Source organism: Mesoplodon bidens (assembly GCF_964165515.1).
Source record: "Mesoplodon bidens genome assembly, chromosome: 7".
Classification (NCBI taxonomy): Eukaryota; Metazoa; Chordata; class Mammalia; order Artiodactyla; family Ziphiidae; genus Mesoplodon; species Mesoplodon bidens.
Genome location: NC_138164.1, coordinates 105371949 through 105644812, shown reverse-complemented (window position 1 = coordinate 105644812; position 272864 = coordinate 105371949). Strand labels below are relative to the sequence as shown.

General features: G+C 43.3%; 6 protein-coding genes and 1 long non-coding RNA gene across 12 annotated transcripts; 5 read left to right on the top strand and 2 right to left on the bottom strand.

Moving 5' to 3' along the window:
* Positions 1-31313: 31313 nt before the first annotated feature.
* PATL1 (PAT1 homolog 1, processing body mRNA decay factor) lies at positions 31314-69587 on the top strand. Of its 2 annotated transcripts, XM_081239763.1 has the most exons (19): positions 31314-31576; positions 33899-34010; positions 41931-42148; positions 42452-42532; positions 43129-43323; positions 44259-44360; positions 44801-44890; positions 45112-45332; positions 46722-46811; positions 55823-56003; positions 56516-56639; positions 57136-57233; positions 57679-57738; positions 58776-58924; positions 60572-60731; positions 65026-65181; positions 67239-67330; positions 67429-67578; positions 67907-69587. In XM_081239763.1, exons 1-19 carry the CDS (start codon positions 31562-31564, stop codon positions 67926-67928), a joined length of 2316 nt encoding a protein of 771 aa, XP_081095889.1. In that variant the 5' UTR covers positions 31314-31561; the 3' UTR covers positions 67929-69587. The 2 variants fall into 2 exon arrangements, with proteins under 2 accessions (XP_081095889.1, XP_081095890.1); XM_081239764.1 differs by lacking the exons at positions 31314-31576; positions 33899-34010; positions 41931-42148; positions 42452-42532; positions 43129-43323 and adding an exon at positions 43704-43777.
* A 16234-nt stretch (positions 69588-85821) lies between these two features.
* OSBP (oxysterol binding protein) lies at positions 85822-120097 on the top strand. The gene is made up of 14 exons (XM_081239762.1): positions 85822-86321; positions 92523-92731; positions 95332-95582; positions 100057-100255; positions 100512-100614; positions 101160-101214; positions 101415-101546; positions 106403-106648; positions 106931-107051; positions 114111-114214; positions 115595-115690; positions 116441-116622; positions 117399-117619; positions 117726-120097. Exons 1-14 carry the CDS (start codon positions 85957-85959, stop codon positions 117866-117868), a joined length of 2427 nt encoding a protein of 808 aa, XP_081095888.1. The 5' UTR covers positions 85822-85956; the 3' UTR covers positions 117869-120097.
* Positions 120098-136129: 16032 nt separating this feature from the next.
* Positions 136130-189013, top strand: LOC308620841 (uncharacterized protein; the record flags this gene model as incomplete). The annotated part of the gene is given in 12 exon segments (XM_081240730.1): positions 136130-136230; positions 136335-136515; positions 136809-137032; positions 174041-174277; positions 174279-175000; positions 175099-175106; positions 178947-179149; positions 180790-180853; positions 188024-188261; positions 188264-188485; positions 188488-188541; positions 188544-189013. Coding segments are annotated over 12 exon segments (2724 nt in total).
* A 15681-nt stretch (positions 189014-204694) lies between these two features.
* On the bottom strand, positions 204695-205984 carry LOC308620319 (HIG1 domain family member 1A, mitochondrial-like). Its single transcript, XM_081239791.1, has one exon. It carries the CDS (start codon positions 205931-205933, stop codon positions 205652-205654), a length of 282 nt encoding a protein of 93 aa, XP_081095917.1. The 5' UTR covers positions 205934-205984; the 3' UTR covers positions 204695-205651.
* A 1728-nt stretch (positions 205985-207712) lies between these two features.
* On the top strand, positions 207713-210897 carry MPEG1 (macrophage expressed 1; the record flags this gene model as incomplete). Its single annotated transcript, XM_081239765.1, has 1 exon — positions 207713-210897. One exon carries the CDS (start codon positions 207713-207715, stop codon positions 209864-209866), a length of 2154 nt encoding a protein of 717 aa, XP_081095891.1. The 3' UTR covers positions 209867-210897.
* A 1570-nt stretch (positions 210898-212467) lies between these two features.
* DTX4 (deltex E3 ubiquitin ligase 4) lies at positions 212468-265008 on the bottom strand. 4 transcript variants are annotated; one of them, XM_081239768.1, is made up of 10 exons: positions 264940-265008; positions 262679-262794; positions 239803-240526; positions 233239-233300; positions 232725-232886; positions 230201-230262; positions 229123-229275; positions 224535-224696; positions 219484-219573; positions 212468-215877 (listed from the first exon to the last, which is right to left on the bottom strand). In XM_081239768.1, exons 3-10 carry the CDS (start codon positions 240417-240419, stop codon positions 215644-215646), a joined length of 1542 nt encoding a protein of 513 aa, XP_081095894.1. In that variant the 5' UTR covers positions 240420-240526; positions 262679-262794; positions 264940-265008; the 3' UTR covers positions 212468-215643. The 4 variants fall into 4 exon arrangements, with proteins under 4 accessions (XP_081095894.1, XP_081095895.1, XP_081095892.1 ...); XM_081239769.1 differs by lacking the exon at positions 264940-265008 and having other exon boundaries at positions 262679-264292; XM_081239766.1 differs by lacking the exons at positions 262679-262794; positions 264940-265008 and adding an exon at positions 248684-249036.
* Positions 264655-268867, top strand: LOC308620321. 2 transcript variants are annotated; one of them, XR_014016305.1, is made up of 3 exons: positions 264655-264722; positions 266480-266839; positions 267308-268867. It is a non-coding gene; the product is annotated as an uncharacterized lncRNA (long non-coding RNA). The 2 variants fall into 2 exon arrangements; XR_014016306.1 differs by lacking the exon at positions 264655-264722 and having other exon boundaries at positions 266477-266839; positions 267308-267637; positions 267890-268867.
* Positions 268868-272864: the final 3997 nt, after the last annotated feature.

Here is a 272864-nt window from a genome sequence, read left to right as displayed (position 1 = left end):
ACCTGGAGAAAGAAGTGCCCTGAGCATGAGGCTTCCATTTTTGCTGCTGGGAGTCTAGCAGATGAGGTGTGTGGCTCTGGAGCCAAAAATTCCATCAATGGGGACTCGTTGATTACCCAGACTCTTTCAGATAAATGTCATGTTTCCTCTGGGTGTCCAGTTCTGTGCTATAAAGTGTTTCCTAGAGTCCCAGCCTAGAGCCTGCTTCTCCATCCCTTTCAATGATTTGGTAAGCACACATCTCATTACATCCAATCTTTTCTGTTTAAAATACAGAGGATTGTTAAAACCTAAACAATATACCTCCACACTTTCCTATTAGATATCTTGTAAAGATATGTACTTTTTATTGAGCTATTTAGCCCAGCAACATGTCATCTAAAAAGGCTTTCCTGATCATGCTTCCCATGCCAGAACAAGTGACCACACTCTCCCCCATGCTCCCTCTGTACCTTGAGTATAACTCCAACACAGCATCTGTAACATTGTAGTGCTCATGTATACTCTGACCTCTTTGGAGAAAGTAACTATTTCTGTTAGCTTGGTGTCTAGAGATTTCAAAAACATCAAATTAAGTCATTAATCATTAATTCACAGTCATTCTTTCAGGGTCAGCTCACCTCCACCATAAAGCCTTACCTGACTCCTATTGTCCCTCTGTTCTCAACTATGATAACATCACTTTCAAGGGACAGTCTCACATTGGACTTCATTATTAGGGAAACAATCCTGGCCCATGTGTTTTATCTCCCAAGTCAGATGCTGACCTCATTGATTCCAGAGACCCTGCCTAATATATCTTCAAATATCTCATAAATTTGCCACAATGAATGGGTGACACTCAAAAAAAAAATCATCTGGAGAAGTACAGGTTAAATAACCTAACGGAAGAAACTGAACACACCAGCCAAAGCACAGAAATACTCCAAAGACAAACACAAACTATATAAAATACTGTCTTTCTTAGTTATCCAGCACTGCTCTTTATTAAACATGTAGGAAGATACACTATGCTCAGGGTCTAACATCCAACTCTTCTTTTGTGACTGTCTTTCAAGATTCCCAGCCTCTTTGTCATCCTTGCTTTCAGTGATCCCAGGATGGGGAAAGCCCCCAGCTGTGCACAGAAAGAGACTTTCTTTATCCTTAGTAGCTAGGTGCTTGTGGTTCAGTGACAACCTTTCGATAGAGAAAGGCTGAGTCTCCTAGAAGTAACTTCCTAACAATGTACATTACCAACCTATTTACACATCTTCCAAGATGAAACTCCAGGCAATATCATGTTATTCACACTTCATGGGATGCTTGGGGATATTATTGTTTTTATTATTGAAAGAATGGAACTAGGGAAGGAAGGAAGGAAGTAATGAAGGAAAGGGGAGAGGGAGGAAGAAAAGAAAGAGAGAAAGAAAGGTGGGAGAGAGGGAGGGAGGGAAGACGAAATAGAGCCCAGGTCAAAGGCACTTTCTCTACTACCTCTCTTTAGAGAAAGCATAAAGTATATTCTATTTATAATGTAATGTAATGAGTTAGTTCTGCTCCAGTTGCAATGATCCTCTGAGTCTTGGTTACAACAATCAATAATTCCTTCCTTCATTCATTCAATGGGTATTTACTGAGTATCTACTATGTGTTGCAACCTGGAACATACTGGGAATGCAGCAGTGAATGAACAGAGAAGATCTTTGCTCTATGGAGTTTACAGTCTAATGGGAGAGACATAGAGTAAACAAGTAGGTAATTACATTTCAAGATGGAATCTCTGTAAAGGGTTGCTCAGTTTAATTAAGGTGAAGGATTACATAAGATGCTATTAAAAGGAGTTGGGTTTTTGAGCACAAGCCACCTGTTCTCCTTGCTTGGCCCTTCAATAAACCTTTCTCTGATCAAAAAAACAAAGAAAAAGAAAAGATGTTATTAAGAAACAGGCCTGGGCTTCCCTGGTGGCGCAGTGGTTGAGAGTCCGCCTGCAGATGCAGGGGACACGGGTTCGTGCCCCGGTCCGGGAGGATCCCACATGCCGCGGAGCGGCTGGGCCCGTGAGCCATGGCCGCTGAGCCTGTGCGTCCGGAGCCTGCGCTCCGCAGGGGGAGAGGCCACAACAGTGAGAGGCCCGCATAACGCAAAAAAAAAAAAAAAAAAAAAAAAGAAACAGGCCTATATGTGATGCTTCATTGTGAGCTCTGGGAGGAAGCAGTGGCTCTAAATTTTAACAAGGATCCCCTGGTATATAGAGAAGTAAGGAAATGAAAGATGCAATGAAAACAGTCTTTGCCTACTGTACATTTTTGTGTCAATTTGCTAATAAATTAAATTCTGGTGTTAAAACAACAGAAAAGATAATTATAGACTGTGATAATTGCCATAAAGGCAATCAACATGGTAACACAATAGGAAATAAATGACTGAGGAATATCTATTTTAGATAAGAATTAGTATGTACACACTGTACTCAGTTTCCCCTATTGTTAACATGACTAAAGTACATTTGTCATAACTAATTAACCAATATTGACACATTCTTATGAACTAAAGTTCTTACTTTATTCAGATTACTTTATTTTTAACCTAATATCCTTTTTCCGTTCAAGGATCCCATCCAGGATACCACATAACATTCAGCTGTCATGTCTCTTTAGGTTCTTCTTGGCTGTGAGTTTCTTAGACTTTCCTTGTTTGTAATAACCTTGACAGTTTTGAGAAGTTCTGGTCAGGTATTTTGTAGAATGTCCTTCAAATTGAATTTGTCTGACAGTTAGACAAGGGGTTATGAGTTTTGGGTAGAAAGACATGGAGGTAAAGCATCATTCTCATCACATCATATCAAGGGTACATACTGAAAACATGACTTCACTATTGACGTTGCCTTTGATCACCTGACAGAGGTAGTGTTTGTCAGGTTCTCTAGAGTAAACTTACCCTTTTTTCTCCCTTTCCAAATTGTATTTTTTGGAAGGAAGTCACCACTTAAGTTCACACTTAAGGAATAGAGAGTTATTCTCCCCCAAATTGAGAGGGAAGTATCTACTACTTGGAATTCTACTGTATGGGAGATTTGTCTATTCTCCCCCTTTAATTTTATTCAATTATGTATTTGTATCAGCAACTAATCATGAATATTTATTTTGTCCTTTAGGTCATAATCCATGTACTGCTTTATATTTTTACACTGTGAATATTTTTACTTATTACAGGTAAGAATAGGGGGGAAGATAAAAGAAAGGAAGGAATGGAGAAATGGGGAATGGTAGGAAGCAAGAAAAGAGATGAATAATAATGAAGAGACTTCTTGGCTCTGTCTTTTGAGCATACATCCATTTCAGAGAAGAGATGCAGGTCAAAAATTAGACTAAGTGTTCAGGCACTGAGTTCCTCCCCCTCTCTTCTGAATTCATCCCATATCCAACATCAGATATAGTATGAGATCTTGAGACCTAACTGTGGAAAAAGGCATGCTCCTCTCTTTAAGAATCTTATAGTCCAGAGTGGGTAACAAACATGATAACAAACCACCATGATTTGATGCAACAAAGGCTAAACTGAAACATGCATGAAGTACTGTGAGAGGCATGATGGGGAGTGAATTACAGTCTGGGGTAACCAAGCAAGCCTTCACAGAAGATGTGGCATTGGAGCACCTGAGGAAGGATGAGCTGGAGTTTTCTAGGAAAATAATTGGAGAAGCACACTCCAGAGAGAGAGATTGACATTTGGACTGCCGTGAGGAACTAATAGAATTGCTTATTTTACCATTAGGGGACAAAGTATATTTATTTTCCCAAGGCATCAAGATTACAAGGAATGAAATAATCAGGATACTAGGGCTTTGTAAGACATGAGAAAGAGGGAAAAGAATATAAACTGTGCAGTCTTATAAATGAGTTGTTTCAGTGCATGAAACAAGAAAATATCTCTGAACTATTGGCCCTAATATTTGAGAACTGGCATACTTTATTTAGATGTGTGCTAAATCTTTGTTTCCAGTTGTTATCAGAGTTCTCTTTGTTAGAGTTAATTTAATACAAATTCAACTTTATTCTTGAGTCGGATAATTATGCCTTAAGGTGACACAGTGCCATCAGAGAATTATTATAACATGCCCACATGTATATCCCTAAAGGTTCTAATTCCATTTAATAAGCCTCAGGGTAATGAATCCAGTGAGTGGATAATCACTGAGCTGAAGCCCTGGTCTCCTGACAAATCTCTTGCTCCAATATCAACCTTCAAAACTCCAGCTTCCATTTCTGGTTCTTCTCCAGGTTTTGAAACTAATTATTTCTTTTATTTACTTTTTTTTTTAACACCCATGGCCTTTGGTTACTCCCTTTACCAGCTTCAATCATTAAAATGAGTGAAAACAGGCAATGCTGTACTTTCAGATGACTCACCCCTGATCGTCAAAGTAGAGACTTTGCATATGTACAGTACTTTTCCACAAGCAAGGTTCTTCCAAGAATATTATCATTTTTATCCTCTTAACAGAATCCCTATGAAACGGACATTATAATACACATTTGTCAAATTGAGAAATGGAGCATCAAGACACTTAAGGGATTAGCCCAAGGCCACCCAGCTAGTAAGAGACAGGAGTAGAATACCAACTTAAATGTTCTGATTAAGTCCAGCTCACACTGAAGGCAGCATACAAGTTCCCAAAATGATGTTTCAGTATATTATGTGGTTCTAAATATGAAACTCCATGACCTACTCTGTCATCTATATTATGAAAACTTGGATTCCACATTTTAATTGGTTCATTTCCTCTCACCAGAATTGCACAGATTTGCATGAATATCAACCCAGCAGACAGTAAAAAAATCAACCTAATTACTGTAAGCAAATGCTGGCATTTTGCCATCAGTTGTCTGTCATAGATAGAGGACCCTTTAAGATTATCTAACCCAACCTCCTAATTTTTACAAAAAAAAAAAAAAAAAGTAGAAAGGACTCTCAGAATGTTACAAGACTAGTTAATGACAACAGCAGACCTAGAAACCAAGCCAACCCGGTCATCAGCCCAGTACTCTTTCCAACTGACCACATGAAACGAAAGGACAAGACAATGTCCCACAGCCTGCTGTCTAAAACATGCTATCATGGTTATCAACCTTCAGATTCTAGCTCAGAAATTGGTCTCAGAAATAATAATAATACCTTACAATTGTATGGCAAGTTTCCATTTACAAAATGTTTTCACGTGCACTTGATCCTCAAGCCCAAAATGTTCCTAGTTTGCTATTATATTATCCTCATTTGGCAGATGGGGAGTACACCTAGGTTCTGTGAGTTTGAGTGATTTGCCTAAGGTCTTCTGATGGCAAGTATATGCTCTTTCTAGTTTTTTATGCTTCCTTTTCAGTAAACTAGTAATAGGAATATTAGGGAAGATTACATATCCAAATAGGTAAGCTGCCTTGCCCAGGAATTTAAGTTTATGTCTAAATCTGAATTTGGCATCATTATTTTCATTATAAATATAATCCATAATTATTAAAGAAAGTGTTTAAGGGGATAAAAATTAAAAATTCTTAAAAATCACATTTATTCCTACTAAAGAAAAACTTTATTAACATTTTGTTAAATTTCCATTTGATCTCTTGTTTAGCATGTTTTTAATGTACCTGTAGTCATACATTATCCTCTTTCACTCAAAGTTATATTCATTTCCTATGTCATTACAGACCTATTGTAGACATAGTTTTTGATAACTGAGATCCTATCATGTTCTTAAGAAATTATTTGTTCAAGGGATTATGGCTAATGTTTTTTTTTAAAAAATTACCTCTTAGAGGAAGATCCTAAAGTATGTGGTATCTAGGAGTCAAAATAGCCCAACTAGGGGAGTGAATGGAAATATAGATGAAAGAAGGGAAGCCAGGAGTTGATGACTGCTGAAGCTGAGTGATGGGCACCCAGGGATACATGAACCCTTCTTGCCACTTGGGTATTTTGACATTACCCACAATAAAAAGTTTTTTTTAAAGAAAACATCTCACCATGTTGCAGGGAAAAGTGGGGGCATCAGAGGATGGTAATGTCCCAGGTCTCAGGCTTGTCCTGGGATGGCCGCCAAGTGTGGATTCTTGGCTTTGCACAGGAAAGAATTCAAGAGTGAGCCATAGTAAAGTGAAAGCAGATTTATTTAGAGAGATGTAGATTCCATAGACAGAATGTGGTCCATCTCAGAATGTGAGAGCGGCCCTGGGAGAAACACACTCCCCAGACAGAGTGTGGGCCATTTCAGAAGGCGAGAGGCCCCAAAATATGATGTAGTTAGCTTTTATGGGCTAGGTAATTTCATAGGCTAATGAGTGGAAGGAGATTATTCCAATTATTTTGGGGAAGGGGTGGAGATTTCCAGGAACTGAGTCACCACCCACTTTTTGGCCTTTTATGGTCGGCCTCGGAACTGGCATGACACCTGTGGGTGTGTCATTTAGCATATGCTGATGTATTACAATGAGCATATAATGAGGCTCAAGGTCTAGTGGAAGTCGACTTGTCTGCCATGTTGGACCTAGTTGGTTCTAACCAGTTTATGTTTTGTCCTCAATGGCCATGTCATCCTTTTAAGGACTGTGCCCTGCTCCCTTTCTGTCTCAAGCATGTGACTGTAAAAGTGTGTGGTAGATTTAGATTGTCATTCTCAATTCATTACTCTCTCCCTCTGCCACATAACCTGGCTGTACCCTAGAGGAGGCAGAGTAAATTGGCAGGCTCCATCTGTCTTGGTCACGTGACTCTCTCTGACCAATGGAATGTTAGCACACATGATGGAGCACAGAGTTCAGACATGCTTGCTTGATTTGATTAATCCCCTTACCTTCCTGCATCACAATGAGGAAACCATGCCCCAGGAAGCATGACCCTTCAGTTTGGTCCCAAAACAAGACATGTGCAGAAGACCTGAACACAATCTGAAGGCTGAAGCCAAGTCTATCCAACCTTCATCCTGAAGCAGAGCTGCCCAAGCTGGCACACAATCACCTGCACAATTTTTTTAAGTAGATAAATAAATTCATGCTAATAAGTCACTAGGTTTAGAATTGGTTTACTATACAACATCTTTGCAGCAACAGCTGATTAACACAGAGTCAAACCATTCTCCCCGAACTAAACATTTTAGGTATTTCCAGTTTTTTAGTAATACAAATAGTGGACATGTTTTCGTACATAAAACTGCTCCACTTTTTCTGATCATTAAGTTCAGATATGTTGTTATGATGCTGTTTATGTGGGTAGGTTGAGAAAGTTTTATTTGTGGATATTTTTCTAAAAAGGACAAATATGAAAAGAATTAGAACAAACTCATACTTTGTTTCTTAATGTCAGAAAGATTGTAAATATAATTTTTTTTTTTTTTTTTTTTTTGCAGTACGCGGGCCTCTCACTGTTGTGGCCTCTCCCGTTGCGGAGCACAGGCTCCGGACGTGCAGGCTCAGCGGCCATGGCTCACGGGCCCAGCCGCTCTGTGGCACGTGGGATCCTCCAGGACCAGGGCATGAACCCATGTCCCCTGCATCGGCAGGCGGACTCTCAACCACTGCGTCACCAGGGAAGCCCCTGTAAATATAATTTTGTTTTCTTTCTTGACATTCAAAAAGATTCTTTCCTCTTTCTCGTGGAACTTGATAAAACTAGCTCATCTGTAATCTTTCTCAAGTTCTGTCTCTTTCTTCCCAAATTCCAAGAACAAAAAAAGTACAGAGGCCTGATTGTGTAGTAGTAGCATCCAATGTTGATGTGGGTGGGCTTCATTGCAAATAAAAGGGCCCTTTAGTTTGATTTTCTAGAGATTGATCGATCTTAATGGATATATGTCATATGTTCAGTTTACAAAAACTGGAACTGAATCAGTGAATCCCACCTAGATCCATTTTCCACCTGGAAAATTCAGGAGTATGTGGCTAACTGCTAAATGGGCCAAAAGGTATTACAGTATCTATGGGCAACGGAACCCAGTGTCCAATGTTGCAACAACTTGTGAATAATTCTTTGAAGAGAAACTCTGTGACCTCCTCTGAGTCATCACTCTGTTGAGAACTCTAATTGTTCTCATGAAAATTCCAACTATGTTTTGTTACTGTATCTAAAATAAGGAGGGAGTAGAGTAGGGAGAGGGGAAGGAGAAGAGAGGAGGGAAAGAGGAAGAGGGAGGGGAAGGAGATAAAGAGGAGTTGTTCCTGGAGGTCAGGGAAATTATACATATTCTTTCAATACTTAATGCAATGGTTGCTAGAGAAGAAGGAGAAGGAAGAGAATGAAGAGTGAAGATGGGGGGGAGGAGGAGATGAAGGAAAAAAAAGGCAAAGTTGAAGAAGGATCTGTTCCTGGATGTTAGGGTTAGGGACCAAACTGTGCGTGTGTGTGTGCGTAATATCAAACACATAATTGCTAGACAAAAGTGTTAAATCACAGAGGAGTCTGTCTGGCTTCTCACTTATTCCAATTAATAATATGCACCTGGAACCAAGTTGGTTCCTCTGCAATGCTACTTTACAACAGCGATCCTCAAAGTGTGGTTCCCAAGGCCAGGAGCATCCACATTACCTGGAAACCGGTTACAAAGGCAAATTCTCAGGCCCTACCTCAGACCTACTTAATCAGAAACTGGAGAAGGTGCGGTCCAGCAACCTGAGTTTTAACAAGCCTTCCATATGATTCTGATCCATAATCAAGTTTAAGATCCACTGCTCGGGCTTCCCTGGTGGTGCAGTGGTTGAAAGTCCGCCTGCCGATACAGGGGATGAGGGTTCGTGTCCCGGTCCGGGAAGATCCCACATGCCGTGGAGCAGCTAGGCCCGTGAGCCATGGCCGCTGAGCCTGCGCGTCCAGAGCCTGTGCTCCGCAACGGGAGAGGCCACAACAGTGAGAGGCCCGACTACCGAAAAAAAAGAAAATTAAGATCCACTGCTCTAGAAAGTAGCCCAGCTGGGACATGATCAACATTCACAGCTATCCCCCAATTTTTACCATCTGTTCCCCATCCTCATTCTCTTCTGGGAGACTAGGGTTGGCATGGTTACTATCACCACAAGTCTCAGTAATTTCTCTGGTTATTAGAGTCAAAGCATGGGAAATTCTCTTACCACCACTACCCCTTTACATTGTGGTTTCAACATCAGTTCCATTTGCAGCAATAAGTGATATTTCAAAACGAAAATGTGATATTCAGATACGCTCCACATGTGTTCCACCCACCGGCCAATCTGGCACCTGAAAAGCGATTCATCTGTTAGTTCAGTTCTCAAAGTCTTTAGTATGCTGTTTGGAATCATTTCCACTACTATGTGGCTCAGGGGTGAGCCCAGGAGTTCATAAAGAACCTTATCAGGTCATTTTCCTAAGTTCCTCCCTCTCCAAAATCTCCCTGGTGCTTTCCAGTTCCCTAAGGTTCTCCTATTTGGGTCAGAAAGCTGAGGCTTTATTTACCCTACGCTGAAGGGAGTTTCCCTTGACAGCACCCAAGTCTGAGTCCAAGCAGCAGGAAGACGGGAGAGAAGAAATCGACAGGGGTTCACCTACCTTCTAGGACAACAGGTCCTTTGATTTGAGAAGAAAGTACCCTCCCTAGGAGTTTTAGGTGCCTTTGGTTCCCACTGCTGCCATTGTCACCACCAGCAGGTCCCTTCTCACTCTTCAAGTCTGCACCAGATGGTTTCTCTTGGAGCCCTGTCTATCCTTGTCAAAACCCACTTCTGGGTTTCAGGCTGCCTTGAGTCCAGGCCAAGGAATACTGGAGAGGGAACAAAATGCGGTAAACCAGCCACCAGTTGAGTAGAACTTAATTCCGGTCTTCTTCCCCAAACTGCCTGCAACTATTTGCTTTTCAGAGTCCCCAAATGGCTGCTCCTTGCTTTTTGTTCAAGTTTTATAGCCACATTCAGTGGGAGGGACAGGGTAGATGATGCTTACTTTATTTTGCCCAGAACCAGAGCCAATCTAGATATTCCTTTTTTATTGAACTAAAAGCTATCTCTCCATAATTTCTTATTTTTAGTTTTTGTTTTACATCCTGGGGTCTCACAAAATAAAGCTTACTTCCCCCCACCAAATCCCTATATCTTCAAGTTTCCTCTTCTCAAAGCTAAAATTCAAAGTGTAATGGTTTTATAAAACTTAGATTTCTTATTTTAGGGTAAATAAAGTCAAACCACAGATGGACTTGGTAGGTACAACTTGTGGGGTATCCAACTTCAGTTGCTTTTTTGATCTCCATTTGAAATTGAAAAGTAGACATTGCACAAAGTTTCTTTTCTATCATAAGATATATCAGGATTGGCAGAACTCCTGAATCTGGAGATAACCTTTGTCCCCCACCACCCGGCCACTGCAAATCTGCTTCTTATCTTGGTTTCAAGATGAACCCCAATGACATCAACTGTGGTCTCAGTCTTACTCCACATAAGTTCTGCAGCAGCTCTGGTCTCTGGTTCCTGGTCTTCTGGAGGAAAAGATAGTTTGCATTCTTTATGGATTTTGGCAACTCTCTATTGAGCTTATATTGACTTTTCTCTCTATTGAAAGCTTCAATGGCTCTGAGGTCGAGAAAATCCAGTTCAGAACCCTGATTTGTTCAATTTGCCTGAAACATATGTACTAACTGGTTTCTCTTTTTTAAGTTGTTCTAATTTTTACAGTAATTTGACATGTTCATCTTTGGCTCTTCTACAGCATCTACACCTAACGTGCCTAGGTTTTCTGTTGTTTCTTATGCTCTCATTAACTGATGCCATTTTCCCATGAAGTTTACTTCTTTTAAAATCTCTCCTCTCACTAAGAGCAGTCCCCAATTTTTTCTGTTTCAAAGTTCTGCTCCTTTGGGGGACAGTTCCTCTAGATTCCCGTTTATTATCTTCACTTCTCAGGTCAATTGCATACTTAAATACTCATATATCATCTAGCACAAAGAAGATACTCAAAACAAATATTTGTTGAACAAAAATCTACTGTGAGTTTCATGAATGATCAAGGCTTTCCAGTCTAAAGCAGTTCTTCCCATATCATTAGACCTTCTTTGATGTCTCATTATTTATATGCCCACGAAGATTGATTTAAATTAAGTCAACAAATATCCTTTAACTACATGTGTAGAATTTTTTTAAAAAAAGCTCACCATTGTGTTTGACTTTAATCAGACATGTAGTCTAATAATTTTTAAGTACATAATATTACCTATAATATGAGACAGAATGCCATAAGAAAGGTTTATATAAGTTTAAAGAAAAGGCTGTTCCTGATTATGCTATTAGGAACGACTTTATGGAGAAAATGGAACAGGATAGAAAGCCCAGAGATAAACCCACACACATATGGTCACCTTATCTTTGATAAAGGAGGCAGGAATGTACAGTGGAGAAAGGACAGCCTCTTCAATAAGTGGTGCTGGGGAAACTGGACAGCTACATGTAAAATTATGAGATTAGAACACTCCCTAACACCATACACAACAATAAGCTCAAAATGGATTAAAGACCTAAATGTAAGGCCAGAAACTATCAAACTCTTAGAGGAAAACATAGGCAGAACACTCTATGACATACATCACAGCAAGATCCTTTTTGACCCACCTCCTAGAGAAATGGAAATAAAAACAAAAATAAACAAATGGGACCTAATGAAACTTCAAAGCTTTTGCACAGCAAAGGAAACCATAAACAAGACCAAAAGACAACCCTCAGAATGGGAGAAAATATTTGCAAATGAAGCAATTGACAAAGGATTAGTCTCCAAAATTTACAAGCAGCTCATGCAGCTCAATAACAAAAAAACAAACAACCCAATCCAAAAATGGGCAGAAGACTTAAATAGACATTTCTCCAAAGAAGATATACAGACTGCCCACAAACACATGAAAGAATGCTCAACATCATTAATCATTAGAGAAATGCAAATCAAAACTACAATGAGATATCATCTCACACCAGTCAGAATGGCCATCATCAAAAAATCTAGAAACAATAAATGCTGGAGAGGGTGTGGAGAAAAGGGAACACTCTTGCACTGCTGGTGGGAATGTGAATTGGTACAGCCATTATGGAGAACAGTATGGAGGTTCCTTAAAAAACTAAACATAGAACTACCATATGACCCAGCAATCCCACTACTGGGCATATACCCTGAGAAAACCATAATTCAAAAAGAGTCATGTACCAAAATGTTCACTGCAGCTCTATTCACAATAGCCCGGAGATGGAAACAACCTAAGTGTCCATCACCGAATGAATGGATAAAGAAGATGTGGCGCATATATACAATGGAATATTACTCAGCCATAAAAAGAAACGAAATAGAGTTATTTGTAGTGAGGTGGATGGACCTAGAGTCTGTCATACAGAGTGAAGTAAGTCAGAAAGAGAAAGACAAATACTGTATACTAACACATATATATGGAATCTAAGAAAAAATGTCATGAAGAACCTAGGGGTAAGACGGGAATAAAGACACAGACCTACTAGACTTGAGGATATGGGGAGGGGGAAGTGTAAGCTGTGACAAAGCGAGAGAGAGGCATGGACATATATACACTACCAAACGTAAGGTAGATAGATAGTGGGAAGCAGCCACAGAGCACAGGGAGATCAGCTCGGTGCTTTGTGACCGCCTGGAGGGGTGGGATAGGGAGGGTGGGAGGGAGGGAGACGCAAGAGGGAAGAGATATGGGAACATATGTATATGTATAACTGATTCACTTTGTTATAAAGCAGAAACTAACACACCAGTGTAAAGCAATTATACTCCAATAAAGATGTTAAAAAATTTTTTTAATGTTAGGATAGGTTGGAGTTTGTCAGGAAGTGACCATGGGGTATGTTCTACTGGGGTGGAATGAGATGAACAAAGGCATGGAGGTGGGAAAGAATAGGACCAACGTAGGAAATAGCTTGATTAGCATGCAGAGCAAAATTGGAATTCTACTGGGAAATCTAATGGAATTTAAGACACAAGAAAAGAATTTATAAAGTGTCTTGAATGGCAAGTAGGGATTTTGTTTTTAAACAATAGGATAACAGTGAGCCACAAAGCAGAAAAATAATGTAAACAATTAATATTTAATACATGAGTCAGAATATGGAGTGATTTTATAATTGGATAATAAAAGGTACTACTTACTGGGGACTTAACATATAATAGACATTGTACTGGATGCATTGAGTTTTTTTTCTTTTTTGTCTGCCAAAAAGAGCTTACTCCAGATAAAAATAATTTGAGTGGATGCAATATATGACAACTGTACAAATTTGAATGGAATATATAATAGATTGAAATAGAAGATCCTCTACAAGTAGGCAACATAGCAAACTCTCTTTGATACCACTGAATTTTTATATCCACCAAGATCTATAACAACTATTTTTCAATTCCAACAAAATCCTGGAAACCACTGAAGACACATTTACCAAATATAAATTCAGAGCTATTGTCAAATACATAATAGAAAATGTGAGTTTGCTGCCATGTTTCTAAAAACACAGTAAAGGCAATATACAATGCTCTTTAGAAAATTGCTGATGATATAAATAAGAATACAGTTTCCAGAATGCAAGCCAAACATATACCTTAGAAAATATCTACTTTTAAATTTACTTTTCCAACTTATAATTTGACATAATATTTTATGTATGTTAATATTTTAGGCAATATGAGGCAGGCACTAAAATTCATTATACATAATGCTCTTGGAAGTAATTGAAAGGACAAAATAAGTTCTTTCGAAACAAACCAACCAGCAATATTACCAAAAAAATACATCACACACACAGGTAAATATATATATATATATATATATATATATATATATATATATGTATTTATATATTTGATGCCCAGTAAATTTTCAGAGACTCTGAACCTTATGCCAACTTTGCCAATGTAGAAAAGTAAGAGAAAAAAAAAAAAGCAAACTCATTTCAGCTGTGAATTGTGAATCCCACAATCAGTTAATCTCTTATCTAAAATGTAGTGTCAAATCAATTTATTGTTTTTCTCTATTGGATACAGCAATATTATTTTTCAAGGAAAGATTTATACTACTAAGAAAACTCTGTGGCCTTTTCAGTATCCTAGTTGACTTGCGTAATTTAAAGAATTATGAAAAAGTAAACCACTGTACTCATATATAAAAATTTATGATTGGAATTGAGTGATAAACACAATAAAGAATGTGATGCTAGGGGCTTCCCTGGTGGCGCAGTGGTTGAGAGTACACCTGCCGATGCAGGGGACACAGGTTCGTGCCCCGGTCTGGGAAGATCACACATGCCGCGGAGCAGCCAGGCCCGTGAGCCATGGCTGCTGAGCCTGCGCGTCCGGAGCCTGTGCTCCGCAACGGGAGAGGCCACGCCAGTGAGAGACCCGCATAATGCAAAAAAAAAAAAAAGCCCTAAATCTCTTGTGTTTTATGTTATAAATATCCTAACTCACTTAATAGGGAAAAAACAAAAGAAAAACATAATGCAGGCATCACCCTGATCAAAATTTTCCTGTCTTCAATGTCAGCTAATAGGTGAGGGAAGCAAGTGTGCCTGAATGCTTAAGTACCCTTGTAATTTCATTGGGTTTCTACATGATTGTTAATAGAATACCTCCAGACTTTCATTAGTGTTCATGGAATACTGACAAACTTTCAGACTTTACTGAACAAGCCTCTCTTCATTTTGTGAGTTTTGCCCCAAGAAACAGATACAGCCAAGGTCCCTCCAGTACAACAGGCTCATGAAACCACCTGAATCTCTCTTTGCTTCTCCCAATTAACCCAGAAAAAGGCCAGAAACTAGAAGCTAACCTATTCTCCCTCACTTAGGTGTGAGCAAATATGGGAGTCTGACTAATGACAGAAACATAGTACCACTAAGCCTTAGGCATAGGGAATGCCAAGGTATTGGACAGAGAGTTAGGCAGTAGGAGCTGATTAAGCTTTCATAGGATTTCCTTCCTTACTCCTGATCCTTCCCATCCTCATTCCGTTAGCACCAGCTATTGCCAGTAAAATGGGCAAAGATGTATTTTGAATGGGATGCTGCCATCCAACCCTGTTCTGATGATTCTACAGCAACCACAAGAAATCAAGGTAAGGATATATACTAAGAGGTACTTGAAGAGGACCTGGACCTATAAGGTATAGCACATGAAGACATTGCCTATGAACCAGTAGGTAGAGTTATTTTCCCATTTTTTTTCTATACATTGGTTTATAATTAAAAGAAGAACTCAGAAATGTTTGAACAATTACTATTGAGTGCTGAAGTAGGTGTTGCGGAGAGAATGAAATGCTGAATAAGAAATAGTTTCTGAGCCAAAGCAATCTTGAGAAAGAAAAATGGAGCTGGAGGAATCAGGCCCCTGACTTCAGACTATACTACAAAGCTATAGTCATCAAAACAGTATGGTACTGGCACAAAAACAAAAATATTGATCAATGGAACAGGATAGAAAGCACACAAAAAAATATATAGATCAATGGAACAGGATAGAAAGCCCAGAAATAAACCCACACACCTATGGCCATTTAATCTACGACAAAGAAGGCAAGACTACACAATGGTGGAAAGACAGTATCTTCAACAAATGGTGCCGGGAAAACTAGACAGCCACATGTGAAAAAATGAAATTAGATCACTCTGTAACACCATACACAAAAACAAGCTCAAAATGGATTAAAGACCTAAATGCGAGACCAGACAGTATAAAACTCCTAGAGGAAAACATAGGGAGAACACTCTCTGACATAAATCACAGCAATATCTTTTCTGATCCATCTCCCAGAATAATGGAAATAAAAACAAAAATGAATAAATAGAACCTAATTAAACTCAAAAGCTTTTGCACAGCAAAGGGAAGCATAAAAAACAAAACGAAAAGAGAGCTCACAGATTGGGAGAAAATATTTGCAAATGATGTGACTGACAAGGGATTAGTCTCCAAAATTTACAAACAGCTCATGAGGCTTAATATCATCAAAACAAACAACCCAGTCAAAAAATAGGCAGAAGACCTAAACAGACATTTAACCAAAGAAGACATGCAGATGGCCAAGAGGTACATGAAAAGATGTTCAACATCACTAATTATTAGAGAAATGCAAATCAAAACTACAATGAGATATCACCCCACACCAGTCAAAATGGTTATCATCAAAAAATCCACAAACAGTAAATGCTGGAGAGGGTGTGGAGAAAAGGGAACCCTCCTACACGGTTGGTGGGAATGTAAACTGGTACAGCCACTATGGAAAACAGTATGGAGGTTCCTTAAAAAACTAAAAATAGAGCTACCCTATGACCCTGCAATCCCACTTCTGAGCATATATCCGGATAAAAACATGGTCCAGAAGGATACATACAACCCAAAGTTCATTGCAGCACTGTTTACAATGGCCAAAACATGGAAGCAACCTAAATGTCCATCAATAGAGGAATGGATAAAGAAGACATGGTATATATGTACAACGGACTATTACTCAGCCATTAAAAAGAATGAAATAATGTCATTTGCAGCAACATGGATGGACCTAGAGATTGTCATACTGTAGAAAGTAAGTCAGACAGAGAAAGAGAAATATTGTATGATATCCCTTATATGCAGAATCTAAAAAGAAATGATACAAATAAACTTATTTACAAAACAGAAACAGACTCACAGACTTAGAGAACAAACTTACGGTTACCAGGGAGTAAGGGTGGGGGAAACGGATAGTTAGGGAGTTTAGGATTGACATGTACACACTGCTGTATTTAAAATGGATAACCAACAAGGACCTACTCTATAGCACAAGGAACTCTGCTCAATGTTATGTGGCAGCCTGGATGAGAGGGGAGTTTGGGGGAGAATGGTTACATGTATATGTATGGCTGAGTCATTTTACTGTGCACCTGAAACTTTCACAACATTGTTAATTGGCTATATTCCAATATAAAATAAAAAGTTAAAAAAAAATCTCCCCAAATGAGTTCATTGTGCGGCAAAAAAAAAAAAAAAAAGAAAGAAAGAAAGAAAGTAAGAGAGAAAGTAAGAGAGAAAGAAAGAAAGAAATAGCTTCTGGGGAAGAAGAACTACATTCCTGCAGCCTGTGGAACAAAAACCAAATTCACTGAAAGATAGACAAGATGAAAAGGCAGAGAGCTATGTACCAGATGAAAGAACAAGATAAAACCCCAGAAAAACAACTAAATGAAGTGGAGATAGGCAACCTTCCAGAAACAGAATTCAGAATACTGATAGTGAAGATGACCCAGGACTTCGGAAAAAGAATGGAGGCAAAGATCGAGAAGATGTAAGAAATGTTGAACAAAGACCTAGAAGAATTAAAGAACAAACAAACAGAGATAAACAATACAATAACTGAAATGAAAACTACACTAGAAGGAATCAATAGCAGAATAACTGAGGCAGAAGAACGGATAAGTGACCTAGAAGACAGAATGGTGGAATTCACTGCTGTGGAACAGAATAAAGAAAAAAGAATGAAAAGAAATGAAGACAGCCTAAGAGACCTCTGGGACAACATTACATGCAACAACATTCGCATTATAGGGGTCCCAGAAGGAGAAGAGAGAGAGATAGGACCTGAGAAAATATTTGAAGAGATTATAGTCGAAAACTTCCCTAACATGGGAAAGGAAATAGTCACCCAAGTCCAGGAAGTGCAGTGAGTCCCATACAGGTTAAACCCAAGGAGAAACATGCTGAGACACATAGTAATCAAATTTGCAAAAATTAAAGACAAAGAAAAATTATTGAAAGCAGCAAGGGAAAAATGACAAATAACATGCAAGGGAACTCCCATAAGGTTAACAGCTGATTTCTCAGCAGAAACTCTACAAGCCAGAAGGGAGTGGCATGATATACTTAAAGTGATGAAAGGGAAGAACCTACAGCCAAGATTACTCTACCTGGCAAGGATCTCATTCAGATTCGAAGGAGAAATCAAAAGCTTTACAGACAAGCAAAAGCTAAGAGAATTCAGCACCACCAAACCAGCTCTACAACAAATGCTAAAGGAACTTCTCTAAGTGGGAAACAAAAGAGAAGAAAAGGACCTACAAAAACAAACCCATAACAATTAAGAAAATGGTCATAGGAACATAAATATAAATAATTACCTTAAATGTAAATGGATTAAATGCTCCAACCAAAAGACACAGGCTTGCTGAATGGATACAAAAACAAGACCCATATATATGCTGTCTACAAGAGACCCACTTCAGACCTAGGGACACATTCAGACTGAAAGTGAGGGGATGGAAAAAGATATTCCATGCAAATGGAAATCAAAAGAAAGCTGGAGTAGCAATACTCATATCAGATAAAACAGACTTTAAAATAAAGAATGTTACAAGAGACAACGAAGGACACTACATAATGATCAAGAGATCACTCAAAGAAGAAGATATAAAAATTATAAATATATATGCACCCAACATAGGAGTACCTCAATACATAAGGCAACTGCTAACAGCTATAAAAGAGGAAATTGACAGTAACACAGTAATAGTGGGGGACTTTAACACCTCAATTACACCAATGGACAGATCATCCAAAATGAAAAAAAAGAAGGAAGCAGAAGCTTTAAATGACACAATAGACCAGATAGATTTAATTGATATTTATAGGACATTCCATCTCAAAACAGCAGATTACACTTTCTTCTCAAGTGCACACGGAACATTCTACAGGATAGATCACATCTTGGGTCACAAATCAAGCCTCAGTAAATTTAAGAAAATTGAACTCATATAAAAAATCTATTCTGAACACAGCGCTATGAGATTAGAAATGAATTACAGGGAAAAAAACGTAAAAAACACAAACACATGAAGGCTAAGCAATGCATTACTAAATAACCAAGAGATCACCGAAGAAATCAAAGAGGAAATAAAAAAATACCTAGAGACAAATTACAATGAAAACACGACGATCGGAAACCTATGGGATGCAGCAAAAGCAGTTCTAATAGGGAAGTTTATAGCAATACAATAAGCCTACCACAAGAAACAAGAAAAATCTCAAGTAAACAATCTAACCTTACACCTAAAGGAGCCAGAGAAAGAACAATCAAAACCCAAAGATGGCAGAAGGAAAGAAATCATAAAGATCAGAGCAGAAATAAATGAAATAGAAACAAAGAAAACAGTAGGAAAGATCAATAAAACTAAAAGCTGGTTCTTTGAGAAGATAAACAAAATTGACAAACTTTTAGCCAGACTCATCAAGCAAATGAGGGAGAGGACTCAAATCAATAAAATTAGAAATGAAAAAGGAGAAGTTACAGTAGACACTGCAGAAATACAAAGCATCCTAAGAGACTACTACAAGGAACTCTATGCCAATAAAATGGACAACCTGGAAGATATGGACAAATTCTTAGAAAGGTATAACCTTCCATGACTGAACGAGGAAGAAATAGAAAATATGAACAGACCAATCACAAGTAATGAAATTGAAACTGTGACTAAAAATCTTCCAACAAACAAAAGTCCAGGACCAGATGGCTTCACAGGTGAATTCTACCAAACATTTAGAGAAGAGTTAACACCCATCCTTCTCAAACTCTTCCAAAAAATTGCAGAGGAAGGAACATTCCCAAACTCATTCTATGAGGCCACCATCACCCTGATACCAAAACCAGACAAAGATACTACAAAAAAAGAAAATTACAGACCAATATCACTGATGAATATAGATGCAAAACTCCTCAACAACATACTAGGAAACAGAATCCAACAACACATTAAAAGGATCATACACCATGATCAAGTGGGATTTATCCCAGGGATGCAAGGATTCTTCAGTATACGCAGATCAATCAATGTGATACACCCTATTAACAAATTGAAGAATAAAAATCATATGATCATCTCAATAGATGCAGAAAAAGCTTTTGACAAAATTCAACACCCATTTATGATAAAAACAATCCAGAAAGTGGGCATAGAGGGAACCTACCTCAGCATAATAAAGGCCATATACAACAAACTCACAGCAAACATCATTCTCAATGGTGAAAAACTGAAAGCATTTCCTTTCCTCTAAGATCAGGAACAAGACGAGGATGTCCACTCTCACCACTATTATTCAACATAGTTTTGGAACTCCTAGCTACGGCAATCAGAGAAGAAAAAGAAATAAAAGGAATACAAAGTGGAAAAGAAGAAGTAAAACTGTCACTGTTTACAGATGACATGATACTATACATACAGAATCCTAAAAATACCACCAGAAAACTATTAGAGCTAATCAGTGAATTTGGTAAAGTTGCAGGATACAAAATTAATGCACAGAAATGTCTTGCATTCCTATACACTAATGATGAAAATTCTGAAAGAGAAATTATGGACACACTCCCATTTACCACTGCAACAAAAAGAATAAAATACCGAGGAATAAACCTACCTAGGGAGACAAAAGACCTGTATGCAGAAAACTAAAAGACACTGATGAAAGAAATTAAAGATGATACCAACAGATGGAGACATATACCATATTCTTGGATTGGAAGAATCAATATTGTGAAAATGACTATACTACCCAAAGCAATCTACAGATTCAATGCAATCCTTATCAAATTACCAATGGCATTTTTTACGGAACTAGAACAAAAAATCTTAAAATTTGTATGGAGACACAAAAGACCCCGAATAGCCAAAGCAGTCTTGAGGGAAAAAAACAGAGCAGGAGGAATCAGACTCCCTGACTTCAGACTATACTACAAAGCTACAGTAGTCAAGACAATATGGTACTGGCACAAAAACAGACACATAGATCAATGGAACAAGATAGAAAGCCCAGAGATAAACCCACGCACCTATGGTCAACTAATCTATGACAAATGAGGCAAGGATATATAATGAAGAAAAGACAGTCTCTTCCATAAGTGGTGCTGGGAAAACTGGACAGCTACATGTAAAAGAATGAAATTAGAACACTCCCTAACACCAAACACAAAAATAAACTCAAAATGGATTAGACACCTAAATGTAAGACCAGACACTATAAAACTCTTAGAGGAAAACACAGGCAGAAAACTATTTGACATAAATCACAGCAAGATCTTTTTTGATCCACCTCTTAGAGTAATGGAAATAAAAACAAAAATAAACAAATGGGACCTAATGAAATGTAAAAGCTTTTGCACAGCAAAGGAAACCATAAACAAGACCAAAAGACAACTCTCAGAATGGGAGAAAATATTTGCAAACGAATCAACAAAGGATTAATCTCCAAAATATATAAACAGCTCATGCACCTCAATATTAAAGAAACAAACAATGCAATCCAAAAATGGGCAGAAGACTTAAATAGACATTTCTCCAAAGAAGAAATACAGATTGCCAAGAAGCACATGAAAAGCTGCTCAACATCACTAATCATTAGAGAAATGCAAATCAAAACTACAATAAGGTACCACCTCACACCAGTTAGAATGGGCATCATGAGAAAATCTACAAACAACAGGGCTTCCCTGGTGGCATAGTAGTTGAGAGTCCGCCTGCCGATGCAGGGGACACGGGTTCGTGCCCCAGTCCGGGAAGATCCCACATGCCGCGGAGCAGCTAGGCCCGTGAGCCATGGCCACTGGGCCTGCGCATCCGGAGCCTGTGCTCCGCAACGGGAGAGGCCACAGCAGTGAGAAGCCCATGTAATGCAAAAAAAAAAAACAAAACATACAGAAAATCTACAAACAACAAATACTGGAGAGGGTGTGGAGAAAAGGGAACCCTCTTGCACTGTTGGTGGGAATGTAAATTGATACAGCCACTATGGAGAACAGTATGGAGGTTCCTTAAAAAACTAAAAATAGAATTACCATATGATCCAGCAATCCCACTCCTGGGCATATACTCGGAGAAAACCATAATTCAAAAAGACACATGCACCCCAATGTTCATTGTAGCACTGTTTACAATAGTCAGGTCATGGAAGAAACCTAAATGCCCATTGACAGATGAATGGATAAAGAAGATGTGTTACATATATACAATGGAATATTACTCAGCCATAAAAAGGAATGAAATTGGGTCATTTGTTGAGATGTGGATGGATCTAGAGACTGTCATACAGAGTGAAGTCAGAAAGAGAAAAACAAATATCGTATATTAATGCATATATGTGGAACCTAGAAAAATGGTACAGATGAACCAGTTTGCAGGCAGAAGTTGAGACAGAGATGTACAGAACAAATGTATGGACACCAAGGGGGGAAAGTGGTGGTGGAGTGGGGATGGTGGTGTGATGAATTGGGAGATTGGGATTGACATGTATACACTGATGTGTATAAAATTGATGACTAATAAGAAATGTATATAAAAGTAAATAAAATAAAATTTAAAAATTAAAAAAAAAGTGTGGGACACATAGCCTAGGCTCAGATACACGTGTTGCTGTATAGTCAGATGATTACAGGGAGAAGTAACATGGGTATTGGGGTTTGTAGGCACAAGCAGAATCTGAAATAAGTTTAGAAGGGAATATTCAAGGTTTTTTACATCTTGCTCTTAAAAATATATTCATTTCTTGAGAAATTGAAGAAGTTTTTTTTGCTTTTTCCATTAATAATCAAAATAAGATTATATTTATATATATTTTTTAGTCCATGAATTTAAACTGCAGTGAGTTAGCTGTCTGTTTTGCTAAACTGAATAATCTGTTGTAACTTGTCTGGTGTTCTGTTAATTTGGTGTGAAGATGCAGACAGTCTTCTGTTCTTTTGTTTACAGGGTCCCTTTAATTTTGTGGCTCCCCTGGCAGTAATTCATATTTTTGTTTTTTGCTAAAAAGGTAACAGAGTTACAAGTGTGACACATTTATTTAATTTGTTTAGATTTATTAAACCATGCCCATTCTCTAGGCCTTTGGGGGCATGATCTAGATTAGAACATACGGCATAATTTATTATTTTCTCAACTCTAGTGATGTGGTAAAGCATTGTTTAACTGTCAATGAGAAAATCTCAGATTGCTCTCCTTGGAAAAGTGATTTTTTGGATAATGTTCAATTAAATTTAATAAAGGAACATTTTATTTTCTTTAAAAAAAAATCTAGAAACAATAAATGCTGGAAAGGGTGTGGTGAAAAGCGAACCCTCCCGCACTGTTGGTGGGAATGTAAATTGATAGAACCACTATGGAGAACAGTAGGGAGGTTCTGTAAAAAACTAAAAATAGAACTACTATATGACACAGCAATCCCACTACTGGGCATATACCCTGAGAAAAGCATAATTCAAAAATATATATGTAAAACAATGTTCATTGCAGCACTATTTACAATAGCCAGGACATGGAAGCAGCCTAAATGTCCATCAACAGATGGCACATATATACAATGGAATATTACTCAGCCATAGAAAGAAACAAAACTGAGTTATTTGTAGTGAGGTGGATGGTCCATCATACAGAGTGAAGTAAGTCAGAACGAGAAAAACAAATACCGTATGCTAACACATATATATGGAATCTAAAACAACAAAAAAAATGGTACTGATAAACCTAGTGGCAGGGCAGGAATAAAGACACAGACATAGAGAATGGACTTGAGGACACGGGGTGGTGGGGCAGGGGGAAGGTCGGGGGAAGTGAGAGTGGCATTGACACATATACACGACCGAATGTGAAATAGACAGCTAGTGGGAAGCAGCCGCATAGCACAGGGAGATCAGCTCGGTGCTTTGGGATGACCTGGAGAGGTGGGATAGGGAGGATGGGAGGGAGGCTCAAGAGGGAGGGGATATGGGGACATACATACGCATATGACTGATTCACTTTGTTGTACAACAGAAACTAACACAGTATTGTGAAGCAATTATACGCCAATAAAGATCTAAAAAAAAAAAAAAAGTAAACCCCAAAAAGAAAAGGAAAGTAGTATTTGGAGAATTAATGGAAAGAAACAAAGTATCACTGGTTCAAAACATTTTCATTGTTATCCTATCTTCCTTGATGCTACCATTAAATTTTTATTTGTAATTAAAAAATAGCAATTTTTAATTACTTAATATTTATTCCTAGTTTTTTTCCATTTGCGTGTGAATAAAAGTATTCCATATTACGTGCAAAAAAAAAAAAAAGAAATAGTTTCTGGGAATTCCCTGGCAGTCCAGTGGTTAGGAACTGGTGCTTTCACTGCTGAGGACCTGGGTTCAATCCCTGGTCAGGGAACTAAGATACCACAAGCTGCACAGCCAAAAATAATCACTATCATCATCATCATCATCCTTTTCCCGGATTGTGTAAATGATGAGGGGAATAGTTCCCAATGCCCCCACCCCCGCTCTGCAATGCTCAGAGAGTCAAAAAGAAATAAGGGGAGCAATGACACTGTAAGCTCCCCCTTCTCTTACCAGTTCAGTAATAGAAAAATGTGCAACAAAACTGGCTTTCTGCTTTTGTCTTCCAATGCCATGATCTACCCCAACAAACCACCGTATTTCCTCACCTCTGACTGACAGCCAATCACATACTCATACAGGAGAGATGTCCCTACAACCTGTTCTTACTGTCAAGGCCTGGTCAGCACAGAGCTGCCCCTTCTGGGATCCATGGCAGGAGTGGGGGGCCTGCATGTTCTCTTACTCATTCTTTTTTTTTTAATCTCATTAATAGCTTTTTAATATGATTTTTAAAAATTTATTTATTTATTTTATTTTTTTATTTTTGGCTGTGTTGGGTCTCTGTTGCTGCACGGACTTTTTCTAGTTGAGGCGAGTGGGGTCTACTCTTCGTTGCAGTGCGCGGGCTTCCCATTTCAGTGGCTTCTCTTGTTGCAGAGCATGGGCTCTAGGGCGTGCAGGCTTCAGTAGTTGTGGCATGTGGGCTCAGTAGTTGTGGCGCACGGGCTTAGTTGCTCCACGGCATGTGGGATCTTCCCAGACCAGGGTTCGAACCTGTGTCCCCTGCATCGGCAAGCGGATTCTTAACCACTGCACCACCAGGGAAACCCTCTTACTTCTTACTGATTCTCCTTTTAATGGCCCTTCATAGTTTCACCTAGTAAAGCTTTTTTCACCTTTAAATAAATAGTATAGGGGGGCTTCCCTGGTGGCGCAGTGGTTGAGAGTCCGCCTGCCGATGCAGGGGACACGGGTTCGTGCCCCGGTCCGGGAAGATCCCACATGCCGCGGAGCGGCTGGGCCCATAAGCCATGGCCGCTGAGCCTGTGCGTCCGGAACCTGTGCTCTGCAACGGGAGAGGCCACAACAGTGAGAGGCCTGCGTACCAAAAAAAAAAAAAAAAAATAGTATAGGGATGTCCCTGGCAGTCCAGTGGTTAAGACTCCGCACTTGCACTGTAGGGGCATGGGTTCCGTTCCTGGTTTGGGAACTAAGATCCCACATGCCACACAGTGCAGCCAAAAAAAAAAAAAAAAAAAAAAAATATATATATATATATATATATATATATATACACAAAACAAACACTTAAACTTTAAAATGTTTTCTCATTATACTATCAAAAATCATTTTGGACACCCCCAATGGTTACCACATACCACATGTGGTAGGCTGAAAAATGGTCCCCCAAGTCCTAATCCCCAGAAACTGTATGTTACTTTATATGGTAAAAGGGACTTTGCAGATGAGATTAAGGGTCCTGAGATGAGGAGATTATCCTGGATTATCCAGTTGCCCCCACTGTTATCTCAGATTATTTATAAGAAGGAGGAAGAAGAGTGGGAGAGAAAAATGTGACAACAGAAGGAGGGTGAGAGAGGGAGAGTTTGGGAGATGTTATGCTGCTGGCTTTGAAGATGGAGGATGAGGTCATAAGCCAAGGAATGCAAGCAACCTCTAGAAACTAAAAAAAGGAAGAAAACAGATTCTCGCCTAGTGCTTCCAGAAGGAACACAGTACTACAACCCATTTTAGACTCTGACCTCCAGAACTATAAGACAATAAATTTGTGTCGTTTTAACCCACTAAGTTTGTAGTAATTTGTTACAGTAGCAATAGTAAACTAATATACTACCATTCAGCACTTAACTCATACCTAATAAACTACCCCCGTCCTGCTCAAGACATTTTACATAACAGATTCTCAACTTTTTACATAACAAACTCTAAAATATATTATTAGCTTTGGAGGCTGTCATTGAAAGGACATGATTGTGACTTCCCTGGTGGTCCAGTGGTAAAGAATCCACCTTCCAATGCAGGGGACGAGGGTTCAATCCCTGGTCGGGGAACTAAGATCCCACATGCCGAGGGGAAACTAACTCCATATGCTACAACTACTGAGCTCGCGCACCTCAACAAGAGAGCCCGCCGCAAACTACAGAGCCCATGCGCCCTGGAGCCCACGCCACAACTAGAGACAGAAAACCTGCACGCCACAATGAAAGATCCCGCATGCCTCAGTGAAGATCCCAAGGGCCACAACTAAGACCCGAGGCAGCCAAAAGAAAGAAAGAAAAGATAAATAAATAAATAAATAAATAATTTAAAAGGACATGATCATCCATGGAGCCATGAGCTGGACCCTGGTAACTGGACACTCCACACCCCCTCCTCTGTCCTTGTAATGTACACTTTGCCCACCATTCCCACAGTGGGAGCTATTTTCAAGGACAAGAGAGTAGGATATTGTTGAGACCACCTGGACAGTATACGTGACTGGCCCTGTTCTGGGCTCCATATAAACTTTTAAGATTCTGGCAGGCGGGTAAGGAGATCTACTTGCTTGCAGCTGCCCAAGACAAGCCCATACGTAAGTTCTCTCGCTCTGTAGGTACTTCCTACCACCTACCAATCTGGAGTGGCTGCCTCTTTCTTCAGTCTCTCCTTGCCCTCTATGTATGAGGGGTCAGTTTGTGAACCAGCATGAGCACGGGCCATTTATTTATCTTGTTAATGAGAGAACCGGCAGGATGTTAAGGCTGGTTCAAAAGAGATATAAGAGACTATGAACTATAACTAGTGTGGAAAAGAATGCTGGAGTGGGCTTCCCTGGTGGTGCAGTGGTTAAGAATCTGCCTGCCAATGCAGGGGACACGGGTTCGAGCCCTGGTCCTGGAAGATCTCACATGCCGCAGAGCAGCTAAGCCCGTGCACCACAACTACTGAGCCTGTGCTCTAGAGCCCGCGAGCCACAACTACTGAAGCCCATACGCCTAGAGCCCATGCTCTGCATCGAGAAGCCACCACAATGAGCAGACTGAGCACCGCAACAAACAATACCCCCCGCTCACCGCAACTAGAGAAAACCCCCGTGCAGCAACAAAGACCCAACTCAGCCAAAAATAAATAAATGAATAAATAAATAAATTTATTTTTTAAAAAAAGAATGCTGGAGTAAGACTCAAATGTTAAATATCATACCAGTTACTATCCGGCAAGGCAATAAAACTGTCCCTTTTGGGATTACCTTTTCTATCAAAATGAAATCATCTCAACTGGACAAAATTAATTTGCAATTTAGCAATCTTCTACAAATTAACATCTAACTTTACTGAGTCTGGTACCTCACTAATAGTAAATACTAAGTCAAATAAAGTTGCCTCCCCTAGAACTTCAAATTATCCTGAAGCAGGCTCATTAGACAATGTTCTTGTTATAACATAGAAGGGGTGCACAATAACCTTTTTTCCTTATTTCCCAGTTTTGCACAATTTTTCTAAACACACTTGTCCCAGTTACCTATTAGTGAGTGATAAACTACTCCAAAATTTTGTGATTTAAAACCACAACCATTTGATTATAATACCACAACTTTATGGGTCAGGTATCTGGGAAAGGCTCAGCTGAGTGATTCTTCTGCTCCACATCGTGTTGAATGGGGTCACTCGATGACATTCAGTTGCTAGCTGAGCTGGTCTGGACAGCTTCATTCACGTGTCTGGTGTGGCTGGTAAGCTGGGTATAGCTGGACCCCTCTTCCTCTTCACGTAGTCTCAGGGCCTTTCCATATGACCTCTTCAGCAAGGTAACTGGACATCTTACATGGACTTACACTGTCAATCTTCTTAAAGACTAGACACAGAACTGGCATAGCATCACCCCCCCCAACCCCTGCTCCATTGGTCAAAGCCATCATAATCCAGTCCAGATTCAAGGAATAATGGAAGCAGAACCCACCTCTTGATGAGAGAACAAAGAATTTGTAGCCTTGTTTAATCTACCACAAGTTTCATCTTGTACATTTTTATTTTCATTATATTGCTAATCCTTTTGTCTAAAGTCTGCTGCACCAAGAGTTCCCATAGCTTTCTGGGATGTCCATCACAACTTTGTTGGCTACATGAGAAATGACCCTCTGGGCAGCCCACCACTCTTTTTCTCCCTCTCTGTTTGCAAGCACTCATGGACAATATCTTAAAGCAGCGGTATGCAAAGTGTAGTCCTAGTACTAATAGCATCAGCATCACCTGGGAACTTGGCATAAATGCAATTCTTAGGTCCCACTTCAGACCTACTGAACTAGAAACTCCAGGGATGGGGCCTAGCAGTCTGTTATAACAAGCCCTCTTGGCGAGGCTGGGAACCACTGTTGTAGAGCTGTACATTACTTAATGAAAATTAATACAACATCTGAAACTAGTCTCACAAGAAAGTACATTTTATGTTCTTTTACCATGATCTAAAAAAAAAGAAGCATGGGGCTTCCCTGGTGGCACAGTGGTTGACAGTCCGCCTGCCGATGCAGGGGACACGGGTTCGTGCTCCAGTCCAGGAAGATCCCACATGCCGTGGAGCGGCTGGGTCCGTGAGCCATGGCTGCTGAGCCTGCGCGTCTGGAGCCTGTGCTCCACAACGGGAGAGGCCACAACAGTGAGAGGCCCGCGTACCGCAAAAAAAAAAAAAAAAAAAAAAAAAGAAGCATGTATAGCATCTGTAAATACCACAGTGGATTATTTACAGCCTCTGGAGAAAGGACAGACAATACCAAAGCACAGTGGCTTTCACTAACTGATGTTCTCTCTCAGCTGTGAAAAGCCTTTTCTGTATACCCAGGCTTGCAGGAAAGACTTTTCTTCCACCCACTCAAGGGACACTCTCCAGAGGCCTCATATTTTATTTCTACAGAATTACTTGTGAAAAGAATTTGTATCCTCTCCATCTTAATAATGGGCCTATTACACAGCTCAAAAAAATACATTATTCACCTAAAGGGACTCTCATTAATCTCCCTCAAACACAGTTGGTGCATGGGAAAAACAGGTAATTTTATTGATTGTCTATATGACACCTTGTTTTCTGTTTCCTTCTCTGCTCTGTATTATTTCTTTCCTTATCTTTTCTTTAAAATTATCCTATAGTTCATTTATATTCAAGCTTTCCTATTTTCTTATATAAACTGCTTTAGCTGTATCCTAAAAGTCTTTATATGTTAATAAGTTTATCATTCAGTTCTAAATATTTTCTACTTCCCATTATGTTTTCTCAAGCAGTCCATTAATTAGAGGCATGGAGGTTTTTTTTGTTTTTGTTTTTTTAAATTTCTGATCTCTAACATAATGATCAGAAAACAGGATCTGCAACATCAGGAATCAGCAAACTCTTTGTGTAAGGGGCCAGACAGTAAATATTTCAGGCTTTGCTAGCCAAATGCCCTCCATTGTAAGTATACAACTCTGCCTTGGTTGCCCTAAAGCAACCAAAGACAATATGCAAAAAAATGAGGGTGGTTGTATTCCAACAAAACTTTACTTACAGGGCTTCCCTGGTGGAGCAGTGGTTGAGAGTCTGCCTGCCGATGCAGGGGACACGGGTTTGTGCCCCGGTAGGGGAAGATCCCACATGCCGCGGAGTGGCTAGGCCCGGAAGCCCTGGCCGCTGAGCCTGCGCATCCAGAGCCTGTAGAGGCCACAACAGTGAGAGGCCCGCGTACCAAAAAAAAAACAAACAAAAAAAACTTTACTTACAAAAACAGGCAGCTGGCCAGATCTGGCTGTGGATCACAGCTTGCCAACCCTTGGCCTACATGGCACCAGTTCTTTGGTCATTTTGCTGTTACCTGTACTACATGAAGTTTTGTAATGTTCTGTGCATGCTTGAAAACTAATTATCATCTTATCCTTGGCCTGCTCCACTTTAAGCTTTAGGCCTGGCCCATGCAAACATTCGCTTTTGTAAAACCGTCACAGTGATTAAGAGATTGGATTTTGGAACCAGAGAGAACTGGTTGCCACTTTCCACTGGGTGGTTTAGGATAGATAAATTAACATCTCTAATCCTCAAGTTCCACATCTATAGGGAAAATAACCTACCTCACAGGGTTGGCATAAGGCAGACTTCAGTCATTAGCAGAAGCAGTATTAGAATCATCACTGAACCACTACTCTGTGAGGCAGGTTTCATTAAACCCATTTTACAAAGAAATTAAGCCTCAGACGTGTTTAGATAACCTGCTCCACATCTGACAGCCAGTGACAAAGTACTGATTCCCACCCATAACTTCTAGTTCCAAATCCAAAGTTTCCACTACTCAGACTCTGATTAATCAATCTGGTCATACTAACATGTAAGGAATTTATGCCACTCCTAGGCGAGGCTGCATTTTAAGACACCGGGAGAAAGGAGTTGCGAAATCGACTCCTTAATTCTTCGAATTAATTCTTTGTGGTCCAAGTCTAGTCCTTAAGGGGAAAGAAAGAGTTCTCCAGGGCCGAAAGGGCATGCAAGGTGCTAGCGGAGGTATACCCCCGAAACAGACTTCTGGAAGCAGGCTGCCGAGGCTTACACCCAGGACAAACGTTTTTCTGGGCTTGATCCTCTAAGCAGGTGGTGTCACCCAGCGGTGCACTCAGCCTCGATGACCTTGCTGCCCACGGCTGTGCTGCCGTTCTTGGCTCTCCCACTTCACCTGCCTGGAGCGCCTGGGACCTAAAAATACCTCCCTGGTGGAACCTCCCGGAACATGCATTCGGCTTTTTTTTTTTTTTTAATCGCCCTCATCACTTTGAGACACATAAATCACAGCCCTGACCCGCTGTCGACTCAGCGGGTGACGTGCCGCTGAAAGTGGTGACGAATTCTGTCCATTCCATTTCAATGACCTGCACTTTTATTTTTTTCCCTCCACTCGGCGCATATCGTATGTCGTGAGGAGTGCCAAGCAAAACCCGCGAAGACCGTGTTGGACGCTGGCAAAACAGTCTAGGAATCTCCATTTCTCCCAGTCCAGGCTAACCCTGGGACTCTTCAAAGCCCTATCCTGTGACAATCACAAGGCTTTTCTCCGCCCCGTCGGTGACGGAAAACTCGTGACTCAAACCTGAGCGCCGGGCGGGCACACAGAAGCCAGGGGCGGAGCTACAAGTCCAGATCGCGAGGAAGCCCCCGACGGGCGGCGCGTGCGCAGTGTCTCGCTATGGGACCTCCTTCCCGCCGCTGAGACTAGGAAGCGGGACGCCAAATCTGTCCCCGCGCAGCCGCCGCCGCCGGGCGCCGAACGGGGCGGCCGCCCTCCCCGAGGCGCGCCTGCGCACGTTCCCACGCACGCTCCGGCGTACGGCGGCGGCCAGGGGTCGCGAGCCGGTGGAGGACCCGCGCGTGGAGGATCCCGGAGAGTCAGCGCTTCTTCCCTCCCTCCCCTATTCCCCTCCCCGCTCCCTCCCCCCCCAAAGAATGTTCCGCTACGAGGTGAGTTGTTGCGACCGGAAGTAACCCCTCCCTCCCTCCCGCACTCCCCCCTCTTTCTCCCTCACCCCCCGCGCGTCTGTCCAAGGCTCCTGGGGGGAGGGGGCGGGCGGCGGGACCCGCGGGACCGAGGGAGTGCGTCGGGTCTGGCGTCGCGGGTTTAATCCGAGGGCTGTGAGCTGGCTTCGGGGGGGGCGGGACTGTCCTATCAGTTGCCACCGAGGAGAACTGACCTCTGTTTTGGGGTGGGGAGGGCCCCTTACGTTCCTTAACCAGACCACCCCCCACCTCCGGAGGAGTGAGGAGTAGAGAGCGTTGCACCCACCCTTGGTGGTTCTTGAGCAAGCGTCACCCGAGAAAGCCCAGAGACGCGTTTCCCGCCCTGGACCCGAAACCATCTCCCCTCCAATTACTTATACACACCCCCTTACAAACCGGCGACCGTCAGGGTCCCGGGGGCATGGACTCGCCCTTTGACTGGGGCCAAAGACCGTTTACTAAAGAGGACTCCGAATTGGGAAGGGGCGTGTCCAGCAGAAGTTCCTTCTGGGCGAGTGGAGGGGGACGTGGGTTTGGTGACGGTCCGGGTATGTAGCAACAGTCGAGAGTTCTGATAGTGTCACTGGTTCGCTGTATGACCTTTAGCGACTCCTAATCATTGGACAGGGTTTCTGGATTTGTAGAACCAAAGGGTTGGTTTAGAGGATCCCTAAGAGTCTCTCCCATGTAAAAAGCAGTGATTTGGTTAAGTAGATCTTTGTGATTTGGGAGTGCTTCTGGAAGTTGCCTGTGATGGGGAGGCAGTTGCATGCTTGCTTTGTGTAAGTTTGTGAGACTTAAGATGGGTAGGATGGCCCTTTGACCTAACCTTTCATTTGGGAACAGCCTGGCTAAGAGGTAGCCAGTCAGGGTGTATCAGCAATGTGACTGCAGAGAGAGTGTGGAATTCCGATCCTGAGTCTTTGAAAACTGGGGACACATAGACTTGGTATTTGATAGGAATGGTTCAAGATCAAACTGCCTTTATGTAAACATGGAGAGAGATGATGAGATGCAGTAGGCAACGTTCCCAAAAGAAAAGAAAACTTGGAAAATAAATCAGTTGAAAACTGAAATGGGGGTGGGGGGTATGTTTAAGATAGAACACACCTAAGTTGTTAAACTGGTGATATCTAGCATTGTTTAACAATACCCAATGTTTGCCTAAATCTTTGCCTCATTTGATCCTCACAACAACTTTCTGAGGTAGGTGGTCTTGTCCCTGCATTACCATTTAAGAGATTGTGGCTTAGAGGCTAACACAGCCTGAGACAAAATAGGTGCTCAGGAGGTATTGAATGAATTAATCAGAAAGGATGTGACTTGCCCAAGTTGATCTCACTTGTAAGAGGAGAGACACAGCTTAAACCTGTCACATCACAGCTTTTCAAGAGTCCACTTAATCGTGATTGAACACTTAGCTTTCTCCTTTGTCACCAGAGTTTGGGCCTGTAGGAAAACAGAAGGGGAAAAGGAAAATGAAGAGAAAGGGAATAATAAAATAGTTGAAAAGGTGACAAGAATATGGGGAAGATGAGAATTTCGTTGAAAAATATAGGTAGAACTCAAACAAAATAATAAAGTTTTAATTTTCAGTTGTCATTATTATTTTTATTTTTATTTTTTTAAAGAAGTGAATGAGCCTCTTCTTTTTTTTTTTTTTTTTTAAGATGCTGGGGGTAGGAGTTTTAGTAATTTATTTATTTATTTTTGCTGTGTTAGGTCTTCGTTCCTGTGCAAGGGCTTTCTCTAGTTGTGGCAAGCGGGGGCCACTCTTCATCGCGGTGCGCGGGCCTCTCACTATCGCGGCCTCTCGTTGCGGAGCACAGGCTCCAGACGCGCAGGCTCAGTAGATGTGGCTCACGGGCCTAGTTGCTCCGCGGCATGTGGGATCCTCCCAGACCAGGGCTCGAACCCGCGTCCCCTGCATTAGTAGGCAGATTCTCAACCACTGCACCACCAGGGAAGCCCTCAGTTGTCATTATTGTAACCAGTGATGGAAAGGAAGTTGGCAGGCCTCATTTCTTGGTTGCATGAGGAAATGCTGTTATTAGATCCTTGATAAATAGAGAAATGGAAGTTTGGGGGAAGAGGTTAAATAAGGAATAGGAACGAGAAGTTGAAAGAAAAGGTACTGAAGTCTTCCAGTGTCAGGGAAATTGGGGGATAGAAAAAATGCCATCTGCACAAAAAGTCATAATGAAGCTATTGTGTTGATCGGGAAGATAAAAGCATTTTTTTAGAATGAGGTTGTGAACTTCATGAATAGCTGACCTCTTTTTTTAGTCTTTGGAGGATTGTCCTCTGGATGAAGATGAAGATGCATTTCAGGGCCTGGGAGAGGAAGATGAAGAGATTGATCAATTCAATGATGATACATTTGGGTCAGGTGCAGTTGGTAAGTGATGTCTTTCTTTTATAATGTCATCTTGGTCTCTTGCTGTTTTCAGATGCTCTCTTTTATAAGTACTTTTGTCTAAGTAGGCGTAACCTCATTCACAAAGTTGGCAAACTGTTCTGTTCTTCACTCCAAGCATCTACCCTCCTCCTCTGGGCTTCTTTTTGCCTCACTTATAAAACCAAGTGTTTTCGAAGCCCTGTCCCTTCCAGCTTTATGATCTATGACTCTAAGTTGACACTATAAGGAATTCAAATGATGAGAGAAGTGGACATTTTACAAAGGTTTAAAATAATCCTAGAAGAAGGAAATTTTTATTTGTGGAACATGGAACTTAAGGAAAACTAGTGGACTAGGAGAAAACTCAGATTCAGATGTATATGTTTTAAAATTCAGTTGATTAATAATATATTGCATGACCCTGCTATTACCCTATAGTATATTCAATAAATAAAGTTTTTTATTCCAAGAATTTTGGTGATAGAAAGTCTTCGTAAGTTAGAAAAGTGTTGTGCACAGATGAAATTTTCTCAGCCTTGGGTATAGATAAATATTCCTGGTGTTGGAAGTGGTTAAAAAATTAAAGAGCCAAACTAAACTAGAGGCCACAGTTATAATTACTGAGATGAAAGGTTTAGGGAGCAAGCTTACATAATAAAGTTTGAGAGTTAGAGATCCTGGAACAAGTATACTAATAAGTTAAAATTAAACTGTACTTTGGAAAGATGAATAGGTAAGGGAAGTCCCTGGCAGTCCAGTGGTTAGGACTCTTCACTCTCACTGCCAAGGGCCCGGGTTCATCCCTGGTTGGGGAACTAAGATCCTGCATACCCCGTGAAGCCAAAAAAAAAAAAAAAAATAGGTAAGGCCAGAAACTATAAAACTCTTAGAGGAAACATAGGCAGAACACTCTATGACATACATCACAGCAAGATCCTTTTTGACCCACCTCCTAGAGAAATGGAAATAAAAACAAAAATAAAGAAATGGGACTTAATGAAACTTAAAAGTTTTGCACAGCAAAGGAAACCATAAACAAGACAAAAAGACAACCCTCAGAATGGGAGAAAATATTTGCAAATGAAGCAACTGACAAAGGATTAATCTCCAAAATATACAAGCAGCTCACGCAGCTCAATAGCAAAAAACAAACAACCCAATCCCAAAAATGGGCAGAAGACCTAAACAGACATTTCTCCAAAGAAGACATACAGATTGCCAAGAAACACATGAAAGGATGTTCAACAGCACTAATCATTAGAGAAATGCAAATCAGAACTGCAATGAGGAATCACCTCACACGGGTCAGAATGGCCATCATCCAAAAATCTACCAATAAATGCTGGAGAGGGTGTGGAGAAAAGGGAACCCTCTTACACTGTTGGTGGGAATGTGAATTGGTACAGCCACTATGGAGAACAGTATAGAGGTTCCTTTAAAAACTAAAAATAGAACTACCATATGACCCAGCAATCCCACTACTGGGCATATACTCGGAGAAAACCATAATTCAAAAAGAGTCATGTACCACAATGTTCATTGCAGCGCTATTTACAATAGCCAGGACATGGAAGCAACCTAAGTGTCCATTGACAGATGAATGGATAAAGAAGATGTGGTGCAGATATACAATGGAATATTACTCAGCCATAAAAAGAAATGAAATTGAGTTATTTGTAGTGAGGTGGATGGACCCAGAGACTCATACAGAGTGAAGTAAGTCAGAAGGAGAAAAACAGATATCATATGCTAACACATATATATGGAATCTAAAAAAAAAATAATGGTTCTAAAGAACCTAGGGGCAGGACAAGAATAAAAACACAGACGTAGAGAATGGACTTGACACGGGGAAGGGGAAGTTGTGATGAAGTGAGAGAGTGGCATGGACATATATACACTACCAAATGTAAAACCGATGGCTAGTGGGAAGCAGCCACATAGCACAGGGAGATCAGCTTGGTGCCTTGTATCCACCTAGAGGGCTGGGATAGGGAGGGTTGGAGAGACATGCAAGAGGGAGGAGATATGGGGATATATGTTTATGTATAGCTGATTTACTTTTTTATACAGCAGAAACTAACATATCATTGTAAAGCAATTATACTCCAATAAAGATGTTTAAAAAACCCCAAAACATTGTATAGAGGTAACATTTTAACCACAATTCTGTCAGTATTGTGGGTTTTTGTTTTAGCATTGTTTTAAAATCATTTCTGTAATTGTTTTAAAATATTATCTCATAGTTTTAATTTTGTCCATTCCATTTCAATAAGATTTGACGAACACATTTGGAAAAAAAAAAAAGATGAATAGGTAAGAGTCTATGCAACTCTCTTTGCTTTGACTGTTGGTGTTGAAAAGCAGCAGTGACCACATTTATGTTGGGATGTGTGAATATGTGGGATTTCAGATATTCAAGTTAAGTAATAAGAGGAAATTTATCAGTAGTGGGTAACCCCAAAATGTTCAATATCAAAAACAAGTAAGAAGTCTTAAAAATGTTGTATTAGGACTTCCCTGGCGGCACAGGGGTTAAGAATCCACCTGCCAATGCAGGGGACATGGGATCAATCCCTGGTCGCGGGAGATCCCATATGCCAGTGAGCAGCTAAGCCCGTGCGCCACAACTACTGAGCCTGCGCTCTAGAGCCCGCGCGCCACAGCTACTCAAGCTCGCCCGCCTAGAGCCCGAGCTCCGCAACAAGAGAAGCCACCACAGTGAGAAGCCCGCGCACCGCAACAAAGAGTAACCCCTGCTCGCCACAACTAGAGGAAGCCTGTGTGCAGCAACAAAGACCCAACGCAGCCAAAAATAAAATAAAATAGTTGTACTGGTTACTGGTTTTGCACTGACCTAAACAGCTTAAGTTTATTTAAGCTTAGATTGAGTTGAATGAACCGGCAAAAATGAAAGAGTATACTATTTTCAATCAGGGTTTACAGAATTCCTTGGAGAGCTAAAACTGCTGCTGTTGGAAGCAGCAAGAGAAGCATTTAAGGTAGCAGCTAGGCTTATTACAGAAGGGAACCGAAGACCTTTTGGATTACAGCCATAGTTTAGGGGATGAGATTGTCCAAAAGGATGACATGATCTCAGATGCTGTTCTCTATCCATGGAGATCACAGGGAAAGGGACATAGAATAGAATGACGAAAGCAGGGAACTGATGTGAATTGCAAATTATATTTGAAACTTTAGTAAAAACCTATAGAATACAATAGAAGCTACAAACAGTGTGTGCTTGTTTCTGGAACTCTTTTTCTCTTAAAATATTGTACTGAATGTTACCATTTTTTAGCAAATTCATCTGTGTTAAAATGAAATTTATTAAAATGAAGTATGTTGAGGTTAGCCAGCATAGTAAATGTCCTCAGTTTCTAACCTGGACAGAAGAGGAATAGTTTTGCCTTCTCACTGACTTCCAGAGTGCTAGACAGTCTTTTTTTCTGAGTTTCTATGTTTCTCACAAGATGAGGAAAGTATTGCCTTAAAAGAATTTTAGAGTGTGCAGAACTGCATTTTATGTGATGGAAAATGAAAAAGCCACTAGGGTTACACAGTAAAAGAACAGGTGATAAAAAGTAAAGGCAGTGTAGTAGCATATGGTTAGCCCATTTTGTACCCTGAGGCACAAGGATGATTAAGGACTTCCTGGTCAACAAAGTTTATAATGGAGAAAAGATTTCCCAGTGTGAGCCCTTTCCATTGAGAGTATAATATACTTGAATTGTGAAGTTAAAACCTTAGTTCCTCATCTTGATATAAATACTGTACGGGTTTATAAAAAGAAAATTGCTTTCTAAGTCGACCTGTGACTTGTTTAATATACTTCTAAAGGTAGATATACAGCTGGTGTAGAGAATTTAAACCAGGAGGTAAAATGTCAGACCTATGACATACATTTTGGTTGGTTGGTTTTTAACTCAAGGAGTGAGTATCTTGAGTAGTACCTGTTAGTACAGTAGTTATTTTAAGTCACTGGCTACAGATGCTCTGATGTCACCTTTCCTTAAGAAACTAGTCACTGTCTTCTGCATGGAAAAATGTTTGCATCATCTTTGAGCAGTAAATGGGCCACAGTAATCTCAACTCGTTCTCTAAAAGTAAAAGCTTACACTTACAAGGTGCTTATTATATGCTAGGGACTGTTCTAAGTGTTTCATGTATATTGTTAATCCTCATAGCAACCTTGCAAGGTAGGTACTATTATTATCCTCATGTTAACAAATGAAGAAGGAAAATGCCAGAGATGTTAAGTAACTATAAGTACAATCAATGTAAGCTACCAGTTACGTTTTAACAGTCTTTGGGGGATCTTTGGGAATCTCCTGCCTCCACATGGAAGGGCTCCCCATTCTTTCTACTTCCTTTTTATTGATAGCTGCTAAAATCTTTAGGGACTGAGATTGCTCTAAAATTAAATCACCTCTACTTCCTGTTCATTTTGTTTTTATTCAGAAACAAATATCCCTGAGACAGACTTGAGGGAAATTACCACAACAAGCATACATTTATAAAAGCAGCCAGGAATTCAGTAACCCACATCAGGGTATAGGTTAATTAGTTGAAGGAAAACAGTTGTCTCTTTCCCTTCGTTTCTCTGTTATTTTTTTCCCGTACCCTTTATCATTTTGACCAATGTGGGTTGAGGTCAAGCATTGGCATATCTAAGTATGTTTTTAGGTCATTTGAAAAAGATACAGAGTGAAGTATCCTTTTATACTAAGGACGTGTGATCTCTGACATTACTGTTTCAGATGATTTTTCGCCAGAGCAAGAAATATATAAAATGAACATGATGGTGTTCTGTGGCATAGGTTTCTTTGCTTACATGTTTGAAAAAGTAACAATTCACAACAGAGCCTTTCTCACAGAATATGGCTACTTAACCAGCATTTTTTAAATTAATTATTAAGGTCAAATTGATTATCATCTTTGGTGGGACGTAGTAAAGTTAGTAAATAGGATTATGAGAAGTGAATGAAAGCAATGCAAATTAGAACTCTTTTGCATTAGAATCAATCTTAACAAATCAGTTTCTTAAATTTGGGAAATAAATGTTTAAAAAAATCCCTTAATTCAGGATTATAGACTCCTCCTTTTTTTTTTTTCCGGCATTGTTGAGTCAGTAAAATTGCAAAAAGCAGTTAGTCCCTCAAAACATGCTTAGCTTACTCTTCCTTAGCAAAGATGATACAAATATTAATATCACAATTGATTTTTCATTACACCGTTCTTTAAGCATATTTTTTAAATAGCTGATAATTTAAATGAGTGCTGTAATTTTCATCTAAAGTAGCTTTTTCCCTTTACCACAAGTAGCGCATTCACATCTACCACAGTGCTCAAAGACTAGACAGTGGTTCTGATCATCCAAGTTATAAATTTGGGAGTCCCACTTACCTCGGTTTTTTTTGTTTGTTTTTTGGCTGCAGCATGCGGGATCTTAGTTCCCTGACCAGGGACTGAACCTGTGACCCCTGCATTGGGAGCATGGAGTCTTAACCACTGGACTGCCAGGGAAATCCCTTACCTTTTTTTTTTTTTTTTTTTTTGGATCACTAGTGTTATATGATACATTGTTAAGTAATAAAAGTAGCAATTTTAAATGTTTATAATCTGACCCTGAAAGGGACTTAGGCTCCTTAAATTTGTTATACGTCTGAAACTAATGTAATGTTGTACGTCAACTGTACTTCAATAAATAAATTAAAAATTGCAAATAATCCAAATTTCCATCAGTAAGGGATAAGTTAAATTACTTTATTAGTAGAGTAGAATCTTATATAGGTATGAAAAAGAATGAGATGATATTATCAGTAGTTATGTGTTCCCACTTTAAAAAATTTAACATTCCTGAAGAATTATGGGGAAATTTCACTTTCTGAGTTACATATTTGTGTAATGTTTAAATTTTTTTAACAAACATGTATTTTAACAAGTTGCATATGAGCCCCTCAGAAAGTCAATCTTTTTTTAAGTGGCTACCATTAATTACACCCTTAGTATATACCAGGCACTTTTTTGTTTGTTTGTTTTGGTTTTTTTTGTTTGTTTTGTGTTTTTTTGTGGTACGCAGGCCTCTCACTGTTGTGGCCTCTCCCTTTGCGGAGCACAGGCTCCGGATGCACAGGCTCAGCGGCCATGGCTCACGGGCCCAGCCGCTCCGCGGCATGTGGGATCTTCCCGGACTGGGGCACGAACCCGCATCCCCTGCGTCGGCAGGCGAACTCTCAACCACTGCGCCACCAGGGAAGCCCCCAGGCACTTTTTTTTTTTTCTTTTTTTCTTGTCGTGGTGCTCCCACTTCTTCCTTCTCCTTTCTTTAAATGAGGTATATAGAAAAATTATATGGGGAGGATTGTCATTAAGGACACTTTTTCAGAATTCTGTGTTTTTATGTTAGTAATTACTTGTTATCTCTCTGTTTTGAATTTTGCAGGACATACAAAACAAAACTAAAATAAGAATAAAAATATATAACATTTACAAAAGAATACATGGGGTTTTGATGGGTTAGGAAGTAGTGCATGTTCAGATGAGGTGAAGGTAGAATTAAAATGAAAAGATTATTTAGGGAAAGCTTCAGTGAGGAGGGAAAGCTATCTGAATTTGAATGCTGAAAGGAGCAAAGTAGTAGAGCTTTTATGATGGAGTCAGAAGGGCATGATGAGCGATGAGGTCAAGGAGCACTGGAATGAGAGAAGTGAAGGAAGTAAGGTCTGGTTCTAGAGAAGCCGATAGAAGGTTCTGAAGATTTTCATCTGTGCTATAGCTGGACTCAAAAACAATGCTGTGTCACCATAAAAAACAAAAAAACAACAAAATAACCTAGTGCCAGTGCTACAGGTTATATAGTAGTATGTAGAAATAGACAGTTAAAGCAGAAGAGGACCGACGCTGGTCCAAGTCACCCACACCTTTCCTGTGGCATACTTGTAGTAGCCTCCTACCAGGCCTCCACGCTTTCAGTAGTGTTGCCCCTTTCTCTGCAAATCTGTTTTCAACACAGCAGCCAGAGTGATTCTTTCAAAAAGTCAAGCCACATCCAAACCTCCGGCGGCCCCCATTTCAGAGTGGCTCTAAAGGTCCTCTAGGAGCTCTCCCACTTTGACCTCATTTTTCTTCTCCTCTTCACCCCTGTTCATTCCAATCCAAGCACAGTCCTTGCTGCTTCTCAAAATCGTCAGTCTCTCATCTTAAGGCCATTTTACTGACTGTCCCTCTGCCTGAGACACTCTTCTCCTAGATATCCCCTAACTTATTCTTGATATTTTGCTCAAATGTTACCTTCTCAATGAGACATACCTCTGACCATCCTATTTAAAGTTTTTAATTTGCTTCTCTTCCACCGTATTGCTGTAGCATATCATCTTCTAATATAGTATCTAATTTACTTATTTGTTACGTTCATTATCTATTATCTGTCTCTTCCCTGCTTAAAAAGCCACAGAAGGGCAGGGATCCTTGTCTATTTTGTACACCAATGTACCCCATGCACCTAAAACAATGTCTGTCACATAATAGATGCTCAAAAAATACTAATTGAATGACACGAATGGATTTAAGAGCTTGTAAAGAAGATGACAGTTACCTAAAAGAAAGTTGTACGCTAGCGCGAGTTTTTGCCTGAAATGTCACAGAATCTCAAACCAGCAGGTTGTACTATATCACCAACTTAGAAATGGGTTTCAGAATATAGTTTGCACATCGTTGCTAATGTATTAAGCTATTACTCTAAGAGTTTGAGTCTATTCCTGGTAGGATTGTTAGTTGTTCTCAATAGTGCAAAGCCCACTTTAAATGTGCCCCTTAGTTTAAACCTTATTTCATGCCTCTAGGTGGATAACAGAAGAATTTTATAAAACTTTTTTATTCCAATATGAGCTCTGTTTCTTTTTTATGATTTCCTTATAGATGATGATTGGCAGGAAGCACATGAGCGCCTGGCTGAGTTGGAAGAGAAGCTACCTGTGGCGGTTAATGAACAAACAGGCAACGGAGAAAGGGATGAGATGGACTTGTTAGGTGATCATGAGGAGAATCTGGCAGAAAGGCTCAGTAAGATGGTGATTGAAAATGAACTAGAAGATCCAGCTATCATGAGGGCAGTACAGACCAGGCCAGTGTTGCAAGTAAGTTACTGTGATCTGAGAGCTATAGCAAACTGATAATTAAAGCAAAGTATTGGGCTTGGCTATTTTATTCCATCTACTATACTGAGAGAATTACATGTGCTATAGAAATTTGGTAGTATAATTCCTGATGATAGCAATTCTAGAGGTGAAGTTGGGAAATAAGGTATATTCTAGAACACTGTAGTTTCTATTCTCAAGCAGTTGAGGCTCTTTGGGAGCTTTGCTCACCGAAAGCTGGTAAGTTGCCCAGCGAGCCTGCACTCTTCTAGACTTTGTGTGTTTGTTTTCCTTTTTTGTTAGCCCCGACCAGGAAGTCTCAATTCCAGCATCTGGGATGGATCTGAAGTTCTGAGGCGAATTCGAGGACCACTGCTTGCTCAGGTACTAAACGTTTTCTCGTTATATAAAGATCCTAATACCCAAAAGCTGGCTCCTGTTGTTATCCTTTCCTTACTGGAACAATGTATGGATGTATATCCTTTGCCAGTCTTACGTTGATTATGTCATCCAGCACCCATAGCTGGACCTGTTGATTGTACCCTCCCCCAGACTCTCTGGTAATGCTCACTTGACTGTGCTTTCTTTGAAATGGTTGAAAGGGAGCCATTGGAACTCAAATTTGGCAGCTTATGATTTGAATTACTTAAAGTCATCTTTAGGCAAAACTATAGGGACAGAGAACAGATCAGTGTTTGCCAGTGGTTGGGGGTGGTAGGAGAGGTTGACTACAAAGGACCAATACAAAGGAAGTTTGGGGAGTAATAAAACTTACGTGTCTTGATTTTGGTGTTAGATCCAGGACTCTCTGCATTTATCAGAATTTAGTGCTGTACACTAAAGAGGGTAACATTTTTACTGGATGTGAAATAAAACTAAATAAAAATTTTTAAAATAATTTCTCAAGATATCTGGCATCTGTAAAGGTTATTAAAATATTTCAAGGTAGCTAATTTTTTTAACACTACTTCCTCAATTAGGAAATGCCTACAGTGTCTGTGTTAGAATATGCCTTGCCTCAGAGGCCCCCACAGGGCCCAGAAGATGATCGGGACGTTTCTGAGCGTGCATTACCAAGGCGGTCAACTTCTCCTATCATTGGGAGTCCTCCTGTTAGAGCTGTCCCCATAGGCACCCCACCTAAGCAGACGGCTGTACCCAGCTTCAACCAACAGGTACCTCTCATTAACAGGCACTCAGCCCAGGATATTGGGAATCTGGGCAAAATTATTTGGGAAATTGGTGATGCTGGGAGGAGGGTGGAAGTTTGGGGTAGGCGTTAGATTAAAAAGAAAAGTAGCCAATAGAGGAAAAGTTAGTACAAATAAGAGACACATTCCCCAATGCCCATTGCTGGTGCTACTACTGTTGCTGCTGCCTTTTAATTGGGGGAGAAAAAGGGTAGTTAACCACATTTAGTGTAAATGTCCTTTTTAAAGTGTTTTGCTGGCTGCCCAAAACATTGGCAGAGAGGTAACTGAAAGCTGGGGGGAGTGGGAACACACAGCATTGTCCACATCCCTTTTTACCTTTAAGATATCCCTGCTTTCCCTAGAGCCTGTGCAGTCCTGTTCCATAGACTTTCCTCCACCTGAAACCAGCAGCTGAAAAGGAAGGCCAATTTGGAAGGTATGGGGGGAGGGTGGTATTGGTATGGCCTAGTTAGGCTCAATATCCTATGAAATGGTGGAGTCACAATGTACACGAAAGAGCTGAGCATGGCGGCCATATCATAGGGACTTCAGAATAGGACTTAGTTAATCCTCCAGCTTTCTTATCATTCCATCTCCCTCACTGCTACCAAAATATATCCTCTTGGAGAGAATTTGAAAGTCAGAATATCTGCTGGTACCTCCCTCAGATAGCATGGAAGGGTGGGGATAACTGGAGAATTAGCTAAATCTTCCTCAGTTAGAAGTGGCACATTGCTTGATATTTGTGAGAGGAAGTGACCAAAGGTTCTGTGTGTGGACCAAAGCCATAGCAATTTGCTTAGAAGTAGGGCTTTGCATTGAGTTCTGTGTCTCTGCCGGTACTCGAGGGGAGGAAGAGTAGGTAGAGGAAGAACTGACGTCACTGAGTGTAGTTGTATATATGTTTGTCCTGATAGATTCTGTGTCCGAAGCCTGTCCATGTTCGACCCCCGATGCCACCACGCTATCCTGCTCCCTACGGTGAGAGGATGTCTCCAAACCAGCTCTGCAGTGTCCCGGTATGTCACTTTACAATCTAATGAAAATGTTTTCTGATCACTGCCTGGTATGTAGACATCTCCTAAATCTTAACACGTTTTTTATAATCTCCATACTTCACCTTCTGGATCTGATAGGCCCCGGGTCCGAAGACATAGTTAGTTCCTCACGTTCAGCTATTTCTTACCTCGACTCTTTTCTGATCTTAAAAATCTAAACTTGACGTGATCTGCTTTCTTGCTATTACAGTCCCTCATTCTACTTCTTTCTCTTTCATGTTATGTGGTCATAGTGCTTTGTAACTTCTAGCATTACTCTCTTTCATATTCCTTCAGTGGACAGCTCAGCTCTACAATTTGAGAGCTTTTCTGTCTAAGTTAATTCTGTATTTCTGTTGAGTTCCCCTGTTATTTACCTGTTTTCATGGTATAGATACAATTTTTTTTTTTTTTTTTTTTAGAACTCTTCCCTACTGGGTCACCCTTTCCCTCCTAGTGTTCCTCCTGTTCTCAGCCCCCTCCAGAGAGCACAGCTTCTTGGAGGAGCACAGGTAAGCCTAGGGTTAGCTCAGCCCTTAAAGAGCTTTCTCACTTTCCTAAGGTTCACTAGCTGATATCCCCCTTTTTTGCTGTTAATCAGTCACTGCCGCCTCTTATTTTTTCCTTTACTTTCTCAAACAAAGTTACTGATGGACGCAGTATTCACTTTTCTGTGGATAAAAGTAAGGGGACTTGCTGATCAACTGAATCTAAGATCTTGTCCCTCTTGTAGCTACAGCCTGGACGGATGTCTCCCAGCCAGTTTGCACGGGTCCCTGGATTTGTTGGTAGTCCACTTGCTGCCATGAATCCCAAGTTGCTGCAAGGGCGAGTTGGGCAGATGCTTCCCCCAGCACCAGGCTTCCGTGCCTTCTTTAGTGCTCCAGCCCCTGCTACACCGTCTCCTCCTCAGCAGCACCCTCCTGGCCCAGGGCCTCACCTGCAAAACCTACGGTACACAAAACAAATGCCTCCATTTATCCATTGTCATCTAAGTCTCTTGATCATTGACGTTTAGTGATGTAACACAGAAGTCTGTTGATATTTGCAAGTGATACATTTTGAGATGTTATTTGATCCTCAAGTTGCCAAACACAGAAATGTTTGACAGTCTCCAGTCTTTCTTATGAATCACATTTCCCTCCAGTCACATGCTTCCTGTGTACATTTGCACATTACTAATCACCTTTTTTATTTCTCCTGAAGTTTCTTATGTCTCACTTATTTTACAAACACACACATACTTACATATGCACTAAGTGTTTGTCATTTAACAAGAATTATCATATACTAAGGAACAGAGAGGAAGTTCCCTGGCGGTCCAATGGTTAGGATTCGGTGCTTTCACTGCCGTGACCTGGGTTCAGTGCCTGGTCGGGGAACTAAGATCCTGCAAGCTGCACGGCTCAGCCAAAAAAAAACCCAAAAAGGGAACAGAGATATAGATGTTGAGTTGTCAGCTAATCTCAGTGCTAGCTAGTTGCTTGCTTCCACTGTGATTTTATAACAAGAGGGGTTTAAGTTCCTGCTTCAGTGAAATTGTGTTTTATTACATATCGTATTGTATCAGTTAGGATTCTCCAGAGCAGCAGAACCAGTAGGATATAGATAAATAAGTAAAGAAGGGATTTACTGTAAGGAATTGGCTTGCATGATTGTGGGGCTGGCAAGTCCAAAATTCATAGGGCAGGCCAGCAGCCTGGACATTTTGGTAGGAGTTGAGGTTGCAACCTTGAGTCTGAATTTATAGGGCAGGTGGGAAGGCTGGAAATTCAGTCAGGATTTCCGTGTTCTAGTCTTGAGGCAAAATTCCTTCGCTGGGAAACATGTTTTCCTTTCAACTGATTGGGCAAGACCCAACCACGTTATCGAGGGCCATCTCTTTTTTCCTTCAGGTCAACTAATTGTAAATGATAATCGCATCTACAAAATACCTTCACAGCAACATCTAGATGAGTGATTGTCCAAACAACTGGCTACCTTAGCCAAGTTGGTATAAAATTAACTATCACACATATATGTTTCAATGTCATTCCCAAACACTTGAAACTAAGTACATTAAATCTGTTAGAGACTTCTCTTCAACAGGAGCAAAAAAAAAAAAGAATTAAACTGCTTTACTGCTGATTCATTCTAATTTTATGATTGTCCTCTTAGGAGGTGAGAATTGGCTTTTGTGGAAGACATAAAAATACAGTGGTGTCTTCCTACTGAAAGATCTTAGAATAGACTTTAGCATTCCCTTGGGTGAACCTGTATGAAGTAATCCTGTACTGACCATATTGTTAAAAACTTCAAGTCATCAGGATGACAGAATTGCACATCTTTTCCCGTTTTGCTTAGATCACAGGCCCCAGTGTTTAGACCAGACACAACGCACCTTCATCCACAGCACCGTCGACTCTTGCATCAGAGACAGCAACAGAATAGAAAGTAAGTACTTATCCTACTCCTTTGTGGTTTCTTAATTTAGCTTTCATTTTTGACTGATGTAGTTTACTTTTTAAGTAAATCTAATCAGTATTGCACTTATTGTAACTGGTTAAGTCAGATCATATATGCTGTTATTTTATGTTTTCAATGCACAGATTCTTTTTTTTTGAATTTTTGAATTTTACTTATTTTTTATACAGCAGGCTCTTATTAGTATATATTTTATACATATTAGTGTGTATATGTCAATCCCAATCTCCCAATTCATCTCGCCACCACCACCCTTCCCCGCCACTTTCCCCCCTTGGTGTCCTTGTCCATATGTTTGTTCTTTACATCTGTGTGTCTATTTCTGCCCTGCAAACTGGTTCATCTGTACCATTTTTCTAGGTTCCGCATATATGCATTAACATACGATACTTGTTTTTCTGACTTACTTCACTCTGTATGACAGTCTCTAGATCCATCCACGTCTCTAAAATGACCCAATTTCATTCCTTTTTATGGCTGAGTAATACTCCATTGTATATATGTACCACATCTTCTATATCCATTCGTCTGTCGATGGGCATTTAGGTTGCTTCCATGACCTGGCTATTGTAAATAGTGCTGCAATGAACATTGGGGTGCATGTGTCCTTTTTTTTTTTTTTTTTTTTTGCGGTACGCGGGCCTACTCACTGTTGTGGCCTCTCCCGTTGCGGAGCGCAGGCTCAGCGGCCATGGCTCATGGGCCCAGCCGCTCTGCGGCATGTGGGATCTTCCCAGTCCGGGGCACGAACCCGTGTCCCCTGCATCGGCAGGCGGACTCTCAACCACTGCGCTACCAGGGAAGCCCTGCATGTGTCTTTTTGAATTATGGTTTTCTCTGGGTATATACCCAGTAGTGGGATTGCTGGATCATATGGTAATTCTATTTTTAGTTTTTTAAGAAATCTCCGTACTGTTCTCCATAGTGGCTGTATCAATTTACATTCCCACCAACAGTGCAAGAGGGTTCCCTTTTCTCCACGCCCTCTCCAGCATTTGTTGTTTGTAGATTTTCTGATGATGCCCTTTCTAACTGGTGTGAGGTGATACCTCATTGTAGTTTTGATTTGCATTTCTGTCATAATTAGTTATGTTGAGCAGCTTTTCATGTGCTTCTTGGCCATCTGTATGTCTTTGGAGAAATGTCTGTTTAGGTCTTCTGACCATTTTTGGATTGGGTTTTTTTAATATTGAGCTGCATGAGCTGTTTATATATTTTGGAGATTAATCCTTTGTCCATTGATTTGTTTGCAGATACTTTCTCCCATTCTGAGGGTTGTCTTTTCGTCTTGTTTGTAGTTTCCTTTGCTGTGCAAAAGCTTTGAAGTTTCATTAGGTCCCATTTGTGTATTTTTGTTTTTATTTCCATTAGGAGGTGGATCAGAAAAGATCTTGCCGTGATTCATGTCAAAGAGCGTTCTTCCTACGTTTTCCTCTAAGAGTTTTATAGTGTCCAGTCTTACATTTAGGTGTCTAATCCATTTTGAGTTTATTTTTGTTTATGGTGTTAGGGAGTGTTCTAATTTCATTCTTTTACGTGTAACCATCCAGTTTTCCAAGCACCACTTATTGAAGGGACTGTCTTTTGTCCATTGTCATAGATTAGTGCGTGGGTTTATCTCTGGGCTTTCTATCCTGTTGCATTGATCTATGTTTCTGTTTTTGTGCCAGTACCATATTGTCTTGATTACTGTAGCTTTGTAGTATAGTCTGAAGTCAGGGAGCCTGATTCCTCCAGCTCCATTTTTCTTTCTCAAGATTGATTTGGCTGTTCGGGGTCTTTTGTGTTTATGTACAAATTGTGAGATTTTTTGTTCTAGTTCTGTGAAAAATGCCATTGGTAATTTGATAGGTATTGCATTGAATCTGTAGATTGCTTTGGGTAGTATAGTCATTTTCACAATATTGATTCTTCCAGTCCAAGAACATGGTATATCTCTCCATCTGTTTGTGTCATCTTGGATTTCTTTCATCAGTGTCTTACAGTTTTCTGAGTACAAGTCTTACAAGTCTTTTACCTCCTTAGGTAGGTTTATTCCTAGGCGTTTTATTCCTTTTGTGTGATGGTAAATGGGATTGTTTCCTTAATTTCTCTTTCTGATCTTTCATTGTTAGTGTATAGGAATGCAGGAGGTTTCTGTGCATTAATTTTGTATCCTGCAACCTTACCAAATTCATGGATTAGTTCTAGTAGTTTTCTGGTAGCGTCTTTAGGATTTTCTACATATAGTATCATGTCGTTGGGACCAGTGACAGTTTTACTTTTTCTTTTCCAATTTGTATTCCTTTTATTTCTTTTTCTTCCCTGATTGCTTTGGCTAGGACTTCCAATACTGTGCTGAATAATAGTGGCGAGAGTGGACATCCTTGTCTTGTTCCTGATCTTAGAGGAAATGCTTTCAGATTTTCACCATTGAGAACGATGTTTGCTGTAGGTTTGTCGCATATGGCATTTATTATGTTGGGGTAGGTTCCTTCTGTGCTCACTTTCTGGAGACTTTTTATCATAAATGAGTATTGAATTTTCTCAAATGCTTTTTCTGCATCTATTGAGATGAGCATATGGTTTTTATTCTTTAATTTGTTAATATGGTGTATCATGTTGATTGTTCTGCATATATTGAAGAATCCTGCATCCCTGAGATAAATCCCACTTGATCATGGTGTATGATCCTTTTAATGTGTTGTTGGATTCTGTTTCCTAGTATTTTGTGGAGGATTTTTGCATCTATATTCATCAGTGATATTGGTCTGTAATTTTCTTTTTTTTTAGTATCTTTGATTTCGGTATCAGGGTGATGGTGGCCTCATAGAATGAGTTTGGGAGTGTTCCTTCCTCTGCAGTTTTTTGGAAGAGTTTGAGAAGGATGCGTGTTAGCTCTTCTCTAAATGTTTGATAGAATTCACCTGTGAAGCCATCCGGTCCTGGATTTTTGTTTGTTGGAAGTTTTTTTTTTTCTTTTTTTTTTGCGGTACGTGGGCCTCTCACTGTTGTGACCTCTCCCGTTGTGGAGCACAGGCTCCGGACGCGCAAGCTCAGCAGCCATGGCTCACGGGCCCAGCCGCTCCGTGGCACGTGGGATCTTCCCGGACCAGGGCACCAACCCATGTCCCCTCATCGGCAGGTGGACTCTCAACCACTGCGCCACCAGGGAAGCCCTGTTGGAAGATTCTTAAACACGGTTTCAATTTCGTTCCTTGTGATTGGTCTGTTCATATTTTCTATTTCTTCCTCGTTCAGTCTTGGAAGGTTATACATTTCTAAGAATTTGTCCATTTCTTCCAGGTTGTCCATTTTATTGGCATAGAGTTGCTTGTAGTAGTCTCTTAGGATGCTTTGTATTTCTGCAGTGTCTACTGTAACTTCTCCTTTTTCATTTCTAATTTTATTGATTTGAGTCCTCTCCCTCATTTGCTTGATGAGTCTGGCTAAAAGTTTGTCAATTTTGTTTATCTTCTCAAAGAACCAGCTTTTAGTTTTATTGATCTTTCCTACTGTTTTCTTTGTTTCTATTTCATTTATTTCTGCTCTGATCTTTATGATTTCTTTCCTTCTGCCATCTTTGGGTTTTGTTTGTTCTTCTTTCTCTGGCTCCTTTAGGTGTAAGGTTAGATTGTTTACTTGAGATTTTTCTTGTTTCTTGTGGTAGGCTTATTGTATTGCTATAAACTTCCCTACTAGAACTGCTTTTGCTGCATCCCATGGGTTTTCGATCGTCGTGTTTTCATTGTAATTTGTCTCTAGGTATTTTTTTATTTCCTCTTTGATTTCTTTAGTGATCTCTTGGGTTTTTAGTAACGTATTGTTTAGCCTCCATGTGTTTGCGTTTTTTATGTTTTTTTCCCTGTAATTGGTTTCTAATCTCATAGGGTTGTGGTCGGAAAAGATGTTTGATATGATTTCAATTTTCATAAATTTACCGAGGCTTGAGTTGTGACCCAAGATGTATCTATCCTGGATATTGTTCCATGTGCACTTGAGAAGAAAGTGTAATCTGCTGTTTTGGGATGGATTGTCCTATAAATATCAATTAAATCTATCTGGTCTGTTGTGTCATTTAAAGCTTGTGTTTCCATACTAATTTTCTGTCTGGATGGTCTGTCCATTGGTGTAATTGGGGTGTTAAAGTCCCCCACTATTATTGTGTTACTATCGATTTCCTCTTTTATATCTGTTAGCATTTGCCTTATGTATTGAGGTACTCCTGTGTTGGGTGCATATATATTTATAATTTTTATATCTTCTTCTTTGAGTGATCTCTTGATCATTATGTAGTGTCCTTCGTTGTCTCTTGTAACATTCTTTATTTTAAAGTCTATTTTATCTGATATGAGTATTGCTACTCCAGCTTTCTTTTGGATTCCATTTGCATGGAATATCTTTTTCCATCCCCTCACTTTCAGTCTGTATGTGTCCCTAGGTCTGAAGTGGGTCTCTTGTAGACAGCATATATATGGGTCTTGTTTTTGTATCCATTCAGCGAGCCTGTGTCTTTTGGTGGGAGCATTTAGTCCATTTACGTTTAAGGTAATTATTGATATGTATGTTCCTATGACCATTTTCTTAATTGTTATGGGTTTGTTTTTGTAGGTCCTTTTCTTCTCTTTTGATTCCCACTTAGAGAAGTTCCTTTAGCATTTGTTGTAGAGCTGGTTTGGTGGTGCTGAATTCTCTTAGCTTTTGCTTGTCTGTAAAGCTTTTGTTTTCTCCATCGAATCTGAATGAGATCCTTGCCAGGTAGAGTAATCTTGGTTGTAGATTCTTGTCTTTCATCACTTGAAATATATCATGCCACTCCCTTCTGGCTTGTAGAGTTTCTGCTGAGAAATCAGCTGTTAACCTTATGGGAGTTCCCTTGTATGTTATTTGTCATTTTTCCCTTGCTGCTTTCAATAATTTTTCTTTAATTTTTGTCAATTTGATTACTATGTGTCTCGGCATGTTTCTCCTTGGGTTTATCCTGACTGGGACTCTCTGCGCTTCCTGGACTTGGGTGGCTATTTCCTTTCCCATGTTAGGGACGTTTTTGCCTATAATCTCTTCAGATAATCTTTTCATCTCGGGTCCTTTCTCTCTCTCTCCTTCTGGGACCCCTAATGCAATTGTTGGTGCATTTAATGTTGTCCCAGAGGTCTCTTAGGCTGTCTTCATTTCTTTTCATTCTTTTTTTCTTTATTCTGTTCCGCAGCAGTGAATTCCACCATTCTGTGTTCCAGGTCACTTATCCTTTCTTCTGCCTCAGTTATTCTGCTATTGATTCCTTCCGTTGTATTTTTCATTTCAGTTTTTGTATTGTTCATGTCTGTTTGTTCTTTAATTCTTCCAGGTGTTTGTTCTTTAATGCTTCTAGGTCTGTGTTAAACATTTCTTGCATCTTCTCAATCTTTGCCTCCATTCTTTTTCCGAGGTCCTGGATCATCTTCACTGTCATTATTCTGAATTCTTTTTCTGGAAGGTTGCCTATCTCCACTTCATTTAGTTGTTTTTCTGGGGGTTTATCTTGTTCCTTCATCTGGAACAAAGTCCTCTGCCTTTTCATTTTGTCTATCTTTCTGTGAATGTGGTTTTCCTTCCACAGGTTGCAGAATTGTAGTTCTTCTTGCTTCTGCTGTCTGCCCTCTGGTGGATGAGGCTATCCAAGAGGCTTGTGCAAGTTTCCTGATGGGAGGGACTGGTGGTGGGTAGAGCTGGCTATTGTTCTGGTGGACAGAGCTCAGTAAAACTTTAATCCAGTTGTCTGCTGATGGGTGGGGCTGGGTTCCCTCCCTGTTGGTTGTTTGGCTTGAGGCCACCCAGCACTGGAGCCTACCCACTCTTTGGTGGGGCTAATGGTGGACTCTGGGAGGGCTCACGCCGAGGAGTACTTCCCAGAACTTCTGCTGCCAGTGTCCTTGTTCCTATGGTGAGCCACAGTCACCTCCAGCCTCTGCAGGAGACCCGCCAGCACCAGCAGGTAGGTCTGGTTCAGTCTCCTATGGAGGTCACTGCTCCTTCCCCTGGGTCCCAATGCACACACTACTTTGTGTGTGCCCTCCAAGAGTGGAATCTCTGTTTGCCCCAGTCCTGCCAAAGTCCTGCAATCAAATCCCACTAGCCTTCAAAGTCTGATTCTCTGGGAATTCCCCCTCCCGTTGCCAGACCCTCAGGTTGGGAAGCCTTATGTGGGGCTCAGAACCTTCACTCCGGTGGGTGGACTTCTGTGGTATAAGTGTTCTCCAGTTTGTGAGTCACCCACCCAGCAGTTATGGGATTTGATCTTACTGTGATTGTGCCCCTCCTACCATCTCATTGCAGCTTCTCCTTTGTCTTTGGATGTGGGGTATCTTTTTTGGTGAGTTCCAGTGTCTTCCTGTCGATGATTGTTCAGCAGTTAGTTGTGATTCCGGTGCTCTCACAAGAGGGAGTGTCCTCCATCCACTTCCACCTTCCAAAAACCGGAGCCCTGAACTTTAAATTATGTTATTAGATTCAGTAGCTGCCTGCATACCAGTGCACAAGCTTTAAATGACAAGAGCTTATCAACTTATTTCCAAGTTACTATAATTCTGAAAAACAATTTAGATCTGGGGGGTGGGGAATCAGCATTTTATATTCACGGCTTACCAGGTTCTTTCCATACTTTTAATTACCTTTTGTTGACCATCTCAGCTCAGACATAATCTTGAATATAGCCTCTAGCATTACATATGGGTCTTATGTAAAGCCAACAGTCACTCTTTATCTTTGCCTCTGTTTAATCCTCATTCAAATACATATTTATATATGTGACCTCAGCTGTGTACCAGGCACTATAGTCAGTTTGGGGGATTGAAAGAAGAACAAGACATATCAAACCCTTGCCTTCATGGAGCTTATATTCTATCACCATTCTTATATATAAAATAAGAGAATTAAACATAATTTTGAGGGTTTTTTCAACCTTTCATTTTATGGTTCTTTGTGTGTAATTTACTTTTTCTTTCAAAAAAGTTCCAGAATATTTTTTTCAGGGGAAAAAAACCAATTTGGACTCTTAAGATACAAAAAGTACAAACCATTAAGGAAAAGATTAATACATTTGACTGTTAAAATATGAAACTTGTTGTGCCTGCAGTTAACATTATGGTATTATGTACTTCAGAATTTAAGAGTGTGGATCTCATGTTAAGTGTTCTTACCACCACCAAAAAAAGAGAAAGAAAGGGACACAAGGAGTAGGTGTTGGATATGTCTGTTACTTTGTTTATGGTGATGATAACACAAATGTTTGCATATGTCCAAACTTACCAATTTGTACACATTAAATATGTGCAGTTCTTTGTATATCAGTTATCACTTAATAAAGCAGTTTAAAATATTTTAATAAAATTGCAAAAATATATTAAACTTCTGTGTAACAAAAGGCATCAAACACAAACATGTAATTTTCAATAGAGAAAACCTACATGGCTCATAAAAATGAAAAGATTTTTCAAATTCACTTGTAATCAGAAGAGTGCAAATTAGATAACCATTTTATATCCTCAGGCAAAACGTGAAGTGTCTCAACTGTCATTGTTGGCAGGAATGGTGTGCACAGCCTTTTGAGAGAGAATTTGGCAATAAATACTAAGGTTGATAATGTGGATGCACTGCATCCTAGCAGTTCTACTTTTCAGTATATACCTGTGTATATTATCATCAACCTGGATAAATATGAAAGGCATAGTGTTGAATGAGAAACAAGGAGCAGAACTGTATGTCTAATGTTGAATAAGAAACAAGGAGCAGAACTGTATGTCTAGTGCCAGTTATGTAAAATGGAGTAACTGTATAATATTTAAAGGTAGATGTACAAGTAAAAAAAGTATAAAAACATTTCATGGAGGTTGCATAACAAAGTCAGGATAGTGGTTCCTATAGGAAGGCAGGGAAGGTGGAAACCATGATCTGGAGGGTATAGGTGGGCCTTCAACTGTAAATGTCACACGGTATTATTTTAATATTACTTTTTAAAAGTCTGAAGCAAATTTGACCAAATACTTTTTTTTTCATTAAGTCTAGATGGTGAGTAAATGGATCTTTTTAAAAAATAGTATTTGCTGGGGCTTCCCTGGTGGCACAGTGGTTCAGAGTCCGCCTGCCGATGCGGGGGACGCGGGTTCGTGCCCCGGTCCGGGAGGATCCCGCATGCTGCGGAGTGGCTGGGCCCGTGAGCCATGGCCGCTGGGCCTGGGTGTCCGGAGCCTGTGCTCCGCAGCGGGAGAGGCCACAGCAGTGAGAGGCCCGCATACAGCAAAATAAATAAATAAATAAATAAATAAATAAAAATAGTATTTGCTGGGCTTTTCTATATGTTTGAGGTATTTCATGATTTTCATCAAGTTTTTTTAAAAGTATATAGACTTGGGGTCAAATGGGCATGTGTTCAAAATCTCTCACTCTGCTGCCTGGTGTCCTGCTTTAGGCAAGCTACTTGATCTCTTTTGGCCTCGGCTTGTTGTCTTAAGTGGAGAAAATAAATCTACCTTATTACCTCATAGGGTGATGGTGGGGCTTATACAAAAGTCCATAGGTGAGGGCTTCCCTGGTGGCGCAGTGGTTGAGAGTCCGCCTGCTGATGCAGGGGACACGGGTTCGTGCCCTGGTCCGGGAAGATCCCACATGCTGCGGAGCGGCTGGGCCCGTGAGCCATGGCCGCTGAGCCTGCGCTTCTGGAGCCTGTGCTCCACAACGGGATAGGCCACAACAGTGAGAGGCCTGCGTACCGCAAAAAAAAAAGGTCCATAGGTGAAAGTGCTTAGCTTATGGTAAGGCAGTTGGATCGTAGTTTTATTTCCTTAATTATGCATTGCACAGCTCTTTCCTTTCAAATTCTGTTAAGATTCGATTCTTTTTCACTCCTCTTTTAACAAAAGCAAAGGGGGACCTTTTTTTCAATTGGCCTGGTTTACTCCAGTGCTGTTACAAGGCATAATTCATGTATCCACTTGGAGTGAATGTGGCATATATTTCTTTTTCAGTCAGCATCGGAATCTCAATGGTGCAGGAGAAAGAGGAAGTCACCGGAGCAGTCATCAGGATCATCTCCGAAAGGATCCATATGCCAATCTCATGTTGCAGCGAGAAAAAGATTGGGTCTCTAAAATCCAGATGGTGCAGCTGCAAAGCACTGATCCCTACCTGGATGATTTTTATTACCAGGTAAGTACTCTGTGCTAGTTTTGAGGATAATAGTTTAGTCCCTTACCCTGGTGAAGGTACTCATTTAAATATTGGTAGAATTAAATGTTGATAGGATTTTCTTTTGAGGTTAGTCTTCAAGTGGATAAGAATTGACTAAGCAACTTCTGTCCTCTTTTCAAGCTGAAGAACCTGTCACACTATTCACTCAAAGGTTTGGCATATATGCCTTTTATTTCTTACCTACGGAAGCTCTCAGACCAATATTTTCAAATCTTTTCGGCATCAATAATCTGGTTCTTGCAATGAAGAATATTGGCAGTCTAACTTTAAAGATATTTCCATTGATGATTATTTTGAAGGCTGGAATTTTTTGATAAAGTAAATTCATAGCAATCTAACAAAAATTAAAGATCAATATATTTAGAGAGTACAAGTAGTGTTGCTACCACTAGTATAAGTTAATTATTTCATGATAAAGAAAAACCATATTCTGTGCTTGTTGCAACTGAAATCATCTCCTCATGTGGTAGAATTATTTTGAAAAACTGGAGAAACTGTCAGCTGCTGAAGAAGTGCAAGGTGATGGCCCAAAAAAGGAGCGCACCAAGCTCATTACCCCTCAGGTGGCCAAACTGGAGCACGCCTATAAGCCAGGTGAGGTCCTTATCCCCACAGCCCTAATGGAGAGATGTGGTGCTGCTGATAGGATAGAATAAAAGTAACTGCTGATAGGATAGAATAAAAGTAACTGTATAGATGATTGGATAGAGATGTTTGAAACTGATGTATAAAGTATCATTGTCCTTGACAAATGCACAGGTCAGCCTTATTCAAGCATGGAGTGAATGGTTTGACAGATAGCCTTTTAGATCCTTTTCTACTTGAGATTCCATGACTTTTTAAAACCTGTTATAATTTCTAGTATCCATAAAATAGATAAGGGGGAAATACTTCAGATTTTTATTTATTATTACAACCAAAAAAATGGGAAAGGATAGATGTTGATAAGAGATTGCTTTAGATAATACATAGATTTTTGTAGTAAATTGTTAGACTCTGTGTAAAGAATATAGACTATAAAGATCTTCTCTGAAAGCTGTCTGCCTGCATTTCTGAGTTTTTATTTGTTGGAATTTTTTTGTCCCTGCAGTGCAGTTTGAGGGCTCTTTGGGAAAGCTTACTGTCTCTAGTGTGAATAATCCCCGAAAAATGATTGATGCTGTTGTGACATCTCGGAGTGAGGATGATGTAAGTGTCTGTAGAATTGTGTGTTTAAAAGAGTCTGGGTCATCACCACTTCTTTGGGGGTCAGTGGATTGGAATCCTAAGGCAGCCACGCAGGACCAGGGTGGCAGGAGCCTTTGAACTAGGTCACTCTGGCCGCAGGCAACATCAGCTATTGACTCCAGTTTTTAAAACTATGATTTTCTCTGTGTTTTAAGATTTTCCTATGATATCTTCATCTTCCACTGCATTGTGCAATTACCTTTTGCCTATCTGTGAATTCAGTTTATGTGTGGGTTGATTCAGTCAACTCTATGACCTTTGTCCACATTAGTTTTGTTTTAGAGTATTAACTTTCAAAGAGTCAATATTCTCAAAGTATTGTTACAAATGGAATTACCTATGTGCCAGTAAATTATTTTTAACATGGGTAAAGAGTTCACATTGAATAGTCTTTGTCTTTTTTTAGGAGACAAAAGAAAAACAGGTTCGGGACAAAAGACGAAAAACCCTTGTCATAATTGAGAAGGTAAGTTTTAGAATTTGTTACTGTAGTTAGTTTCAAATAAGGAACTATTAAATGTATGTGTACTCAACAATGGGAAAGTAAACAATCAGTTAGTGTTCCATGATTTTAATTAATGGATATATTTGTGTAAAGTGCTGTTGTGTACAGGGCACACTAGAAAGGAATGTGGTATACCTCACCTATGGCCTCATGAAAAGAACACTGCAATTAGAAGTCCTGGGTTTTTATCCAAGCTTGTTCAGTTAACAACTGTGGATGTTTTGGGGCAGGTCACCTTCCTAAGAAAATGAGAATAAAAATTACACTGTTCTGCCTATGAATTAATTCAGGTCTATTCAATCAGCTCACATATATTTATTGGACATTCCCTGGGTGCTGGGCACTGTCCTGGGTTCTAAGGAAAATCAGGTAATATATAAGCAGTTAGTGTTAAAGCATAAATACATATTGCAAGGCATAGAGCATAGGGGTTAGGAGCACAGACCCTGGAAACAGTCTACAAATCATGTCTTCTCCATTTCTCAGAGCTGTGACTTGAGGCAAGTTATTTAACCTTTCTGTGCTGTCCTCAGTTTCTTTATCTTTAAAAATGAAAACAGTAAGAGTCTCTTTCTCACTGGGCTGTGGTGAGTTAATATTCAGTAAATGAGTACTTGCAAAGTGTTTAGAGCAATATGCCTGGCACCCAGTAGTAAAATGAGCTGTGACCATTTTTATTAATATGAGGCATTACTTGGAGCAGTGGTACACATTGTTTATCTTATAGTGCTGTTGCTGCTGCTGGAGAATTTGGAAAGTGTGTAATCATTTCACTGTCTGCCTTCTGAATTAGAGGTCAAGGAGGTACAGGGAATGATGTTCGAAGAATTTTTTTAAGTTATTTCACTATGTTTTTCTGGGTTTAAAAGAGCACTTTTTTCCTCTCAATCTTATTACAATGTGCTCTCACTCTTTTGTCTTTATCTGGTATTCCTAAACTGTGAAGTTGTTTATCTAATACTCTGAGCTTGCTGAGGCCTGCTTTGTCTCTCACTTAGACCTATAGCTTACTCCTTGATGTGGAGGATTATGAAAGGCGTTACCTCCTAAGTCTGGAAGAAGAGCGACCTGCCCTGATGGATGAAAGAAAGCACAAAATTTGTAGCATGTATGACAACTTAAGGGGGAAATTGCCTGGACAGGAGAGGTAAGAGTAGTGTACTTTGGTAAAAACATAGACTAGCTAGACTCCTTCCTCTGCTACATTGAACTTTATATGTTCTACCCTTTGGATATCCTTCCTTACCATCTCAGTAGGCTCAAAGTCTTTCCTTTTGGCCTCAAATGCCACTTCATATAAAACATTTCACAATTCTTTCCAGCCAGGAAAAAAATCTATTTATCCTGAATTCATTTTTTCAGCAAGTACCTGTTCAGGTATCTGCTAGGAACTGTGCTGGGCACTGGAGATACAGTGGGGAGCATTATTTAGCTTGTGTTGTTGAGCTTACAGATTGCATCTGGTTTATGCTTACTAATGTTCAACCTTGTGATCTTTATGTATTTTCTTTCCTACTAGGAGGGAAAGTATTAACACTTAACACTTCCTTGGGATTTCCATACAATACTTATTTGCTATGGAAACCAGTTGGTTTTCCAGTGGAGACTAAGCTCCTTAATATAACTTCTCTATATCTCTCTCATCTCTCTCCCACCCAGTATCTGGAACAGAATCTTGCTAATGGTAAATGTTCTATAAATCACAATATTTATTTGATGAATGCAAGAGGACTGTGTCTCCTAATCACTCCCTTTCTCTTTGCCCATTCAAGAGAATTGATGATTCTTCTAAGCCAGGATATACGCAAAACAGAACTTCAAAAAAGGACCTTCTTTTCGACACACCTTTTCTGGAGTCGGGCTGACAGGGAACTGGTTGAATAAATTTGGGTTTATCCATAGATTTGACTGTTATGCAGCCATTAAAATGTATGTAGTTAAAGTATCATTTATTGCCGTAGAAAAGTGTTCACAAGAAGTTGTTGAGTAAAAAAGTCAAGTAACAAAGCCATATAAATTATATGGACCCTTTCTTTTAAATGAAAGATAAAAATATACAATAGACAGCAAAAATGTCTTCAAAATGATAACACTAATAAATTATCTCTGAGATTATGAATATTTTATTCCTTTTTTCTTATATATATTTTCAGATTTTGCTGTTTTACCCATGTCATTTGTGTAGTTACTTAAAAGTTAATAAAGGAAATTAATGCATATAGTTTGATCAATTCTTTAACATACAATTTTTGAAATGATTTTCAGTATTTATGAAACGAAGAATTACTTTTTTTTTTTTTTTATTCTTTGAGACTATACCAAAACTCCACAGTGGCTTCTTTATTTATTTATTTTTGGCTGCATTGGGTCTTCGTTGCCGCGTGAGGGCTTCCTCTAGTTGCGGCGAGCAGGGCTACTCTTTGTTGCAGTGCGCGGGCTTCTCATTGCGGTGGCTTCTCTTGTTGCAGAGCACGGGCTCTAGGCGCGCGGGCTTCAGTAGTTGTGGCGCACAGGCTTAGTTACTCCGTGACATGGGGATCCTCCCGGGCCAGGGCTCGAACCTGTGTCCCCTGCATTGGCAGGCGGATTCTTAACCACTGCACCATCAGAGAAGCCCCGAAGAATTACTTTTTATTATTTGGTTGAGAGTTGGAGAAGTAATTCTATTTTGTAGTACAGATAATTGTAGAGTGAAAATAAATGCAGTGTATTCACTCAGTAACATGTAAGAGGAAAAAAGGGATTTTTTACATTGTTCTTGCTGACCTGAGTTAGCATTTTTCTTTCCCTGCAGGCCCAGTGATGACCACTTTGTACAGATCATGTGCATCAGAAAAGGGAAGAGAATGGTTGCCCGTATTCTTCCTTTCCTCTCCACAGAGCAAGCGGCTGACATTCTCATGACAACAGCCAGGAACCTCCCTTTCCTTATCAAGAAGGATGCACAAGATGAGGTGATCCACCATGTGTGGGACATCTTTCCTTTGGGTCTTCATAGTTGATAAGATTTCTAGAATCCAGATGTCTTTTTGTCCCCTTTTCCCTTTTGTATTCTTTTATCTTTGGCAGAGTGATATGATTATTTAAAGCAAAAACTTTACTCCAGGCCTGTATTTTTAATGTCACTTTTTATCCAACAGACCATGTTCCTAAACAGGAGGAAAGCAGTAATTCCGTCTTACTTGAAGTAGTTGTAAAAGCTGTGGTCTGTGTCAGAATTGCTTGGGAAGCAGATAATTCAGCCCTACGCCAATCTTGCTGAATCAGAATTTACAGAGAGACGATCGGGGCTTCTGGGTTTATAACAACATCCCCAGCTGAATCTGATGCTCACTAAATTTGCAACTTATGATCTTGGTTACTTTGTTGGATATTAAGTATCATTCATTGGGCTGTTATTAGTACCTAACATTGACTTGTAGACTTAGTTGGATGGTGTCCCACAGGAATTGGGCCAGTGCTTTTAAATGATTTTATCTAACCTAAACTGGGCTGGAATTTGAAACATGATTATCAAGTTTATAAGTTAACTCTTGGTAAGAATTGCTCTCTGCTTATGCGTGTCGTAATACTTGAAAGATTAGCACAATTTAAAAGAGTCTTAGAATTTCAAAACAAGGAATTGATAAGGTTAGCACAAAGGGCTAGTATTACTAAATGTGAGACTCAGAATAATAGAATTTATGAGCGTGAACCTGAAAGATGTGAAAATTATTCCTTCTGAAATGATAATAGAATTGAAAGAATTTCTTCATTCAGCAAATATTTATTGAACACTTCTATGTACCAGGCACTGTTTAGGTCCTAGAAATATAGCACCTAGTTCTAGGTGCTGAAAGTTAGGAATCCAAAGATGCCTGCTTTGGTAGAGCTTATCTGCTAGTGAGGAAAACTTGGTTAAGTGTAGAGGCTAAGTTTTTACCTGTATGCGTTAAAGAGTAATAGACCACATCTCTAAACACCATTTTTTTGAAGTAATAGCGTGTTCCAGGTCCTGAGGCATAAAATGTACAAGATAATTCTGGAATATCTTGTATCAGAAAGCAAGGAAGCTAAAAGATTACTAGGGTCCTGTGTAAAAGATGCACAGACCAATTTGAAGGGGTCTCCTTTTGGTCAAAATGGGATAATTTGCATCAGAAAGAAAAATTATAGGAGTGGATTGAAGTAAATCAAATATATTTAGTTTAATGAGTTCATAATGGTATGAAAAAAATATACTAATCACCTTCAGAGATTACTAGCCTATCAACTCATTATTCTGAAAAGTGGTAAATAAAGGAAAAGAAGCATTTATCCTGCCACATTACAACCAAATGTCATGGTGACCAGAGAGTGATAATAGAAAAGTTCTTTATAGAAGGTATATCAGCTAAGAAATTCAAAAGAAATGATAAAATTAGAAAATTGCAGTTTTGGGCTTCCCTGGTGGCGCAGTGGTTGGGAATCTGCCTGCCAATGCAGGGGACGCAGGTTCGTGCCCCGGTCTGGGAAGATACCACATGCCGCGGAGCGGCTGGACCCGTGAGCCATGGCCGCTGGGCCTGCGCGTCCGGAGCCTGTGCTCCACAATGGGACAGGCCACAACAGTGAGAGGCCCGTGTACCGCAAAAAAAAAAAAAAGAAAAAAAAAAAAAAAGAAAATTGCAGTTTTACAGCTCCTAATGGAAAAGCAATCAGTCTGGGCAGCAATCATTACTGGTGCTACAAAAGCATTAGGTAAAAGGTGGATGGGGACCTTTACGGTGGTTGGAGCAGGCTGGCGACACCTGAACCCACTGATGACTGTTTTCGGTTTTATTTATGTATGTATGTATTTATTTATGGCTGCGTTGGGTCTTCGTTGCTGCGTGCGGGCTTTCTCTAGTTGCAGCGAGTGGGGGCTACTCTTCATTTCGGTGCACGGGCTTCTCATCGCAGTGGCTTCTCTTGTTGCGGAGCACGGGCTCTAGGCACGTGGGCTTCAGTAGTTGTGGCTCGCGGGCTCTAGAGCGCAGGCTCAGTAGTTGTGGCGCATGGGCTTAGCTGCTCTGCCTAATGTGGGATCTTCCTGGACCAGGGCTCGAACCCGTGTCCCCTGCATTGGCAGGTGGATTCTTAACCACTTTGCCACCAGGGAAGTCCCCCAGTGTTGACTGTTAACACCACTACGGGGAACAACCGGACACTACGTGCATCTTGATGTGATGCAGTAGAAAACACACAGCTCTCTCCATGAAGTTTTCTTGCCATGCACCACCCTGACCCCTCCATTGAACTTGAATTGAATTGAACCTCTAATTATCGGTTTTTATGGGAAAAAACAGAGGATGGTGAAACCTGTTTAGTGACAGCACAGAGGTGCAATTAGCCAGATCCAAACTATGGGACAAATGACCCAGTTTCTTCAACAAATAAATGGCATGAGAAAAGGAGATGGACAGTGACAAAGGAGCTATTAACAGATTGTAAAAGCCTTACCAGGGCTTCCCTGCTGGCGCAGTGGTTGAGAGTCCGCCTGCTGAGGCAGGGGACACGGGTTCGTTCCCCAGTCTGGGAAGATCCCACGTGCCGCGGAGCAGCTGGGCCTGTGAGCCACGGCCGCTGGGCCTGTGCGTCCGGAGCCTGTGCTCCGCAACGGGAGAGGTCACAACAGTGAGAGGCCCGCGTAACGCGGGGGAAAAAAAAAAAAAAAAAAAGCCTTACCAGCCAAATGCAATGTGTGGATTTATTTGAATCATGATTAAAATAAATCAGCTACTGGGACTTCCCTGATGGTCCAGTGGTTAAGACTCCACTCTCCCAATGCAGGGGGCCTGGGTTCGATCTCTGGTCAGGGAACTAGGTCCCACATGCTGCAACTAAGAGTTCGCATGCCGCAACTAACGATCCCATGTGCTGTAACTAAGACCCAGCGCAACCAAATAGATAAATATTTAAAAAATAAAAATAATAATTCACATTGCTGGTTCTAGACTGAATGTCCATCAAGCTAGGATGGGCATGTACTGTATTTGCCAAAGCATTGAGGAAAGCCTTTGCTGTGTTGGACTATATTCACCAATGGCATTTAAAAAAAAAAAAAAGAATCAGCTGTTAAAAGACATTTTTGAGACAGTTGGACAGACTGAATTTGGAATAAATATTGGATGATAATTAAGGAATTAAACTTTGTTAGGTGTGATAATATTGTGAGAGATTTTGTTAGCGATGCCAATTGAAGTATTTATGGATGGAATGATCTTATATGGGAAGCACATAGATTTAATAAGGTTGGCAACCTGTTGTTGATTGAATTGTTGTTGAAGTTGGGTTATGGGTATGTGGACTTCACTATACTGGTCTTTGTACTTTTGTGTATGTTTAAGAACGGTTTCCTTTTTAAAGCTCTGTTTATTTAGAGTAGTAGATCATGAAAAGGAGTCTTCTGCATCCTTGGATGCTGTTTAAAGTAGAACCAGCCATCACTTTTTATGCCATGGGCATTGAGTGCTGGAAGCACCCTCAGTTTCCTTTCAAGTGTCATAACTTACTTATACCAGTAGCTCTGTATTTTAACTTCCCAGTCCGGGCCTTAAGGCAAAACGGAATGAGTGGACTAGCAGGCTGGAATCCAGCAGCCTTGGAGTCTGGTTCTAGCTCGTAGCTTTGTAACCGAACACTGAGTTTCTGATCACTTAGCTTCTCTAATAATCTATAAAAATTGGTTAATCATTTCTCCATTTCCTCACTGAGCTTTTATAAAAAGATAAAACAAGATACAGTTAACTCTGAAAATACTTCTCGATAACTCTGTAGCACTGAGAATTTTACCTGTGTTAGAGTCCCTCTCACAATATATTAAAGTTGCCAATTTACTCATGGCTTTTCCTCTACACCTTAGACCCCTGAGGGTCTGTCCTGTTTACTATTTGTTTTTAGCTCACACGCCTGGAACGCTGTAAGCTTCTAAATATTTGTGGAGTGAATACTGATGTTTTATCATGAATCTTGCTGTGTATTTGAGAAGTGATTTTTACACCCTTGGTTCACACAAGTAATGCTGTTTCCTTTACAAGTTGAGTTGACAAAGTTCTCAGTAGCTATCATAGAATCTGCTGTTAAGATGCTGGTAGTATCTGCTGGGCTTGTCAGCCCTTTTTGGTTAAATCTTGCCTCGGGAAGTTGGATATACAACTGAGCATCCTTCCATCCATGCCCACTGATGGGGTGTGACTGAAGTAACAGTTGCCAAGATGTAATGCCCTTTTTTTTTTTTTTTTTTGGTAGGTGCTGCCATGCTTATTGAGTCCCTTCTCTCTTCTCCTCTATCATCTTCCATCAGTGACTGTCACCAGCCTTCTGCAACAGCTAATGAACCTACCTCAGAGTGCAGCTGCACCAGCACCCTCCAATCCTCACCTCACTGCTGTGCTCCAGAACAAGGTGGTCTTGCCCTTTTATGTCCCTGAACTTTGAGAGGCATTTAAATTTGAGTTATGAGTAAAAATAATGACTGCTGTGGCGATTGTAACAACAACAACAAAAAAGGCTTCCTTCAGCCTTTTACATTAAGCTTATAGTGATAAAAATTAGAAATAACAGTGGTTTCAACAAAATAGAACGTTCTGTATCTCATGTGGAATAAATCTGGTATGGTGACTGCACGGTGTCAGGGGTACAGGCTCCTTCAGTTTCCCTTCTTTGCCATCCTTAGCAGTGGCTGCCATGCCTGTGACCTCTGATGGTCCACGATGGTTGTGGAATTTAAGGTTCCACTTTGCACCAGGAAGAGAGGTGTGTTTAGAAGGCCAAGGGGTGTGGAGTAGCTGTCTGTCCTCCTTATTTGGACCTTTTCCAGGAGCTCTAACCACCAACTTCTACTTAATCTCAATGGCCAGATCTTAGTCACATGCCACGCCTAAACTGCAGGGAAGGCTGGAGAACATCTTTTAGTTCACGCCATTGTCACCACAAATAAAATCAGGTCTAATAGGAGAAGGAAAGCATACAGTATTAGGTAGGTAATTAACGGTCTCTGTCATAAGAGACTATTTCATATTTCATCTATATCAGGTTAAAGATCCAGAGACTCCTAGGGGAAGCAGGATATAGAAGAACATGAGCTTTTAGACAGAGCAGGTTTCCACTCCTTGTCTGCCACATCCTAGCTTTGTGACAGATTATTTCACTCTGCTGAGTCACACTTTCCTGATCTGTAATGTGGAGGTGATGAGGTCAATGTCAGAGTTGTCCTGTTTCTTAGATGAGAAAGCAGCTGTGAACGGTTCAGTATAATGCCTGGGACACAGTGAGCACTCTCTAAGGGCCGTCTGTTACAGTAGAGGGAAAAGTAGACCCAAGGCCTCTTTCTTCTTATACCTGAAAACCTGCCAAGCATGGCTCGGAAGGGCCGTGAGTACCTCAGAGCCTGAGAGGGTGATGGTGCCTCAGGGGACATAAGACAGGGGTTCTGGGGTAATCAGTTGTGTGTCTTCCATGTTATTTGGTCTCTTAGCTTTAATTTTTTTTTTTTTTTTTTCTTTTTGCGGTATGCGGGCCTCTCACTGTTGTGGCCTCTCCCGTTGCGGAGCACAGGCTCCGGACGCGCAGGCCCAGAGGCCATGGCTCACGGGCCCAGCCGCTCCGCGGCATATGGGATCCTCCCAGACCGGGGCACGAACCCGTATCCCCTGCATCGGCAGGCGGACTCTCAACCACTGCGCCACCAGGGAGGCCCTCTTAGCTTTAATTTTGATAAAGACAGTAGAAGAGCATGAAGTCAGACAAGGTTATGTAACCCGTTGTTTTTCTGACAGTGACATGAAGGGAGCTTTTGTGGAAAGGCAAGGTTATCCTGTATGAGGTGAACTCAGAAAGGAGGGATGGGATCCCAAAATATCCCCAGCTTCTCTTTATGGTCCATTATAGCTGTGATTCATACATTTAACCTAGGACTTGAACGTCCTCTCTAAGCATTTGTATTTCCAGATATGTGTGTCCTTTTTAAAGGAAATTTTCTCTTCATTCCCTGATCATCCCAGTTACCTTTCTTTGTATGTCTTCTCACAGGTCTTAACACCACTTTTCTTAATTCAAATTCTATTTAATGTTTTTTGTTCTATGAACTTTAATTTTCTGTATCAAAATTTGTCTTCACTTAACTCTTCTTTTTAATCCATTTCTGTTCTAGTAAACAGGAGAAAAGCTAAATCCCACATTACCCATGGCAAGGAGAAATTATCTTGTCCTATCAGGGTGGGGTGGGGTCGGGTGTAGAGGACTGCTGGACCCTGGGGCTTCCTGTTTCCTTTGAGGGAGCTTGCTGCTGCTGTGCCAGGAGGAGGACACAGCCGCTCGGCTCGGCCCGATTGCACAGAGCAGCACAGCAGTGGGGTTCTTTTGGTCCAGCGTCGTTGCCCATCCAGCGCCGCGGTCCACGCAGCAGCGGTCCAGGAGCAGTGGGTGCGGCGCCGCGTGACGCCCTCTGTCTCCTCTCGCAGTTCGGCCTGTCACTGCTGCTCGTCGTGCTGAGCCGGGGGGAAGACCTGCAGGGCTCAGACCCCACTTCAGAATCAACGCAGAGCAACCAGTGGTCAGTCTGGACTGTGTTTCTTCTCTTATTTTAAGTTCTTTTAGGTAATCTTTTCATTCTTTTTTTTTTATATTGTTATTTTTGATTTTCCCTTTCAGGACGGAGGTGATGTTCATGGCAACCCGAGAACTTCTGCGGATTCCCCAGGCAGCCCTGGCCAAGCCAGTCTCTATACCCACAAACCTAGTATCCCTGTTTTCTCGTTACGTTGACCGACAGAAACTGAACTTGCTGGAGACGAAACTGCAGTAAGTTGGAAACAGGAGAGTTCCACATCTCACTGAAGTTGGCAGTTTAGAAGTTATGTTGAGGAGGCTGGGGCGGGGGGCGGGGTGCATAAAACTGCATTTGGTGGAAGAGATTAAAGATTTCTGTCAAATACATGAGCATCTGCGAGATATAAAAGACTGTATTGGATGCAACAGAACCCTCGTTGTTAAATAAACGCTAAGGGTACAAATATCTTAGGTGTTTTGTTATGAGAGTTCATACAAGGATGTAACTCTAATACAAATGACTGACTTCTGTTTTAACTCATTTATACAGGTTTCCTTTCTCTCTTTCGTTGTACCGTAGGCTAGTTCAGGGGATACGATAAAAGATCTCCACGTGTGTCCTGTGCCTCCTTTCGGCTGCCACCTGCACTGCTGCCATCACCAATGGAGTGTTGCTTTTAATGAGGGAGGGAAGGTAGTTTATTCCCCAAAGCGTCTTGTGGGACTGATTCCTGTTCACAGGGGTTGGCTCTGAATGCCAGGTATTTCCCCACTGGTCTGTGAAATTTGGCTGGGTGATACTTCTGCTGGTTTCTTCTTACCTCCTGTGTTACAATTCTGCATGTCCTACTTTTACTCAATTCTTCTCAATTTTGCATTTTCTTTGCCCTAGAAACACAAGTATAATCTCTCCCTTTATCCCACCACCACTACTCCAGTTCAGAGTAGATTGTAGCTTGCCAAAGGATTCCTTCCCTCATCCTACTGAAGTCTTTTTTCATTGCCCCATATTAATATGACTGTAGGAGAGCCAGTTAAGTAGAAGTCTATATATATGCGCACACACACGCCCCTATACACACACTTCTGTGGTCTCCAAAGGATGCTTGAAGAACGAGTTTTAGATTGAGAAATATTTAGGTGACACAACCCTTCTTTAACCACAAACCAGTTGATGTATTTTTAATCTGTTTCTCGTCCCTCTTGTAATTAATTTGGTGGGTTCTACTTGTTTTCATATGAATACAGGGTATGGAGCACGTTTAATAGAACCAGAATTAATTGGCTTAGTTGGCTGATGCCCAGCTCTAGGCTGAGAAGTCCTTTATCTCCTCCCCACTTGTATTTCCTGTGGTTCTGTCCACCTCAGTGAAAACAGCACACGGTTAAGCCTCTTTCCTGCTACAACTGCAGTGTACTTGAGCCTGTCCCCTCGAGTGCGTGGACGATTGCCCAAGATGACCCTAACCTAGAGCCTGCTTCCACAGTGTAGCCTTTGCACACTCAGTCTGTCTTCCTGAAACTACTTCAGGAAGCCATGCTTTTTCACTTCTCTCTTTTCTGTTTTTATTCGGTGCCATGGGGAGAAACCTCCCCACCTAACCACGGAAGCTAAGTCCGGCCCGTGCTGCTCTTCAGTTTCCTCCACACTGTGGGCAGAGCTGCCGTCCTTGCTGCTTCATCTCACCCAGGTCCCATTCCCAGGCAGCCAGGGGGCCTGGGCCTGAATGCGAGCAGGGACAGGCCTGCGTGACCCTAGTCACTTATCCCTCCCCCATTCAGCAGTCAACCGGGATAAGGGGTTTTGATCCCTGGTGATTTATAGCCCTCAAGGCAATGAAATCTGAATTAATTTCACATGACTGTCCTGTTGCACATTTTGCTGTTCTAGCCTTTTCGAATGTAGTGGGGGAACAGGTTATGATATTTAATGAGAGTAAACATTTTGCACATAAATGTACAACAGTAAGGTCCTCCGTTATATCCAGCTCTCCCTGTTCTCCACCTCCATTTCTTCCCATTCAGTGGCCCTGGGTTCCGCCAGCTGTTCCCCCATGACATTCCCTAGCTTGACCTCTGCCATCATTTTCCACTAGGCGCCTTTCCTACCTTCCCTTCACAACCGATCAAGCGAAGGCTTGATTATTATTTCTTCTTTTCTGTGCTTTATCTTTTTTGTTTGGTTTTAATTAATAAAAATTAAAGTTTCTAAATTTACATTTTTATAGGGTATTGTAAATAAAAACAAATTGTATACTTGAAAAAAATACGTGCCTCCATTTCTATTTATTACTTCTGAACATGCTTTTTAATGTGTTTCTAGCATATTTAGATAGACCTCTTGGTGTTGGGGATTGGTAAGGATATTATTACCTAATTTTTAATCTTTTTTATTTTGTCATAAGGGAGACAACACATAAAGATCTTATGTTTCCATGATAACTTTCCTTTAAAAACCTAGGATGCTTTCAGGACTTCCCTGGTGGCGCAGTGGTTGAGAATCTGCCTGCCAGTGCAGGGGACATGGGTTCGAGCCCTGGTCTGGGAAGATCCCACGTGCCGCGGAGCAACTAAGCCCGTGCGCCACAACTACTGAGCCTGTGCTCTAGAGCCAGCGAGCCACAACTACTGAAGCCCGTGCAGCCTAGAGCTCGTGCTCCGCAACAAAGAGAAGCCACCACGATGAGAATCCCATGCACAGCAATGAAGACCCAGTGCAGCCAAAAATAAATAAATAAATTTATTTAAAAAACAAAAAGCCTTTTAGAAAAACCTAGGCTGCTTTCGGCCATTGTCATTTGCCTGCAACTTTTTTTTTAATATAAATTTATTTATTTGTTTGTTTGTCTTTGGCTGCGTTGGGTCTTCACTGCTGCGCGCGGGCTTTTCTCTAGTTGTGGTGAGCAGAGGCTACTCTTCATTGCAGTGCGCGGGCTTCTCACTGCGGTGGCTTCTCTTTGTTGCGGAGCACGAGCTCTAGGCACACGGGCTTCAGTAGTTGTGGCTCGCTGGCTCTAGAGCACAGGCTCAGCAATTGCAGCACACAGGCTTAGTTGCTCCGTGGCATGTGGGATCTTCCTGGACCAGGGCTCGAACCCACGTCCCCTGCATTGGCAGGCAGATCCTAACCACTGTGCCACCAGGGAAGTCCCTCCTCTCCAACTTTTAACTACAAAGCAGAATTATAAATTTCAATAGATGGACTGCAGTTCATCTTCATCTCTAGGCATATGAGACTTTTTTTTTTAATTTTTGGCTGCGTTGGGTCTTCGTTGCTGTGTGCAGGCTTTCTCTAGTTGCAGCGAGCGGGGGCTGCTCTTCGTTGCGGTGGCTTCTCTTGTTGCTGAGCATGGGCTCTAGGCTCACAGGCTTCAGGAATTGTGGCTCACGGGCTCTAGAGCGCAGGCTCAGTAGTTGTGGCACATGGGCTCAGTTGCTCCGCGGCATGTGGGATCTTCCTGGACCAGGGATCAAACCCATGTCCCCTGCATTGGCAGGTGGATTCTTAACCACTGTGCCACCAGGGAAGTCCCGGCATATGAGACTTTTTAAAGAAACTTCACATAGCCCAGTTTGGCCTTAAGCTGCCCTCATGGTTAATATTTCCTTAGCTCTCATTTATATCTCCTCAAAAGAGGTGGAAAAAAGTTGGTCATTCTTTATAGTAAATTCATGTTAATTATTTCAAACTTATCACAGCATTATTCATAATAGAAAAATTAGAAATAGCCTAAATGCCCAAGATCACAATAATGGCTAAGTAAATGATAACTGTGTCATGGACAATTAGAATATTTAACCATGGAAAGTGTTTATGATCTAGTATGGGGGAAAAGCAGAAAGTATATATGCTTTGAATCCGATTCTTTTTTTAAGAAAATGTATATATGATGAGAAAAAAATTGGGAGGATATGCCCTGCAGTTACCCCTGAAGGTGTCCATCTGTAGACGGCGGGATTATGGGGAACTTTCTTTTGCTTTCAGTATTTTCTAAATCTTCTATAGAGAAAACACATTGCTTATATTCTTAGGGAAATACTGTCTTTGAAGAGCTTAGTTACATGGGAAAATACTTAAAAATATAATGTTAAGTATAAATAGTTTTTGTATATGTATATGGCTTAACCTGTGTGGGGAAAAAAATGAGAAAGGAATGCAATCAAGGGTGATCAGAGAGCAGTGGATGCCTTTAAGGGGAAGGGTTGTGGAGGATTTTGTGTGTAGTTGATTGATCCTGCTTTTCCATTGTCCAAATTGTCTTCAATGAGCATGTATTGCTGTTACAGCCAAAGGGGGGTTATTCTCTAAAAACAGCTAAAATTAGTAGCCCTCTACTTTCTGGTGAGAAAATAAGTTCTAGTGGGACAAAAATGTCTGACCTAGTTGTGCTTGATTTCAGAGCCAGTGCATTTGACTTTGTAGCAGATGAATGTGCTGAAAAAAATATGTGAAAGCAAGGCAATTATCCTGTGAGATGTGGTCAGGTATTCCACTATTGAACATTTAAAATGATATACTAGGGACTTACCTGGCTGTCCAGTGGTTAAGACTCTGTGCTTCCACTGCAGGGGACACAGGTTCGATCCCTGATTGGGGAACTAAGATCCCATATGCCATTCAGCATGGTGAAAAAATAAAATGATGTACCAGTTGAGGGGGTCAAAGAACCACTTTGATAAGTCCAAGCCATATCTCCCAGTAAGCTCCCATATGTACACGAAATTGCATTTTTTCCTGACTGCTAAATCAAGATGGATGGATCCCAGCTCCATCTCCAGAAAGATCTGCTCAAGTCCATTTTGCTCTAAGTGCCAGTCAGCTGGCTTTCACCAAACCTGCCCTATCAATCGTCAGGAAGGCCAAGACGATCTTCTGAATTTGATAGAGGTCACTGGATGCCCTCCACCATCTGCTTCTGGAGAGCAATAATGTCCATTGTGTGAAAAGTGGAAGTGGGAGATTGGAAGGCATCTTACACTTGCCTTCACCCAGCTATGTTTAAATATATTGATACTGTGATCCTTAAGAAATTTATATATGGGTTTTTAGGCAAGTCTTTAATCTGAGGAATCCATATCTTAAAATCACCATTTACCTTCTTGAAGCAGAGGCACAGTTGTGAATAGATTGCAGGTCTCATAACAGCCTCTACTTTGCCTTTTATTTTGTGAATGTTGCATGTAAGGCTGTTCCAAGGAGCTTGTCATATATTATTCAGCGTGACTCTCTAAGCTCCCCAATTTAGCCAAGTTCATTCTCCAAGGCAGTGTTAACCTAAATCAGACCTGAGAGCTGGGAAACATCTAGAAGGGGGCTAGGTAATCAGTGATGTGTGCACTTTGCCAGTTGCGAATAGAATCTCTCATAAGTTGCTTAGATTTTACCAATCTAAAAAGAATTCCACCACCCCGGAAAAACCATGGCTAACAGTTCGGCATATTGTCCTCTAAGTGATTTTTCTATGCAATTGCATACATAGAATGGTAGATATTTTTACTTTTTTTCTCAGTACATCGTGGATATCTTTCTGTGTTAGTATATAGAGAGGTACCATGTTTGTTTTAATGGTTGTATGGTGTTCCACTGTGTGCCATAATTTATTTAACTGCTCCCCTATTAATAGATTCAATCTCCAAATATTTTTTGCCCTCATTATTGTTCATCCAACAGTGAACAAAGGTGAACCCACAATATCACCTTACATTTCTGTAGTTTTTTTTTTATAGTGTAAGAAGAACACTAACATTCATTTACTAGTTCAGATCTTCTCTATAACTTTTTGAAATAGAATGGGCAACTGTAATTGTACAGTACCAAAACGAGATCAGCAAGACCATCCAGCTAGTAAGGGCTAACACTAGAATTTAGCCCGTAAAGTTTCAAGGTCCACATCTAGCGTCCTGGCTACAAGAAGGCTCCTGTTCCTCGACCAAAGTTTCATGTAAGAGCCACCTGAGAAGCTACAAGCATTTAAGGACACATCTGCAAACCCTTTTGATTGGGTTTTAATGCCTTCATTTTCAGTAGACAGATTAAATAATTCCCTCTCAGTAATGTCCAAAAAAGGTAATTCTGGTTTTAACTATTGGAGACAATTGCAATATATAAGGACCTGAATTACAGAAAGGCAGCTGTCAGGCATCTGTATGATCCTTTTGGTTTAAGCATCTTGAAAAGGAGATTTAAGAAAAGATTTCCTTCCACACCACTTCATCCCAATATTTTGAAATGAATTTTTTATCTTAGATATATTCGGTCACAGGTGGTTGGCTCACTCATTAGTTCACTGCGTTAATATGTGAACTCCACAAATGCAGCAATTGCCTTGTTCACAGCTGTGCCCCAATTCCCAGCACAAGGGCAACACCTAGCAGGCATCCAACAAATGTCTTGTTCATAAAATAGTTGGGCTGTGAAGAAACAGCTTAAAGGGGTTATTCAGAGGACAGATCTTAATGTAATAAGTTAATCTGTGTGTGCAAGGCCCATTCCACACTACATTGTCACTCATTTTTTCACAACAACCCCTAGGTCAGGAACAATTTGATAAGGTAAATCAGACAAACGCTTGTGAATGTCCAGCGTTACTCCAGGTACACTGGTGACAAAAACAAAGGCTCTGCCCTGGGAGGATATTTGGTGATAAGTGCTAAGAAGAGAACAAACGAGGGTAAAGGAATGAAGAGGGGTGGGATTTGTACTTTAGACAGAGAGGCCAGGCAAGGCCTTGATGGGCATATGGCATTTAAGCAGGTACATGAATAATGAGAAGAGGACGGCCACGCGACGGTCTCAGAAGAGCATCCCAAGTAAAATGCAGGAGATGGCCTCTCCCTGAGATGAGAATGGGTGAGGAGTTCATGGGACCACGGCGGGTTCATGTCGCTGGAGTGAAGGGAGCTGGTAGAGTGACCACACTACCCTGAAGGGATTTATTCACATTGCAACGGGAAGCCTTTGCAGAGTTCTTAAGGAAAAAGTACAAAACATCTGATTTGTGCTTTTAAAAGTCACTTTTCTGGCTGGGGGGTATAAATTAGGAGTTTGGGATTAACAGATACACACTACAGTATAAAATAGATACACAAGGACCTACAGTATAGCACAGGGAACTATATTCAATGTCTTGTAATTATAAGGGAAATAACCTGAGAACGATTAGATAGATAGATAGATAAGATAGATAGATGTATAACTGAATCGCTTTGCTCTTCGCCTGAAACTAACACAACATTGTAAATCAACTATACTTCAATTTTATTTTATTTTATTTATTTATTTTTTTTTGCGGTACGCGGGCCTCCCACCGCCGTGGCCTCTCCCGTCGCGGAGCACAGGCTCCGGACACGCAGGCTCAGCGGCCATGGCTCACGGGCCCAGCCGCTCCACGGCATGGGGGATCCTCCCAGACCGGGGCGCGAACCCGCGTCCCCTGCATCGGTGGGCGGACTCCCAACCACGGCGCCACCAGGGAAGCCCCATACATCAATTTCTTAAAAATCACTTTGCTGGAAATTCCCTGGCTGTCCAGTGATTAGGACTCGGGGCTCAATCCCTGGTCGAGGAAAGAAGATCCCGCAAGTCGCGCTGCACGGCCAAAAATAAAATAAATTTAAAATAAATAAAAAATAAAATCAGTTTGTTGTATGGAAAAGGAAATAGGCAAAAGAAGGGGCCACTTATGAGAAGGCCTCACAACACTCTTCCTGCTCTACAGGATGAGGAGAGGGAGCCTTTAAAAGGCAAAGTGATCGAGGGGCTAATTTTTTTAAAGCAGATTTAGGACGGATGTTACCTTGGGGTGTGTGGGGGGCTGTGGTTAAGAGAATGGGATTGGTATAAAGATGTAGGAAATAGGTCCTTTATATTTCTTACGTTGAGTTGTGGGTTGACAGGTATTCATTTTATTTTTGTGCTTCGTCACTTTTATATATCATGTGTTCTGTGAATGTTATGGGCTGAATTTTGTCCCTCATAACTCAAGTTGAAATGCCATTTGCAGCAACATGGATGGACCTAGAGATTATCATACTAAGTAAGTCAGAGGAAGACAAATATCATATGATATCCCTTATATGTGGAATCTAAAAAAATGATACAAATGAACTTATTTACAAAACACAAATAGAGTCACAGATGTAGAAAGCAAACTTATGGTTACCAGGGGGGAAGTGGGGAGGGATAAATTGGGAGATTGGGATTGACATACACACACTACTATATATAAGATAGATAACTAATAAGGACCTACTGTATAGCACAGGGGACTCTACTCAATACTCTGTAATGGCCTATATGGGAAAAGAATCTAAAAAAGGGCAGATATATGTATATGTAAAACTGATTCACTTTGCTGTACAACAGAAACTAACACAATGTTGTAAATCGACTACAATAAAAATTTTTTATAAAAACAAAACTCAAGTTGAAGTCCTAACCCTCAGTACCTCAGCATGTGACCATGTTTAGAGACAGCACATTTGAAGATGTATTAAGTTAAAGTGAGGTCATTAGGGGAATTCCCTGGCAGTCCAGTGGTTAGGACTCTGAGCTTTCACTGCCGAGGGTGCGTGTTCAATCCCTGGTCGGGGAAGTAAGATCCTGCATGGCATGGCCAAAAAAAAATGAGGTCATTAGGGTGAGTTCTAGTCCAATATGACTGGTGTCCTTACAAGAAGTGGTGGTGAGGACACAGGCACAGACAGGAGACCATGTGAAGATACAGGGAGAAGACAGCCATCTAAAAGTCAACACCTCAAGACTTCCCTGGTGGTCCAGTGGTTAAGACTCTGCACTTCCACTGCAAGGGGCGCAGCTTTGACCCCCTGTAGGTGAACAAGGATTCTGAATGCCGCACAGCCAAAAAAAATTAAAAATAAATAAGTCAACACCTCAGAAGAAACCAACCCTGCCAACACTTTGATCTCAGATTTCTAGCCTCCAGAATTGTGAGAAAATAAATTTCCATTGTTTAAGCTACCCCATCTTTGGTACTTTGTTATGACAGTCCTGGAAAACTAATAAGTTTAGGTGTCAAATATTTCATCATTAATTTTTTTTTAATTTTTAAAAATCCATAGGATAGTAGAAAAATATGTATCAAACTGTTAACAGTGGTCATTTCTGGAAGGTGTGAGTATGGGGAATTCTGATTTTCTCTATTTACATTTCTGAACCCTTTATATCTTTTATAATGAGTATATTTTGGTTTGTATTTAAAGGAAGGAAGAAAAGGGAGAGAGAGCATGGACATGATTTGTCCAATATTGTAGTGAGTGAGTGGCAGAAAAAGAAAAACTGGATTACATTTACTATCATTTTCCAGCATTTCTCCATCTAACAGAGAAGCAGACATGTTGTATGGACTTCCAAAACTGTTCCTTAAAAGAAAGGAAATTCCCTTTTGTCCTCGTTCCTTCCCTCTTCTTGCTGCCTAGAATGAAGCTGTAATGACTGGAGCTCCAACAGCCATCTTGGGGCAAAAGATAATCTCAACAATAGTAACAATGCACAGTGGAGGAGAAAGATGGAGGCTGTGTCTCTGAAGACTTCAGTGAGCTACCATACCAACCCTGAGCTGCCTACCTCTGCATTTCTTTTCGATGTGAGAATAAACTCTTATGTGTTTAAACCAACATAAATTGGACCTCTGTTACTTGCAAATAAACCTAATCCTAATTATTACAAAGGATTTTTTTAGTCATTTGGTATTAGAGCTCATTAAGTGCTATTGGGGAAAAGTTTTTTGAATAATCTTTTAAAAAAATTATTACAAATTTGAGGGAATTCTCCACTCACAACCTCCATTTTCTCTGAAGTGCAATGCATGATTATCTGATGTGAAACAGGAGGGTTTGTGTAGCCTAAAGAGCGTGCTTAAAAAGTTGGTACTGGGGCTTCCCTGGTGGCGCAGTGGTTGAGAGTCCGCCTGCCGACGCAGGGGACACGGGTTTGTGCCCCGGTCCGGGAAGATCCCACATGCTGCGGAGCGGCTGGGCCCGTGAGCCATGGCCGCTGAGCCTGCGCGTCCGGAGCGCCTGTGCTCCGCAACGGGAGAGGCCACAGCAGTGAGAGGCCTGCATACCGCAAAAAAAAAAAAAAAAAAAAAAAAAAAAAAGTTGGTACAAGTTCCTGGGAGGAACAAGAACAGCGGCAGGGCTAGTGATACTTTCTAAAAATAAAAGAAACTAATTCTATTCTCTGTTATCAATTTTAACTAAACATCAGTTCATTGTGTGGATGACACATGACTTAACTATTTGAATAGTTTCTGTTATTAAGAAAAAAAAAGATTCCAAGCCACCAGCAGTATGAAGCCTGCCAAGGCTGAAGGCCTATTCATATCTGTGTTTGAATGCTGGCTTTGCTTTTATAAGTTATTTTACTTGTTTGAGTCTCAACTTACCCATCTGTAAAAGGGATGGCAAAACAACTGGGATTGTGACAAAGAATAAATGAAATTACATTTGTAAAAGTGCTTAACACTCAGTAAAAGTTATTCCCTCACTTTTTTAATCCATTTGTACCTCATATAAAGTTCCAGTATTTCTAGGCTTGTCATACCCCCAAGGAAGACCCGTGGGTCCCACCTGGATGAGTTATGTTGTGCTGCAAATATAATCTTAAATAATTAATAATTGCAGTTAGTGTTTATTGATTATTTACTATAGACCAGGCACATTTCATGCGTTTTTATTTAATCCTTCCCCAAAACCTTGAGAAATAGATGCTATTAATATGGTCATAAGGAAACTAGGAGAGGTCAAGTAAACAGTCCAAGATTTTTTTTTTTTTTTTTGGCCATACGGCATGACTTGTGGGGTTTTAGTTCCCCAACCAGGGATCGAACCCAGGCCTTCGGCAGTGAGAGCTCGGAGCCCTAACCACTGGACAGCCAGGGAATTCCCAACAGCCCAAGATTGCATTCACTTAGCACAAGCAGGATTTGAACCATGGAGACAGTAAAAAGATAATTGGTTGCCAGGGGTTCAGGGAGAAGGAGGGAGAGATGCATAGATGGAGCACAAAGGATTTTTAGGGCAGGGAAACGATTCTGCATGATACTGTAATAGTGGATACATGTCATTATACATTTGTAAAACTCACAGAATGTACAACACCAAGAGTGAACCCCAATGTAAACTATAGACTTTGGGTGATAATCAATTATAACAAATGTACTACTCTGGATATTGATGGTAGGGGAGGCTGTGCGTGTGCGGGGATGGGGGATATTAGAATTCTCTGTACTTTTGGCTCAATTTTTCTGTGTACCTAAAACTGCTCTTAAAAAAGCATGAAAATATCCAAAGCATTGGTGATTGGCAGGTGAAACAGTCTGGACTGAACAGAGGAGTAAAACAATGGGATAGGAAAGGAAAGTTTGAACCCAGTAGTGAAGGGCCTTAGACAGTCAGGTGGGTAATTGGGACTTTAGCCTGTAAGTCAATGGGGGTTGTTGAGGACTACTGAGCAGGGAACTCAGTTAAAGAACAGACTTGTAGGAATAAACCTCTGGCTGCTATTGTGTGAGGAGAATTCGGGAAGATAGATTGGAGGCAAATAGGTAAAAGGCACAAGTGAGGGGATTTCCGTGGTGGTGCAGTGGATAAGACTCTGTCCTCCCAATGCAGGGGGCCCGGGTTTGATCCCTGGTCAGGGAACTGGATCCCACATGCATGCCACAACTAAGAGTTTGCATGCCACAACTAAGGAGGCTGTGAGCCACAACTAAGGAGCCTGCGAGCTGCAACGAAGACCTTGCACAACCAAGTAAATGAATAAATAAATATTAAAATAAATAAGTAAAATAAAATAAAACAACAGACCATAGGGTAGAATTCCAAATGATATTAAAAAAAAAAAAAGCACAAGTGGCCCTGTAAAGAAAGGAGTGCATAGATGTTGGTGGGAATGTAAATTGGTGCAGCCACTATAGAAAACAGTATAGAGGTTCCTAAAAAATTAAAAATTGAACTATCATGTGATCCAGCAATCCCACTTCTGGATATGTACCCCAAGGAAAGGAAATCAATACATCAAAGAGATCTGCACCCCTCACTGCAACGTTATTCACAATGGCCAAGACATGGAAACAACCTAAACTGTGTGTCAACGGATGAATGAATGAAGAAAATGTTATATATACATATGAATATTATTCAGCCATGAGAAAGAAGGAAATCCTGCCATTTGTAACAATATGGATGGACTAAGTGAAATAAGTCAGATAGAGAAAGACAAATACTGTATGGTCTTACTTATACATAGAATCTTTTTTTTTTTTTTTGGCTGTGTTGGGTCTTTGTTGCTGTGCAGGGGCTTTCTCTAGTTGCGGCAAGGTTGTGGTGCATGGGCTTATTGCGGTGGCTTCTCTTGTTGCGGAGCATGGGCTCTAGGCACGTGGGTTTCAGTAGTTGTGGCACATGGGCTCAGTAGTTGTGGCACACGGGCTCAGTAGTTGTGGCTCGCGGGCTCTAGAGCGCAGGCTCAGTAGTTGTGGTGCACGGGGTTAGTTGCTCCGCGGCATGTGGGATCTTCCCGGACCAGGGCTCGAACCCGTGTCCCCTGCATTGGCAGGCGGATTCTCAACCACTGTGCCACCAGGGAAGCCCCTTACTTATATGGAGAATCTTAAAAACCCAAATTCACGGACTTCCCTGGCTGTCCAGTGGTTAAGACTCCACGCTTCCACTGCAGGGGGCACAGGTTGGATCCCTGGTCAGGGAACTAAGGTCCCACGTGCTGCATGGTGGGTCCAAAAAAAACGGGCTCACTCTCCTAATCCCTTCAATTGCTTCCTGTTGTACCTGTAACAGAACCCACACTCCTCAGGAGGACTTGTAGGCCTTTCACATCTACACTCTCCACCTCTAAATCCTCTACCTCAGCTACTGCCTCTCTTTTCCCCCTCAGGTCTTCACACAAGAAAGACTATCTCCATCCTTTCCTTTTTGTTCTAACTCCTCCCCAGTTGCTTAAAGTGAGTTTAATCCCTGTTTGAAACAGGTTACACCGTTATTCTCTTTCATGCCACCTTGGTTGTTCTCCATGTTACCTCAGGTATCATTACTGTACATATTTTCTCTATGCAGATACTGTATATATTCGTTTGTATGCTTCTAGTTTAATACCTGCCTGTCCCCCAGATCCTTTACGTTCCATGAGAAAATAGAGCCTATCTGTACATTCACCACTCTGCCCCCCAACACTTGGCAAAAGACTGGAGATTGTACAGGAGATGCTCAATTCATATTCGTGAAATGAATGAATATGCTGGGCTGTGTGCTGTCACGAGGGAACCAAAGATGAAACACTGGAGGAACTCACCCTCGAGTAGGGGTGATACGGCAGGAACATAAATAACTGTAGAGTGAGACAATGAACCTCACAGGAAATTCTATGAGTCCCGAGGAAGGGGCATTATTCTAGGCAGGGAATTCAGAGCAGACTCTGCGGAGGGAGAGTACTATGTTGGGCCAGAAAGGAGGGAAAGTGGAGGGCAAATGTGGGTAAGACATAGGGATCAACTTAATTGGTGTGTGGAGTATATCAAGACAAAAGAGTCAGAGAAGTTGGGAAAGAAGTGACACCAGATTGTCCAAGGGCTCACTTGCCAGGCGAAGAAATCTGGACTGTATTCTGGAGGCAGCGGTGGGCGACAACATTAACTCAGCTCACCCTTTGAAAACCTTTTTAAAATGTTTTCAGGGGGGCTTCCCTGGTGGTGCAGTGGTTGAGGGTCTGCTGCTAATGCAGGGCACACGGGTTCGAGCCCTGGTCTGGGAGGATCCCACATGCCACGGAGCAACTAGACCCGTGAGCCACGGCTGCTGAGCCTGCGCGTCTGGAGCCTGTGCTCCGCGACAAGAGAGGCCGCGATAGTGAGAGGCCCGCGCACCGCGATGAAGAGTGGCCCCCGCTTGCCACAACTAGAGAGAGCCCTCTCACAGAGGTGAGGATGCAACATAGCCAAAATAAATAAATAAATAAATAAATAAACTCCTACCCCCAACATCAAAAAAAAAAAAAAATGTTTTCAGGTATACAGTAAAAGTAGAGATACTAGTACAATAAATACCTGCATGCTTCTCACCAACATTCAGCAACTAACATTTTGCCTATTTGCTTTATATATAGATATACAGTTATGCAGATGTAGATATATAGATATGTGTGTGGGAGCTTTTCAAAGTTTATTACTTTTCTCTTTCTTCCCGTCTTTCCTCTTTCCTCCCTCCCTCCCTCCCTTTCTCCCTCCCTTCCTTCCTTCTTTCATTTTCTGAACATTGCAAAAGAAATCAACAGACTCCTAACATTTCTTCAAATTTTTTTGTCTTTGTTTTTATTTATTTATTTTCTTCCAGTTTTATTGAGATATAATTGACATACAGCACTGTGTAAGTTTAAGGTGTACAGCATAATGATTCGACTTACATACATCATGAAATGATGACCACCATAAGTTTATAACCCATCTGTCATCTCATATAGATACAAAAGGAAAGAAATAGAACAAAAATATTTTCTTTCCTGTGATGAGAACTCTTAGGAATTACTCTCTTAACTTTTGTGTATAATACAGTATTAATTATATCGATTATGTCGTGCATTACAGTTTCTAGTCCTTATCTATCTTATAGCTGAACGTTTGTAACTTTTGGCTGCCTTCACCCGAGTGCTCCTCCCCCACCCCTGCCTCTGGTGACCTCAAATCTGATCTCTTTTTCTACAAATTTGTTTATTCATTTGTTTGTTTTTGAAGTATAACTGACCTACAACACTATGTTAGTTCCTGTTACACAAGATAGTGATTCGATATTTCTATATATTTCAAAATGTTCACCACAGTAAGTCTAGTTACCATTTGTCACCATACAAAGATATTACATAATTATTTATTCCCCACACTGTACATTTCATACCCATGACTAATTGATTTTGCAACTGGAAGCTTGTACCTCTTAACATCCCTCATCTATTTCTCTCCTTCCCCCAGCCCCCTCCCCTCTGGCAACTGCCTGTTTGTTTTCTATATCTATGACTCTGCTTATGTTTAGTTATGTTTGTTCTTTTTTTTTTTTTTTTTAGATTCCACGTATAAGTGATAACATACTTTCTTTCCTGCCTTTCTCTGTCTGACTTATTTCACTAAGCACAATACCCTCCAGGTCCAACCACTGTGTTGCAAATTCAAATTTTCATCCATTTTTTAAGGCTGAGTAGTATTCCATTGTGTGTGTATACCATATTTTCTTTAGCCATTCATCCATCAGTAGACAGGCTGTTTCCATGTCTTAGCTATTGTAAACAATGCTGCAGTGAACACGGGGGTGCAGACATCTTTTTGAATTAGTGTTTCCATTTTCTTCAGATAATGACCCAGAAGTGGGATTGCTGGATCATATGGCAGTTCTATTTTTAATTTTTTGAGAAACCTCCGTACTGTTTTCCATAGTGGCTACACCAATTTACATTCCCACTAACACTGCACAAAGGTTCCCTTTTCTCCACATCCTCGTCAACACTCGTTGTTTTTTTTTTTTTTTTTTTGATAACAGCCATTCTGACAGGTGTGAGGTGACATAACATTGTGGTTTTGATTTGCATTTCTCTGATGATTAGTGATTTTGAGCATCTTTTCATGTGTCTCTTGGCCATCTGTATGTCTTTTTTGGAAGAATGTCTATTCAGATCCTCTGCCCATTTTTTTTTTTTCCGGTTCGCGGGCCTCTCACTGTTGTGGCCTCTCCCGTTGCGGAGCACAGGCTCCAGACGCGCAGGCTCAGTGGCCATGGCTCACAGGCCCAGCCGCTCCGCGGCATGTGGGATCTTCCCAGACCGGGGCACGAACCCGTGTCCCCTGCATCGGCAGGCAGACTCTCAACCACTGCGCCACCAGGGAAGCCCCTCTGCCCATTTTTTAATTGGGTTGTTTGGCTTTTTGATATTGAGTTGTACGAGTTCTTTGTATGTTTTAGATATTAACCTCTTATCAAATATATTGTTTGCAAATACCTTCTCCCATTCAGTAGGCTGCCTTTTCATTTTGTTGATAATTTCCTTCGTTGTGCAAAAGCTTTTAAGTTTGATTAGGTCCCATTTATTTTTTCTTTGTTTCTCTTTCCTGAGGAGACATATCCCAAAAAATATTTCTAAGACTCATGTCAAAGAGCATACTGCCGATGTTTCCTTCTAGAAGTTTTATGGCTTCAGGCCTTACATTTAAGTCTTTAATCCATTTTGAATTTATTTTTCAATATGGTGTGAGAGGGTAGTCCAGTTTGATTCTTTTGCAGGTAGCTGTCCAGTTTCCCCAACACCACTTATCGAAGAGGCTATTTCTCCAGATTCTAAAGATGCTTTCATTTATATCCATCATACCTACATTGAACATACGTACATTGAACAAATACATTGAACAAATGTAATAACTGCTTTTTACTGGTATTAGATCATCTAATACCAGTCCATTTTCAAATTTCCCCAGTTATCCCCCAAATGTCTGAAAAGCAGTTTTTTGGGGGTTTTTTGTTTGTTTTTTCAGAACCAGAATCCAGTCAAGCATTTGATTGTGTGGATTTCTTCTTTAAATTAAAAAAAAATTACAACAATCACCATGTGACTCTTTGTTATGATATCACTTTTCCTTAATCTTTATATCTTATCTTCTGTAAAACCAGTTGTCTTATAGAATGTATCACATTTTTTATTTACTTGATTGTCTCCTTGGGGGTGTTTTTTATCTGGTTCCTCCAGCCCCTGTAACACCTTACGTTTTTGTAGCTGTTTAGTTTATCAAACACGTTTGTATGCATTTAATCACAACAGTATCGCTATAAGGCTTTATTCCTATTTAACAGAAACGAATACTGAGGCTTGGAGTGCTTAAATGACTTTTCCAAAGCCAGAGAGCCAGTAAGTAGCAAAGGCAGGACTCAAGCATAAAGGGATTCACTTTAGTTGAGTTAAAACAACAACAATTAATCCCAAATAGCCTACATCTAACTGTAGATTTTCAAAGTGCATTCTCTCTCCAGAATTCAATAGATATTTTTCTTTTAAAAACGTTTTCAGAAAAAGGACCTTTTAAGAAATATTTTATTTTCCTGATACCGTGAAGCACATTGCCAAGAAAAAGCAATTTGTTTTACAACGTCTAGCAGCTATTTCTCTTGTCCAGCAAAACTAGCAAAATGTAACAGATACCAGGTTCCCCCCAAAGCTCCATTTGTAACAAGAGTTCACAACGTCTAAATGTTAAATGAGTTACTGAATTTATGACTTTCATAAATGTGTAAACAGTCAATTTATCTAAAATAACTACTTTCTGTGCAAAGTTAAGCATACACATGTGCGCTTATGATGCTACAACCAACAAGGGCCTTTAGAACTGTTAGAGACGCCGGTCGGAAGCACACGTAAAGTCAGGTCTTCGCCAGTCTATTTTCTCCTCACAGCTGGGTCAGCAACTCGTGGAACAGAATTAGGAGAAGCTTATGACAGTCTACAATCAAGAGATAAGGGGTGTGGTGCGACGATGAGCAAACCAGGCAAAGGAATCAGGGTGGTGGATTCAGGAGGAAACTGGGGAAGACATTTCTGGGCTCCCCAGGAATTCAGGCCTCCAGCTTGGAGCCAGCTGCTAGAAGGGGGCCCTAGAAGGGAGAGACATAGGCAGGGGCTGACTACTGAAAATCACTCTTCTCAACAAGAAACTATGGAAATCTTAACTCAGAGAGAGGGATTCCCAACACTGCGCATACATCAAAAACCGCTTTTAAGAACCTGACTCGCTTTCGCCTCTCGCAAACTTCCACAAAGGTGGAAGCAGGCGAGCACGCCCCGCAAGTGCCCTTCCCTGGTTTTATTGGCTGCCCTGGCCTGCCCCTTTCTCAATCTGTTTCTTTCATTGGTTAGCATTGTTACGCTCCTGCTTTCACAGACAACTCCCGGAACCAATCATCTCCAACCACCGCTCTGTCTCTCCGCCTACTTGTGAGTGGCATCCATTCCAACCAATAAAAAATGAAAGTGAGGCTGTGAAGACTACACTCCTCCCCTTTCTCCTCAACTCGTTCAGCAAATGGTAGAAAAGGTTGAGCAGCTGATACGAACCACCAATCCGTAAGGGCGGAAGAGGGGCGAGGAGAAAAGTGATGGGAGGGGGTGACGTGGCGGTGACGGAGGCATAAACTAAAATGAGTGGCAGAAATACTAGCCATTCGACAATCACACTGGCTGGGTAGTCTGCATTCTCGAGTCCTCCCTGAGCGCCGGAGACTTCGGGAAAGCACCAATGAGCTTTTCATGAGTCTGATTGGCCTTCACCTGCACCAATCAACGGCGTGCCTGGCGGAAGCGTCCCACCACGGGCTCTCACTGGGCGCTGGTGGAATGACAGGCCCAAGAGAAATGCCAATGGGCGAGGGGTCTTCCGCAAGTGACACTCAGCCTCACCAATCGACTTCGTCTTTCCCGGTGGCAGAGCCCTCCTCCCCGCGGCCGGCCTGGCTGGGGGGGGACGCTGCGCGGCGGCGGCTGATGTGCTAGCCGAGTGGGGCCCTCCGGGAGGCGACGGCGGCTCTCGTAGGCCGTTCCGGTCCTGTATCTCCGGGCGGCGGCGGCTCATGGCGGCGACGGAGCTGAGAGGAGTAGTGGGCCCGGGCCCGGCAGCCATTGCGGCCCCGGGCGGCGGCGGCGGCGGCGCCGGTCCCCCCATGGTGGGAGGAGGCGGCGCCGGCGGCCGCGGAGAATCGGGGCCGGGCTCCGGGATCGCCCCGGGCACGGTGGCCGCTGTGGCTGCGGGCGGCCCGGGCCCCGGGGCCGGGGGAGTGGCGGCGGCGGGCCCGGCTCCTGCGCCGCCTGCGGGGGGCTCGGGCGCTGGGGGTTCGGGCTCGGCTCGCGAGGGCTGGCTCTTCAAATGGACCAATTATATCAAAGGCTACCAGCGGCGGTGGTTCGTGCTGAGCAACGGGCTTCTGAGCTACTACAGGTAACTGCTTCTGGGGCGCCGTCCCCCACTGCAGCCCACAGCCCCCGTGCCCTCACCCTCTCCGGCCCGCCTAGCAGCCAAGGTCGCCCCAGGCCCCTTTTCGTCACTTGCGCGCGTTGACAGCCTGCGACACGAGTCCACCATCACGAAAGTGGACGCCCCAGGACTTACCGCTCCACCTGGGTGACCCACCCTTGGTGCCATACCTTCCCCTCGGTCCCTGGCCCTTCCAGTTGTTTGGAGAGCATCTACTCTTCCATTGTGTTTCCAACAGCGCATCGGTGCAATGATTAATTCTGCAAGAAAGGCGCTGTTGTAGGTGTTTAAGGGACACATATGGGAGGGCAAAGTCCAGGCACCGCTCCCAAGGAACTTACTGTAAAAAGTCCCAAGGCTTAGCTCTCTGTGCCGAGTCTCCAGAATTCAAGGTTATTAGCAGCCCTTGATGTACCCGCCTTTGCTCTCTCCACATTCAGGCACAAGGACACCACGCGTAGGGTGGCCCCGGTATCTGTCCCCTCTCTTTATCTCTCCAAGATTTGCCTAGGCTTTCGCCTTCTGGACAGACCAGAATGGAGAAGTGCACTCCAGTGTTTCTTTTTGCCTGCCCCACCTCCTCCCATGGGAATCATTAAGTGTTCCATCCAGTATTTCTGGGGTCTCTCTGGTCAGTGAGGTTTAAGTTTCATTAAGAGAAGAGTCCATCTCTTTTGTATGACTACTTCTGTTCAAAAATGCTTGTTTTGGGATGTTTAATACACGTTTACGGTGACCTACAATCTTCCCACAACATAACATGCTTTTGGCTACTCATGTTACTATAGATAGAGAGGTTAGGACACTGGATTTGGAGACAGGACATAAACATTTCCTGAGTGCTGGACAGTTTGGATAGGTGTTTAACATACAGTATTCTTTGACTCCCCAAAACAATCTGGAAGTTAGGAGATATTCCCATCTTACCAATGAGGAAACAGAGACTTAGCTTGGGCAAGTTTCCCAAGGTCTTTAGTCAGGATTTGAAACTAATTCTTTTAACACGAACACAACCTAAAAGCCAGGTTAGTGTTACATGGATCAGTCAGATATAGAGATAACTACTTATCCATAGCTGGTACATTTATAGGTCATGATACTATGTATATTTTATACGAAATGTATAGAAGTTCCCTTTAAGGGAGATTTTCCTTAATATAATGGCATTTCTAAGTGAAATCTTTTTATAAAGACCATTCTATTTGGGCCCCAAAACAGTGTTGTTAAGAACGGCTCACTCTCTATTTCTTTTTCTCTGCCAGTAGTCACTTTGCCACCAGGAGGGTTTGGGTGAACAAATCTCTTTTCCACCAACTCCATTGTATTGGCTCTTAAAGAATTTTGAGAGCAAATTGAAGATGGGAGTGGAGGTTGTTGAAGTAGGAACACATGCTTATCTGGTCTCTAACACAGTGGAAAATACCTTAGCACATCCTCACTGCTTAAGCCACATTAATTGTGAACACTTGTGTATTTCATTTCTTTCTTTTTTTTTTTACCATCTTTATTGGAGTATAATTGCTTTACAGTGTTGTGTTAGTTTCTGCTGTATAACAAAGTGAATCAGCTATACGTATACATATATCCCCATATCCCCTCCCTCTTGCATCTCCCTCCCACCCTCCCTATCCCACCCCTCTAGGTGGTCACAAAGCACCGAGCTGATCTCCCTGGGCTATGCAGCTGCTTCCCACTAGCTTTCTATTTTACATTTGGTAGTGTATATATGTCCATGCCACTCTCTCACTTCATCCCAGCTTACCCTTCCCCCTCCGCGTGTCAAGTCCATTCTCTATGTCTGCGTCTTTACTCCTGTCCTCCCCCTAAGTTCATCAGAACAATTTTTTTTTAGATTCCATATATATGTGTTGGCACAGGGTATTTGTTTTTCCCTTTCTTACTTCACTCTGTATGACAGTCTCTAGGTCCATCCACCTCACTACAAATAACTCAATTTCGTTTCTTTTTATAGCTAATATTCCATTGTATATATGTGCCACATCTTCTTTATCCATTTATCTGTCGATGGACACTTAGGTTGCTTCCATGTCCTGGCTATTGTAAATAGTGCTGCAGTGAACATTGTGGTACATGACTCTTTTTGAGTTATGGTTTTCTCAGGGTATATGCCCAGTAGTGGGATTGCTGGGTCGTATGGTAGTTCTATTATTAGTGTTTTAAGGAACCACCATACCGTTCTCCATAGTGGCTGTATCAATTTACATTCCCACCAACAGTGCAAGAGGGTTCCCTTTTCTCCACACCCCCTCCAGCATTTATTGTTTGTAGATTTTTTGATGATGGCCATTCCGGTATGAGGTGATACCTCATTGTGGTTTTTTTTTTTTTTTTTGCGGTTCACGGGCCTCTCACTGTTGTGGCCTCTCCTGTTGCGGAATGCTCAGGCTCAGCGGCCATGGCTCACAGGCCCAGCCGCTCCGTGGCATGTGGGATCTTCCCGGAACAGGGCATGAAGCCTTGTCCCCTGCATCGGCAGGTGGACTCTCAACCACTGCACCACTAGGGAAGCCCCCTCATTGTGGTTTTGATTTGCATTTCTCTAATGATTAGTGATGTTGAGCATCCTTTCATGTGTTTGCTGGCCATCTGTATGTCTTCTTTGGAGAAGAAGACCTGTTTAGGTCTTCTGCCCATTTTTGGATTGCATTGTTTGTTTATTTGATATTGAGCTGCATGAGTTGCTTGTATATTTTGGAGATTAATCCTTTGTCAGTTGCTTCATTTGCAAATATTTTCTCCCATTCTGAGGGTTGTTTTTTCACCTTGTTTATGGTTTCCTTTGCTGTGCAAAAGCTTTTAAGTTTCATTAGGTCCCATTTGTTTATTTTTGTTTTTATTTCCATTTCTCTAAGAGGTGGGTCAAAAAGGATCTTGTTGTGATGTATGTCATAGAGTGTTCTGCCTATGTTTTCCTGTCAGAGTTTTATAGTGTCTGGCCTTACATTTAGGTCTTTAATCCATTTTGAGTTTATTTTTGTGTATGGTGTTAGGAAGTGTTCTAATTTCATTCTTTTACATGTAGCTGTCCAGTTTTCCCAGCACCACTTATTGAAGAGGCTGTCCTTTCTCCATTGTATATTCTTGCCTCCTTTATCAAAGATAAGGTTACCATATGTGTGTGGCTTCATCTCTGGGCTTTTGATCCTGTTCCATTGATCTGTATTTCTGTTTTTGTGCCAGTACCATACTGTCTTTATCACTGTAGCTCCATAGTATAGTCTGAAGTCAGGGAGCCTGATTCCTCCAGGTCCGTTTTTCTTTCTCAGGATTGCTTTGGCTTATGTATATCGTTTGCATTATTATATTCAGAGTTGATTTTCATTTTAACCCTTTCTAATTACTCATCCAGGACTATCAGTTTAAGGTTAAATCACAAATCTAAAATTTTAGTCTGCTCCAAAGTTTTTCCCCTACTCAGGTTCATGTTTTCCTGTTACACTGGCTATCATTCTAATGTTCAATTGATTCATGTCCTAACTTGGCTTGTAAGTCAATGTTAACACTGATTCCCCATTTTCAAAAGTTGTGTATCAGCTGAGGGCCTTAATGTGTGGTCATTTTTCCTCATACAAGTTCCTAATCAGATCTACTTTCTAGCCCAGTTGAGTCTTTGATCAGTACCAGTCTTGATCAGTATTGATCTTGGTTGGACAGTAATAACCTATATGTTGCTATCTTTTAAGTACTTGTAACCACTTTTCACTTCCCTCTTACAGTAGCTAGTGGTACCTGTCTGACTACAGCTAAAACTACTTCCAAAACATATCAAACCACATATTGGGAAATATACCACGGGCCTGTCCTTGCCAGCTAAGATGGTTCCACCCACACACCAACCAAGCAACAGGATCCAAAGTTATCAAATCTACGCACTACTGTCAAAATCACATTGAAGTACTTCCTATCAACGAATTGGTAGTTTATTCTTTCGAACAGGTTCTTTGGGTCCCCATCTCCTTATTTAGCCAACTCGTCTTTCCTCCTGTTTTTCATGCCTCCAAAACCAATCGTATCTTGTATATGCCTTTTACAAAATACTGTTTTCTTTTTAGCTGAGTACTTCCTAGACCCATGCTCTGATGAACTGTCCTAATAGGCTTTGGCAAGCCTTCTTTTTACCTATCCTGTTCTTCCTCATAAAGTTACACAGATGTCCAGTTACTTAAAACCATATGTAGAACCCCAGCTCTCCTAGACACATCATGACAAGCCCATAGTATTAGTTTTCCTGGCTAGCTTCTAGAGACTGAGTTACTATTTCAGCTGGCCTTTTCAGGGAAGACCTTACTAACCAGAAAATACCACCTAATACTGAGGTGCCTAAAGAACTTATCTTGCACTCTGAAAAGCATGTCTTTCTCGCTTCTGCACTCATCATTTATAAGCATAGGTGTACCTGCTTGAACGCAAGAGCTCTGAAGTTAAGCCCGCCCTACTTCCAGAGTTCTTTGGTATTTTAAAAACTGCTACAGACGTTATGTGATTTGAGATACTTATTTAGTTCATGAAGATGACCCAAGCAGAAGAGATTCCTAGGAAGTGGCTTGTGGAAAATACCAACACGTTGTGAGGAGTGTGGTAGACGGTCCAAGTGACACCTTTGGAGTAGAAAGCAAGGGTGAGCAGGCCTGTCAGCTGCGGGTCTGTAATTCAGCCTGCATTATTCATAATGTAACTGAAGCTTGGGGGCAGGGGAGGGGAGGTAAGAATAGAAAAACCAGGGATTCACGTTACAGTGTGGCAGGTGTGGGTGCGATGGAAATGGCCTGGTTTATTGAGGATCCGTCCCCCCTCCCCCCCGCCCCGGCCATCCCATACTGCTCATTTGTGCATCTAAGGAAGAAAAACCAGTTTCATGGGACAAACCGAACGATAGCAAATCTGTCTTCCTAAACACAGCACACAGACTTTCTCAAAGCCACCAAATCTTAGTTTCCAGAGATGGAGTGTGTGTCATCTCTGGCATGCAGGAATTCTGGACATGCCAGGTATGTTTGGCCGCTTGACACTCGTGAAAGAGAAATGGCTCTGCTTTGCACTGTGGCAGTTGGCAAAGGACTTTGACCTCTTTATGTTCCAAGTTGGTCAGGGAAAAACTGCAGTCTCAACATGCAGGTCCCTGGGCATAATCAGCGGGTGGGGGAAATTAGCACAGTTTGCCCTGTACACTCAATTGTGCTATAGCAGCTTGATCTTTTATGCCAGGTCTCTTGTAGCTTGTTGTCACCAACCAGTGCTGTAAAGTTCAAAAGTTAGTCTATTAATAGAACTGTCAGTCAGTAGAAATGGGGAAAATTTTTATACCCAGTCCTCTGAGAACAGATTTGCTGAATCTCTCCTAGCTATTAATAGGATGGCTTAGGAGTTCCCACCAATAGAGGTCAGTGGACCTTAGGAAAGAATATATTCCAGAAAGATTATACCACCTGGTGATTCTTTAATGATTATTCTTTCTTGACTCCCACAGAAGGCTAGTTATTCCTATTTCATATCATTTGAGCTGTAGTCAGTATTTAATACTCTAAACGTCTAAGGGTGCCTTACACTCCTGCAAGATGGTTGTTAAGAGTAGTATGAGAATTTCATTTGGGCTGAGTTATAGTTGGGGGAATGGGTTGTTCAATACATGTAAAATAGAGCTATTCTTTCTCTTAGAGAATACGATTATTTTACAGAATTTTGTTGCATGAGTTTATAAAGCACTATTTCATAATTATATCTTGCTAAGTAAAAGGTAATTCCTGACTGCAAAAGGGCATGAGGGAACTTTCTGGGGTGATGGAAGTGTTCTACGTCTTGATTGTGGAGATGGTAGCACAATTGTATACATTTGTCAAAACTCACTAAATTGTACTCTTAAAATTGTTGGGTTAGTACCATATGTAATTATCCTTCAGTGAAGCCTATTTTTTAAAAGCTAAGGGTGAGAGGGACAGCAGAGCAATAAAATCTTACAGGCTCTGAATGGAAATCCCTACTGATGGTTTTTTGAATTTTAGGGAGCCATTTGAGGGAAATATTAGAACTTGCTAATTCCTAAGACTGCTGTATTTTCAAAAGGCTTAGAGTTATGAAATGGAATGTGGTGAAGGATAAACCACGCATCAACTTTCTACTTAGCTTGTCTTTGGCTCGTTATTGCAGGTCAAAGGCAGAAATGAGACATACCTGCCGTGGTACCATCAACCTCGCCACAGCCAACATCACGGTGGAGGACTCCTGCAACTTCATCATTTCCAATGGGGGTGCTCAGACCTACCATCTGAAGGCGAGCTCAGAAGTAGAGCGGCAGCGCTGGGTCACAGCCCTGGAACTGGCCAAGGCCAAGGCTGTGAAGATGCTGGCAGAATCAGGTAGGGAGCAAAGAATATTGTGTCTGGGGAACATTCTGTGTGCCCCTCTTTTGCACAAATCTTATTTTGTCCCTCACTGTCATTGTCATTTAATTATCAGCTACCTCCTGGATGTCTCAGCCTTCTGCTCATCAGGCAGAATTTCTCCTGGAGTGCTGGTTTTCAGCTGGGGGCAATTCTGCCCCCAAGGGGACATTTGGCGAAGGCTGAGGAGTGGCGGTGCTGATGGCATCTAGGGAGAAGAGGCCAGGGATGCTGCTAAACCTCCTGCCAATGCACAGGGCAGCCCCACAGCAGAGAGGTAGCCGGCCCAAAATGTCAGAGTTGTTCAGATTGGGAAACTCTGTCTTAGGAGCCTGTTGGTTATCCTTTCGGCTCTCAATGCCCACTGACTACCTGAAAATTTTGAGAATTATTTTATTGATAGATCAGTCAGGATTATTACAACTCACACTTCGGATCTGTCCTTACTTTTTTCTCCTGACATCTTCTTACTTAACTCTTTTCTGGTTGAATTGAAACCAACACCCTTCGTAGATTGCCAGAAACATTGTATGTGAAACCCCCTGGCAGTGGGCAAAGAGGCACCTGACGGGTGGTGTTGCTCTTGTATCAGTCTGGGCAGAGGCGTGTACAGCCCTTTGTTCAACCCAGCTTGGTGCCTGGGTTGGTGGCCAGAGCTGTTTCATGCTTGAGGCACATTAAAAAAATAATAATTATATGTGATATTTTCTGTGAAAAATCTTTATTTTGCTACCATAGTCTCACTAATAAGAACAATCTAATTATGTTTTGATTTTTCTTAAAGGAAAATGGTAGGATTTCCCTGCAGATGTTGATAGTTTAGTCACACTGAGCTTGTTCACTTAGAGCTGACCAAGATGCTCACCTGCTAACTTTTGTTCATCTCTTGTGTTTCTTATCCCTTGTTCTTTCCCATGCTGTGTTTAATATCTCTTAAGCAATGAAAGGAAAGTTTACTGCTTTGTAAATTTCCGGGTAACAGGTTATATTTTGACTCTGGCCCTGCCTGTTTGCCTAACAGATAGGGCAGGTCCTTCCTTGTTTCTTTTGTTTTGATTTTAGTACTGATTTTAGCTCCCCCAAAGGAAGTGACATTGCTGGAAAAGAACTTTGCATTTACAAAGTGTTAAGGACAAAACTGATAGCAAGAGGCACAGCACAGCTCTCTACTTGACTTATTATTTGAAAGTCATTTAAAAGAAGACCTTGCATAGCTTTCAGTGCAGGGGTGGCTTTAGTGTCAGATGAGCTCATCATGAAGTTCCTGAGTTCTCCTTTAGAAAAGATAAGTTAATGAGTCTTTTGATGATGTGGACATGGTTTACAGAGAGCAGCTAGACTGCGGTTCTCAACCCGTGTCATATAGGCCCACTGGTCACCCAACGGATGACAGTGGATTTGCACTATTAATCAGTGTGACTGGATTGGGACCCTCAAGCTAGGGTTAAAAGGCTCAATAATTCATTCCCAGCCCCAAGAGCCATATAGCTTCTCCATCCTGTCCTCTAGGTCACTGGTTCGCAAACCTCAATATGCATCAGAGTTACCCAGACAGCTTATTCGAAATACAGATTCCTGGACCTTGTCTCACACCAGCCAAATCAAGGTTTTTCTGGGGGTGGGGCCAGAGACTGCACCTTTAAGAAGAGCCCCAGGGTTGGGACATGCAGGGATGGAGGAGGGTGGTCAAAAAGTACAAGCTTCCAGGGACTTCTCTGGTGGCGCAGTGGTTAAGAATCCACCTGCCAATGAAGAAGACACGGGTTCAATCCCTGGTCCGGGAAGATCCCACATGCCGCAGAGCAACTAAGCCTGTGCTCCACAGCTACTGAGCCCACGTGCTGCAACTCCTGAAGCCCGCGCGCCTAGAGCCTGTGCTCTGCAACAAGGGAAGCCACCGCAATGAGAAGCCCACGCACCGCAACGAAGAGTAGCCCCCACTTGCCGCAACTAGAGAAAGCCCATGTGCAGCAACGAAGACCCAACACAGCCAAAAAAAAAAAAAAAAATACCAGATTAAAAAAAAACAGATTAAAAAAGAAAGGTACAAGCTTCCAGTTATAAGATAAATAAGTCCTGGGGATGTTAATACAACATGATGACTGTAGTTAACACTGCCGTTCGGTGTATTTGAAAGTTGTTAAGAGAGTAGATCCTAAAAGTCTCATCACGAGGGAAAAATAACCTTCTTTTTGTATCTATATGAGATGATGGAGGTTAACTTATTTTAACCATTTCACAATATATGTAAGGTGTATATGCTGTACACCTTAAACTTGTAGCAGTGCTATTTGTCAATTATATGTCAATAAAACTAGAAGGAAAAAAAAAAGCATGAGCATAAAAAATGCTTATTGTTGTCTGCCCCAGGAAAAAAAAAGTAGTAGTACCCCAGGTGTTTGTGACACAGGTGGGCTGTGGACCCCCTGTAGGCGAATCATCTGGCAATGGTGAGCTCTCAGTCGGTCAGAACACACAGCCTGAGGAGTGTCGGTTTGGTTGTGGGCAGAGTGGGTAGGGTTCCGACTCTCAGCCCTGGGCTTGGAGTCCTATCACTCACCTTTCCGCCCGTACAGATGAGTCAGGAGATGAAGAGTCCGTCTCACAAACCGACAAGACCGAGCTGCAGAACACCCTGCGGACCCTGTCCAGCAAAGTGGAGGACCTGAGCACGTGCAACGACCTGATCGCCAAGCACGGCACGGCACTGCAGCGCTCGCTCAGCGAGCTGGAGTCCCTGCGGCTGCCGGCCGAGAGCAACGAGAAGATCAAACAGGTCAACGAGCGGGCCACGCTCTTCAGGATAACGTCCAACGCCATGATCAACGTAAGCGCGCACACGTCTGCCTTGACTTTTTGCTTCTTTCCCTCTTTGAAATGTAATTCTCCCCAGATGCTGGAAAATTGTAGTTGGTAGAGCATAGGACGTTAGGTCCTGCTTAATCGGTCAAGGGATTTGAGTTACATTTTTTTTGTTGCCTGAAATGGAACAGGGTGCACAGCTGGAATGACTTGCCCGCTCTGCTTGAATGGTCAGGAGGACACTGCTCCAGCCCTGCGTCTGCCTCCAGCAGGGCATCTGATGGTGATGTTAGCTGAGTCCCTTCACTTCTCTGGGTTGTGGTTCTATCTATCTATCTATCTATCTATCTATCTATCTATCTATCTATCTATCTGTCTCTCTCTCTGTCTATCTATTTTTCTCTAACTTTATCTATTGGAACTAAAAGGTCTTCATGGGCCCTTTCCACTTCCATGTTCTTTGAGATTTTGGTTGGAGTCTGACCCCTGCTTTGCTAACGCACCCTGGCCTACAGTGTGGTAAGTGGGGGCTGGATTGAGTACTAGTGAGAACCTTGTAATCCTGGTTAGTCCCATCTTTAGTCTTGGATTTGAAGGGTAATTCTGGGTGATAAAACAAAATATTCAACCTTGGGTACTTTTCTTTTCAAAAGAAGGGGCCAGTGCTTCTGCCTCCTTATGACTCCTGGCTCGGGTGCTGTCGTTGGTTTAGGGAGTACTTTGGCTGCTTGGGTGCAGGGCTCCAGGTAAACCCAACGTGCCACTGACGTTGGTGATGTGTGTACGATACTGGGTGATAGGTATGGAATGAGTGCGCTCTTTTTCCTCTGCTGGTGACTGATCCTCACCCGGCAGGTCATTTTAGTCAGCTTCCACATTGGAACACGAGAGGATACTTCATAAGGCACGTGAGAACACTGCTCTGTGAGAAAGGGCTTATGCAGGTGGTGGTTTTGTTTTTGTTTTTGTTTTCCTAGCTAATTAAATGGGATGAACTTACTTCACTAGGGTCAGATTTTCCCTTGTTTGAGGAGTGATAACAAGGCATCTGCTTAGAGCTAGTTGTGTTCACGTGGCTCTGAGAGGTCGAAGGTCTTTTCCTATGACCAAGGGAAAATTTGGTTTTTCGCATTTAAAGCCCCTTTGTTTCTTAATAGAAAGCTGTAGTAACTTTTACTTCCGTGTCATTTCCTGAAGCATCGAACACTCTCTTCGGTGCCAGAGGAGAGAAATTATTTTGTCCCTTAAGGACAGCAGGCAGATCGGGGTCTCCCAGCACCATTCTGCAGACCAGCCCTGGCGCTTGTGTTTCTGATGTTTGGTCGTGTGCTCTCTTTCCAAACTCTCGTACGTCTTGGTGCCTGTGTGCCCGTTTTTCTGGTCCTCCTGTGATCAGGAAAACCTCATAAATCAGACAGGTCATTTAATCAATAGTAAATAAATATACTTTTGAAATAGAAAAGCTCAGGACACAACCACCTGTTACCTTTTATCCATGTCAGGTGAACACCGTGCTCCGTGACAATTTTTTTCCTACTCTGATAGGAAAAATTTGCTAAATAAAACGCCTCTTGATTTAAAAATGTCTCATAAAACTGGAACTTTATTTTGGACTTTTCTCTTGAAAATATGCTTATCTTTGTTCCTGGTGACAGTTCTTTCTCCCTGAGTTCTAGGTATCCAGAGTTTGTATCCGTTCTCCTTCTGTTCTCCCTGGGTATACCGTCTTTGCCCCTTTGCCCCAGTAGCCAGTTACTGCAGGAAATGCATTTTTTATTAGCCCTGTGTTGTTGCCTTTGTACCTTTCAGGGGATGATGGCAAGGCCTTAAAACTGACCTTCTAACACATCACATCTCTATAAACAGGCAGTATTATAGCAAAGGAGGAATGCACTCATTTCACTCAGTTGCTTGCTTGCTTAGGATATAGCTTTTCTTATTATCAGAGTGAGTCTAAGCAGGGGAGTGCATTTGACACTGTTAGTGTATGCGTTTGCTAATGCAGTGAACACCTATTGAGCACCTTCTGTGTTCTAGGCGCTGTGCTGGGGATATAAAACTAATGTGGCTGTGGTCCCTGCCCTCAGGGAGATCACTGTCCAGTGAGGGGCCAGAGAAGGGAACAGATCATTATGGAGTGTGCTGCGTGCCAGGAGAGATGTGAGCACAGGCTGCTGTGCTGTAGTACCGTGGGAGTGTCTAGCTCAGACCAGGAGGATCTGAGAAGGTAACCCCTCAGATAAATTCTGAAAGACCCGAGAGAGTCTTCTTACGAAAAAAAGGCAACAGAGAGTTTGGGGTCCTGAAGCCCAACTGCCCCAGTTAACCATCTCTGTGACCTGGGGCCCCCTAGTCCCTCGGTGACCCCAGTTCCTTTTCTGTAAATGGTGATGATCCTAGTAGCTGCTCTCAGGGTGTGGAGAGGCTTTTATTAGATAATGGATGTCGAGTGTTCAGTAAAGTGCCTGGCGTATAGTCTTCTCTCACTCACTTTGAGTTATGGCCCCTGTTCTTCAAAGGAAGGGAGGGAAGAGAGTTGATCCAGGTGTGGTGTGTGTGGATCCCTCCCTCTCTCCCAAAGTCTGGGAACCACTTGCAGTTGACTGTTAGACAAGCAAGGAAGTAGCTAGAGATCAGGCCGAAGAGGAGTTAAGTATGGGGGGTCGGGGGCTGTGTGCAGATCCTACTAAATGGACTTGGTAGTGGTGGATTAGAAGAGGCTAAGACCGACTTTGATGCAGGCGTAACTCTTAACAGATAACACCTTGTTGAATGATTACTGTGAGCCTGGTCTGAGTGCTTTACATGTTAAGCAACAACTTTTAAGATAGCTGCTGTTGTCATTCTTTGTTTACAGATGAGAAAGTTGAGGCACCAGGAGGTTAAGTAACTTGCTAAAAATTCCGTAGTTAGATAGTAGGACGGAGCTGTGACAAGTCCAGAGTATGTCCTCTGTACTGCTTCTGAGTGTGGAGGAACGAAAGAAATGTACAGAGTCCAGAAATATCGAAGGAAAATCAGTAGGATTTGATCATTGGATGTGGGGAGGGAAGAAAACTAAGAATCAAGGATGCCTCTTAGTTTTCTGGCTTGGGCAGGTGGAAGGGCCCTGGAACTGTTCTTGGGATGGAGATGCAGAGTCAGAAAGGGAACATGGTGAGTTCAATATGGGACCCACTGATTCTGAGATTACTTTGAGCCATTGAGTGGGCAACTGGATAGTCTGGTCTGCGGCTCCCTGAGCGTAGAGCTGGAATTACTGATTTAGTAGGCATCAGCCCACAGGCAAAGGTTGAAACCATGGGAGTAGATGTTCTATTTACCTTTTAGTTTCTCTTTAACAGGGTATAGACTTTTAAGCTTACATGGCTCCCTTCCTTCCTTTATTTATTAAGCAAACTGTATCAGGTTCCCACTATGTACAAAGCAGCTAAGTGAGGAGCTGGAGATAAATATGTGAATAAGCTATAAATGGTGTCTTCAAGTGGCTCATAATCCATCTGGAGAGAAAGTCACGATACTGCTGTGGATGGTGTAAAATAGAAATATGTGCAAAGTGCTGTGGAAAGTAGAGGAGAGACTGGCTACTTATGAGATGGGGGTTGGGCGGGGAGTGTCACAGAAGAGGTAACATTTGCCATAGATCTTAAAGAATGAAGAGGACTTGGCCAAGCAGAGAAAGGGGGTGGCAAGGCATTCTAGGCCAAGCAAATAGCACGTGCTCCGGTGGGCAGGCCTGAAAGAAATCTGCATGTCTGAGAAAGGGCGAGCAGTTCGGGGTGGCTCCATGGCAGGGTGCAGGGGTGGTTCCAGCTGCCTGGACAGGAGGATACAAGGGCCATTTATGTCCATAACCAGTAGTTAGGACTTGGTCCTAATGTCGATGGGGAGCCAGTGAAGGGACTAATATGGTCAGGTTTGTGTTTTGTCTCTAGACTCTTCTTCGATTCCTCAGGTAGGCTTCTAATTTTTAAGATCAGTTTTTATCTTAGTGACCAAAATAAAAACCAATTAAATTTCCCTATATTTGGTTTAATTCACTGCAGACTCTCTGTTCTCAGTGTCTGAATTCCTCAGTTTTAGGTGACTTGAGTTTAGTTGAGAATGTATTGAAAGCAATAGATGCTTATCCCATGCTTTTCCTCACCTTTTAGTCAATAGGTTTCATCTTTGGAGCAGTTCACATAGCTGCCCTTTGTGATGTTGCACAAATACTTTGTCTAGGTCTGTTGCTCACTTGGCATTTGTTTGGTCCTCATGACCAGGAAAATATGAAGGAACTGTGACAACCACATTCAATTTTTTTTTTCTGGAGTTGACCTTGATTGTGTCATGGAACTGGCTGTCCCTGATACTGTGGAATAACAGGGAGGGCCTTTCATTGTCATTTGCTAGTTCAAGTTCCCAGAATAAGGTTACTTACTGGGCTTACGGAGGCCTGAGGGGAATCTCTGACTAGCTGAGTTGGGGTGACCTATATCGACTCTTTCTCCACACAGGCCTGCAGAGATTTTCTTGTGTTAGCCCAGACCCACAGTAAAAAGTGGCAGAAGTCCCTGCAGTACGAAAGGGACCAGCGTATCCGCCTGGAAGAGACCCTGGAGCAGCTGGCAAAGCAGCACAATCACCTGGAGAGAGCCTTCCGAGGAGCCACGGTGCTGCCGGCAAACGCTCCTGGCGGCACTGCTTCTGGCAAAGGTGAGCTGCTGGCTTGGCTCTTGGACGGCCTGTTCTGATCCCAGCCACATGCTTTTCTGCAGCTGATAGAGAGAGCCTCAGATTCTCCAGAATCAGCGACTCATGTGAGATGGAATTCGAGCCCTTTATTCCTCTGACTTCCCCATTGCTTTCTACCGTTTGTTACTATGTTTGTGGTTAATATTTGAAAGCTCCAGCTGTGCCAGGTTTTGATAAATGCAGCCAAAGGGAACAAATGCAGCTTTCCTCCTTGTAGGTCAGTGCTGCTCAGGCAAAGGAGACGTGAGTGATGAGGATGACGAGAATGAGTTCTTTGACGCTCCTGAGATCATCACCATGCCTGAAAATTTGGGCCACAAGTGAGTCATTCTTGATTCCCACCCCCCGCAAAATGAGCATATCTGGCCATGGAAAGGTTAGAAATGTTTCAGTGGGAGTGTCATAGTTGTTTACTAAGATATGGACTCTTTTCCTTACATAAGTGGAAGACTGTCAGCTTTTTTACATGAACAAGTTCTCCAGAGATGTCTATTCATACGTACTGTTTTCTTTTTTTTTTTTTTGCGGTACGTGGCCTCTCACTGTTGTGGCCTCTCCCGTTGCGGAGCACAGGCTCCGGACGCGCAGACTCAGCGGCCATGGCTCATGGGCCTAACTGCTCCGCGGCATGTGGGATCTTCCCAGACCAGGGCTCAAACCCGTGTCCCCTGCATCGGCAGGCGGACTCCCAACCACTGCGCCACCAGGGAAGCCCCATACGTACTGTTTTCTAAGTGTCGTCGTTTGATCACTCATCAATAAGTTTGTGCCGTGTCCTTAGCATTCTGCTTTGTAAAGACATGGTGAGGACCAAACTCTAGTTCTGATCTTTGTGCTAATTCTCATACGCTTCCCGTCTGTGTAGACGTACTGGCAGCAACATCAGCGGAGCCAGCAGTGACATCAGCCTTGATGAACAGGTAACTCTTATTTGGAAATTACCAAGACTGAGGGACTAAGGTGTCATTCCCAAGGATTTGCTTATAAAGTACTAAGAGAAATAGAAAGTACTGATTTTCTTTTTTTTTTTTTTTTTTTTTAGCATGGGGGAAGGGAAGCTTATAAATACTGGGTTTTCTGTTCTTTGTGGGTGATTGAATGGCTTTGTTTTTGCGCTTAGTACAAGCATCAGCTGGAAGAGACCAAGAAGGAAAAGAGAACGAGGATACCATACAAGCCAAACTATAGCCTCAATTTGTGGAGCATCATGAAGAACTGCATCGGAAAAGAACTGTCCAAGATCCCCATGCCGGTGAGGGTCTTGCACGACCAGGCTCTGCCCGGAAGGCCTCTCAGGCCCCGGTCAGAAGAGTGCTGCCGGGACAGCCTCCACCCACTCCTGTGGCAGTTTGTGGCATGGTCCTTGTTACCCTTATAGTCATCAACGATCTCGTAAAAAGCTGCTTTAATTTTCGCTAGGGATCTGATATGTTTCCAAATCACCTAGAATCAGATGCATTTGTTCAGTGACAGTTATTTATGAGCAAATTCCTATGCCAGGTGTGCTGAGGACCTGCAAAGATAAATTCAACATCGTTTCTGTTTTCAAGAAGCATGTAGTTCAAGAGACAGACATGAAAACAGGTAGAAAATATTCCTTTCTATGATGGGAAGTACTGTGCCTACAAAGGTTTGGGGAGACAAAAGCAAAACCAATTCATTCCAACCAGGAAGCTGTGGACCATCTCCCTGGTGAAGGAGGTGTTTGGACTGACGTCCCTGCCTCCTGTCATGCCCTCCTCCAGTCTGTCCACACTGTTTTAAAAAGGGATCTTTTTAATATTGCAAATGTAGTCATGTCATTCCTTAGCTTAAAATCCCTTACTAGCTCCTTCTTTGAGAGTAGTCCAGATCCCTTAGTGGGCTTGATACTTCCTCCCCAAGGACAAGGCTCCACCCATACACATGCCGCGTTCAGGTCTTTGGGAGTTACCTCCAGGGACTCACCAGCATCTTTTTTTTTTCTCCCTCAGGACATTTGCACACACTGCTCTTTCTGCCCAAACTTTCATCAGCTTCCCACCCACCTATGCCACTTTTCTTCTGTCCTGGCTGATACCCTTTTTTTCAGGATTCGACTGTGGTGTCGTCTCTTTCAACAGACCTTCACCCGTGCATCTGGTCAGGGTGAGCCGTCTCTTCCCTGTGTTCCAACAAGTGCCACTGTTTATTTCTGGGCAGTGGGTTTAACTTGCTGGTTCACTCCCCAAGAGTTTAATGACTGCCTAGCTGCCTGGGGTTGTATCAGTGTATCAGGTATAGGTTCAGTTTAAAGAATCCAAAATACGTTGGTTTAGACCAGGGGTCAGCAAACTGGCCCTGGGGCCAAATCTCGCTGCCATCTGTACAGCCTACAAGCTAAGCATAGTTTTTATGTTTTTAAATGGTTGAAAAATACCAAAAGGAGGATAATATTTTGTGATGTGAAAATTATATACAATTTAGATGTTAGTGTCCATGAAGTTTATTGGAACACAGTACATGCTCATTCATTTACAGACTGTCTGTGGCTGCTTTCATCCTAGAACAGCAGTGTTGAGTAGGTGTGACAGAGGCCATATGGCCCGTGAAGCCTGAATATTTACTATCTAACCTTTCACAGAAAAAGCTGGCCAACAAATATTAGCTTAACTCATTATCACGTTAAAGTCCAGAAGTAGGTGGTCCAGGGCTGGTATGATACTCCACACTGTCATGACCAGGCTCCTTTCTGTCCTGTTGTTCTGCTGCCTGTGGCCTCAATTCCTAGCAGCAGGTGTTAAGTGGCTGCTCCAACTCGGGCCATCAGGATCGCATTCCACTCAGCAGGAAGAGGGAAAGAGGAGAAGGGCATGTCCTGCCTTTAAGGGTGCTTCCTGGAAATTTCATGAACCATTTTCCCTTCAATCTCTTTGGCCAGAACTTAGTTATATGGCCTCAGCTAGCTGGAGAGGAGGCTAGAAATGAAGACTTCTATTCTTGGTGGCGTGACCTAGTTAAAAATTGGGGATTCAACTGCTTGTAGAAGAAGGGAAGAATGGAGAGTGGGGGATAGCTGCAGGCTCTGCCCATAGCCAGTTGCACGGCTTACAGACAGCATTCTCCTAGCCTCTTGGGGTTGACGGACCAGTGAGTGGTTTCTGCCTCTCCATAGACTGTTCTTAATGGGCAGAGACTGGTTTTTATATCCTTGATGCTTAGCCAGTGCCTGGCACATATATATCATTCAGCAAATGTTAAAGTAATTAGTTAACTGAGTCTTGGAAAACAAATAGATTTGTATGTAAGTGCATAGGATTTCTGTTAGAAAAATGTTGACCTCCAGACAGGAAAAGGCCATGAGTAAGCACACTGGAGAAGCATAAAATAAGTGGTTGACTAGGGGCCTGAAAAGAAGCCCTGCTTCTTTGCCTAGTGCCTTGAAGGAAGTGGTGGAGAGGTAGGCTGGAAAGGCAAGTCATTGCAGCCACAGCAATGACGTTCCTGCTTAGAGACAGGTTCTGAGTCCAGGTGACCTCTCTGTCCCACTTTACCATTAGTTCCTTGTTGACTTGTTACAAGGAATGTGCAGTCCTGTACCTGTTGGCCTGTGGATCTTGTCCTCACCCTCGCCCTGCTCTGTGCTGTGTCACAGGAAAGCTGATCCCTCCAGGCTGTGTTTCTCAGGCTTCTGTGTCTGCTGGCTCTGGCTGGGCTCCACCAGTGCAAGGCACCAGGAGGAGTTTGGAGCGGGAGGAAGGGAGAAACCCCAGGGTACTCCCGCCCTGGCTACATTCTCTCGGGCAGTGCTCTGGCAGCAGCTGTGTGGCTCTAGTTTCCACTGGACAGGCCCCCCTGAGGCTTCAGCTTCTGTGCACGCCTCCGGCCTCTGCGCTGCGGTGATACCACCGCTGCTCTTTGTTCCTCCTGCCTGTCAGCAGTTACGGCTTCCTGCCGCTCCTGACCTCCAGGCTGTCATGTTATGCTGCCCAGCTCTCCATCAGCCATATAACTAACGCCCTGTTTCTTTCCACTGTAATTTCTCAGATTTGTTTGTTTCCCTGTTAGCCCTCTGAGGGATAAAATGACCAGTATAAAAAGCTTGGCACTTTCAGAGAAACTGTGGTTCCTGGAACAGCTGCTGGGGGGCAGGGCTGTGTGTGTGTGATACGCGGTGATGGGCTAAGTAAGGATATACTGATTCTAGGCCCAGGTGGTGCTCATCTGTCCTGTAGCCACCAGCGGAGCACATCACCTGTCCCGTTTTCCTTGAAATGTATGGAAATGTTAACTGCATGTTGCCTGCAGTTCTGCCACGGAGAGATTTTGTTGGCAAAGTTAATAAGTACCATCTTTTAAAAAGACACTTGAGGGGCTTCCCTGGTGGCGCAGTGGTAGAGAGTCCGCCTGCCGATGCAGGGGACACGGGTTCGTACCCCGGTAAGGGAAGATCCCACATGCTGTGGAGCGGCTGGGCCCGTGAGCCATGGCCACTGAGCCTGCGCGTCCGGAGCCTGTGCTCCGCAACGGGAGAGGCCACAACAGTGAGAGGCCCAATTAGCTAAAAAAAAATAAAAAGACACTTGAGGATTTGAGTTCTGTCCAGCTGTTTCCCCTCGGTGTGCATTTTTCTTATCATAGTGCTGTTCTCTGTGTGGACAGCATGGCTTTGGAGTGTGGTACACTGGTTTTAGTTGAGGCAGGGTAGATCCTACTTCCCCGTTGGGAAATTTTCACAGAGAAATGCTTAGTATATTTCTCAGAAAAAGCAGGCTCTAGTATATTATTATTTTTTTAATGTATAAATGCATAGAAACAAATATGAAACTATTAATAGTGGTTATCTTTGGGTGATGGTATTTCAAGTAGATGTTTTCCTTTATACTTTGTTTCCAAAGTTTGTTATAGTGGAAATTACAAGATGTTTCATAATTGGGAGGACAGTAAGCATTAAGGTAGTATGTGACTCAGATTGGGGGTAGGAGGTTGGATAAAAATGCAGAAAAAGAAAAAGAGGTAGGACTGTAGGAAAGAAAAGTGTTGTTTTTGTTTGTTTTATTAACTGAAATTTTGCTTTAGGTCAGCTCCATTCAATACAAAGGACATTTTTTTCTTCCTTCCTCTCTTCTTTGGACTCAACTCAGGCTACTGATATTCAGGCTTATTTAGCTGTATTGCTGGTTAAATAAGCTTTATGGACTAGCCTGGGAACCTAATCTCTTTTTATAGTAATTTTTTAAAGTAGTAAAGTCATCATAAATTCCAGACAGTCAACTTGGAAGCTAATTCTTTGCGGGATGAGGGGACAATGTCTCTTTTGTTCACTTCTCTATACCCGCTGAGTTGTATAGGGTCTGGCACCCATGAGGGCTCAATAAATATTTGTGGCATGAATGGACATCTTCTGCCCGACAGAGGTCCACAGACACACACTTGCTTCATCCTGTGGCTGAGTGCCCTAAGTTGGCTCTAAAACTTGAAAGGTAGAAGCACTCAGAGCCCTCTCTTAGCCCCCAGCATGCATACTCCAGGTGCAGAAACACAACTGTCCAGCCTCAGAGAAGAAAGCAGAATCCTGGCCTGATGTAGAACTGAACTGAGACTCAGTGATGGTCTAGTCTGGGAGTGGAAGCTAACGACTGTAATGTTTTTTCCACTAGTCAGGACACAACTGCACTTAGAATTTACTACCCTTTCTTTCCTCCCTCACAAGTTTTAAATACCGAACTTCTTCTCTGTGTATACTTGTGCTGAAGTCCATTTCCCCTTTTATTCATTCATTCAATACCTATTTGATGACAGTTTCTCATGGGCCAGGCATCAGTGGCTCCTGGATATGCAGTGGTAAGCAGAAGAGGCACGGTTCCCATCTCACAGTGCTTCCAGCTAGTGAAATAAATGAAAATGGAGATTTCCACCACTCACTGACATGAACAGTTGACCAAGGAGAATGGGCTGCTTTCAGGCTAGATCTTTGGAGTTGCTCCACTGAGCAAAGGCCTCTTCTTTTCCCAGTGATTTGTTTTATCATCTTGACATCTCGATATGTGTCTCCCTCCGACTGCAAAAAGGAAAAAAAAAAAAGAAAGAAGGAAATTGTCTCATTTGGATGTGTGGACAAAGTTTTTATATCTGCTCTTTTCCTGACAGGTAAACTTTAATGAGCCCTTATCCATGCTTCAGCGCCTCACTGAAGATCTGGAATACCATGAGCTGTTAGACCGAGCTGCAAAGTGTGAGAACTCTCTAGAACAGCTCTGTTATGTTGCAGCTTTCACCGTGTCCTCCTACTCCACTACTGTCTTCCGTACCAGCAAGCCATTCAACCCACTTCTTGGGGAGACCTTTGAGCTAGACCGATTAGAGGAGAATGGGTACCGATCCCTCTGTGAGCAGGTAAAGGAGCCTCAGGACTGTGACATGTTTCCTTTTTGAAGAAAGGGATGATTTTTTTTGGTTGATAACCCTGGGTGTTAACGTTTGCAGAAATTCCAGACCCCGTCATCCCAAACTGCCTTCTTTTCCTTCAGGACTTCAACACTGGAGGCCCTGGTATTCATCTACCGCTATGGGTGTAAAAATGTCAAGTGTGAATTTGGGGTGTTTATCACCAGTTAATAGGCAGTATCTTTTTTTTCTCCTTTCTTCCTTTTAATTTGAACCACTGATTTCTTCAAGGTGAGTCATCATCCCCCTGCGGCTGCACACCACGCTGAGTCCAAAAATGGCTGGACGTTGCGTCAGGAAATCAAAATCACCAGCAAGTTTCGAGGCAAATACCTCTCCATTATGCCCCTTGGTAAGGCCACCATCTTTGTAAGAATTTGTGCTCCAGGAAGGAAAGCTCTTCTGGCAGGATGGAGGAGGTTACTGGTTCAGTAGTCAGGAACCTGGAGGTCTGATTCAGGCACTGAACCTTACGAGCTAGCTTTGTGCAGGTCATTTAACTTCTCAGCTGCTGGGTTGCGGGTTGTGGGGAGGTGAGACTTTAAGGACCCATCCGGTCATAAGTTCTTTGTCTTCTTAGCTCTGTTTAATGCATCTTCAAGTACTATTTTAGAATACACATTTTAGCATGCATTTTAAAAATTCTTTTAGTTGGTGGTGTTTACCCCATTACCCTAGCAATCAGATTCTCTCTATAGATCAGAACTCCTGTGACTGCAAGGTTAGGTTTCCTGGGTAGCCCCTCCTCCTCCTCCTCTCCTTTCTCCCCTCTCTCTTCCTCCACCGGAGGGGTTAGGTATCATTTATGTAACAGCTGAACTCCAGGTAAAATGAAACTTTATTTTAAAAGATCTTATTGGATTACAAGTTAATTTTGCACCAAGATCAAAAAGATCAGGCCTGGGAATAGGAATCCTAGTATGCAGTGTTTGTGTGTCTGTACTTTAGGGGAAATGAGATTATTCAGAAAGGGTGGTAGATTCTTGATGCTCTTTTGAACTAGAGCCAGCCACATTTGGCCATGTGTGTACTGAAGAGTGAATGTTGGTCTGCAGAAAAAGAAACAAAGCAGGTAGAGAGGAAGCAAGTGGCTCCCTAGAGACAGAGCTGATAGTAACTGCCTGAGCTCCCGATGGCTTTTCCATTTCCTGGTTCTGGTCTTTCATGGGGCAGAGCTGCAATGCTGGGTTACTGCAGTACAGTCTTCTGCTTTAATAAATCCCCTTTTCTCTCAGAAACACACAGTGTAGCAGGTACAGTGCAAACTAGAAATTAGCCAGAAAAAAATCCAGGGATGTTCGTAACATATTAAAAGACAAGAAACTGAAATGTTAACTCTGTTGCCTCATGGTTAATATGCAAGAGGCCCTTAGATGAAAAGGAAACTAAGTGATTTTGGTCTTGATCTTTACTGAGAACCTTTGAAAAGGGTTCTAATTGCTTAACTGTCTTTGAAGCTGATAGCTTCCGAAGTGTGTTAGGTTAAGAGTAGTAAACACCTGAGATGTTCACACCTAATCTGCAGAACTAGGATGTCAGTGGTCATTGCAGTATAACTTTCATCCATGCAGAAGAGTTTCAGAGGCCCCCTGAGGATTGCTAAAGGGGTGGGTTATATGTATTGAATTCTAAGGAAGGTTATATACATTTTAAAAACGGCAGTAAACCTAAATTACCAGCGATGTGCTGTACATTTTCTCTGTAATTTGACTAATCTAGAATTCTTTGAGGGGTAAATAACTACAGGAACATGATATGAGTGGTAGATCTAATTTTTTAGAGTTAAACAAATCTTTGGTAGGATTTCATTCCATTGGTTGTTTAAGGATTCATCAGGATATATTATCTTAAGTCACCCCATCTATTAGATACTGAGTATATCTACCACGTACTAGGTATGGTTCTAAGGTGCTCGGGAAATGTAAGTGAACAAAACAAAGGTCCCAGCCTTTGTAGGGAGATTGAACAAGAATTGACATAGTGGGACTTCCCAGGTGGTGCAGTGGTTAAGAAATCCGCCTGCTAATGCAGGGGACATGGGTTTGATCCATTTTCAGTGGTGTTAACTCTCAGAGGGTAAATTATTGAGCCAAGAGATGTCATTGAAGAAAGACAGATGGACAGGGGTGTGAGTGAGTAGGTGGATGGTTTTTTGAGGTGGTGGAAGGTGGTCTGAGTCTTCCAGTAAAATAGACCGAAAAGGTTAGAATTCTTGCAATCTGGAAAAAAGAATGCTTCTAGGAAATACAATTGAAGTTTGCAAAATTATGAAGACTGCGGTAGAGGATACATATGAGTTTGCTCATCCACTCATTTTGGAATCGGGCGGTAGCTTCACGTTTAAAGAGATACATTTAAATAGAGGATTATTTTATCATTTGGAGTTCTCTAACCCAAGAAGAATCACAATTTGATATTATGAATGAAACAGCCACTCAGCCTGTTGATCTCTGTGTCCGTGACACTGCTGGGCTCCATGCACCTTGAATTTGCCCCAGCAGCACTTTAGTCAGAAAGTCCTCCTTATATATTTTATCCATTTTTCCAATTTCTGCTTTTTGATTAGAGTGATTAATCCATTTATATTTATTGTAATTACTGATGAGTTAGGATTTACATCTGCCATTTTGGTATTTTGTTTCTGTACATCTTATGTCCTTTCTGTTGTTCCTCTCCTCCTCCGTTAGTTCCTTCTTTTGTGTTAAATAGATATTTTTTTAGTGTACCATTTTAATTCCCTTGTTATTTCTTTTACTATATTTTTTAAAGCTACTTTTGTGGTGGTTATCCTAGGTATTAAAATTAACACCTTCTAATAATCTAGTTCAGATTAATACCAGCTGAATTTCAACAGGATATAAAAACTTTGCACTTAAATGGATCTGTTACCTTTTCCCTCCTTTGTGCTTTTACTTTCATACAAACTATTTTTCTACCTTATAATTCCATCAACATTGTTTTATAACTGTTGCTTTATGTAGTTGTCTTTTACACCATATAGGAGAAAAAAGTTATAAGCAAAAAATACATTTATGCTGTCTTTTATATAGTTTAATTGCTGTTACCTTTACTGGTGTCTTAATTTCTTAAGGTAGATTTAAGTTACTACCTAGTATCCTTTCCTTTCAGCCTGAAGGACTTCCTTTAGCATTTCTTGAAGAGCAGATCTGCTAGCTAGGAATTCTTTCAGTTTTTCTTTTTCTGGGAATGTCTTAGTCCTCCTTGTTTATGAAGGATAATTTTGCTGGACATAGAATTCTGGGTTTGATGGTCTTTTTCTTTCAGCATTTTGAATACGTCATCCGACTGCCTTCTGGCCTTCCTGGTTTCTGAGGATCACTTGTGTATGATGCATCACTTCTCTCTTACTGCTTTCAGGATTCTCTGTTTGTCTTTGTCTGTCTAGTTTGATTATGATCGGTTTCAGTGTGGTGCTCTTTGAGTTGATCCTACTTGGAATTCATTGGACTTCTTGGAAGTGGAGATTAGTGTTTTTCTCAAATCTGGGGAATTTTGGGCCATTATTTCTTCAAGTGCTCCAACTGTTATCACCACCTCTGGCAGCTGTTGTGTTAAATAATTGCCACGGATTGTTTTGATAATTGCCCCAGGAAAAAGGCTGAGGTGAGCGGGTGCTGAATCAGATCAAATAAAGATAAGCCCAGCCAGTGGGAGTTTACAGGGAGCCACCAGATAGGTCAGATAATGACAGTACTTTGGAGCTGGGCTTTGGGAGCTTCACACTGTTGTATTCCCTCCAGTGTTTGCTAGCCTGCTTGCTGGTTTTCACGGCTACCATGACTGTGAGGCTACCAGTTTTCAAGGCTACTGCTGAGCTGGGGAGAGAAGGATAGGAATGGGGCAAGTTAAAATGCCACAAAGCTCATTTTGCTTACTGAGATTCAGCCATTTTTCTTGAATAAATGTTTCTTGGAGTATTGTAAGCCTTTGGTTAATTTCCAGAGTTATGAAAAAGTTGATTCTGATCACTTTTGTTAGTGTGTTCTTGTTGATTTTACTGGGGAGCTGTTACATGGAAGTTCTTGCCCTACCATTCTGCAAGTGGCTGTCTTCCCCTTCATACATTTTAAATGGCTCAGTTTTGGGATCTTTAACTTATTGTCTAGTTTTCAACACACAAATAATATATAAACGAAGGTAGTCGTAGGGTGTTCTTTATTTTTGCACCATCCCAGTGAAGGGACACTCTGCAGGACAAGAGGTACATCATCAGGGTGGGATATAGGGTTATGGTATTGGACTGTACACATGTTCTGCTCTTATTTTGAACTTCAGCTCTAGCTGTCACTAGCTCTGTGACCTTGGGAAAATTATTTGACCTCTCTAAGCTCAGAGTCTTCATTTGGTAAAATGTGGTAGGTTGAATAATGCCCGCCTGCCCCCAAATATATCCACATCCTAATCTCTGGGACCTATGAATTTATCACTTTACACAGTGAGAGGAACTTTGGACATGTGGTTAAGGACCTGGAGATGGGGAGATAATCCTGGATTATTCTATGGGCCTAATGTAATCAACAAGGGTATTTAGAAGAGGGAGGCTGGAGGTTCAGAGTCAGTGACAACAGAAGCAAGAGGTTTGAGTGATGCTAGGAAGGGTCCACAAACCAAAGAATGCAGGTGGCTTGTAGTAGCTGGAAAAAGCAAGAAAATGGATTCTCCCCTTGAGCCTTCAGAAGGAACCCACACCTGCTGACACCATGATTTTAGACTTCTGACTTCTAGAACTGTAAGAGAATAAGTTGTGTTATTTTTTAAAATTTATTTATTATTTGTTTGTTTTGGGCTGCATTGGGTCCTCATTGCTGCATGCGGGCTTTCTGTATTTGCGGCGAGTGGGGGCTACTCTTTGTTGCAGTGCGAGGGCTTCTCATTGCGGTGGCTTCTCTTGCTGTGGAGCACGGGCTCTAAGCACACGGGGTTCAGTACCTGTGGCACGTGGGCTCAGTAGTTGTGGCTCATGGGCTCTAGAGCGCAGGCTTAGTAGTTGTGGCGCATGGCCTTAGTTGCTCCACGGCGTGTGGGATCTTCCTGGACCAGGGCTCGAACCCGTGTCCCCTGCATTGGCAGGCGGATTCTTAACCACTGCTCCACCAGGGAAGTCCCAAGTTGTGTTATTTTAAGCTACGAAGTTTGTCATAGCTGGTTTCAGCAGCAGTAGGATACAAATGTAGCCTGCAGCTAAGGTATCAACAAATATTTGAGTGCCCACTTTATACCGGTAACTATTCTAGTTGGGTACATAATGGTGAACAGAAGCTACTTTGCCCTCATTTAGCTTGCATTCTTAAGTAGACACAAAAGTAAATAAAACAAGTACTTTGATTTTATATAGTGGTGGTTCAGTGAAGAAAATAGAGTAAGGGGAGATGGGGTTAATGATGGAGGAAGGAGAGTGTTGTGTGTTCCCTTGTAGTGAGTCAGGAACTTCTCTGAAAAGGTTACGTTTGAGCAGAGACCTGAGAACAAAAAGAAACAAAACCAAAAGATGACTGGCAGAGAGAACCCCAAAGATAAGGGCCCTGGGGATGGAGCAAGCATAGCACGCATGAGAAACAGCAAGGCCACAGCAGCTGGTTCAGAGTGAGGAGGGGGACGCGGTGGATGAGACCAGAGGGTAGGCGGGGGCCTGCTCTTGTAGCATCTTGTACGCCGTGAAAGGAGTTGAGTTTTATTCTAACTACAGTGGGGAGTAATGGAGAGATTTTATGGTGTGGAAAGTTGATATGACATGTTTTAAACAGATCATTTTGACTAGAGACTTGAAGGGGGCCAGAGTGGAAGCCGGGAGGCCGAAAAGAGGTTCAGGCAAGAGCTGCTGGTGGCTTAGACTGCAGTGGTGAAGAACAAGTGATTTAGGCCATAATTCGGCAGAGCAACTGTTTTTGAAGACGGCTGTGAAGAGTAAATGAGTGAGGAGACCCTAGCACAGTGTCTGGTACACAGCAGGTGTTCTCAGCAGAGCTGCCATTGCTTCTGTCACTGTCACTGTCACCATTGTTATCCTCATCAGCATGACTGCTGCTGCAGCCACCAGGGCTACTTTAACCTTTTTGTACAAGAAAGACACGCCTCAGCTACGTTTAGTGTTTGTTTCATTAGTGGTTACAGAGGGAGCTTAGAGTAATACCGTTACTGGAATTAACTGTATTATTTAATGTATATATCTTCTGAAATTTTTTGATTATTTTGAATCTCCACTCAGCTCTGTTGAAGCCACTGATTTGGGCTTGGTCTTCATCTGAGATTATAGGAACAGGAGAAGACCTTACGTAGTGAGTGCTATAAAGGATACAAATCAGGACCAGCCCCATGGAGAGACACACAGCAGAGGGTGTGGGAGGATCCTGGACATGAGTTTCCATGCCCTCTCCCCAGGACATCAGGGCCCAGCACCTTCCTGGCACATTGATGTGTTTAACATCCTAGAAGCTCCACCAGGCTTCCTTGTCCAGAGATTTTATTAGGGTTTCATCGTGTGGGCACCGTTGATCAAATCCTTGGCCACGTGACTGAACTCAAACTCCCGGCCTCCTTCCCTCCCTGGAAGGAAGGAAATATCATTCCCAGGAGGTCAGGAGGCCAGGTCTAGCCCAGATCTGGTGACCCGCAGCCGCTGCTCTCTCATGACGTGGTTGGTCTTTCTGGCCCACCCTCATCCTAAGTCACCTTGTTGGCATAAGCTATCGAGGGGCCCACCTGAGGCACCTCATTGGCATATATCACCAGGACCCTCATGAGTAACAAAGACACTACTGTCGCTTGGGAAATTGCAAGGGTTTAGAGGTTGGACAAAGACCAGACAAATTCTTTATTATACAACACATGCTCACACATCTAATGAGTGGTGCAGCCAGTGCCCCTGCTCTATCCACTACTCCCTTTTTTTTTTTTTACTATTAAGGCCCATAGGTGGACAAGTGGTTTGCTTAAAGTCACACAGCTAGTTACTCACAATAGGGCTTGTCCCCAATACTGACTACCAATATGTGCTCTTTTCCATAATGCCGCTTTATTTTTTCATGTTGGGGCAGATGTGACCTGTTCCTGTAAATTTTGCAGCTAGTATGGCAGGTGCAGTTAGTGAAAAGATTGGGGTTTTTGCTTTCATTTTTATTTCTACATTTGCAGAATATTACTTCCCAGCTAAGCTGTATCAGCTGTCAATGTTTGTCCTCATTAGTTATATTTTATTCATAAATTTTAAAATCACGATGAAAAATTCAGTCAGTGCTTCCAACATTTATAAAGGTTATAAGTCCTTTTTGACTTATTGTTTTCTTTTTAAAAGTAAGAAATATTGATAAAATCAATCCATCATTATTTCTAGCCAGCACGGTGCTATTTTTCTAATATTTGGCTTCATTTGTGTGCCACTCTCTGCTTCTAGGTAGCATCCACTGTATCTTCCACGGAACTGGGCACCACTACACTTGGAAGAAAGTCACCACAACAGTGCACAACATTATCGTGGGCAAATTATGGATCGATCAGGTGAGTAAAGGTACTCAACATGCTTCTGAAGTTCAGAAGAATACCTCCCTACGTCCATCTTTGTAGTATTTAGGACATGTGAACTGGCCCCAGACTGCTGTTACTGGTTTATCAGTTTTGCCTAAGGAACTTCTCTCAGGCAGTAATCCCACCCCCAAACTCCCCGAGTTTCTATACCACAAACTATTACCTATAAATGACCAAGTTACAACATTCATTCAGGGGCTACTCTCCTAGGGCTGGGTTAGGTACTATGAAGAATACAAGAAAATAATAAACATGGCTGCCATCCTTCATCCTTTCATTATTCATCAAACACTTGTTGCCGGGCTGAGTGCTAGGTCTTGGGAATACAAAGTCATATGAGGCATTGTCCTGCCAAGAGTTATTTTATCACTGGAGATATATGACAGACGTGTGTAGGATGAAAAGTATTTGCCAAGATAGACTAGTGTAAGAGCTGTACTAAAATACTATCTAGGGGCTTCCCTGGTGGCACAGTGGTTAAGAATCCACCTGCCGATGCAGGGGACACGGGTTCGAGCCCTGGTCCAGGAAGATCCCACGTGCCGCAGATTAGCTAAGCCCGTGCGCCATAACTACTGAGCCTAGAGCCCTCGAGCCACAACTACTGAGCCCGTGTGCCACAATTACCGAAGCCCGTGTGCCTAGAGCCCGTGCTCTGCAACAAGAGATGCCACCGCAATGAGAAGCCCGCTCACCACAACGAAGAGTAGCCCCCGCTCGCCGCAACTAGAAAAAGCCCGCATTTAGCAACGAAGACCCAAGGCAGCCATAAATAAACAAACAAACAAACTGCCAAACTGTCTAATTCATTGTCAATTTGCTCTTAAGACAATGGTTGCAGTAAATTCAGAAAAATGAGGGACTACTGTGTGAGCAGTCAGGAGAGGCTTCACGGTAGATGTGGGAATGAAGCTGAGTCTTAAAGAGCTTTTTGGGATTTGCAAGATAGAAAGGAGGAGAAAATGCAATGAATAAAGTGTAGAAAGGCCCACCATATGTAGGCTTGAAACCGTGAGTAGAATACTTTAAGCACAGAGTTCATGAAGGGTACGCGTGGAGGATTGGTTTGGGAAGGTAAATTATGTGAATATCAATGTGTGTGCTGAAGGTCGAATTATGCCACTAAACACGTGAGACAGTTTTTTTAAAAAAGGTCATTTGGCCTTGATTCCAACCTGGCATACCAAGATTACAAAGGGATTCCACAGCATCTCAGGGTTGGCTAAGACCTGAACCTTAAGTACAGGAAAGCTAGAATGTAAGATTGAAAAGAATTATGAGGCATGGGGCTTAGCATATATTCAAGTCATCCAGTCTTAATAAAACCAATCCATGATTCTTTTCTTTTTATAGTCTGGTGAAATTGATATTGTGAATCACAAGACAGGAGACAAGTGCAATCTTAAATTTGTTCCTTATAGCTACTTCTCTCGGGATGTAGCAAGAAAGGTAAGAGAAGTTGAAATTAAAATGTTTTTCACTTAGTGTGTATCCCATAGAAAGTCTGCTCCTTTGGAACTGGTGTAGGTGGATGGATTGTGTGTGTTCAAAAAAAAGGAGAGGTAAAGGAGAAAGTCAGCAAAAGACAACAAGTTAGAGGGTAAAAGTCAAGAGCAATGAGGGATTGGCATTTCCTGGCGGTCCAGTGGTTAGGGTGCTTTCACTGCCGTGGGCCCGGGTTCTATCCCTTTTCGAGGAACTAAGATTCTGCAAGCTGTGCAGGCATGGCCAGAAAAAAAAAGAGCAATGAGACTTGAAAATGGGAAACACCAAGGAAGGACGAAGGAAAGGGTTACCGGAAGAAGGCATGGGTACTTTGAAGTCTGAGTGAGAGTTCTGGTCCCACCGCAGTGGAATTGTGCCTTGAGTTTTGATGAGAGAGTGAAGAAGTGTGTTTGTGGCTCTCTCTGATTTCTGGAGAGAAGAATATAACATAGTTCTGCGTACAGTCAGATCCTTTTCCTACATACATCATTACATCAAAAATCTGCACAACAAAATGGTAATGAGTCCTCCAACTCATGAATCAGTTATTTTAAGCAGCTCAAGGAAACATAACAAAATAATTTGAATGGCTCCATGGAGTTTGTCCTAACAGGATTTAACCAGTATTTACCCTAGGGCTTCGGTTTCCAGAGTAGTCAGGTAAGCTAACACAGCGAATGCCGTACTCCAGAGCCCTGCTCTCCCTCTTTGTAGGTGACAGGGGGAGTGACAGATCCATCAGGAAAAGTTCACTTTGCCCTTCTGGGGACGTGGGATGAGAAAATGGAGTGTTTCAAAGTACAGCCAGTCATCGGGGAAAATGGGGGTGATGCTCGGCAGCGAGGCCACGAAGCAGAGGAAAGCAGGGTCATGCTGTGGAAGCGGAATCCTTTACCGTGAGTATCAGTGTGGGTCCCGCCCGGGTCCTGCTCTGACCTCAGCCGTGGAGCAGTGTTGTGGCATTTCTGCCTTCCTTCCTGCTTAATTCTGTGAGGGACTGAGCGCGGGACATCGGAATCTGGAGAGATGACCAGAAGGTTGTCCCTGTGTGGTTGGGTTGTAGCATGCCTTGTCCCAGGACAGTTCAAACAACTCAAACCACGTCTGCCAAAAACATTTGGTGTTTCCGAAAGGTCCTTTGAATTGTGATTCAGAAGGATGTTTTTCTATAATTCAGAGTAAAACTATTCAGAAGTGGCTAGAGGAGAAAGATGCCTACCACCTGTGGCCCAAAGGCCTAGCAGCAGTATAAAGGTCCCTGAGATAATGTGCAGGACTTTGGAAATAAATTAAGATGGAGGCCATTTGTCTCCTGTCATTATTTAATATGTTCAGTCCTCAGTAATAGCCAAGATTATCCCAGAAAGAGGTTAAAAAGAAAGCAAAGGAAACAGGAAGAAAGAAGTTTTATTTAGTAGAATGCTTCATCCTTCCTAATTTCACCTGAGCATAGCACAGGCCCAGAAAACTATCCAGTTGAGTGATCCTGGGGAGGGGATGGGGAATGGTCCGGTCGGGTCTCTTAATTAGGTGAACCTGATGTGGTCCTAGAGTCTTTCCATCTGTAGAACAGCCTGGGTGACGTAGCCCCTGTAGTGAGCTTAGTTGGTGCTCTTTAACAAGGGTCTCAGCTCTGGCATTACCCTTCCTCTTTCTCACCCTTTACTTTTAGGAAGAATGCAGAAAACATGTACTACTTCTCAGAGCTGGCTCTAACTCTCAATGCCTGGGAAGCTGGCACTGCCCCCACGGACAGCCGATTACGGCCCGACCAGAGACTGATGGAGAATGGGCGCTGGGATGAAGCAAATGCTGAGAAGCAGCGCCTGGAGGAAAAACAGAGACTTTCCAGAAAGAAGAGAGAAGCCGAAGCTATGAAGGCCACGGAGGATGGTAGTGGACGTCCGCCTTCTACTCTGTTTCCCAATCCCGATGCGTGGCAAGTGCCCATGTGTTTTCGGCTCTAATTCTGTTTTTCTTTACCCTCTTTCCCTTTTAGGCACGCCCTACGATCCCTACAAGGCACTGTGGTTTGAGCGGAAGAAGGACCCCGTTACCAAGGAGTTAACCCATATTTATAGGGGAGGATACTGGGAGTCTAAAGAGAAACAGGACTGGAGCTCGTGCCCGGACATTTTCTGAACCGGCCGTGACAAAAGGAGGAGGATCCAAAGGAGAAGAGGACAGAGGATGCGCGGGGAAGCTGGCGGCTGTGACGCTCTTATGGAGAGCTTTCCTCACGTTTGTCTGTCTTAACCAATCATTTTTTCCAAATCAATCACCAGAAGCAGACACCGTTGGTGGTGATTGGCTGGTTGCCTTAGCTGATTGAAACTGAAATCGACTTTCTGGATACTGTGTGTGTGTGAGGGAGAGGCGGCGTGGCTGAGTGTAGTGTCACCCCACTTCTGCAGAGTCACGTGCTCTCGACTCTTTCCTCTCCCTCTGCCCCGGCTTGAGATGCTGTCCCTCACCCACCCTCCCCTTACAGAGCCTGCCCAGCCAAGACCTGCGGAAGAGGATGACGCGGGGGCGTTCCGGTGCTGTTCAGGGCGAGAGCTGATTTTAGAGGTTCCCTTTAAAAAGAAACACGTAAGACTTAACCAACAGAGGCATCATGAATGCTCGTGGTGGAGCTTAGGCGTGACGTTGTGAAGTGTTCACAAATGGGGTCAATTTAACGGGGTGTCTGTGCGGAGAAAACCGTGGCACTGGAACACTTGCGAGAGGGACTGTTTTGCAAGGCCGGGGCGTTCAGAGTTAAATTCTTGGAAGTTTCGATCTTCACTCGCGTAAAACACCCTGCTGCTGTTCTCCATCTTCTTTGACAGCAACCGGGGCCACTTGGGTGGTCGGTAGGAGGGTTGCCTTATCCTCACAAAGGGGTTTTACGGACTTGCTCAGGCGGAGAACTTCTGAGAACACGAGGCAGGATGGAAGAAGACTGCTGGCCACTCTTGCTCTCCCCGTTCCTCCTCTCGCCCGTCCTTCATTGCCTCTCCTCTCTTCTCCCTCGCGCAATACTGACTCGGGTTTGTGCCCTGTGGAGCAAAGCATTACCTGTCCCGTTCTGATATACTTCAGAATCTGAGAGAAGGAGTTTATCTGGAATAAGTTTTCACTATCTCTCAAGCCCCATGGACTGGAGCCACCTCTGGAATAATGCATTAAGTATCTGTATAGTATATATATGTAGAGAAAAATCTAATTCTTTTTTGGTTTGATTTTCCTTCTTCCCATTAAGAATCTTGATTTTTGGTATCACTTGTCTCCCTGGGACTCTCTCTTGGACACACTGATGTGGATTGGAGCCCCCTCTGCTTTCCCGCTTTCAGGGGCAGACAGATTCCAAACCTGAGCAGGATCCCACCCAGCCGTTACTGAGCAGGGACTTTGTCCATGGTTTGTATCATGAGGTTCCCACTGCTGTCTAAACTCTGCTCTTCTAATTACCTGACTCTTGAAAATGAAATCCTAACCTCTTTCCTACCTTTTTTCCTTCTCTTACTAGGAAGAGTATGGGTAGAAAGTCAGGAGGGTAATTTCCAGTTTCAGCCTGCCTCTGTCCAAATCTCAGCACACAGAGCTGATCCCCAAAAGAGCCTTCTTCTTCCTAGGAATCGGGGCTAAAAGCCCCGTCACGTGGGGTGGGTAAGAGAACTGCTCCTGCTGGGCCCTGGTTTCCTTCATTTTTTTGTTCTGTATTTGTTTAAGTTGTCTTGTTCAGAAATCTAACCCCCCTGTGCCACCCACCATTGGTTGAGGATCACAAATCGAGGTGCCTTCCTTGTATGCTTTTTTGTTAGTGTTTTTTGTTTCTGTTCCTTAACTGCCGAGCCTCAGCCAGGGTGAGTCCTAGGGGGGAGAATCATTCCAGAGGAAGCCATCCCAGCAGGGAAATTGGATTTATACTGGGTAAATAGCACTCTTATTCCTTCCCCGCCATCCCTTCCTTCCTAGCTGTGATGAACTTGAGAGAGGGACACCTCCTGGGGAAGTTCCTCCTATGAACTCGATTCCCAGCATAAGCAAGGGATTATTCCAGGGCTGCTTCTTTCAAGGAGGCCCGTAAAAGCGTTGATGTAACTGGGGTGGGGGGGGGGGCGGAGCTTTAGACAGCGGGAACTTCCCAAACAGGTGGAACTTCCCTGCTCTGTCTCCCGCCCCCGCCTCCCCATTCTTCCTCCACCATCTGCACTACGTTTCCAGCCTGATCCCCAGTGAGGTTCCTGCTAATGGAAGAGGCTTCGAGTCCTTCAGGTGAAATAAAGTCACATGAAAACAAAACAAAACTATATATATTTTCGGTTTTTTTGCCTTATTGTTTTTTTTCCAAGAAAACTACTAAATTAAATAATTTTTAAAAAGTCATATTGTTTGTCTGATTCACTTCTACTTAAGGAGGAGACAGTGGGAAGAGGTGGAGAAGTAGGCCCCTCGGTGATTTGTTCTTGGCAGTCTGGGAACTTGACTTTCATGGGAGATGGAAAGAAAAACTGGGCGCGGATTTCCAGATGTTTCGACTGTTCAGCAACATTCCGGAGGACCTAGTGACCACATGAGTAGTTTTAACAGCCCCTGATGCTTCAGTGCCATGTCACTGTCAGGGTCCCACCTTGCCATAGGGGAATGGTTTCTAGTGTTTTTGATACTGGGCCTGTTTCACCTCAAAAAATAAAAGTTTTCTTCAGTTTAATTTCTCTTGCCCATTTAGATTTTCAGGATCTTAGTTAGCTGTTCCGTGTAAGGATTCAAATTCTCTATTTTGAAACATAAGCAACTGAGTATTGATTTGAAGACCTTGGAGAGAAGTAAAGGACAGTGAAAATGCTTGTTCAGTTCTCTGCACAGTTCAGGGAGGGGAGAAGGTGGGCAGAGTGATCGAAGGGGCATGGAGAAGCCTCCGATGAGGGTGAGCGCCAATTCCTGCCCGGAGGGGGGGCCCGCACGTCACTGAGCATCTGCTTCTGCGTCCAGAGTGCTGAGACTGGAGCTCTCAGCATTGCCAGGCTCCCACTTAGACAATTTCAAGAAGTATATTTTACAATTGTCATGTTGAATATGAGGAAAGGCGCTCAAAAAATAAACTAAATAAATTTACTCAAGGTCACATAGCTGATTGATTAGTCATAGTACTGGAATTCAAAGCTGGGTTGGTTTAACCCCAGAGTTTGTGACCTTTACAAACTTGCGCTCTGTGAGAAACTGGGTTGGAAGGCGGCTGGTAGTTAAGTCATTTCCTCCTGGATTATACATCGTGCAGAAATGCATATCTCTGTTTCCAGAAGCTTCTTAATGTGGATAATACAATTTTGGGCGTCCCACGTGAAGGAAGGCGCATTGAAGCATTCTTTTTTTTTTTTTGGCCATGCTATGTGGCATGCGGGAACTTAGTTCCCCGACCAGGGATTGAACCCACGCCCCCTGCACTGGAAGCATGAAGTCTTAACCACTGGACCGCCAGGGATGTCCCGGAAGGAGCATTCTTGAAGTTCAGCCTCCTGGCTCCTTGGTTTCTCGAGGCTCTCATGCTCACAAAATCAGCTATGTTGTCAGGGGTCGTCTTTTCTAGCCTGGTTCTTGGGAAGGCCACTTAGCCTTGATGTTAAGTATCGGCAACGTTTTTTTTCTGGCAAGCTAAAAACCATGGTAGTCGACTCTTGACGCTTGTGAGAGCTGCATCCTGCAATTTTGAATACCGTATGGTATGTAATTTCCTCCAATAGGGTCAGTCCAATGTACCTGAAACATTTGAATAATCCCTCCTTTAGTCCTTTAATGGGCTACTGTGACATGATGGGTTGGGATGTGGATCCCGAGGAGTGTGGCTTACTCATGATTCAAAATTACACCTGTCAGGGACCTCTGAAGTCCCACAAAAACGTTAAACCTATAAATTTCAAAGGTCTGCTCTACTTTCTGCAAGATAAGTGAAAATCAACCCAGAGTATAGTCCTAAAAGGAAGTGTAGAAAAATCTTTAAAATTTATTCAGTATAAGGTATATACCTTGTGAAACCCTAAGATTATCAAAATTTAGAGCTTGCTTCTAAAAGTTTATAAAGCTTTTGACCGGTACTGTGCCCTGCCCTGTGGGAAGCATCTCTCAAGCCTTCCCTGGCTTTCCCTTCTGAAGCTCATAAAATAATCTGTGGTTATGTTCTCCTTAGTCTTTCCTCCCTACTGTCTTTTCAAGTAGAGCGCTCCTTTTGGGGTTCACAATGATCCCCCAGGGGAAGGAAGCAAGCTGGTCAGATGAGGCATCTTTAAGAGCAAGAACTAAAGAGCTCAGAATCTTCTGTACGTAGCCTTGCAGAGGTCACACCTGAGTTTGACCAGGTGATTTAAGAAGTTAGTAAAGAACCAGTTGGCCCTGAGATAGGTATGGCTAGGAATGTCTCCATTCGTTCATTCATTCATTCAACATTGACTCCCAGCTTGGTAAATAACATTAGCGATACAAATGGCAAGAAAGAGCTCAGATAAACGGGCAATTACAATCTAGTTTGATAAATGGCATGAAAGCACTGTAGAGGGGCAACAAGCCTATAGAGAGTGGGGAGGGAGGGGATAAAGACATGTCAGGGAAGCCTTCTATTCAGTACAACTAGGAGAATGTATCTGAGTTGAGAGTTGCAGGTTTAATAGGGGTTAGGGGAAGGGCACCGTATAAGATGCTGCATGGATAAAGATGGAGAGCAAAGTCGAGGAAAGCATCCTGCTTTTGGATGGCTGCATGAATGGCTGGAGTTTAAGGTCAAGGAGAGGGCACTGATACAGTGATGGAGAGAGGTAAGGCCCAAGTCATGGAAGTCTTTCTATACCATATAAAGAATCCTTGGTTTTCGTTTTCAGCAAGGGAGCCAGTGAAAGATTTGTAAGCAGGGTGATGGGTTCCAGTGTGGAAAATGATTGACAGGTAGTCAGATCAATTAAGAGATTGGAGAAGTGAGAATGAAGAGAAGTGCAGGGATTCCAGTGTTGACTGGAATGAACAGCACTTGACTATGATTATTGGTGGAGAGCAGAGGGAGGGAGGGAGGAGCTTGTATTTTTCTGGCTCAGGAAACTTAAAAGGAAGGTGGTAGCAAGCTAAACAAGTCTAGAGGGAAAGATGGGTTCATTCTGGGGCATTCTGAGCTGGAGGAGCCTGTGGAGAGGTTGAGTAAGCGATTTAAAACATAGGTCCAAATGTAATGGCTACATTTTCGTGAGAACTGAGAATGAGATGCTGCGAGAGGCTGCACATTAAAATCACCTGCAAGTTAAAAAAATATATAATCCTGAGCCCCATCTGCAGAGATTCTGATTCAATTAGAGTTAGGGCTAGCGTAATTTTATATATATACATATATAAACGCAAGGGTCACAAAATTATGAAATGGGAGGAGGAGGTGGGATAAATCAGCATATTAGGGGATATTATTAAACCACAGCTCGCTTCTCAGAGTTTGAGAGGTCTGAGCCAATTCCACATTTTGACAATGTCTATATGTTTCAAATTTTTTAAACGCCAAGATGAGATTACAAAAATTGAGGTATACTTTAAATAGTTAGGTTTAGCAAATCAATGCTTTTAACATACGGATACAAGGACTCTATGTATACTTCACGAGCAGGTAACATTGAAAATTGACATTTGAAATCTTTTTTTTTTTTTTTTTTGCGGTATGTGGGCCTCTCACCGTTGTGGCCTCTCCCGTTGCGGAGCGCAGGCTCCGGACGCGCAGGCCCAGTGGCCATGGCCCACGGGCCCAGCCGCTCCGCGGAACGTGGGATACCTCCCAGACCCGGGCACGAACCTGTGTCCCCTACATCGGCAGGCGGACTCTCAACCACTGCGCCACCAGGGAAGTCCGACATTTGAAGTCTTTACAAATGGCCTTCCTGTTTGTCCTCTTGCATACATTTCTTGAGACCACTTTGACAATATCTGAAAAATTCAAAATGTTCATGTCTTTTGGCCTTGCGAAATCTGCCTTCCCACAAGAAAAATAAATACAAAAGGATAGTCATTGCAGTATTGTTTTTAATAATGAAACCTAGGGGAAAAAAGTCAAAATGTCCATTAGGAATTTGATTACATGGATTGTGTTATATCCATACAATCCAATATTGTGCATGGGTTAAAAAAGAATGAAATAGGTCTACATAGCTGACATGAAAAAAAAAATAAGTCCATGATTTATTTTTAAATGAGAAAAGCAAATTGCAGTGTAGTTAAAAAACAGAGAAAAGTAAAATTATTTATCACATCTAGCTTATAAACAGAGGCCTTGCCTCATCACCTCTAATATTTAAGTGCCTACCTCCAGCTGAACCTATATCCGAATCCTTTTTTGCTGCAATGGAACAGATATTATTTCATTATAGATATGAGGAAAACCTCTTCCAAAAAGAGCCGAAATAGCTCAGTTGGGAAACCATTAGACTGAAGATTTAAAGGTCCCTGGTTCGATCCCGGGTTTCGGCAACGGTTCCGTGACTATCCTCTTCTCAGTACCCTGCGTACTCGTCTCCGCCTCTGTAAAGGGGGGAATCTCAGGCTGCCACCCAGGTCTCACTTGCGCATGGATGATAATGTGCTCGGGTGGACGCGGAAGGAGAAGCCGGTTTTCTTTCTTTTCTTTGGGAAGGAGGAAACCGTAAAGGGATTTATGTCTTTGCTTTTAAGCTGCTCTGTGTGGCTGCTCTGTGCGGCCGGCGGGCTCTCTCCCCACACACGGTGCGCCGTTCGCTTTCTAATTCATCCCAGCCCGCCCGCTTTCTTTCCGACCACGTTCCAGGAGCTGCCGGCGTTGGACTCTCTCTCCGCTGGGACGGGCGCGCCGGGGCTCCGCAGGGGGATTTGGCGGTCATGGAGCCACCACGTGCGGGGCGCGGGGTTGCACAGAAAGAAATCCTCGATTTCAGCTTGGGGTTTAACAATAACAAGGACAGCTTTTGCTGATGGTGGCGGCGGCGGGGTGGGGTAGGGTTGGAACTCCTTTCTGGTTTATGTCTACACTAGCGTTACCAAATCAAATACAGGACGCCCAATTAAATTTGAATTTCGGAGAAACAATGACTATTTCTAGTATAAGCCTCCCAAAGATTGGCATGGGACATAATACACATTCGTTATTTTTCTGAAATTCAAATTTAACTGTATTTTTATTCGCTAAATCGCAAACCACTATTGTACATCATATCCCCACACATCTCTGGATGCGCCCCTCCACCCCACACCGCGCCCCCGGAAAGATACTCAGAAACTATAGTCAGGACGAAGTGGATTTCAGAAGAGACTGGGTAATTTCTTATTCTCATCTCTCGGGTTTCAAAATGCATTTGCGTCCATCAGCTGATTTGTTCTCATCCCCACCGGACAAGACCTTGGTGGGGATCACCAGGAAACACCCCAGGAATCAGCCATCTCACCTGGTCCCAGGCTTCCAGAGCTGTCCGCTCTGGCCTGGGATAGGGGTGGAGGAAAGGGAGATTTGGAAGCTGGAATGAATCTTAAAAAAAAAAAAAAAAAAAAAAAAAGTCGTGTTAAGATGATGAGACACTCCATTTAAGGCAGTGCAATGGAACACACGCTCAGGGAATGCTTTCTTTTCTGCCAGCTCCCAGGCTGGGACATGGGGAGAGAGGAATGAGACCTAGTCCTCACATAAAAGGCAACATGGAGAACTATTGCTTTTGGACCTATTATTTGTCCTCCCTTTCTTTTAATCTGTGCCAAGATGCCTGCTGATGAGGGGCTTCAGCCCCCAAAACTTTGCGTTCTTGGGTGGAAGGATGTATTTTGCTTAAGGGACTCTTTGAAAAATTCAGTGATCATCAAAAGGAAGGAAAACAAAATGGTGGATGAATAGATCGGGCAGTTCAAACTTTGCATGATGTATGTCAGCACGTGTGATGGTGAATTTTATGTGTCAATTTGGCTAGCTGTGGTGCCCAAATGCCAGTCTAGGTGGTGCTGTGAAGATATTCTTTAGATGTGATTAACATTTAAATCAGTAGACTCTGAGTAAAGCACATTACCCTCCATAATGTGGGTGTGCCTCGTCCAATCAGGTGAAGGTTTAAGAACAAAGCCTGGGGTTTCCTGATGAAGAAGGAATTCTCCTGAAGACTGTAACACAGAAAGCCTGCCTGAGCCTCCAGCTGGCTGCCCTGCTGAAGCTGGACTCAAGATGCAACATCAACTCTTACCTGAATTTCCAGCTTGTTGGCCAACCCAACAGATTCTAGACTTGACGGGCCCCACAATGCCCTGAGCCAATCAATCAATAAACGAATAAATAAATAAATGAATGAATAAATAAATCTCTATCCACCCAGACAGCATGCTTTAAAACTGTTACACACAGGTAAGAGGGAAGGGTGAGATTTTTATTATTGCTCCCGAGGAAAAAGTGCTCTGAACGAAGGTCAACCACCTCGGGACCATGAAGGTGGGCACCATACTCCTAGGAAATATTGCGCCTTTGCCCTGAAAGGGCAAACCCTTCCCAGTTTCCAGCCTGAGGAACCCCTTTGGGAAGTATTTGGATACAAGCAAGAAGCTCCGAGAAGAAGACAGATGTGTCTGCCTGCATCACCAAGCTCGCAAGCCTGGCATACCCCTACTCACCTTTCAAGGCACAGTTCTAATGTCTTTTTTTCCTGCCAGGTTCTGCTCTACCCACCTTCTATTCATTCCTCGGTGTTACCAAAGTATATATTCCTCTATTAAAGCATTGATTACACGGTCCCAAAGGTCTGTTACCAGCTCTATAGTAGCTCCACAGTGCAGGGGAGGAGACCAGGGATGGTGCGGGTCACCAAGAGCTTCCCCGGTGGGATGGCGGTTAAGCTGAGTCCTCAAAAGTGCTTTGGGGGGACGAGGGGGAAGAAGTGAAAGGGAGGTTGCATTCCAGTTAGAGGGAACACCGTGAGCCAAGGCCCAGAGGATTGAAAGGGTATGGCGGGATCTGTAGTACGAAAATAGTGGCGTGTACGCGCGGGAAGTGGAGGGAGATGGGTTCAGCCTACCCAGAGTGGGGTGAGCGCGCGTGCGCAAAGGCCAGGCCCGTGGGGGCGGGGCGGGCGAGGTTGGCGAGCGGGGCGCGGGCGCGCTCTCAGAGCCCAGGGCGGTGGTGGCTGCCACCACTTCTGGCTGGATCCCAGATCGTCTCTTTCAGCTCATCCGTTTCGTGGGCGCCTAGGATGGGAACAAGGAACTGCAAAGTCGCGCGCTTCTCGGGAGAAGTAGCACCTTGGTACCCTTAACACTGAACTGTGGTCTCCGACACTGTGCGCTTTGGGTTTAGGGCGAGGAATCGCGGAGGGGCGGGGACAGCGAGTAAGCGGCTTCTCCTCCCTCCGCAGGGTTTTGCAGAAATCAGGATTCACTTTTGCCAAGGGGTCTCTATATAAAAGAGGACGTGTTCTGTTTTATTTGAGAAATCTGTATTCGTCCGCCAGAGAACGACTTAATCACCTTCTTTCCATACTCCCCACTTCGCCTGCCCGGCGCCGTGAGATCTCTGGACTGGAATTGGATTGAATCACACACTAAGGAGGAGTACGGAAGCTCACCCGGTATCCCGCCCATTAGCTGCAGCGCAAATGATTACATAGCTTTCACTCCTTGGAGTACACCGCTCTCTCGTGAGCCCGGATAGCTCAGTCGGTAGAGCATCAGACTTTTAATCTGAGGGTCCAGGGTTCAAGTCCCTGTTCGGGCGGATCGGCTTTTTAACAGATATTTTAAAAGTGAGAACAAGCTTTAGGGGCCTCTGATTTTTAGCCGGTTGCCTTTGGAAAAGGGAGTGAAATGTGGAGCGTGTACTCTGCGTTTCCAACCACTTCCCGGGGGTAAAAGCCAGGCAGACACCGCGGGCGTTTGTGCAAAAGCCTCCAGGAGATTTGCAGTGCATCGCTGTAAGGTCTAAATAAGCTGGCTAATTCGGCAGCCGCCGACTGGGCTGCTTGGTCTCAACTACTGCTGCAATTAAAGAAAGGGGAACGAAGCCTTCAGGAAGTCCCGCAGTCGCCGCCTCCCTTCGCTCTCCGTGAGCGAGCCCTGCAGACCCTCTCTCTCGGGTTCCCTCCCTCTGGGTGCCTGAGGATTGTGGGACGGATCCTGCACCCTTCCACTCCACCTTGCTACCCTTCCAGAGAATTTTTTTTGCGCTCTGAAAAGGAAGAGGTGCCATCTAGAAACTGAAGCACCAAGCAGGGCAGCTCCCCTTCTCTACCGAGGTCCAGTCTCTCCGCTAACCCCCAAAGGGTGACGCTGAATCCAGAGAGAAGTTGAGGTTGAGATGGCGGCTTCTGCTGGTGGGAGAAGGAGGGTGCCTGCTGGGAAAGAGTGTGTTTGAGGGGCTGGAATGCGAAGTGTCCTGGAGTTCGAAAAACAAAAATGTTAGCTCCCACTGACTACAAATTAATAAGCATTTGGCTCCTGAGAAGTTTTGAGGAAGTCGGGTTGTGGACACAAGAGCTCAGGCATGGATTCACCAAGACTAAAGTAATCTTCCCTGTGAGGTGAAGGGACCAGTTATATCCTTGCTTACCTGGAGACTGAGCCTTCCTTGCTTCTGCCAGGCAACGGAAGAAAGTCGATCTTGAACTCATTAACAGGAAGGGGATGTGGGCTGATTGAGTCAGCTGCCCTCTTAGAGGGTGATGGACGATGGTACCTAACATACCCAAAGAACGCTGACTGGTGGGGCAGGGCGAAGGCGGACATAGAACTCAAGTGGGAGGCAGGGCCTTCACCCCTTCACCCTCCAAGCTGGATGCCTTACCCTGTGCCTGCACAGACCCACAGTTTTCTTCTCTCCAAAGCACAGCTTCCTCATCAGGAGAAAGGGAATAATAGTAATAGCATCCCACTCATAAACCTGGGCTGATTAAATGAGGTAACAATGCATGCAGTGGTGCTTAGTAGATTCTTTGCCCCAAAGCGAGCATGCAGTGCATTGCAGCTATTATTATTAAAGAGCTTTCAGTCTAGGGAGGGAACAAAAGACACCCTGAAACAGGTAAGAAACCATTTCAAAGACATATGTTCCCAGTACGTGAAGATCATGAACCCGTATTCATGTGACTTGTGTTTGTTGGTATGTGCTGAGACGACAGCAACGGTCACCGACCCAAGGAAGAGTCGGATTCTTTCTGGAAGGAAGTGAATCATGGCGCTCAGGTGGCGTTCCAGGGGAACAAAGTAAGGGAGCTGAGGCAAACACTCGGATTCTGCTTCTTCTTCCTGAGGAAGTCCCCTGGAAAGTGATCAAGTCCATTTCTGGCAACCTTGAGAAGTGGAGCCTCTTTGCTCCGATCATTTCCTGACTGAACAAGAACACACCAGGTGGGGGAAAGGAGAGGACAAGGGGAGGAGAGCGCTGAGACCTCCTGGCTCTTCTTTCCTCCTTCCTGTCCTCAAGTTCACCCCCTCTCCCTTTCACCAAGGGGTGAAAACTGAGCAAAAGCAAAACAAAACAAAACACCAAAAATTAAAAGGAAAAGACAAATCAAAGTCTCTCTCTACCAAGACCTTTCGAGCTTTGGAGCTGAATAGCTCTGCTTCGGTTCTGGATGATTAGAGGGCAAATGAGTTATTTCATTTAAAAATTATCATATTATATCAACCTTAAGGCAGGGGTGGGGGGGTGGGGAGTGAACGGACACCACGTAGAGGACGTGCTGGGCACACAGTAGGCACTTAGTAGGTGGCTGTCTTTCCTCTTATTAGGGTCCTGGGGAGACGTAGAAAAAGCCTTAGGAAGACAATATGTAGCCTGGGACAATTTCCCCACATGACAGAAATTCTTTTTCTCACTCACTGCCCTCGAAATCTCAGAGCTAAAATAAGATGCAATTTGGAAGGTGAAATTGGGAATTGGAAAGGTAGAGATGAAAGAAAGTCTTTCTTAAGTTTTTCAATATTTTTCTTTTAAGTTTCCTTAACAGGGTCGAAACGTCTGCTACGCTCGCCGAAATAGCTCAGTTGGGAGAGCGTTAGACTGAAGATCTAAAGGTCCCTGGTTCGATCCCGGGTTTCGGCAGGGCTTTTGCTGACTCATCATTGGACGGGACTGGAGTCTGGAATACCTTCCTTTTCTTACAGTGTCTCCCCTGAAGGCTCACACCTTCCTCCCCGCTCCCACACACTGCGAGGATCCTAAGAGCTTAAACCTCTTAAAGATATCACAAATCATGGAATGACCTGGACCCAGTCCACTTAGACTATGTGTCAGATGTTTCATAGTGTGATGGCCACCACTTCTGGTCTGCACATAGAAGGTCTTGAGTTTGATGCCAAGTATAGTTACGCTGGGCTTGCAAGTGTTTCTCATTGACGACAGACATGAAGACTTCAAAAACGTTTGTCTATACACGCAAGTCAGGGTCCTATCAGCGTGTTAGAAATTTGGTGAAGAATGGTTCTCGGCTGAAGATGTGATTTATAAGCACGTGTGTTGACCTGAAATATTTCTTGGAACCCCAGTTTTCTCACCGCGCTTTTAATAAACAGTGCGTGAACTATTATCACTTAGTGCCAAAATTTGCACATTTACTGCCAGGAGCATTACCATCCGTGACTCTGACGATGTTTATTGATGTTTTCTATATAAAATAATACATGTTAATTTTAAGGCAAAAATATCTGAAGACAAAGTATCTGTCATACAAGGTTGGAAGAGAAAAGACAGGTTGGAAGAGAAAGTTATCAGTTGTTTTCCTCACCTTTCACTTTTTCTGCAAAATCCACCGTTGGTCTGGCCTGGGTTGTAAACTCCAGGAGGGCTGAATCAAGTGTGTTCTGCATAACCTCACACCTGCTCAGCGAGAGTGGTGTGGACACACACTCAAATTTGTTTTAGGAGTTTAAAATAACCGCCCGCACAGGGACTTGAACCCTGGACCCTCAGATTAAAAGTCTGATGCTCTACCGACTGAGCTACCCGGGCTCTGAAAGGCAGCGTGGCTCCCAGTCTATCCGCAGAAAATAGACCACGTGGCCCTATTCTTTTCCTATTCGATTAAAATCCTGAGTCTTTTTGTTGATTACGTGAGTGGTGAAACTGCAGAATCAAGGTCGGGAAGACGTTTGGCGAAAGAATCTTTTCTGATCCCATTACAGAAAGACTATAAAGAAAATAACTGCCTGCCAGACCATGCTTCCACGCCAGCAGCGCCCCCGCCCCTCACATCCTGAAGGGAACATCCCAGGAGGAATTCTCCAGATTTAGGACGTCTGGATTTCTAAATCCAATCTTGGTCTGTGAAGAGTCCCGGGGGGTCTTGCGGGTTGAATCTTATGAGTAACTGATTAGGTCTCCAATCTTTATTATTCAGAACCCATCCAGGACCAAGACCCGGTCCTGGTCCTCAGTGGGGTGGGAAGGCACGCAAAACAGAAGTCAAGCGTTTTGATGGTGGGAAGCAGGTCAACACCAGAAGTAAGCGTCCTGCCAAGTATTCTAGCAGGAGGTGATGCCCAGATGAGCTACCAATGGTGACTGGGGCCCTGAAGGCTTGGGAAGAGAATTTTGAGCAGAGGGAACAGCAAAAGGAAAAGGACCTTTGCCAGGGAATCTGAACATTTTTTCTGAACATTGAAAGGTTTGGATCAGGCTGGAGTTTATATTTTTGGGAAGTCCCATTACCCTGGCAGCTGTGTCCTGAATATAACTAATGTAGACACACAGAAAACAAAAAGTTTCCTGCCATTTCAGTAAACAACCCATGTTGCCTACCATTCCACTAAACAACGAATGTTGCAGCCATCAAGCCACCAGCCACTGCACCTTCTCTGTTGGTGCGCCCAGAGGGGAATTCAGGATGGAGAAAAACAGGATACTGGCCCTAGATAGTTAAGATGCATGTCAAAGGAATAATTTCAATGAACCCAGACCCTTGCGTCTTCCCATACTTAGAAAAGCACTAAAATAATTAACTTGAGATGTCTGTTTTGTGTGTGTGTGTGTGTGTGTGTGTGTGTGTGTTTGGCAGTAATCATTTGATGTTCAACTACATGTTTTTTTTTCCCAGCAAAAAATCCTATATATCCTGGCCCCTCCCTTACCTTCCTGGAACAGTTCCTCAGAGCTGAGAGGCCAATTCCCTGGCTATAGTCTTCAGTAAGGTCCCTGAATAAAACGGAACTCTCAAGTTTTAGGTTGTGTGTTTTTTCAGTTGTCACTAATAGGCGCATTTTTTCATTACTCCTGTTTCTTCATTGCCATGTTATTCATTGAGGCACTGGATAAGATCCCTTGAAAGGAAAGGGAAAGGAATCCTATGGGGTAGAGCCTCATAACCATTTCAGCTGTCCTCGGATTTCAGAGACACTCTGAACTCTGTTGGGGAAGGATGACGTCTGCAGTCTTTTATGGAGAAATGTATCCGTGTAACCGAGCAGGACCCTAGGGGGCCTTCCTGGGACAGAGACCCTGAACTCCACCTGGTGTGCTCCACCTGCCTCTTGTTTGTAGAAAAGCTTTAGTCTCCCAGGCCTCCCAAGAGTCAGAAAAAGCTAGCTCAAGAGGTAAGGCTTGGAAGAATGTGAACATATAGTAACAAAAGCTAGCAGTTGGGCCAGGAGAACTGGTAACAATGTAAACAGATAGGAGTCACAGAATCTTTAGTTCTTCCCTGAAGGACATAGACAACAGTGTCTGATGCACATTCCCGAGTTGTTTTGCAGATACTAAAACCACCACCAGAGGGAAAAAGCTAACTGCATGATGACCAGACCGTAGCCTTGACACAAGCTGCTCCATCTTGGGCAGTACTGAATCTATGACTTGCATACTTCCAGAAATTCGCCTCAAGGAAGTGGAACCAAACCGACCCTGGAGTTGAAGATTAACTGTGCTTAAAACAAGGTGATTCCGACCAGACCACCACATGAATCATTTTGAGATGATTATCGGAGCTGTCTGTGCTGTTCTGCACATAGCCCACACCTGCACACCCCTGAAACTTCCTGGTTTTTCCCTATAAAACCCTTTTCCCTCTAACTGGCAGCTTGGAGATGGTTTGGGGGACACTAGTTTGCTATCTTCCCAGGTTGCCGGCTTCCTGAATAAAGCACCAAACCTTGTGTCTCTTGAACACTGACTTTTGAGTGAGATCAGCTGAAACTGAGCTCGGTTCCGGCTCCGGTTGGTAACCTCAGGAACTCTGAACAAAGTTTAAAAAGTAATCCACTAGGGAAAGATAGTCATGTTATATTAAACAAAAATGACAGAAGGTGCTGAACCATATGTATGATATAATATTTGCGGAAAAGTCAAACGATGTGTATATGAATATATATCATTTAATTATATATATAATTAATTATATATATTTGTATATTTGTTGTTTGCATATACATAAGAGATGTTTAAGGGTAGAAAACAATCTGATGAAAATGACCACCTTTTGAGGAATGGCAATGAAGTGTGTGAGAAGAGTCTCTCACTGTTTCCTTTACGTACATCTGTAGTATTGCATTAAAAAAGCACGTATTGGGCTTCCCTGTTGGTGCAGTGGTTAAGAATCCGCCTGCCAATGCAGGGGGCACGGGTTCGAGCCCTGGTCCAGGAAGATCCCACATGCTACAGAGCAACTAAGCCCGTGTGCCACTACTGAGCCTGTGCTCTAGAGCCCGCGAGCCACAACTACTGAGCCCCCGTGCCACAACTACTGAAGCCCGTGTGCCTAGAGCCCATGCTCTGCAACAAGAGAAGCCACCGCAATGAGAAGCCCGCGCACCACAACAAAGAGTAGCCCCTGCTTGCCACAACTAGAGAAAGCCTGCGCACAGCAACGAAGACCCAGCACAGCCAAAAATAAAAAAATAAATAAATTTATTTAAAAAAAAGCATGTATTGTTTTCATAATAAAATAAATGAAGAAGAAAAAAATTGACAGTTAGATTATTCCATCCTTCTGAGATCACGTAGGCAGCCCTTTAGATCAAAGCATCCCTGATCCTGTGCTTTCTACAGATCCCAGCAGAGGAAGGTGAAAAGCAAATTTCCTTCCCAGTAGAGGCTCCCTCCATGCTTCAGGGTTTTGGAGGGGAGTATCCGGTGTTGGGGAGCAAGGACTTTTTCCCTCTATCCTTCTTAGTTCTGGCTGGTCTAAGAATTAAATTGACAAGACAGATTAACAGAAGAAAATTAAACAAAAGTTTATTAATATGTGTACATGGAAGAGACCCAGGAAAATTAAGTCACTCGCCGAAATGTCTGAAAACCACACCTTAAATATTATCTTCAGCTAAAGCCAAAAGAGGATGTTGGGGATAGTGATTTGGAACCTCAAAGGGGAAGAAGGCAATTGGCATGAAGATGGAAAAGCAAATGTTTGGTAAACCACGGTTTGCTGGGCCATGCAGAGACCATGGGACACAGAGAGGAATTTTAACACTTTTAGACTTTGCTAGGTTTCTCCCTGTCTACCCACCTGGTTCGTACTATGGTAATCTATGGTGGTAACTCCTTTCCTGGAGCAGATCCTTCATCTACATTCTTTAGGCAGTTAGGGAGAAGGTCAAAAGTCAAACTTTCTTCCTGAGTCTTTTGGGCCTTGATTGTTTTCAGCTCTAAACAATCCGCATGCCAGAGAGACATTTTGAGGTGGTAAAGTTTGCTCAGCTACACTGGTATTGAAAAATCACCAGTGAATTGGGTGCGCTTTTCACAAATGAAGATGTAGGATCCTTAAGAATCATATGACATGGCTGGATTTAGCCAAGAAAAATAAAAAGAGCCCCCCCCCCAAAAAAAAAAAAGTTGCCTGTAAGATGAAGCCAATCCTCTGGGGGAGTTAGTAAGCCTTTGGTCTAACCTCAGCTTCCTACAACAGTTCTGTACTCAGCTTTGAATGTAACGCAGGAGAGCGTGAAGATTTGTTTCCTGTTCCCCTAAGGCAGACTAGATTGACAGGCATTGAACGCTGAGAACAAAAGTCTCAAACTGTGTATAATCAAGTGTTAATGGTGTGGAACTGGGCTGCTTAGTGTAGAGACAGTTAACTGGAGCTGTGTGTAATTTCACTTAACAAACTATCCTGTTCTCTTTCTTACGCACCACCCCTCCATCCCTCCGTCCGCCATCTTGAAATGCTCCCTCTTCCCACTTTCTAAGTTCTTTGGTTTGGGAAGTTCCCTCTGATCCTTAAAGACAGGGATCAGAACTTGCCGCAGAGATCTCTGCTTGATCTTCTCCAGAGGGGGTTGGGTCCCGAGGACTCTGAGATGGTCCGTATTGCTGCTCCCCCCACAACCTGCCTTCAACACCTGTTTAATGGTCTGTCTTTCCTCCTAGAATGCTTCTGCTGTGAGGACAGGACCTCTCTGTACATCTCCACTGTTATCCAAGCAAGCTCTCAAAAACTGCTGAATGAATGAATGGACAGTTGACTGAGGGCCAGGGGTCAGGGAAGGCTTTTCGTGGAGGAGGAGGGGTCAGAACTGGTCCTTGGAAGTTTTTGTTTGGTAGAGAGAGGGGAGAACATTCCTGTCAAGGTGAATGATTTCCATAATCAAATGGAATAAGTTTGTCCTGAAAAAGTTCTATGCCACTCTATCGTGCCACCCCACTTAATTCTTTATAAGAGCTTATCGCCATTTGAAATCCTCCTATTTATTTGCTTGTTTATGAACCACCTCTTCCCTCTGTCCTGTAAGTGCTTCTGGACAAAAACCTTGTCGGTTAAGGACCTTCTATTTTTTTTTTCTTTTCTTAATGTTATCTTCTGTTTGGTTTACTTTCTTTTCTTTTAAATCTTTGCATTCCCACAACCTCAGCGTTTAGCACGGTATTTGGCACATAGCATGATCTTAGATAATCGCTGTTTCAAAAAGTGAACGTTTTTACTGCGCAATGTACCTCTCGCCCCCTCCCCTACAAAGTATACTTTGTATAGTTTCACGCAGACGTTTACTTTTTACCTTCCAAACCATCGGTTCTGAAGCTATTGCTACACTTTCTACGTCTGCTATAAACTTTCAGATTAAAAGGTCACTGCCACTTAACCACTCAGGCTGGACGCCTCAGACTGCGAAATGAACAGCTCACAATCGTTAAATCCTCAGGAATTCGGAAAAAAATGACTTATATTATGTTCAGAAAAGCAAGCTCATTTGTACCAGAAGTGGGGTTCGAACCCACGAGGATATAAATCCATTGGATCTTAAGTCCAACGCCTTAACCACTCGGCCATTCTGGTATCCGCTAGTCTTGGGTTTATTTTTACATAACCTGAGAATACTGAGCTACGAAAAGTTGCACAACAATTTAAAAACTTTATGCCTTATGTAAAAGAATACGGGGATGGGGGGATGGGGGGATGGGAAACTCGGTAACTTTCATCACATCCTGTGATTTCCTCATGTCCAGTCACCAAAAACTGGAGCCACACGTAAGCGATGAAGACTCAAGTAGCAGGATTCCTAACAGTCACGTCTGAGGACACCACAGGGAACTGGAATGGGCTCCTTTTCAAAGTGGTCGAGTCTCATCGGAAATCGTAGGTAATGTGTTTGTCTTCCTCCTAGCTCTTTCCTTATCAAAACAAAAGCGACTCTGGTGGGACTCGAACCCACAACCTTTGAATGCCTCCATCTAATCTAGAAGTCCAATGCGCTATCCATTGCGCCACAGAGCCCGGCGACCAAGCATCTTCCGCGTTGCTTACATCAAGGCAGGAGTGGCGTCTGTCTGGGGGACGGTCGCCGGCACGTCGGGCCACGCTTTCTTTCTCGGACAAACTGGGGAGCCCGCGTCGCCAAGGAGAAGCGTGGATGGACATTGCGCTTGAAAGTCTGAAATCTGTTTGAAAGTTTCTTCTCGCGAGCGATCGCCAGGCATCAACTTTCAACCTCATTACACATCAGGAAGAAAAAGTCTTTGTGTGAATAAAAAGTCTTTACTGTCTCCTGGCAAAAGTCTGCAGCGGGAGGTTCCATAGTGTAGCGGTTATCACGTCTGCTTTACACGCAGAAGGTCCTGGGTTCGAGCCCCAGTGGAACCACAATACACATTTACCCTTTTTCAGGGATATTTTAACGTTTCTTTTTGCCAGCCGGAACTTGAGTTTTACTCCAGGAAGTGGGAGACGCTGCCGGTTCCAACCGGGCTCCGCGCTGCTCCCCGAAGCGCAGGCTAGGCTCCAGAGGTGCCCGCGCACATCGGCCACCAAGGCTGCCCCCTCGTGGCGCCACTAGGGAGGTGCAAGCGGCTCCGCCCTGCTCAGGTCATCGCGCGTCTCTGCGCCTGCGCGCTCCCGACTACCCCTCACCCCTCCCGCAGTTCCGCCTCCAGGTGCCTGGGTAGGAATCCGGATCCCGCTCCTTCTAAACCCTGCTTTGCCATCTTTCAGTGTTGCTGCCACCACTCAGTTAGGGGTTATCCCGAAGGTCACCTCTCTCCTTTGTTGATTACTTCCAAGTCCACTGACCTCGTACTTTTATTTAAATTAAAAAAACTTTTTGAAAAATTATATGCTCATGGTGGAGAATTCAAGCAGCCCCACGTGTTTTACGGTGCTGTTTCCCTCTAGCAAAGAATTTCTCTTTGACTAAACTCTAGCTGGGCTCCTCTGAGCCCTCCTCTCAACTAGGCGGCCTATAAGACTTGAAAAAACAGTTGACACTAATAGCGTTTTTAGCAGCTCAAGGCTGCATCCCAAAAGTGACTCTAGTTTCAGTGAAAGTGTCAGCCTGAGAAAACTGAATGCTGCCGACGCCCCAGCCCCATTTACTGTTTGTTCCAGCCAACAGCTGAATCTGGGGCCCCGGATCAGCAGTATAACTGTACATTTTCTTTATAAATCACTTATGTTTAGTGTACAAAGGTAGCGTTGCCAGAGGTACTGCTCCACCCCAACAATATTCTAGAAATCTTTCTATTTCCTTCTTAAGCCTTCACTCATCTTTTCACTTCCGGTGTTTGGATATATCCTAATTCTTTAGTCTGTGCTTTTTGATGAGCGATTAAATTGTATTCAGTCTTACAGACCGATACCGTAGTGGAATTCCTTGGTCACTGGTTTTGGGGTGGATCACTATGTAGAACAATAATAGTGGAAATCTTGAATAGTCATTATTATCTAACCCATTTTACAAACGACTAAGAGGAAGCACAGAGAAGTTACATAATGGCCCAAGGTCACACACTGGCCCCAGACAATTAAGGTGCAGATCAAAGGAATGATTTCAGTAAGCCCAGACTCTTGCATTTTCTCATACACAGAAAGGTGCTAAATTCATTAACTTGAGATGTCTATTTCTTTAATCACCAGTACTCTTTTGATGTTTGACTGTGTTTTTTTGTTTTTGTTTTGTTTTTTTGCAAAAACTCCAATATATCATGGCTCTCTCTTACCTCTTCAGAACAGTCCCTCTGAGCTATCTGAGAGGCTGTATCTCAGGCTTAAGTCCTCGGTAAGTCCACTGAATAAAACATAATTCTCCACTTTTAGGTTGTGTTTTTTTCTTTTCTTTTTTTTTTTCATTCGACCTATAGGTTTTGAGGCTTCGTCTTTGGAAATAAAAATCTCAGTTAAATTCTTAAACGTCTGCCAAAGGGAGAATCATGGAAAAGGAATAGGTCCCTCTAGTGGTGAGAAGACATTATGAAACATTTTGCTCTGTAGACACTGCTCCTAAATGTAAGAGGTTCTTTAGAAATACAGCTTCCCAGCATCTCCCAAGGTGGGAGATGTTGAACGATTTAGCCAAAACGCAAATACCCTGTGTTAGAATCCATATGTTAAAAGATTGTTGTCAAGCAACACGTTCTCATTACATGGAAGGAGAAGGAACACATTTTCAAGGGAAATAGATTTTAATGTATAGTGCTTCTCTCCAAACCACTGTGGTCTTTTAGGAACCCAGTAATCAATTAATTGTCTCTTAAAAGTAAGTGTGTGTGAGTGTGTGTGCGTGTGTGTGTGTGTATGTGTGTGTATCCTGAGATAGTCTCAAAGTAAAAAGTGTGTATACATGTGTGTGTGTATTTTTTTTTTCCTGGAACTAGTCTCTTGTGAATCCTCAATTCACTATTTGCCTCTAGAAAGTAAAGACTAAATGCTAAAAAAGGTACGTGGAAGGGAAGTTTTTTGGTTTTCTTTTTTGGTAATAAAAAATGATTCACAAGGAAGAAAGTAGCTGCTACTGTTGATAAAGGAACATACTAGTTATGGCAGAATATGATTCTGTATTCTTTGGTTCCAAGGGAAGCTTGAATTGTTTTTGATGTTTTTGTTACATGGGTAATTAGGTACAAAATTCAAGGCTGAAGTCAAAAGTGTGGTGAATGATTTTAATTCTAGGTAGGAAGTAACAACCACCCCAAAGAAGCAAATGTAGATTTTTAAAAGATCTTCCAACTTTAGTAAAGCATCCATGAGTCCAGGATCAGACATGAGCAAATGTGAATTTTGTCAATAGCACCTGCCTTGTGTTGCCCCTGCCACCTTGCTGAAGTGTTCCACCCTTCTGTACCTGGGTCTCTGGGCTACCTTTACACCCCGGACTTGGATTTACCTCCCTCACATGCACCCAGTGCAGCTTTCCTGTCCTACCTCTCTTCCACTCTGGGATGACACCTGGTGCCTTTGGCTGCGCCAGTAGACCACCTGAAATTAATCCCTAGTGAGATAATACTGGGAATGGATTTAGAGATTTGACTTCCAGTGGACCTTGAGCCTCATTATATGCTCATTGTAATACATTAGCATCTAAATGACATGCCCACAGGCACCGTGACAGTTCTGAGGCCAACCGTGAAAGGCCAAAAAGTGGGCGGTGGCCCAGTTCCTGGAAGTCCCTGCCCCTTCCCCAAAACAGTTAGAAAAATCCTCCCACTCATTAGCCTATGAAATTACTCAGCCAAAGAACTCCCTGGTGGTCCAGTGATTAGGATTCCATGCCTCCACTGCAGGGGGCATGGGTTTGATAGCTGGTCAGGGAACTAAGATCCTGCATGCCAAGGCCAAAAAAAAAAAAAAAAGAAACAAAGGAAAAAACGTTACCCAGTCCATAAAAACTAGCGACCCCATATTTGGGTCCTCTCGCCTTCTGAGACGGCCCACACTCTGTCTATGGAGTGTATATTTCTCTAAGTAAATCCACTTCTTACCTATCACTTTGCCTCTCACTGAATTCTTTCTCCGCTGAGACATAAAGAACCTGAACTTCAGGGCTTCCCTGGTGGCGCAGTAGTTGAGAGTCCGCCTGCTGATGCAGGGGATGTGGGTTCGTGTCCCAGTCCGGGAAGATCCCATATGCCACGGAGCAGCTGGGCCCGTGAGCCATGGCCGCTGAGCCTGCGCGTCCGGAGCCTGTGCTCCACAATGGGAGAGACCACAGCAGTGAGAGGCCCGTGTACCGCAAAAAAAAAAAAAAAAAAGTAAATTATATGCCAATATCTGGTCCTGGGCTTTTGTTTGTTGGAAGATTTTTTATCACAGTTTCAATTTCAGTGCTTGTGATTGGTCTGTTCATATTTTCTATTTCTTCCTGATTCAGTCTTGGCAGGTTGTGCATTTCTAAGAATTTGTCCATTTCTTCCAGGTTGTCCATTTTATTGGCATAGAATTGCTTGTAGTAATCTCTCATGATCTTTTGTATTTCTGCAGTGTCAGTTGTTACTTCTCCTTTTTCATTTCTAATTCTATTGATTTGAGTCTTCTCCCTTTTTTTCTTGATGAGTCTGGCTAATGGTTTATCAATTTTGTTTATCTTCTCAAAGAACCAGCTTTTAGTTTTATTGATCTTTGCTATCATTTCTTTCATTTCTTTTTCATTTATTTCTGATCTGATTTTTATGATTTCTTTCCTTCTGCTAACTTTGGGGTGTTTTTGTTCTTCTTTCTCTAATTGCTTTAGGTACAAGGTTAGGTTGTTTTTTCGAGATGTTGCCTGTTTCTTAAGGTGGGATTGTATTGCTATAAACTTCCCTCTTAGAACTGCTTTTGCTGCATCCCATAGGTTTTGGGTTGTCGTGTCTCCATTGTCATTTGTTTCTAGGTATTTTTTAATTTCCTCTTTGATTTCTTCAGTGATCACTTCACTATTAAGTAGTGTATTGTTTAGCCTCCATGTGTCTGTATTTTTTACAGATCTTTTCCTGTAATTGATATCTAGTCTCATAGCATTGTGGTCAGAAAAGATACTTGATACAATTTCAATTTTCTTAAATTTACCAAGGCTTGATTTGTGACCCAAGGTATGATCTATCCTGGAGAATGTTCCATGAGCACTTGAGAAAAATGTGTATTCTGTTGTTTTTGGATGGAATGTCCTATAAATATCAATTAAGTCCATCTTGTTTAATGTATCATTTAAAGCTTGTGTTTCCTTATTTATTTTCATTTTGGATGATCTGTCCATTGGTGAAAGTGGGGTGTTAAAGGCCACTACTATGAATGTGTTACTGTCGATTTCCCCTTTTATGGCTGTTAGTATTTGCCTTATGTATTGAGGTGCTCCTATGTTGGGTGCATAAATATTTACAATTGTTATGTCTTCTTCTTGGATTGATCCCTTGATCATTATGTAGTGTCCTTCTTTGTCTCTTCTAGTAGTCTATATTTTAAAGTCTATTTTGTCTGATATGAGAATTGCTACTCCAGCTTTCTTTTGGTTTCCATTTGCATGGAATATCTTTTTCCATCCCCTTACTTTCAGTCTGTATGTGTCTCTAGGTCTGAAGTGGGTCTCTTGTAGACAGCATATATATGGGTCTTGTTTTTGTATCCATTCAGCCAATCTGTGTCTTTTGGTGGGAGCATTTAGTCCATTTACATTTAAGGTAATTATCGATATGTATGTTCCTATTCCCATTTTCTTAATTGTTTTGGGTTCGTTATTGTAGGTCTTTTCCTTCTGTTGTGTTTCTTGCCTAGAGAAGTTCCTTTAGCATTTGTTGTAAAGCTGGTTTGGTGGTGCTGAACTCTCTCAGCTTTTGCTTGTCTGTAAATGTTTTAATTTCTCCATCAAATCTGAATGAGATCCTTGCTGGGTAGAGTAATCTTGGTTGCAGGTTTTTCTCCATCACTTTATATATGTCCTGCCACTCCCTTCTGGCTTGCAGAGTTTCTGCTGAAAGATCAGCTGTTAATCTGATGGGGATTCCCTTGTGTGTTATTTGTTGCTTTTCCCTTGCTGCTTTTAATATTTTTTCTTTGTATTTAATTTTTGACAGTTTGATTAATATGTGTCTTGGTGTATTTCTCCTTGGATTTATCCTGTATGGGACTCCCTGTGCCTCCTGGACTTGACTGACTATTTCCTTTCCCATATTAGGGAAGTTTTCAACTATAATCTCTTCAAATATTTTCTCAGTCCCTTTCTTTTTCTCTTCTTCTTCTGGAACCCCTATAATTCGAATGTTGGTGCGTTTAATGTTGTCCCAGAGGTCTCTGAGACTGTCCTCTGTTCTTTTCATTCTTTTTTCTTTCTTCTGATCTGCAGTAGTTATTTCCACTATTTTATCTTCCACGTCACTTATCCGTTTTTCTGCCTCAGTTATTCTGCTATTGATCCCATCTAGAGTATTTTTCATTTCATTTATTGTGTTTTTAATCGATGCTTGATTCATCTTTAGTTCTTCTAGGTCCTTGTTAAATGTTTCTTGCATTTTCTCTATTCTATTTCCAAGATTTTGGATCATCTTTACTATCATTATTCTGAATTCTTTTTCAGGTAGACTGCCTATTTCCTCTTCATTTGTTAGGTCTGGTGGGTTTTTATCTTGCTCCTTCTCCTGCTGTGTGTTTTCCTGTCTTCTCATTTTGCTTCTTACTGTGTTTGGGGTCTCCTTTTTGCAGGCTGCAGGTTCATAGTTCCCATTGTTTTTGGTGTCTGTCCCCAGTGGCTAAGGTTGGTTCAGTGGGTTGGGCAGGCTTCCTGGTGGAGGGGGCTAGTGACTGTGTTCTGGTGGATGAGGCTGGATCTTGTCTTTCTGGTGGGCAGGTCCACGTCTGGTGGTGTGTTTTGGGGTGTCTCTGGACTTTTATGATTTTAGGCAGCCTCTCTGCTAATGGGTGGCATTGTGTTACTGTCTTGCTAGTTGTTTGGCATAGGGTGTCCAGCACTGTAGCTTGCTGGTCGTTGAGTGAAGCTGGGTGCTGGTGTTGAGATGGAGATCTCTGGAAGATTTTCGCCGTTTGATATTATGTGGAGCTGGGAGGTCTCTTGTGGACCAGTGTCCTGAAGTTGGCTCTCCTGCCTCAGAGGCACAGCACTGACTCCTGGCTCCTCAATTTGGGATGATTCGTTGTCTATTCATGTATTCCACAGATGCAGGGTACATCAAGTTGACTGTGGAGCTTTAATCCACTGCTTCTGAGGCTGCTGGGAGAGATTTCCCTTTCTCTTCTTTGTTCTCACAGCTCCCGGGTCTCAGCTTTGGATTTGGCCCCACCTCTCCGTGTAGGTCGCCGGAGGGCGTCTGTTCTTCCGTCAGACAGGACAGGGTTAAAGGAGCAGCCGCTTTGGGGACTCTGGCTCACTCAGGCCGGGGAGGAGGGAGGGGCACGGAGTGCGGGGTGAGCCTGCAGCAGCAGAGGCCGGCGTGACGTTGCACCAGCCCGAGGCGCACCGTGCGTTCTTCCAGGGAAGCCGTCCCTGGATCCCGGGACCCTGGCAGTGACGGGCTGCACAGACTCCCCGGAAGGGGGGCGTGGACAGTGACCTGCGCTCGCACACAGGCGTCGTGGCAGCGGCAGCAGCCCCAGCGTCCCACGCCCGTCTCTGGGGTCCGCGTTTTCAGCCGCGGCTCGCGCCTGTCTCTGGAGCTCCTTTAAGCAGCGCTCTGAATCCCCTCTCCTCGCGCACCAGGAAACAAAGAGGGAAGAAAAAGTCCCTTGCCTCTTCGGCAGCTCCAGACTTCTTCCCGGACTCCCTCCCGGCTAGCTGTGGCGCATTAGCCCCTTCAGGTTGTGTTCATGCCGCCAGCCCCGGTCCTCTCCCTGCGCTCCGACTGAAGCCCGAGCCTCAGCTCTCAGCACCGCCCACCCTGGCGGGCGAGCAGACAAGCCTCTCGGGCTGGTGAGTGCCGGTTGGCACTGATCCTCTGTGCGGGAATCTCTCCTCTTTGCCCTACCCAGGTACGTGGGGAGTTTCCTGCCTTTTGGGAGGTCTGAGGTCTTCTGCCAGCGTTCAGTAGGTGTTCTGTAGGAGTTGTTCCACGTGTAGCTCTATTTCTGGTGTATCTGTGGGGAGGAAGGTGATCTCCGCGTGTTACTCTTCCGCCATCTTCTTGTGTACCTCAGATGTCAAAGTGTCATTTAATTTACCTGGTTGGTTAGTTTGATGACTACTGTCAAATTCTAGGATTATTTCCCCCTTTTGGGAGAAAGAAATTCAAGCATGATCCTTCTCTAAGAACTCTCAGCCTAATAAACGGGTGGGGTGGAGGAACTAAGGAAAAGCGGGTGTGTATCTCACAAAGGACTTAAACAATAAGGGATAGGTTCAGAGACAGGAACCTCTTGAGGTTCATTAGAGATCCCCACTATTTGAACTGTTTTAGGACTCCAAGGCAGGGGCTGTTTTATAATAGCAGAGTTGAGCACCAAGAATGTGGCTCTGGTGTCATTTAGGACTGGAAGAGATTCATCTCCAATCTGGAGAAATGTTTCTCCAAGCCAATTAAGAGGGAGGGTTGAGAAGAGCCCCTGTAGTTCCTTGGAGCCTCATCATGGAGAATTGGGAGGATGCTGGAAAGATTTGTTAGAGAGCTGAAAGTACTTAGATTTATAACAATATTTTTTCCAATGTCCTGGCTCTTTACAATAACAGAAACTAGGAGGGTTTGGCTTCATTTACTAGAGTTGAAGGTTAAAAATTATGGTGGTCTTTCTCTTAGGTGACTCATCTAGTGTATGAGAGAGCTGGTTTGCCCGATTAACTAAATCTGGGGTGGACATAGTTTCTCATTCCATCCTGGTCCTTTTTACTAGAAGAGAAAGGTCCCAGTTCAGCCCGTAAATAAACATAGAGTTAAAGCTGCCCAAGTGGAATTAACATCTGAAGGAAGACCAGAATTTTCTTTAAAAATAATCTGAAGTTGATTGTAATAGTGATGAACAGGCTCATCAGATTTTTGTGTGTAAACCTGAATTTCATTCCAGTCAACACGTTGTTATTTAAAATTTTTGCTGCAATTTTCACTATATCAATGGTTAAGGAATTTTCATTTTATTTGTTAATCAACACATAATTTCCTAATGGCTCATTTTGAGTTTAAGTCTTATCTAGTAATTCCAAAGAGTCTAATATACTCTAATGTTTTCCAGAAGTATAATGTTCACATTATTCATAAGTAATTAGTGTTCCTAATAATATTAATCTCATAATAATAAAAAATTGACAGTGATAGCAAAGGTAATTGTTTAACAAAAATCACTCTGCCAAGATTTTCTGAAAATGAAAGGGTTTTTTTCTTCTTCTTTTTTTTGCGGTACACGGGCTTCTCACTGTTGTGGCTTCTCCCGTTGCGGAGCACAGGCTCCGGATGTGCAGGCTCAGCGGCCATGGCTCACGGGCCCAGCCGCTCCACGGCATGTGGGATCTTCCCGGACCGGGGCATGAACCCGTGTTCTCTGCATCGGCAGGTGGACTCTCAACCACTGTGCCACCAGGGAAGCCCTGAAAAATGAAAGTCTTTTTAAAACTATGTCCAAATTAGTTGGCATTTTAATTAAAACATATAGTTAGCTTGTATTTAATGAAAACATATAGTTAGCTGGGAACAATAATAATATACATTACCATGCATTTCTAATAAACTGGTATCAGAATATTACAGTTGGAGGTATTTCTTCAGAGACAAATGGGAATTTAAAAATCAAAATGATAATCTGTCCTATTTGAATAGTTCTTACATAATGGTTTTCATATGGGTTGTATATCATATGATCCTCCCACAAATATACAATGTTGACATATTTAGGTGCATCTCACAGATGAATGAACGGCTTATGTGAGATCAGTTGAGGGTCACAAGACCACACAGATGAAAATAGGCAGGATTCAATCCTATGCCATGTGATAACATTACCACTTTTTTCTTTTGAAACTATGATGCCCACTCTTTGAGACTGTTCTTTCATTATGTCTTGATGCCTCTTTTTAAGAATTAAACAGTATGATTTGTTTAAAATGGTACTGTGAATGTGAGTTTGTAACTTACCTGTTCTCAATTACATTATCCTTCTGAGAATATATTTGTTTATTAATGTTATTCAACACTTACAATATACTCAGTAAATTCCCCATCTCCCTGGTCTGGTTTCTTTCCCCGAATTAAACTGCATGAAAGTATCAAGCTCAGGTACTTGAGGAGCTCATGGTAGAGTGCTTAGAGCATGATGAGCATATAATATTTTTGAGGAAGGTCAATTACTACTGCAATGCTGGGTTCTCATGTGGATTTTAGTCCCCCAGTCACCTCTTAAAACTCACCCTACAATTTAGGCATACTTCTACCAGGTGGTAGCAACATTCCATAGTGGGGCTAAATTAGTAGGCATCTCTGAGGATAATGGTTTGTTAATAGTTATCTCAGTTGTAACCATACTGTTTGGGTTCTTAAGGTCTTCTACTTTAGCTCTTTTGTTTCAGAGTTAAAAACAGGTCCAGAGAGGCCAAGAGCCTAATCCCCCACAGTAGGATGAGAACTGGAACTTAGTTTCTATGACTTCTAGCTTAGTACTTTCCTCTTGCATATATATTTTAAAGACCTCCTAAACTTCTAAATGTATTTTAATCTTGTACCTTATCTTTGGAATAAGTGAAAAGACTTTGAATCTGTATAAGGTTAATGTTTTTACTCATCCCCAGTGGAAGAAATAGAAACTGAGATAATTTTTAAACTCCAATTTGAGAATCAAGATTGTATTTTATTTCCAAGCACCTCTGGATTTTTCTCTGGGCTTTGCTTCGAAACAATTAAAGTATCCTTAATAAACTAGGTATGCTAAAATGTTTAACAAACATGAAAGCAAATCCTATTTTAGGAGGAGCTGTCAGCAAACAAACTCTAAGATGCATAGGATCTTAGTGAGATGAATTTTGGGTTGAATTTCAAAGAAATGTCTCCTAAATATTTGTAATTCTCTGTGGAGTTTACTTGCTTTTTTTGTACTATTTGCTTTAATACTTTTTGATGTTTGCTTAAACTGCTTTAAATTCTTTTTTTTAAGTTTTTTTGATGTGACCATTGTTTAAAGTCTTTATTGAATTTGTTACAATACTGCTTTTGTTTTATGTTTTGGCTTTTTGGTCAAGAGGCATGTAGGATCTTAGCTCCCCAACCAGGGATCAAACCCACACCCCCTGCATTGGAAGGTGAAGTTTTAACCACTGGACTGCCAGGGAAGTCCCTAAACTGCTTTAAATTCTTAAATTTCATCATATTTGAAATTTTATATTTTAAAGTAAGGGTATGGAGAGTTTACAGTTATATCCAGGTGAGTTAAATAAGGCAACTTTCTTCTTCATTCTTAAATTTCTCATAGCATAGGCTGACAAATACATTGAGTGTCCCTACTCTACATTTTCCTGTCCAGTGCAGGCTTTGCTAATTCATAATTTGCTCTTTATTCTTAAGCTTCTTCTTTTTTTTTTTGCAGTACGCGGTCCTCTCTCACTGTTGTGGCCTCTCCCGTTGCGGAGCACAGGCTCCAGACACGCAGGCTCAGCGGCCATGGCTCACGGGCCCAGCCGCTCCGCGGCACGTGGGATCTTCCCGGACCGGGGCACGAACCCGTGTCCCCTGCATCGGCAGGCGGACTCTCAACCACTGCGCCACCAGGGAAGCCCGGAAGCCCTATTCTTAAGCTTCTTTGTAGATAATCATTATCACTATGATCAGAGTTGACATGGCGGATGAAATCTATTACCATCCTCTTTTATTGGCCTTTTCTAATCCCAAGAAAATGAATAGATCATAATTACGAGTTTACCTTTAAATTATCCCAGATCTGAATTCAGTATCAAAACTCATTCATAGTTAGTTGGGCTTGACTTCCCTAGCCTCAGGATCTCCTGGACCAGTTTATCTCCAAGCCTAGAGAAGAATGCTTCTCTTGACAAGAACTTCTTGCCTTCTTTCCTTTGCAGTCTCTTCAGGGGGTCACTTACCTTCTTTGCTTTGAACAATCTCCACTGCTTAATTTTTTTCCCTCAATTTGCTTACTACCGTGTGTGTCAAGAGTCTCAGTAATTATATTCCTTCACTTAGAAGATATTTCTGTCAATCAATTTTTATTTTCAGACTGAAGATTGCTAACTTGATTTCCATGAAACAGATGAACTCCTTTTTGTAAACTGTATTCCTATAGAAAAAGTTTCAAAAAACAAGAAATCAATGTCTCAAAATTTCAGACTTTCAGAGTTTGAGGAATCCTTGGAGAGGGAGCCCAATTTCCTCAGGCCCAGCGGGGGTGGGGGGGAGGAGTTAACTGACTTGCCCACAGCGACCCATCCAGGTCATGGCAGTGCTTGGAGTAGCACCCAACATATTAAAGAGTCGAGGAGCTGTTTTCATCACAATGAAAATGAGTCACAGTAAAAAGTCAGATAGAAAGGAAAGCGCTCTTGACCATGACCCTAGATGCAGAGTTAATCATGTTACCAGTTAACAATCATTGAGTGATTTTTTTTTCATTAGTCTCTATGCTGAGACCTTTTTATTCACATCTCATTTCAGGATCACACCAACCCATTTGAGGTAGGTATTATATGATTACACCAGTTTTGCAAGTGAGGAGATTGATGTTTAAGAGATTTAAAACTTGTTGTATGTCTACATGAATAAAATGACAGCCAGAATTCGAACCCAACTCTCTCAGTTGGAAATTTGTGTTTTAAACACAATATTTTAGTACAAGGCTTGGTCTGTTTGTGTGTGCTTTACTGCCAATGAAGGGTTTCTTAAAGTGGAAGGCTGCCCACCAAAACAAAAGGAAGTCTTCCTGGACCTAGATCAGGGAAAGCTCAAGGAGAATAAGGCAGGGGACTGTGAATAAGGCTCTGGCAATGGGTTGTTGGCCTGGTTCCCCATCACCCCAGAGAATAATTAGCACTCAGAAATGTTTAGCTCTAATGATTACTGGGCTTTTACTTTGGACCCAGGAGTGAGTGACAAAGTAGTCACGTGGAGGGAGAGTACGGCTACTGCTGCCCATTAAAATAATGACGTCTCTTTTTCTGTGACATCTTTTTCTGGTTTTGGTATCAGGGTGATGGTGGCTTTGTAGAATTAATTAGGGAGTGTTTCTCTCTCTGCAGTTTTTTGGAAGAGTTTGAGAAGGATGGGTGTTAGCTCTTCTCTAAATGTTTGATAGAATTTGCCTGTGAAGCCACCTGGTCCTGGACTTTTGTTTGTTGGAAGATTTTAAATTATGGTTTCAATTTCATTACTTGTGATAGGTTTGTTTATATTTTCTAATTCTTCCTGGTTCAGTCTTGGAAAATTGTACCTTTCCAAGAACTTGTCCATTTCTTCATGGTTGTCCATTTTATTGTCATAGAGTTGTTTGTAGTATTCTCTTATAATCCTTTGTATTTCTGCGGTGTCAGTTGTGATTTCTCTTTTTTCATTTCTAACTTTATTGATTTGTGTCCTCTCCCTTTCTTCCTTGATGAGCCTGGCTAAGGGTTTATCAATTTTGTTTATCTTCTCAAAGAACCAGATTTTAGTTTTATTGATCTTTGCTATTGTTTCCTTTGTTTCTATTTCATTTATTTTTTCTCTCATCTTTATGATCTCTTTCCTTCCACTGACTTTGGGTTTTCTTTGTTCTTTCTCTAGTTGTTTTAAGTGTAGGGTTAGGTTGTTTATTTTAGAGTTTCTTGAGGTGAGATTGAATTGCTATAAACTTCTCTCTTAGAACTGCTTCTGCTGCATCCCATAGGTTTTGGGTCATCGTGTTTTCATTGTCATTTGTTTCTATGGACTTGAGGACACGGGGTGGGAGGGGGAAGCTGGGGTGAAGGGAGAGTAGCATTGACATATATACACGACCGAATGTGAAATAGACAGCTGGTGGGAAGCAGCAGCATAGCACAGGGAGATCAGCTCGGTGCTTTGCGATGACCTAGAGGGGTGGGATAGGGAGGATGGGAGGGAGGCTCAAGAGGGAGGGCATATGGGGACATATGTATGCATATGGCTGGCTCGCTTTGGTTTACAACAGAAACTAACGCAGTATTGTGAAACAATTATACTCCAATGAAGATCTATTAAAAAAATACAGTAATGACGTCTCAAAGGCCATTTGAAGGCTTAATAATAAAGAAATAGTGATTCCAGAAGCAGATATTACTGTCTGCATGAGGCCAAGATATAAAAAGTTGACTGAACCAGAAACCAGACACAGAGCAGATGAAGTAGACACAGAGCAGGGAAATGCAGATGAACTGAAATTTGTAAAATATGTTATTGTAGCAAAGCAACCAATAATTCTTTTCCTGTGGCATCAGAACTCAGGACACTTCTGCCTGAAATAATTCAGTAAATGTAGCTCCTTTCCTCCCACCTCATTCATCCAACAAATGACAATTATAAATTTACAACCTTTGCCACATTTTATCTGTAAAAGGGGCAGAGTCACTCTACCCACCTGCTAAGTGGGTGTTATAAGCCAAACATTCTGCTAAGTTCTGTGAATTAACAGTGAAAAAAGTTCATTCATTAAACAAATATTTACGGAGGCTATGTCCCAGACACTGTTCTAGGGACTCAGGATAGATAAATAAATCGAACAAATAAAACTCCCTGCCTGCCTGTGAGTTGCTTACATTCTGGTAGGGAAGATTTCATTAAGATAAGAAACATCAAATTTATCTAATTTCCTCTTTGGTGGGATTAATAGATTGATATTATAGTGAAGAGTTGTCTTGGCTCTTCTTGGTTTTGGATGCTCAATCAGTGAATGATTGTGGGGAGATTTAAAATTTTTAGAAAACACAAAGCTAGGATTAGTATTTATTTATTAACAACTTTATAGAGATATCTTTTTTTTTTTTTTAATTAATTAATTTATTTTGGACTGTTTTGGGTCTTCGTTTCTGTGCGAGGGCTTTCTCTAGTGTGGCAAGCAGGGGCCACTCTTCATCGCGGTGCGCGGGCCTCTCACTATCACGGCCTCTCTTGTTGTGGAGCACAGGTTCCAGATGCGCAGGCTCAGTAGTTGTGGCACACGGGCCTAGTTGCTCCGCGGCATGTGGGATCTTCCCAGACCAGGGCTCGAACCCGTGTCCCCTGCATTAGCAGGCAGATTCTCAACCACTGCGCCACCAGGGAAGCCCTATAGAGATATCTTTAACACATAGAAATTGCATATATTTAAGGCCCACAACTTGATGTTTTTATATATATGTAAACATTGTGAAAGATCACCACAATCATGTTAAATAACTTATCTATCATCTCTACATAGTTATTTGTGTGTGTGTGAAAATTTAATTTAATGTGAGAAGATTTAAGATTTATCCTCTTAGAAAACTTTCAAGTGTACAATAATGTTAACTATTGTCAAGATGCTGTTGTTCATTAGATCTCCAGAACTTATTTATCCTGAATAAGTGAAACTTTGTACCCTTTGACCAACATCTCCCTATTCCCTCCACCCAACTGGAGCTCTTGGCAACCATGATTCTGCTCTCTACTTTTATGAATTTGCCTTCTTTATATTCCATATATAAGTGAAATCAGGCAGAATTTGACCTTTGTGTCTGGCTTATTTCACTTTGCATAATGTCCTTCATGTTTGCCTACATTGTTGCAAATGATAAGATTTCCTTCTTTTTTTAAGGCTGAATAATATTCCATTATCGATCTATCTATCTATCATCTATCTATCTATCTTAAATTTTCTTTATCCTTTCATCTGTCAATGGATGTTTAGGTTCTTTCCATATCTTGACTATTGTGAGTAATGTTGCAATGAACATGAAAGTGCAGATGTCTCTTCAAGGTACTGATTTCATTTCCTTTGGAGACATATCAGAAGTGGGGTTGCTGCATCATATAGTAGTTCTATTTTTATTTTTTGAGGAACCTCCATACTGTTTTCCATAGTGACTGAACCAATTTACATTTCCACCAACAGTGCACAAGCATTCCCTTTTCTCTACATCCTCACCAACACTTGTTAATAATAGCCATCTTGAAAGGTGGAAGTTGATATGTTATTGTGGTTTTGATTTTCATTTCCCTGATGATTAGTGATGTTGAGCATCTATTCATGTAAAACAGTTTTTAATATGACGAACGATAGAGAAACACAATCTGACAGTTGCAATGGTTGCAAACATGCATGGGCAATCAAATTCCATAAAATAATAAAATACATCAACTTTAACTTTACCACCGAGTCTTCCCCAGGGCCCTTCTGCTTTTTCACACCCATATATATTTCCTCATTTGGATATTATATCAGTGCCAGCCTATCTTTCTTAATGCAAAATGTGTATGGGCTTACCTCGTCTTAAAAATGATAATTTGGTCTGGCCTGATGACATCCAAGTTGCCCTTTACCTCTCCCTAAATATTATCCTTAAATATGTAATGAATCCTTCCCAACTTCCCTTGCTCAGGAAATACTGGTTTCTGCTTTTTCTTTTCTTTTTAATAAATGTATTTATTTATTTACGTTTGGCGGCGTTGGGTCTTTGTTGCTATGCGTGGGCTTTCTCTAGTTGCGGCGAGCGGGGGTTACTCTACATTGTGGTGCGCGGGCTTCTTATTGCAGTGGCTTCTCTTGTTGCGGAGTGCGGGCTCTAGGCGTGCAGCCTTCAGTAGTTGTGGCACACGGGCTCAGTAGTTGTGGCTCATGGGCTCTAGAGCTCAGGTTCAGTAGTTGTGGCGCACGGGCTTAGTTGCTCCACGGCATGTGGGATCTTCCCAGACCAGGGATAGAACCCGTGTCCCCTGAGTTGGCAGGTGGATTCTTAACCACTGCACCATCAGGGAAGTCTTAGTCAACATTATTAGTCAATTTTGTACAAATCAGGAGAAATCCAGGTTAATGTGCTAAAAAGAGACAAAGTAAATAGCTTCATAATGTCTACTCAAACTGGGACATAATAGCCTCAGTAAAAGGCATGCCTATAACATCTCTCCTTTGCTACTTCTTCTGCTATAGGGAGCAGTCTTTGCGGAAATAGAAAGAACTCAAGGTCATGGAACTGGCTGCCTGTGGAAATGCTACCACTGTGGTGACTCTATCAGCTCCCTGGACACCTTGCCTTTTCCTTGTTGCCATTTCCTTCCACCTTTCTTTACATGAACTCCAGTTCACTGAGCCCCTATCTTTCAATTTACCTTTGGTAGCTAATCTTAAATTCTCCTACTGCCAGAGTGGAAAAAGAAAAAAGAAGCCTCATGCTTTGGATTTATGTGGAGCTGTCACTGGTCTATTATTATCTCTAATTTTTTTTAGATGAACAACAATTCTGACTATAAAGTCTTTATAAAAATCTCTTTTGGTCACATATATATTGGGCTGATCAAAAAGTTCGTTTAGGTTTTTGAATGCTGTCGTTACAGAAAGCCCGAACGAACTTTTTGGCCAAACCTATATTTGCTAGTAATGGCAATATTCTTTTCTCATTGAGAAGATAATGCGGTACGCGGGCCTCTCACTGTTGCGGCCTCTCCCCTTGCAGAGCACAGGCTCCAGACACGCAGGCTCAGCGGCCGTGGCTCACGGGCCTAGCTGCTCCGCGGCATGTGGGATCTTCGTGGACCGGGGCACGAACCCGTGTTCCCTGCATCGGCAGGCGGACTCACAACCACTGAGCCACCAGGGAAGCCCGAGAAGACAGGCTTTTTTGCACTTTGCCCAACTACCCAGGAGAAAGTAATGCTCATTCATTAATAATAATTAAATCTAGTGCTTAAGATGGGGAGTGGCACAAGACGAATAAAGCAAAACGAATCTGGGGTTTACAGTAAGCCAAGTGTTAAATAAAACTTTGCAAAGAAGTTTATTCATTATGGAGCATATACCCAGATCAGATATACATCAAACAGAATATTTTTGTCACTAAAAGAATCAGATATTTTATAGCTATTTGAAACAGGACGAGGGACATCTGTCTCCAGGGGGCGACTAGCTAGCTGGAGATAAATTCACTTTAGTAACATTACCACAACTCAGGGTGTGGTGCTCATTTTGCAATGTCTGAAAATCTTTTCCAGATGGCCTGAAGTTAACCAAGCTCAGAATAGCTGGCTGCATAAGCCAGGATGCCATTTTTAGTTTTCAGTGAAGAACAAAGCCCCCAAGTTTGTACTTGTGCCAGTGGCACAATTTTTCCTCTAGTTGAAGAAACCACGTGGAAAGGCAAATTACAATTGAAAGTCTGTTTGTAGAGACAGGAATCAAAGCAAAGTGGATAACGTATATCAACATCTGATGTGCCCGGCTACCGCATCCAGATAGGCTGAGGCCCTGGGCCAGGGAGCTACCAATTTTTCTCCCCAAGCATTCATTTTTCTGTCTTCTAAGTGACCATCTTCCATTTTAATCAATATATTATTTACACGTTGACTAATTGACAGCTTTTCCTTCTTTTGATCTAAGAAATATTTTGTCTCTAAAATGCCTGGTTTACACATTTTAATTATCTATTATGATCTTATTTTGTGGCTTGTTTTTTAGCATTTCCAGAAACCTGAGTATTGTCTATATCTACCTTCTACATTTCCCTAATTCTTTGGTAGGTATATATGATTACCCCCACTCCCCCATACACACACTCATTCACAAATTAGTAACTGATGCATTAAATGAGCTCTGATGAGATTTTAAACTTTTTTCTAAAGATTACTAGTCTCATGTTTCTGGTCTTAAACCTAGGCAAACCTAAAGTTTGCTTATTTTGCGATGATCCACACGAATAAGGAAACATTTGCATTTCACTTCCCTGTGTCCAGAAAACGGATTTGGATTTCCCTGACCTACAACTGAGCAGGGAGAGTCTGAGGTCTTGCCTGGAAGGAGATAAAACATGTATCCTAGAATTCTCCCATCATCTTGATCTACCACTATTATCAACCAGGGTTCTTGGCCTCCTTAATTAATAGAAACTGATCAGAGGCCAGGCAAGAAATTCAGGCAAGGCTTTATTGGGGCCCCTGCTGCAGCACAGGGAAGTGAGAACAAACAACAGGTTCCCTTGCTTGCCCGCTCCCTGAGGGGGGGCATGGGGGCGGGGTGAGCTTGTTCCTTATATGGGTGAAGGTAGGGGTGTGTCCAGGGGTTGGGCTGGGGGGGCGTTGCTTAGGTGGTGTTCCCACCCCTTAGGTGGAGTGTTGTGTGCAGGGGGCATGAGCAGTACCCTGCTTTTGCTCTGGGCTCTTCAAAAGTGGCTGTTGGGTTTTTTGTCTCTTTGTATGTTTTGTCCAGAATTTGCCCTAACTGTGCATGCATGCAGTTATTTTTAGTCCCATACAGTTTCTTTGTATTTTGTTGCCCAAGGAGAGGTGTGTCCCCATGCAAGCATTGCAGCACTGCAGCCAAGGGTACCAGGTCCCAGCCTGTCTCAAGGCTACTTTCTCTGAATTCTTGGTGCATCTCCTTGTCTGTTAACATCTCCTAAATAACTGGGGAAGAAAAAACCAACTGTTTATTTTTGACTTTTGCTGCTTTTATTCCATCCTCACTCTTCATGCTTCCCTATCCCTTTCTAATGATGGCCCAAATCTCCTATGTGCAATACCACATGTGGATCTGGCCAGGGATGAGATTCCTTCCATTCCTACAAGTAAAGAAATAGCCATGGCAGCCTCTTGAGGTCATGGCTTGGAACTGTTATAAACTGGATGTGGCAGTATCTCCCATCGGTGTAGCCAGACTAGATGGCTGGCACCATCTGGTTGGAAGACAGACAAACCATACACTTTGGTGGGACCACACTCTAGAAATAAACAGGCATCTGGGATCCAGGGAGACCTCATGGAAGAACAGAGGTTTCATCTCTCTCAAAGTTCTTCTGAAATAGAATCACGATGTCTGATTGGACTTATATATCAACATAAGTAGAAAAACTGGCACGTGTAAAGTATCACGTTGATATTGTATGGTATATTCTTTATTCTAATAAAACCTCTTTTTTATGCAAAGGAAGGCTGGGTTGTTTTCATCTTAAGGAATCCTTAAGGAGCAAAATTGATCCATATGGACCAGAGGGAGGAAGTCCTTATATCAGACACACAATAAAACCCATAGTCCATTTTCTAACAACTATAAGCTAAGGAAGTAGCATAGCAGGGCTCGTCTCACTCTTCAACTTGACCCCCAGTCTAGAATACAACCTCTCTGGGGTTGAGAAGCAGCTGGGAGGTGTCCTTGAGGCTAATCAAGAAGAGGTGGGTTCTGGGAAGTCCTGCATCTCAGCACTCCTACCAGTCCAATCTTTCCTTTACTTATTCCATGTATCCTGTGACATACACTATTTATAATTTGCTGTTATCATCTGTGCTATCTGTCTGGATGACACTTTTTTTTTTCTTGCAGTTCCTCTTTTTACCCAAAGGCAAAGCAAGTATTCCTTCTCTGTTTAACACTTTTGGTGTCTGTGGCTTCCAGATCTCTGAAGGTTCTGGAATTGTTTTTCATCAGACATGCTATCCCTGGTAGTTTTTCAACAGAAGGCTATATGTGAGATTTTCCTGCTTCAGCCAGTTAAACACCTTTGATGAAAACTCTAGCCTTCTTTATTCATTTGATTTAATTTTGTTTAACAATTACAGTTAGGTGTAACTCACTGTGAAGGGGAAAATATTTGTTAGTTTGAAGGGGAAAATAACCTTTTCTGTCCTCAGCCATCATTGCTTGAGTGGGATTGGTTCCAACTCTGGGTTTCAGGGTTGAACCCCGACGGGCTTAAGACAATTAGAAAATATCTGAAATGCAAATCAAAACCACAATGAGGTATCATCTCACACCAGTCAGAATGGGTATCATCAAAAAGTCTACAAATAATAAATGCTGGAGAGGACGTAGAGAAAAAGGAACCCTCCTACACTGTTGGTAGGAATGTAAATTGGCGCAGCCACTAAGGAGAACAGTATAGAGGTTCCTTAAAAAACTAAAAATAGAGCTATCATATGATCCAGCAATCCCACTACTGGGCATATATCTGGAAACTAATTCAGATAGTTTCCAGCTGCTCCGCGGCACGTGGGATCCTCCCGGACCGGGGTACGAACCCGTGTCCCCTGCATCGGCAGGCGGACTCTCAACCACTGCACCACCAGGGAAGCCCTATTTATGTTTCTTATTCCCGATTCCAAATCTCTGTAAGGTCTTTCTGAACATGATCCATCTATGGAGTTCCATCTTAAAGTAAAAAACAAAAACCAAAAACTCATTCAAAATAGGATGGTAGAGAGTTGAAACTCACTCTGCTGTAAAGAATCAGACACAGCATTGCTGCAGGTTCCCTACTTCCTGGTGTTTTTGCCAGACAGAGGTCCCTGATGATTGGTCCTATGTTTTGGTGACATAATTTATTTTATAGATAACAAGGTTGGAAGTGATCTGTATATCAGCCCCATGATTCTTGCAGGGTAAGAGGAAATTTCTCACATATATGTGGAATCTAAAAAAAAAAAAAGATGGTACTGATGAACCCAGGGGCAGGACAGGAATAAAGACACAGACATAGAGAATGGACTTGAGGACACGGGGAGGGGGAAGGGTAAGCTGGGACGAAGTGAGAGAGTGGCATGGACATATATACACTACCAAATGTAAAATAGATAGCTAGTGGGAAGTAGCCGCATAGCACAGGGAGATCAGCTCCGTGCTTTGTGACCACCTAGAGGGGTGGGATAGGGAGGGTGGGAGGGAGATGCAAGAGGGAGGAGATATGGGGATGTATGTATACGTATAGCTGATTCACTCTGTTATAAAGCAGAAACTAACACAACATTGTAAAGCAATTATACTCCAATAAAGATGTTAAAAAAAAAAGAGGAGGTTTCCTTGCTATCAAAATGTCTCAAAAGATTAACACCACGAAGGAAGATCTTGGAATCTAAGCACGGGACCAATGAACAGAGTTGGTTTCCTTCTATCACCCAGGAGGGAGGTTATATACAGCTTGCATGGTTTTAATTGCTCCTTCTTCATTCTGAGTTGTGCTCCAAGTCCTTTCTTAGATGTGATGGAGAAGGCTCATAAGCATTTAGAGCCCTCTTCCTTCATAGTTGGGTTGTTTCTGAAGTGAGTCAAACATTGCTAACAAAAGACCATGTGTTCATCTCATAGCATTGATGAATGGGATAATCTCAGAAGACAGAAACTGAAATATCTTTTGGCCATTTCTGAATACCAGGGTACACCACAAAGTAAAAGGATCACAGAAGAATAAAGATTTTCAGAAGTGTTAGGTGAGTCACTAGGGGCTCTGCTCTAAGGAATATCAAGGGCTTAGGATCTAGGAAGAATTTCAAAGATTTACAAATAACTGAGTATCATTGTCCTTGAAGTCTAAGTTTTATAAAGGGTCCTTTTCCATGGCAGCCTTGTTATTCTGGAAAAGCAAGTCTGTTGAGGGAAGATCTAAATAGGTAGGTGTGTCAGTACACTCTAGCATAAAGTAGGGGGCTGGAAAACCTCTGACTCACTTGATTGGTGTTCAAAATGAGAGGACCCAGACCCAGAGGAAGAGTTGTGAGTTATTCTTTTTTTTTTTTTAATATTTATTTATTTACTTATTTGGTTGCACTGGGTCTTAGTTGCAGCAGGCGGGCTCCTTAGTTTCAGCTCACCGGCTCCTTACTTGTGGTAGGCGAACTCTTGGTTGCAGCATGCATGTGGGATCTAGTCTCCTGACCAGGGATTGAACCCAGGCCCCCTGCATTGGAAGCGCAGAGTGTTAACCGCTGCACCACCAGGGAGGTCCCGTGAGTTATTCTTTTTTTTTTTTGCGGTACACGGCCTCTCACTGTTGTGGACTCTCCCACTGCGGAGCACAGGCTCCGGACGCGCAGGCTCAGTGGCCATGGCTCACAGGCCCAGCCACTCCGCGGCACGTGGGATCCTCCCGGACCGGGGCACAAACCCGTGTCCCCTGCATCGGCAGGCGGACTCTCAACCACTGCGCCACCAGGGAAGCCCTGTCCATATTGTTTTTGATAAACAAAGCTGTTGAGTTTGTTTCCGGGCCTACAAATATGTTGAAATTTTTTTGCGGTACGCGGGCCTCTCACTGTTGCGGCCTCTCTTGTTGCGGAGCACAGGCTTCGGACGCGCAGGCTCAGCGGCCACAGCTCACGGGCCAGCCACTCCGCGGCACGTGGGATCTTCGTGGACCGGGGCACGAACCCGTGTCCCCTGCATCGGTAGGCGGGCTCTCAACCACTGCGCCACCAGGGAAGCCCTATGTCGAACCTTTAAGAAGTCAACTAAGTAAATATTAGAAAGGGCTATTGATGAGATATCTTAAAGGAACATCTCAAAGGGGCCAATATTTCATGTTTTCTCTCCATTTCCTTCTTTTTTTATTTGGTAAGTGGAGTCAGGTGGAGGTAAGTATGGGGAGGGGGAAATATATGATCAAGAATGGTGTGAGAAAAAAAGAAAGAAAAAAGAATGGTGTGAGAAAAAGCTGAAGGAAGATAGCTGAGATAAATGCTATCTCTAGTGAAATTTTACCCAAAGCAGGAGAAAGCTGAGGAGTCCTTGATAAATAAGAGGCAACCAAAACTAAATGATGGACATTTAGAAGTCATGGACCCTGGGGTGGTTGAGAAAAATGACATGGCAATCACAAGGTGTCCTGAGATTAACTACAGCATCACTGGTTTATCATAGTTCACTGTGTACAGTGGCATTTGCTGTGGAAATTTTATCTCTTAGGCATCTGTGGGCACAAGCTTCGCAGTGGTCAAGCCTGAGATTTCCCTCTCCCTCAGTTATGCCAGCAAAACATTTTAATACCCCCTTATATCTTCCTCTTGAAAGAAGACAAATGCTACCCCAGTTTGTCTCACTTACTTGGCAATCAGTCAGCATCACATCTTTTCTGTTTATTTCTTGAAAGTATCTATGTGAAAAGATGTGGTGGTCATATCATTATTATTATTATTATTATTTGGAGTGTAATTGCTTTACAATGTTGTGTTAGTTTCTGCTGTCCTATGAAGTGAATCAGCTATATGTATACCTATATCCCCTCCCTCTTGGACTTCCCTCCCCCCGCCATCCCACCCCTCTAGGTCATCACAGAGCACTGAGCTGAGCTTCCTGTGCTTTATAACAGGTTCCCATTAGCTCTCTATTTTACACATGGTAGTGCATATATGTCAATCCTAATCTCCCAATTCATCCCACCCTCCCCCTCTCCCCTGCGTCCACATGTCTGTTCTCTACATCTGTGTCTCTATTTCTGCCTTGGAAGTAGTTTCATCTGTACAATTTTTCTAGATTCCACATATATGCGTTAATATATGATATTTCTTTTTCTCTTTCTGGCTAACTTGTCTGTATGACAGACTCTAGGTCCATCCACATCTCTACAAATGACCCAATTTCGTTCCTTTTTATGGCTGAGTAATATTCCATTGTATATATGCACCACATCTTCTTTATCCATTCATCCCCTCCCCATACTTACCTCCACTTGACTCCGCTTACCAAATAAAAAAAGACGGAAATGGAAAGAAAACATGAAATAGTGGCCACTTTGAGATGTTCCTTTAAGATATCTCATTTATCCATTTATCATTCATATCCCTGTCATTGGACATTTAGGTTGTTTCCATGTCCTGGCTATTGTAAATAGCACTGCAATAAACATTGGGGGTACATGTGTCCTTTTGAATTATAGTTTTCTCAGGGTATATGCCCAGTAGTGGGATTGCTAGGTCATAGGGTAGTTCTATTTTTAGTTTTTTAAGGAACTTCCATGCTGTTCTCCATCGTGGCTGTATCAATTTACATTCCCACCAACAGTGAAAAAGGGTTCCCTCTTCTCCACACCCTCTCCAGCATTTATTGTTGGTAGATTTTCTCATGATGGCCATTCTGACTGGTGTGAGGTGATACCTCATTGTAGTTTTGATTTGCATTTCTGTAATAATTAGTGATGTTGAGCATCTTTTCAAGTGTCTCTTGGCCATCTGTATGTCTTCTTTGGTGAAATGTCTATATGTAAGACTGGACACAGTAAAACTCTTAGAGGAAAACATAGGAAAAACACTCTTTGACATAAACCCCCAGAAGATCTTTTTTGACTCACCTCCTAGAGTAATGAAAATAAGAACAAAAATAAACAAATGGGGCCTAGTTAACCTTAAAAGCTTTTGCACAGCTAAGGTTGTGGTCATTTATTGACAGCACCTTCAAACACATTGTCGTTGCCCTGTTCATTCGTACAATAATGCCTCTGAAATAGTCCCTGCCTTTCTAGAGATCTTTTGTGAGAGAGTCCTGCAAAGGCTATGCAGGAGCCTTCTCAGATTTCCAAACTTTCTGCCCACATCTGGCTGGTGATTGACCACAAAATTTTATGTCTTTCTCATACCACGTATTATCTCTTGTCTTGTATTATGCCTGTATGTGCACATTTCTCATCTCTCTTCTGAGCTCTAGGCTCCTTATTGGATTATTTACATCATCCAAACCACCAAGTATAGCGTTTTATACTCTATAATTGTTTAGAATTAAGATTAGTGCAGCAGTTAATATCATTTTAGTGAACAAGTGAGTGCAGATTTTAAGATATGGCTTTGAGTTAGGGTGCCTGGATTTGAATTCCAGTTTTGCCATTCATAGGTTGTGTGACCTTGGGTATTTTACTGCTGTGACTCGCAGTCTCCTCATTTGTAAAAAGGGAATAATATGAGTACATCTCTCATAATTCTGTTGGATAAATTAAAATGAGATAAAACATAAAAGGATTCAGAATAGTACCTGGAACACAGTACACACTCAATAAAGTTTTGCTACCTAATACATGCCTTGCTTTGGGGGCAAATTCTATCATATTAGAAGCTGGAAAAAAAAAAGCAAGCCGAGTAGCTTAGGGTTTTACAAATACTGGTCAGTGATAAGCTTGAGAAACTTTTCATAGAAATATTATTTGTAAAGTGTTTCTGGTAAAATGGTGGGAAGCATGTTTGGAGAAACCAGTAATGCTAGATAAAATTTAATCTTTTTTTTTTTTTTGTATGCGGGCCTCTCACTGTTGTGGCCTCTCCCATTGCGGAGCACAGGCTCCGGACGCGCAGGCTCAGCGGCCATGGCTCACAGGCCCAGCCGCTCCGCGGCATGTGGGATCCTCCCGGACCGGGGCACGAACCCGTGTTCCCTGCATCGGTAGGCGGACCCCCAACCACTGCGCTACCAGGGAAGCCCAGAATTGCCTCTCTTATCTAGGCTGGCCAGGAGACTGCATGGCCAAAGAAGAGTCTGGAGAGGGTAGGTCCTCCCATATGAATGTTCCTTTAGAAGATGGTTGAAAGTAACTGTTCAATGACCTTCCTAGGAATCTAGGGCATGGAAAGTGTCCAGACCAGGAAGGGGCAGTGGAAGCTGCTAGGTTTCCCAGACTCCAATGGAATAAACAACCATCAGTGGCCCACCTTCCTCACAAACATCTGGGTGAGAATTGTGGTCAATGGCGGCATGGGGTATATAGTAATGGTATTCAGTGACCCTGACACCCAATTTGGGAGCCTCCCTCCTCTACCTGGCATGTCTTCCTACCATCATTCTCTCTTCTCGCTATGCTTCAAACTTGCTCAGAGCTCAGGTCCTTTCTACTAGGAAGTAATACGTTTCCCCTCAGTGGAGAATTTTAACAGAAACAACAATATGCAGTTAAGTGAATAATATCTTGAATTGGGAACTTGCTTTCGTACAGAGAGTTTGTTATAATTTCTTTTACTACCTTACACATGCCCCCCCCACCCCAATGTCATGATTTGAAAAGATTGTGTTTATCAAGAGCTGTATACTGGGCTTCCCTGGTGGCGCAGTGGTTGGGAGTCCGCCTGCCGATGCAGGGGACACAGGTTCGTGCCCCGGTCCGGGAGGATCCCACATGCCGCGGAGCGGCTGGGCCCGTGAGCCATGGCCGGGCGCTGAGCCTGCGCGTCCGGAGCCTGTGCTCCGCAACAGGAGAGTCCACAACAGTGAGAGGCCCGCGTACCGCAAAAATAAAATAAAATAAAATAAAAAAGAGCTGTATGGCAACTTCCCTGGTGGTCCAGTGGTCAAGACTCTGCACGTCCACTGCAGGGGGCATGGGTTTGATCCCTGACCAGCGAACTAAGATCCCACGTGCTGCAGGCCATGGCCAAAAAAAGCTGCATGTATTAAGTAATAATTAATTCACATAATTTAATTAAAACAATAGTTTATTTTCCATTCCGTTAGCATTGTGCTCAGTAGCAAGGATTTTAAGAGTTTACAAGACCTGGTCCAAAAACGCAGCACTGACTAGCTGCTTGAACTTGGACAGGTTAGTTAGGTTCCTCATGCCCAGTTTCCCCATATGTATATTAAAAAAACAAGGCCCTAGGGGCTTCCCTGGTGGCGCAGTGGTTGGGAGTCCCCCTGCCGGTGTAGGGGACGCGGGTTCGTGCCTCGGTCCGGGAGGATCCCACATGCCGTGGAGCGGCTGGGCCCGTGAGCCATGGCCGCTGGGCCTGCGCGTCCGGAGCCTGTGCTCCGCGGCGGGAGAGGCCACAACAGTGAGAGGCCCGCGTACCACAAAAAAAAAAAAAAAAACAAGGCCCATGGGGTTGTATGAAAATAAATGAAATGTATGTGGATTGTTGAGGACGGTGCCTGGCACAAAATAAGTGATCAACGAAGAGCAATGATTTAACATAATAAAAGGTAAACTGTATTACTACACTGAGTTAATATATTTCTAGCCCAAAGAAAGAACCTTGAGATTTTAATGATCCTACATTATTCTTATCCTGTCTAAAGTACATTCTTATTTACTATTAGGAGTATTGAGGGTAGCTGCACATTCCTACTAGTCAAGATCTGGTAGCATTTATGGAACGTTTGGAAATAATTGATGGAAGAAGTGGCTTCTTCCTATGTTCTTTTTGGTTTTGGGGGGGCTGCTGCATTGGATCTTTGTTGCTGTGCATGGGCTTTCTCTAGTTGTGGCGAGCAGGGGCTACTCTTCGTTGTGGTGCGTGGGCTTCTCATTGCGGTGGCTTCTCTAGTTGCAGAGCACAGCCTCTAGGTGTGCGGACTTCAGTAGTTGCAGCATGCAGGATCAGTAGTTGTGGCTTGCGGGATCAGTAGTTGTGGCACACGGACTTAATTGCTCCACTGCATGTGGGATCTTCCTGGACCAGGGATCGAACCCCTGTCCCCTACATCGGCAGGCGGATTCTTAACCACTGTGCCACGAGGGAAGTCCCTGTGGCTTCCTATATTCTTAACTATCTTTTTAGTTCTTACTTCTTCAAAACCCTTGCTTGGTGTTTTAGTTGGAAAAATTCCTTTGTGTTTCTAATTTGACAATGTTAGTCACTCCTCTCTATGCACTTAGCACTCTTAGGAAACTGATCACTTTGTGATCAATCACCATTTCTTAAGATACTTGCTTAGCAAGATCAACTTTCTTGTGTCTCTAACAACCATTTACATTATCTCTTATTTCTTCTACTTGTTTAGAACATGAAAAAAAATCAGGGAAAGTGACAGTATTTAGATAATATTTATACTCTAAGACAAAACCTTTAAGAAAGCCTTTTTAAAAAGTAATTTTAATTATGTTTGACAATAATAACAAGAACCCACAGCCTCAATTTTAAATGATAGTAACATAAAATAACTTTTGCCAAGACTCACTAAATCATGCTACAAAGCCTAGTTGAAAACTGAAATGGCTTACTCAATTAAAAACTAGTCTACAGTGATACCAGATATTTAATTTGCTTGATTTCCTTTTCCTGAATAGACTGATTGTCTAGTTTTTAGAAAAATGACTTCACAGTCACATTGTTTTCATCGACCCTATTCAGACTTCGGAAAATGCTGGTGAATTTTTATTAGAAGCATTTGATTCTTAGTGGATGCCTAGAGAGAACGAGACTTCTAAACTCACCCAATAACAGTAGAAGTGAGAAGAGAAATGAAATATTTGTTGATGGACACATAAGATTTTCATACTCAAAAAAAGATAGTGCCTAATTCATTTGAAATACTTAAGTACATTTTATGAGTTTAAAATATTTTGATCATTGTATCATAAAATAGTAGAAAAATTCAACTACATCAATTTCTGTGTGTTCAGTGTTGTTGTCTAGGGGCCAGTATTCATGGTTAGGGAGCAGAGAACTTAACCAGAGGTGCATGAAAATATCTCTGACCTTCAGGAAATTAAAACCTAGCTTGGGAAATCATTGTGTATTATCTATTTGTCATAAGAACAAAACAAGATAAAAATTCCCTGGAGTTTTAATATAAATTGAGTCATGAGGAGGTAAAAAAATGGAAATGTGATAATTTAATAATAATATTAGAAACAAAAATAGAGCAACCTTCTACCCTGTTCCAAGAATTATGTAAGGTCCCATAGGTGTAAGATTTCATGCTATCTTTACCATGACCCTACCACCAATCTTGATATCCCTATTTCACAAATGAAGAAATTGAGCTTCAGAAAGATTCAAGTAGCTTGGTCAAGTCATGCAGTAAGTGCTATTGGCCCAAGACTCTAATGCTCATGTTCTTCCTCCTCTTCCAAGTCTATATGAAGTCCATATTCATTCAGGAATATACCTAGAATCCCTTTCTGAAAAAGTCCTTTTCAGTTTATTAAGAGTTTTTGGTAATTGGTGTTATGTCTCAATGAACAAGTACAATCTTGCCATTAGCTTATGACTGGAGTTGAAAATGCAATCAATATCCTTCTATAGTCAGGATAACCATGCAGGATACTAGAGTTATGTTTCTAAGTACATTGTTGTGATGTAATCTTAGGAAATATATATATATATATTTTTTTTTCGGTACGCGGGCCTCTCACTGTTGTGGCCTCTCCCGCTGCGGGGCACAGGCTCTGGACGCGCAGGCTCAGTGGCCATGGCTCACAGGCCCAGCCACTCTGCAGCATGTGGGATCCTCCCGCACCGGGGCACAAACCCGTGTGCCCTGCATCAGCAGGCGGACTCTCAACCACTACGCTGCCAGGGAAGCCCTTAGGAAATACCTTTGCAAACTTATAATGGGGGTAGAGAATCAAAAAGAATATGAAGAAGTTACTAGCATTGTGACCATTTCACAGATGAAGAAACAGAGGCTTGAAAGAGTTGAGTAGCTTGTTCAGGAGCACACAGGTAGCAGAGATGGGATTTGAAACCATATCTATTTGACTTGAACATCATTAAGCCATACCATCTGTAAAATAGTAACCTCTCTCCCTTAATTCCCACATCCATTAATAAACAATCCTGAATAGCATGTACTTGGAGATCTTTAGATGAAAACCTTATTTTGATGTTCATACTATTAACACATCTCCCTTCATAGTAATTAAGTATTTAGGCGTCTGCCTTCCCTGAGAGACTGCAAGCTCTTTGATGAGAAAGTCTATGTGTTATTCTCACTATAGTCTCAGTAGTCCAGTATTTGCACATACTGGACACTTAGTGTTTAGAGAAGGAAGAGAGAAAGGGAGGGGGGAAGGAAGGGGAGAGGGAGGGAGACACGTAAGTCAGAGAGTATCCACTGTGTTCCTCTCTTATGATGTCATGTAAAAGTGAGGGGCCCAGATTATGCTGTTGAAGTTGGGTATGCTTCAGATACATTCTACAAATTGTTTGTAGGTAATCATTCACAGCATCCTTATTCCTGGTTTGGGACCCTACAAAGGAAATATATATGATCAACCTGCCAGGGGAGGCAGAAGAAATTTTCAACAGATGCACTTGGTAGAATTTTGAAAGATTTGTGTTCAACCAAAACGCTGAACTTTTACCTGAATATGTGTGGAATTCAAGAAGTTCAGGTTTTAGCCTCAATTTCTATACTGTCATATATATTCAGAAGCAAATGCAAAATTTTCTAACAGCTTTAGCTTCTTCACCTGAACTATATTATTTTTGTTAGCATATTACTAGACCCTAATGAATGACCAATTTTATATTCATCGTTAATAATAAAAATGGTTTAACTATAATTTGTTGTACATTTACCAAGGCTTTATACGGAACCAGACATTTCTCTAAATGTTCAAAATTACCCTTCAAGATTGCATTTAGCAATAAGAGAATAGATGCTTAAAGAGAGTAAGTAACTTGCCCAAAGTCACACAATTAGTGAGAGCAAATCTGAAATCTGAACCCCTGATCTGTCTGCTCTTAAAGCCTGTACTCTGTGACCTTCTACTTTTTTGACTTCATGATATTCTTTTCAAGTTTAAAACCTAAACAAAGACCTTTTTTTTTTTTTTTTTTTTTTTGCAGTATGCGGGCCTCTCACTGCTGTGGCCTCTCCCGTTGCGGAGCACAGGCTCCAGACGCGCAGGCTCAGCGGCCATGGCTCACGGGCTCAGCCGCTCCGTGGCATGTGGGATCTTCCCAGACCAGGGCACGAACCCGTGTCCCCTGCATTGGCAGGCGGACTCTCAACCACTGCGCCACCAGGGAAGCCCCAAAGACTATTTTTTGACATCTGTTGTAGGCTGAAAATGCCTCCATTCCCCCCAGATAACAGCTCTTAATCCCTGGAACCTGTAAATGTTACCTTTTATGGCAAAATCTTTGCAGATGTGATTTTTAAAACTCTTGAGATTGGGAGATTCCCCTGGGTGGACCCTAAATGCAATCACACACATCACACAAAGAGAGATTCTATACAGCCATGGAGAAGGTGATGTGAGGAAGAACACAGAGAAAATGAAAGTGCTGCCTTTGAAGACTGGCGTGATGTGTCCACAGCCAAGAAATGCCAGCAGCTATAAGAAGCTGAAAACGGCAAGGAACCGATTCTCCCCTGGAGCTCTCTGTAGGGAGCGTACTCTGCTGACACCTTGCTTTAAGCTCAGAGACTCTGATTTTGGACTTCTAGCTTCCAAAACTATGATAGAATAATTTTTTGTTTTAAAACACTGAGTTTGTGGTACATTTGTCTCTTAGTATACATGGGGATTGGTTCCAGGAGCCCCTGAAGATACCAAAAACTGTGGTTGCACAAGTCCCTTGTGTAAAATGGGCGGTACTGTTGGCCCTCTGTATCTGCAGTTCCACATTTATGATGGCGACTGTAGCCTGTTACAGTTGCCTTAGGAAATTAATACAATGTCAAAACAACTAGATACAAAGGGAAAATGAAGTTATCCCTCCAGGTTTCCAGGCTTTGTGAGTGCCAGACTGATATTATCCAAGACAGATTTTTTTGTTTTGTTTGTTTTTGTTTTGTTTTAATTATCAAGTATCAGATCCTTTCTTACCAAAACCTGAAAATCAAAATACAAAAATTTGGTATTTTGGTACTTAAATCAGGATTTTGGTTCCATACTGACACACCTTCGATGTCTAAATATTAGACTGAGGAGCAATTGGACATGGATAGATACTGATATTTTGATATGTAAAGTCCTTGTTTAAATTTTTATTTTTGGTTTATTGTTACATAATTAAATCTACCCTTTAAAAAGAAACTTTGGGGAAAAAATGAACGCTACATTCAAAAAAGAAGACTCTAAAGATAGGGTGTCTATCTGCTTTCTTCCAAATTCTTATTCCAGTTACCAACAGAATATATACCTAGGAAGACCCCCACATCAGTATTTGAAACTAGTATGTGTGTCATCTACATTAAAACCTTGAAGGGCTTCCCTGGTGGCGCAGCGGTCGGGAGTCCGCCTGCCGATGCAGGGCACACGGGTTCGTGCCCCGGTCCGGGAAGATCCCACATGCTGCGGGGCGGCTGGGCCCGTGAGCCATGGCCGCTGAGCCTGCGCGTCCGGAGCCTATGCGTCCAGAGCCTGTGCTCCGCGAGGGGAGAGGCCACAACAGTGAGAGGCCCGCGTACCGCAGAAAGAAAAAAAACGTTGAAGAGGGCTTCCCTGGTGGTGCAGTGGTTGAGACAGGTTGGTGCCCCGGTCCGGGAAGATCCCACATGCCGCGGAGCGGCTGGGCCCATAAGCCATGGCCGCTGAGCCTGCGTGTCTGGAGCCTGCGCGTCCGGAGCCTGTGCTCCGCAACGGGAGAGGCCACAACAGTCAGAGGCCCGCATACCTCAAAAAAAAAAAAAAAAAAAAAAAACCTTGAAGAATTTATGCTAGTTAATATGTGGAAGAGATCAGACTTGAGGTCTCTCTTGAGAGAGAAACAGGTACTAGAGAAAGGCCCTGGGAGATCTTTACTTATGGTCCTCAAACGGCTGAGCAAGGTCTGGAACTGAGGACAGGTAAAAATTAGGGGGCTGATTTCTGGAGCTTTGCCTTGGACTCAGCTCTCAGTAATGAGGTGCCTTAGAGTTTACTTCTCCTTTGTAGGATTTCCATTAAGTACTTTTATTTATTTTTATTTTTTTATTTTTTACGTTACGCAGGCCTCTCACTGTTGTGGCCTCTCCCGTTGTGGAGCACAGGCTCCGGACGTGCAGGCTCAGTGGCCATGGCTCACAGGCCCAGCCGCTCCGCGGCATGTGGGATCTTCCCAGACCGGGGCACGAACCTGTGTCCCCTGCATTGGCAGGCGGACTCTCAACCACTGCGCCACCTGGGAAGCCGCCATTAAGTACTTTTAAATTAAAATTTTAACTTCAAATCATTGTAAATTCACATGTAGCTCTAAGGTAATAATACAGTAACAGCTGGTGTACCTTTTACTCAGTTTCCCCCAATGGTAGCATGTTTAAAAACTATAGTACAACATCACAACCAAGATATCCACATTGATACAGTCAAGATATAGTAAGCACTTTTTCTACACTGTTCCAGAAGAGATAGCTGAATAAACTACAATTCCACAAATATTTGGTACATACCTACATTTTCTGGTTCAGCCACTAAACTAAACCTCAGTGTGGTACATTGTTAGTTTAATGGACACCAATGGATCACATCTCCTTATTTCCATGTCCCTGTATAGTCCCCTACCACAGTGATTCTTTGCTTGGTCATGTGACTGACTTCGGTCAATGAAACATCAGCACATTTGACACAAGCAGGGGCCTGATGAGCATTTGTTGTTGGAGCTGGCTCTCTTGGAACCCTGAGATCACACTTAGAAGAGTCTAGGATGAAAGGCCATGTGGAGAGAGAATTTCAGCCATCCCAGCCAGTTCAGCCATCCTAGGTGAGACCTAAAACAAGTGAGGTCATCTCAGACCATCCAAACCATCATATAAATACAGCCATGTCAAGGATCCAAGTGTGACCAGCAGATGCACCAAGAAAAGCATGAGAAATGATAAATTGTTGGTGTTTTAAGTCAATAAGTTTGAAGTAGTTTGTTACACATCAATATATAACTGATATATTAGGTGTTAAAGAAATATTAAAAATATATTTATTCTTGCCTAAAAGCACAGGTTAAAGTCTAATGGGAAAACTCATAAAAATAAAATAAGAACAGTGAGATTCTGGGACTTTCCTGGTGGCACAGTAATTAAAAATCCACCTGCTAATGCAGGGGACACAGGTTCAAGCCCTGACCCAGGAAGATCCCACATGCTGTGGAGCAACTAAACCTGTGCGCCACAAATACTGAGACTGCGCTCTAGAGCCTCCGAGCCACAACTACTGAAACCCGAGTGCCACAATTACTGAGCCCACGTACCACAACTACTGAAACCCGCGCGCCTAGAGCCTGTGCTCCACAACAAGAGAGGTCATCGTAATGAGAAGCCCGGGCACTGCAACAAAGAGTAGCCCCCGCTCCCCAGAACTAGAGAAAGCCTGCGCGAATCAACGAAGGCCCAACACAGCCATAAACAAACAAACAAACAAACAAACAAACTTATATAAAAACAGTGAGATTCTTACTGTACTAGAAAAATATACAGATGCTGAGGGAGCATAGAAGAAGGAGCCCCATATTCATAAGAGGGACAGGTTTCCAGTGTAGGCAGGAAAATGTGCTTACCTTTATACATTGTGTATTTCCCTCTTCATATTAAATCACCTATTTTCTTCACCTTCCTTTCTGAAAATATATGAATGACAATAGTGAACTGGTCCAGGAGTCATCTGAAATACTTATTTAATCTTCCTTCCCAAATGAGAGTCTTACTTGGCGCCTGGCAGATGTTAGATATTCAATAACGTCAAATTACTTGCTGAACAGAGAAACATTTCTGTGCCTTATAAATAGTGATTTAATTTGGGCTTTATTATTAAAAAGAAATAAATGTAAAATATTTATCTCATGGGATGTAAAATTTTATTTTGGAAATATAACATTTTGTTGTATTAAGTTAAGAGAGAAAGATAGAAAGCAAGGATAGGAGAATGACTTTATTTCTTAACTGAGTGTTAAACTACTCTTGGTAACTTGTGCTGTTGGAAGCATATGAATAATTTATTATGCCGTTGGTTAGTTCTCCAAAATGTTAGAAATGGTGTTTCCATGTAGAGCAACTGCTCATCTGCATTTATTTTCAAACTTCTAAAGCTACTTTTCCATAAATTTTATTTTTATGTGGGATTCTGAAAACATTGTATATGCAATGAATTTCCATAATAAAACAATTATAGAAGAATGGTAAGTTTGCTCCTTAAAAGATTCCCTCTGTTTACTGCTCTTGATGTCATCCTTTTGACATCACAGGTGACAGGATTGCACTTGTGCTGCTTGGCCTGTCCATGCATTTCACATGCCTGAAGGAAACTGAGGAAGCAGTATGTATTTTACTATTCTGGACCTCTTATTTTTAATCACAACCAATGACTTTGATTGCTATATGTTTGGTCTTGAATGAACAGTGGGGGGTGATAACAGATAACAAAAGGAAACAACATAAAAATAATTGAGGAATAAATATGAAACATTCTATTTATTTTTTTCTAGTTATGTAACCTTTCTCTACTACTGGGAGTTTTAATCATCATCATTATCTAAATACTTTATTTCATTTTCTCTTATTTTTGAATTAGCAAATGTATTTTTTGATGAATATTTTACCATTTCTACCTTGTCATTAAAAAAACCCTTTTTGTTTAAAATGTGTCAAAGGTATAAGGATCAAAAACCAATCAACTTCACTGAAAGCATTTTCTAAAATTTCAAAAATAATCTTATGGCTTCAGGATCTCCAGAGCACAGGTATTTTCAGGACAGACATGACAAAACATACTGCAGAAACACCACCGCAACTGGTGTTTCCAAAGAAACCTTTGTTTAACTTCTTAAAATATAACTATGCTATAAATGTAGCTGATAGACTCTTTCTATCTATACTGAAGGTGTTCTAAGTACATAAACGTGTGATTCAGATCTTACTGTAGGGACATAGTCTGAATCTTGTGGCCTCACTGGGGACACTGATGGATGGTATTGAGTCAGTACAGTTTTTCCTTTCCTAGTAGTCAAATGATCGTCTTTTGGGGGTATTAAAATAATATCTTAAAATATTAGGTTACCTTTCTTTCAGTGTGTTTTCCTACCATGACTGCTGTTCCCTTATTTGTAAAAAAAAAAGGTCCCTATGATATAAGGAGAATAGCCACAATTATCTTATTTTACAATGAGGAGACTGAAGACACAGAGAAACTATAACAATGTAGGGACAGAGCTTGGAATCAACCCAGGTACTCAGTCAAGTTTGATAGTCTCAATATTATCATATTTATTAAAATTGTTAGTGTTTTTTTGTTATTTATAGAACAACTTAACAAAGTAAAATCATCTGTTATTTCCCCCCCAAATTAATGTAAGAATGAAATGCCATAAAAATGCCTTTTTATTTACCTGAGTTCATCATAAAGATCATTTGAAGACATAAATATGAGGACCATCAAAATGATCTCAGGGACTTCCCTGGTGGCATAGTGGTTAAGAATCTGCTTGTCAATGCAAGGGACACAGGTTCGAGCCCTGGTCTGGGAAGATCCCACATGCCACGGAGCAACTAAGCCCGTGCACCACAACTACTGAAGCCCACGTGCCTAGAGCCCGTGTTCCACAACAAGAGAAGCCACCACAATGAGAAGCACATGCAACGCAACAAAGAGTAGCCCCAGCTTACTGCAACCAGACAAAGCCTGCCCACAGCAACAAAGACCCAACACAGCCAAAAATGAATAAATAAAATAAAATAAATAAATTTATTTTAAAAAAAGTGATCTCAGAGTGAAAAAGTGAGGGAATGTTTTTCTTACCACTCATCAAAATATTCTATTATTTTTAATAAAATATAGTCATAAGTAGTTATAAAATGTGCAGGACTGGACACATGGTACATGGACTGTTAGATTAAAAATTGGGCAAAATAGGGAATCCATAAACAATCTTATCATAGAAGTGACTTTAATCAGTGGAGAAATCATTCAGTTAATTGTGTTGGGAGAGTTTGGAAAAACAAAACCAAAATAATCTCATACTTGTGCTTCATGCTGTCTATTGAAATGCTTCAGAAATTTTAAATGTAAATATAAAAATACAAGTGAATTAAAAGAGAATATTAAAAAGACTTTTGGATTGTGTAAAGAAATACTTTTCAGTATAATACCAAGGCCAGGAACCATAAATATCATAGAAAATTGAGTACCGAAAAATAAAAGAAATCCATGTAGAAAACCCAACATAAACAATATTGGTATTATTTAAATGATAAACTTGGGAAAGATTTAGCAAAAGGTATGAGGGAGAAAGTTATGATCCTTGATATGTTAAGAGCTCCTACAAATCAATAATAAACAACCTACTAAACAAATGGGTGAAAAAATATATAAGTAAATCAATAAAGTAAGTCCAAATAAAAAATAATGAAAAAGTATTTTTTTAATGTGTAACATTGTCAAAGAGTAAAGTTAAATAATTATGGGCAGTGTTGAATGGGATGGTAAGGTATATTGTCATAAAATCTTGAACTTGTGTAAACTAGTACCAATTTTTAGACAGCAGTTTGGCAACATCTGTGTGTTTATGTGTGCATACATGTGTGTGTGCAGAAAAATTTGCCACAAACTATCACATATAACTGAGAAACGGGATTCCCAATGTTTTTTAAAATAATTTTATAATTTCTTACATTGTTTAAAAAAGTTATCTTGACTATGGATAATTTTTGTCCAAAAACATGAGACTATATCGAAAACAAGTATGCTTCATAATATTAAAAATAGACAATCATTAATCCAAACTTCTGCAGTTTGAAGAGACTTCAAGACAAGGCCTGGAGGAAGGACCAATACAACAGTAACCAGATTTATCCTCTTGGGATTCTCAGATTCTCCCAAGCTCAAGATTGTTCTCTTTTCAGTGTTCTTGGGGACTTACCTCTTGACAGTGGCCTGGAACCTGGGTTTCATCATCCTGATTAGGATGGACTCCTACATACATACACCCATGTACTTCCTCCTCAGCAGCTTATCTTTACCCTTCTTAGATTTCTGCTGTTACTTCTACAGCACCCAAAATGCTCTCAGACTTCTTCCAGAAGCCTGAATTCATCTCCTTTATGGGATGCACCATGCAATACTTCTTTTTCGCTAGCCTGAGTCTGACTGAATGCTGCCTCCTGGCAGCCATGGCTTATGATCGCTATGTTGCTGTTTGTAATTCTCTGCTCTACACAGATATCATGTCCCCCACCCTCTGTGGGCAGGTGGTGGGTGGAGCCTATACAGTTGGATTCTTTGGCTCATTGATCCAACTGTGTGCTTTACTTCAGCTCAATTTCTGGGGACCAAATGGTATCAGTCACTTCTGTGACCTGCCTCAATTATTAGTCCTCTGCTGCTCTGAAACCTTTTTCCTACAAGTGATAAAGTTTGTGATAGGAGTGATTTTTGGTGTGACATCCATCTTAATCATCGTAATATCTTATGGTTATATCACTGCCACCATCCTGAAGATCAGCTCAGTTGAAGGCAGGACCAAGGCCTTCAACACCTGTGCTTCTTACCTGACAACAGTGACGTTTTCCTTTGGATCAGGACTCTTTGTCTGTATGCACCCCAGCACGGATAATTCTCTGGGCTATGACAAGATGGCATCAGTCTTCTATACAGTGGTGACCCCCATGTTGAATCCTTTGATTTACAGTCTAAGGAACAAGGAAATCAAAGATACCCTTAAGTGGTGTAAGAAGAAGAGAATGTTTTCCCATTGTCACAGTTAATTAAAGGTCTGGTAGATTAGTGACCCTGTTGACTGGAAGTTTCTAGACTGTGTAAGAGAAATGCATTTAACATTATTCCTGGTGCTCTGGCAGGATTTCAAGTGAGTCAACGCATCTAAATCCAGCACTGGCTCAGTGCCAGGCAAATCCTGTGGCTTCTTTGAGTCTTGACAGTTGACTCTCCTCTTTTACGCCAGCAATGACTTCACAAATTAATATATTAACCTTTATGTCAATATAACCTTCAGTTTCTCAGTGTTTGACCCTTACATACCCTTTCAGAATTTCAGACTGCAGGCTGGAGAGAATGGGACTAAACATAGGTCAGTAAATGATCTTTCTCATATACAACGTCACAAGTAGAACAACAACCACTTTGTCATAGACTTCAAACTCTCTGGGTGTCTAGGCAAATTCCAGTTGATGAAAACGGGGATGTGGAGAGAAGCATAACTTTAGACTTTGACATAACTTCCTTGCCATGGAAAATACCACAGAGAGTTTCATCTAGAGTTTGTTTTCTGAGTTTCTATTTTTAGAACCTAACACCAATAGGAGAATGAACAAGGGATTTCTATGATACTATCCTGACCTGGGAGAGCTAAAATACAAAGGAAAGAAGTGATCATTTGAAGTCTGAAATACATTGAAGAGAAAATACATTTCTGTTATTATGGCAGATTGAATAGCATAGATGCACCCACCACTGCAAAACTACTAAAGATGTTGGACAAAATATTTTTTAGAAAATATTTAAAAATACACTTCTGAGCAAACAAGAAAAGAAAAGGAAATCTCCAACCTCCAAATGTAAAGAAAAATCAGGAATCCTGAGAGTAAAGGCAGCTCTGAAGATGACTTTCACATTGGGGGGATCTGCTGAACTCTGGTAATATTTGGCCTGTATTGTGACAAGCACGTGAGGCTCGGGGAGAGGGAGACCAAACCCAAACTCTCGGGGGGAGGGTTTTTTTAAATTTTTTTTTAATTTATTTATTTATTTATTTATTTTTGGCTGTGTTGGATCTTGGTTTCTGTGCAAGGGCTTTCTCTAGTTGTGGCAAGCGGGGGGCACTCTTCATTGCGGTGTGCGGGCCTCTCACTATCGCGGCTTCTCTTGTTGCGGAGCACAGGCTCCAGACGCGCAGGCTCAGTAGTTGTGGCTCACGGGCTTAGTTGCTCCGCGGCATGTGGGATCTTCCCAGACCAGGGCTCGAACCCGTGTCACCTGCATTAGCAGGCAGATTCTCAACCACTGCGCTACCAGGGAAGCCCTCGGGGAGAGTTTGATAGGAGACCCAGACATACATATGAGAGATCAGTGGACTAGACTTTCATATGAAAGGAAATTAAGGAAAAAATATGTCCTATCTCACAAAAAAGAAATCTCAACTCTCTCAGGCTTCGTGCTGGGTATGGGGAAAAGTAAACTGAAAATTTGTAACCACGCACCCTCATGGAGGTTTGTGGTCTGAATTCACACAACCTCTGCAGATAAAGGAATCTTAGGTGAGGATTAATTTTAAAACAGCCCCAGGTTGGTAGTACCCTCAAGTACCAATCAAAAGCAAATGCAAATCCTTAAAAGAAACTCTTAAACCCAAGCTGAAATAATTCCCCCATATAACTTTCTGAAGAAAATCAAGTTGTACAAATCTTAAAGTACACAAGGAAACAAGACCTGATGGATGAAAGCTAGAAAGACCTGTCATGTCAAACCTATAAAGACATCAGGAATGGCAATTGTCTTAATAAAAATAAAAATTAGATATGACTGACATGGTCAAAGTTAAGAAGGGGAATTGAAAATATCTTTAAAGACCAGGACAATGATGGATTTCTGCATCTGGAGGTGTGGTGAATTATATACTATATCTGAATGATCTAGTAACTGAAACACCTGAAATGTTAAATTTGAAATAAAGTCATCTTTTAAATGAACTTTCAATTTACTTAATGAAAAGGAGTAATAAGCTAAACCCTCAAAAGTAGTGAAACCAGGAACCCAGGAGAGTAAACAAGTGCTAAAAATGGCTATCTGTTGGAGAGTCTTGCTAAAGGCTAGAGCCCCTGACTTCTTCTATGTGGACTGCATGGGTGGTGAAGGCTCAGAAGACAAGACTTAGGACTTGCCCCAGGTGAACTGGAAGGCTATAACCTCAGTATAAATTAGCAAGAATTCCCACAGATTATGTTCAAGAACAAAAAGAGCAGTTCATCGTAAAAAATAAAATAAAAGCACAAACGTATATTTAGAGTCAAACCCCCATAACTGAGAACTGGCAGGGGAAAAACGGTCCCTATAAACAGACCTGAAAAATCTCAAGGTATTGGCATTATTGGTAAAGAGGATAAGGCAGTGAGGACTAGCTATGGTGAAACACAGATTAAATCTCCCTCAAAAGAGATACTCCCTTGGGCTTCCCTGGTGGCGCCATGGTTGAGAGTCCGCCTGCTGATGCAGGGGACGCGGGTTCGTGCCCTGGTCCGGGAGGATCCTGCATGCCGCAGGGCGGCTGGGCCCATGAGCCACGGCCGCTGAGCCTGTGCGTCTGGAGCCTGTGCTCCGCAACGGGAGAGGCCGCAACGGGAGAGGCCACAACAGTGAGAGGCCCGCGTACCGCAAAAAAAAAAAAAAAAAAAAAAAAAAAGAGAGAGACTCCTTCCTCAAAGGGAGAAACACTAAAAATAGGTCAGAGACCTGGTGAGTCAGAGCACTAAAAACTGTAGAACCAAAAGGAAGAAGGTTGCCATTTGCCACAATGTGGATGGAACATAGAGGCATAGGCTGAGCCAATAAACTGGACAGAGGAAGACGAATACATATGATCTCACATGTATGTGGAAGATAAACAAACAAACAGTCTCATAGACACAGAGAACAGATTGGTGGTTGCCTGAGGCAGGGAGTAGGGAGAAGGCAAGTGGGTAAAGAGAATCAAAAAGTACAAACTTCCAGTTATAAAATAAATAAGTCATGGGGACATAATGTACAGCATGGAGACTCTATGTGCCATACTGTGTATTGAAAATATTGTTAAGAGAATAAATCTTAAAAGTTCTCATCACAAGAAAAATAATCTGTAGCTATGTGACGATGGATGTTAACTAGATATTGTGGTGAGCACCTCACAATGTACACAAATATTGAATCATTATGTTGTACCGCTGAAACTAATATAATGTTGTATGTCAATTATATCTCAAAAAAAAAAAAGCAAAAGGAAGAGGGTTGGTATATCCATGCAGTGGAATATTATTGGGCCATAAAAAGGAATGAGGTGCTGACATGTGCTACAATATGGCTGAACCTTGAAAACATCATGCCAAGTGAAAGAACCAGTCACAAAGGACCACATGTTGTATGATTCCATTTTAATGAAATCTTCAGAATAAGCAGATCTATACAGGCAGAAAGATTAGTGACTGCATAAGGATAAGGGGGTGGGGAGGAAAGGGGAGTGGCTGCTAGTGAATATGGGTAAAAATATTTAATGAAAATATTCTAAAATTAGATTGTGGTAATCATTGAAAAACCCTGTGAATATACTGAAAGTCACTGAACTGCACACTTTAAAAGGCTGAATTTTATAATACATGAAGTATACCTCAGTAAAGCTGTATTTTTTGTTTTGTTTTGTTTTTTAGAGAAAGAGGCTGGAAAGTGCATAGGACAAAAGGCAAAGTTCTTGGGAAGGCACAATTTCTGTGGTGGGTATTCCTTAAATATTTGGTAATGGAAGAGGAAGAGGAAGTGAGCAGGGAAATTAAAGGTCCTAAGAAAAATTTTAAAATCAAGCAAAACACTAACCCATCTCTGTTCCTGAGTAAAGTGACTATACAAAAGAAATTGTTCTTCTCTATACCAACAGAAGAAGACACACTTAAACTAAGAAACCCAGTTTAACGTTCAAGCCCCATTCCCTGTTTGATCCTCATAGAACCCTGCACAGTCTCAGACCTCAGGCCCTGGTAGAAACATGATTGATCAATACTTCCAGGATCTAGCAAGTCCCCCACCTGTTGTGCTGTGGCGTGGTCCAGATAGATTGTTCACCAACAAGACATATACCGAACAACTCAATGTTCTTGGGACAGTGTTACCGAACTCAGGTCCAGCCGCTTGCTGCTCAAAAATCAACACGTGAGGGCTTCCCTGGTGGCGCAGTGGCTGAGAGTCCGCCTGCCGATGCAGGGGACACGGGTTCGTGCCCCAGTCCGGGAGGATCCCACATGCCGTGGAGCGGCTGGGCCCGTGAGCCATGCCGCTGAGCCTGCGCGTCCGGAGCCTGTGCTCCGCAACGGGAGAGGCCACAACAGTGAGAGGCCCACGTAACGCGAAAAAAAAAAAAATCAATACGTGAGAGAGAGACAAATATTGGTAGAAGGGAAAGTTGCTTTTAATCAGAATACCTGCAAACCTGCAATCTGGGGGGATGGTGGACTCCGTGTCCCCCAAAACCCATCTCCAAAGATTCTGCTTGGCCATGAAAGTTTTTAAAGGGAAAAAGGGAAGCAATCTCAGTTAATCATTGAGATATGGGGTCAAAGTCATCTGCATACCCCGCTGTGTGTAGGCTTGTGTGCAGGCTTGCTGACTTCTTGTGATTTTTCTTTAGATGCTATCTTTTTCACGCAGCCTGTGAAAGGGGAAGTTAGGGAAGAGATCTGGTCATCTGTTAATTACTTATTCTTCATTTCTACTTCTTTGATCTACAGAAAGAACCAACAGATTAGGCAAGGTATTGTGTGGCCAAAATATGTGAAATATGTGTGAGGGTTGGAGATGAGTAGAGCATGGGGGTGCCTGCTTTAAGGTTAGTGACAAGACAACAGGGTCTCCTGCAGAGAGTTCTTTCCTGTGAAAAACTGCTTACAACAGAACTGAGACAAATGAAAGAGCAGGAGGGCGTAGGGAACCTTTTTGGTCAGAAGTAGAAATGAAGAGATTCACCATAGGTTTCCTTGAAATAGCCATTTCTCTTTATGCATTTAAAATATGGCTTGACTTGTTTAGTTTAGTTACATATAGATTGTCAAGAATGTATTACATAGCCATGAAGATGACCAAATTAACCAATGAATTTGAAGAGGCAAGTAAAATGGAACAAAGTCTTATATACGTATGATATATCGGTTATGAGACACCAAAATGTGATCTCCTGTTAGACGTTCATTAACCAGTAGAGGGAGATCCATCAGAAGACTCTACTGTAACTGAAGAGTTAACACAAGACTAGGAGAGCAGTGGACGGATTTGACTAGTGACAGTGATGATACTGACTTCAGTGTAACTGTTTACAGGTTGTATCCACAAACATTTGGTCTTGATGACAGCTTGGCTTTGAGACCCTCATCTTATAGATGAGGAAGCAGAACCTCAGCTCACATTTGTAAAGGTGGCCTAGCAAACGAGCAGCAGATGAGGGACAAGGCATGCACGTGCAACTACGTCATCCAAGGGGACAGAATATTAACACTTCCCCCACCGTGGTCCAGACAGGATACTCTTTTCTCCCAGTAGTTGCCATTTTAGCTGGAATTATTCCTTCAAATATCTTGGCATGGCTGTCTGAGAAAGGCTAAATGCATTCACCTCTGCTTTGTGCCTAGGACACATGAATACTTATCTTCAGTACTTCTCTTCACCCCAAGGGTTCACAACCTTTTAGTCCCTTATAACTGTGGATTAAGATAAGAAGATTCTCACTGTAAGAAAACTCCTCCTTGAACTAAACAACAAGCTCTTTCCAAGTAACTTCAACCTGGTTTCATCTGCAAAAGGGACGTGAAAATATCCTCCCTCCCAACTTCTAAAGAAGCAAGATGTGACACTCTCCTTGAAGAGGTGAGTAGAGCTAAAAAACCCCATTATCTTCTCTTATCCTGCTCAGGAGGAAGACAGTAAGCAGAGAACCCAGCCACACTGTGCTCAGAATTCTGACCTACAGAATTGTGAGATAATATATGCCTATTGTTTGTTTGTTTGTTTTTAAGGTTGGCATTCTTTATTTTTTTTTATTTATTTATTTTTGGCTGCGTTGTGTCTTCATTGTGGTGCACGGGCTTCTCATTGTGGTGGCTTCTTTTGTTGCAAAGCATGGACTCTAGGCACGCTGGCTTCAGTAGTTGTGGCTCGTGGGCTCTAGAGCGCAGGCTCAGTAGTTGTGGCACAGGGGTTTAGTTGCTCTGCGGCATGTGGGATCTTCCTGGACGAAGGCTCAAACCCGTGTCCCCTGCATTGGCAGGCAGATTCTTAACCACTGTGCCACCAGGGAAGCCCATGCCTATTGTTTTAAGCTGCCAAATTTGTGTCAATTCATTATGCAACAATGGGAAATTAATATCCTCATTTACATTTTAGTTTGCTTCTCTGTAAAACTACCCCCCTCTGAACTTTGCAGTTGATACCCTGCTGAAGTTTTAAAAGTTCCTGTATAGAAATATTGTCCTATTCAATTCAGGAAACAGTCACCGAGCATCTACTTGATGCCGAGCACTGGAATACAAAGATGAATAAGACGTTGAAGCCCTAAAAGACCTCAAAGAGAAATAATACAAGTAGACAAATAACTATTGTCTGAGTCAGAAAGTAATAGATGCCATGAGAGAGTAACAAGTACAAGCTATGAGAGTTTAGAACAGGGAGAATTCACATCCAGTTGAGGGTGTCAAGAAAGGTTATCTTGGGCTGGCTGTGGGGAATATGATAGGGAGACAACAGAAGTCTCAGGAAGGATTTTTTGCAGCAGTGAATTTCTTTGTGGGGTTGTAGACCTCATTTAAATAGTTGATCTCATCAGCAACCTAAGTCTGGGAATAGTACAGGGAAAAAGAAGAAAATCATGAGGGGTCGTAGTAGGAATAACTTAGAGCCAGTAGACTCATGAACCTGGGAGGGTTTGAGGAACAAAAAGTCACCAAGAATAGGTTCACTGACAGTTGCACAGTAGGAAAAGAAGAAGTTTTGATAAAGGGAAATTTTAGGGTTTGAGATTTTAAAATTCAGCAGTCTCCCATTATGGTGAGGTCTGGGATGGGGCTGCCACATTGTGTTACGGGGGTAGCATAGAGGTTGAAGTTGGTGGAGGTATAGAGGTCAAGACAGTGTACAGCTAGGGAATTTCAAGGCGTCAAGCTTGAAACCATCTGATTTATCTTTCCGGTTGCCCTTAATCATAGGGAGCTAAATAAATGTTGACTTGAGGAGCATACAGAAGAATGAAAGAATCAGAGGGAGGTGAAGTCAATCCAGAAATATTTCCAGCATTACTGAGTTCAAAATTTGGTCTTGAGGAGAGGCCACAAATGGGTGAGTAATCGGCTCTTTCTTGCCATTCCTAGCCATGTGTGGTTGCTCTTAAGCTGACTGCCCAAGCACATTGGTGATCAACTTGAGAAGAGTGACGTGTTGAGACCTCAATCAGAGATATAATAGAGGCAGTGCACAGAGGGAACCTGTTGGGTTTTCCCTCTACCTTTCTATCTGCCACGTCTGATAGAGAGAATTTCAAGACCATTTTCAGCTCATTAATGATTCAGTAAAATAAACAGATACTTGACACCCGACAGCTGCTCTCTCTTCTCTTCCTCTCTTGCCTCTCCAAGACATCAACATCCATGTAGACTAAAATGTTCCTTATTCATCTGGCTTTTTATGGCCTCATAGACAAGGCCTTTCCCACCATCTGGGATCCAGCTGGATAGCGCTCTCCAGCGAACATTTATCAACCCGACTGCCTGTATCCAATCACAGCTGCCTTTGCTCCTTGAAATTCAGCCCACTGAAATATGCTACTTTTAAGATCAAGCAAATTCAGAGTGGTTGTACATTTCCCAAGCAACATCAGCTCTGGGTCATTTTAAGGTCTATTTTAAGGGACAACTCAGCTTTGCAATACACAGTTAATTGGATGCATGATTCCTACTGGCTCCATGCTTGTCTATGTTCTGTGTCCCAGAAAGTCTTCTTTAGGAACGTCTGGGGGTGGGCTTTCTCAGCAGGGGCTACCACAGCAATGCGGCTTCCCAGAAGAGCCTCAACCCTTCCCATCACTCCAAACAGCACTGAAGGATCAGAGTCTCTTAAAGAATGGACAGCAGACACTGTGTGTGAAGGGTGACATCTGCCTGACACGTGTGGTGGAGCAACTATTTTCTAGGTTTTACAATGCTGGTTTATAGATCTATTCTAAGACTGAGAATGGATTTCAGAGAATACCTTCTCCATTTACCCTGGACCCAGAAAAGTAAATAAATGTCTATGTAATTTTCGGTGAGCTAAAACAACTACTGGCAAAGGCAGACGAGAGCAGCTTTAAGCAAAAGCGTAACGTCCTATAATTTTGTGCTCTGGGCCGCCTCCTCCCTTTTTAAGCCCCTCCCTTCCTGATTCTGGGTTCCCTGAATGTTCTCATCCAACCTTCCTTCATCTCTCATGATTGGAGGCACAAGCTTAAATTGTGGCTTCTGCCAATGATTGGCTGTGATCTGTGAGCAGCCATGATTGAGAACTACTGCAGCAGAGTATCCATCTCCAAGGCCTTTCCTTCAGTCTCCAGATCTGTTCCAATTTCCCTAATCTTGAGAATTCTTTCCCCTGACATTGCCAGCCATGATACCAGCTTTCCCATTTCCTTCTCTTCTTTTACTGCTAAACTGGGATCTCATTTTTTTCTGCACCTGGCTTTACTCAAACCCTCTCTGATTCCCCACTCCAGATATTCCATCTGAGATTGATGGGCTCCTATTGAAACTGTGCTGGGCAGATCCCCACTTCCTTCTTGCCACATCCAATGGCTTTTAATTCATATTTTTCTATCTTTGATTTCCATGCCGGGTTCACCAAGCGTCACTGGGTGGTAAGGGCTTTGAGGATCAGGATAAGAGACTTGGATGTCATCAGGCTATTCATGAACAACACTAATGAATATTCTTGAGCAAGGAAAGACACAGTTGGGCCTGTGTTTAGGGAGGTCTTCCTGCGGGTTAAGGAGGAAAGATTGAATTGGAAAGAGTCTGAAGGCAAAAAGAAAGCAGTTGGAAGACTTTGGCAGATTATGACCAATCAGGTTAAAACTACCTGACAAGAAGGGACTGGGATGGAGATGCCACAAAAGGCGGACTTTATTCTATTGAGGATATTCTTAGTCTGCAAATATCAAAGAAAGAGAGTCCTTTCTGAAATTTTGCCTTGGGAAGAAAGGAAGGAGATAGGCAGGAATTTTAAAAAATACCACAGTCTTCTAGTAATTCCATCCTTACACCCTTCACTCTGCAGCAAGGAGTAAGAAACTAGAGGGTTTTTTGGGTTTTATTCACATATTTTTTTAATCTAGAGAAGATTAATTACATACAAACTACTGCCTTGACCATGGTGACCCTTTCCCCAATGTCAAGCCTTAGAGAGATCCTAAGAATGTCGGCCTAAGGCCAAGAGCTGGGAATCTGGGGAAGGGGTATAAGTTTTTTAGCTTCACGGTAAGAAATCATGACCCTGATAGAAGAGAAGTGGATGGGGTTTGGGAGTGGAGCAGGAAAGAGGCAGAAGCTTTTTCTCATCTGGCTGCAGCTTGAAGAGCTGCCAACATGAACAGGGTGTGGCTGCCATCTTTCACAAATCCTCGAAAGAGGCCTCAGAGTCCTGTGGGTTTGCACAATACCCACTTCCTTCTGTTCCTTGCATGCCCTTTCACCAGACACACAAATAGATTTCAAGTCTTTTCAAGTTGGAGATTTGATACATCATAAACAAAACATGGACATGAAGGAAATCTGGCCTTAGTCAAACACCAAAAGTTATTTTTCTTTTAAACTCCTGACACATAGTTTTTTATTTTTTTTGAAAAATGAGGCCCATCAAGTGATTTTTTTCCCCATTGCCATCTGTTTTTCATGTCCTTATGGAGGTGGGCGACGTCGGGTATAGAGGACTGAACATGGACTTTGGATTCTGGAAGACCTTAGGACAAATGCCAGCTTTATCACAACCTCTCTGCATGACCTTTGGCAAGCACTTCTCCAAAATTCCTTTTTCTCACCTGAAAATGCGTTTAAGAATGCTTTCCATTGGGAGCTACTGTGAGGCTGTTATGAAATAAAGGATACAAAAGGCCCAATCTATACAGCCAAGAATAGTAGTACCTGTCAGCCTTCTTTCTTCTTTCTCCTCCTTGTACAAAATCATGGAATCTTAGAATTTTGAAGAACCCATTAGGTCAACTAATTCAGTCTCTCTGTCTCTCTGTCAGATAGCCTATTTATTTTACTTTCTTCCAGTTTTATTGAGATACAAATGACATAACATTGTATCCGTTTAAGGTGTACAATGTAACAATTTGGTCCAGGTATATACTGTGAAATGATTACCACATAGGTTTATGTAGTTAAGATACATCACCTCACGTAGTTACAATGTTTTTTCTTGTGAGGAGAACTTTTAAGATCAACTCTCTTAGCAACTTTTAAATATATGATGCACTATTGTTAACTATAGTCATCATGCTGTACATTACATCTCCAGAACTTATTTCTCTTATAACTGGAAGTTTGTTTTGGTCACCTTCACCCATTGCCTCTGGCAACCACCAATCTGTTCTCTGTTTCTATGACTTTGTTTGTTTGTTTGTTTTTAGATTCCACATATAAGTGAGATCATCACTGTCAACTGTACTGTCTTCTCCTCCCTTACTTCCAGTGATGGAGACTTTACTCCTTTCCAGAACACCCATTCTACCTTTGGACTGTCCTATTGTTGTTTCCTTATAATTTCTCTGTCTCTGTCTCTTTCGCTCTCTCAATTTTACCCATTCAGTCCTAGCTCCAACCCTTGGAGTCATTCAGAAGACTTTTTTTTTTTTTTTGTGGTACACGGGTCTCTCACTGTTGTGGCCTCTCCCGTTGCAGAGCACAGGCTCCGGACGTGCAGGCTCAGCGGCCATGGCTCACGGGCCCAGCCGCTCCGCGGCACGTGGGATCTTCCCGGACCGGGGCTCGAACCCGTGTCCCCTGCATCGGCAGGTGGACTCTCAACCACTGTGCCACCAGGGAAGCCCTAAACCTACCTATTTTAATTCAAATCATCATCAGCTTTCTTCCTGGCCTTTGAAGCAACTTTCTATTCTTGCAACTTTCCAGTCTTCCTTCTCAGCCTTCTTTCACTCTGATCCATCTTTTACACTGTTTCTGCACTGCTCTCAGTTATATTGTTAAACACGTACTTGACAGCTAGTTCCTTGCTTACGAAAAAAGTAAAATTTAAAAAACAAACAAAAATAAAATGTTCATGTTTTCCCTTTGGCCATAGGGGAAAGGTCAAACTCCTTAGCATGATATTTATTCAACAAATATGTATTGAGCATCTACTATGTGCTAACCACTGGTCTAGGTGCTTGTGATACTTCAGTGAACAAAAGAGACAAAAATGCCTAAAAATCTTGGTCTTCATTGAGTTTACATTCCTGATGAGGGAGAGAGACAATAATCAACAAACCAATGAATTATATGCAATAGTAGGAGGTGATAAGTCCTATCAAAAGAAGAGGGCAGGGCAAAGGGGATGGAAGTCCAGAAGTGGAGAGAAGGTTGAAATTAAATATGAATATGTAAACACATATATGCAATTATATATATATATATATATATATATAGTATGTGCAATTTTATATATAGTAAATGCAATTACATATATGAAACATTTCAACAAATGTCCTCACCATCTTTGCTTTTGAAGATCTTTCACAATTTGTTCAGCCCCTGCTGTCTCTCAAAAGTAGCCTTATATTATCGTCCCTTGATTCTATTCAGCCTGTACTCCTGCCATGCTAATGTTTTTAAGGTTCCTCAAACACTACGGTCTCCTGTGCTTTTAAAAATGCTTTTCCCATTTTTAATATAAAGCTCTTGAGCCAACCACCTGTCAGCTGCTCACACACACAATTTTCATTCTGGTAACCCCTTCCTCATTGTTGGAATCCTCCTCAAACACATCTCCTCTCAGAAGCTATGTCCAGGACCCAGGGCACTGTACAAATACTACTCTTCAAGCAACTGTCACACTGTGCTGTGATTTGTCTGTTTCCTGACTATCCTAAGCAGTATGTTGAATATTTTCAACTTAATAGTAATGTTTTATTACTTCGTACATCATCCACATTTCTCTATCAAACACATGGGGCAAGATCAGTTGATAATATTTGTGCAAAATGAGCATAAGCGTTTCACAGTGTTGAACTTTTGTTTCCTTATCCCTTTCTTTAATCTCTAAAGGGGATGCCAGTTTTTCAGATCTCTAAGTGCTTCATTCCTCTGCTTTAAGGAAAAAGAACACCTTGACCCCATAAAACCTGGTCAGAACAGACTATGATGATAAGAAACACAAAATTGACTCTCTAGGCATTTCTTCTCGAAAAAGAAAAAAAATGTAGTATAAATCTGAGTGGCTCATTAATCCAATCACAATGCTTGGATCAACTGGGAAAAAAAGTGGGGGTAGTTAGTCCAAGTGCTATTAATAACCTCCTTTGATAAAGTCGTGACATTGACAGTGAAGGTGATGATCCAGATAATGCAAAATTGCCAGTCTCTTCTGGGACCTGTCACTTTTTTTTTTTTTTTTTCCCTTCGGTATGTGGGCCTCTCACTGTTGTGGCCTCTCCCATTGCGGAGCACAGGCTCCGGACGTGCAGGCTCAGCGGCCATGGCTCACGGGCCCAGCCGGTCCGCGGCATGTGGGATCTTCCTGGACTGGGGCACGAACCCGTGTCCCCTGCATCGGCAGGCGGACTCTCAACCACTGTACCACCAGGGAAGCCCTAGGACCTGTCACTTTTGCATAAACAAATGAATCAGATCAGGGTGACAACAATCTCTTTGAAAGACCCAATAAATGCTGTAGAGGGGATTTCTGCATTGGATGGAGGTAGGACATTTGCCTTCCACTGTCTCTTCTGGCTCTGGGACGTCTATGTTTCCATGACAGAACAAAATGGTTTCTTCCCCTGGATTTTCATTGTCCCAGGAATCTCATTTTGGGGCTCTGAAGGCAGCAGAGAGAAGAGAGATGGCCCTGGGAAGGAATATCAGCATGATGACCAGTTTCATCCTTTTGGGATTTTCAGAGCATCCAGAGCGGCAGGTTACCCTCTTTGTACTGTTTCTGGGGATCTACTTCATGACTCTGGCTTGGAACCTGGGCCTTATTGTCTTGATTGCCATGGAGTCACACCTCCACTTCCCCATGTATTTCTTCCTTTGTAACTGTCCTTCACTGATATTCCATACACCTCCTCTATAGCCCTTAAGATGCTCTGTGACTTCTTCAAGGAGCAGAAGACCATCTCCTTTGTGGGCTGTGATGCTCAATTTTTCTTCTTCATTGGCATGGTAAGCACAGAGTGCTGTCTCCTGGCAGCCATGGCATATGACTGGTACGCTGCCATCTCCAACCCTCTGCTCTACACAGCTTTCATGACACCCACCATCTAATGGGGATGGCCATTACAGCGCACGCTGGAGGATTCCTCCCTGGATTGGTCCAGACCGGCTCCATTTCTGTGGGCCACGAATCATTAACCACTTTTTCTGTGACCTGCCACCGCTGCTGGTCTTGCCTTGTTCTAGTACCTTCCTCAGCAAGGTAGTGAACTTTCTTGTTGTGTGTACAGTTGGTGGGACTTCAGCTCTTGTTGTCCTGGTTTCCTATGGCTACATCATTGCTGCTGTCATGAAGATCCATTCAACCCAAGGGCCAACAAAGGCTTTCAACACCTGTTGCTTTCACCTGACCACAGTGATTCTCTTCTATGGCTCTGGTCTCTTCTCATATCTCCATTCTAGTGCTGGTTACTCATTAGACCAAGATAAGGTGGTGTCCATGCTCTATGGAGCTGTGATTCCCATGCTGAGCCCCATCATATATAGTCTGAGAAACAAGGAGATCAAAGATGCATTGAAAAAGCTCAAGGAGAGAAAGAAGCAGATGTCCTCTCTGTGTCTTATAGTTCCTTGAGTTTAAAAGAAAAAACAAACAAAAAAACCTTAAGTTTTGCTATATGCAATCATAATAATAAGTGGCCCACTTAGTAGTAGTAATAATAGGAATCTGAATAATAAATTAAAGAAGCTCTTTCAAATAAGATCCCCCACCTACATGTCTACTGCATAATTAGGCTCTACAAAGGTTTGTTTCTTCCTTTTACTTTTCTTGTCATAGACTGGTAGGGTTTCAATTTTGATCACTTGCAATAGAAAATAAATATGCTTTGCTATGATATTCCTTAGCTTTATGGCCTCAGGTGCTGTGTCCAGGATGCCTTAGAGCCAGCTGGGGCATGGCCTAGGACCATGAGCATTGATTAGAGACCTGTTTACAAAACACCACTCATACCAGTCCATTCACTATTTGGGACAAATTTTTTGTTCCCTTTGCCTTGGATACCTACCTATCCAAAGGTTGGTACTGACCAGGAAGGCTGACTCTCTGACCTGAGAGCCCTCATTGAATGGGGCTCAGCAGTGGTTACTCGGAGCCAGCAAAGCAATAGGGTACCTGTAAACCGAGTGTGAAAAGAGACCAGGGTCACAACTGTGGGGTCATAAATAGGGACCTAAACCAGCAGATCCAAAGATGTGAAATCACAGTGAGCAAAGAGCAGAGATAAGGGTAAGGGAGAAGCCCTAAAGGAGAGCAGAATGCCATACGGTTAATTTTCTTGGCTGAAACTGCCTAGTGACTGGGTGGGACCTGATTTAAGGAATAGAGTCAGAGAAGAGAGTCTTCCTCTGGCAGCTCTGATTCCATATCTGTTCCCTAGACCAGCTTTCACTCTTGCTCTTGTGTGGATATTTGACTTACGCTCTGTTCTCACCTCATCCCCAATTTACTTTCACTCCATATAGTAGAGTTTGTATCTTTTCTACTGTTGCTCCAGAATTTGAATGCAGCCTGTTCCATGATTCCGGCACCCCTGCTTTCATTTTCATGCATTATCTCAGAAGGGGCCCCTTCTATGTCCTATCCCAGATCTCTATGACATGATTTGAGATAGGACAACCAAGTCAGTGAGTTTGCAGCAGAATTGAATGTGGATTTTAACTTGTCTTTGGTCCTATTCTACAAGATGGTTCTTGCGCAAAGGACAAACATTTATGAAGTCTTGCTTCTTTAGTGGTTGTGTATATAAATCATGGTGAATCGTGACAGCCTTCCCTAAGTTGCATCAACTTTGGCTATAACTCTTCTGCTTCAGTTCTTCTTCCAGTTCATGCTGGTATTTGATCCATTCTCTGACCACTTGGATTACTGGGAGTTTATGTATAGGAGGGGTATGACTTTGAAGTTTGTCTGTAAAGCCTTCCTTGGTCCTTGACTTCTCCAGACATAGTAAAGAGTTACTGCAGTGTCTTCCCATAGCATCCTCTATTTCATCTATCAGCTCCTACAACACTACTATTTTTTTCTTGTTTATTTATCTTCCTTCTACTCAAGTTGTAAACTACTCTCTACTGTTTCCCTGAAGCATAGGCTATGACTGGGACAAACTCTGTGTTAATAAATATTTGTTAAATAAATGAATAAATAAATCCAAATTCACTTGGTAGATGATTTAGAGATTTTATGCCAAAGGAAGGAATTAACACTTATTAGAAGCTTATTATATGCCAGACATTGTTCCCAGAAGCTTTTAAAAACTTCATTTCAACACTATAACATACAAATTCCCTATTAAAAAAAAATTAAAACACCATAGGTAAAGGAATGTTTAAACCAGAACCCTCAGTTTTAATCCCTTCCTGGTCTCCCCAAGAGGTGGCTATGATTTATGTTGGCAGACATGTAAATTTATACTTTTTCTGCTTAATAACATTCATATATGTACCAATCAAAAATATATTGTACTGCTTTATGTGGCTCTCTATGTATTCACATAAATGAAATCATATTGAATCATCATTCTATACCTTGATTTTTTAAAATGCAATCATTATTTCCTGGACCTCTTTCCGTATTATACATATAAATCTACCTTAGTCTTTTTCATTGTTTCATAGAATTGATATGCCAAAATTTACGTACCTATTCCTCCCTGATGGACATTTAGGTAGTGTCCAGTTTTTGCTAGTTTATTACAAACAGTGTTGCAACATGCATGTTTGTACATACACTTCCTGGTAATATGCACTTTTATGGTAGAAACTGAGAAGTTGAATTGCTGCTTATAGGACATGTATATTTTTAAATTTTAGTAGACACTGCCAAGTTCTCTCTAGAGTGGCTACCAATGGACCCTCCTGTCAGCAATGTGTGGGCAGCTCTCTCTTCATACCCTTGGTGAAGGATGATACTATCAAACTAATTTTTTTTTCCTCCCTGATGCCTCTTTAAATGTATTCTTTTAATCCTCGAAATGATCCTATTAGATAGGATCGTTTATTGTCCTCATTTACCTACTACAGAAAGTCTCTAATATACACAATTGTTTTTTCTTTAGTTTTCACAACCACACTATGAGATAGGGGTGTTAATCCTCTTTATCTAAGAGATGAGATATGTAAGACTCGGGAAGGAGGTTACATAACATACACAGAGGCACACACTAACAAGCTAAGGAGATCCTAAGTGCATGTCTACATGACACCAAGGCCATTAGTTGAAAATACATATTCTTACATGTATGCTTGGCATCATCCAGAGATGAAGAAGGAAATATTAAAGCAAATTCTGTAAAAAAAAAAAAAAAAAAACAGAAAAACAAAAAATGACTAATTTCTCAAGTCAGGCCTGATTTCAGTGCATAAAGAGAAAGGAGGACTGACTGACTTCTGTTAAATAGTTAGGATTAGTTTCAATACGATCACCACTTAAGTTCTATACCAGGAGCTTTATTTAAAACAATAATTTAAAAAGCATTATTCAAAAATAGATTTGTTAATGGAACAATTTTATGAATGGTTTTATTCCCAAATAACTATGAAACAAGGAGAAACCAAAATGTTAAGACAAAACCAAAATTGAATGAATAATGTTCTTCAAAGGTAACTATAGTAATGAAGCTCCAACCCAACTTACAGCATCTGTTTCTATATTCAGATAAAGAAATGACCAGTTGTGCTGTAGGCTCTGGTGAAGGAAAAGTCTTAAGAGGCAATGTATCAAGATATCAGGGTTAGGGGGATAATAAGAGGCAGGGCAGGTTGATGCTTTGAAGTTTCCCTCTGGATGAAGCCAGATAAAAAAGAATTTAGCAGACAACATTGTATCAGCATCCATAGTGAATGGTTTATAGTGGAGGACCCCAGAAGAATTTTACTCTCTAACTGCTTTCCTATCAACAATTTTTCCATATTTGTCCCATTAACACAGTGAATTGCATCATTGAATATGGAAACACGAGCTCTTTCTACATTGATTGCTGAGAAGTTTTGAGTAAAATTTGTGACTCATCTGTAGCAAGAATTTAGGTAACTCTGATGAGCACTTTTATTCATACTCCTGGCTCTACTCTGCAAATCTGCTTTTTTCTTTCACCACTCTTTTAATCTGTTATTTTGTACATTTTATGTATCTTTGCAAGCTGCTTGCTCAAACATTTTGGAGCCAAGGAGAATATAAAGATAACCAAAGAGTTTGCTTTACCCACCAGGTCGGTGCATTAGAAAGTGAATCCATTTTGGTTCTTTGGGTCACCTATATATCTAACCTTAGCTGAAATCAAATTTATCTCCCTAATCTGTAGTCATCCAAGATGCCTTTTCCATCACTCTCCCCATTCTCTCTGTCTCTTTCTATTTCTTTCTCTCTGCTTCTCTCATCTGTCTCTGTCTCTCTGTGTCTATCTCCTTCTACCTCTGTGTCTCCCTGTGTCTCTGTCTGTCTCTATCTCTGTCTGTCTTGGAGGACCACCCTGACCCGCTGGTCCAGGTTGAGACCTTCCTCTCTGGTCATTTATAACCCTGTACTTCCTTTTCCATATAAAGCATCATTGTTCAGTGTCTGTCTTCCCTTTAGACTATAATCTCCATGCAGAGCAAGTGGTACCTGACAGGTAGTATTTGCACAATAAGTTTTTGTGAGTACATTAATAATTTGCTCTATCTCCGAACATTTTTAGTCGTCAGTGATCTCCTAGTGACTAGTCTATTCCACTCCCCTCTTTCACAAATAAAGAACTGAGCCTCTGGGTGGTGAAATAATTTGCAAATGACTCACAGCTGGCTACTGAAAGTACTTCTTTCCAGCCCAGCAATCTTCCCATGTCTACACAACAGCTGGTCATTACCATCAAAAAATTACCCAAACTGAGGTGCAAGGTTCTATAAGAAAGAATGCAATATGGTCTAAAAACCATATTGCTTCACAGTTCGGCAGCTTTGACTTCCTGTTTTCAGGGAAATCTTGCCACTTCAGCTCTGTCTCATGAATCTCATGGCTAGGGAGAGTTTTCTCCTTCTCATCATAATTATAATGCCCCAGCTGGAAGAAACTGTAGAAACTGTACATAGTCTGGCAGTTTTCAAACTGTATTCCAGGGACCCTGGTGATCTGCCTTCTCCAAGTGATGAGAAGGAAATGAAGCCATGGGGCTCTGGGGCTCTGGCCCTTGTTCATTGGAGGCAGCTCTTCTTTTCCATGAGAGACTGCATCTGAAAATAAGGGTTCCACAGCTAAAATCATGTTTATAATCTACAAATTTAATACAATCCTCTAATTTGGGGAATTAGAATTAGGAAATAAAAGCCCAGAGGATGGGGAGGGGGAAGGGTAAGCTGTGACAAAGCGAAAGAGAGGCATGGACATATATACAGTACCAAACATAAGGTAGATAGATAGTGGGAAGCAGCCACAGAGCACAGGGAGATCAGCTCGGTGCTTTGTGACTGCCTGGAGGGATGGGATGGGGAGGGTGGGAGGGAGGGAGATGCATAAGGGAAGGGATGTGGGAACAGATGTATATGTATGACTGATTCACTTTGTTATAAAGCAGAAACTAATAAAAAAATATACAGGATACCCAGTTAAACTTGAAAAAAAAAAAAAAAAGCCCAGAGGAGAGAAGCAATTTGCAAGAGAACAACCAGGCTGGGATTCAAACTGAGTTCTCCCACCTCCCTGTGTCTTGACCATGCATTTTTCTCTCCACACACACACACACACACACACACACACAGACATACACACACACACAGACACAAAAACACACAGACACAGACACACACACTACACACATACACACACTACACACATACACACAGAGACACACACATGCACACACATACAGACACACACACACATACACACTACACACATACACACAACACAGGCATACACACACTACACACACAGACACATACACACACACTACACACATATACACCCACTACACACACATACACACAGACATACACACACCACACACACACATACACACTACACACACACAGACACATGTTCACACATACTCACACACATACATACACACACTCACATGCACTAACAAACACATACACACACATACACACTCATAAACATACACTCACACATACACGCACTCACACAGTACACACTCTCACACACATACACACACACATAAGTGTGGAAATGAAGTGGAAGGAGGGAAGGAAACGGTTCTCGTTGACATCCTGCTGTCTGTAAAATCGGTCCGAGATCTTTCTCCAACCTCCCCTCCCTCCGTCTCACTCACGCGGTAACCAGCTGCTCTCCGCGCCCCGGTGCCTCGTGAAGCATTCTGTTCTTGTCACCTCCCGAGGAAGCTGTTCAAGATGGTCTCCATCTTTCTCCAGGGGACGCAGGGCGAGGGAGCGCAGACCACATTAGGAGCCTGACCCTCCCTGCAGAAGGAGAGCTGTCCCCTCTGCAGGCAGGGTCTCAGACTTCAGTGAAGGTGTTCTTCTACCACCCCCATTATACCTATGAAGAAGTTAACAGTACAAAATAATCATAACAAGAGAGGATTTGGCTCGTTGAGCTGACCCAGGGGAGACTCCCACACCTTAGACACACAGGCACAGACCCATTTCCACAAACACAAAGATTCAAGCTCAAAACCAAGAAAGGGAAATCTGCGCGTGCTAGAAAGAGAGCACTCACAATCAGAGCAGCGAGTGGGTACTTAAGCCTGTGGCTGAGGGACACTCGGAGCCAGATGCCGACCTCAGAGCAGGGTATTGGGGCTTTAAGGGCTGTGGGAGATCACCCAGGCCACTGGTCCTGAGTACAATGTTCAAGGGAGGCTGGAACCATCCTGAGAGTCAAGAAGCACCGCCTTTGCCACCACCTGCGGATGAGGAAAACTCCACCCACGTGCCCGTGGAAAATGGCTAGGATTCTTGCCATCTTACCAGAGGTCAGAGAACCCCAGGCCTGTGTTGACACAGATGGAAGGTCTTAGTTCACATCGACTCCAAACCAAGAAATTAACGCAAACTCTGGTCCAGTATGATTATAAGGCCTCAGCAGAGACAAAATGAAAACCACCTTGGAGGAACAGCTGAACAAACCGGTGCAAACCAGCCTTGCACAGCAAACCTCAGTGGAAAAGGGGTTAGAGTCACAAATGACAAACCACACAGGGAAATGTCAACAAGAGGAAGTATCAACAGGAACAACACGGGAGAACATACACGCCATGACCTGCACGAAACAAAATCTTCTAAAACTTTTAAAATAAAAGATCGCAGCCATAGCTTTCAAATTGAGGCAAGTTGTAACTGGAATGCAGACTCGTGCATCACGAAGATCCTGGAAAGGACCTCAACACACCTTCTTATTTTACAGATTGGGAAACAGAGAGAAAGGGGAAATGACTTGCCTAAGGTCACCAGCAGGTTAATATAGAATGAGGAATAGAATCCAAGTCTCCATATTTCTAACCCTGTGCTACTTTTACTGCCCCACGATGCCCTAATTTCCCAAGATAGAAATTAAAAACCTAGCTTCAAGAGAAGACCAGGAGGAAAGCGGGGCAGAAAAGCCTACTTAAGACCCAGGAAAACCCCAAATCAGGGCTTTGACTCTTATTAGCAAAGCTCAGGTTTGGTGTTCGAATAACTAGATTTTTTTTTTGGCCATGCTGCACGACATGTGGGATCTTTGTTCCCTGATCAAGGATCGAACCCGCACCCCCTGCATTGGAAGCATGGAGTCCTAAGTACTGGACCACAAGGGAGGTCCTCTAGAATTTTTTAATAAACCCCTCCTATCACCATTTTGCATTATACTGACCTGTTTTTCTTTCCTATTCTTCCCCTATTTTCCTTAGTCCTTCTCTTTTTTTTTTTTTTTTTTTTTTTTTTTTTTGCTGTACGCGGGCCTCTCACTGCTGTGGCCTCTCCCGTTGCGGAGCACAGGCTCCGGACACACAGGCTCCGCGGCCATGGCTCGCGGGCCCAGCCGCTCCGCGGCATGTGGGATCTTCCGGGATCGGGGCGCGAACCCGTGTCCCCTGCATCGGCAGGCGGACTCTCAACCACTGCGCCACCAGGGAAGCCCATCCTTAGTCCTTCTCTTGACTGTCAGCAGAATGCAAATGTTATCAGAATTGGGCAAGTCAGTTCTGTGATTGTTGCTCCTTCCTCCTTAACCTCTGTTCTACCCTCCAGGGCACACTGCATAGGAAGGTTAGGGAGAGGGAAAGGGAAAAGGAATGGGGTGAGGACCAAGTACCCCAAGGCCAGCTTCACTAGATGCAGATACTTGGCAGGGATGGGGACCAAGGTGGGTATGCAAGTAGGTGTGGGTTCAGTCCTGCAGGATCAAAGCTTTAAATACCAGATCAGACGTAAATAAGGCAGAAGGAGTTGGCACATAAGAACATTCCGTCTGGGCTCTTATGATTCATGTATTATATAAGACACTAAGCTTACGCCCTCCCAAATTCACCAAGACACAACTACAGACCAGAAAACCAAATTAAATTTTTGTAATAAGAAATACAAGTCACACAAGCTAGCCTCAGAGTAAGTGCTCAAAGATACTAATGTAAGTTGAAACAAAAATCCTATAATAATTTTGCTTCAGCTCAAGTATTCATTCCCAACCACTCAAGACCTGATTTACTGAGGACATGTTCTAGAAATCTTATCAGCTTTGTTGGCTTTATTCACTTGTTTATTCATTCCATAGTAACGTATATTGATTGGGTATCTGCTATGTACCACATATAGCACCAGCCTCGGGTAATACAATGATGAACTGGAAAAACATGATCTCTTCCCATTAGGAGCTTACAGTTTACTAGGGGAGAGAGTCAAACAAAAAGTCCATTAAAATAGTGATATACGCAAGGGATGCTATGGAGTACATAGAGGAACATTATAATAATAATTAATACTCTACATTAATTAATGTTTCATTGGGAGGTACAACCCCAGGGCAGCAAATGTAAAAGGAAAAGGGAGGTAAGGCAGCAAAGGAGACAAAGGAAGTCTAAGGACAAAGGAAGGAAGTCTAAGGTGTATTACTGAGCTGATCATGGTTTAAGGAAAGACACAGGCAATTGTTTAGTCGTGCAAATGTCTTCAGAGAGAGCACACAAAACCACCAGTCCTCAAAATAGTCCACTGGAGGGAGAAACGAAGAGCAAATTATGTGCCAGATTCCTCCTATCTCTCAGTGTCACTAGCACAAGGATAAGTCCTCTGTATTTCTGGGCTGCATTATCCAGTATTCTCTTACTAACTACGGGAGAAGCCACATCCCACATCTGGTGGCCCAGTGCTTCATGTGAGCTCAGAAGTGAGAAGGAACCAAGCCTCTTTCGGTCCAGTAGTGTTTAGGGCCTCCAGATACAATATAGGATGCTCAGTTAAATTTGAATTTTATTTGCTGGGATTTTTTTTAGTAATTTTATTTATTTTTATATTTTTTTTTGGTTGCACAGCTTGTGGGATCTTAGTTCTCCAACCAGGGATCGAACCCCAGTCCATGTCAGTGAAAGCGCAAGTTTTAACCACTGGACCACTAAGGAATTCCCAAATTTGAGTTTTAGATAAACAATGAATATTTTTCTGAGTGTAAGTATACCCCCAGTGTTGCATGGGACATACTCTGACTAAAAAATTATTTGTTGTTTAACTGGAATTTAAATGTAATTGGGCATCCCACATTCATATCTGCTAAATCAAGCAACCTTCCCCTTGCTGTGGGTCAGGTGGAGGCTATGCCAGAGCCCAGACCTCCTCCTGGGAGAGGCCAAGTGGTCTTTGGAGGTGAGGGGTTGGAGGACCAGCCAGAACTCTTCGCAGGGGAAGTATCTGAGGGTTTGGGAGGCTACTGCAGCTGAAGAAAGATTTAGCCTGGAGAATCTGGGGAGTAGTTCAATCTGAATAAACAGCATGCTCTGCTCAGCACCCAGACAGAGGACTTCAAGTTTGTGTAACTGCCTTTAGCTGTGTTTTTGCCTACATCTCAAAAGGCAGCTCTTCAATTCGAGTTTGCCTCTGCAACACCCCAAGTAAATACACATTGTCAAATTTTTCTTGCATTTTCACACCCCTCATTCTTCTCTGCCCCAACCCCTTTCTACTTTCTGTCTTTATGAATTTGCTGCTTCCAGGTACTGATGCTGAAACTCGGCCTCTGTGCACCAGTGCCGAATTGCATCTCAGAGACAGAGTTTTGGGTGAAGTAGAAAAGAATAGCTTTATTGTTTTGTCAAGCAAAGGGGGACACAGCAGACTAATGCCCTCAAAACTGTGTGACATGGGCTCCCCTGGTGGCGCAGTGGTTGAGAGTCTGCCTGCCGGTGCAGGGGACATGGGCTTGTGCCCCAGTCCGGGAAGATCCCACATGCCGCGGAGCGGCTGGGCCCGTGAGCCATGGCCGCTGAGCCTGCGCGTCCGGAGCCTGTGCTCCACAACGGGAGAGGCCACAACAGTGAGAGGCCCGCGTACCACACACACACACACACACACAAAAACAAAACTGTGTGACCCAACCTGGTGGGATTTGGTGAGGAGTTTTATAGCAATGGTTCAAGGGTAAGATTGCTGTATAAAGGGGCTGCGCTCCTTTAATTTGGCCTCAGGTGCCCTCCTGATGAGCTTCTGTGGTTCTCGAGGTTATCAAACTGCGACCTTCTCTCTAGAATGAAGAATGTTTCATCAAGTAGTTATCTTCCATTTGTTGGGGGTTTTAGTTCTGCAGAAGAGCTCAAAGAGGAACTTCCCTGGCAGTCCAGAGGTTAAGACTTCACCTTCCAATGCAGGGGGTGCAGGTTCATTCGATCCCTGGTCGGGGAGCTAAGATCTCACATGCCTCAAGGCCAAAAGTCAAAACACAAAACAGAAGCAATATTGTAACAAATTCAATCAAGACTTTAAAAATGGTCCACATAAAAGAAAAGAAAAGAAAAGAAAAAAAGAAGAGCTCAAAGATATTGTTACGTGTATCCCTTGAGGTTGAACCAGGATCCTGTCCCAAGGCTGCACTATTGTTTCTTGACTGCGCCTCCCTTGTCTCTGCATTCCCTCCCTTCCTTGATTAGCAACTCAGGGAAGGTCATGGAGGCTGAAGCCTGTTCCCTACAAACAAGAAATGGGGGACATAGAAAGGTTTTCGTGCCCAGGAGCCCCACAGGGTCCTGCTCGGTTTCAGTACCTCATATAAGTTGGAACCATATAATGTTTGTCTTTTTGTGTCTCTCTAGTCCCAATTTTTACAGGCCTCAGAATGTTGGCATAAAATAATTTCTGGGATGTGGATTCTTGTCAGCTTCAAATATAAACTAAATGCCTTTCCTAAATGGGATGTCTTGTCCTTTTGTTCCTATTACCTTGGGGCTTGTAGCTGTTCTACCACTGACTATTTTTGAATCTCATTAATAGAGTTCTAGAATTGCAAAGTTTTTACATTCATTCATTTATTCAGTTAATCTTTCCAGCAAATATTTATTGACTACCTAGTAGGTACCAGATGCTCTTCTAGGGAAGGCTGGTATTCATGTGACTAAGTTGTGAGATTATTGAAATAATTTCTCCTTCTAAGTTAACATGTGCTTCTCTAAGCTCACCCTATCCACCCTGGTCCCTGCCCTGGAAACACCTGAAGTTCCCCATGATCCACCAATGAAGGAATAACTGTCCCAGCAGGAGGTCCCTAGGACCTTCACATTGTGGTCTTTATCCATTCTCATTAGTCATTAAACAAGATAGACATAGTCATACTCTCCAGGAGTTCCAGGCTGGTGGGCATCTTCTAAGCCAACAACCTTCTCTTGCTTGCATCTAGAACGCAACATCACTGTCAAGATGGCCACAGCACAGAAATATTATTTCAGCCACCAGAGATCACACAGACAATTTGGGCTCAGCTGAAGCAACAAGTTTCTAAGAATCAGAACTGCCACAGACTGTAGGTAGGAGGCCACCCCGCCATGGAGGCATCCAAGCAGAGGGTGGATGACCGCTTTGTAAGACAGTATTGGAGGAGGCTCAAGCACTGGGCTGAGAGAGAGGTCCTTTCCAATCATGGGATTCCATAATTCTATGATTCTAAATTGGATGTCAGTAAACTGCAGACTCGAGGCAAAACTCAGCCCCCACTTGTTTTTGTAACGATTTATTGGAACACAGTCATGCCCATGCATTTATATATCATCTACTTTTTTAAAAAATTCATTTATCTTGGCTGTGCCAGGTCTTAGTTGTGGCACGTGGGATCTTTGTTGTGGCATACCGACTTCTTAGCTGCGGCATTCGGACTTCTAACTGTGGCATGCGGACTCTGAGTTGTGGCATGCATGCAGGATCTAGTTCCCCAACCAGGGATTGAAACTGGGTCCCCTGCATTGGGAGCGTGGAGTCTTACTCACTGGATCACCAGGGAAGTCCCACGCATCATCAACTTTTGCAGTACAATGGCAGAGTTGAGTAGTTACCACAGAGACCATTTGGTTGCAAAGCCTGAAAAATTTACCAGCTGGCCGTTTACATAAAAAGTTTGTTAATCCCATTCTAAGAGACTCCTGAAATGAATTCTTTGATAAAGCATCCAGTCATTTCTGATTTACCTGTGTTGTTAATCTAGATGGCATGGCTACTATATTGTTTTCCTTAAAGATATGCATATCTTTGTTCAGGATATTAATAAAAAATATTCAGGTGGTCTCTCTGAGTCAGTAGGACTTCCCATGCTATCAAATGGATGAGCAGAAAAAAGTCAAGCTCCTGAGATGCTCTAATACGGCTTTACTCCCATTCCCCTCCTGTGAGGATTGAACTACAGAGTCGTCTGAAACCTGCAGCAACAAGTCCAGCAAAGCTAAAAGCTGATATACAGTGAGCTCTTGCTTGGGTCATACAGAGCTTTACATGCATGGCTTCTGTTAATCCTCTCAACAACTTCATCTACTGCATAGAGGTAGATGCTATTTATGTGTCACAGTTGAGGAGATGGGGGCTTAGGGAGACTCTAGAACTTGCCCTAAGTCACATATGGAGCCAGGATATTACCTATATTTCAATTCTGAAACCTCTATTTCACATCTATGCACATCAGTCTAGCTGTTGAGATATTCTGAGGGACTGTACAAAGCAAAACAAAGTCTAGAGATTGAATAGACTCACAACCCAGCCCATGCTCTTAATTTCATATTTAGATCACAAAGAAGTAGTAAAGACAATAGGAATATTTCAGTGGAGGACCCAAAGCTCCCAATTCCACATAATTCCATGATGGAAGAACAACCTCCCCTAACTCACTTTTTCCATGGTTATTTCAGGTAGAAAGAAAAATGGTGGCAATTTTTACTTCATCTCTGCTTGAAGGCCCTCTGAAGATCCTGCAGTAAAAGAGCAAAAGATTGAATGTTAGATTGGTTTTGTGTTACCCAATAATGAAACAAGTATAGAAATGTGAACTCTGGCAGCAGTCCAGAGTCCAGACACCACTCAATCACTTCTTTTGCTCAAATCTTCCTCCAAAGAGGAGTTACATGACAGGCAATGCTCGGGGACTAAGAAACAAGGGAATAAGAGAAATCCCACTGTGTTTCCAGTCCTGTTGTGGGCAAAGATCTTTGTGTTTAGCTGCTTTCAGCTGAAGGAGAATATAAGAGGCACTCTTCATATTAAACTGGTGTCATTAGGAAACCTGAAAGCTGATGGGGAGGGGGATGGGTTGGTCCTAACTGCTCAATCCAGTGGAGCTTAGCTTGGAGAGGAGAAAAAAAGGAAGCAGTGGTTCCAAGGGCACACCTGCTCAGCTAGACTCTTAAAAGAGCATTAAATTTGACATTGGCTACAGCAAAAATGGTACCTACAATGGGTGCCTGAGTAATAGGTGCTCAGTAAGTGTTTATTTAAGGGGTGGGTGAAATAGGCTTCCTTTAGAATGTTCTGTGGAACTGGGCTAAGAATGACAATGAGGCAGCCTCAGAGCTCAGTGGAATTAATGGTGTGATTGATTAGTGATGTCTGCCATGACATGCAATAGGGAAGTGGTAGCTTAAAGAGGAAGTCTCTGCCACATTAAGATTTCCTTCTTCATTAGTGCAGTGGAAATATCACATTAAATCACGGACTTGTGTCCTCCAAACCTAAATATGGAAATGGCAAAGAGAAAAAAAAAGAGCAGAAGGGGAAAAGTTAATGAGGAGGAAAAGAATTAGAAACAACATGAGGGACAAATGTTAATAGAGAAAAGAAATAAAATGGTCGAGGTGGCCAAATTCTGGCATATTTATTGGGAATATGCAGAATTTCACATGGGCCTTCGGGGTTTTTTTCTCACAAGATGAAAAGGAATCAAGAAACCACTGTGTTCTGATTTTTGTGGTCAGGACATAAACAGTCCTGATGAGAAGAATAGTCTCTGAGGAGAAGGAGCTGACAAAGCAATTCTCAAAGCATTAGGTTAGCAATCAACTGTTCAGAAAAGAAAATATTGTCCTGTTGTTACTGATTCCTCCTGGATTTGCCAGAACCAAGTTTATTCCAGAGTCGTTAAGAATCATAGCTTTTTGATCCATTTAGGGACTATTTGACTGTCAGATTTCAGACTCCTGCTAAATCCAGTTTCCTAGATTCCTGCTAAAAATAAGAAAGGGGATGGTCCCTGCAAACACAGCCAAACGTTCCTCCCTATTTCAGACCACAGGTGAAATGCAGAAGTAGGGAACACCTGGACCAGCTCCAAGCCCACACAGAACTGAACCTCAGACATGAATCATGGTTTGGCTCTGCATAAGTTGGTGTCAGAAAGCACGTGCTCAAACTGAGAAAGAAAGCAGATGTGGGACTTCCCTCTTGCCTCTTTTTGGAGGAAGTGAAATCACTCTCTTGCAATGCAGATGCATAACTTTTGTAGAAAAGTTGCCTTTTTCTTTTTAGAGACCAAAGTTTAGCTTTTAGACACAAGCCCTCGAGAGTGGCCATTTGGAGAGTTTATGCGGTTGCCTGTGCCTTTCAGGACAAGAAAAAGTGGAAGAAATTGCTGGTGAGCAGAGTAAAGCAAGACAAGAATGGGTGAAATGCTCTGGTCAAGCTCTTGGAGGTCGATTCCTCCCATGTGACCATTACAAGCAGCAATTGCTGCTGGTGGCGTGCAAATTTAAGTTGAGCCGAAATTCCCATTTGCACTTCTTCTTTCATTTTTTCCCCATGAATTGAAAAGAGAACTTCCTTGAGCACAGCAAACACAGTCATAGGCTTTGGATCATCTCAGGTATATGGAAATTCCAGAAATATTTGGTTTCTTTTGTTTTTTAAATGTATATTTGCTGCTTACTTTTCTGAGTACAAAAGTGATGGTTACCCATCCCTGTGTTTGGTACTTGGTAGATTCTCAATAAAATTTTGTTAAATGAGTAAAAACATGCGTATTGTTGAAAACTCAAAATGTAGAGAAGAGTGGAAAAAATTTAAATAATTCATAAAACCTACCTACTAGATGTAATTACTGTCAATGGGTCAGTTGGTGTATATTCCTCTAGTTACATTTGTACATGGTTGAGGTCATATTGAATGTATGTCATGCCTTTTTCACATAACATTATGGCATAAGAATTTCTCATGTTATTAAAATTGTTTGAAAATATAATTATGATGGCTGTAAAATGTTTGTCATATGGATGTAATATAACTTCACTCTTTTTTGGCTCTTTTAGTCATTTCCAATTTTCTTTTGCTATGATAAAAGTGAAGAGGAAGGCTGTCCAAAAGTAAATGACAATGACTAAGTCTTTAGAGATATAGGAACACCTGAATATAGAGTTATCTATATTCACCTTGCTTGTATTTTCACTGAAGAAGAGTGAAGTCTCACCAGGATCTATTAAAGCCAAAACAAAAAGTAAGAAATTGTCAGCATGTCTTCATAACAACGTAAGTGAGTTTTCTAATTCTGATGAACTAGCCCTGAAACAGTTTGAAGAGAAGTATCTGGATATTTCAACAGACTTACTGGAAGTACTCAAGGGCTTTCAACTCTAATTTTTCTAATTCTAGGATCACTTTACTGAGCTATAAATTTATAACTAACTGATTTATAAATTAACCAGGACATCCTGTACAGAGGCTTGCTTCTCTAGCCAAGTAGAAAATGGACACTGGTTCATAAATTAATCCCTCTTGAATGTAAGTGAATTCCCCAGAGCATGATAACTGAGGCATGAATAGACCCAGAATGTGGTATTTCTGGGCTCACAGAATACTATCAAGGTTGTTTTTTTTTTTTATGTGTTCACTTACTTTAATAACACTACATTTACCATGTTATCACCATGGAATGTAAATTCAGGTTAGACGAGAGAATTTCACAAGTACAACAAAGCATTCTGTAGTATACCAAAGTTTGTATAGTGTCTGACCAAACCAGCTTGCTCATAAATCACTTCCATTACAGGCAATTTATTTAGTTTAACATTTATGATTCTTTCAGAGAAAATAAACAGACTGCACACATTTAAAAAGTATTTTTCATTTACCTTTGCATTAGCACTTGAAATACACATTTCTATTTCAAAATGCCATTTAAAAATTATTCTAATATAACAGCAGCAAACTATAATTCTGCAATTACAAAACAGCTAAACGGGGATCTACAGTTAAGTTATTCTCATGTTTACAACTATGATTCTGAAACAGATACTACTTCAAAGCAGCTGTTACCAGCTCTTTAGGTTTGGTTTAAAAACACACACATAGTTGCTGGGAGGTTTATAATTATTCCGTGCAGTGTTCTGAAAGGGTCCTTCAAGAGCCAACCAGACCTTAAAAACAGTACTCAGTCCACAAGGCAGTCAGAAAGAGTTAAATTAACTGGGGTAAATAGGATTCCTACATTACATCAAAAGCATATGATATTCTGCAACAACTGGGAGCATTTTCAGGTTTGGCATGTTGTCCTCTTTACAAGTAATTTTATCAGAAGAGTTTAAGAAGGTGGACACTGTACCACTATCAAATGCATTTAAAAGTGACATGTTTTTCTGCTAATCTGACTCCCCTGAATGACCTAGCGAGTGAACTAGTCACTAGGCAAATCAAGCCTACAAGAAAGGAAGCCAATATTCAAATTACTATGTTATTGTCCGACCCACAGAATTTATTTTTAACATAAACATATAACCTCAATATGAGATGTCTAAGTAAAGCAAGCACCACCAAGACCAAGACAGCATCTCCTCTTCTAAGGTTTAGGTTTTGCCCAGAATTCTTGATACATGGAATAGCCCATACCAAGAGTCATTGCTCCCACAACAAAGCCTTGGGCTGCCACGCGCATGTGGATCAGGTGAACAGACATTTTAGTATTGCCCCTGCTCTTCAATTTATATAATCCATGTGCAACGATTGCTGCAAAACCTGCCACTCCAATGGGGACAAATGGTGCCTCTCTAGCTTTTCGGATAAGTTTAGATCCCTGATCTTCATCATATGAAGAAAGAGAAACATCTGTGTCACTTGACATAGTGATTGAAGAATCTTCAGACAACTGCACGACGTCGCAGGCTCCTACCGGCTTCTCCAAGGTTTTTTTTTTAAATTTATTTTATTCAAGTAGAGTTGATTTACAATTTTGTGTTAATTTCTACTATACAGCAAAGTGATTCAGATATATATATATATATGTATATTTTCTTTTTCATATTCTTTTCCAATATGGTTTATCACAGGATACTGAATATAGTTCCCTGTGCTATACAGTAGGACCTTGTTGTTTATCCATCCTATATATAATAGTTTGCATCTGCTAATCCCAAACTCCAATCCATCCTTCCCCCACTCCCCCTCCCCCTTGGGAACCACAAGTCTGTTCTCTCTGTCTGTGAGTCTGTGTCTGTTTCATAGATAAATTCATTTGTGTCGTATATTAGGTTCCACATATAAGTGATATCATATGGTATTTATTGATCTCTGTCTGACTTACCTCACTTAGTATGATAATCTCTAGGTCCATCCACATTGCTGCAAATAGCATGATTTCATTCTTTTTATGGCTGAGTAGTATTCCATTGTATGTATGTTCCACATCTTCTTTACCCATTCATCTGTCAATGGACATTTAGGCTGTTTCCATGTCCTGGCTATTGTAAATAGTGCTGCAATGAACAGTGGGGTGCATGTATCTTTTTGAATTAGAGTTTTCTCCAGATAATATGCCCAGGAGTGGGATTGCAGGATCATATGGCAGCTCTACATCAAGGTTTGAATAACTAGTGATGCTCAGCCTGTGAAGCTAGGCAACTGGCCTCATTATTTCTGAAAACACTTGTCAGCTGCATCAATGACAATCTGTGGTAATTCAGTTCCTTGAAACCTTCTTTCCAGAATGCATACAGGTGACCTGTACATTGAAACATGACTTTTTCAGTCTCAGCACTGCATCTGTTTCATGGTATGATTTGGGGAGCCATAAGGGTGAAATTGGGAGTTTCCATTAACTCCTCTGGATTCCCTGGTTCCCACTAAGTGTACTAGTTGTCCCAAAGAATTGACAGAGCTGGGCTTCAATTAAACCTGGTTCTAGATCAATGGGCCTGGAAACACTGCTCTAAATTATGGGGTTTAATAGACTTAACATTAGCGTACAGAAGCAAATTCAGGAAATTATCTTCTCCTAATAATATAATAAATGAATTGTTGCTTTAAAAAATTGAGTAATGAGGAGCCCCATTCATTTTTACGCACCTATCCTGGTTACATGCACTTAACAATGGAATGAAAAAATTGAAGTTATAATAGTAGGTACCAGCTTATTGCCAACTGTACACACAGGAAAAGGAAACTGGTATTGAAGTCCCAGAAGAGAGTAGTCAGGGAAAAGCTGAAACATCAAGAGAGTGAACAGAAAACAAAACCAAAGCTTTCTTTCAAAGCTGGAAAACTCTCCTGGGGGTAAAAGCAAAGTGTGTGGTTGCACTTTTTCTGAGTGCCCACTACTGCAGAATAACCAGTCCTGGGGGAGGTTGGGGGCAGTTAGGGTAGTTAACTGGTAAGGGTATAGGGCTAAGTTTGCATATCTAGTACAACACAACTTTTTAAACGTCCTGATGGACCTTAATATTCAATCGACTCTCATTTCCCCATTTTACCATTAGATTAGCCTAAAGAGGAACTAGTGGCTTTAGGAGAACTGCTGAACTTTTTGTTTCAGCAACGGCTTTCTTTCCCATCAGTTCAGTCTGCCCCAAGCTTGCTGGCTGCTACTTAGTGCTAGTGTGTCAGGCTGGGTGGGGCTGTCTGAGCCATGACCAGCTTCAGGGGTGCCATCCTTATCTGGGCAGTGGCAGCATGGGCTAAAATGAACAAATCTCTGGGAGACACAGATGAGGATGGGTTTCAAAAATGCAAGAATACCTTAAAACTACCTGTTCTGGCAGTCTTACCTGGAGGTGGCTGGGATAATCTGCGGAATGTGGACATGGGACGGGTGATGAGCTTGACTTACACCCACTGCAGGACCACAGAGGATGGACAGTACATCGTCCCTGATGAGGTCTTTACCATTCCCCAGAAAGAGAGCAACCTGGAGATGAACTCAAAAATCCTGGAGTCCTGGGAGAATTACCAGAGTAGCACCTCTTACTCCATCAACATGGAGCTCTCCCTTTTTTCCAAAGTCAACGGCAAGTTCTCCCCTGAGTTCCAGAGGATGAAGACCCATCAGGTGAAGGACCAAGCTGTAACTACCCAGGTTCAGGTAAGAAACCTGGTCTACACAGTCAAAATCAACCCAGATGCAGAGCTAAGCTGGGGGTTTAAGAAGGAGCTCATGGACATCTCTGAGCGTCTGGAGAACAACCAGACACGGATGGCCACCTACTTGGCGGAACTGCTGGTCCTCAACTATGGTACCCATGTCATCACCAGTGTGGATGCAGGGGCTGCTCTCATTCAGGAGGACCACATCAGATCTTCCTTGCTCCAGGACAGCCAGAGCAGCCGCAGTGCAGTGACAGCGTCCGCTGGAATCACCTTCCTAAACATCGTGAACTTCAAATTTGAGGAGAACCACACCTCCCAGAACGCCTTCACCAAGAGCTACCTCTCCAACCGAACCAACTCCAGGGTGCAAAGCATTGGAGGGCTTCCTTTTTACCCAGGCATCACCCTCCAGGCCTGGCAGCAGGGCATCACCAACCACCTGGTGGCCATGGACCGAGCTGGCCTGCCTCTGTATTTCTTCATCAACCCTGACAGGCTGCCTGACTTGCCAGGACCCTTGGTGAAAAAGCTGTCTAAGACAGTGGAAACTGCTGTGAGATGCTATTACACATTCAACACTTACCCCGGCTGCACAGATATCAACTCGCCCAACTTCAATTTCCAGGCCAACATTGATGACGGCTCTTGCGAGGGGAAAATGACCAATTTCTCCTTTGGTGGGGTTTACCAGGAATGCACCCAGTTCTCAGGGAATGAGGTTGTCCAACTCTGCCGAAACTTGGAGCAGAGGAATCCACTCACTGGCGATTTCTCCTGCCCCTCTGGCTACACCCCAGTCCAGCTGCTATCCCAGACCCATGAGGAGGGTTACAACCACCTCGAGTGTCCACGGAAGTGTACCCTCCTCATCTTCTGCAAGACGGTGTGTGAAGATGTCTTCCGGGTGGCCAAGGCAGAATTTAGGGCTTTTTGGTGCGTGGCCAGTGGCCAAGTACCTGAAAACTCAGGACTACTTTTTGGTGGCCTCTTCAGCGGTAAGAGCATCAACCCTTTGACAAATGCACAGTCATGCCCAGCTGGCTATTTTCCATTGAGACTTTTTGAAAACCTCAAGGTATGTGCCTCTCAGGACTATGAGTTGGGATATAGGTTTTCCGTCCCATTTGGTGGGTTCTTTAGCTGTGCCGTTGGGAACCCCTTGGTGGATTCTGCCACGTACAAAGATTTAAGGGCACCTTCTCTAAAAAAGTGTCCGGGGGGTTTCAGCCAACACCTAGCCCTCATCAGTGATGGGTGCCAAGTGTCTTACTGCGTCAAAGCCGGGCTTTTTACAGGAGGGTCTCTGCCTCCCGTCAGGCTCCCACCTTATACCCAACCACCCCTCATGAGTCAGGCTGCCACCAACACTGTCATAGTGACTAATCTTGAGACTGCAAGCTCCTGGATTAAAGATTCCCAGACCCACCAGTGGAGGCTTGGAGAGCCTCTCGAGCTTCGCAGGGCCATGAAGGTCATCCATGGGGATGGTAGTGGTCTGTCTGGAGGGGCCGCAGCCGGGGTCACACTGGGGGTCACCACCGTCCTGGCAGCTGTCATTGCCCTGGCCATCTATGGCACCCGGAAGTACAAGAAGAGGGGATACCAGGTGGTCCAAGACGAGAGGGAGAGTTTGGTTAGAGACACGGCCGTGAATGGAGACGCCCTTGACCAAGAACAGGTGCAGAGTCCAGCCTAGGCTCTCCTAGGAAACTATTTCTCTTGTCTGCAGCCAGAGCTTCAAGCATGTCTTTCATTTTTTCTTTCCACTTCTGCTTTCCTAAGTATTGATGTGGCAAATGCAACAAAAGGCAGGTAAAACTTTGTGACTTTCTTTGGTCTTTGGGCCAGAAAATGAATAGAGCTACGTGGACAAAGTTGGGGGAGGAGTTGGAGAACAGATGCGACTTTTTAAGCAAAAGTCCTCCTGGAGCCTAAAACACGAGGGAGTTGTCTTTTCTCTACCTGCATCATTAAGTATCTTCACCTGAATGCCCATGTGTAAAAAGAGAGGAGAGAGAATGTTGATATTTGAATTTGAAGACGCATTTAATCTGAGGTCAGCCATGGTTTCCAGTTCACGAGCTCTAAGAATTTATGCCTTTACGTGTTACCCTCCCACCATTTTCTGTTTTTAAAAAGCTGTCTGGATTTCATGCTCCTGGAGGCGGACAGAGCCCCCAGAAGACACGGGAGGTCCTGCTTGGCTATTGCTTTTCAGCTTTGAGGGTTCTGCATTGATGAACTGTGTCATCTCCTCTGGGTCCTCTCAACATCATCTGAACCGAGAGATGGTGCCTATACTAGGCCCACTTTCTCCAACTTCACCACAGTTAAGACTTACTGAGACGAGGCCACTCTTGGACTTCAGACTAGTGTCATAAAGTCCTCAGAAAACATTTTAACATATTAACTTCTATTAGGAGGTCAAGGGAGAAGGGATGGTTTGGAGACCAGGAGTGAGTGAAGAAAGGGTAAAAACTAGAAAAGATTCTGGTGCTCATGGGAAATTGAAATTCTTACCCACAACCAGCTACTTGGTTTTGTCCTCTTAGCTCATCATTAATGGGCAAAGAAAGGAGCTGCAGGTTTGGATAGATCAAGCATTACCATCTCATTTTCTGTTACCAAGGTACAATCCCTTTCTCTTCCATGGATGGCCATTCCCCTTTCAGGTCCTCCCATCACATGCACACACACCCTCGAACACACACACACACACCACACACACAAACACACACACACACCACACTCCAACAAGAAGTCTGCATTTTTCTGGGGGTGGGAGATAAGAAAAACTCAAGAAGTCAAAGTAAGCCCACACCTAAGTGTCACTTCATCCCTAAAACCTAAACGGAATAAAAAATACCAATGATGTCCCCTACCCTTATTTATTTATTTTTTTCCAGCAGAAAGGGGGTTGACATGATCAAATCAATTCTTTTAAATGAAACGAAAAAGGCATCCAATGTCATTTGTGACACATTTATTTCAGTTCCAGGCTGACTTCCCTGGGACATCTAGCATGACACATGATTGTTACTTGGCGGTTGGGGCTTTGCCCAATTTTCAAAAGTCTCACCTAATTGTAATTATTAGGGTGAATCTGTTAATATTCTTCTGCAACATTTTTTAGAGTTACATATTTCTTCACCAAATCAAATGTCATTGGTGAGTTATCTTTTATGAAGGATAATTTGTCCTGTCCTCATTAACATTCACAGTCAAGAGTTTAGGCTTATATTAGGTCCTTCTTCTGAGGAGCTTGAAGCATCCCAGACGGTGGGGAGATGGGAGGGGGCGTCACACATTCATCTCGCACTGTGATACAGGGAAGTGATTCACAGAATTTGAGTCATGCTCTCAGCCAGAGACACTGATTTCTACAACCTCTCTACCAAACCCCTGCTTCTTAAGCATTAACATGTTCTCCTTAAGCTCTGGGTGTTTTGTGGGTATGTTTCAGCCAAGCTAACCACTTTCCTGCCAATACTGACTTCCCCGTGAATTCTTTGAAGATTACTGAGTCAGAGAGACCAAGTATAGCTAAAGCCTCCCAGACTTTTAATGCACTAACTGCCCGTTGAAATGAAAAGTTCTTCACCAACTTATATTTCTAACAACGTTGCACATAAATATGCATTAAAATGTGTACTTAAGGAATACTCTGTCCGACTGTTCATCCACAGGAAATCAGAATGAGGGAGTCTGCGGCTTACATTCATCAATTCACTTTACAAAATCAGAACCTCCATGAGGGGTTCACAGGCTCTGCTTTCAGAATCCTGCTTTCCTGACTGGCTGGCTCAGGCTGGCATCTGCGGAAAAACTAACCACACTCCACAGACTATCAGAAATAGAGACACACTTGGGTGACAAAGGCGGCTTTGCAATTGCATTGTATTTTTGTGATCTCATTAGTATCGAGATGATCAATATTAAACATGTATTTGAAAAACAACAGCCTGTAAACTATTGAAACATACACGATATTGTAGTCAGGTGAAGGGAACTTTAAGAAGCAAACGTTCATGGCTTTTAAGACGGTCTTTCCCCCACAGTTTCACTTACTTACTTCCCCTGCCACATGGTCTGTTCCTTTAGAGGAACAAGAAGTCAAGCTAGGTAACTTGGTCAAACGTGTGGGTAGAAAAGATGTGAAAAACTTAGAAAAAGGGACTATCCCGTTCAGTGGACGGGCTTGTGCTTGCTTACGGACTTGGGGAGGTAACCCAAATGCCTCACAGGTCGGTGTACTGGTCTACAGAAAGCAGGTTGACGGCAATTTCGTGGTTGTTCGTTTACCATTTATTGTTCTGCACATACATCTCATGAGCACCAGGTGGCGATGTCCTCTCACAGAGCAACACCAAGGACTTCAAAACACGCTGGTTTCAAACAATGATTTGCAACAGGACATTCACCTGCCCTCTCCCAGACCCACCTCCTCCCCACTCCCCATCAATGCCAGTGGCCACAAACAAGGAAAGAGGACAGGGTCCTTTCTTGTACCACACGGGAACTTCCCCCAATCCTCTCATGCCCACAACAGTGCAATACCAGGACGAGCACTTTTGACCAAGTATAAAACCACAGAGAAGTCCAAGCTTTACAAAAGGGGGATGAAAACACAAAGGCACACACAACTACACATGCACAATTCATCTTTTAAGGGATGAGCATATAACAAGGTTTGTCTCCAATCCCATGTGTCATCCCTGGAGACTCAGGAAGGGAGAAACTAGGCTGCTGGTGCTAAGACGATGAAAGGAAAGGCATGAAATTCCCTGCACGGGGCAGGGAACACAGCAGGGCTTCCGGTGGGCGAACTTCCTGTGTCAAAGTGATGGATGCACAGGGCCTCTGCTGGCGGGGGTTCTCACCGAACCCGAGACTGTACCTTTCCAGGTTGGCACAAGGGAGAGGGCAAAGGAATGCCTCCCGCCTTGCCTGACACAGTGTTAGAAAGGAAGTTTAAGATTCCTTCTTCTGAGAAGGTCCCACAAAAAAGAGCAGCATGAGGATGAGGTAGCCCCTACTGAGCCTCCTTAGAGAGCAAGAGACACGGGGCACCGATACTATCAGCGCCCTAGGGGGGGAAAGGCTTGAAGGTACGAAGATGAACTCTCAAAGGGGTATTGCCCCTGGCACACTGCCTGCCTTACACGTTCCCTGCATCCTCTTCTTTCTGCTCTTGGCCGTCCCCTTCTCCACCCACACCTTCTTCTGCCTGATCCAGGGAAATCAATCTCTCCCCACGGCCCTCTGCCGGTTGTCAAAGCATTCTGCTTTCTTTCCCATCTCCTACTGCACAGCTCTATCTACCCGCTGACGCTCAGTCTGCTTCCTCATCCTCTGTGGGTGAGGAACCCAGTGGATACTTGACAAGGGTGCTGAATGAAGGTAGGGATGGTACTAGGCTTATAATGTGGCTCATCTCTGGCACGGCGTAGCCTTAGCCTGGCCAAGGGCATGGACGTGACATCAAAAGCTGCAGCGATGTCTCTTCCATTGAGTTCAGATGTTTCCTTCCCCACTGTGGCAGGAAACTGCCCCACGGTGCGGTGAACTCAGGCCCTGGTCTGCTGGTGAGATAAATGACTGATGAGCGAGACTGGAGCTCAACCAGCAGGAACAATTCCTCCTGTCAGAGCTCTCTCTGCTGGAGCCGATTGACTCCCCTATAGCCATTTGGAAAAGGAGGGGAGCGTGACCCCGAAGCTGGGTGACACCCAGGTGAGCCCACTGGCCACCCGACAGTCAAAACGTCTGCAGGCCTAAGAGCAAGCAGCTCGGAGCCCACTCTCAGAAAAGCTTGGCTTCTGCTTCTAACTTAAATACCATTTTTGAAGTTTCTTCCATTTCCATCTTTCTAGCATCGAAAACCTTCCACATACTATGAATATATATGCATATATATACGTCAAACCCCCCAAACATGAGGTATATAAATTCAAATTAGTATCCAGAGGAACTTCCCCCAAACACGTAGTTCAAAGAACCCACTTTCAAAGGGAGGGTTGGGTTTCCCTTCTTGGTCCCCCTTCTCTCTTCCCTGACACGCAATCCCTTCCTTAATGGGAGCTGAAGGGAATGTCAGGGAGGGGATAGACAGGGTCTTGGGACACAACCCAGACGCAGGTTGGACTGGACCCTAATGTGGCCCCAATCCTGCTGGGAATGGGCTAGAGTCTCCCTCACGCTCTGGGTCATCCTGTAATCGATGAGGGAGGTGAGGGGCCCAGCACCACCTCCGGGCTCTGATTAGCAATTGTGCACGGAGACAGATTGAAGCCCTCGTAGTCTGGCTCAGATCTCATCTTGAAAGAGATATACGAAGGAGTCAGTCCAGCCCTCAGCTTACACATCTTCCCAAGCATAGTTCTGTCTTCTTCTGGGTCCAAGTTTACTATGGGATAGGCTGGCAAAGGGTGAGGCAAGTCAAGGGCCCACAGCCTGGCTGTTTCATCCCCATCAGAATGGGGGTTTGACATCTTGCAAAACAGAGTGTGAGAACACGATGGGACCCTCCACCAACCCGGCCCAGCAGTGCACACACACGCAGACACGCACATGCACATACACATATATGCACGCACACAGATGGCACAGAGCCCAGCCTGGGCTCCACTCACAGTGACTGGATGAAACTCATGGAATCTTTGAGCTGGTCTGGGATGAGTTGGGAAGAAGGCTATGGGCTCCTCTCCCTGAGGACTGTTCAGATGCTAAGTTGGATGCAGGCTCGGGTCTGATCAGAAAGGGGCCCGGAGACATCGTGGGATGCTGCCCCAGAGAGGAATCCCAGAGCCTATCCATCTGGATGCCTCTTTGGACAGGCCAAAGGTGGGAGGAGGAGGGAGGGCCCGGAGAAGCCAGGGCGATGATGAGAGCTGAGCCTGCTCCCAGGAGCCTGTGCCACCCTGACCCTCTTGGCAAGAAGTGCTTCCCTGCTGTACACCGAGGCACGGATTTCTGACGTCACAGCAGTTTCGCGGTTCACCACTTTGCCCCGCGGTCTTGCACAGTGAGAGCCCCTTACCTCCAGCAGAGGAGAGAAAAGCGGAAACTCCGCTCTCAAAGCAGAGCGGAAGCAGCAAGAAGCCAGCTGAGGCATGAACCTCCGGCTTCACAAGGCCAGGATAAGGAGTGCCCATACCCTAAGCGTGCTGCCCGTCCCCCCTGCTTAGGGGGGTGAGGGGGGTCCCTGCCTACCCAGCACCGAAAACTCCATGGGAACAGACTGAGGATGGCCCTCATCCCACGTCCCCTTTGCGTTGGATGAGGTTTGTGGATGACACCACCTTGTTCATTCTGGCTGCTCCCCCCAGCCTGGGGCTGGGAGGGATGGGGGGTGGAGACAGGACAGGAGGGGAGGCAGGGAGTTGGGAGGGCATGGTGCCAACTTCCACCTTGACTCTCCCCACTTCCTGACCTGTGGTCCCATGGCCTCTCCCACCCCAAAGCCCCTCCAGTTCAGTCCTTCTCCTGGGCAGCACTGTCCTCAGAAATGCCCTGGGCAGCCAGTTCAGCCAGCACATTATCCAGGTAATTGGCATCTGGGTAGCCGTGGCCAGTGAGATTAGAGCCAAACTCTGTCTTGTGATGGACCTCGTTCCAGATGACGGTATCTGACTCGCCCGTGGTGCTGGACGTACCGATGGCAAAGATGAGACGGCGATCCCAGGCCACAAGCAGCAGCTTCAGGACCTAAGAGAAAAGGCAGGAGATCAGAGTCAGGCATTCAGTGGTGGTCAAAGACCATCCCTTGGGAAGTGGAGAGTCCTCCCAAGGCTCCTAGCCCCTCCTGCATCGTGATGCCCTAAGCAGCACAGTGAATAGAAAGGGATTTGGAAATGGAGTCAGGGACCTGCAGGTTAAGTCTTGACTCTGTCATTGACTAACTGTGTGACCGTGGACAAGTTACATCACCTCTCTGAGCTTTAATTTCCTTACTTATAAAATGGCAATGGTACACTTTATTCCTGAAGGTTGTGTGCAGCTTAGGGAGCACTATGTGAAAAGCACTTTCACAGTAGTGCCTGGCACACCTACTCAACAAATGTTAGGTGCGAGCGTCATAGCTGCATTTGATTTTTTTTTTTTTTTTTTTTTGCGTTATGTGGGTCTCTCACTGTTGTGACTTCTCCCGTTGCAGACCACAGGCTCCGGACATGCAGGCTCAGCGGCCATGGCTCACGGGCCCAGCCGCTCTGCGGCACGTGGGATCTTCCCGGACCGGGGCACGAACCCTCGTCCCCTGCATCGGCAGGCGGACTCTCAACCACTGTGCCACCAGGGAAGCCCTATAGCTGCATTTCAAAAGCTGGGATCTAGGCATCCAAGGTACTTATGATCTGAGATCTTCTGAGCTATGCCCTCCCCCTGCCATCACCACCACCTGAATGTGGTATTAATTGATCCACAGCTAAAGTTGTAGAATATCTCTCCAGGGACATGGTGGAAGCGTTTTGACCTCTTCCAGGCTCTTTCATATTTATTTTCTCATCTGATCCTCAGAGCCACCCTTTGAGGCAGGTCTGGCAGGTACTAATATTATCTCTATTTTATAGGTGAGGCTCAGAGACGTGTTAGGGCTTGCAGAATGTTCTAATTCAGCTGCATTAGAAAAATCTTTGTTAAGATGAATGCCTGACACCCTGACCAGCATGAAGAAGGCACTTGATAAAAATGCATTGGGTTCAGGGCTTCCCTGGTGGCGCAGTGGTTGAGAGTCCGCCTGCCGATGCAGGGGACACGGGTTCGTGCCCCGGTCCGGGAAGATCCCACGTGCCGTGGAGCGGCTGGGCCCGTGAGCCATGGCCGCTGAGCCTGCGAGTCCGGAGCCTGTGCTCCGCAATGGGAGAGGCCACAACAATGAGAGGCCCACGTACTGCAAAAAACAAACAAACAAAAAAACAAACAAACAAAAAATGCATTGGGTTCAAAACTGAATGAGTATAACCATGGTGTGAGCTGGAGGTGGGGAATCTTAATAGTAATAAGAGTAGCAGGCGTTGAAACTAAGAGTTACCATTTCCTGCGTGTTTACTTACTAAGTGCCAGGCACTGGGTCATGTAATGGTTATAATAATTGGCTAAGACAGGATGCTCATTATCCCTTCTCTGCAGAAGAGGAAACAGGCTCAGAAGACAAAAGATTTGCCTTGGTCATGTAGCTAGAAAGTGCCAGAGGGGGCCTTGAATTCAGGACTGCTCGACTTTCCCATCCCTGGTCTCAGTCATGTCTCTGTTGACTCTCAGGTGGGGATCAGTACAGGTTTCATGGAGGAGGCTGCTACCGAGCTGATCTCAGAGAGAGGGGAGGATATGAGGTATATTAATAGAGTAGGACGTATAGACGCTGGAAATACATATCATCCAAGGCGTGGATACTTAAGATTGCTGCCACCACGCTGGGCATTTTACAAACGCTACCTTCATTTAATTCTTACAACATCCTGTCCATAGCTAGAAATGATCACCATTCTTTTATAGATTAAGTCAACTTTATGTCAGTTCCCACAGCTGGTAAATGGCAGAGCTAGGATTTGAACCCAGGCTCGTCTGGCTCCAAGGCCCATGCTCTTATTACTTTGCTCTGCAAAGGAGCCCAAGGTTAGCATCTGGGAACAGCAGACAGGAGGGATAAGGGTGAGGAATTGGTGAGAGGGGACCCACACTGTAGTAGGTCTTTTATGTCAAGCAGAGAAGACTGTCCTTGTAAAGAAGGAAGGGAAAGCCATCCTAACAACTTTGTATTGCTTTCTCTCACTTTATTTCTGTTAAGCAAGGAGAGTGATGCCAGAAACTGTGTTTCAGGATTACTGTTCTGGTGACAGATAACTAGGTTGGCGGTGGCAGGGTGAGAAAAGGATTCAAGCGGTTTGGAGGGCAGTGCAGGGAGAAATGTGTGGTTCAGAGCCAGAGTCCAAGACGTTCATGTGTCCAATTTGGTCCCAGGGATACAGAGTATGTCATTAACATGAAGAGGGAGGCCTGGCAGAGGAGCAACTCTTGGCAAGAGGATTCTAATTTTAACTGCAGGACTTGATGGTGGAGATGTTTAGCCAGCAGTTGGAGCTGTAGATCTCGAGCGTAGAGACGTGGCTGTTCAGGGCAAACAGGTATCAGCACTGGCCCTGACTCCTAATCTGGGAACACTGAACTGGGCACCTCTTTAGGATGATGTGGTTGATCCTCTTATTGTCCCAAACTATCTGATTCTTCCCCTCTGAGAGACTATAGCCACACTCTTTGCCAAGGGGCCTCCCTGTAGGCAGGGCACCAGCTCCTTGTCTGGCTTGTCCGTGACTTGCTGGGGCCTATGAAAGGTGAGTGGAAGTAACAAGCTTCCAGGAGCAGCTTTAATGGGATTGTACACTCCTGCTTGGATTCTCTCTTGGTCCTCTGCCTCATTCCATGGGAAGGGGATGGACCACGGAAGGGCTGCTCCTTTGACCTGGATTCCAGAACAGGAAGCCACGTGGAGCAGATGAAAGCTGACCCATAGCAGCAACTGAGACACAGCCACTAACATGCAAAGTACATGAGAAATAAACAGTGGTTGAAGGAAGCCACTGAGATTTAGAGGTTGTTTGTTACGCAGCATGACCTAGAGAAAGCTAACAAAGGCACGCCTCTTGTTCAATAAATCAATGGTTCTTTTCACTTTTGAGATCAGGGAATGTTTTGAAAATTCAATGATTTTCTGGCCTTATCCACAGGAAAATGAACATGAAATTTTAATTCTAATTTTAGAGTTCATAGAACCACTGAAGCCTCACCGGGGATCACTAAGAATCCAGAAACCCAGTGATGTTTCCCTCTACTCTTTTGGGGAACATCAAAGTATTCATTAAAAAACAAATAAACAAATAAAATTCCACAAATTAAGATCCCTGCCCCAGAGCAGTGCTTCTCAAGCTTTAATATACTGCCCGATCACTTGGGATCTTGTTAAAATGAAGTAGGTTCTAAGGTTCTGCATTGATAGCAAACTCTTAGGTGTTGTCACTGGTGCTGGTCCCAGGACCTGCCATTAGGCAGCAAAGCTCTAGAGGAAGGATCCTAACATAGATGAATTATTGCCAGTAAAATCCAAGAGAGGAAAAAGCCAAAAGCCCAGGCCCCACCACCAGGCAAAAATAAAATTCTAAACATATACATCCTACCTCTAGTTGACTTGATTATGACTTTGCTACATGGGCATCTAGAGTTACAAGAGACCCAGTTCTGTTTAGCATCGTACTGAGCCAACTTGAGGCCCTAAGAGACAAGTAAATTCCTCAGCCCTACACTGAAACCTGCTCTCACCTTTCTCCCTTTCTCGCTGTCTGGAAGGTAACAGTGTCGTGGGAAGCCACGGGCGCTGAAACTTTTCCCAGGATTTGGGTGTTCTGGCCCCTGAAAGCAGAAAAAAAAAGAGAGCAAAGAGCATTTTTCAATATCTTTTGGATGCAGGGGGTGCAGGCTGTGACTGATTCAAATAATGATGAATACTAAAGGCCACAGAGTCTAGACAGAGAACAGACCCAAACAGCGGTGGGAGTAGTGGTTTAACACATACTCGAGTCCTTGGACCTGGCTGTGGACCCAGAGCTGCTGCCCCCCAGCTGTGTTAGCTGGAGCTGCTCTCCCTTGGGGTGTTAATTCCCCACCCCTTAAATAAGGAAGATGTGGGATTCTCACCTTGTGGGACCGTTATGAATGTTAAGGCGCACATTCAGAGCTCAGCAGCTGTTTTATCACCTCCATCATCATCTATTCTGGCTCTTTTGTTTTACAAAAGAGGAAAACTGCGGCCCCAGAGGTTAAATGACTTCCGTTATGTTAATGGCTTTGCCAAAACTTAAGCCCAGGTTTCCTGAAGCATACTCTGGACTTTTTTAACCTCTAAACTACTCAAAATAACTTAAGTGCCTGTGAGCTTTGAGCCAAGAGCCATGCGATCAGAATTATCTGAATGATTCTTGGGGATTTTCTCCTTTGTCCTCATGGGTTTTGGTTTGTCTTCTTATTTAACAATATACGTTGGCATATTCACGACTAAAAGTCTTCTGACATTTCAACTGTCATCATCCAATACCCCTATTAAGCAAGCGGTCTCAAGCCACCAGGTGGGAAAGAAACTGAAGCAGAATTTAGCCAAAAAACAAGGCTTCCTAATCAGGGTTCAGAATGGTCTACAGGTCCCTTTGAGAAGCTCATGAAAAATGAGGGATTTTCTCCCAGGAACAATGCACATATTTTCCCCCTACACACAATGTTTGTCTATAATTTCTGAGCACCCCTGGCCCCCCTCAGAGTCTGTGAAACCCTGTTTTCAAATCCCGTCTAGACGAAGCCAATATAACATTGATAATTCCACACAGCTCCTGGTGCAAGCTCTCACACCGTAGATCAGTAACCGTATCCTGGCTGAACAAATGAATGAGCGAGTGAATGCAGGAATGAATGAATGAATGACAAAACTTCAAGAAAACACAGATTTTCCATTTTCTCTTACTATGGACGACAGTTCCAAAAATGATTTAAAAATTATGTGATTAAAACAATCTTTTTTAATAGCATGGTTCAGGATCATGTACGATTTTGCAAACTGAACAGCATGATGAGTACAGTGGAGTCTCAGAGAAGGGAAAGATCACAGGGAACGGAAGAAAGAGGCAACAGTGTCTTCTGGGAGATGCGGGACTTGAGGGTTCTGAGTTTCACATTCTTCTGAAATCACATTTACAACATTCCCACGGCCACGGCTGTTTCTAAGCCAGGCTGGACGGCTGATGGCCGATTCTCACCACGGTTCTTATGAAATCACATTTACAACATTCCCACGGCCACGGCTGTTTCTAAGCCAGGCTGGACGGCTGATGGCCGATGCTCACCACGGTTCTGCCCGCTCCTCTCCTGCCCGGGACTTGCCTGTTACGCGGCCAACACAGACACCTGCTTGGCACCAGCCCAGCAAGGCTGTGTGCTCGCTGCACGGTGCTAAGCTCAGCAGTCACGACTCTGCCTTGGCCCCGCTCAGAGCGTCTCCCCCAGAGAATCATCGTCTGCAGTGAAGGCAGAGCTTAAAGGGCCTCACTCCTCATGAAAGCCCAAGCCTGTGTGGTCCCTGAGGTCTCCAGGAATGGACTTTGCCCTGAGGGTTCTGCTACCGACTCTCACGGGTGGTCTACGGAATGGCTGTAAGGACAGTGCACGGATGCATTTCCCTTGACACAAGCTTGGGTTTTCCTAAGGAAGCCATGGCACCTCCAGAGGCAGAAGGTGGGCACCTCTCTACCCTAGTGCAGGCTCCCCATTCTTTGGTCCTGGAGTCCGGGAACAGAGAACATCCTCCAAAGTGGTTGCCCCACCCTGACTTTGCCCACGTCAGTCTGGCCTACTTCCCACCAAGGCCATTGGCTGTTTCTGGGGACGCCCATATTCTCATTCTTGTCCCTATTATACCACCACCCCACCCCCCGGCAGCCCTAGAATCATTCCAGAAGTCTCACTTGCCCTCACATCCAACCGTATCTCCCTGGTCCCGGCCCCTCCCTTTTTCATTCCTGGAAGCTAAATTCTCGCAGTGGTCTAATGGGTCTGTCAGGTCACCCCCCCACTCTTTTGCCAGACTGGCCTTCCTAAAGCATCTTCCCAACCACACGACTTCCCATAATCCCACCCAATGCCTGACCACCTTCAGGGACCCCCGCCACCAGCCTGTCAAGGAGAATCTACAGCCTTCACCCTGGTGTTGGAGGCCTCCTGACCTGGCCACAGCCTCCCTTCTCTGCCCGCTCTTTCATATCCTCCTTTCTCCCTCCTCCTGTCGCCTACTTTGGCAAACCTTAACCCAAATTAAACTCTTCCTTATGGGCCTTCCACACCCCCTCTTTCTCTCCCTTGGTGACTCTGTTGTGTCCTCCAACTAAAAACACTCTCCTCCATCTTTTCATGTCTTTCCTCTACTAGTGAGTACCCTGCCCCCAGAAAGTCTCCTCCAACCCTCCCAGACGGACAGACATAGGCCCTCTTCCTTACCCTGACATGTAAGATACTCATTAATGGTGGAGACCAGGTCCTGAGCACCTTGGTTCTGTACCCTGGACCACAATATGCACATATAAACATTATCACCCATCTTTACAAAACCCCCGCACATTAGCTTCTCGGCTGCGCAGATAAAGACACAGGGCTCAGGAAGGTCAAGGGGTCAAGGTCCAAAATCACCAGCTAAGGAGGAATCAGCCAGGAATTGGAAGACAGGTCCTGTCAGACTTTGAAGGCCTTGTGTTGTCTTTGTCCACCCTGCTTCCCACAGCTTGTATCAGTGCTGCACATCAGTTTTTACTCTATAGTTTAGTGACGTATATTTATTTCTGCCTGACTGGTTGATATGTCCTTCAAAGAAGAACCATGTTTTCTTATTCAATTTTTTACAGACTATTACATCTCCCTGTTTTATTTCTTCCTTATCTCACTAGAAGGGGGACTTCAGGGAAGCAAGCACTGTTTGTTTAGCTCCCCATTCTTTCTCTAGCATCTAGAACACGTCTGGTCCCCTGTCCACACTCAAATGTTTGTTAAACAAAAGACAAAATGGAAGAAGGCAAGGAGGAAGGAGGAAAAGAGGGTAAACAAATAAATATTTGTTAAATAAATGAATCCAGTGAACACCCTAAACGTTTAGAAAAATCGGCAATGTGTGAAGGAAGGGACACATGTGTATTTACTGCCAGGAAAATTGTTCAATTTGTTCCTTAGGGCTGTCTTTTGAAGAATCAAAAGAAATGTCCACAAAAGTCAAGGACTATCTATCAAATTACAAATGCAAATACCATTTGACAAAAAAAAAAATCCACTTCTAGAAAATTATTCTACAGATATACTCACATGTGTGCAAGGTTATTCATGACAGCATTTTGTTGTAGCAAAAGATTGGAAACAATCCACATGCCCATCCAATGGAGATGGCTGAATATAAATTATGGTACATTTATCCAAGGGATGATTATGCAAAGCTAAGAAAGAATGTGGAAGTTCTCTCTATACTGACATGGAAAGATCTACAGACTATATTGTTCATTGAAAATGCAGGGTGCGTCCATGTCCTGGCTATTGTAAATAGTGCTGCAATGAACATTGTGATACATGTGGGAAGCAGCAACATAGCACAGGGAGATCAGCTGGGTGCTTCCACGACCTAGAGGGGTGGGCTGGGGAGGGTGGAAGGGAGGCTCAAGAGGGAGGGGATATAGGGACATATGTACGCATATGGCTGATTCACTTTGTTGTACAACAGAAACTAACACAGCATTGTGAAGCAGTTATACTCCAATAAAGATCTATACAAAAAAGAAAGTGCAGGGTGCAGAACAATATGTCTGATATGTCACCCTTTGTGTAAAGATGGGAGGAGTGGATGAAGTCTTTGTTGCAAATGCACAAAGAACCCTGAAAGGATACATAAGAAAGTGAGAACAGTGGCGGAGAGTTGGGGAGGGTGAGACTGGGTAGATGGGGGACCAGAGTGGGAAGGAGACTTTTCATAGCATAACATGGTCTTAGCATCTCTGGCTGCTATAACAAAATAACATAAACTGGGTGGCTTGTAAACAACAGAAATTCATTTTTCACAGTTCTAGAGTCTGGGAAGTTCAAGATCAAGGTGTCGGCTGATTCAGTGTCTGGTGAGACACCACCACATAAATTGTTTGGTTTCACAGGTTCACAGCTGGAGAGGAATTGGTCTCCGGATGAATTCTACTTTGAGTCTCACCCTATCTAATGTAGATGATATTTAGATAAGACTTTGGACTTAAACTTTAAAGTGGGTGCTGGAATGTGTTAAGATTTGGGGGCTATTGGGATGGAATGAATGTATTTTGTGTGCGGGAAGGACATGAATTTGGGGAGGCCACGGGTGGAGAGCTGTAGATTGAAAGTCTGGGTCCCCCCCCATAAATTATTATGTTGAAATCTAATCCCCAATGTGATGGCATTAGGGGGTGCGGGGGGTCCCTTGGTGGGTGATTAGGTTATGAAGATGAAGCCATCCTGAATGGGATTCGTGCCCTTATGAAAGAGATGCCAGAGAGGCTCCTCATCCCTTCTGCCATGTGAGGACACAGTAAGAAGACGGTGTACAAACCAGGAGGCGGGCTGCCACCAGACACTGAACCTGCTGGCATCTCAGTCTTGAACTTCTCATCCTCCAGAACAGTGAGACATAAGTTTCTGTTGTTCAAAAGTCATTCAGTCTGTGGGGTGTTTTGTTGGTTTGTTACAGTAGCGTGAATGGACTAAAGACAAACATTTACTGGCAAACATTTGAACTTCAAATGATAAAAGCCAGTGGCTAAGGGTGGGCTCACCTGAATGCCAGGGGGGATGCTGTAGATGATCCGGATGGTTTTGCAGTCTGGGTGGCCAGGCAGAGAGTGGGGAATGAGGTGATACTCCATCTTCCCTGGAGGCTGGGTACCTGTCTTCACCCCATAAATGGTCTTACAGGTTGGACACTGCAAACTCCCATCCTGAAGAGACAAGGTCAGAATAGGAAACAGTTTTAGTAATGACCTTCCCACCCAACCCCAAAAGGTACCAGAGATAAAGGACTGGGGTCGGGGGCAAAATGCACCCAAATGAGTAACAGACCTGAGTTGCCCCCCTGCCTGGCTACTGAGGCCATTGAAAGCTGAAGCCTTCTCCAAGATAAGAGGAGGAAACAACATAATAAAGGCCATATATGACAAACCCACAGCCAGCATCGTCCTCAATGGTGAAAAACTGAAACCATTTCCACTAAGATCAGGAACAAGACAAGGTTGCCCACTCTCACCACTCTTATTCAACCTAGTTTTGGAAGTTTTAGCCACAGCAATCAGAGAAGAAAAGGAAATAAAAGGAATCCAAATCGGAAAAGGAGAAGTAAAGCTGTCGCTCTTTGCAGATGACATGATACTATACATAGAGAATCCTAAAGATGCTACCAGAAAACTACTAGAGCTAATCAATGAATTTGGTAAAGTTGCAGGATACAAAATTAATGCACAGAAATCTCTGGCATTCCTATATACTAATGATGAAAAATCTGAAAGTGAAATCAAGGAAACACTCCCATTTACCATTGCAACAAAAAGAATAAAATACCTAGGAATAAACCTACCTAAGGAGACAAAAGACCTGTATGCAGAAAATTATAAGACACTGATGAAAGAAATTAAAGAGGATACAAATAGATGGAGAGATGTACCACGTTCTTGGATTGGAAGAATCAACATTGTGAAAATGACTCTACTACCCAAAGCAATCTACAGATTCAATGCAATCCCTATCAAACTAACACTGGCATTTTTCACAGAACGAGAACAAAAAATTTCACAATTTGTATGGAAACACAAAAGACCCCGAATAGCCAAAGCAATCTTGAGAACGAAAAATGGAGCTGGAGGAATCAGGCTCCCTGACTTCAGACTATACTACAAAGCTACAGTAATCAAGACAGTATGGTACTGGCACAAAAACAGAAAGATAGATCAATGGAACAGGATAGAAAGCCCAGAGATAAACCCACAGACATATGGTCACCTTATCTTTGATAAAGGAGGCAGGAATGTACAGTGGAGAAAGGACAGTCTCTTCAATAAGTGGTGCTGGGACAACTGGATAGGGACATGTAAAAGTATGAGATTAGATCACTCCCTAACACCATACACAAAAATAAGCTCAAAATGGATTAAAGACCTAAATGTAAGGCCAGACACTATCAAACTCTTAGAGGAAAACATAGGCAGAACACTCTATGACATAAATCACAGCAAGATCCTTTTTGACCCACCTCCTACAGAAATGGAAATAAAGACAAAAATAAACACATGGGACCTAATGAAACTTAAAAGCTTTTGCACAGCAAAGGAAACCATAAACAAGACCAAAAGACAACCCTCAGAATGGGAGAAAATATTTGCAAATGAAGCAACTGACAAAGGATTAATCTCCAAAATTTATAAGCAGCTCATTCAGCTCAATAACAAAAAAACAAACAACCCAATCCAAAAATGGGCAGAAGACCTAAATAGACATTTCTCCACAGAAGATATACAGACTGCCAACAAACACATGAAAGGATGCTCAACATCTTTACTCACTAGAGAAATGCAAATCAAAACTACAATGAGATATCATCTCACACCAGTCAGAATGGCCATCATCAAGAAATCTAGAAACAATAAATGCTGGAGAGGGTGTGGAAAAAAGGGAACACTCTTGCACTGCTGGTGGGAATGTGAATTGGTACAGCCACTATGGAGAACGGTATGGAGGTTCCTTAAAAAACTACAAATAGAACTACCATATGACCCAGCAATCCCACTACTGGGCATATATCCTGAGAAAACCATAATTCAAAAAGAGACATGTACCAAAATGTTCATAGCAGCCCTATTTACAATAGCCTGGAGATGGAAACAACCTAAGTGTCCATCATCGGATGAATGGATAAAGAAGATGTGGCACATATATACAATGGAATATTACTCAGCCATAAAAAGAAACGAAATTGAGCTATTTGTAGTGAGGTGGATAGACCTAGAGCTTGTCATACAGAGTGAAGTAAGTCAGAAAGAGAAAGACAAATACTGTATGCTGACACATATATATGGAATTTAAGGGAAAAAAATGTCATGAAGAACATAGGGGTAGGACAGGAATAAAGACACAGACCTACTAGAGAATGGACTTGAGGATATGGGGAGGGGGAAGGGTAAGCTGTGACAAAGTGAAAGAGCGGCATGGACATATATACACTACCAAACGTAAGGTAGATAGCTAGTGGGAAGCAGCCGCATAGCACAGGGAGATCAGCTCGGTGCTTTGTGACCGCCTGGAGGGGTGGGATAGGGAGGGTGGGAGGGAGACGCAAAAGGGAGGGGATATGGGAACATATGTATATGTATAACTGATTAAATTTGTTATAAAGCAAAAAGTAAATAAAAAATAAAATAAAAAAATAAGAGGAGGAAAATTCCACACCAACCCCATGCTCCATGCTAAGGGACATGTAAGGGAGACCCCATCCTTCATAAGGAGACCGGGCTTTGCCCTGCATCTCAGGACTCTGATGGGGGGATGGTGGGGGACTCTGGGTACAGTGACGTGAGGGGTCATGGTTTCACAGCAGGACCTGGTGGCGTGTCTTCTGGAGGGATAGGAGGAGAGCTTGGGAGAGAGCCTGGACAGTAAATCCTGTTCCCAGCTTGAAAAAAGAAAGGGAGGGAGGAGAAGGAAAGCGTGGGCAGGGAACAGCGTGTGTACAAAGTGCTGTGACACAGCGGGGACCAGAGCTCTCCAGGACATCCAGATCTCCTCGGGGAAGACTGGGATCCTCTGCAGGGCTATTTAAGGACGTTTCCATTCAAACTCTACTCATTTAAAGGAACAGCTTGGATTCAGGGCAATGGAAGTTACTCCGTGTGATCAAAGGATGGGAATCCAAGGCCAGGGTCCCACTCTCTGTTCTGGCCTTAACTTGCTTCATGACCTTGGATGAATCACTCCATCCAATAAATTCTCTCTGGACCTTTTCAGCCCTCTTCTCTGTAAAGAAGATAAAAACTGCATGCTTCAAAGTATTAGTGCAAAAGAGAATAAAGGATAGTGTCTTCAACATTTTTGAAGCACCATGGAAATAAACGCAAGAATACTAGATTATTCTTGAATACAGTTATCAAAAAAGGGAATAAATGTTCTAAGAAACCTCTTTAAACCCAAAATAACCTCCTCAAATGCCAAATCCTGATGAAACCTTTTTTCTTAGGGTCAGGAAATTGGGCAAGGGATACAGACACGCATCGTTCACAAATAATTGAGCTCTCTGAGACAGAGAAAGATCCCAAGATTGGCACTTTGGGAATTTCAACCACAGGGCTATATTAGGATGAAGGGAAAAAACATACAGCCATAATACAAAAGAGATACTAATTTGAATAACAATGCTAACAGCACCCTATGTTTTATCTCCATTTTCCAGATGGAAAATGAAATGTCCGCGAGGTTGAAAATCTTGCCCAAGGTCATTTGGCTACTAAGCCAGGGTTTGAGCTTAGGTCTGCTGCCTTTACTCTTTTCCCACAGCAAGAGAAGTACAGAGCAGCCTCTGAAAGCCAAACATCTTTTTGGATGAATAAGAGGTTGGAGGATATCACAAAAATCTCAGACTCTGACGCAATCCAAGCTGGGCCTGGAGAAATGAGTAGAATTCAAATTCATGCAGATGGGAAATGAAGGTTATTCCAGGCATGGGAGAGAACATGAGAAAACTCAATGGCTTAGGCATTGTAAGGAGAGAGTTATCATCTGAGGACACTCCCAGATTCCTGGAAACCAGCTCTAATGGTGGAATACCACTCCTCTGTCATTAATGGACAAGACAAGCATCACAGACAGCCTTCCCCTCCTCTAACAGTAGGACCCTAAGGGACTTCCAGTTATACTTTCACAAAATCTTTAGTGCTTTGGAAGGGGCAGTGAAAGGTGTTTTGAAATTGTCCACCGAAAATGAATTGTAACTGAAAATCACTAGCCCTGGGAGAAGGAAGGGTGATAGGAAATCCATCCATGCCAGTATGAGTGGACACTAACCACTGGCCCATCATCATGGACCACTCCCCCTCGGGACACTCAGGGACAGAAGTCTACACCTTTCGGACCACCACTCGGTGTGGATACAGGGGGAGAGTTGGGTAGCGTAGACCAAAAGGAAGGTAAAGACAGATTTTACCAACATCATAATTTCGTGGAAACTGATCCTGCTGAGAACAGCCAAGTTCATCACCCCTGCTGCCCTGGGATGCCTTTGAGACTCCCCGAAACCACCTGCGTGCCACTCCAATAAGGCCTCCATGCTCTTGCACCCCAGGGCCCACGTGGGAGGTAGCAGCAGCCCCACGGGCTGGCACTAACCTTGTTGCCGTTGTTGTACATGGCGACCAGGCAGTAGACGTGGTAGATGTGGCCGCATCTGGACAGCTTACCCACTAGGTCAGGCTTGACCGTGGGCTGTGGACCCTTGTAGCCCGAGGGGGCCGTGAGGCGCTCCATACAGATGGTGCAGTCCTGGGGGAGGGAGGAGACAGAGGAAAGAGGACATCAGCTCTCAATCAGCCTAGGAGCCCAAAGCATCTCCAAGGCGGCTCCCGCGTGATCTCAGAGGTCAGGTGAGCGATTTCTTCTCCTCTTCTAGAAAGCCCACAAACCAGGGTAAACATGCCTTTGGGAATCTAAATAGAATGCTGCCTTGCTTTGTGCAACAGAGAAATTCCTGAAATAATTCCTGGCGGTGGTACATGTTCATTTAGGCTGGCCAACAGAATGATAACCTCCTTGGGGGCTGTGACCGACCGTCCTTCCTTGGTACCCTTCAGTGGCTTGTGGAGGAAACCAATGCTTGCTGACAGACTCACCGACAAGCTTTATTTAAGTGGAACGTCTGTAAAGGAATTGTATTTGAAGTGTCCTGGAGAGGCTGCTCTTTAAATAAGTCTGCAACAGGATTTCTCTACCTTGGCACCATTGACATTTGGGGCTGGATAATTCTTTGCTGTGGGTGCTGTCCTGGGCCTTCCTGGGCATTGTAGGGTGTTTAGTAGCATCCTTGGCCTTTGTCTACTAGATACTATCAGCATCCCCTCTCCCCTCCAGTCATGTAAAATCACCTCTGGTTGAGAATTGCTGATGCACATCAAGCCCATTTTAAAGTCAGTACCCATAGCTTATCATACTGCCTTTCTTAAATTCAGACTCTCATGTTAAGGCAGTTTAGAATCAGTCAGCAGTTTGCTAAATGGGGAGGTGGGGGAGGTTAAGCTGCAGCCGTTGCTCAGGACCATGAACCTGGGAGCCTGGGCGTCCGCTCTGACCAGCTCTGCACCAGTCAGGACTTAGAAAGCAGCTCCTGCCGCAACCTGCGGAAAACTCTAGCAGAGGAGATGCTTGCGGGTGACGGAGAAGGTGAACCCCGTCCTGTCTCCCCTGCAGTTACCTCATCTGGTGGATGCCGGACTTTCTGCAGATACTTCTTCAGCACTTCTTCTGGGGTTTTACCTGTGGGGACAAGATATTCAGTGAGCCACCAAGACAAGCTGGATGTGCCAGAGAGAGGGGAGTTGTTAGCCAGGCTCAAAGCAGAAAGGCAAACAATTCATTGCGCAATTGGATTTAAGAACTGAAAGGGAACAGAGTGGTAGAAGATGGAGGGAGGTGGTCTGAGGAGGTGGGAGGTGTTCACATCTGCCTTTATCTCCTTGGGTCACTTCCCTGACAGCCCCCTGCCTAATTTCAACAAACCCACTTTTTAACTGACAGAGGTTGAGTGGGTTTCTCTTCCACATCGTCGAAGAGCCTGGACCCACCCAAATGATGCAATGAGATGACAAATGAAAGCACTCTGCATTGCAGCTCTATTTACAATAGCCCGGAGATGGAAACAACCTAAGTGTCCGTCATCGGATGAATGGATAAAGAAGATGTGGCACATATATACAATGGAATATTACTCAGCCATAAAAAGAAACGAAATTGAGCTATTTGTAATGAGGTGGATGGACCTAGAGTCTGTCACACAGAGTGAAGTAAGTCAGAAAGTGAAAGACAAATACCATATGCTAACACGTATATGTGGAATTTAAGGGAAAAAAAAAGGTCATGAAGAACCTAGGGGTAAGACAGGAATAAAGACACAGACGTAGAGAATGGACTTGAGGATATGGGGAGGGGGAAGGGTAAGCTGGGACAAAGCGAGAGAGTGGCATGGACATATATACACCACCAAACGTAAAATAGATAGCTAGTGGGAAGCAGCCACATAGCACAGGGAGACCAGCACGGTGCTTTGTGACCGCCTAGAGGGGTGAGATAGGGAGGGTGGGAGGGAGGGAGATGCAAGAGGGAAGAGATATGGGGATATATGTATATGTATAACTGATTCACTTTGTTATAAAGCAGAAACTAACACACCATTGTAAAGCAATTATACTCCAATAAAGATGTAAAAAAAGAAAAGAAAGTACTCTGTAAACTGTTACACATTTAAAAGCATTAGGTAGGCTTACGGCATTCCTTTTACAATGTGCTAAGTACTGTCTCAATTGGTAATGTGGAGTCAAAGTGCTATTATTTTTATGGGAAACCAGGAATTTATGACCACAGCTTCAGGACGGTCTTCTTCTTCGGCTGTTGATGGGATGATGGCTGCCAGCAGAGGTAGCCCAGCAGTAGGGAAAGGGTGATGCTCTGGGAAGCAATCACCTGACAGGTGCATTGACTCTGGAATTTTGGGGAGGGGGGGGGAACAGGACCCCTAAGTGGCAGCCTAGCCTAAAGGCAAGGGATGGGATGATACGGACTCACAAAGAGGCATAGAAATTTGAAAAAAGGGTCAGTGCCTCCTTAGGTGACCTTCTTAACTTCTCTAAGCTTCTGTTTTCTCACCTAGGAAATGGGCAAGAGCAACCACTAGCACCTGCTGAGAGTGATGCTTTGACAATTAAATGAGCTAATGGATGTACAGTTCTTTGGCACTTTACCTGCTAAGAGCCTGGTATATGCTATTAATAATAACAGGAAGAGTGGGAAAGTGCAAAATCCTGCTGTTTCCTATGAGACTACAAGCAAGGCAATCAAGTTTATTTAAGCAGAGAGATTCTGATAGACTGGAAAAGTAGGACAGGGTTTGAGGAAGTGGATCCTGCAACGTTCAAAAGCTGGGATGCAGGCCCTTCCTTCCCACTGCCCTGCTTCTCTTAGAAGAATCAAGCTTCTATTAACTGAAAGCCTATTGCTTGCCGGGCTAAGTCACAATATACATATGATCCCATTGAAACTTCATAACAAGTTTGCAAGGTGGGGACTTAGGGGTGACGGTGAAATCATTTAACAACCAATACCAGAGACTAGAAAGACCAGCCACAGAGCTGAAGTGGGGTCCTTGGTGCCCTGATAAGCACAGGTATTTGACCTCCTAGTTGTAGGATGTGAAAAGGGAGGATGGAGCTCCTAAAGGGGAGTTCGAGGGGCCAGACCATCTGGAGTCTCCAGAGGGACAAGAGACAGTGGTTATTTCCCCAGTGACGTGGATGCATTACAGGACATACCTGCCGGGTACCGGTTGTGCCCATTGTAAAGGTGAGAAAATAAGAGACTGGGGTCACAAGACTGCAAGGGACAAAGTTGGGATATGAGTCAAGTCTGTTTGGGTTCCAATGTCAAAGTGATCTTTCTCTCTAATGTATTGATATTTTATCTGTGTCACGCATCCTATTTTTATGTGTCTATATTTTGGGGCTGCATTTTTATATTTCTCAAGGTGTCTCCATCTGATCCATACCTCATCCATTTTGGTGTAATCATCAGAACAGGTACCAGGTAGGCCCATTTAGCAGATGCAGAAATTAAGGCACAGAGGGTGAAGGCATGGGTGTGACCCTCAGTGGTGGAGGCAGAGCCAGAGCTGGGAGCCAAGTCTGTGACCTCCCCGCCAGGACCCCTTTCGATAAAGAGGCCAATACCTTTCTTGGCTTGTTTCTTGGTGGTCTTGCGGCTTGTGTTGGAAACCCCTGGGATGGATTTTATTTCGCTCTTGCTGACGGGGGGTGGGTGGAGGACCAGCTTTGGTGGCCTGGTGAGACACACAGGCAGCCCTGCCGCACTCATGAGGATCCCAGTGATTCCTGGAAGGGCAAGAGCATGAGAGAAGAAGGACTGGAAAGTCAGCCCCCCAAACCCCCACCCAACTCCCCCCTCCCCAGTAACCTACGCACCTCCTTTCCACCGGCGCTCTCATAACTCATGGATTCTCTACGTAGCCTCTACTTTTCTTGGAAACATCCATTCCCTCATTTTCAACAGCAAGCTTTGCTTTTCACAATCAATTCTTCCCAAACTCTTCCTGCCCTTCCAACCCAACTCCTCACATCCTCATTTGTCTTAATCAACATCCGAATTCTCTCTCTTTTTACAAATGCTCACTATACCTATTTCATTGCTTTTGTTTTTCTACCTTCAGCCGGGGGCTGCTCTTACCTGCCAAGGCAGGGTTGACAGGACTGGACCCACTTAGGTTCTTCACTGGGACGGTGGGGACCCTGAAGAAAGAAAGAGCAGACACATCATGCTTTTGACAAGTGGGACAAAATGGACCAGTGGTGGGGACCCCAAAATTTCACCCACCGAGGGGTTCCCCTTTCTTACAGGAAATACTTATTCCTACTAAAAATGCAGTTAAGTTCTTAGCCCCTCAGCCAGAGCTGATACCTTCAAACCTTGTCAGTCCACACCATGCCTCCACTCAGAACCTCAAAACTCAGAATGGCTCCACAGTTCCCTCAGAGTCCCAGGAAGGCCTACACAGCTCTGCATGAGCTGCCAAAATCCCCCGCCCCAATCCCCCCAGCTCTTTGGCCTCTCCTCAAGTCACTCGCCTCTTTACTGCACTCTAGCTGTTCCTCTTACTGGCCAAGAACACTCCCGCCTCAGAGCCTTTGCATAGGCTGTTCCCTCTACCTGAAATGCTGTTCCACCTGACAGCTACTTGGTGCCCTCCTACAACTTCTTCAGCCTTGGCTCAAATGTTCCCTTCTCAGCAATGTTCCTGAGGCCATCTTATTTAATACTGCTACCCACCCCTCCATCCCACCCTGAGACCCGCCCCCCCAAGCCCTCTTACCCTGGTCTTATTTTTTCCCGCCACGTCCCATGGTTTGTGGGATCTTAGTTCCCCAACCAGGGATTGAACCTGGGCCCAGGGCAGTGAAAGTGCTGAGTCCTAACCCGTGGACCGCCAGGGAATTCCCACGTATGATCTTTGAAAATAAGTTGCTGCTTCTTATCTTCCCTCCTAAAATCTAAGCTCTACCAGGGCAAATATCTTTGTCTGTTTCATTCAGAGCCCGACACTGGTAGGCATTCAACAAATATTGGTTGAAGAAATGAAAAAAACATAAAGAAGCAAGTTCAGACTTGGGTGTACAGTCACCTCAGAAGCTTTTGAAAAGGCAAAGCCCCTTGCCTGCCTCAGCAGCTCTACCTGTGGGCCAAGAGAATCTGCATTTTTACAAGCTTCTGCTGAGAGGAAGCAGAGGCAGCTGATCCCTAGCCTAACATTTGGAAACCATTGCTCTAACAGTTGTCACTTCTCCTTTTGCCTGAGAAACATAAATATCAGGCAAGGCCTCCTCCCTTTTCTGTCCTTCTCCCCAGCAACTTGAGCCGGGATGGACAGAAGACAGTACAGCTGCCTGGGAAAGTCGAGGCCTCCCACGGTGCTGAGTAGAAAAATATGAGGCACATGGGGCTGGGTCTTGCACCATCCCCCTTGCCACCCAGGCCTCCACAGCTGGGTTTGGAAGGGGATGTGGGCTTGGAGAGCCCGAGGGACTGGGTCACCGATGACTCCAGGAACCAGAGTTTCTGCTATGGGAGTAGGGTGGTGCTGGGACAGTAGGGGAAGGGGAAAGAGCACGTGTTTACTTTTTATTAATTTATTTGTCCATTCATACTGAGCCCACTTTGTGTTGGATACACTGCTGGATGCCAGGGACACAGCAGTGAACAAGACAGCCCACAGCCCTTCATCCATGTGTTAAAAACGCTAACAAGAGTAGAGTCGGGCACTTAATCCCAGGCACCATTCTACTTGCTCACAGTATATACATCCATCTAACCCTTCCAACAACCTATGCGAGAAGTGTTATTATTATTAACTCCGTTTTAATAGGCAGGGAAGGTGAGACACAGAGAGGTTAAGCAAACTTGACGCAAGTCACACGGCGAAGGATTTGAACCCAGGAAATCTGTCTCCGGAGCCCATTGTTTTAGCCACTCACTAGGCTGTGCTCTAGTGTCTGTGTAATCCTCATAACACCCCATGCTGCAGACAGAAGACACGAAGCTTCAGGTTTAAGCAATGAACCCACAACTCAGAGGGGAGGTTGGAAGGTCACTTCAAGGCTGAGCACTGGGTTTGTCTGTCCCCCACATGCCCGGAAGGATGGGTGCTTGCCTGGCCACGCTGAGTCTTCTGGGGCCGCTGTCCTTTCCCAGGGATGATGACGTGTGCACCAGGGTTGTGAGAAGGATGTGGAAATAACAAATGTGGGTGTGTTTGTGTCTCAACAGGCCACCAAAGGCTACTTGTCTTCAGAAACTGTCCCCAGGATAAATCAAATCCCGATGGGACGAGGTGAAAGCTGAATTCAACACAAAAGAAAGACACCAAGAAAAAGAGGCACAGACTTGATTCCCGACCCTGTAACCTGCCCCACGGGGCCAGGCATGCTAGAGTGGATCGGGGGGGGGGGTGGGGGTCAGAGAAATCAGCTTAAAGACCCAGTCCTGCCAGTCACCATGTCCATCAACTTTTCTGAGCCTCAATTTCCTTATCTGTAAAGCTGTGAAAGTCTTGGGTTAGAAGCTGCCAAGGAGACTTCCTGATGATTTCCCACCCCAGTACCTGGGGACCCAGGGTGTAGTCTCTGCCCTGGGTCTCCCACCTGGGGCTGATTCTCCTCCCGCCTCTCTCTGGGGAGGTGGGGTGGGCAGGGTCCCTCCTCTGCGCCTGCTCTCTGGATCCACACCAGGGGGCAGTGGGAGCCACCCAGCTCAGCACCTGCCTTCCCCCCTCACCATCTCCAAGGCCCCCACTTCAGCTGATAGTGTAGCTGTGATCTGGGTGACAAAAGCCACCTTTGTTCCCACAAACTGGACTGGCTGGTTTCCACACCCAACCTGGTTAACCAGGAAATAGTCCAATCCCCAGAGCGTACATCCCAGGCAGCCCGAGCACTCAGGGCTGGGGGCAAGGTCTGGGGAGAGGGAGGGTGTGCTGGTGAATACTGAGGAACAGGTAGGTGTCCCTGCCATGCCAGGAAAGGGACAACATGGTGGAAGGGCTTGTCAGGAGGCTCCGGATGGTGGCAGCAGGGATTGGGGAAGAGGGGATATTTGCTTATGAAATACAGAAGGGTCCAGCGGAAGGGGCCCTGCAAGGGCGTCAGGCTATCTGCTTCTAGCGCAGCTCTGCACCGACTTTGTGCCTTTGGGAAAACCGTGCAGCCTCTCTGCCATTCATGACCGCACCTGAGTGACCACGCAGTAAACAGGGCACCCTCAATCTCTGTCCCTGGGTTCCCAGGGAGGATTTAGGATCCAGGTTGAAAACTTTGTAAATAGCCAAGCCCTATGCAAATGTGGGTGATTGTTTACATTTTTTGGTTCCCAAAGGTAAGAGGAAGTTGGGCTTGATATAAAGCCTTTTCCTGCGTAATATTCCAATTTTCTCAGATTTTTGAGGATGTCAGGTGTAAAGTACTAATACAAAGTTGAGTGCTGGGCAGATTGTTGAGCTGGCAACACTTGATCACCCTTCCCCCACCGTTATTCGTTAAAATGAAAACCAAGGAGAACAGCCTGTATGGTCCACACCGGTCACACCCTGTCGGGGCCCCCAGGGTTATAGATGCCTGAGTCCTTTTTCTAGAGATCAGCAACCCAAAGGCAGGTGAGCATTCACATCCTGCAGGCAACTCAGCTCAGCAAAAGCTGCCTGACCCAACTTCTTGCTGGCCAGTCAGCAGACACCCCCTGCCCCCCATGCTGTGGGGAAGTTCCCAGTTATGCAGGGTGCACGTTTTAATTTCTGTCTCTAACATACAAAACTAAGAAAAGAGAAGAGCTGGCAAGGTGGCAGGGGAAGGGGGTTGATGAGGGGAGAATAGCTCTGCAGATACCATGGTAAGAAGTGCTTTTCTGGGAGTTATGAGCCAACCCAGGAATCCTCAGCGGAACAATGGTCTTGTCTCTCCAGCAACCGAGGTCTCGCTGGAGATAGAGAAGCCTCCGTTCTGGAAAAGAGGGCCAGAGGGGTGACTCCCGCCCTCCTCAGCACAGCCCTCTCCTCTTTAGAAACCCCCTGCTTGTGTCTCTGAATAATTCACAGGATCTTTTGTTCCCCCCAAACCCTTCTCTCCATCCCACCTCTCCCGCCCTCCCTGGTCTTCCTCTTTTCCGTGGGAAAGTTACTGGAAGAGGTCATGGGCAGAGAGGGGAGGGGGAAGGGGCCGTTGGACGACAGAAGGTCGATGGCAATGGCAGACAAAGGGAATAAACACGCTAATTAAATGGCCAAGAAAGACTGGAGGAGAAGATGGTAGTGGGGGTGAGGGAGGTGGGAAGAGGTGAAAAGGAGAGGGCTGGAAGACAGAGAGGGTAGGGAGGGGCCTCCCTTGTCAGGAAAACAGAGCAGAGAAAAAAAACAACTTGTTTCTATAGCCCTTTTGAAATTGCACTGCCCAGACCTCCGCCCTATTCTGCTGCTGGATTCTATTGGCAGGCAGATACTCAAGCAGAGAGATAAAGAGCTGCCGACTCCTTCACTGACATTTAAAGCGATCTGGGGTTCCTTTCCCTCAAGTATGGCATGGGGTCACTTGGCTTTTGTGTAGGGCGCCAGAAAAGAAGTAGGGTGTTAGATTCGGCTCAGCTCTGACTTCAGTAACTACAGAGCACGTAGATACTGTTCGTAATAATAATAGCAGCTAATACTGAAAAGACTCTTATTATGTGCCAAGCACTGTAGTAAATCCACACTGAATATTTCATTTAGTCCTCATGACAAACCCTATAAGCAAGGTACTATTCCTATCCCCATTTTACAGATGAGTAAACTGAAGATAGAGGACGCAAAACTTGCCCCAAGTTACACAGCCATAAACTTGGGTTCCAGCCCAGCCAGTCAGATTCTGAAGACCGTGTTCTTACCCACTATAGGAGCCTCCCTCTGCCATGCCAGCAGTCACCCTGGAACTCCGTTAGAGGCCCTGGGATGCTGCTGTACGCCAGTGTGGAGAAATTGAGCAGCGGCATTTGTGCGAGTACCCCTTCCCCTCTGCCAAATACTTCTGCAGGCTCAGAGGAAGTCATGAAAATCCCAGGCATCTGACTAGCATCTGACCATTTATAAATTGCCTTCGAATACAACGAGGAGCTGGGCTTTGGCCAAAAGAGCAGCCGACTAGGAGACGAAAATCTAGGTTCCAGCTCCCACTCTATAACACGTGGGCTGTGCATCTCTCCTTGGGGAGTTCATTCCTAGCTGAGTGCCCATGCCCGACACTCGCATCACGGTGTAAGGTCATGAGTTAATGCCAGCGAGTGCATAGGGTCAGCTGTTAAGGGGTGACTGCTCTTAGCTGAGGTTTTGACACTGACTCCAAGGGGTAGGCAATGCAAGCCTGATGATCCCCATTCCACACAGGGGGAACATGGACCTTGCAAAGATTCCATGCCTCACCCAGTGGCAGAGGCAGGAGTAAAGGCCCGGCCTCACGGTCTGCAATCTACCCTCCTTCCTGTCTCCTCCCGGCGCTGGGCCTCTATGTGCAGAGATCTTCCTCTGGGCAGCCTGACCTTCACACTCTTGTGTCCAACCTACCTCTGAACCATCCCGAATGTCTGGGCTTGGGTGGCAGGCAGGGCCAGGCTCCTCCAGAGAAAGGGAAGACTGGACAGATATAAGAGGCCAATCTCACAAGAAATCAGGGGCTGGCAGGCAAAGGCTACGGGTATCACATGGACCTGCATCTCTCCCATTTTATGATCAGGAAGACCAAGAGGATGATAAAAAGCAGTCATAACAGAATCTACAACATCCCCAAGTTGTCACAGGAATGACTGAGAACTGCCTGGGAGGTAGTAAGTACTCATTAAACACGGGCTGTTATTCCAAGCTGGAGGCACCAGAGGAAAGGGACTAACCCTCACTTGGCACCTACTGTATGCTGGACACCGTGGTATGTGATTGACAGGGAACCAGCATGGCTGAGCGGGGAAGAGTCTGGGCTCAGACTTCCTGAAGTCTGAATCCCGTTCTCTGCTGATGACTAGGTATGTGCCTTGGAGCGAGTGAAACTCTCATGTCTTCAAGGGTAAAATGGGATCAAAAATGCCTACTCCAGGGGCTTCCCTGGTGGCGCAGTGGTTGAGAGTCCGCCTGCCGATGCAGGGGACACGGGTTCGCGCCCCGGTCTGGGAAGATCCCACCTGCCGCGGAGCGGCTGGGCCCGTGAGCCATGGCCGCTGAGCCTGCGCACCCGGAGCCTGTGCTCCGCAACGGGAGAGGCCACAACAGTGAGAGGCCCGCGTACCGCAAAAAGAATATAAGCCTACTCCATAGACTTGTTATAAGGATTAAAGCCCCCAAACTAGAACATGGTGGGAGCCCATGAATGTTGCCTGCTATTTCTTGGTAGGTATCGCCTCCCTTAATGCTCACTGCAACCCTAACATGAATATCATGGCCAGCATTTACAGATGAGGAAGTTGGGGCTCTGTGATGTTGCGGATCCGCCCCTATCACAGGGCTAGGAAGAGGCAAAGTCTCCATTAGAATCCAGATCTGCTGGATCCCAAAGGCCACATCCTTGCTTACCCACCACACCGTGCTGCCTTCCACCTGCAGCCAGGGGGTCAGGTGAAGACGAGGAGGAGCTTAAGCCTTGGCAGCCCTTCCTTCATCTCTGACCCGGCTGATCAGTGACGTCTGATGCCCCTGATCAGCTGATGCTCAGAGGCAGCCGTGGAAGCACCTACCCGGAGGCGATCAGCACCCGGGACTGGGCTATGGCCAGTCGCTGCAGGTTGGTCCGATTCAAGGTCGCCAGGGCCACCCTTCCGGTCTTGCCATTGGCTCCCGGGGGACTAGTAGGGGAGCTCGCATTCGCCCCTGCCGGCGTGCTGGAGGCTTGTCGCCGGATCGCCTGTGATGGGACCGTCTTCACCGGGCCTCGGATGGTGCCCGTGCTGTCTAGTGGCTTGGCCCCGGGGCCTGCTGGGGGAGGCACCTTGACCACTCCAGACTCGGGCATGTTCTTGCGGGCAGCCGGGGGCTGCAGGGGTCCAGCGCTCCCAATGGCCACCGCGGCCTTGACGCTCATCACCAGGACGCACTGCGGGCAGGAGCAGGGCGCGGCGGGGGGCGCGGCGGCAGGCCCGGGGCTGGCAGGCCAGGACTGGGCCTTGGGCAAGGTGCCAGTGACCATGGGGTAGATAAGATCTAGCCGCCGGCGGACGCGGCGCTGGCGCTGGGTCTGCCGGTTGATCTGGCCCATGGTGCTGAAGTCAATGACGTAGCTGAAGCCGATGGAAGTGAGGTCGATCCAGGGGTGCTGCTTCTCGTAGGCGTGCTGGATGGTGATGCCCACTTCCATGTCGTAGGGCGTCCAAGAACCATTGTCGTTCTCCCACTCCCACACCACGCCCTTCCCGGGGGCCGAGGTCGGGTCGTAGTACTTGCGGCGAACTGGACGGAGGGTCCCTGCCAGAGTGGGACAGAGGAGAGGATCAGGGTCACCAAGGGATGAAACTGGATTGTGTTACGTTAATAGGCAGACATTAAACGAGGCCTACAGTGTGCCGGCACTGGGCTGCCTGTTGAGATATCAGCTTTGAATGAGGCTCACTCCTGTCACTTTGAAGTCCAGCAGTCACAGGGGGGTGAAAGCAGATGAGTTACACGGGGAAGGATGTGGGAGATGGTACAGGGACCAGAAAGAGCACTTCCTGGTTTGGAGTCGGGAGACCTTAGTTTGCAGCCAAATTTGATCACTTAATGTAACACCCCACAACCTTCTTTTCTCCCCCAAGAAACAAGATGATAATTCCTTTGCCGAGTTTTTGTGAAATTAAACGTGGCTCACTCACTCAACGAATATGCATTTGTCTGTGGCAGGACCTGGATTTCTCACGCGCCCTGTAATTTGCAATAAGGTATGTAAAGCCCTTGACACATGCTAGGTGCTGAGAAATATCATTTCCCTTCTTCCTTGATTCTCCAAATGCCTCAGCCCCGAAGGCTACAGAGGAAATGAACACAGGGTCATGGGACCCTAGAGGATAGAGGAAGACTCTGCCCCCACCCAGGAAGGCTGCCCAGGGCTGGGGGCGATGGCTGGCTCTCTGGACTTCTTTGGGTGTGGTAAAAAATAAATAAATAAAAGGTCAGGTTGAAAGAACTCTCTCATATTTCCCAGCATTAAGTCTTATATCAACAACTGCAAGAGTGATCATAAGAATAACTTTCTATTTATCTAACGTCTTTCCCCCACACACACCAGAAGCTCAACCCTCCTAAAGATAGGAGAGTCTCAATTTCGATAGTCTCACAGTGGGTGGGATGGAGGCGGTGAGGGCAGGGAGGAGATTAGGGTTTGTTGCAGGGGAATAGGACAGCAGAAACGAACCTGCAGGACTGTCAGGGAAGACTAAGCCTGTAACTGTTGCCTCTTTCTCCTTTATCTACCGGAACCTTGAATTCAGATCCATGCCCAACCAGGGCTCATTTCGTGGATATTAACATCAAGGCTGAAGATGCCTGGTTCAAGGCCGGGTAGGGAGACTGGGGAGAGCTCCAAGGATGCTGGAATCTCTGCATCCGTCAGCTTAAGCTCTATCCATCAAAGTGGTGGGAAAAGGCTCCCCTTCCCTGGCCTCTGACCCACCCCCTCCTCCAACCCAGAGGGAGACACCAAGGCTGGGGACAGAATCTCATTCAAGGGGGGAAGAAAAGGAACAATGACTATTCAGGCCTTTGCCAGGTCATAACCCCCCACCCTCCCCATCTCCAAGCCCCTTAATGACCCAAAACATCAACATTCAGAGGCAGGAGGGAGAAGCAGAACAATCCCCTCCCTATTCAGCGCCAGGAGGTCTGCTGGATGTGGGGGGAGCAGGAGAGGAGGAGGAGAGGAGGAAGAACGGGGTGGCCGGTGGGCTCCTGGTTTGCCGCCACTTCCTTCCTAAGGCGCCAGCTTGCTGGGGGACAAAGAGCACAGCCTTCGGATCCAACAGCAGAGCTTCCGTCCCTTCCAGCTGTGTGATTAAGCCTTAGTTTCCTCATCTGTTTGGGTCCTGGGTAGCTTCTTCAAAGGGTGGATTTGAGGATTAAATGCAGGAATGAATATAAATGCTAAGATAATACCTGTCACTTGGCAAGGGCTCAATAAGTTTGGTGATTATGATTGTAATTTATCTTCTATTGTATGTCTTAGCAAGATGGAGAAGTCACGGGGCAAGTTTAGTCCAGGGGATGTGAAGTGTGTGTGTGTGAGAGTGAGAGAGACAGAGACAGAGACAGAGACAGAGAGAGAAGAGGAGGGCCAGAGAGAGAGTTTAAACTCCCTCTTTGCACAATCTTTGTTACTTAGAAAACACCTTCAGCTATCCTATCTCATTTGATCTTCCTGGCAATCCTGTGAAACAATGTTTAAAGGTGAGGACATTAGGTTTAGAGAGCTTAAATGACACTATTTTATTCTCTCTCCAGGGTAGCAGGGACAAACAATGCACTTGACCAATTCTCATAAATGTGCTTAAAAGGCATTTTTCACAATGGTGGTATCAGTCCCAGCTATGCCTGGGAGTTGCCCCAGAACTTCTGGAAACTCTGCCCTGCCTCTTTCCAGGTTTATCCTCCTCTCTGCCCTGGACAGATGCCCCCCTTTCCTCCTGCATTCCCTCAGTGTTCCCTGACTCTCCACTGCCCCTACTATTCACCAGGTCCCGTCTATCAAAATGCCCTCCTTTGCTGTTTTGATCTACTGAAATTTTCCTTATCGTTCAGGTCCTATGCCATTTGCCATCCATTTCTTGAAATGCTCTCCTAGTCCTGGCTCCATCTTCAAGGAGTCTGGGGTGCACAGCTGCTTATGTCTGATGGGCACAAGCATCTTGGCACTTTTCATATCAGTGCCTAACGCAGAGTCGGCAGTAACGAGGGCTCCATAGACGTGCTGTGATGGGGTGAGGACTTCTGGCTACGTTGGCATTTGATCATTTATCCCATATTGCTGAGTATGCATTAGGTGCTGTGAGGAATGCAGATTCAGGCACGCCTGAAGCATCTCCCAGTCTAAAACAAGTGCCTGGTTATGAGGCAGAATATGCCACCAAAAAGGGTGTCAACGAATGCAATGTTAGCTGAAAAGGTAACCACAACCCCACTGTGCTTCAATCCCTTCCATGACTTCCTCGTAGGTCAAGACCAAGATGCTCTCCACCCACAGCCTCTGTGGTCTCCTGGAATCCTAATACACTCTGCCCACATTTCTGTCCCACTGGCCTCCTGCAGACTCTCGCCACTGCCTCTTCTCCTCTCTGGGCTGCTTCACAATCTTGGTCCCTCCCCTCACACACTCTGGCATCCTCCTGGCTACCCATCCTTCAGATTTCAGCTCACTTCCTCGAGGAAAGCTCTCTGGGTTGTCCGACCAGGTAAAACTCCTGCTCCTATATTTTACACTGTCTTGAGGTGCAGTTACACATTTATTTGTGTGATTCATTTGATGAATGTCCACCTACCTCATGGGACTCCCGATCTCATGAGGGTGGGCATCCAGGAGTTTGCTTATGGCTGTAGCCCCCATGCCTAGCGTGTCCTGAGGGCTCAATAAATATCCACTGAAGAAAGGAAGTAATCATAATTGGGAGAACATGTCAAGAAATGGAGAGCATAACAAAGAGCGCAGGGCCTGAATGAGAAGGAGAACTTCAACAGGTGGAAATGATGAAGAAGGGACTCTCAGCAGAAGGGACCTTGTGAACAGTTGGCGGGAGGGTGTCTAAGGGAATGCCTGAGAACAAAAGGCACGTCTGTTTGGCAGGAGTAGAGGAAAATATGGGCATACAGGAAGATAAACTTGGAAAGGTGTGTGAGAGCCAGGGCGTAGGTGGTCTGGACTGCCAGGCTGTGAGGGCTTTTATTTACAGGCCGCGAGGAACCAGTGAGGAGGTTTGTGACACAGAGAAGTGATGACACCAGAGCTGCTCCGTTTCTTAGTTCCAAATGAGAAGTAGTTGGGGGGGGGGGAAGGGGGAGGGTGCTGGCAGCAAAAATGAAAAGCAGGTGATAGACCAGAGGGACCCTACAGAGAGGTAATGGGTAGGACCTGACCACAAGTAGCTGAATGCATTCCAAGTGATCCAGGATCACGTGTTTTCGAATCTCCTGGGGAACAGACCAGCAACACCCTCCAGAACTGAGGGCCGGCATCCCTGGGAGCTGGGCCCGGGAATCTGCACGTGAACAACTGCAGAGTGTTCGTCACGTATGCTCAAGTTTCAGCTTCTACATGCCTGGATATATGGGGCATACGAAAAGAATGACGAGACGAGTCAAAGACCCCTGAGGCTTTGACCATGGGCGAGTGGTAAGGTAGTGACGCCATTTAACAAGAACAGGGGTGTCACAAGGAGGAGCTGATTTTTGGAAGGAAAGATGCTGCGTCCAGTTCAGCCCTAGAGGGTTAGTTAAAAACAGAAGGCAGATCTCAGCATGCAAGTTGTGGGACAAGAGAGATGGTGGGATTACATTCTCTGATTATTTTGAGATCACTCCATCTGACATGGGCGAGTCCTGGAACTTTCTATAATCAGGACCCTGAATTAGATGATCTGAGGAAATCCACTGGGTCCTAAGGTGCAGTGTGACCCAAGGACAAGGCTTCTAATGGCACAGGGATAAAGGATTTCACAGGCTAAGTAGGAAGAAAGAGGAAAAAAGCTTCTTCCAGCGACTCAGACACGTACATCCCAAAGCACCCAAGTTGTTCTGGCTCCTGGGAAATGAGAGACAACACCTTTCAGCCATGACCCTAGGACTCCAGGGCATTTCACCCACGTCCATACAACACTGTGCTCCTGTACCCAGGAAATCCCAGGCCTCTCTTACCAGCACCCCTCACCCCCACTAGAATGTTCCATGAGGGCAAAGACTTGGATGGTTTGCTATCGCTATATCCCACAAGCCTGGAACAGTGCCTGCACGAAGTAGGTGGTCCATAAGTGTTCACCAAATGAAGTAGGACATGGGCACTGGATTCAGAATCTCAGCTCTGCCATGGACTAGCTGTAAAACTTTGAGCAACTTCATCTTTTTCCACTTGTTTCCTTTCCTATGAAATGAGAACAATGGGTCCTTCATAAGATGGCCGAGGATGAAACCAGATAATGTGTGCAATGTGCTTGGTGCCGCCCTCATACATTAGCTATCATGTGGTCGTGACATGTGCTCCCACCGCTCTTGTGCTCATACAGGGTGGGGAGTATAGTTGAGGGGGGGACTAAATAAAAATCAGCTTCTATCAAACCCTTTAATCACCCTCCATCTGACTCTTGTCACTGCCTTAAAGACATAAAAGAGGCAAAAGTTGCACAGAAAACTGAGCTGGAAAGAACCCTCCCTCATACCATGTTACTTCTAATTAGCACTGGTGTAGAGTCCAAACCCATTCACCCGCCGATCTGCATGATGGTAGGAAAGGAGCCAGAAGGAACCTTAAGGCTGCTCTTCATTCTACGAAGGAGAATGAGGCCTGAGCAGTCAAGGGACTTGCTGAAGGTCACAGAGTAAGCCAGTGGGTCTGGAATGAGACCCTGAGTCATGTCTCCCACTGCAAGCCCGGGTCTTCCCCCATCCTGCTGCCAGGCCCTGAAAATGGCAATGATCTGGTATGTTGGAAGATACAGAGAACAAGGATGTTGGAAGTTACCGGGGACAGAGCTCCGGCCACTGCCCTACAACAGAAAAAGGTCAACCCAGTCAAGGTGAATGATCGTGGGTGGAGACGACCCAACAGAGGCTTTTCGAAGCAGCCAAGACCCCTTCACCTGTATCTAGCCCTGTCTCTTCCCTTCCTCCCCATTCTCTAGCCCAAAATGCCTAGAGGAGACCAGCATAGCATGCAAATAAGCTCAGACTCAGAGATGGTCTGGGGAAGGAGAAGGGCCCAGGACAAACAGAGGTGGGCAGAGGGTATCTGCAACCTCCCAGCCATCTCCCTGGAGACAGGCTGGATGAGGTCGGAACCCAGGGGAGTGGAGAGTCTGAGGACTTCCTTGGCAGCAGGGAAGGCAACTTCTGAAAAAACACAGCTCCCATGTCAGGAAATGTCCCCACACAGAGGAGGCAACAACAAAAAAAGAGAGGAATCGCCTCTGGGCAGGGGACTTCCAGCTCTCCTTTGTTTATGGGGATGTTTCTGGTTCCCAGCTTCAAACTGTGGCTTGGGGATGGTGGGTAATTTAATTAAACATTGCCAGGGCTTGGCCGAGGTTGCCTGGGAGCCGGTGGTTTACAGTTCCTACCCTGTCACGGCTTCATCAATGAGCTATATTGAGAGGAACTGTGTGTCTGTTGATGGAGAAGACAGAGGAGGGGCCTGTGAGCCCAGAAACCCAGAGATTCTATTCTGCTTTGACAAGCTCCCTGACAGACCCAGCAAGCCTGGGAATTCAGCCCAGTGCCTTCTGCACCCAGCGCACCCAGCGCGGGGCCTGGCCCTGAGGATGGAGGCTCTCAGTCCACGTTGGCCGATCAACCATTAGAATGAGTGGATGATACCAAAGCAGTCTGAATCCCTCAAAGTTAGACAAAAAATGTAAAACACACCCTGAGGCAGTTTGAAAAATGATCCAGGGCCAGGTCGGGTCTAAAATCTGAGGAGCTCCAGCCTCCGACCTAACTGTGAACCACCAGGCAGTGGGCAGCCTGTCCTCAGGGAAGGGTGGTCAGACCTGGGGGAAGTGTAACTGTCCTTCAACCCAGTTTTCTCCAGAACTTCATTTCTGTAGTAAGAGCCCTTCAGGCCATGACCCTTCCTAGGAACCACGCCCATCTCAGACATCCCTAAACACTGATTAAACTTTCCCCCTTCTCAAATGTGGGACAAGGCCTGGGACCTTTAGGTCACCAAGGTGTCCCTCCATCTGCTGCTGAGATTTAGTCTGAAATAGAAAAGCTAACACCTGCCCATTTATTCTGAGCAGGACTGGAGTCCCCTGTCAGGTAGGTATCTTGACTGTCAGACTCTCTGACCCTACAGGGCTAGCTTCCCCCTCCCCCAAGTCTGATGCCTCCACCCTCACCTCTCCGTCTTCTGTCCAAAGTACACAGTTACCTTCTCCCCCTGCCCCCTTGGCCACACTTAATCCTCTTTCTCAACCTCCCCACATTCCTCCTTATTCCCTCTTCCTCCCAGGCTCTCTCAGCTCCACTCCCCTCCCTTTCCCACCAAGGTTTAAGCCCCTCCAGATGCTAACACTTCTGGAATCCTTTCCCCAGAAAGCTTCACTCAGTCGGTCGGTGTCTACAAAGTCCTTGGCAAAGAGGTTGTTAGGAATTATGACCGAAGATGAGGACACGAGGGTGGAAAGATACCCCTTTCCCATGACAATCCTAATTAGCGCACAGGATGCGGGGGCTTTCCAAGGAGGTGGAGATGCCTTTGCTCACACAGCTGTTCTCTGACCCTCTGGGACTCTCCCAGTCCACCCCTCCGGTCCCTCCCTTCCACACCTGTCTCTCCAGGCTCCTGGGTCACACTCTCAGGAAAGCCGAGCCAGAATCCCCAAAACAACTGCCCACCTCTGTGAAGAGGCTACTGGAGAGACAGACCTGTCCCAGGTAAATTAAGCCTGGGCACCATGCGTGGGCCACGCAAAGAGATGCAGCCCCCTCTGCCCCTCACGCCAAGGACCCGCCACCCTGACCTCCAGCCTGCAGCCTCTCTTCTTGGCTCTGACCTGGAAAGGCTGGCCAGCTGGGATGTGGGATATGCGGTGGCCACAGTGGCAACTTGATTCTCACAAAAGATAGGAGTTTAGTGTCCCCCATAGGGGACCTTTACGGGGCGAATCTTGGGGACAGTTTCTTTTTAGGAATCCTCCTCCTCCTCCTCCAAGGACAAAGCGATCAGCTTCCCAGCCAGGCATTCCGGAGCTGTGTCCCTCCCCCTCCCCTCTCCATCTGCTCTGGCCTGTTGCTTCAACACTTGGAGTGCCCAAGCAGAGGCACTCACCAATGCCACAGCAACCCGGGCGTTTCCTGCCCTGGAATCCCCCAAGTCCATCTCTGTTCCCAGAAAGGCCCCTCCCTTCCCGTACTAGACTACAGTGAAAGCCTCCCGGGAATCCCTTCTTCCTCCCCCCAGGATGCAGCTGTGGGAAGCCATCCCACCCCGGAGGGGTAGAGGCAGCAAGGTGGTTGGTTGACCAGGGGAACGTGTGGCAGGCCCAAGGGTGCCTGAGGCACAGTAGGGTCAGTCAGCCAAGGTGATGTGTGAGGAATGAGAGCAGCAAGCCTTTCCTATCAGCTGGGATTGCTTGTGGGCTGGTGAGCCCCGGAATTTCTACAAGAGCCACCAAGCGTTTCAAAGGGGGGCGTGAAAGGGGGTTTTTTAGGAGCTAGGTTGAAGCTCGGTTTGCATAACCAAACCACGGATACTATTTGCATGGACGTTTATTGCAGGGAGTATCTTAAGAGCATCGTGGGGCGTCAAGCGCCCCCTCCACGACCCCCCCTCGGTGACACCAGTGTATGGAGATGCGGACAAAGGTGGGCCCCGGTGGGCTCGCGACGTGGGAGAGCTCAGGGCAGGCAGGGGAGGAGGCGCGGGCGGGGCAGGGGCGGCCGGCTCACCGGTGTCCTGGCGAAACTGGTTCATGGACTGCAGGTCGATGATGTAGGGCGCGAGACGGCTGTCCACCTGGCCCAGCACCACGCTGCCCCCGGCGCGGGGGCCGGCGCGAACCACCGCCTCGATGTGGTGGCTCACGGCCGGGCTGTAGGGACGCCAGCGGCCGTGCTCGTTCAGCCATTCCCAGACCACCACGGCCGAGGCCAGGAGCATGGCGAGCCCGGGGCTGCGGCGGCGGCAGCGCTGCGAAGCCTGCCTCCCGGGCCCGGCGCGCCCGCCCTCCTCCGCTTCCTCCTGCGCCGCCGCCTCCGGGCCTCGACCGCGCCCCCCGCCCCGCGCCCCGACACCCCGGGCAGCCTCAGCTCCGGCCCATGGGCCGCCCCCCAGCCGCGCATCCACCGGGGCCCGGAGACCAGGGCCGCCGGGCTCCGACCACGCGCCGCCGCCGCCGCCCGGGTCCGCCGCTGCTGCCGCTGCTCCGTGGGGTCGAGTCGCTTCATGCAAATGTCCGGCTCTCTGCAAACTGGCCCCCGCCTAGCAAAGCCACCCGACGGGCGCGCGGCCGGAGCCCCGGCGGCCGCGAGCTGGGGCTGACGGCGAGGCGAGCATCAAGCCCTCGCACCAGTTGCGCCTCGGGCACTGCAGACGCCGGGGTGGGATCTCGCCGCGCGATCGCGCTCGGACTGGCACGCCGAGTTCCCCTCCCCTCCCTCCCCACCCTTTCACCGCACGTTCAGTTGTCGCCGCCTGGGAGAGAGCTCCCCCTCCCTGTGGCTCCGCTCAGCTGCTTCTAGAATGAGTCGCCCCTCCCAAGCCCGGCGCTCGGGCAAACCCGCGCCAGCGGAGGGTTTCTCCGGTCCCTATACGCGGAAAAGCGACCCCCCAGGACAAAGCCCCGGGACTGCAGCTGTCGCCGGCCGTAACTTTGCAGTCTCCCTCCCAGAAATGGAATTTTCTTTTTTCTTTTCTTTCTTTCTCTTTAATGCAGTGTGATCGGTGTCCGTACCGCGAGCTCCGAGACACTTAGTGTCTTGCACACTCACGCTCGCACGCACACGCGCCCACATCCGCACGCTCTCCTTGATGTGGTTGGATTACCTCATCTTGGTCCGCATCCTCAGCTGTCCGTCAAGGATGCAGAGCCACGCCCCCTGACGACTGGAGCAGGTGCCCTGGAGCTCACGCGCTCCCTGCTGGCCTAAAGAGACGCGTGCCGGCCACTGGCCACACACTAGTTAGCTCAACTAACTGGGCCTCTCTGCTTATGAGACCCAGTCCAAAGGGATGCAGCTATTTGAGAGGTGATGGATTAACACTGTCTATGTAGGGAACAAATGTGGTTTTTCTGGCCTGCTTAGACGTTACCAGAATCAAGAAGACACATGCTAAATTGATTTATTTTGCAGGATTTCTATGACCGAAAGAATGAGACACTAAGACAGACACAAGCTAGACTTGGTTGTTTTGGTCTTCAATAGTCAACGTGGAAAATAATCTAAAATGGGTGCGTTCTGACTAAAAAGGTAGATTGACATCGGGATTACATATTAATCTTGCCAGAAAACACAAACTTTGTTTTGCTAAAGTTGCAGCTACGTAAAACAATGAATTCATATGCTCAAGAGCCAGGATAGGATGTAGAAAAATAAAAGTAGGCTATGTGTTAGGAACCGGGATTATGAAACTTTCTGAAATAATCGTTTTCTTTCATAACATATGATCCCTTTTGCTTTGGAAGATTTGCTTTCCCTCCTGTTTCTTGTTCTCTCTTGATTTATACCTGTCCTTTCTCCCATCACTAGTTCCTTCCAAATCTTTTTCACCCCTCTACCTTTATTCACCTCCCTCCTCACTGAGTTTTAAGTACAAAATAAAAGAAAAAAATATCAAACATGCTCTTCTTTGGGCCTCCAAAAGCACCAGGCTTGAGGCTACCTCTGAGCTTTGTTCTTGCTGGTCCTCTTGCCCAGAAATCTCCCCAGGATGACCTCCAGAATCTCCAGTAAACCTCTTCCCTAAGGCCAGTCTCCCAATCCAACTCAATCAACACCATTCATTAAGACATGGAATTTTAGGGTTTGAAGGACAAAAGGAAAAGGAGTTAAGGCTATCTCAGTTAATCCTAACAAGAGTCACTATTATTCCCATGTTATAAATGACAAGGCTTAGGGAATTTGAGCAGTTTGCCCCAGTTACATGTTTAGCAGAGGGGAAACTGGTATCCAAAAAGTAGTTGAGCAAAAAAACCAAACCAAACCAAACAAACAAGCAAACGAAAAACTCACCTTGTTCCATAACACAAGTTATATGATGAGGAGATGGTGTGATAAGAGGCAAGATATATGGCAATGTAAACGTGCCTCAGTGTGAAAGAAAGGAAGGGAGAGAATGAGGATCGAGTGCTCTGAAAGGACACAAGGAGAACTGAAGAAAAGGTCATGTAAATTTGTATTGAGCTATTTTTACTTCCAATCATGAGACCAAGTGTATGAAGGCCCTGGAAACTCCCTTGTGGTCTGGGAGGTACAGATCCAGAAACTATAAACTATCAGTAACGACTGAAGGGGAGGCTGGAAGTATCAGGGAGAAAACAGCATCTGACCAGCTAAACCAGAAATTCCCAAGTAGAAAAAGCCTAAACCTGCTAAAAGGGGTATGTTCTATGGGTGCTCAAAAGGAATGTGTATTCTGTTGTTGAGTGGAGTGTTCTATAAATTTTCATGAAATGCTATTGGTTGATGACTTTGTTTCGTTCTTCTTTAGCCAGGCTGACTGTCTGTATAGTTGTTCTATAAATTATTGAAAGAGGTGTATTGAAGTCTCTAACTACAATTGTGGATTTGTCTACTTCTTCTTTTAGTTCTATCAGGTTTTGCTCCACATATTTTGCCACTTTGTTGTTTGTGCTTTGCACATTTTAGATCGCTACATTGTCTTGGTAGATTGATCCTTTTATCATTATATAGTATCCTTCTCTGTGGTAAGTTTCTTTGATCTGAAATCAACTTTATCTAGTATTAAGATAGACACTTATGTTTTCCTTTTATCCATGTCTTCGTGATGTATATTTTTTCCATCCTTCACCTTCAATCTGCCTATGATGTTCAATTTGAACTGAGTTTTTAAATAGACAGTTTATAGCTGGGTCATGTTTTAATCTACTCTGCCAATTTCTGCCCTTTAATTGGTGTACTTAAACCATTTGCATTTAATGTAACTATTGATACGTTAGGGCTTAAGTCTGCCAGTTTATTTTTTGTTTTCTGCTTGCTCTGTTTTCTTTCTCCTGCGGGTTACTTGCACATTTTGAAGATTCCATTTTGACTTATGTATAGTGTTTTTCAATGTTTCTCTTTGAATAGCTTGTTTAGAGGCTGCTCTAGGCATTACACTATATATTTACAACATCACAATCTACTAATGTAGTCATTTTGGCAGTTCAAGTGAAGTACAGAAATCTTACTTCCCTTTAACTCTTTTTACCCTCCCCCATTTATAACTGCTCTATATACATTTAGGACCACATCAGTGTTACGTTCTGTCGACTGATTATTTTTTCCCAGTTAGTTGGCTCTCTTCTTTTTCCTACAGTGTTATATAGTGCATCCTCACAGTGATGTGAATAATCCTCTGAAGCTAAGGCAAATCAGGTGGGAGAGTCCTGATTTGATTGCTGTTTCCAGATATGTAGTCAACTGAGTCACTGAGATGAGAAACAAATTTGGGTACTTTAACTGTAGTGCAGCTGTTCATCAGTTTCCCAAGGCAAAGAGCATGGTAGATTATATTTTCCAGAAATGGCCTCAACAATATTTCTGGTCCCATATACTCTTCTAGAACATTGTCACTCCTTTATGAAGAGGTTCCATCTGTGGGATCCTTAGCTGCGTTGTCTAATAGGGCACCACGATAGAAATGACATTATCTGACATTCATGGGTAGGTTATAAAAGACAATAAAATGTAAAAGCCAATATGGGATTTCAACTTCTGGGAAGAAGAAGAAGCAGACATACTTTCCCCTGTGCCTCTAGCTAAGTACAACTAAAAACCCTGGCAAACCATGTGAAGACTCTGAAAGTTGGAGGAAAGACAGATCATTTAGGGACCTTGGGACCCAAGGAACAAAATGGTGGTGTTTCCCTAGTTTTCTTTTTGCCTAATATACCCAAGACTTGGATTGGAAGAAGCCAGCAACTTGGAAATGCCGTGGGCATGGACCCAAAACAAAGCAAAACGAACAAACACAACATGAAAGCCTACTCTCTCTAATCATAAAAACAAAGAAAGGGGCAGCATAGCAAAGCTGAAAACTTTTAAATAGTAACCACTCTACTCTAGCCAAACAGCACAGAAGAACTGTGGTCCCATCCCCACCAGTGACCACAAAGACTGAGTGGGGAACCTATGTCTTTGCCAGGCTGTCATGAGACACCCCAACACCACCAGCTCCTTGCTGATTTTCTCCTTCTGTTTTGACAGCTGAGTGACACATACACGTTTTCACTTTCATCACTTTTAAGCTTGCCTTTACTTTTTCTGTGTTTCATGTAGTTTGTATCCAAAGCAGTGGTTAATTTCTCCTTTTAAGGAGTTGTCTGCCCTTTGGGATTTTCCTCGGATGAATATAATCCTTAAATGTGGATGCCAGTCATCTTTCTTGAACTTGTCCTGAAGCCTCTCTGACCAGAAAAAGAAAGATTTGAGAGTACCTGACTTACTTGTCTTTAGAGTCCTGAAAATAAATACTTCACAGATCTAAATTCCTAAAGCACCTGAAACTTTTGCTTCTATTTTGGTACACGATGTACAGTTTTTTTCTGTGGAAAGTTCAGAATAAATCTCAAAACCTGGTGAATAAAATCTCATCAGAGTTGGACGTGGGACCTAAACTACAGACTAAGTATCCCATCACAACCTCTGTTGCAGGTAGGGTTCTCTAGAAAGCCAGCTCTGAGACAGAGCTTAGTGAGCAGAATGTTTATAAAGGAGCATCCTTTGGCTTAACACCTATGAAGGAAGGAAGGAAAAAGGGGGCAAGGATTGGGCAAAGGGAGCTGTGCTGGAATGCAGGTCCTGTGGGCAATAAAGGATTAATTGTACCCAAAGAAAGATTTGGCCCTTTGCCCTTGGCTCCTGGGAGGTAACCTCTAAGCCTTTGGAATGTCCTGATTGATAAAAGTGTCTTTGTTTATCTGGCGGGCTTGGGCCATGACGGATAGTTTATACTAACACAATATGATATATGGTAGAGGACTTGGGGCACACAATATCAGCTTGACATTTGGAGGGGCTGGTGACTAAGGTCAGCCTCATGGGTGGTCAACCACATCTACATGACAAGCCCCTAATAAAAACTCTGGACTCAAAAGTTTGGGGAGCTTCCCTGGTTAGCACTACTCAGGCATATTGTCACAAGCCATTGCTGGAGAAATAAACACAAGCCACACAAGTCCTCTGGGAAGGGACAGACAATGGACAGCTCCACACCTGTTCTCTCCCTGTCGTCTCTCCCTTTGATGATTTTAAAAAATTAATACGCTTTATCTTGGGGGCAGTTTTAGGTTTATAAAAATGCTTAGTGGAAAATACATAGAGTTTCCATGTAACCCATCAGTGCCTTACCCCTTCAGTTTCCCCTAATAGTAACATCTTGGGTTAGTGTGGTACATTTGTTATAATTGCAGAGCAAATATTGATACATTATTATTAATTAAAGGCCACATTTTCCATTAGGGTTCACTCTTGGTGTTGTAAATTCTATGAGTTTTTATATAGAACCCATAGAACATAGGTAGTTGTAGCTCATTACTGTTTTAAGTTGCAGTTTTCTAATGACATGTGACATTGAGCATCTTTTCACCTGCTTATTTGCCATCTATCTTTGGTGAGATGTCTGTTAAGATCTTTGCCCATCTTTTTAATAGGGTTATTTGCTTTCTCGTTGTTGCGTTTTAAAAGTTTTTGTGTATGTTAGATAACAGTCTTTTCTCAGGTGTGTCTTTCACAAATATCTTATCTTAATCTGTGGCTTGTCTATTCATTCTTTCTCTTTCCCTCTGTCTCTTTCTCTCTTTAAAGTAACGGGAGCTTGCCCCAGCTGGCCTGCTGCAGGTGCCACAGGGCCCAAGAGGGACAGGAAGTACCTCGTGCCCCAGTGCTCAGGCTCACATGGACTTTCTCCAACCTTGCCAGCACTTACCTTTGCACTGCATGGTGGTGGGGGTGAGGTGTCTTTCACAGAGCAGAATTTTTCAATTTTAACCAAGTCCAGCAAAACATTTTTTTCTTTCCTTGGTTATGCTTTCGTGCCAAAGCCAAGTTCACCTAGATTTTCCTTTATCTTCTAGGAATGTTATAGTTACGTATTTTACATTTAGGTCTATGATCCATTTTGAGTCTACTTTTGTGAAAGGTGTAGAGTATATATCTAGATTCTTTTTTTTTGTTTGATTTTTTGGCATGGAGATGTCTAGTTGTTCTAGCACCTTTCGTGGAAAAAAACATTTTGCTCCATCGTGTTGCTTTTGTTCCTTCATGAAAGATCAGTTGACTATATTTTGGTGTGTATATTTCTGGGCTATGTTCCACTGATTTTCTTCTTTATTCTTTGACCAACACAACCTTATCTTGATTAGTGCAGCTTTATAATAATAGGCAGTAAAGTCAATTAGTCACAGTCTTCCAACTTTGTTCTTCTCCTTTAATATTGTGTTGGCTATTCTGGGTCTTTTGTCTCTCCTTATAAACTTCAGTATCAGGTTGTCGATATTCACATGATAACTTGCTGGGATGGTGATTGGGATTACATTGATGACAGATCAAGTGGGGAAGAACTGACAATGTGACAACACTGAGTCTTCTTATACATGTACATGGAATATATCTCCAGTTATTTAGATTTTCTTTGGAGTTTTCATCATATAGATCTTATACATATTTTGTTAGATTTATGCCTGAATATTTCTCTTTGCGGGGAGTGGTAAAGTAAATGGTATTATGTTTTAAACTCCAAATTCCAATTCCTCATTGCTGGTTCATACAGAAGCAATTGAGTTTTGTATATTAATCATGTATCATGCAACCTTGCTGTAACTGCTTATTAGTTCCAGGAGTTTTTTGTCGATTCTTTGGGATTTTCTGCAAAGTACATAGACAACTATATCATCTGTGATCAAAGATTAGTTTTATTTTTTCCTTCCCAAATAGTGTACCTTTTACTTCCTTTTCTTGTGTTATTGCATTAGCTAGGACATTCAGTATGATATTGAATAGGTGTGGTGAAAGCCAACATCCTTGCCTTGTTTCTGATCTTAGCAAGAAAGCATCTAGTTTCTCATCATGAAGTATGATATTGGCTGTAGGATTTTTGTAGGTGTTCTTTATCAACTTGAGAAAGTTCCCCTCTATTTCTAGTTAGTTGATAGTTTTTATAAATGGGTATTGGATTTGGTCAAAATTTTTTTTATTGGAGTATAATTGCTTTACAATGTTAATTTCTGCTGTACAATGAAGTGAATCAGCTATATGTATACTTATCCCCTCCCTCTTGGACCTCCCTCCCCCCCCCCCACCATCCCACCCATCTAGGTAGTCACAGGGCACTGAGCTGAGCTCCCTGTGCTATACAGCAGGTTCCCACTAGCCATCTATTTTACACATGCAATGTATTTATGTCAAACCTAATCTCTCATTTCGTCCCACCCCTCCCCTCCCCTCCCCTCACCATGTCCACATGTCCATTCTCTACCTCTACATCTCTATTCCTGCCCTGTAAATAGGTTCATCTGTACCATTTTTTTAGATTCCACATATAGGCATTATTATATGATATTTGTTTTTCTCTTTCTGACTTACTGCACTCTTATGACAGTCTCTAGGTCCAACTATGTCTCTACAAGTGACCCAGTTTCATTCCTTTTCATGGCTGAGTAATATTCCATTGTATATATATACCACATTTCCTTTATCCATTCATCTGTTGTTGGACACTTAGGTTGTTTCCATGTCCTGGCTATTGTAAATAGTGCTGCAATGAACATTGGGTACATGTGTCCTTTTGAATTATGGTTTTCTCAGGGTGTGTGCCCAGTAGTAGGATTTTTGGGTCATATGGTAGTTCTATTTTGAGTTTTTTAAGGAACCTCCATACTGTCCTCCATAGTGGCTGTATCAATTTACATCCCCACCAACAGTGCAAGAGGGTTCCCTTTTCTCCACACCCTCTCTAGCATTTACTGTTTGTAGATTTTTTGATCATGGCCATTTTGACTGGTGTGAGGTGATACCTCATTGTAGTTTTGATTTGCATTTCTCTAATGGTTAGTGATGTTGAGCACTCTTTCACGTGTTTGTTGGCCATCTGTATATCTTCTTTGGAGAAATGTCTATTTAGGTCTTCTCCCCATTTTTGGATAGGGTTATTTGTTTTTTTGATATTGAGCTGCATGAGCTGCTTGTAAATTTTAGAGATTAAGCCATTGTCAGTTGCTTCATTTGCAAATATTTTCTCCCATTCTGAGGGTTGCCTTTTGGTCTTATTTATGGTTTCCTTTGCTGTGCAAAAGCTTTGAAGTTTCATCAGGTTCCATTTGTTTATTTTTGTTTTTATTTTCATTATTCTAGGAGATGGGTCAAAAAAGATCTTGCTTTGGTTTATGTCAAAGAGTGTTTTTCCTATGTTTTGTTCTAAGAGTTTTATAGTGTCCAGTCTTACATTTAGGTCTTTAAACTATTTTGAGTTTATTTTTGTGTATGGTGTTAAGGACTGTCCTAATTTCATTCTTTTACATGTAGCTGTCCAGTTTTCTCAGCACCACTTAGTGAAGAGGCTGTCTTTTCTCCATTGTATGTTCTTTTCTCCTTTGTCATAAATTAGGTGACCATATGTGCATGGGTTTATCTCTGGGCCTTCTATCCTGTTCCATTGATCTATATTTCTGTTTTTGTGCCTGTACCATACTGTCTTGATTACTGTAGCTTTGTAGTATCATCTGAAGTCAGGGAGCCTGATTCCTCCAGCTCCGTTTTTCTTTCTCAAGATTGCTTTGGCTATTCGGGGTCTTTTGTGTTTCCATACAAATTGTGAAATATTTTGTTCTATTTCTGTGAAGAATGCCATAGCTAGTTTGATAGGGATTGCATTGAATCTGTAGATTGCTTTGGGTAGCATAGTCATTTTCACAATATTGATTCTTCCAATCCAAGAACATGGTATATTTCTCCATCTGTTTATGTCATCTTTGTTTTTTTTTTGTTGTTGTTGTTGTTTATGTCATCTTTGATTTCTTTCATCAGTGTTTTATAGTTTTCTGAGTACAAGTCTTTTGCCTCCTTAGGTAGGTTTATTCCTAGGTATTTTATTCTTTTTCTTCCGATGGTAAATGGAATTGTTCCCTTAATTTCTCTTTCTGATTTTTTGTTGTTAGTATATAGGAATGCCAGAGATTTCTGTGCACTAATTTTGTATCCTGCAAACTTACCAAATCCATTGATTAGTTCTAGTAGTTTTTTGGTGACATCTTTAGGATTTTCTGTGTATAGTATCATGTTTTGTTTTTTTTTTTTTTTTTTTTTTTTTTTTTTTGCGGTACACGGGCCTCTCACTGTTGTGGCCTCTCCCGTTGCGGAGCACAGGCTCCGGACACGCAGGCTCAGTGGCCATGGCTCACAGGCCCAGCCGCTCCACGGCATGTGGGATCTTCCCGGACCGGGGCACGAACCCGTGTCCCCTGCATCGGCAGGTGGACTCTCAACCACTGGGCCACCAGGGAAGCCCTTGTTGAATGTTTTAATGTATCTGCTGATATGATCATATGGCTTTTCTTCTTTAGCCAGTTCATGTGATGAATCACATCAATAAGTTTTTGAATGTTGAATCAGCCTTGTATGCCTAGAATAAATCTTACTCCTTTGCTGATTTTTATCTGTATCCTTTCATTGTAATAAACCATACCATTATAATGGTTTTCTGAGCTCAACTAATCTTTTAGCAAATTATTGAACCTGAAGTTGGTCTTTGGGAACTTTGGAACTTGTACCCTATAAGACTCTTGCCCAACAGGAAGCTCAGGAGCTAAAAATGGTCATTCAGAGATGCCTCACATTTGCCCTTTATCAAATAACTTAACATATTCATAGGTTCCAAGAATAAGGACATGGATGTCTTTGCAGGAATGCTCCCCACATTGCCCATGCAACTCACTTGTGATTTTTTTCTCACTCATGCTCAGTTCTGGGTGTACCACTTCCAAATTACAAGAGGATATTTTTGGCCACACCTGAACTATGACTTGGCAAATCTGATAGAACTCACCACACAATGGGCAGTTCTGGAAGAATTGTCACATGACGTCTCATGGTCAGGTGCTCCATCTTTACCTGGGTTCACTAGCACACCAAAATTTGTTATTCCAAAGACATATAATTCTCCACCGCAAATGGCATGGCCTTGCTGCAGAACCACGGGAGTCTGCATTGTGATTCTCCCACATGTGCCCTAAACTCTACATGGTATCTTTTTTCCACATCTGATACTTCTAATATCATAGGGTCAGCTAGGCTGGATCATCCAAGCAGCAGCACTCTTCACCATAGACTGGATTTTCGGCAGAACCCTTTCCTAATCTAAGTCCCATTCAAAGCTGGCAGCCTGTAACTGGGCCGAAGCAGTATACCCAGGTGTGAAATATGCTACTGTCAGAAACCAGAGGCAGTGTTATCTCCTTCTTCATAGTGGGATATATCATTTTCTTTAGATGAGATGTCCTGGCACACCCCAGACTTAGTGGGTTCTCCATAGGAATTATCTCCCAATATCTGAAATGTGTGAGTGCCAGGGCCTCTAAGATATTGACTACTTCTTGGTCATCTGGCTTAATTAGCATGATATAGTGGACTAATGAGATAGACTGCCAGAAATACACACCATTCAGATTTTTCTCTCTCTATTGTAACAAAAGGAGAGTGTGTTAATACAATCTTGGGGCAAAACTAAACAATATATACTATTGTCTCTTCTGTGTGAGTTCAACTACTTATGATCCCCTTTTCTAATAGTGAAAGAAAAAAAAATCACATTCACCCAATCAATGACCACATACCATATACCTGAGACCGTGTTTCTTTGCTTTAGCAAAGATACCACATCTGGCACAGTGGCTACAACTGGACCTACCACTTGGCTGACTTTGTGGAAGTCAACTGTCATTCTCCAGGACTTACTAGATTTCTGCAGGGGCCAGACTGATAAAGCAAATGCATACATGACAGAGATGGTTAGTTCTGTGTTCTTCAGATCCTTAAGGCTGGCACTAATTTTCAGGCTTCCCCCACCCCAATGAGGGTAGGTAAGTCAATGAAAAGTGGAGTGGAGTTGCCTAAAGGCTTATAGTGCTGATGAGATAAAAATTGGAGTTCAGAATTTGATAAGGGAAGGGGTATTAGTAAATATCCCAAGCTCTCAGCTGGGACCCCTGGAGGGCAGAGCAGACCAGAGGTAGACAGAGCCTCAACATTTTGTAACTCCGTTTCAAGGCAGTTTCATCTCTGACTGGCTTAAGATGATCTGATTTCTCTCTATCAGAAGGTAAGGTGACTCCTCCTTGGAAGGAAAAAAAAGTCCTGGAGCGGGGCGGGGCGGGGATGAAGTAGGGGTTAAGATTTCTCCCAGAAAGGCAGCTGCCACTTTTTCATGTAAAATCCAACATGATGCCTAGGCTGGGGGCTGACTGAGCTCCTGAATATACCATTTGCATTTGACTGCCAATGCCTTTCAATCCTTCCATTGTTAGTCGGTGAGTCGGAGTTGAAAACCCCCCCAAAATGGGACGCCAGATGGAAATTCCCCTGGTCAGTTTCAACATCAGTTTAACTACCAGTGAAGGGCTGCTCTTGTTTAGAAAGTGTGCATTTTGTAGCTCCATCCGGCAGGTGGCGATGTGGTACCTGGAAACGGCCTCTCTGAGAGTTCAGGCCCCCTTTCGGTCTTTAAGCAAAGCCCCGAATTCGCTTTCTCCTTTTGGGATTCTGTATTTTTTTTTTTTTGCTGGAATATCCAGACGGGACAGGGAAATAGTTTGGGGACAATCTACACATCCCACATGAAGCAGTTCCTAAACAGGAGAATGCCCTCTGGTGCTTATGAGATGGGAGTGGGGGCGTATATGGCATCAATTCCACAACAGCCGTACACTGAGTCCATCCAAAGGGTCTCATCCACAAGTTCACGTCATTTCTTTCCTCACCTCAAATCTTGCTTAAACCCCATCGACTGAATTAGGTACCCTTCCTCCTATAGAAGCACAATGTATATGAGGGGTTACAACAAAAGCTGCCATCTAGGGGGCCCAGGGAAGTCCAGGGTGGAGGAGAAAGGCCAGCTAGGGTTGAAAAGGGACAATAGTGGAGGTAGGAGAGGGAAAACTTGACTGTCAGTCTCTTTTCCTCCTTTGGCCCCTTGCTCCAGGGTCGTTGCCCAAGCGCCAGTGGTAGCTCCTTTCCCATGTACCTCTCAGTGTCTGGTGAGAACCAAGTTCAGGGACTTCCTTCTCCCTCCACACACACTGCCTCAGCTCCATCCCTCAGGGCTTCGTGCCTTTGACCGCTCGCTCCTGTGCCCAGAATCTTTTCCTCTTCCAGGGCAAGAAATTGACTTGGGTGCCTGACTAGCACAATGACTGACACATTAATATGTTAACTTTTCTTTTCCTTCTTGGTAATGGTATTAATATTTTGGATCAAAAAAAAAAACCCTAAAAGGGAACAAAAGGTAATATAAAGGTACTCTGGGCATACATACAGATTCTCAAAAAGTATCCCTTCGGCCTAATGCTTTCAGAAATGTCATACACCCCAATGGAACACTGTAATGGATTTCTGACTAGTTAAAAGATTCTTGGGCAGATATAGACACTTTCAAAAGGGGACTGGGGTAGTACATGGTTATCAGCTCTCTGGATCATGGAGTAGGACAGAGAAAAACAGAACTATCTTGGTCTTGGCTTTTCTAGATACAGGGATGTTCTAGTTAGAACCGGATAAAAGAAAAGTTAAAGGTTTTTAACTTGCGGTCTCAAATGTTTACCATTTCTTTTTTCTTTTCTTTTTTTTTTTTTTTTTTTTGGCGGTACTTGGGCCTTTCACTGTTGGGGCCTCTCCCGTTGTGGAGCACAGGCTCCAGACGTGCAGGCTCAGCGGCCATGGCTCGCGGGCCCAGCCGCTCCGCCGCATGTGGGATCTTCCCAGACTGGGGCACGAACCCGTGTCCCCTGCTTCGGCGGGCAGACTCTCAAGCACTGCACCACCAGGGAAGCCCTCAAATGTTTACCATTTCTGAGCCTTCTTGTTGAAAAATTCAAGGAGCGTTTTAGACTCAGGAAAGGAGATGATGGTTTGATATGATAACAGAGCCCAGTTAGTAGAAAGAGACCTGAATTAATGTCAGTAAACTTAAGTGCAAGTCTTCATTCCACTTCTGCCTTAAGCAACAACTCACTCTCCTCTCTCCTCGTGAACAAATTGAGGATAATAAAGTCCTCCCTGCTTGCCTAACAAGGTTATGGTAAGAACAAACATTAAAAAAAATTGTTTTATAAACTGTAAGGCATTATACAAATGTAGGTTACTATTGTTATTGAATAGATCAGCCATGTTTGGGATGGTGTATATTTTCATGCTATGAAACAGCATTCGTTTTGTTTTCATTCCATAGTTTACTATAATATGTTACATTTGATTTCTTGGTTGTTGTTCAGGAAGTGTTACAATAGCTTTTTTATTAAAGGCTGCTTTGATATGGCCAAGATTCTTATTAAAACACCTCCCTACCACCATCCTACTAAAATAAAAAGAATAAAATAGATGAGACAGATTTTAAATTTTTTACTATTCCCTACATACAATGAGGTCATTTCTTGGCAGGAAAAACTCTGAAGCCCAGTGTCAAGAATGGCTAAGTCTAATACTGGTATATTCCATAAATAGTATTTACAAACATACCTTATAAAAGCAGTGCTCAGTATTTGTCTTACTCTTTTTATCTTGAGTCCTTCTGTGACTTGGGCTTCTCAGAGTTCATGATGGCTTGAAGATGAATAGACAATTCAGCTGAAACACTAATTTCAAAAGGGTCAAGTTACAGCAGTGTCTTCATGGCTATCATTAATCGTACAGAGAGTAAGATTAACAGGGACCCCCTAACCCACCTTTCAGCTCCACCCTCACTTTCCTTAGAGATGTTAAGTTAGCATGTAGACAGTTTATCCACTAATTATAATGATCTGAACAATAACATCTCCTTTTTATAGAGCAGTATATCAAACACTTAACAAAAATTATGTCTAATTGCCAATGCCCACATATATACCACATAGATATGTCTTCATTTTGCAGATGGAGAAAGTATAACTCAGAGAAGATAGGTGACCTGCCCAAGCCCAGAGCTACAAAGCAGAGATGGAATTTGAATGCAGGTATAAATACCCTACAGATGGATTTTCAGTTGGAGAATTCAAAAGTGTGTTCTAGATACACTGATGTTAAAATCTGGCCTCCATTTAAGATGAAGATGATACCGAGATGGTATAATTATAGGGAAACAGATGGGAAGAGAATTGTGTAGTACCATGAAGGCAGAATAAACGTAAAGTGAGAGTCTGCCTGGGAAGTTAGCGAGAAACTTTTGTTGCAGCTTTAGTTTTTAGTTTAAAGAGAGATTCTGTATGGTTTTTCCCCATCTCTCTTCCCTCTGATGTCTCCCCAGAAGGGAATGAACAATGTAAATAAAATAGTGAAATCTTCAATAGTGATATATACCACTAGAATGAAAGCCATGGAGGGTAGCAGCCATCTGTCTTCAGAATTCCATCATCTAACACAAAGCCTGGCCCAGGGCAAGCCTTCAGCAAAGATATATTCAATGAATGAATGAAGTGTGCATGTGAGGAACTATGCCCTGTTCTGATTACTTTTCATAAACTACCTCATATAATTCTTACAACCCTGTGAGATAGGTATTATTAGTCCCACTTCACTAATAAAGCCTTTGAACCCCCAGACAGATCAAACTATTTACTCAAGGTCACAAAGCCCCAGAGAGTATATTTTTGGTGACTTTTGATTATGAACATTTTCAAATAGAAAAAAAAGAGAATAGTATAATGAGCCTCCATATACTTGTAACATAGGGTAATGTGCTCATTTTCTTTGCAAATTTACATCATCTTCTTATTTTACTACATTATTTTACAGTTAGAGACATCATGACATTTTAACCCTGATTACCACTTTCCATCTGAAAAATTTGGACTTTTTCTTATATCAGACCAAGATCCAATTGAGGTACATAAGTTGTCTTTAATATGTCTTTTGAGCTCTTCTATTCTAGAAAAAGCAATGATTTGTTGAAGAGAACAGAGAAATTGTTTGTAGAATGTTCACCTCCTGGGTTACTTCTTCACCTTGTTGTTTAGTTTAAGTTCTAGCCCCTGCATTTCTGGTCAAGTAGAAGTTATGTAAAGAGTATGTTTATTCACTTGACTATTTCACAATGGAGCAGAAGCAGTGGCTTCATCATTTACTGGGAATGAGCTGCTTAGGAAACTCACTTCAGCCTCTCTGAGCCTTAGTTTTCTGTTTGTAAAATGAGAGATGATTCTCTCCTATCTCTCTCTCCTCCCTTTCCCCTCCCTCTTCTCTCTTCTCCTCCCTCCTTGGCCCCCTTCTTTCTCTCTCTCCCTCTCCCACTCCCCCCCTTCTTTCTCTCTACCCCCCCCTTTCTCCCGCTCCCTCTCTCTTTTCTCTCTCTCTCTCCCCCTCCTCCCTCCTCTTCTTTCTCTCTTTGCCCTCCTCTCTCTCTCTCTCTCTCTCTCTCTCTCCCTCCCTCCCTCCTGCCTTCCTTCCCTCTCCCCTCTTTCTCCGCCTCCTCCTACCCCTCCCTTTTCTTTTTCTCTCTCCCTCCCCCCTCCTCTCCCTCTTCCTTACCCTGCTTCTCACTCTTCCCTGGCTCGGTTTCCCCAGAGCTGAGCCTGGCCATCGTCGAGAGGTAGGAATCAGATCGCGGCTGACCCTAGGCTTCGTCCGAGCCCACCACCCCACTCCCACCGGCACGGAGCATAACACGAAGCGGCCCCTGAAATAAAAACCCTGCCCCTACTTGGGTCCCTCAGGTGGGAGACTCTGCCTGGCCCAGGGCCTGGGGCCGCGGTCCCTTCCCCTCCCAGCCCCGGGGGCTGGCGCGCACCTGGCTCCCCCGAGCTCACCTGCTCCACGGCGCGCCTCGCCCGCCGCCAGCGCCCCACCCAGGTCGCTCCTTATCTGGCGAAGCGAAGGCCTCCCAGCTCCGTCCAAGGCTGGAGGAGGAGAGTGCTCCCTCTTCTGCTCGGACAGCTTTAAAGGAGGGAGGTGGGACTAAGACTGCCTGACTTTCGGGAACTGCTGCTCAGCTTGTCCCTTTGGAGACTTTCGCCTTCCTTTCCTCCCGCCTTCTTCCAGCCTTCTCTGGGTTCTTCTGTTCTTTGGACAACCGGGGAAGCGGGAAGCTGACTGTTGAGGGCTTCCAGAGCGAAGCGTTTGATGCCATGCTTGTTTCAGACGGCCCCTCCAGCCTGAAACAAAACCTGAACTTCTTCGTCCCCGGGACCCGCTTGAGAAACAGATTTATCAGAGCCTATGCCTGTTCTCTTTCCTATGACCTTTTCCTTTACACAAGTACAACGACATGTGACAAAGACAGAGACACGTTGTAGTATTGCTAATAAGGCAGATTTTCACCAAGTATAAGAGCTTTAAATATTTTGATCAGATAAGCAAAACGATCCCTAAAAACGTTTCTTTGCTCCCACGGGCAAAATAAGCTCACCACTTGGGGAATTCAACAAAGAGAAACTAGAGTTCAACTTAATATATGATTTACTTTCCCTACCTTTGAGTGCAGAGTGCCCGGAGAGAAAGCTCAGGGGACCTCAGAGGAACACAAGGATTTTGAGTCTGAGGTGTTGGGCTGCAGCAGCAGAAACTGACTAGGTCTTGCTGAGACCTCCAAGAATGTCAACTGTCGGCTCCTAGAAAGATCCCCAGAGCAACCTGTTGCTAAGACAAAGCTACGTCATTTGCTTCTAGAAATCATGGAGAACAATACCTTGACAGAATTTTATTTGTGTCTCAGAGGGAGGAGAGCAAGATTGGGTTATTTATGAAGGTTTTGAAGTCTGGTTTAAGTTGTGTCTTTAACGTAGAGGATTGATCAGGATAAGGTAAGGGTTGGGTAACAGTTTAGGATGTGGATATAACAAGGCAAGGGTTCAAGAAGTCTTGGGATGTAAACTGTACTTTGAGCTTCTCTGTTGAAGAATGGTTGGGTCTTTGAGGAAGTTACTGGAATCAACAATGAAGATATTTGCAGCTTTCATGTCCCTGGGCAAAAGCTTGCTGGCATAGCAAATTTACTTTGATGAAAAAGAGTGAATAGGTCATATAAAGGTAGTCACTTATAAATCTATGTGAATGTAGATGGCTTCAGTTCTCTCAATGGTGAACCTGCCTGTGAGAACGTAATCAACATTTGTCACTTAGAGTATTTTATCCTGGAAAGAAGTTCACTCAAGAAAACACATTTGCCATGATTTGTTTGTTACATACAGAATTCAGAGAGAGAGTGATCTTAGGCAACATTTTTTTATGAAGTTAATGTTGGGTCTTAGAAGACCCATCCGTTTTTAAAATTAGAACGTGCTCCCCCCTTAGGCACTGCAAAAGAAATACACATCCTTTTACTTTATTCTGTTCTTTTTACGTTTCCAGGGACAGACCTCATTTCCCCTTTCAGAAACAACTGTAGCCAGGACTACGTTCCGGCCCCTCCACCAAACCTGAGGGTTTTTTCGAATTGTGCCCCAGCCAGTGAATTTCCCCCAAACTCCAGATCAGCCCCAGGATCAAAGGCGTAACTCACGTAAGGGAAGAAGTGTCTTTCCCCAACCAAGCTCCCACTCGTCTGCTCAGGTAACGTGGCGGGAACCTCTCTAATTCCGAGATCTGGGGAACTGCGCCTCTTGTCAATAGACAGACAGATCTTGGAGTCCTGCTCTCATTGGGTAACAACTCTGCTACTGAGGAAGCCGACTGGCTGAGCTCTACCCTAGGTGTGGAGCGAGAGAAAAGGTGAGTGTGGGCTGGTCCACCTCCCTCCCCAAGAGCTCTTTCTCTCGGTGCTCCGCTACTCCGCTGTTCACTGCCAACAGGGCCTGCTTCAGCTCTCTAAGTCCTGAACAGGGGAAAGAGTCCGGGAAGGAAGAGGGGTCCGGGGGCGGGGAGGAGAGCCGGGGATGCAGCTAGAGAGGACTCGGGAGCGGGAGGCCCTGATCGCGGGAGGAGGGGCCCCTGAGGAGGCCCTAGCCCCAAGAGCCAGACCCGGCTGCAGAAGGCAGAGTGGGAGGGCGGAAAAGGTGCTCCTGAGTGCCCGACAGGCCCCGCCTGGAGATCGCGGCGCGGGACGAGGCGAGGAGACGCTAGCCTGGCGTCTGCAGCGCACAGCTCCACCTGCGCAGGCGCACAGAGGACACAGCGCGTGGGTGGGGAGGAGGGGCCTAGGGCGACTCGGGCACCTAACAGGGGTGTCGTTCCCAGCAGCTGGGACAGGACCCACGACAAGGACAATTAGGAAGAAGCCGCGAATGCAGGCAGAGTGAACAGCCTCGTCACAAACCGATTCTCCAAACGTGCCTCCTCCGTACGTGCAGAAGTTTACCAACCGGAGGAGGGAGACATTATGAACTCCAGGACTGGGCATCTCAAAGCTGACAAAGATCTCGATCGGAAAGGGCTTGCAGAGGCAGCCTGCTGTTTTAAGAGTCTCCATGGAGAGCAGGCATGCAACTATTCCATGCTGTGCTCGGGAAGGCGTCGCAACAGTGACTACTTCTATGCAGTTTGACAGAGGAAGATACGATGTATATAAAGGTACAGGGTAAAAAAGGGTGTTGGTAATTACAATACGTGTGGTGATTTGGGAGAACTGGCCTTAATGCGCATACAATACACCTGAAGTGGCTAAAGTTCCTGCTTCCTCTTCTGTGGGTTCTCTGCTGTTTGGATAGAGGAACCTTTAAAAAGTCAAAAAAAAAAAAAAAAAAAGGCAACAACAACAACAAAAAAAAACCCCAGCATGTACAAAAGTTTCACCACTTACTGTCATTCTCTGAATCATTGTAGGTTTCTACATCTCTGCAATTATCACCAGAGAATTAGCATCTGGCTGATTTTTTTTTCATTGTGGATTCTCAAGCAGCAAACATTTCCGTGACAAGTAAAAGGACTAAAGAACACTAGGGTTGAAATTGCTGAAAAATCTGAGCTATCCTGGTGACTTCCAAACATTGAACAGCATCCTGCCATTCGATCTGACTTATTAATATTTGATAGGCTTTTGAGATATTGCCTGAAAATTAAGAAACGGATCTCAGAAACCTATGAAGAAGAGTGAAGTCATCCTTTCTGGAATAAACACATGTATTGTTGAAGCCACTACATGTACAGTGAGAAGAACTATGATGGTAATAAATACAACTGAGTCCACTGAGAATGTGTTTGTGCAGATGTGAATTATTTTCTGCCGTTTTTCCCTCCCTCCCTCCCCCCCCTTTTTTTTTGCCTTTTGCCTTTTGCCTTTTGTATACTTCAAAGTATAAAAACAGTGATTTAATAGACAATAGGCTTTAACACTTTTTAAGGCATGGATGTTAAGAATTCAACATACTCATAAATTTTGTTCACTGAAACATTAGTGCACAAGAAGATAATAAAACGTTACGATTACAGAGGGTATAAAATTTGTTCCTCTAATATCTATGCTACTAAACCTACTATGTAGTGAGATATCTATCATTTTTTCCTAAATCTTTATGTAATTTTGTACAATTTAAATAATCTATATATAAAAAACATTTCTGGCTTGGTAAATTAGGTGTTGGTTTATTGGGAAAAGGGTGTAAAGTAAGTAATTCTTAAACCTTAAATATATTTGCAATAAAACACATTTTGGCTTAAGGTAATAGGAATATAAACTTTTTTGGATGAATGATTACTGTCACATTTTTTTTCACCATCGCTACATCTTTTCCGTTTTCTTGATTTATATTATTGAAGTTCCTTACCTTAAAAATAAAAAAGTCTAAGATTGACATTTCTTTTTCTGTGGCAGACTTTGGTTATTGTTTTTTTCTTCAAATTTCAGACCAAGTGAAGTCTTAATTTCAAAGTTACAAAATATAGCTAGTGGACTTCCCTGGTGGAACAGTGGTTACAAATCTGCCTGCCAATGCCGGGGACACGGGTTTGATCCCTGGTCCGGGAAGATCCCACATACTGCGGAGCAACTAAGCCTGTGCGCCACAACTACTGAGCCTGCGCTCTGGAGCCCGTGAGCCACAACTCCTGAGCCCATGTGCTGCAACTACTGAAGCCCGCGCGCCTGGAGCCAGTGCTCCACAACAAGAGGAGCCACCGCAAGGAGAAGCCCGCGCACCGCAATGAAGAGTGGCCCCCACTCACTGCAACTAGAGAAAGCCCGCGCGCAGCAACGAAGAACCAAAGCAGCCAAAAATAAATAAATTAATTTAAAAAATATATATATATACATAGCTAGTGAGACTTAAACCAAATAAAATTCACATTTTCAAGAGTACAAACCGAACAAGTTCTTTTGTTTTCAGTATATTTTATCTCTCTTTAATTTTTTGATTCTTACAAAGGAGTCATGTTTAAAATAAGCCCTACACCCCTGCAATCAACTATTTAGAGAATTATTTTTTAACATCTTTATTGGAGTATAATTCCTTTACAATATTGTGTTAGCTTCTGCTGTATAACAAAGCGAATCAGCTATAGGTATACATATATCCCCATATCCCCTCTCTCTTGCGTCTCCCTCCCACCCTCCCCATTCCACCTCTCTAGGTGGTCACAAAGCACTAAGCTGATCTCCCTGTGCTATGCGGCTGCTTCCCACTAGCTATCTACCTTACATTTGGTAGTGTGTATATGTCCATGCCACTCTCTCACTTTGTCCCAGCTTATCCTTCCCCCTCCCCGTGTCTTCAAGTCCATTCTCTACATCTGCGTCTTTATTCCTGTCCTGCCCCTAGGTTCTAAAGAACCTTTTTTTTTTTTTTTATATTCCATATATATGTGTTAGCATACGGTATTTGTTTTTCCCTTTCTGACTTACTTCACTCTGTATGACTGACTCTAGGTCCATCCACCTCACTACAAATAACTCAGTTCCGTTTCTTTTTATGGCTCAGTCATATTCCACTGTATATATGTGCCACATCTTCTTTAGTCATTCATCTATTGATGGACACTTAGGTTGCTTCCATGTCTTGGCTATTGTAAATAGTGCTGCAATGAACATTGTGGTACATGTATCTTTTTTTTTTTTTTTCTTTTTGTGGTATGCGGGCCTCTCACTGTTGTGGCCTCTCCCGTTGCGGAGCACAGGCTCCAGACGCGCAGGCCCAGCGGCCACGGCTCACGGGCCCAGCCGCTCCGCGGCATATGGGATCCTCCCAGACCGGGGCACGAACCCGTATCCCCTGCATCGGCAGGCGGACTCTCAACCACTGCGCCACCAGGGAGGCCCCATGTATCTTTTTGAATTATGGTTTTCTCAGGGTATATACCCAGTACTGAGATTGCTGGGTCATATGGTAGTTCTATGTTTAGTTTTTTAAGGAACCTCCATACTGTTCTACATAGTGGCTGTATCAATCTACATACCCACCAACAGTGCACGAGGGTTCCCTTTTCTCCACACCCTCTCCAGCATTTATTGTTTGTAGATTTTTTGATGATGGCCATTCTGACTGGTGTGAGGTGATACCTCACTGTAGTTTTGATTTGCATTTCTCTAATGATTAGTGATGTTGACCATTCTTTCATGTGTTTGTTGGCAATCTGTATATCTTCTTTGGAGAAATGTCTATTTAGGTCTTCTCCCCATTTTTGGATAGGGTTGTTTGTTTTTTTGATATTGAGCTGCATGAGCTGCTTGTAAATTTTAGAGATTAAGCCTTTGTCAGTTTCTTCATTTGCAAATATTTTCTCCCATTCTGAGGGTTGTCTTTTGGTCTTATTTATGGTTTCCTTTGCTGTGCAAAAGCTTTGAAGTTTCATTAGGTCCCATTTGTTTAATTTTGTTTTTATTTCCATTTCTCTAGGAGGTGGGTCCAAAAGGATCTTGCTGTGATTTATGTCACAGAATGTTCTGCCTACGTTTCCCTCTAAGGGTTTTATAGTGTCTGGCCTTACCTTTAGGTCTTTAATCCATTTTGAGTTTATTTTTGTGTATGGTGTTAGGGAGTGTTCTAATTTCATTCTTTTACATGTAGTTGTCCAGTTTTCCCAGCACCACTTATTGAAGAGGCTGTCTTTTCCCCATTGTATATTCTTGCCTCCTTTATCAAATATAAGATGACCATATGTGTGTGGGTTTATCTCTTGGCTTCCTACTCTGTTCCATTGATCTATATTTCTGTTTTTATGCCAGTACCATACTGTCTTGATTACTGTAGCTTTGTATAGTATAGTCTGAAGTCACAGAGTCTGATTCCTCCAGCTCCGTTTTTCTTTCTCAAGATTGCTTTGGTTATTCAGGGTCTTTTGTGTTTCCATACAAATTGTGAAATATTTTGTTCTAGTTTTGTGAAAAATGCCATTGGTAGTTTGATAGTGATTGCATTGAATCTGTAGATTGCTTTGGGTAGTATAGACATTTTCACAATGTTGATTCTTCCAGTCCAAGAATATGGTATATCTCTCCATCTGTTCATGTCATTTTAATTTCTTTCATCAGTGTCTTATAGTTTTCTGCATAGAGGATTTTTGTCTCCTTAGGTAAGTTTATTCCTAGGTATTTTATTCTTTTTGTTGCAGTGGTAAATGGGAGTGTTTCCTTAATTTCACTTTCAGATTTTTCATCATTAGTGTATAGGAATGCTAGAGATTTCTGTGCATTACTTTTGTATTCTGCTACTTTACTAAATTCATTGATTAGCTCTAATAGTCCTCCTTCTCTCTTATTCCTCCTTTTCTCTTTCTCCTCTTTCTTTCACTATTGTCCTCTCTTTCCTTTCCTTTTTTTTTTTCTTCTTTCCTTTCCTCCCCTCCATGCCAGGATTAAAAGCATTAAGGCTGATTCAAGGCTCACTGTGTAGAGGGACTGAAGCACTGTCTGTTCTGCACGAAGCTGGTCAGTTTTGTTGAGTAGCTGGTGAGCCCTGTGGGTTCTATGTGCCCTTTGGTTTGTGCCCCTTGAAGGCCCTGGGCTCCAGCACTGGACAAGGCCGAGGTCACAAGTATCCACTGCTGAAAAGGCCCAAAGAAGCCATGGACACACAAGTCAGATTCTTTAGCAAAGTCCAGGAGCTCATGAGGGATGCAGTGTTTCTCATGATGTTCTGATGATGTGATTATACTATAAAAACCTTATTTGGCTGTTCTCAGACTGATGTGTGAGGGACACCTTCCTACCCATAGCAATTCTTCTGGGTAAAGATGAGCAAAGAAAAGTTTGATCTAACCTCACTCTGAAACATCTACCCATCAACCTTCAAGATTAATCAACTTGGGGAAACGAAGACCCCACAACATAATAGTAATAGTACCAATAATAGAAGAAGGAGGAAGAGGAGAAGAAGAAGGAGGAGAACTGCTACTATTTTTCAAGGGCATGCTCTGTTGTCAGTATCTATACCAGATGCCTCACTTTTATTGATTTACTTCTACACATTAAGGTTTAGCAACTTAGGCAAAGAATCCAAGGCCTGGACAGCGAAGTGATTTGCTTCATGGTATGAGCAGTTGCTAAGACACTTTCCAATTTTTGAAATAATAGAGCAAGTGCACTTATTGAACACCTGTAAAGTGACAGGCGCTGCTCCAAATTACTTCACATGTACTAACTCATTTAATCCTCACAATAACCCCAAGAGACAGATGCTGTTACTACTCCATTTTGCATATAAAGAAAATGAAACACAGAGAGAGGCAGAGCCAGTTTTTGAAGCCAGACAAACTAGATTTAGGGACCATGTTCTTATCCTCTACACTCTGCAGGGATAAAAGTTTATCACATAGGCTTTTTTTCCCTTTGAGACTTAAATAAGATAATGAATGTATAATTCCTGGC

Excerpts from the sequence above, each read along its gene's own strand:
- LOC308620319 (XM_081239791.1), bottom strand. The coding sequence starts at position 205,933 with ATGTCAAGTGACACAGATGTTTCTCTTTCTTCATATGATGAAGATCAG.
- PATL1 (XM_081239763.1), top strand. Across the intron at positions 34,011-41,930 it reads ATTTGGGTCAGGTGCAGTTG|ATGATGATTGGCAGGAAGCA; the intron begins GTAAGTGATGTC and ends ATTTCCTTATAG. Across the intron at positions 45,333-46,721 it reads CCTCACCTGCAAAACCTACG|ATCACAGGCCCCAGTGTTTA; the intron begins GTACACAAAACA and ends CGTTTTGCTTAG.
- OSBP (XM_081239762.1), top strand. The coding sequence starts at position 85,957 with ATGGCGGCGACGGAGCTGAGAGGAGTAGTGGGCCCGGGCCCGGCAGCC. Across the intron at positions 100,256-100,511 it reads CGGCACTGCTTCTGGCAAAG|GTCAGTGCTGCTCAGGCAAA; the intron begins GTGAGCTGCTGG and ends TCCTCCTTGTAG. Across the intron at positions 107,052-114,110 it reads CCTCTCCATTATGCCCCTTG|GTAGCATCCACTGTATCTTC; the intron begins GTAAGGCCACCA and ends CTCTGCTTCTAG.
- DTX4 (XM_081239766.1), bottom strand. The coding sequence starts at position 248,894 with ATGCTCCTGGCCTCGGCCGTGGTGGTCTGGGAATGGCTGAACGAGCAC. Across the intron at positions 229,276-230,200 it reads TCCGGCATCCACCAGATGAG|GACTGCACCATCTGTATGGA; the intron begins GTAACTGCAGGG and ends TCCCTCCCCCAG. Across the intron at positions 219,574-224,534 it reads GCATCCCCCCTGGCATTCAG|GGGCCAGAACACCCAAATCC; the intron begins GTGAGCCCACCC and ends TTCTGCTTTCAG.